Genomic DNA, 288,358 nt, shown 5'->3' with positions numbered 1-288,358 from the left:
TTAAACAACGCAGTATAGGCACCACCCTCCATTGAAATCCCTGTGTAAATCCCAGCTTAGGCAGGTATCTATGTGTTAGTGATATAAGTGGCATAGAATCCTCTTGGAATGGAAGTCTTGGTCGAACCTAAGAACAGACAGCAGATTGAATAATCAAACAACAGTGACAAGGGCTAGGTGTGTAACTCAGTGTTGATGTGCTCACCTAGAATTGGCCCAGAACTGAGTTTGATTCCCAGCATCACAAAGAAAGAAAAAAGAAAAGACAGAAAATGTGGATCAGTAGGTCTCTTGAACCAACACAGTGAAAGGAGAGAACTGACTCCTGCAGGTACTTCTCTAACCTTCACACACATGATGCGGTATGTAAACATGCATGTGCATATGTGTGTGCGTGCATACACATATACACAGACTATATGTGTGTGTATGTATATATACACGTACGTACATATTACACATTTTTTAAGAAGAAAAGAACTAAAGCCAAGCTGTCACTAGAACATAAATTAATGTTGACTAATAGTGCTACATTTCAACTTATTCTCAACTATGACAGCTTTTGCTCTTTTGTGGATTATTGGAGAGGCCACAACAGAGACCCGATGGCCCTCCGAGCTTTGTAGTATGGTAACTTCGAAAAGGAAGACAAGAACCTCCAAACAAATGAACAAAATTTCAAAATCCCTCAAATGCCATGACATAAAGAAATTCAAGACTTCTCAGTTTTTTTCTCTCCACTGTCCCCTCAGGAGCCAGATGCTCCCAGGGAGCTTACGGTGCTGCTCCTGAACCCTGGGCTCTGCAGCCCTCTTACTGCCTTCCTTTTCACCCCTTCCTCAAGTCTCCAGAGACTCACCGGCCTCGTGTACCCCAGGATAGCTATGAATGTAATCCAACACATAATTGTAAGCTTACTTTAAACATTATTGAGAGGAGGGGGAAGGGAGAGGGAAAGGGAGAGGGAGAGAGGGAGAGGAAGAGAGGGAGAGAGGGAGAGAGGAAGAGAGGGAGAGAGGGAGGGAGGGAGAGGGAGAAAGAGGGAGGGAGGGAGGGAGAGAGAGAGGGAGAGAGAGAAAGAGGGAGAGAGGGATATATATATATATATATATATATATATATATATATATATATATATATATATATAGAGAGAGAGAGAGAGATATTTTTGCAGCTCATGACCCCAAATCAAGACGGTCAGTTAGGTATGGCTGCTCACACTTGTTAGCCTGAGACAGGAGGATCACTGTTCATTCCAGGCCAGCCTAGGCTACATAATAACACTGTCTTTAAAAGAAAAAGTCAGCAGGACTCTAATTTCATAAGAGGCCTTAGGTTTTCTTGGCAGAATTCAGTGCTGAGTCTTGGGCTCCTGGAAGCCATCAGAGCCATGTGCCATATGGCCACATCTGTGACACGGCACACTGTTTTTTCACAGTCAACAGGAGACCTTATCTGATGCTTCAATTCCCTCTTCTCAAAGAAATGTCTATTTTCTTCTCTGAAGGGATCATCTGGTTGGGCCAGACCAGTCAGGGTAATTAATCTCCCTTGGGTTAACTCAATGTCAACCTTAACTCGTCAGTAAACCTATTTTTGCTTCATCTTTGCTGTATTATGTGACTTTTGATTGGAGCAAATGTATTATATGTTTGAACATCCTGCCCACATTCAAGGGATGTCATTTCATCATAGGACAAGGGCTCAGGGGTCGTTCCAAAATTCTACCTACCTCATAGGTGCTGGCACCCACCTGTCCTCCGTTATTCACCCTAAAGTTATAGGCATTGGTTCTTAGCCTAGACAGGTAGACAAGCACACACATCCGGTGAAGGAAATAAACACAAAGTGTGAAGAAAAGTAGAAGGGGAAAGCTAATCTGTGGTTCCGATGATGGGGTAGGGGAGGAACAGTTAGTGGGAGACTTGAGAAGTGAGGTTTCAGTTGGAGAGACTTGTTGTCCTCCTAGGTTTTGTGTCTCCATTGTTAGCACTTGTCCGAGAAGCCCGGGACACCCTGACAGAGGTTGCTCACCAGTGACCATATGAATCCTTTCCATGTGAAGGCAGGAAGAGTACCTTGTAGACACAGGGAACTCTGTGCCGAGAGTCCAGAAGTGTAAAGCCACATTCTAGAAATGTCTGTTACTCTTTGAGCATGAGAGGCAAGAAGTTACAGAAGACAGAAACTAGGCTAGAGTGTGCAAGCCTTAGACATCCGCTAAGAAGGTAGACTTTGTTCAGTAAGTGAAGGGCACAGTTAATAGCTTTTCCAGAGAGAAAGATCTGGCTTCTGTGTGAGGACTGTAGCTCCCAGGAAAAGCATAATTTGAAGGCTGATTTTTGCTGGGAAGGAGAAATGAATGAGTAGGAGTGTTCAGAAGAGTTCATCGCAGAAGCTGTGTGGTCCAGGGAAGAGAGGGAAAGGCAAAAAACGGAGATGGTACAGATGGGAACAACTGGCTGCAAAGCCCCCCCCTCCCCCCGGAAGCAATGCTGGCACAGAAGCTTGCTTGACAGAATTTGAGGGGTAAGGCAGCTGTGGCGGGTGCCTAGCTTAGGAGAAGACCAAGAAAGAGATGGATTGAGCTTGAAGAGAGGGGAGGTCTGAGGCCTGGAGCCTGTGGGCAAGGCCAATGTGAAGGCAGGGGAAGGGCAGCTGTGGAGACCCAGGGCACCCTGAGGGTGTGTTGAGGCTTACATTGTGACAAACAAAGATGTCCCAGGGTTCTGATCTCTGTGCTTTGTGGAAGTCTCCAGCTTAGTTAGACGAACGAACACACATAAACTCAAAAGATGATGACGTTCAACTGAAATTTTCTAATGTGATGTCTAGGGAACATCCGCATTCTTGGGAAAATATTGATGAGCTTTTTAACCATAAAAGTATCATGATACCTGTAACCTTCTCTCAGTTCAGAAAAGAATAAATAACAGTGAGGCAGGGGGATAGAATGACGGCTAAGTGGTTAAAAGAACATCTATCTGTTTGTCCAGAGGATCTGAATTTAGTTCTCAGCATTCACACTGTACCTTCCATTTATCTGTAACTCTAGTTCTACAGGATCCAACTTCTTCTGACCTCCAAGACTATCAGGTATAGGTGTGGTACACAGGGATACATGCAAGCAAACACTCATACACATAGAAATAAATTTTGTTTAAAAAAAAGGACTAATGAGTCACGACAAGGAACAGTCACATGAGTCCATGCACAGGACATGAGAAGACAAAATTCAATACAACTCAAGTGTCAGGGTGTGAAGGATCCTTAAACTCAGTGTCTGGGAACATATACCAAGGAAGTTGGGGAATGCCTCATTGTCTTAAGGCACTGTGCCCAGGAAAACTCTTGCTGGCATTCCGGTGCCTTAAGAAAACAGGGGGAGGGGCTGGGGATTTAGCTCAGTGGTAGAGCGCTTGCCTAGGAAGCGCAAGGCCCTGGGTTCGGTCCCCAGCTCCGAAAAAAAAGAACCAAAAAAAAAAAAAAAAAAAAAAAAAAAGAAAACAGGGGAGCAAAGCTCACCACACCAGTGAGGTTTAAGGGACCATAAACCTCTAGTGAAAGTAGCTGGAGAACAGATCTGGGTAGACTTTTCTCCTGGTCTTAGAGAAGAGGCGTTTCCACTGAGATCTGTACCTTTTGGTTGAGGAGACATTGAGTTAAAATATATTATTCTCTTTTTAGCTCTGTAATTAAGAGATTGGGACCATGTATCCAGTGGCACCTCCTGTGACTTCTCTGCCCTGTTTTCTCATAACTTGGAGAACAAAAGAGTGTTTTTCATCAGAGCATCAGGGGTGGGAGAGGATTTCACAAGAAGGAGGATCGCTGTGAAAAACAAACTTTTAAAAGGAGACAAATCTGCTTTCGGTTCCCTTTTCTCTCCTCAGACTCCACCAAACAAACGGAGCAAGCAGGAGCTGCCGCTCTGGCCTGCCAATGCTTGGATGCGGTTCAGGACCGCCCTAAAGTGGATACTATACTAACTGAAAAAGCATATTTGGACAAAGGCAGGCATATGCACGTCGCCTCCTCCCAGTCATGAGACTCGTTATTCAGAACACTCAGCCAGGGCCCAGATCAGCTGAACCCAGAGATCAAGAGCCAAGCAGTAAATTTCCCCATTTTCTGCACCATGAAAGCCTAAGTCTTGCTGAGTAGCTGGCCAGGTATTAACATTCTCCGTAACTTGGCAAAGCAGCATGCACGCACGTGCACGAGCATGTGCACGTGCACATGCATACACACGGGGGCAGGGGGTGCTTTTGATCCCCTCTTTTAATTAGAATAGCAAACTGCAGTTCCAGGATGATGTGGAGGACATGTTTGTGAGACGATTCTTCTCTTGCATTCAGTCAGCAGGTGCTGAGACTGAGTTCAAATGTCAGTGAAGTTCATGGCTGAGAGAGGGATTTATGAACTTGGAACGGAGTCTGATAGGATGGAGAAGAGAGATCCAGTCTGAGGGAAGGGCAGGAGGCCCAAAGCCAACAGCAAGAGCAGCCTGTAAGGCGAGCCACCAGCCCCTCGACCTGTGTGAACCAAACCTGGATCCGTTAACCAAAGCAGAGTCAGAGTGGCATGTGCTGGCACGTGCCTGTAACTCTAGAACACAAGAGGCTGAGGCTGCAGGAGCTCAAGTTCCAGGCTAGCCTCGGCTACTTAGTAAGGATGCCTCAAAACCAGTAAAAACTGAACCAAACTGACAAAGAAGCCATAAGAAGGTAGGAAGGCTGGAGAGCGGTCTTTCTTTAGGATTTGTTTGCTTTATGTGTGTGAGTGTCTACCTCCCTGTGTGTTTGTGTACCACCTGAACGCAGTCACAATGGAGGTCAGAAGAAAGTGTTAGATACTATGGAACTGGAGACAGATGATTGTGAGTCACCACGCGGGGTCCAGGAACTGGACTCAATTTCTCTGCAAGAGCAGCCAGTGATTTTAACTGTCGAACTGTCTCCCTCTACCTTCCCCTCCCCTCCTCTCTCCTCCTCTCCCCTCCCCTCCCGTCCCCTCCCCTCCATCACAAAGGTCTTTCTTATTGAGAATGGGAATTGTTGCATGCCTCTCCCAAATGCACCTGGCAGGGTTTTGCAAGCCTCTCTGGAAAAGTGTGGGGATACTCTCTAACCTCTTCATCTACACGACAAGTCTACATGAACAGAGAGAGTGGATTTGAATACCAGTTCTAAGGGACTCCTCCTGAGACCTGAACACATTCATTTGCCACGAGAAGCTTTCGGTCAATGCAGAGGTGAAAATGCAATACAGCCAGTCCAGACCTGGGTCTGCTGTGACCCCAGAAGGCTCTGAAACGCCTCTGACCCTCAGTCCACACAGTGAGAACAGCAATGTTCCAATCTGGGATCATTACCAGCAACTCCAAAATTCGAAGGTTTCACCGAGGAATAGATTTTAATTTGTCTTATTTTTAATTTTTAATAGTGTGTGTGTGTGTGTGTGTGTGTGTGTGTGTGTGTGTGTGTGTGTGTGGTGTGCAGGTGTCCATAGAGGCCAAAGGCCTCACATCACCTGGAGCTGGATTTACAGACTGGGAGCAAACTCCAGTCCAGCAACTGTTTTTTTTTTTTTAAAGATTTATTTATTATTATATTTATATGAGTACACTGTAGCTGTTTTCAGATACACTGGAAGAGGGCAACAGATCCCATTACAGGTGGTTGTGAGCCACCATGTGGTTGCTGGGAATTGAACTAAGAACCTCTAGAAGAACAGTCAGTGGTCTTAACAGCTGAGCCATCTCTCCAGCCCGCAGCAACTGTTCTTAACCGCCGAGCTATCTTCCCAGCCTGTAAATTTTACTTTCTCTTAGTGTTTGTGGTTTGTGGTACATGTGCATGATGCGTGTGTGTTTCGGGGTTGTTGAAGGTGTCAATGATGGACGAATATATGAAGCACTTGTGACAAAACCTGGCACTGTGCAAATGCTCAGCAAATAAAACTACTGCCTATTATTTTAAACCGCTCATTGGGAGCCTGGTGTGAGTGCCCGCCTTTAATCTCAGCCCTCGGGATGGTGGATACAGAGGGATCGGGAGTTCAAGAGTATCCTTGGCTACATGGTAAATTCCAAGACAGCCTGGGCTACAAGAGACTCTGTCTCCAAAAACAGATAAATAAAAATGAAAAATAAAGACACTAGAAGACTTTGAGGTTGTGAATATGCTAGTTACCCCCATTGATCATTATACATTGGATACATATCAGGAAATATCTCAAGGAACCCCACAAATGTGTACAGCTTCTGTGTGCCTGCTAAAAACAAAGTCGGGTCAGGGGAGGTGGCTCAGTGGCCAGGAGTGGGGACCTCCATTCTTGAAGTGTATATGAGCTTCCCAGCACCGGTGTCCAGTGGCTCTCAACTACCTGTGACTCTAGCCCCAGGAAGTCAAATGCCTTCCTTTGACCTCCACATATTGACTCCCGATATTGGGCCCGCTCCCTCCAAAGGTTGTGTAACAATGGCTGAAGGCTCCGTGTTGGAGCCACAGAGACTTCCCTGTAGTCTCCCTGAGATCATTCGATTTCAGTTTTTTTATGTGAGAAATGGGCTAATAATACCTGGGGCCCGGTCCAGAGAGTGCTGAGGAGGGAAGCAGATAAACATTTCTACACAGTGTGTGGGCTGAACATCGAGAAGCAGAGTCAAGGGGTGAAAAGAAGCTCTCTGCCTGTCCCTCCGCTGGCCGTAAGCCAACGCCTTAGCTTTCTGCAAAAGCTGAAGATCAGAGCGGAGCACCAGGAACTCTGTTGCTGCAGTGTTCCAGAGTGACAGTGGCTGGAGTTGACTGTCGGTTCCTCCTCCTCCGGTAGGCACCTCTGAGATGTACGACAGGCATGCAGGTCAGGTTGGGAGACAGGGGCGCAAACAGATGGCACGGAAGTCAACAACGCTCATTCTCCATGAGCCCAGCCTCTGGCTGGGTAACCAGGCGCTAGCTTGACTACAGCCTCTATAAAAGGAAGAATTTAAAATTATAGGTGTGAGGAGAAGGAGTTGTCCTCTGCTACTCAAAGTGAATCCTTTCATAAAGCAAACCTTTCACCCAAACCATCACCTTGTCCTCAGGTGACCTACTCAGCACTGAGCTGAGAGACAAACACCATTCATTACAGAGGTTGGCATTGAACCTGCCCCGAGCTCTCTCCTGGCTTTACAACTGTGGATTTGACCTACATAACCAGCCTTTCTTCAGCCCTGAGCCACAGGACTGGAGAATGCCAGGTGTAAACTATTCTAGTGCCTAGGTGTTCCCAAGCCCCTCTCCTTCCTGCCCAGTAATAGGAGGCTCCCGGTGAATCAGGGGTCTCCGAGACACAGAACCGGAGTGAATGGGAGTGGGGATCGTTATGGGAGTGAGTGGTACATATAACAGGTTGGAAAAGGTCACTGTCTGTGAACCAGACAACCAGAAGGACAGAAACACAACTCAGTCAAGAAGCCGGAGGTCAGAGGTAGAGAGGCCCAAGAGCCTCTGTAGGGCCTGGGTGCAGGAGCTTAAGGGCCAAAGAACTTGGAGCAAAGTCCCACGGTCAAAGGAAGAGCCAGGCAGAAAGCTCGGTCCTGCTCCCACTGGAGGATGCTCTCCGCTGAGGTGAGGTTCTTGAACTTTGCTGACACACAGTCTCCTCTGGGGGTCCAGGCTCTCTGCACCGGTCAAAGTTCACGTCCCACAGTTAACATCCATTCTCTCTCCTGCTCCCTATGGGCCTCAGCTGCTGGCTCTCTTCAGAGATAAGTCAACAGCTCCCGGGAGGAACCTGAGGTCCCTGCCCTCCCTCCTAACAGAAAGCATGTTCTCAGCACCACCCTTTGTGGCTGCTTCCCCGGAACTTTCTCCTTCCTTCAGCGCCAGGTGGTTCAGCTGGCAGACTGGCCACGTGGTCAGGACCTCAGAAAAGCCTCAGGGACAGAAGCAGGAAGGAGAATGAGCATTAGACATTTTAAATTTAAAATATGGTCTCACTATGTATCTTGAGGTAACTTGAGTGTACTATGTATGTAGCCTTGGCCTCAAATGCAAAACATTCAATTGCTCTGCCTCAGTCTCCTGAGTGTTACAATTATAGACAGGTACTGCCACAACCTGCTTGGAGAAAAATCACTATTAAAGCACCTATTTGTCCTATGCTTATAATCTCAGTATCTAAGAGGCTGCAGTAAGCCCAACATACACACACAAAATAATAATGATAATAATTATTATTATATACATGCAAAATAATAATGATATAATTATATAAACATTATTGCGTATAAATATATGTTATGTTATATCAATACAATAATATATAACGATTATTACTTAAGGTTGTTTAATGGATTTAATGAGAAGCTTCATAGCTTCCATTTTGCATTCCAAGTCTATCTGCATATAATTCATTAAGTTGTATAGACTTTGGATCTAGTCAATTTGGGTGTTAGATTTTTTTTTTTTTATTAATTTGAAAGGTTTCTTAATACTGAAGCTTGTTAAAGTAAAAAATAATAAAGAACCATGGATGAGAGAGGAAGATAAAAGGAAAGAAGAAAAAGGAGGGCCAACAAGATGGCTCAGTGGACAAAGGTGCTTGCCTCTAAGGCTGATGACCTGGTCTCCATCTCTGGGGCCCACACGGTAGAAGGCTTGAACCTACTTCCACAAGCTGTTCTCTGACCTTGCAAGAGCAGTGCTGTGTCTCTGTCTCCCAACTTCAACCCTGCAACCCTGGGCTTACAGAATAATTTTCTTTCTTTCTTCCTTCCTTCCTTCCTTCCTTCCTTCCTTTCTTTCTTTCTTTCTTTCTTTCTTTCTTTCTTTCTTTCTTCCTTCCTTCCTTCCTTCCTTCCTTCCTTTCTTCCTTCCTTCCTTTCTTTCTTTCTATGAGACAGGGTCTCACTCTGTAGACCAGTCTGTCCTGGAACTCACAGAGACCTGCCTACCTCTGCCTCCCTAGTGCTGGCATCAAAAGTGTGAGCCACGAGACTTGACAAGATAAATTTCTTTAAATATAATTTTATAAAAGAAAAGAAGACGGGATAAGGTTAGATACGCATAAATAAACAAAATAACAAACCAGTCTGCATCAAACATGTCAGGACACACGGGCGGGCACTGTTCTCTGGCCCCTGTATTCTGGAAGCTGAGGCAAAAGGAAGGCAAACTGGAGGCCAAGAAGGACAATGTAACAAAACCCCATCTCAAATGGAAGAAGCCCCGGACCATCACTATGACTCAGCACTCAAGATGTTTGCCACCAAGGTTGACGATGTGAATGTGATCCCCAGAACCCACATGGTAGAAGGAAAGAATGGACTGCAAGCTGACCTCCACATACATGGCACCCGTGTCCATGCACACATACACACGCACACACACTAACAAGAAACAATTATTTAACGGAATTAAAATTTAAAAAAAGAAAAGGAGAAGAAAATTAAATAAGTTGGTTAAAAACTCCTATGGTTACCAGAGTGTTTGCACAGGGCAGAGATTCAATATATCATGCAGGTGTGGTGGGCTGGACACTTATGTAATCACAACACTCAGAAGCCGGAAGCTCTTTGTCATCCTTAGCTACGTAATAGCAAGTTGGAGGTCAACCTGCCATTCATGAGATCCTGTCTCAAAAAACAGCAACAAAATATCGGGTCCACAGTGGACACTCAAGTACCATTAGATTCCCGTGGCGGTTTGAATAAGAATGGTAACCGAGGGCTCATATTTTAAATGTTTATTCATTTAAGAAAGATTTCTTATTCACTTGAGAAGATTGGTGGGGTGGATGGCCTTATTGGAGAAAGTGTGTCACTGGGGCAGGCTTTCAGGTTACAAAAGTGGGAGCCAGGTTCCTTCTCCCTGCTGCATTCAGATCAGGTCTCGGCTCCTTCTCCAGCACCATGTCCGCCTGTGTGCCGCCGTGCTCCCACCATGAGAGTGGATTAAACCTCTGAAACTGTCAGCCAGCCCGAGTTAAATGTTTTCCTTTATAAGAGTTGCTGTGGCCATGGTGCCTCCTCACAGCAACAGACAGTGACTAAGACAATTTCTTTACCAAAGTTTTAGAGGGCACACCTACCCTGTGGTCGGCCAATATGGTGTTTTTGGCCATAGCAGCTACAGGTACCTAGGCTCTTCATTTCACCATGTCCTGGCTGTATTTATCTTCTTCCTTTTTCATAGTCTCGGCTTAAAGATGATAACTCCTGAACATGCAAGGAAGAATCTTTCTACTGAGCTGTATCCCTAGCCTTAAGCCCTGGTTTTCTACATTTTTTTTTCTAGTTCTTTGGGACCTTACTACAACATACGTATTAAGAGCAAAAGCTCTGTTAGGCTCACATGTCTTGTAAATACAGGTGTGTTCTGAGCACTGGGATTGACTCTAAGGAAACTTGGCAAGGGCTGTAGGGTGACTTTGCAAATAAATAGGTTTGCAACTCCATATATCTCGAGTCTATCAGTTAATTAAATGTGTCCTCTCCCCCACAGCTAGCTGAGAGCTGCAGCCCTCGATGAGGCCATCTGAGCAAGCCCTCTCAGAGGTGATTTCAGACCCGGACTCACAGCTGTGTCTCCATGCAGTTACTGTGGGCAAACTTGGAAATCGCTCCATGGTTAGTATTGATGGGCCGTCCTCCTCCTGCTGAGCCTGTGTGTGGTGGCTCAGCCCTGCTCATGGGCTGGCGTCTCCTCGCCCTTCTCTCTCAGCCCTCACAGATGAGGTTCCCTGGGGCATCAGGAGACTTGAATGCTCAGCCTCTTGTTAAGTGAGGCTTATGGGAAGGATCAGGGCCTTAGATGCCAGGGTGAGCCTATCTTGCTGAATCTTTTTTGCTTCAGTTTTAAAAAAAGATCACTGATTGTATAATAAACCCCAACTCTGTGCCTTCAAAGTTGTTCTGTACCTGTTAGAGACAAAGGGGAGGGTGCTGCTGCCTGGGTACCAGGGGCTCCAGACACTGCCTCTGGGCGCTTTGTCTCTGCCACCATGCTCAGGTGGTCTGACATTTACTGACGTGTTCATTCCAGGATAGTTAGAATTTTCTACTGTGTGAGACAGGAGCTGGCTCTCTCCAGTGGGGCCACGTATGGCCACCTCTCTAGTTTCTTTTTCTAAATGACATCCTATTTTATCACCTCGTGTGTTCTGGGCCCTGGTGTGCATCTGTGGACAGCAGTCAGCTTCCTGGAATTCACTCTATCTTTCCTCTGTGTAGATTGAACTCATCATCGGGGTCGGCTTCGAGCATCTTTACCTGCTGAGCTGTTTTACTGGCCCACCTCACTAATTCCTCACTGCTTAAAAGGCTGCGGTTTTGAGCCGGGTGTGATACGGACCTTCAGTTCCAGCACTTGGGAGGCAGAGGCAGCTGGGTCTCTGTGAGCTAGTGGCCAACCAAAGCCACTTGCTGGGCTGGTCTCAAAATAAAGGTTAAGGTTGCAGCCAGCTGCAGAGGCACGTGTCTGAAATCCCAGCTCTCAGGAGGAGGCTGGGGACAAGCGCTTGTGTTCTAGCCACACAACAGATTCGAGGCCAGCAGGGCTCTAACAGGAAAACGGTTTCTAAAAGCCAAGAGCTGAGGATGTGGTTCGGTGGTAAAGTACACTTCCCAGAGCCCCACCTGCCCACACATACAAGGTTACAGTTACCTCCTAAAATACAGCACTCCCAATTACAAGCAGGTTACAGACGAACTTCTAATATAAGTATGTCTGGGGCATATTGGCAGTGATTTTACTTGCTGACAGAGGCACTGTGACACAAGGCACATACTGTCCTCTGGGTCTGTCCTGTTAGGACTCCAACACCAACTCTAAGAAGACTGGAACCCAGGAGGTAAAAGAAGAATTTTTTTTTTTTTGGTTCTTTTTTTCGGAGCTGGGGACCGAACCCAGGGCCTTGCGCTTCCTAAGCAATCGCTCTACCACTGAGCTAAATCCCCAACCCCTTAAAAGAAGAATTTTAATCACACTTGCGGTATGTGCTCTGTGTGTGTGTGTGTGTGTGTGTGTGTGTGTGTGCATTTGCATACTTGAGCTATGTGTGATTGTGTGTTTGCATGTGTGTGCTTGCATGCTTGAGCCTGTATGTATGTTTACATGTGTGTGTATTTGCATGTGTCTTTATGTGTATATTTCTGTGCTTGTTTGAGTATTTCCCTATGTGTAATATGTGTATGCTTGTGTGTGTGTGTGTGTGTGTGTGTGTGTGTGTGATGGCAGAGGAGAGAGTGGTATGCATGGCTGATATGACTTAGATATGTACACACGTATGCATACAGGGCTGATATGACTTAGATATGTACACACGTGTGCAGATGTGCATGCTTTCTGGAATGCCAATGGTCCTCCTCCATCACTCTTCTGCCTTCTTCCTTTGAGGCAGCATCTCTGTCTGAACTTCACAATTTTGACCAGACTGGCTGCCTGCAGGTAGTGATCTTCCTGCCTCCCCAGCACAGGGACTGTAGGCAGAAGTGCAGGGCCTGGGGTCTGACTCAGGTCCTGGAGGCTACAGGTTAAGGGAGTTTTGTTGGTTGGTTAGTTTTATCCATTGGGGCTTCTAAAGACTAGGTCTCATTACGTGGCCCTGGTTGACCTGGAATTTGCTATCTAAATCAAGCTGGTCTTGAACTCACAGAGATTGGCCTGCTCCAGCCCTCCAAGTGCTGGGATTATAAGTGCCACTGTGCCTGGCTAACCAGTGATTTGTCTCTCCAGTCCCAGCACCTTGCTCTTACCTAAACCAAGTGTCAGACAGATTCATGTTGTTTATAAACACATTCAGAGCGTTCAGTGAGATGGCTGATTTTCCCTCCTGAAACTTTAAATCCTCTGATAGAAGGGATGCAGGGCAGGGAAGGAGCTGTGTGGATCACAGAGATGCCGGGGCTGCCACGTGGTGCCTGTCTCTTGAGTCTCTGATTCCCCCTAGTTGGATTAAATACCCTCTGAGGTCCCCTTCAAAGCTAAAAGTTGTATGGTTCTGCATTCAAAATGCTGAGAACTCCCCAAATACATTATTGTACAATGGTAGGTGAAAAGAAATTTTTAAAATTCATCCTGAACTTTTCCCATCTGAGCTCAGATCCCAGTCATTTGGGCTCCTGTTATTAGATTGAAGATTTTGCACAAACTTGTCAATTAGTGTCCAGGCACAAGACTCGCCTGTCAGACTAATGGAAGGTTCTGTGTGTCTGAACACCGTTTGCAAGATCTGGTTTTCTAATTTCAAGCTGTAACACGGATCATGTCTTATAGCAGAGGAAGATATCTGGGGTTAAGCAGTCTTCTCTTTTATGTTGTTTTGGCACTAAGGACTGAACTACAACCCCAGCCACTCATAACATTTTTGAGACAGAGTCTCACCTAAGTTGCTTTGGCTGGCCTGAAACGTTGCTGTTTAATTTAATTTAAAATTCCAGGTAAAACTTGCATTTTCAGTTCTCCTGTCTCAGCTTCCCCAGTAGCTGGGATTACAGGCCTGTGTGACCAGGTGCTAAAAACACTGCTAATCTACTCTCTAAGTGCATGCAGAAGGAGAAGTCTGGCAGATAAGTTAGACACCACACTCTTCAAACTTCAAACGATTCATCAAATGTCTAGGCTGTCTGCCCCCCACCTCCACCCCAGCATCCCTCTGGCTTTTTCCTTTTTAAAACTTGATTTTTTTTTTTTTTTTGGTTCTTTTTTTCAGAGCTGGGGACCGAACCCAGGGCCTTGTGCTTCCTAGGTAAGCACTCTACCACTGAGCTAAATCCCCAACCCCTTGATTTTTTTTTTAGGGTGTTTTTGAGATGAGGACTTATGTCTCTTGGACTGGCCTCGACCTCACATGTGGTTGGGGCTGACCTTGAACTCTTGCTTCTTGTGCGCCCACCTCTCAAGTGCTGAGATTAAGATGAGCGCCACCATGGCCAGTCCTCTACACTTCCTCTCGAGTTACAGAACCCAACTTCCAGTTCCCTGCTACAAACCTCTGTGTGGATATCAAACCCAAATATACCTCTCGTAGAGTTCCTAACATCTTCACCCTGTAGTCCGCTTAGCAAAACCTGGCAACCTAGTAACGAGCCAGGCCGAGTGATGGATACCGAGACCACTCAGCCCTGTTTCCCGAACCTCTTCAGTTCAAGCCCTTCACTCCACCCCAACCCTACTTCCTTGGTTCTAGCAGAATCCAGTCTTTTCCATCCATTCCTTCCAGCTCCCGTCATCCTGCTCCAGTGTCTGCCACTGCTGAGAAATGTCAAAACTCCTCCTCATACTGAACTCATTCGTGCCACAGCCGGGTTCTCCTCAGCACTAGTGCCCTTCCCTGACCCATTCTCTCTTCTGAGCTGGCCAGGCCTGATCCCTCCGTGGGAATGGCCCCTCCTCCCTCAGTGTCTTCGGCAGGCCAATCCGGATTCAGCCTTCTAGACCTGTTCAAAAGACACTCCCGGCAGGCTTCTCTGACTCCCTGCCATCACTCCACCCGAGACAGGGCTGATAACTGATTTCCCTGAGCCAAGTTCCCCGATGCTTTCTTTCCAAAACCCTGCCCAGGAATAGCCACCTCTGCAGCCCAGGACCTATGTACTGCACGGGGGAGGGGTTGTCCAGTCTCCATAGGTAAGCAGCCTTAGTCTATCAGCATCTGGGGATGAGGGAGGACACTCATTGAAGAGAGATTCTTCCCAACACTGGAGCGCAAAGGGGACAGCAGGAGCTTATGAGAATGTTGTCATGAAACCCATTCTTACGGTGTATATTTATTATTCTGTATAATGTGCCGATAAAAACCACTTTAAAAATAAAATACAAATGACTCGATTTTGCCCTTACTCTCGGAAGATGCCTTGCAGAACACAACATTTCAGCTTGGCAATTTTAGTTCAATGCTGGTTTTTGGCTTCTTTTGTTACTACTGAGAATCTGGTGATTGTCTAGTTCAGCAGTTCTCAACGGTGAGTCTTGACCCCTTTGGGGTTCAAATGACCCTTTCACAAGTAGTCACCTAAGACCATCAGAAAACACAGATATTTACATTACAATTCATAATAGCAAAAATTACAATTATGAAGTAGCAACAAAAATAATTTTGTGGTTGAGGGGGTCACCACAACATGAGGGACTACAGTTTAATACATTTTAAAAAGATTTATTTATTTATTATATATAAGTACACTGTAGCTGTCTTCAGACACACCAGAAGAGGGCATCAGACCTCATCATAGATGGTTGTGAGCCACCATGTGGTTGCCGGGAATTGAACTCAGGACCTCTGGAAGAGCAGTCAGTGCTCTTAGCCGCTGAGCCATCTCTCCGGCCCAGTCTAATACATTTTCAATAATGTTTAAAAACTTGGAAGGGTGGCAGCTGTGGAAAGGTTGAGAGCCACTAGACAGGTTGTCTCTCTCCGGCACAGTTTGTTCTGTTTTTGAAGCTCTTGCTTGGTTTTGGTTTGTTAAATTTAACTGCGATGATTCTAGGTCTTGGTTTCCTTTTATGTATCTTCCTGGTCAGTGTCCCCAGAGCTGTGAGGTGCAGTGTCTGGTAGGCTCTCGACACTTTTCAGTGGTATTTTTCTCTTTTTCTTCTGGGTCCAATCAAAGGAGCTCTGGGCTTTTTCCTCCATCGCTCTCCAGGCCTCTTGCCTTCTTTTCAAGTTTTCTGGGTGCTGTGTGCTACAGCCTGGGTAGTCTCTACTGGTTTGCATGTCTGTCCTCCAATTCTTGCTTCACTGTGTCTGAACTACCATTAAACATTTCTGTGGAATCTTCAAGTTTAGTTACTACATGTCTTATGTTGGGAAGCTCCATATGGTCGTTTTCAAACACTGTGATGGCTCCCTGGTCCATATTATCTCTTCCTATATTTTCTTCAAATTAAATAAGCATATTGTCTTTGTAGACTCTAGCTAATCATTTCAAAATTGCAAGTCTTTGCAAGTATTTTTCTCTAATTCATTTTCTCTCTGCCTCTGTCTTTCTCAATTTTAAAACTACACACACACACACACACACACACACACACACACACACAATTTGGGTGCTGGCTCACACATGCATGTGTGCAGAGGTCAAAGGACACCTTGCAGAAGTTGGGTCTCTTCTCCTGTCCTGGGAACTGAACTCAGATCATTAGGTTTGCTGGCACATGACCTTCAACTTCGAAGTCAACTCACTAACCTGGTTTGTGTGGTTGTTTGTTTGTTTGTTTGTGGGCTGCTGTTTAAGAAGGGGTCTCACTTGTTAGCTCAAACAACGCTGCAACTCATTGTGTGGCCTGGTTTGCCTTGGACTTGCTACAATCATCCCTCTGGTGTTGCCTCCCGAGTGCTGTCTTTCCCATCATGTGTCACCATGAACCAGCCCTAGCTCTCATTCTGAAGGGTTATTTTTGGCAGAAGTCACTGCCACTTGCCTATACCAGGTGACCAGGCACTTTTCATGGTTTCTTTCTTCTCTTTTCATTATTTCTTTTAAAAAATGTTTTCATATGGGTCATACATGTAACCTACAGGTCTAGTATTTGCTATGTGGTGCAGAATGGCATCAAGTCACAGCAAACCCTTTGCCTTAGTCTTAAAAACGCTTGGATTATATGCATGCCACCGTGCCTGGTTCTTCCAGTTTCTATTTTAAAAATATTTGTTTATTTGTTTGAAATAGGATCTTAGTTTGTAGCCCAGGCTAACCTAAACCTCACTATTTTGTTGGGGGTGACCTCAAGCTCTCAGCAATCCTCCTGTCTCAGCTTCCCCAGTGCTAGAAGCATGGGCAAAGTCACTACACCTAGGCTTATGGTTTATTTGGTTTTGCTTATTTATGTTTTTAGCAGCAGAGTGGTCTGGAGTCAAGCTGTGGGAGTGCCAGCCACAGCCAGGCATTCTGTGGCCTGGTCTGCTCCTCCTCCTGGTGACTTCCTGGCCTGGTGGTGAAGCTCAATCACCTTCTATCACCCTTGTTCTGTACGGTTGACCCATGAAGGGGTGGAGTGTTTGTGTGTGGCACCTTCCTCCTTGACCTGCGAGGCCCTCAGAGGTAAAGTTCAAGTTAGCCGAGTTGGCACAAGCCCCTCATACAACACCAGCTTCCTCTCCACTGCACTTCCTGAGTTCTTCACTTTTGATGGGGGGTTAGGTTTTATTGTCTTGTCTGACCTTTGATGTGTTTCAAAAGAAGGGCTGCCAAGGGTAAGGGCATCTGACGCCATGCCTAATGACCAGAGTTAATCCCCAGGTCCCGTGAGGTGGAAGGAAGAGTCTCCCACAAGAGTCAACCCCTGAATCATGTCCTCTGACCTCCACAGAGAGCCACAACAGGCACGCGTGAACAAAGTAAGGGTGAAAAAGAGAGAGAGAAGAAAAAGATTGGTTAATTTATTGTTTCATTGTAGTGAGGGCTTCTGGGAGTTTCGCACCGGGACTTTTCTGGTCACTACGGACCTTATTCTAGGATGTGGGCATCTTCTCCTGATCTTCCTGTTTTTTGAATGAACTTATAGACTAGAAACCCCATATGTCCTGCTCTCAGGAAGCTAACATATGGAAAAGGTAAGCATATGTTTTTAAAAGTCTTCTGTACCTCAGGAACAGATTCCTGGACAAATTCCCTTAAAAAGTGCCAAAAAAAATTATGGGAACATTTTAAGGAATAAATTTGAAAATTTCTAAGAATTTACTTTTTCACAAAAATTAATTTTCTAACCATTATTAGGTTATTTTTCAATCTCAATACTGTATCCAAAAGTTGCTTTTCCAGCAAATCTAGCCATCTAAGAATCTAGGACTAAGAATAAAAATCACTCTATGTGGTGCAATTACACAGCACAGACTTGGTTTGTTTTGTTTTTCTGAGACAGGTTTTCTCTGAGTAGCCCTGGCTGTCCTGGAACTCAGTCTGTAGACCAGGCTGGCCTTGAACTCACAGAGATCCACCTAGGGTTAAAGTCCTGTGGCACCACTGCTGCTTGCCTCAAGTATCTCATTTAATGTCTGTTATTCACCAGGAAATCTCTAAGGCCTAAATTAGAGCCTTTTAACTCACAAGGTCACACACCATAACTTAGGTTAGCCTTGAATTAACTCTGGTACTCAAGTGAGTCCCACACTCAAAACAATTCTGTCTCCGCCTCCCAGACACTGATATGAGAAGTGTGAGCCATCGCTCCTGGCTCAGAGACTCTTAAAGAAGCCTGGCTCTCAGGGTCTCTGCCCTGAAACCCTTAGAAATGTTACTCTAAAGACAGATGCACGTTTTGGAAGCTCATTTTAAGAGCAAGGAATGTTACCTGGCAGATTTAGGAAGACGGAAAGGCAGGACTATAAAAACCTGTCTTCAAGCGCAAGCAGCAGCAGGATGGCCACCCTTAGCCCAAGGTGACACAGAAGGCCTGGTTCTCAGCCCCACAGGGTGGACAAACGTGTAATCTAAAGATGGCAATGCAAAGCCTCACACAACCCCTGCACTCACGTTCTGGAGTTACACAGTTAAGATTTAAAAGGTGCCTTGACGGTGAATTCTTTTCAGATCAGGACAATATTAAAATCCAGTTTCCTTTGGAGACTGGCTCTGGAAAATCCAGCAAATTAAATGCCTGGGTTGTGCCTGCGAGTCCCCTGCCTCTGACCCAGTAGGGTGTGAGTGAGCATCTCCTCAGAGTGATCTAAAGTGGGGGCTCAAGAGAGACAACTCTGGAGGCTACAAGTGAGAGCTCCTGCTCAACCTCAGAGAGGGCCACTTTGGGGAGTTGTACAAATACCAGCTCAAAATGTGTAATGCCAAGGGCAAGTGGTGATTAGGTTTAGGGCATACGTGGAGTGCAGGGAGGAGGCTGCTCCTGTCTACCCTGTTAAGCCTTTCAAGTCATCACAAACGGACAGAAACCTAAGGGTGTCATTGGAGGCCTGGGTCAAGCCGCTTGCTGTTGGGAGTCAAGAATTTCAACTACACTCAGGAACAGGTCTGAGGGGCTGGAGACAAGCTCAGTGCCTAGGAGGATTTGCCAGACAGCCATGAAGACCTGAGTTCGGAGCCCAGCACCCACAGAACAAGCTGGGCATGATCACAAGTGCAGGTCTCTTTAATATGCCTCATTGTGAAGTAACTTTTATTTACCCATTGTAATTGTTGTCTCTGAGGCTTACAGCCTCTGTTTGCTAACCTAGGTCTAGGCCTGGAAGCGTCTAGCTTCCGCACAATCTTGTAAGCCTAGAATGTTTTCAGCCTCTGAGACTTACTGCTGAATAAGCTCACCCTTTCCAGTTCTTTCTGAACTCTGGCTGGCTGGTTCAACTCAGCTGTTGTGCCTCAAACTCCTCTCCAAACTGACTGATTCAATCTGGCTTTTCTTTGGCTCTGCTTGGCCTCAAACTAATCTGTTCTAATCTTCTGGCTCCTTCTCATTCTCTGGCTTGTTCTGTCTTTACCAGGATCCAGCTTGTTCTCTCTCTGTAACCCGTCTCTTTAAAATTCTCTAGGTAAAACTGCCCCCTTCTTTTCTTTTCTTTCTCTGTGCTGCTCTCTTTCCTCTCTCTTCTCCAGAGAGTTGGGCATATTCTATTCTGTCAAATCTTTCTCTGATTTGTCACTTTGTCCGCCACTAAATAGACACTACTTTCAAACACTATGCTTCCTTCTATAAATTAACTTTACCTTCATTGTTTGCGATCAAAGGTACATGCTAAGGGCGTGTCTGTATTCCAGCTAGAGGAATTAAAAGTGTGTACTGAAGACTGAGGACTAGAAGCATTTTTTTCAGTAAATTACACAATCTTAGGTTAACAATGTGATCAAATATCCTCCAACATGTCATAAATCATTCTGCAACTTAATTTACTGTAGAAAAGTCTTTTTTAGATAAAATAAATATACCAAAACATTTAACCTCACTTTTGAACCTTTCAACAAAATAGCCTCAAAAGTTAGCAAAATCAGACGCACAGCTGTTAATACAGCTAAATGTGACGTGACACTCTTGAGAAGACTCTGCCCACTCTTCGTTTCTAAGTCAGCCCCCTGAGCCCCACACCATTGCTCACCCATGCTTCAGTTGAGCCATTTCCTTAATGAAACTCACGCTTGGTTCACGTTGATCCATCCGAATATTCTTGCTGGAGCCTAAGAATCCAGACTTAGTTGGCAAGATGAGTTGATGAAGCCGTTTGTCCTCCGGACAGCCTGAGCTCAATCCCCCACGGAGACCAGGAAAGAGAGCTGACTCTAAACAGTTGTCCTGCACTAGGGCTGGATGTGGCTGTCACGCATCTTTAATCCCAGCACTTGGAAGGCACATGCAGGGAGATCTCTGTGAGTTCAAGTCTAGCCTAGTGTATACAGCAAGCCTCAATCCAGCCACCTTACATAGTGAAACATTAAAAGAATCTCAGATTCTTTCTCTCTGTCGCTGTCGCTGTCGCTGTCTCTGTGTCTCTGCCTCTCTCTCTCTCTCTCTCTCTCTCTCTCTCTCTCTCTCTCTCTCACACACACACACACACACACACACACACACACACACACACACACTTTCCAACCTAAGCCACTGGAAACACTGAGGTGTCCCTTCAGTTACACTCTAGCACCAGAAGAAGATGAGCGCCGTGGGCAGATAACACTGGTAGGAAAGACTATGACTCTGGAAGCAGGGACTTAGGATTTGAGGTCAACCCTGGCTACTCTTTTGAGGCTCCCACAAACTTGAACACACTCTCTCTTCCCTCCCTCCCTCCCTCCCTCCCTCCGTCCCTCCCTCCCTCCCTTCCTTCCTTCCTCCCTCCCTCCCTCCCTTCCTCTCTCCTTCTTTCTTTCTCTCTTTCTTTGTCTGTTTGTCTGTCTGTCTGTCTGTCCTTTTCTTCTTTCTTTTTTGGTTTTGGGTTTTCACCTGAAAGCTCCTATGTCCCATAAAACTTTTGTTTAAATAAATGTGTTATACTTTCTTCCTGTTAGTTTGTCTTTGTCAAGTTTTATTTCCAACCCCAGGCCAGACTCCTAGAGAGCACAGGAAAGTTCGTGTTCTTCATAGAACCTTACTGCAACAGGGTCTCATCTGTCAAGGATCTCCAACTCAATATGTAGCTGAGGCTGGCCTTGAGCCCAAGCGTTGGAATTCGGTATGCCCCACTGTACCAAGCTGTTCTCATTACTTTACTATTAGTATCACTGAAAAATCTTAAAGCTGGAAAATCCAGCCATCCACATACTGTTGGGACTCAAGATAATGTGGCTCTGCCACTTAGCACAATCTCCCCCCTCCCCTTTCTTTTTATTTTAAAGACAACGTCTCGCTATGTAGCCCAGGCTGGACTATAGTGCTCAATCCTCCTGCCTCTGCTAAATTGCTGGTATTACCCCTGCAAATGAGCAATTCCTTGTCTCATCCTCTTAGACTGTAAACCGACTTTGTTATATTTTACATTGTTCCTATTCAGGAGTGGACTTAATAACAGAACTGTAGGAAAAAGTTTCCATCTGTTTTCGGATTCCTTCTGCAAACTAACCATCTGATTTGATGGGAAGCAGCCATTGGAAGAGCATGGAGGTTACTTCTGTATGAATAGAAGGAACAGTGAGATCAGCTAGCTCTGTCTGCTTAGCAGCATTGGAAGCACACAGGGCTCCCAATGCTATAAGCAAATGTTTCCAACTCTCCATCACTCAGCCAGTGGGAAGACGTACAATGTTTGTTTTTAGGTTGGCTATTGCTTTAGGCAGAGATTTGCTGTACTCCCCTTGGCTGTCCTCAAACTCATGGCACTCCTCCTGCCTCAGCGTCCCAAGTGCTGGTTGACAGGAATGAGCTATCACACCCATATTTTTGTTTTGTGTTGTTTTTGTCTCAAACAAGGAAAAATGTGACCCTGGCCTTCAAGAAGTCACAATGGGAACTGGAGAGATGGCTCAGCTCAGTGGTTAAGTGTGTTTACTGCTCTCACAAAGACTCAGGCTTGGTTCCCAGCACACACACCGAGGCTTACATCTGACTATAGCTCTGTTTTGGGGGGATCTGACACTTTCTCCTGGCATCTGCAAGCACTGGCCATGTAAGATGTACACATACATACCTTCAGGGAAACACTCATACACATAAAAACTTTTAAATGTAAAACTAAGTTGTAATGCCAGGCATGGTGGCACATGCTTTTAATCCACACTAGGGAGGCAGAGGTGGGTGGATCTCAGTGAGTTCGAGGTCTATAAAGTGAGTCCAGGACAGCCAGAGATATTACACAGAGAAACCCTGTCTTGAAAAACCAGAAGGACAAGGATAAAAATGTTGCGGTATGAGATCAGTCGTAAGAAGGGCTATAGAGGAGGGTTGTGGAGGAAGAGCAAGGTCAGGCATTGGGCAGGAGTTGAAGAGATCAGTCCACAGCAAGTCCAGAGAGCTGAGCAGCCTCAGCTTGGCCCGGGGTCCTCCCTTCTCCTTTCAAATCTAGCAGAGCTTCAGGGCACCAATCCTTTCCAGGCCACTCTCCTGGAGGCTCCTAATAGATGCCTATCTGTATATCCACAGCCTTCAGCTCCTAATCCGTGACTAGGCTGAGTGGCCTCCGGCAAGCTGTTGTCTGGGTGTCTCAGGAAGCTGAGGCAGGGCTACAAAGAGTGCTTTCATTGGCTCTGCCTTTTACTTTATTTTATTATTATTATTATTATTCAGTGACTTATTTGATCTTTTAAAAGATGGTCTCTTGTAGCCCAGGCTGATGTCAAACCCATTGTACAGCCAAGGATGACCTCGAACTCCTGATCCTCCTGCCTCAGTTGCTCCTGTCTCCCCTCACAGTTGTGTACCACTATACCTGGCTGGGATTCTCCCTACAAGCAACTCTAATGTACTTTACAGATGTGAATTCTCTACTCTTGAGGAAAGCACGGTGGTTGTGGTCAGGAAATGGAAGTCTAAGAAGGAGCTAGTAAGACAGTGCCAGTTGCTCTGAATGAGCCGAATTTTGTAAGACCTAAGAAATACCGGCTAGATTTGAAATGACTTCCACATGTGCTCGTGCAGTGGCATCTTCTCCTAAGAAGGTGGGAGAGCGGCAGACGAATTAGATGCTTGAGGTCCAAGATTTCTGTTGTTGTAAAATTACATTAAATGGTTTTCTTTTACCCCCACCAGGTCCTGCGCTGCAGTGCCCCAAGATATCTGGTAGATATCTTGCCAGAAACACACATCCCAACTCCGTGGTGGCCCAGTGTCCCTAGCTGCCGCACACTCTCTTAAACTTAAATCACTGCATGAAGGAACATACAACACAATGACCTCTGATCCAATTGATAAGATATAATTGCCCACCTAAACATGCAAAGCCCGGTACCATCCATCCCTTAAGAACATTCATAACAACCTGTAAATGTACGGAGTGGAATCTTAAATGTCAGCCTCCATGTTCTCTCTGCAGCTACTCTGCCTTCTCCAATCTCCTCCTCTTCCCTTAAACTTTTCTCCCACCCATCCTTCCTTCCCATCCAATGACAGGCCCCGTTCTACCTTGTACCTGCCTCACCTGTATGACAATCCTACGCAATTGCAAAGAGAGATGCAAGAAATCAGAGGCCCCAGCTTTAAATGGATTCCTAGGCAAACTTTGGAACGATTTCACCGACAGCATCTTACGTACTTAAAAAATGTAAGTTCCACAACTGAGGGTGAAACTCGGTGATGTGTCATTTATTAGCCTGAGTGACTTCTGGGTCTGGTCCTTAGCTCAGAAGCAAACGAAGTATCAAAACCAAAGAAGAACATTAGGAGAAGAGGAGGAAGAATGGATGGGCAGCCCAGAGTCACCACAAATAAATCCATATTTAAGTCACATCAACTTATTGAAATTACTTGTTATAAATTATTAACAAAAACTCAGGAGATATGGTTCAATTTATAATCTCAGGACTTGAGAGGCAGAGGCAGGAGGATCTGGAGGGCTAATGCTGAGGACAACCTGGGCTTCTTGACATGACCATGTCCCAATTAATAAATAAATAAAGTCACAATTAAAAATTATATATAAACTCATGGCATACTAGCCTATGTCTATAATCCCAACATTTGGGAAGTAGATGCAGGGGGATTAGGAGTTCAGGGCCAGCCTGGGCTACAAAAGATCTGTCTCCAAAACAAACAAAATGTGGAACTATACACACTAACTCACCTGTTTCTTTCTGTTACAGTTGTTAGAACTATGCTAAATATTTTGTTAATTACTAGTTGATTTGATCTTATTCCAATAATAACAACATAACACATGAATAACAATAAAAACAGTAACCTATTAACTGAAACTAAGGAAACTAAGATTCCTCAGGTAGGCAGTCCAAGGCCAGATACTTAGTATTTTTTGTTTTTGTTTTTGTTTTTGTTTTTGTTTTTTGTTTTGAGACAAGGCCTTGCTATGTAGCCCTATTCTGGTAGTTGCTACATAGTTCAGACTGGCTCAGATTTAGAGCAATTCTCCTGTTTCAGTTTCTCAAGCAATAGGATTATCAGTGCGAGTGATACCTGGTCGAAGCTAGTATTTGAAAAGTAGGGTTGAACTGGGGTCTACTGTGAGGACAAATCTGATCTAAGAACTGGACTGTATTCCACAGGGGCAGGAGACTTGAATAAAATGCCACACCCCAAGAGTGCCCCTCTATGACTTCATGCCAGCAAGGAGGAACTCACTAAGGACCAGCATGGCTCTAGAAAGTTGGTCCAGGGAGGAACATTTTTATGAGCCCGGGATAACGACTCAGGCTTATCACATTTACAGATGACAGAAGGCTATGTGGGAAAGGCAGTTTATATAGTGAATGGGAGAATCATGACTCAGAAAGGTCTTGGCAGATGGGAATAACAGACCAGAGCCAACAAGATACAATTTAATAAGGACCATGATAAAAAAAATCCCACACTGCAGCAGTAAATACATGTAGGGATGCCATGTTGTATACTCTGGTTCTCGGGCTTCCAAGAGGATCTCTTGTCGCTGCCTCCTGTCTCCCACTCAGGAGTGCTGGAATTACAGATTCTTGGCACCATAACTCACCTTATATTGGTTCCAGGGATCAAACTCGATCATCGGGCTTGTGCTTGCTACTTTGCCTCACCCGGCCTTTCCCTGGCCCCTTCTTGTCATCTTGTCATTAAGACAGTGTCCACAGAGTTTCAGCAAAAGACCAGGACGTGTTACCCCTGAAATAGTCCTTCAGTTGTTGAATGAAAGGTTGACAGGTTGCAGCTGTCCACTTACACCGTCAGAAATATAAAGTGACCCGGCACATGTGTCACGGTGATGCTTAGTGATGCTTGGTCAACAAAGTCCCACTGACTAGGAGAGGTGCCCTTTCTTCAGAAATGTAAAAAGCCAAGTGTCTGGAAAGGAATAAAGCAGCGTTTAAACTGTACTTGCAGACTGTACCCCTTCCAAATCCCGGGATCCATCCTGCCTGATCATAGGGGGCACTCATGACCTACTGACACAGTCCTGTCTCCTCAGGGTAACTTAGTGTTAAGCTGAGAGAAGAATCCAGATCCTTCCAGGCAGGACGTGAGTCAATCACCCACCTGTGGAGTGACTTGGACTTCCTGGCAGCTCCTGCTTCACCACCTCCCTTCTGGGTTCTTTACCTCTGGAATGAGAATCAGCACACGCCCAGCAATCATTCCCGAAACTGTACTCACAGAGTTGGGGATTTCCAAACAGCAGCCATGTTTTTCTTGTTACCTGTAGGAAATGCAGTGGCTAAGAACTGAAGCAGGTTTGAGTTCTGTCCTGACAGATGTGTGTGTGTGTGCTCGTGAGCGTGCCTGTGTATTTTATATGGTGCTAGGGATTGAACACAAGACCTTGTACATGCAAGGCATGTGCTCTGCCATAGGCCCACAATGAAAGACACCATCTAAGCAGGCCTTGATAAGCTTCAATGACCCCATCAGTACGACAGCCATCATGACAGTTATTAGCTACATAAGATAAAGTATGTAAACTGTTGAGTATCTCACTGGGCACATCCACGTGAACAATATACAATGTACAATTACTGCTATGCTTTATCTCTGTGCCTGTTCGGTATAGTTTGGAAGATGATCTATGATCACCGTGCTTTTATTTCAAATGAGTGAGTTTATTAAGTATACAGCAAGCCAAGGGTAGAAAAGTAAGTAGGAGTAGGTAGGCGGAAACAGCCGTAGATACCAGGGTTTAATCACAAACACCCTGCAGAATCAACCGAGGAAGCCCAAGTAAGGGAGTCAGCTGGGGTCAGCTGACCTGCTGAGTCCCGTGGAGAGTGGATCAGCTGGGGTCAGCTGACCTGCGGAGTCCCATAGAGAGTGGATCAGCTGAGGTCAGCTGACCTGCGGAGTCCCATAAAGAGTGGATCAGCTGAGGTCAGCTGACCTGCGGAGTCCCGTGGAGAGTGGAGCATCCCCATGTGAAAGGGCAACTAGTAAAGATAGATGACGTCATCAGTGCCTAGTAGAGACTGACTGGAGAAGCTGAGATGGTCAGCTGGAGCCCACGTCTGAGAATGTTCCCCAGGCTGAGCGTCCTCTCCACGGATGAGCTTCCGTGGCTATAATGCCCAGATTCCCTCTCCACTGCAGGTACCTTTGTATCATGAGACAAGCACTAGCCACCTCTATTGGGAAGTGTCACCAGGCATTTGGTGCCATTTCCTGTAGGCTGCTCTGGTATCCTTCTCCCTGCCTCTTATAGGAGGATAAGAAGTCTTAGGAGATGTTTTGAGGCAAACAGGCTTGGACCTGAAATGGGAGAAAACAGTCCCCCTTCCAGAGCCAGCTCCTTAGTGAGCTCAAGCAACGCGCGCCACAATAGACTGCCTGTTGCATTCAACCCATGACTTGCCCATGTGGTACTAAAGGAGACTTTTATATCTATTGAGTTATTCTATGACAAATAAGTGGGTGTTTTAATACATTTGGAGTCAAATGCAATAAAGAAAATTAGTTTACTATGAATGCTTTGCTGTTTTAGAGCCTTGTCCTTTTGTCTGGAGAGCTTGCCTATCTCATACCCAGATGCAAGACCCTTTTTTTTAAGTGTCTTTTCTTTCCTCGTTGGTTAAACCCTAATTTTTTTTACATATTTATTTTAACTATGCATTTGTTCTTATTGTAATATTTTCTCCTTAGGGATTTGGAACCCAGTTCTTTTGGCCATGGCTGCTCTTCAGTGCTTTGGAGCCAGGTAGAAATGAACAATGGGCTGGCGGGACCCCTTCCCCAGGTTCACATAAAGAGGGTTGTGGCATTACCTTGGATAATACAGCAGCCCTCGGGAGAAGAAGGTCGTCATGGTGTCTGGGTTTACACAGCCTTATTTGAAGTTATAAGGCCTGGAATTTGGAAGACGTCCCAATCACAAATAAAAGTGGACCAAAGACACAAAGAAAAGTTAAAACAGTAAGGTGCACTCTTCATAGAATATGCCTCAGGATTCAGGCCGGGAAGATGGGACAGTGTCTTTGACCAGTAACAATCTTTTTGTTTTTGTTTGTTTTTGAAGAGGCAGATCTGGGTATCCATTTAAGGGGCAGGGGAGGGTTGAGAGACTGCCTGGTGGGCACAAGTCCTCATCGGAAGTTCCCTTGTGGTCCCTTCTGAAAATAAAACGTATGTTCTCGATGGATTTGTTCCTCTGGTAACCGCCTTGCTCTTCATGGAGAGCTGGCCTGGAGAGTGTCTCTTCTTAACCCATTACACTTTCAAACTTGCTTTGGTTATGTCTTCTGGTTCTGGTGTTTCCGACTGTAAATGGCCCCTGATTAACTCTTTGTTTTCATCTCTAAAGTCAGCTGAGACTCCTTAATGTCAGCTCCTACAGTTGGAGGAGAGGTTTTTCATCAGCCATGCCATCTGCAGGGAAGGGTCAGGTCTTCCCGACCTTGTGACTTCCTTTGGAATGTCCCTCTCCCTTCTCCCTACAGGATGCATACTGGACAGAGCCATCTCCATAGACTCCATGGCCACTCTGGTCAGGGGCTATGAGATGACCCAGAAGGGTGCCATCATCCCCTGGGTTGTGGTTGATGTTGGAGGTCAAGGGCTGTCTCCCTTGTTCCTTCCTCCCCTCCTTCCTATGTTGGCCTCAGGCTTGGGCTGTGGAATGCTCTAATTGATGGCCTTACCAATCTTATAATTTTAACTTCTGTGTAATATTTAAAGAAACCATTTAGAGAAGATATTTAGAAAAATCCAACAGTTTTAAACAAACCCTGGTTTTGCTAAGGTCTAAACCAGTGGTTAAAGCCTAACAAAGATAGGAAAAGCACAATTATCTTGATTAGACATGCAGGTTTTTAAAAATTATTTATGTACTTTTATTTTGTGCACATTGGTGTCACACTAAAAGATGGCATCTGATCCCATTACAGATGGTTGTGAGCCACCAAGTGGTTACTGGGAATTAAACTTAGGACTTCTAGAAGAACAGTCAGTGCTCTTAACCACTGAGCCATCTCTCTAGCCCGTTTTTTTCCTATACATTTCCTATCCTTGTTAATGATTTTAGTACTTTGTAAGCAAAAGATATAACCCCACACTTATCTACTTCCTGTAGCTTCTCCATGAGAAGCTAGCTCATCCATGGAGAGGAGGCTCAGTCAGCAACTGCAGTAGCTGCCGCCTCAGCTTCCCCAGTCAGCCTCTGTTTGATGGCTCGCGAGGTTGCTGCCTTTCTGCCATTCATGATCAGAAGCCGGGCCAGACTTGGCTGGCTGCTCCTTTCGGTTCCCTCAGTCAGTTCCGAGATTTGATGATGTTTCGCTCTCAGCCGCTCCTCTCCATCTGCTACTCATTATTTCCCCCTTTAATTTGGTTTCTGTGATCTTAGTAACTCACTCACTCGAACTAAAAACATGATTATCCTAGCCCATTCTCAGACAGAAGACAACTATGTGGGAGCATTCATTTATTGAATTTCACATTGATCCACAGTTGAAAGTGAAGTAATAATAACGGCTGGAGAAAATACGGGCTGTTACCTTTGAAATACCAACACGGAGAAGGCAGACACCAGCTGGTTAGGTGCTAACTACGCTGAGAACCTGATCCTGAATCTCCAGCCCTCACCTTAGAAGGTAGGTGTGCTGGAGCACTTCAATCCCCGGCCTGGGAGGTGACGCAGGAAGCTCCCGGGCGCTCACTAGCCACACAGCTAGTCCCTCAAGTCAGTCAGTGAGCTCCTATTACAGCGAGAGACCTAGACTCAAAAAGAAAATAATGATGATGATAATAATAATGGTAGTAATACAGCGGAGAACAGCTGGGGGAGACAGCGCATGCTCGCCAGCCTCTGTTCTCCGCACACGTGATCAGGGTTCGTTGTGGAAGCTCCGGCCGGCGGCAGACAGGGATGATTAGTTCTGGCCTTGTGACTTGAAAACGCTTGAGTTTCACAAGGCCTGAGGAGTGTGCATACATCTCCTGAGTGTGGAGCTGCAGGCTGTGTGGAGAGGCGTGTGATGGAGAGGCCCGTCCAGGCCTCACATGCAGATCTCTGAGTGCAGAGCAAGAGTTGTAGAGTTGGGGTTGGAAGGATGGCTTTAGTGGGGTGCAGGGCTCTGATGCCAAGCGCGCAGGAAGGAACTCTGGGCAGGAATTACAGCCCTTCAGAAAGTTACGTACTGCCCTCAAAGCTCACTCTCCTTATTTGCAAAAATGTAAAAATGATTTTAACAGGATCGTGCAAAATTAAATCTGAGAGCTGGTGCCAAAATCAGAAACGAAAGTTTAACTCACAAAAATGTTTGTTCCCCTCACAGTGACAGTTAGGTTATTTACACTTAAAAAGTAAGATTTATTGTGTTTCGGTAGGGGGTTCCACAGGTGGGTAGAGATGAGAGGACAACCTGAAGGGATCCAGTTTTTCCTTCTATCTATAAGCCTGGGAATCAAAATCAGATCATCGGGTTTGGCGGCATGTCCCTTCCCTGCTGAGTCACCTTGCTGGCCTACTGTGTTATTTCGATGGAGCTCTGTAAAGAAGATAGTGCCTTGACTAAGGCTCAGGTTCTGGAAAAACAAAGGGAATTCAGAAAAACAAAAGTTCTCCTGGAGACATGACCCAGTCCAGAGCTGAAGAGCACGGAGTCTAAATCCCAACTGGCTGGAGCTCAGCTGCGGAGGTGCTTTAAGAATGCACGTTGGTCCAGCTCCAAAAAAAAGAAAAGAAAAAAAAATGCACGTTGGTGTTGAGAGCAGCGGAGAGGAGAGGGAATCCGGGGTGCAGGGTGTGCCGGGATGAGCTTTTGGGAACGTGACAACTAGGTGGAAAGATGGTGACCTAAACCTGGCATGACAGCTCGCTCTGCTCGCTCTCGGGGACTGAGAACACTGCCATGGAGTGAAAGGGACACTACCAAAAATGGGCCAGCATAGTGATGGTGGCTATAGTAAAAGATGGCCACCATCAGCAAGCGCGCTCTCTCTCTCTCTCTCTCTCTCTCTCTCTCTCTCTCTCTCTCTCTCTCTCTCTCTCTCTCTCTCTCTCTCTCTCTGTCTCTTTCTCTGTCCTTCTTTGTTTCTTTTTCTCCCCGCCACCCCTTACTATGTAGCCTTTCCTGTCTCCAAACTCACTGTCTACATAGACCGGGCTGCCCTGGAACTTGAACTAGCAGAGATCCACCTGCCTCTGCCTCTGCCTCTTGGGTACGGAGATTAAAGATTTGGGATGTTAAACTGGACCTTGTAGCTTTTTTCAAAGTAGGAATAGACAGGATATTGAGATGGACTGGATGAGGATGTTAAAGGCAAGTGTGGGATTTTTGGCAAAGGCAATTTGGCGGTGAGCAGCCGCAGTTTCCTGTGTGGAAAAGCTGAAGAAGGGCAGGCTCCAGGCGTATGTTCGGGCTCAGTGTGGGGGTCTGCCATTGAGACCCGACCGATAGAAACCAAGGTAAAACCGCAAGCAGTGAAATGCATCAGCTTGGAGTTCAGCAGAGGTACCAAGGACACAGCTGTCGGTTTAGGAGTCACCACAACCAGGTTACCCTGTAGCCGGAGTCTGGATGAGTATTCTCAGAGTGAGGACTGACAGTGGAGACAGAGGACTAAGCCTGGGGCCTATTTACTGCTTAGCAGGACAATAAGTAGAAGCCTGAGGGGGCGGGACCGGAGGAGGCGGAGCTTCAGGAGGAGGTTTCTGAAGAGACAGCCCTGAGAATGGACCTGAGCCTTGCAGTGTGTTGGCAGCAGAACTGCTTTCCGTAGGGTCAGATGATGAAAGTTTTAAAGAGAGCAGCCTAAATGCAATGTGGTAGTCTGGATTGTATCACTGTATCACATGCAGAAAAACCCAAATAAAATCTGGCCTTTAGTGAGCATTCTGACTCTCATCTCTTGCTTTTGACAAGTGTACCAAAGTCTAACAGAAATTGTTAATATTAGAGGAAGTTGGATTGGGGGGGGGGTTGGGATCTTTCTGAACTGCTTCCAATTTTTCTATAAATCCAAAACCAAGGAGGGAGGGAAAGAAAGGGAGAGAGGGAGAGAGGGAGAAAGGGAGAGGGAGAGAGGGAGAGAGGGAAAGGGAGAGGGAGAGAGGGAAAGGGAGAGGGAGAGAGGGAAAGGGAGAGGGAGAGAGGGAAAGGGAGAGGGAGAGAGGGAAAGGGAGAGGGAGAGAGGGAAAGGGAGAGGGAGAGAGGGAAAGGGAGAGGGAGAGAGGTGTCTCAGTTCTTTCAGGATAAAGTCATTCGACTGTGTATGAGCTGGGTCTCTGCTGAAAGTCTACCATTAAAAGTTTCAGCTCTGGAAAAAGCTGGGTGGTGGAGGCACACACCTTTTATTCCAGCACTCAGGAGGCAGAGGCAAGGGATCTCTGTGAGTTCAAGGCCAGCCTGGATACATACAGACTAGGATAGCCAGGGGTCTGGTACACAGAGAAATTTTGTCTCGAAAAAACAAACAAGCAAGGTAATACACAGACTCCAGTGGAGGAGAAGGTAAGTCAGCAAGGAGGTTTCTTCCATGCTTTCCATTCTGGGACCCGCCCGACGTCCTCCATGACGGAAGTGTAAGTGAAATAAGCCTTTCTTCAAAGGGCTCCACCACCCTCCCAAGAAATAAAAATATTATTTTCAACTCTTGGCTTGGAAAGATGGTTCCGTGTGGGTAAAGGGGTTTGCCCTTGATGGCCTGACAGGTTGGGTGCTGGCCTCTGGGGCCCATGCAGCTTAAAGTGAGAGATGTCTCCCGAGTTGTTCTGTAACCTTCACAGCTGAGCTGTGGCATGCAGGAGCAATGGTACACACAGAAAATGAATCAACTAAATTGTCAACTCTTCCTCCTTCTATGAAGTATAATAATACATTACAGTACCGCCTCAAACCCTGCACATTCACACAATTACAAATTGTCGATTTATACTGGAAAAAAAAAAACATAAACACTTTCAGCTCTCCGGCCATGATTCCTTTCCAGTGCTTGGCAGTGTCTGCCCTGAGTTTGACAGCTCCTGATTAGTCATTTGGACTTCAATGTGGGTGAGTTGATCACTGTTTCCTAACTGCAGGAAGGTGAGGAGCCAGGAAGTCAGGCTTTGCAGACTTCACAAACTGGTTTAGCGAGGGACTTTATAGATGCTTAGCTTTTGTTCTGTTTTTCTCCAATTGGCCTTTTTCCTCCTCCTAGTCCTCTTCCCCTTCCTCCTCCTACTCCTTCTCTTCTTCCTTTTTTCCTTCTCTTCCTCATCCTCTAATGATCTTCTCAAAAATTAGCAAAATTGAGGAGTGGGAGGGGATGGGGGTTTGTAGAGAGGAAATTGGGAAGGGGGATAATATTATAATATTGAAATGTCAATAAATAAAATAACCACTAAAAAATGAAAAAAAATTAGCAAAATTGGAGAAGTACGCTCTCCTCCTTGGTCGGTCACAAGCACTTTCGGAATGTTTGTGTTTACAGCCTCTCTGCCTTTGGCACTGGTCCAGTGTTAGTCCACTGCAGAAAGCATATCAGAGCCCCCAGATGACTTCACCAACCCAAGGGGGGTTGACAGCTGTCCTGCTGCCTCTGACAACCCACATGCTGCCTTATCTCCCTGTCCCAGAACCCTGAACTTGAGTTCTCTCATGCTGTTACTTCAACTAAGAGTGTTGGCTTCCTAGGACTGAAAGAGGAACCCCTGAGATCTTACACCTCTTTTAAGTGGTAGGTCATATATGTTTATAAACACTATTGTGACTGCCCTGTGAATGAAAGCAGTGAACATATGCTGAATTAATCATATATTATGTAAAACTTTGAAATGTGTCAAAATAACAAAACCTTGACTCATCAAGAATTCAATTACGCCCCGCCCCCTTCCCCAGACATGCGAGCTGGTTGGTGTAAACCTGTGATTCCCAACTGCTTTAGACATTGAGGCAAGAAGATCCTAACTTCAATGTCAGTCTCTGCGATTTAGTGAGACACGGTTCAGGATGAAAGTAAAAGAAGAGTGAGGTCGTGGCTTAGTGATGTAAAAGAGTGAGGGCATGGTTTAGTAATATAAAAGAGTGAGGGCGTGGCTTAGTGATGTAAAAGAGTGAGGGTGTGGCTTAGTGATGTAAAAGAAGAGTGAGGCTCAATGATGGCCTGTGTAGCCCACCCAGTGGGAGTCCCCGGTTTCAATACTTCCAGTTCAGGGGGAACTCGGGGCAGGTTCATTTTTATAACATCTCACGTACAGAGAAAATATATATACTAATCATTTACTAAGTATTCAGTCTCAACTAAACTTTAAAATATAATTGAATTCATTATTTCATTATTATTTTATACATCTGAAACCCAAAGTCTATAAATTACAGGGTTTTTTTTGTTAGAAAAAGATCCAATTGTAGTGACCTTTTCACATTTCTACCTACTGATGGGTTCTCTCTGATGGCACCTACACTCTCCTCTGCTTAGGAAGTCTGTCATTGCCTTCAAGGCAAACTTATAGGAAAATGAGAAGCCGTCTTAGACCTCATTAAAAAGAAACACAAAACCTTTTAGTTTGATTAGATGTTCTGCCTGAGATCCAGGCACAAACAGGGTCATCTGAGCAGCCCTGCTTCATGTGCGATTCCAGAAGCTTCTATTTTACCTGGAATTGGTGACTCTTCCTGAGAAGGCACTTACAAGGATCTAGTCACCCCTCACAGGGCACCGATGACACTCTAAAGAAGTGATTCCATCCAGGCCTAGTTTGGTGAACCAACAAGCTTAGATAAGTTACAGAACTGGTGACCCAATGGCAGATAAATTATCACCTCAGCCTGGGTGACAATTCAACAATGTCACATCCCTGGACCCTCTGGACCAAGTGGCTGGCAGTTCCCTCTCAGAGCAACTGCTTTCAGCTTTAATAATCTTTGGGGAGGAGCCTTGCTTCCTGGACCTTATGAGTTTAACCAACTCTTGAAGTGCACGAGCCTCCCCTCTCCCTCCAGAAGAGAATGCTTCACTTCAGGAAATGGCTAAAAACCAGGTATTGACTCTATCGTGAGCAAAAGGCTGCTTTGCTCTCGGTGGCTCAGAGGCAAATGGATCTCTACATTGAAACTTCAGTTTCATGGGAATGTGACAAGGCCCTGTACTCAGAAGGGCCCCATTCTGTCACTCTCTGCTCAATGGTTTTCTAATCAAAAGGTTGAGACTCTTGTGACACTGGGCTTTGCAAAGTATACACCCAGTCCTGCCTGCTATACTGTAGAGCTTTGTGGAGTGTGGAGAGCATTACCACAAAGGAACCATGCGTGCAAAGAGCCTTCGGTAGATACCCCAGGAAGGAAGTTGGGATTGTGGGAAGGTGTGTCTCTGTATATTCAGTTGTTGATTCTGTACCGGCAGAGAGCAAAACGCTGGCAGGATCTTGGTATTGTTATTTCTGTGGCCCAACTCCAGCCATCTTTTGTAAACATTCATCCTTCCTCGATAGCCTAGAGGCAATCTAGAATTGTATCTGATTGGCTGTAGTAAAGAGCTGACAGCCAATAGCTGTGCAGGAAGTGGAGGGCGGAACCTCCTAGCTGGTGGACAGTCAGATGGACAGACTGGTAGAGCTAGTCACTTGATAGTGCCAGGATTAGTCGGGTTAAACTAGATAGCTGGCCCTAGGTAAACGGCCTAAACTTTAAACTGTATTTTTAAAAAGCCTCTTTGTCGTTATTTATACCTCCTGAGGGTCCAAGAAAGTTCCGCTATATATAGCAGGACAGGCAAGTACCTCACGGTAGAAAAAGCTTTGTATGTGTGTGTGAGCAAGGTTGCTGTACTGTTTCCAAGGGTGTCGTTCACCCTTCAGCCTCCCCGCAGTTCCTAGTGTCTACAACCTGCCTGACTGCACATGGCGGGCCAGAAAGGACAGTGTGGATAGATGGCTGGAGTCGGGTGAGCCAGATCACATAGACTGCCGATGAATTAACTGCTTATTCTAATCCGAGATAGCTGGTGGATTTTAGAGAGATGACTAGTGATGTATTTGAGCACACAGATTGTGACACTGTGTCTTCAGCCACAATGAGATGTCACTTCACTAGCTTCAGTGTCAGAATGGAAATGGGGAGACGGTTGGTGGTCCAGCACAGTGGCTGGTGACTGGTCCACAATGGCACAATGACTGGTTTGGGGTGGTAGCACAAGAAGTGAGATACAAAATGGCCAGCAGCTTGTACCTTTGTCCTACATCTTGAGTAATAACCGACTCTTAAGGCCATCCGCCACGCTAGAGCAGAGATCTGGGTGACTCACTTGCTATGACAGTACGTACTTGCATAAGAGGTCTAGGCTTATTCAGACTAGACTGCAAAGCCATACTCAAAAATGAAACAAACTTGAAATTTTTGGCTATGTTTATTTTTGGTTATCAAATGTCTTTCTCATATCAATAGGAAATGAAGTTGTTAAAAAAAAAACATGAAAAGTGCTGGACAAGAAATGCTGTATCATAATGACTGCGTTCCCATAGTGATCTCACAAGATGCAAAATAACTGGGGCCACTTTGCAGTCAGCACACGACTATGAGTTGACAATAAGCTGGCTGGTGGATGCTGCCTGTAGCTGTAAATTGCTTCTAACAGGCAAAACGTCACATGAACCAGAAGCAGAGAGCTAGAAGCAGCTACCTTCCATACACGTACAAGCACAACTGCCCAAGATTTAGAAACAAACAAAAAAACCAACTGAGCCCTTTAGAAATAAGCTGATTCCAAAATTCTCTCGGCAATGATCACAGTGGCTCTGAGCTGTCCTCACCAATTTGAAGCTGTCCACGCTCTACAAAATGCAGAGGTAACATTGGGAGTACCACAGCCCTGAATCTGAGTCCTGACCCTTAGAACTGATCTACTCTTTCCAGTACATGGTAGGCAGGAACAACACTGACTGCTTACATTGCCCAGAAGAATCTGGGCTTCTGAGCAAGACATGCCACAGGACAAAGGGAAACACGAGTCTGGAATGCTGGGAAGGAAAGCAAAGCCCATAAACCAGGATGGTGTGTCATAATTAGACTGGGGTGGGTCCACTCAAGCAGATTGGAGGAGGAGGAGGAGGTAGAGGAGGAGGAGGAGGAGGAGGCAGGGGGATAGGAGGAGGAGGCAGGAGAGGAGGAGGCAGGGGAGAAGGAGGAGGAAGAGGAGGAGAAGGGAGAAAAGGAGGAAGAGGAAGAGAAGGAGGAGGATAGAACCTCGGAGATTTGGGAAACAAGTTCTCCAGGCAGACACAAACTGACAATTTTCGCATGATAGCTTGCAGCAGGAAAGGTATCAGGGATCCTCTTTGAGTTTAGAGACTTAGGAAGACAGGGTGGTCCTGGATCTTCTACAGGCTGCCATGACCATCTTTCTGTCTGGGGCTTGGTTTGCATCATTTGTCACCTGGGACCTTCCCAGTGCTTGCTCTGTGAGTCACCTTTGCAGACTGTGATGCCACGTGGCCATGCGGCTTCGATGAAGTCCTCTGGCCTCCTGTTCCCTGACACCCCTCCCACAGCAGACACTTGGTCTTCACTAACTTCTCCTTCTGTCTGTGCTCAGCTCTTCAGTGTCTGTCTGCCCAGATCTCCTTCCTCTCACCCTCTGGGCAGCCCTGTGGGTGTCATTTCTCTGACTACCACATTGTTTCGCAAACATAGATCTTGGGCTCCCGAATCCTTCCGATCTTACCAGATCACTGACCACAAGACTGCACACTCTGCTCCCTTCCGGCCTCCTCCTCTTTTGACACATCACTGCAGAGACCAAGCTGACATCAAACTTTCGACCCTCCTGACTCTGCCTCCCAAATGTGGTGCTGAGGTTATGGGCATGTGACGCCATACCTGGTTGTACCAGGCATTTCTGGCTTACTCCTTAACCAGGACCCACTGAGCCTAGAATGAAGCCCACGGTCCTCCCCCTCTCCCCTCCCCTCTGGCATTTTGGCGGTTATCACAGTCATTGCACACTTGCCTGGAAACTCAGGACGTGTCCACCTTCCCTCACCATGAGGACAGAACAGTCATCAAACCATGGTTTTTATTTCAGTACCGGGACTAAATGCGAGAGTGGCATCTGTGGCCAAGCACTGGGTTATATTCTCAGCCCTCTTTTCACTTTCGATTTTAAGACAGAGTCTTACGCTGTTGCTCTTTCTGCCTCAGCAGACTGAGCTCAGAATCTGCGTCTCAGGGGCACCCCTTCCTCTGGCCTGTGCCCTTCCTCTGGCACATGCACTTTTACCGTAGCTCTCCTCAGTCCTGGGAGAGGCTGTTAGCTCTGTCAATGCAATGCCTTTATTTATCATTGGTATAGGATCCCACATCTTAGCTAGAGTCAGAACCTCTCAGAAAAAGACTACATTTCCTAAGGTTTCTCACTGCTGTGTAATAAATCTCTTGACCCTACAGCTGTAAAACTGCGTTCTTGCCTACATGAACCTCCAACTTCAAGCACTTTCTTCGAAAGAAATGTCATGTACTCTTACTGCTCCTTTCTGCCTTGCCACAGGCTGTACCTGAGTTTAGACCTGACAACTGAGGACAGAATCCTTGGTTCAGCATTTCCCAAACGTAAATGCATTACCTGAAACACAAGTGTGGTTGGAGCCCAATGTGGCAGCATGTGCCTGTGAATTCAGAACCTAGGAGGCATAAATAGGGATTGTGAAGAATTTGGGGCCAGCCTAGGCTACCTGTTGAAGCCCAGTCTCAGAATTGCCACAACAACAACAGAGTTAAATGAAATATAACCCCAGCTATGGAGTTTCTGGTTTGGCTTCAAGTAGGTGTATCTGAAAATTACATTTCTGGTGCATTTCCGGAAGATATCCGTTCTGTTGGCACAGTGACTTCTGACTAAGGACGGTGGCCTTAGAGGACTATAGAGAAGCAAGCCAAATTTGGACCTGAGCTTCACAGGGCCATGCCCCTTCTGTGGCTCATGACCACTCCCTTTTAAACCAATATGAGAAAGAATGGAATCTGCTTGGGTCTTATCACACGTGTCTGATACAGAAGTTTTATATCCAAATAAAGCATCCATTTAAATCACCTTTTCAACCCTCTGAGCTTTTGGCCTTATCACACATGAGCACAGCTCAACTCAACCAGAACATCTGGTTGAGAACTGGGCACCAGAATGGCAAACCAGGGAGCCTATGAGATCTAGAAAACCCACCCTCTGAGTGCAGCATGCTGTCTGAGTGATAAGAGGTTCCCAGAATCCACTTCCCTTGAAGGTAGGATTGGCTATGATGAGAGCATTAGTCAGCAAACAGCCTCACTCCCTCCTTGCTGACAGGGCCAAGGTGTGTCACAGGCCCTGCTGTGACAGCCTGCATCTGTGACAGTTCTGACTGAGACAAGTCATCCCTGTAACCTCCTCCTGGGAGGAAGGCTGGGGCTTGGTTAGCCCACATTCTTCCTCTTCCCCTCAAAGGAGATGGCTGCTCTCTTTTCTCTTTCTCCCCTTCTTTTTCATTTTTCTTTTCCTCTTTGCTCAGCTTTTTGAGACAGGGTTTTACTGTAGCCCTGGCTGGCCTATCACTTGCTGTATAGACCAGGCTGTCCTTGAGCTTACCCTGTCTTCCTGCCTCAGCCTTCCAAATGCCAGGATTTCAGGTGCATACCAAAACGCTCACTTTTCTTTTTAATGACAGGACCTCACACTGAGTCCAGGACAACTAAACTCGATCTATAGCCCAGACTGACCCTGAACTCATGACCTCCTGGGTCAGCCTCCCAAATGCTGGGATTAGAGCCATGAACCTCCATGTTGGCTCACAAGTGTTGAGCGTTAAGAAGCATGTTGTACTCCAAAGTCTGTTTCAGTGTCCGGTCTTATTGAGCCCTGCCTGCGACATAGCCTGAAAGTACAAGGAAGCAGGCCCCATCCATGAAGGACCACAGCTCTGTGGCAGGCTGGGACGTCTACCCTCAGAGAAATTCACGCTCCTTAGTGTGGTGTTCAAGGCTCTTTACAGTTCGATTCCAACTTCCTCTTCTCTCTTATTCTCCCCAGTGGTCATGGCCATGTTGAGGTACATTTGCTCTGGAGGCTATGCCCACCATGTGCTCTTCCTTCTTCATGGGCCTCCTGTGTAGAACTCAGGCATCACCTCTGTGGTGCGTCCCAGAACGCCCTGGGTAGGAAAGAGAAGTACAGAGAAATGACCGGAGCCCAGGAGTTGGTCAGGTCAGAGTTCAAATCCACGTGGAGAACGTTGTACCTTCACCTCCTGTCTTTATTGCTGACTGCCTCAGTGGGTTGTAAACTAAATAAAATCTTCAGGTCCCCCAGACCAGTGTTCCTTAAAATAACATGCATAGAGAGTCCATGTGTGTCTTGTCAAGGTGCAGAGCTGAATCAGCAGGTGGAATTCTACATCTCTAACAGGTTTCCAGGTGGGATGGCTGCTGGAAGTCCCTGGACCATGCACCAGAGCCTTAGTCTAAGGGAAGCACTCATTGACTTTTACACCTAACCCCATCCCATCCTTCCTCCTTCCTCTTGTCACCCACAGCCTTTTAGCCACACCCACCGATACAATGCTCACACTTCATGTTTCGGTTGGCTGCTCTGTCAGTGTCTCCCACTAGACAGGGTTATTGGGGCCCAGGAGAAGGCCAGGCTTACAAATGGAGATTAATGTGTTTGTTGAACTGAGCTTTATAAAATGCAAATGGAAATGCCAACTCTTGTAGACGAGAATGGGAATGGGCAGATGTGCACCTGTGAGACGGGACGCGGGAATGTGCATCGCGTGCTGCACATGTCTGTCTGTCCACTTTCCCTTCTGCATCTGACTTACGCACCTGAAGCATGCTCACTTGTGGCCACAGCTCTGGTGATTATTAAAACAAACAGAACAGAACAAACAAAAAACCCAAAGCCAGATTCGTCTTTAGTTTAAAACTAAACCGAATCCGTTCCAGGATAGCAAGTGAGACACGCCACCGCTGACAAGCAGCAGTGGCCTGGTCCCAGTGGAGATGTGTCTCTGCATCATATCAAGGCATCAATCGATCACCAATCAACCACAAGCAGGCTCCAGCACCTCTCTCCAGGTGGCACTTGGTTTGTAAATGACCTTTTCTTGCCTACCTCCCCACAGATGCGAAGGGAGAATAACCTCATCATCTCCAGCCTGTTTGATGGATATGGCATTCGGACGGGCCAGAGGTGAGGAGAAGGAAGAAATATCACGGAATGTAGACTGCAGCAAATCAGAACACTTTTCTCACCCAGCTTGGTATCGTGCGGGCTCTCTAGATTCACGTGTGTTCTGGAAGTCTCAGACATACAGGAGACTTGTAGCCTGTCTGCTGAGGATATGAAATACTTGGTATTTGTTTGTGAGGGTTTTTTGGTTTTTGTTTTGTTTTGTTTTGAGACAGGGTTTCTCTAATATGTAGCTCTGGCTGTCCAGGCATTCACATAGACCAGTCTATCCTAGGACCTCCAGAGATCTGCTTGCCTCTCCCTGGCTGAAACACTTTTAAAGGAAATAAATAAATAAATAAATAAATAAATAAATAAATAAATAAAACTTCTTACTTTATTGCCCAAGCTGGCTCAAATTAAGTTACCTTCCTGCCTCCACCTCCCAAGTAGCTACAGGTGCCCATCCCGGTGCCCAGCCCTGTGAGGAGAATTACACTGAAGACTGGTGTGGGTTAAGGCAGCCAAAGGAGGAGGACTGAGGGAAACCTAGTGACTAGTAACATCATCACCCAAAGCCAAGAGTCAAAGAGTCAGAGCTAGGTTAAGAGCTGGAGCCATGGAGGAGCCCAGGGAATCATAGCAAAATGCTTGCCTCAGAAGTTAAATCCCCAGAACCACGTCTGCTTTTATTTGCTTGTTTGCTTTTTAAAGAGCAGAGAGTTTAGTGGACACACATAACCCTAGTGGTAAGGAGGCAGGGGCAGAGGAATCCCTAGGGATCCTGGCAGGCTAGCCTAGCCTAATTGGAGATCCTGTCATATAAAACAGGTGGACGGCGCATGAGAAATAACATCCAAGGTTGTCATCTGGCCTACACACACACACACACACACACACACACACAGAGAGAGGGGGGGGGGACCATGGGAAAAGGGCTGCCTTATAAGAGTGCTGTCCCAACAGAGGACACGTAGTTGGACAGTCTGTAAGTGAGAGCTGCAGGGACAAGTAGAAGGCAGTAGTATCCGGGTCCCTCCCCATTTCTCCCCCTAGTGTCTCCATCAGCAGAGTCTAACCAGAAGCCACGCAGACAGGGACCCAAAGGACACTCAGTATAGACATCAGCCTTCCAGCCATACAACAGTGTAGGATAAAAAATAAATGAAGGGTGAAGCGGCAGTGGGCAAGATGGCTCGTGCAGTAAAGGCTCCTGACAGTGGCAGACCTGAGCCCAATCCTCAGGCCCCCATGGTGGAAGGGGAGAACTGAGTCCTGCAAACGGTCCTCTTGTCTGTATACATGTGCTCTACCATGTATTCATGCACACAAAAGAAAGAAAAAAGTAGAACACACTGTAAGAAGTTTTTATTTTGTGGGTATGGGTGTTTTGCTTGCATATACAACTGTGTACCATGTTCATGCCTAGAATCCAAGGAGGGCAGAAAAGAGGTAGGAGCCCCCGGAAATGGAGTTATGGAGAGCTGTGAGCTGTCATGTAGGCAATGGGAATAGAACCAGGTCCTCTGGAAGGGCAGCCAGTGCTCTTAATCACTGAGTCATTTTTCCAGTCCCCTAAGTGTAATTTTTTTCTTTTAAAAAAGGAATGAGGGTTTGAGTGTGGAACCTGGTGTCCAGTCAGTTCAGCGGTGCACTTGAGCTCTTGTCCTGACTTTCCTAACTCTCATATCCATGCTTCCCTGGTTCCTGGTCTTTCCAACTCTTCAAGTCTCATCAAAATTTCTCACACCTGGAGCAATACCTCCACAGCCCTACAACATGAGGCAGTGCAGCCATTCCGACCGGAGCCACAGACCTTAATGACAGAATTTGCTCTCAGCTGCAGCAGCCATTACAAGTAAATTGTGTGGAGTCCACCAAATTATGGTTTTTAGCAGTCCAGGGCCAACAACATTATTCAATCAAAGACTACTTTTTTACTAGCGATGGAAAGTGCATGTGTGCTGAAGTTTAAATAAAGTAGCAGGTTATCGAGAGGCAGGGGACGTTTCCAAACACTTCTTTATGCTCATAGATCCATACCGGAGAGCTGTAAGATCCTTGGACCTACCGTACCTGCCTGAGATCTGCTCTTCTCCTCACAGAGACTTTAGCACTCACCACAGTCACAGGCTGATGATTGGCCAAGGGACAAGTTGGACAAACACCAGAGATGAAGCTTTCCTTTTAGGATTGTTTTTTATCGTTGTCTTCATCAGAGGGGGAGCGACAAAAACTGCCCAACAAAATGACGTTAAAATCTGAGACCAACAAAGTTTAAAGTATAAACCAGAGCCAGGGCGAAGACTGCAGATGTCCGTGCTAACCCAGAGAAAGAACGCATCTCTACATGCAAAGGGGAAAACAGCAGAGTTAAAAAAGCAAGTCCAGGGTGCCCTGGGCCAAGACACCCTACACACAGGCGGCAGTACGTGGTGATTGCAAGCCCGGTAGACACAGCACCAGGGCTGCTGAAGTTGTGATTCAGAAGCCAGGATTGTTCTGTGAAGAGTTTCACAGGACACCACAGCCAGATGCGTTAAATCTACTAGGATAGTTTAAACTCAAGAAAGCAGGAAGCACGGAAGCCACACTGGAGTAGGAGGGACTTGAGGTCACTTCTGCATGTTAGAACTCAATGCTGATTGCTCAGCTTGGTCCCTAGACTGGGGCATGGATGAGCGCAGGAAGCTGCTGTTCCAAAGATAAAGGGCACAGGGAACCCAACCTGCTTGTGCTCGCTCGTGAGTCTCTCTCTCTCTCTCTCCCTCCCTCCCTCCCTCTCTCTCTCTCTCTCTCTCTCTCTCTCTCTCCCTCCCTCCCTCCCTCCCTCTCTCTCTCTCTCTCTCTCTCTCTCTGTGTCTCTCTCTCTGTGTCTTTCTTTCTGTCTCTCTCTGTCTCTCTGTGTGTGTGTGTGCGTGTGTGTGTGTGTGCATGTCTGTGCACATGTGCATGTGTGTGTGCATGTGTGTGTGCATGTGTGTGTGTGTGTGTGTGTGTGTATGTGTATGTGGTGTGGCATGGATACCATAGCATGCATGTGGAAGTCAGAGGAAAACATGAGAGAAGTCTGTCTTCTCTTCCCACCAGGTAGGTTCCTAGAATCAAACAAGGTTTGCCAAGCCTGGTGAGAAGTATCCTTACCTACTGAGCCACCTTGCTGTCTTACTTTACTTTTCTTTTCTATCATGAATAGTTATAACAATAGTCAGCCTACATGTACCTGTTAATTTACTTATCTTTTCACTAGATGCTTAACTGTTCAGCAACTATGTGGTTGGCCTTAACACCTTTCATGCTCATCATGAAAGGGACGCCGAACTCCAATGTATACTTGAAAGGCAAACAAATGAATGAATAGCTTTTAAAAACAAATAAGAAAGTGGGCAGATAATAACCCCAGAAGAATAGGTCTGGGACCCTTTGCTCAAGGCTAAGAACTGAGCATGAAGTCTGGAATGGGCTGCGTCCTTCCAGCTGGTGAAGCCAGTCCACTGGGGTACCCCACTCCTCACCGTGATGTCATGCTGCCAACCCTTGATATAGGAAATTGGTTCCACATTCATCCTGATTATCAAACCCCACAGATACTCTACCCTCATATGAACCTGCACTGTATTTGTGTACAAACCACACACACCACCCACAAACTTTAAATCCCTTGGAATGCCCACTGCAACGTAAACGCTATACAAATAGTAGCACTGTATTGTTCAGGGGATGGCAAGGACAAAGTCAGTCAGGACAATCCGTACAAATGCAACACGTTTTTCTAAATACCTTTCACCCTCCTTTGGTGATGTCTACCCAGGGCTGTGGAAGGCAACTTCCTGCCTTACGGTTTGAGGTCAGACAGACCTGGCTGCAAACCCAAATAGCATTACATCCGCCACTGGCTTTGTTAAAGCCCCTGATGCCTTTGCCTCTGTTTCTTTTTATATAAAACAGTGGATAGCATTCACTTTGAGCAGTCATTCCAAAGAGCCAAGGAAGTGGGTACAAGGGACCCAAAGCGCTGGCGTGCAGATGGTATTCTGTAAGTGGAAATTGATTATGAATAGGTAATAATAAGTCATAAGTGTGGACAAGGCTGGGACGCAGCTGGGGGATCAGCAGGGAGATGGTGCCAGGGGCGGGCATGCGAGGTCGTAGCTCAGGAAGTTCAGGCAGAGCCTGCTCACAGGTGTGAACATTCCTCTTGTCAGATCCTGTCATCAGGTGATCCAAGTCGCCTTGACAGGGTAGAGCCTGTCACTGCTGGTCCACATACTTAACTGAGGGGAAAGTCTGGGCCTTTACTGCAGGCCCCAACCCACCTTCTCAGCCACATCTCCCAACATACCCAGGCACCTTCTTAAATGCCTTGGCCCCCAGGATCCTGGACGCGTTCAATCCGTACCTTTCTTGTTCCTTCTGCCTCCGACCTTTTGCTCACTTCATCTCTGGTGTAGCCTGGGCTCCAAAAACTCTAGCAAGAATTCCTGGAAGGCTCAGGGCCAGGGAAAGAAAACAAAGGTTTTGGTTTACAATTGTTCTCTGTGTCAGTCCCCACGAGGGACGCTGGCATGGTGGGAGAGGAGTGTTTTGGTGGGCTGTCCTGAGAGTGTTGGCATGCCAATTCAGCCTTTGACTGTAGACTATAGAGCACGGAGATCATGTAGAAACTGTGCTTTAGGATACTGTGGGCAAACGTCCTGTCTGTTGGTGGCTCTGCATGAGCTCACACATAGCAAGTACATTTCTGGTATGTAGAACTTCTCCTTCCTTACCCATATACAGAGGCTGTCCACTGGGAACCTGCCTGCAAGGAGGTCACTCTCAGTAGTTTGACAGGGCGGCCATTCCATTCTTGAGTCATACTCACAGCCGCTGGCTAAGGAGCTTTAAAATGACAGAGATTTTTTTTTTTTCCAGCCCTTCCCACGTTTTCAACAGTCACAACAGTATTATGTAATATGAATAAAAGACAAAACAATCTGAAGGTTGTTTACCAATTTTAATGCAAATTTTTAGCAGGTTATTGCCTGATGGCTGAGGCTTATTAAAGCAAAACTTCCTCAATGAAACTTTTAATGAGTGCTGAGGCAGATGTTCCAGAGGGCCACAGAGGGTGTGGGGACACTGCATTGAGGTCTCACAGCAGAAGAGAGAGTGTAGGACCTACTCAGAGCCAAAAAGCAGTGGGGCTGGGGGACAGTTTCTAAGAAGAAATAGTCAGTGTTAGGAATTAGACTGCCCACAGAATTCTTACTGAAGACAGGCCAGGAAACCCAATATAGCCCAGGGGTGTGGCAACAGGTGAGGAACTTGACCAGACATGGTGACCAGGAATCAAGAAGGAGGCTTCTTGTTAAACTCACTTAACAAGCTTCTTCGCTAAAACTGGATTTTTCGAGGAAGGGCATAGATGGGTTTAGCCGTCTTCCTAAAGTGCGGACAAGCAAAGAATGTGGGCCCTTGGTGGACCTGAGCTGTTTAGTACTCAGATTTCTAAACTGGAAAACCTGGAATGGAGACAAGCTTGCCACTTAGGACAATGCCCCTGTGATGATTTCAGAGACGGGAATATTTTCTGCTGTTACTGCCTGTGCGGGCTTCCCTGACAGAACACAGCCCCCTTTTCTCTAGGTGAGTTCCAGCCTGGAGTCACATACAGAGCACATGCAGAGCCTGGATTCAAACTCCTCTGTGAGCGTGGGACCATACTCACCTCATGGGGTTGTGGGTAAGAGTGATGCCATGAGTTCAAACAGCCCTCATCCAGTGACCACACTGCTCGTCCTTGAGATGCCCCAAGGTCATGTGTTGAAAGCTTGGCCTCCAACTAGCAGGCCTAATCTTTGAAGGATGATTGGGGTCATGAGGACTCTGTCATGGATAAATTCCTCGAGGATTCATAATTCGATGGATTACTGAGAGATAGTAGACACTTCTTGCGGTGGGTCTTGTTGGAGAAACTAAGTCACTGGCTATGGTGGTGGGACTCTCTCTTTCTTGGACAGGAGGATCTTCTTTGGAAGATCCACTAGTCCTTCATTCACTAGTGGGAGATGATAAGAGGTGTCTGGTGAAAACAGGGTGATACTGCACACAGGACCTCTCATGACTCATGTACTAGCTAGCATCAGCCCAGGGGCCTTCCTGCCAACCTTAAAGCTCTTTCCCCTAACTGCTTGGCTCCTAGACAAGGGGATGCTGGAAAGGAAGGTGGCTCATAACAACGGTTGCCTCCACACCAGCACCTCAAGATGACTCTGAGTCCCAGCAAGGTTTGTGAAAAAGATGATACACACGAACTGTCTTCACCCCCTCCCCAGACATCCTCTCCTCAGGCCACTGATGACCACCATGACCCAGGGCCACCATCAGCTGGCTTACCTGATACACCTTGCCTTTGGTCAGAAGATCCTGGGAACTCTCGAGCGCTCCTGCTGCTTTTGTGTTCCTCCATGGTCGGCTCTTTGCTTATGTCTTACGAGTTCCCCTGAGGTCCTTCCTTGGACTCTGTTGCTCTTACTTGTCTGGGCAGCTCTACACTTCCCTGACTTCACTAACCCTGTGAGGATGTCTTAGATGGACATCTTCATGTCTAGCCCTGGCTTTTCTCTTCAATCCCAGGCGACTGACTGCATCTGACTGAATGCTGGGTATTTCCCCCTAGAAGCCCCATAGACAGGTAGAAGCTGACATTCTCAAAAATAGCCCCATCCTGTTCTCCTTTGTTAGTTAGGCCCCACCTCTGGACCACACAAACAACCTGAGACACTCAGCCACTCAGTCCATTTATAAGTTCCTGGTACCACCATTCACAAAGACATCCAAACCAGACCAAGGGTGTCGCCTAAGATGTCCCCATTTTCCTAGTTTGGTTCCTCCAGTGTAATAGTTCAGAACCCACCACCTCAAATCTACACCTCTATCTATAACTGCTGTTGGACTGGCCCCTTAAAACCGTGTTCTACCCTCAGACTGAGGGATAAAGCCAAGTTCTTCCTCTTCTCCTACTCCAGAGGCATTGAGGGCTCTTTTTCCCCTGAGACTCTATCCTCCTCCAACCTCCGACTTTCTCTTTCCCCTGAGACTCCATCTTCCTCCAACCTTCTCTTTCCTAATCTTTGATTTCTTTTTTTTTTTTTTTTTGGTTCTTTTTTTCGGAGCTGGGGACCGAACCCAGGGCCTTGCGCTTCCTAGGTAAGCACTCTACCACTGAGCTAAATCCCCAGCCAACCTTCTCTTTCCTAAGCCTGTCCACGTGGCTTCTTCCTACCCTGACTGTGCTGGGAAGACTCCGCCCACCTCTTACTCACCCTTTACGATATCGTTTGGATGTTATCATCTCCAAGAGTCTTCTGAACCCCCAGGATGGTTGTAGTTACCGGCCATCCAGCCCTGTGACTATGTGTCACAGGAAATAACTGGAGAGATGAGCAATCCGTCTTCTAAGATGTTCCTTGGTGGGAATGATCAGTCCAGGTCTGGGTCTGGTACTCAACCTGGCAAGTGCAGCACCTTGATTTCGTCAGGAGAGCACTCTCCCTGTAAACAGACTTGTGATAAGCATGGAACCCAGGACAGAGGCTGTGAGCTGAATGACACAGCCTGTGGGCTCAGAACTAAAACTTGGATCCCCTGTGTCCCAGTCAGGAAAGGAACTTTCTTTCTGATGGGCTCATGAGATTAGAAGACTTTGTGTGCACCCTTCTTCTTGGAGGGAAGCCCTGCTGCTGCCTGCCACGGCTCTCCTCTGTGATTCCCTTTGCATGCCCCTGGCCAACCAGGCATCCATCTCATCCCTCTCTCAATGCCCCTCAGTGATCCTCTGCTAGAGTTACTGCAGAAGCCTGTTAGCCAAGGCCAGCCCGTTGGCTCCTGCTGTGATCCTAAGTATGGATTTCCTAGTTTAAGAAACAGTCTTGGGGCTGGATGTGTAGCTCAGTGCTAGAAAGCTTGGGCTCAACACCTATCACAAGAAGAAGGATCAGGAAGGAAATGAGAATCTCTGATCCTGAAACAGTCTTATTCTGCAGCCTAGAATAGATGGAAACCATATAGTCCAGGCTACCTTCAAACTCAATGGGATTCTCGCTCCATCTCCAGCTGGGATTGTGGGCACAAGCCCCCATCCTTCCATGTTTTCTACCACCATTTTCTCTTCTGAACACCTTGCATCTGAGGTTCTGACCCCTTTCCTTTGTGAATGACCCTTCCTACCTACTCCAGTGAACATCACAGTAGCTAGTCTTGAAGCTGGGCTGATTGACGTTAGGTCTCTATGACAAGAAAGTGTCTCCTAGCTTTGAGATAGCTCATCACTCCCAGATAACTTGCATCAGACAACAGGGAGCAGAAACTACTGAACAAGCCTCACGAGCAGCCTCATGGCTGCCCCAGGGAGCTGGCACGTGCTCCCACCGGAGTCCAACCACCTTCCTTCTCCTCAGAGCTAGGCTCCTCTTCCTCTCCATTCCCTTTGGTGGTCTTATTCCTCTCAGATGACATTCTCAAACTCAAAATGTTTCCCACGTGTGTCAAGCCCTCTGACTCCTGACACATTCTTTCCCCACAGGACTGCCTTCTGCCTATCAAAATAGCCCAAAAAAGGACTTTGCTGTGTCTGATTCCTCAGTCGGAGGCACCTTTTACTTGTCTTTAGAGGAGCCATGGACTTTTAAAAATGACATGTATCATGTGCATGCATGCATCCATGTTGAGGGGGTGGGACATGCATGGAGAACCTGTGGAAGCCCGGAGTCAGTTTGTTCTTCCCTTCCCTGCCCTACCCTTACATTAAACCCAGGGTTAGAACTCAGGTTGTCAGGATTGGCTGCAAGTGCCTTCCCAAGTGGAGCCATCTAGCCAACCCAACGATGTTCATTTCCCTCTCGTAGAGTAGAAAGGTTGTGCCTGCACAGGGTGTGGGGGGCATGAGGAGTAAGACCTCAAGCTGGGCCATGATGGTGCAAGCCTTTAACAGTCAAGCAGGAGGATTTCTGAGTTCCAGGCCAGCCTGGTTAACAGATCAAGTTCCAGGACAGCCAGGGCTACATGGAGACAACCTATCTCGAAAAACAAAAACAAAAACAAAAAACAAAAAAAAAAAAAAAAAAACAACCCCTACCCCTAGAAGCTTCCAGAGCACAGAAATTCAAAGTAAGGAAAGGAACCAGCCTCAAAAGAAGCTCATAGAACTAGAGTCTGGCCATCTTAGCTCACAGGGAAAGCTGAACCCCTGTCTTCCAGATGCCAGAGACACAGAAGCCCAGGTGCCCCTGATGCAGGAAACAGTCCAGCTGAGACGGCAAATGCACACGTTTCTCAGGAAGGTGTTCCTACATGGGTTGGCACAACTGCTGTCTTGGTGAATGTATATTTCTTCATCCTGGCAAGCCTTAGAGTTAAAGAGACAGGTAGTGGAGGAGCTCAAACCTGCTGCTTGTGAATAAAATTCTCTATTGTGTGGTATTTTAGTGTTTTAGTGCATGATATTTTAAACAGTCCTAATCTTTAATAATATTTATTAGTAATAACAAAGTGCCTAAAAGACTAACCACGTGATGCTGAATTAAATTATACAGTGTGCCACTCTAGATTTGGTTCTAAACTATAGACAATTTAAGTTTATTCGATACTTTGGGACTTTTAAGAAAAATTCCAATTCACCTGTGTCTTACTTTAACTTAGCTTTCCTTTTCTTGTTGTTTTGCTGTTTTTCAAGTGTTTTATGTAATCCAGACAGGCCTCAAGCACTCTGTGTGGCTGAGGCTAACCTTGAACTTTTGTTTTTCCTGCTTCTGCCTCCCAAGTGTGAGAGAACAGGTACACATCACAATCCTATTTGGTTATTGTTTTTAATTTTTAAAATTAAAAATATAAACTTTATTATTAAAAAATATGATATGCTGAGTGTGGTGGTGAATGTCTTTAGCTCCACCAGTCAAGAGGCAGAGACAGGTAGATCTGAATTCCAGGCCAGTCTGGCCTACAGTGAATCCCAGGAGAGCTAAGGCTACACAGAGAAACCTTGTGACGAACAAACAAAAACCCACCAAATAAACAAAAACAACAATCAGACACCACAGTTAACAAAACCCCAAATCTGTGCACATCAATGGCCATCTCCATAGTTAGAAGACCCGATCGGAGGTTCTGTAGTGTACACTGGGCCTTATACTTTCAATGCTGAATACATTTTATCCACTTATTCCCTACCAAAACCGCCAAAATCTGTGACAGAGGTAGAATTAGAAAAGCAATTAGTTTTATATCTTTTCTCGTTGCTCGTTCTTTTAGGGTATTTGTGTTTATTTGCATGTGAGTGTGTGTGTGTGTGTGTGTGTGTGTGTGTGTGTGTGTGTGTGTGTGAGGTGCATGTTTGTGATATATTTGCATGTGGAGGGTGGTGTACTAGCCTATGCACTGCAGTTTGGAGGTCATCTGGTGTCCTGTTCTGTCATTCTCTATTTCCTGAGACAGGGTCTCCTTGATCTAGAGCTGGACTGGCAACCCCCAATCCTGCTTCCACCCCGAAGTGCTGAGGCCTGTGAATGGCTAGGCCTGGCTTTTCATGTGGGTCCTGGGGATTCAGACTCAGGTCCACACGCTTACATAGTAATCACACTTACCTGCTGCACCGCCTCCCCAACTCCTTTATTTTGTTCTGCCTTGAGACAGGATCTCCTTGTGGGGCCATAGCTGCACTCTAATAATCACTGGTTCTCTTGCCTCAGTCCCAGAGTGCTGGGATTACAGGCATGTGCCACCTGCCTAGCTAGTTTATTATCTTAATGAGAATTACTTTATAATTTAAGAAGGTTTGTCAATCAGAAAAATCAGCATGTTTGAAAAATAGTCAAATTATTAAATTAATAAATGCAGTTTTAAGTGTTTAAGTGGATAAGATATCAATTTGTGAGGTTTATAAGTAGAATGATAGAGTAAATAAGTTTAATGTAAAAGCTTGAGATATTTTTAATTTAGAAGTAATAAATATTAATTTTTTAAATCCAAAATAACTTCAAAATAACTATTCCAGGAAAAAAAGTATTTACTGTTTGTTTTTTTTTTTTAAGATTCCCCCTTTTTCCCCACTTCGCACTATCATACAGAGAATTCACAAGGAAATTCTTTAAGTATGGATTCTTCACAGAGAATTGCCAAGAAAAGAGCAGGGACAGAAGGAAAGGCAGCAAGGTACAGAACTCTGAGAAGAGAGATATTCAGAGAACACACAACATGAACTCTGACCCTATCCTTTCCAAACCTACTTCCTTCCTGGTGTCCAGGCCTGTAACTTCACATGCCTGCACCAGGCCTGTAACTCCACATGCCTGCACCAGGCCTGTGACTCCACATGCTTACACCAGGCCTGTGACTCCACATGCCGGCACCAACTTTGCATTTCATTATTTCCTTATCCCAGTCTTTTCATTCCCACCGAAACGGGAAGACTCTTCTCCAGAAAACATACATTTAGTGTATACGCCACCTAACCCCACAGGCTGGACTTGCACATGTGTTCTATCTTTCATCTTCCCCCTTACCTAAAGCCCTGATGTGCCTTTCAGTTTTAGGTGTGCTCGCTTCCAGCTGTCATATTGTCTATGACCATGTTCCTCATGCCAGACATATCATACAGTACTACTACACCAGTCGTGTGTGTGTGTGTGTGTGTGTGTGTGTGTGAGTGAGAGGGGGGAGAGGGGGGAGAGAGAGAGAGAGAGAGAGACAGAAAGAGAGACAGAGAGAGAGAGAGCGCGCGAGAGAGAGAGCGCTGGGGCACACAGGTGTATATAAATATGTGTGTATGTATGTATGGAGATCAGAAGTCTCTCTAGCTGTACTCCATCAGACTGTGTTTCCATGTTCTTTTGTTCTTTTGGTTTTTTTTGTTGTTTTTTTGTTGTTTTTGTTTTTGTTTTTGTTGTTTTTTTTGTTGTTTTTGTTTTTGTTTTGGTTTTTTTGGAGACTGGGTCTTACCATGTAGCCTAGGCTAGAGTTTAAATCACAATCATCCTGCCTCATTCCCCAGAGTGCAAGAATCATGGGTGTGTGCCATCTTGCTGGACAGCTAATATTCTAGTGATCACTAACTTTGCATGAGTTTCTGTGGCTCCCAGTACATAGATCAAACAGAACCTGAGCTCCCCCGACACTCACTAACTAGGTGTCCTCCCTGACTCACTCACTGGAGTCCTCCCTGATATTCACTCACTGGAGTCCTCCCTGACACTCACTGGAGTCCTCCCTGACGCTCACTCACTGGAGTCCTCCCTGATATTCACTCACTGGAGTCCTCCCTGATATTCACTCACTGGAGTCCTCCCTGACTCACTCACTGGAGTCCTCCCTGATATTCACTCACTGGAGTCCTCCCTGACACTCACTGGAGTCCTCCCTGATGCTCACTCACTGGAGTCCTCCCTGATGCTCACTCACTGGAGTCCTCCCTGATGCTCACTCACTGGAGTCCTCCCTGACACTCACTGGAGTCCTCCCTGACACTCATTCACTGGAGTCCTCCCTGATGCTCACTCACTGGAGTCCTCCCTGATGCTCACTCACTGGAGTCCTCCCTGATATTCACTCACTGGAGTCCTCCCTGACACTAACTGGAGTCCTCCCTGACACTCATTCACTGGAGTCCTCCCTGACACTCACTGGAGTCCTCCCTGACACTCATTCACTGGAGTCCTCCCTGACACTCACTGGAGTCCTCCCTGACACTCACTGGAGTACTCCTTCAGCTCCCTCACTTCTCTTTTCCATGCTTCTCCCTCTTGCTGCCAAGCTAATTTAGGCCGATATTCTTCACATGGCACCGTCTAACGAATGTCTTTCCATGGCCCATTTACCTATCTCTAGAAGATTCTGGCCCTTTGTGCCCTTGGCCCCTCAAATCTGGATTCTTACTTCCTCCCAAATCTTGTGAAATACTGACTTCTTCCAGGCTTCGTGAGAGATTTGCTTTGGTCCTCCACCCTTCCCAGCCTCTGCTGTATCTGCACACACGAGATGTTGGCTTTGGCTTGCTTATATTACTTACTTGGTAACAGCACCTTTGCTCTTGTGTACCTCTTCTTAAAGAGATGGTATAAATATGTTTAGGAAAGGATTTTTTTCCTGCTCTGCCAACCCCAGGATTGTTAAGAGGATCAAAGAAGAAGGTTTGCATGAAAGGGCTTTGTAAGCCATAAGGTTTTAACCAACTACTGTGTAAGAGGGGTCCTGATGGTGCCAAAAATGTTGAAGACTAGGACTTGGAAGATTGAATTTATTTACTAGCGCTCTCTCTCTCTCTCTCTCTCTCTCTCTCTCTCTCTCTCTCTCTCTCTTCCCCCTCCCTCCCTCTCTGTCTGTCTTTCTCTGCCTCTCTGTCTCTCTTTCCCCCCTCTCTCTCCCCATCTCTTTCTCTCTTTCCCTGTCTCTCTTTCTCTCTCCCTTCTCTTTCTCTCTGTCTCTCTCCCCCTCCTCTTTCTCTGTCTCTATCTCTTTCTCTCCCCTCCTCTTTCTCTCTCCTCCCTCTCTTTCTCTCTCCCCCTCTTTCTGTCTCTCTGTGTGTCTCTCTTCCCCCTCCTCTTTATCTCTCCCCCACTTTTTTCTCTCTTTCTGTCACTCTTTCTCTCCCTCTCTCCTTTCCTCCCACCTTTGGGGGGGGTATGTAGTCCAGGCTAGCCTCAAACTCCTTATGTAGCTGAAGCTAGCCTTGAACTCCTGATCTTCCCTTTCTTTTCCAAGTGTTGGGTTAGCAGCCATGTGCCACCACACTGACTACCAGCTGTGTCTCTTACCAGCTGTGTTAAGTAACATGTAAGCCCTATTCACCAGCCTCCCCAGGGGAATGGCCATCAGGGGCTTTATAGAGCAGAGGGATGGGGAAGATCAGATAAATGGACACCAATAAAAACTCCTAACAAACTTTAGGGCTCTCATAAATGTATGTGCCTCAGAAATGGCGAGGCAAGCCGTTGGCTAATAAATGCTGGATGCAAATGCCAACACGTGTTGGCTTCCTGACTCAGAGGAAGAGCACATTCCACGATGGCATCCACCGCACCCCTTCCTCAAAGGCAAGTCACGGTGGAAATGTGGAGCACGTGTTACTCAAACACGCCTCACATTTCTAACCTACCAAAGAAATGAGACTCTGTGGGAGTGGACTAGAAGTCACTCAGTTATAAGGGACTCCTTTTTAAATGTTTTTATTTGTTTATCGTGTTTGTGTCTGTGTGTATGCATGTGGAGGTCTAAGGACACCTTGCAGAAGTCAGTTCTCTCCCTGCATCCTGTTGGTCTCTGGGATCAAACTCAGGTTGTCAGGCCCAGTGGCAAGTGCTGTTACCCTCAGAGTCAAGAGGGACTCTCTCTGTAAAGCATATTTCCCTACACTGCATCAAGTTCTAGGGCTTGTATTTGTTATACATTTAGTATGTATGTGCTCATAAACAGTTTTTGTTGCAGCAAATATTAATTGTATATACTCTGTACACCAGGTATACCAGTCGTGGGCTGTGGAGATACACCAGTGAGGATTAGACATCTCATACTCCAACAGCACGGGTGTAAACAAGCCTAGTGCCCTAGAGAGAAAGCGGCAGTTTACGGGGAATGGTAGTGTGGCTGGGGGCATCCAGGGGCATCAGGAGGAGGCGACACTTAATCAGCGTATAGGATGGAGTAGACAGCTATACAATGCAGCAGGAAGGAGCAGGGCCCATTGCAAGGCCAGGAAGACAAAGTCTCCGTGGCTGGGCGAAGATGCCCACAGGGCCAACGCCTAATGCTAAGTCCACAGCCACCCGGTCCCAATGGTACATCTACAAGACAGGCCACACCCACGGCTCAGAGCACCACACACCCCCATGGGGCAGAAAGGCCACACCCACGGCTCAGAGCATTGCACAAGACAGGGCAGACCCACACCCACGGCCCAGAGCATCGCACAAGATGGGGTAGAGAGGTTGCAAGAGCCAGCGGGTCAGGGACATCAGAGACTCCATCCATAAGTCTCCCTGACATGGCTATCCTGATGTGACCTGCACAAGGAGGGCTCCAACAACCAGATGGGGAATGGGGCAAAGGTCAGGAGGCTTCGACCTACACAAAGCTACAGGCAACTGGGCATAGCGGGGAGTGGGAGGGAGGCCCGCCCTCACTAGGGAAGAGCACAATTGGTTGTCCAGTGCCAAGTGCCAGCCCCAAAACACAGACAGTAACATTATACAGTCACAACAGGTTACACGTAGCAGTGTATGTGTACATGCGAACACATACATGCAAACACATATGTGCAAATGACTATTGACAAAAAAGGCCATGGATGTGAAGGTGAGGTGGGAGGGGCAGATGAAGAAAAAAAAAAAAAAAACCAGAAAGTGTCCACAGCCAGATCATGAGAAGCCTGGCAGGCCTAGGTGAGGAGGATTCTGGGGTGTATTCTGTATATAACATAAAATGAATCAATGAGCTCATATATTGTTGAAATTAAAATTGTGCCTTTTCCCTAAAGATAAAAATCCCATTGAGCTGGGTGGGGAGATGACTTGGTGAGAGCACTATCTACTCATGTGAGGACTTGTGTTCAGATCATAGCTCCCACATAGAAGACTGGGTGGCTCTGTACCTGTCACTCAAGGGCTGTAGGGGCAGAGACAGGAAGATTGGGGCTTTTTGGTCACCAGTCTGGGTCCAGGTTCACTGAAGGGAATAAGGCAGAAAATGATAGAGCAGGAACCCTACCTCTCATGTGCACACAGCACACACACACACTCACACACACACATCATACACACACATGCCAGACACACACACACACACACACACACACACACATACATGACACACAAATTACACACACACACACAGAGTTATTTTCAGTGTTAAACAGTTTGTGTCACTTCACAAAACTTAGCCAGATTTTATTCACATCTTAAAGAGAGGACTAAGCCTAAACTGTGTGGTTGCAGGCTGCCATGGGTTTAACCTGCTGCTGTCATTCCTGGCTTATGAAACTAGGATTCTTAACATTCCAAAAGCAAGCTATCTTATTAATTGCCAAGACGGCAGACAAGCCATCTTTCAGCAACCTTCACCAAACAGATTCTTCAGACTACAGTCCTAGAAAAGGGGGTGAGGGGCTGGTGAACCAACATGGTGGGTGATGTCCCAAAACATGTCAACAGAAAAACAAAGCCTCATGCCCAACCACGATGACTCATAGCTACAGTAAAGCCCCCAGGTAGAGGGTGAGCAAAAGTCTTATGTATATCTTCTTGTCATTTTAAGATGTATTCTTATTGCTTTGCTTCTAATTTTCATTATTTGGGGTTTTCTTTGGAGGGGACGGAGATCAGAGGACAGGTTGGTGGAGTCAATTCTCACCTTCCACCACACGGGACCTGCAGGCTGAACTCAGGCCATCAAGCTTGTAGCAGGCTAAGCCATCTTGCTGGCTCAGCCTGTTTTGAGTTCTTTTCTTTAGAGACAGGGTCCAGCTCAGGTTGGCCCTGAATTTGCCTTGATCTTCTTACTGCTACTGAGTGTTGAGTGCTAAGACTAGAGGTGTGGGCCACTATGCCTGCCTGTGTCTGACTCCAGGCATACATGTCATAAACGATTTTGGTCCTTTGTTACAGTACCACATTTCCAGATGCGTCTAGCCCCAGGTTCATGTGACTAATGCCTACCTATTAGCATAGGCCTAGGACACATCCAGCATCATATGAAGTTTATTAGGTAGCCTGTTGTCTACTTAGCTAATTAATGCATAGAAACTCAGGAGTCAAACAATTTAAACAAATTCTAGCACTCATTTCCTAAGATGACTCACTAGAACCACATTTCAAGAGGCAACACAAAAACACCAAGGATTCCATTTCTGAGCAGACAGGGGTGTGTCGGATGAGTGACTACACAAATGATTTTTTCCCGATGACTTTGCTCTAGTACACTCACGGGCAGCTATGGCTTAAGAGCTGGGAATTTTATTTTATTTTATTTTATTATTTTTTTTTTTGCTAAACATAAATTTCGATTAAGTACAACTAACACACTTAGTGTGCAGAGAATTATGTGTTCTGGACTGACACTAATCATGGCCTAACACACTTAATGTGCAGAGAATTATGTGTTGCGGACTTTTACTAATCATGGCTGACGGCATTAACAGTATGTCGGAGTGAGTGATGGATCCAAAGCCCAGTGTTAGAACTGTGTATCGACTTTTCTCATGTTTCCATCTTTGTGGACTCAGTCTTCACAAATTAATGCCTTTTGATTAACTGCAGTCGTCATGTTCATATTGGCGTTCAGACTGACGGAATCCAGATGGACAGAATGCTGTTGTATTTTAGGGTGTTCTTGCTTGTGCCCTAACAAGCTGCCCGGAGTTCCTCTGTACGTTCTCAAGCCCATAGATGGCCGTCTTTCCAGGGCATGTTGGCTCACTTAAGTGAAAAGGGACTTTGCACCCCAACATTCGAATAGTACAAGTCAGGCCCATGGTGGTGGAGCAACATTGTCCCGTGGCCACTCACTGAACAGAGTTAGAAAAGAGCTCACTGACTACTATTACTTACATCAGTCTTTCCAACTGAGTCACACAAGCACCTCAATTCTCATTTTTCCACATTTTTATCTCTTTTCTTTATAATTCACTATAAGTAAAAAGATTCCTGAGTTAACATGAATATTTCCTTTATCTGAAAATACAAAAAATCATCACATATTAGTACGTATACTAAACTATCAGATAATATTCAAAGTTTTCTTTGCTATTCTCTTGACTTGAAGCTCTCTAGGGATGACCAGACCAATTATCTTCCATTTATAAGTTTCCCTCTGTGTGGTCATCTTCTACTTACAGAAGTATGGTCCAGGCTTTGGGTCTTAGCTTATATTTGAGCCCATTGACATTTAAGCTCTGGGGCTGACAGCTTCACACATTAGCCTCTTGAGAAACTAGTACTTTTTTTTTTAAAGTGAAATGTCTTCTCAAATGATTGTAGCTTTGTAGCTAAGCTGTCTTTGCATTATATTTTATTTTATTTATTTCTAGGCGTGATGGCGCATGCCTGCAGTCCCGGCACTCAGGTGGTTTGAATAGTAGTGGTCCTCATAAGTTCATATATTTGAATGCTTAGTCACCAGAGAGTGATACTATTGGAAGGATTAGGGGGTGTGGCTTTGTTGGGCCCTACCTTGGTGTTTCCCTCCCCACTCGCTGAGCCTTTTAGCCTGCTATAGCAAGAAATTGTTTACACCCTTGGCAGCTGCTCTTAGCCCCTGATTTGGGGCTGGGATTTTTCCATGGCATCCTTCCTTCCTACCAAGCCTTCCTGCCTGTTGTTGTTAAGAAGTTGTTTATGCCCCTGATTGGGCCGGAACTTTCACCACACAGACTTTTCCTGTTTTCCTGGTTGGGGATTTTCACCTGCCTTGTTGTTTTCCACAGCTTTTGCCTTGGGTATATAAGGAGATCTCAGTAAAGCCTTGGTGGCACTCGCTGAAAACAGGTGACCTGTGTACGGGTTTTCTTTCAATCCCACAGACCTACGCCTGATATTCACATACTGGCGGCGCAGGAGCCAACATGGCCTTGTTAAAGGAAGTGTGTCACTGGGAGTGGACTTTGAGGTTTCAAAAGCCCAAGCCAGGCCAAGGTCTCTCTCTCTCTCTCTCTCTCTCTCTCTCTCTCTCTCTCTCTCTCTCTCTCTCTTGCTCTCTCTCGCTCTCTCTCACACATGCACACACACACACACACACACACACACACACACACACACACACACACACCCCTACCTTGCGGACCAGTGGACCAGGACATAACTCTCTGCTACTGCTCCAAGCACCGTGGCATTCTCCTGCCATGATGCTAATGCACTAAGCTTCTGAAACTGTAAGCAAGCTGCCAATTAAATGCTTACTTTTATAAGATTGGCATTGGTCATGGTAATAGAACAGAGGCTAAACAAAAGGAAGATTACAGTAAGTTTATAGCTAGTCAGGGCTACATAGTAAGACTCTGCTTCAAAAAAATTTTTTTTAACATAAAAAGAAACAAACACTATTTACTTTTTGTTGTTGTTGTGACCAGGAAACAGTGTCACTAAATTACTAAAATTATTAAAATATTTTTGGTTAAGGGGTTTAAAACCTAGACTATGTAGTAAGAAACGTCCTGGGCAGGGGTCTGCACATCAAGCTTATGAAGTTGATGGCAGTTGGCCACCACTTACCAATCACACATTTTCTTACTCAGCCCGTGAGTGAACCTAAAGAAAGACTTCTAGGCACAGGCTCTTCTTATCTTGCTGGTTTCCTGGAATAAAAATACAAAATAAGGTGATGAATGTGCTTTGAGGTTGTCAGTAACAGACTGGGAACCTATATCCTCTGACAGGCAGGTCACTCTTGACTCACAGCTGCTGCTTGGAGCTCTATGGGGTGGGGTGGGGTGGGGTGGGAGGGAGATGCAGGAGTGGGGCTAACCCAGAGGTGAGGCAACACTACGGAGCGTGGATATACGGCCAGTATGGCAGAGTACCGTGTCCAGCTTCACCACAGCCTGCCCTGAGCTGATGGCTATTATGGCTCTGTGAACCATGGCCTAATTTAACCATGGTTAAATTAGGGACACCTAGCCAATTTTCCCTTTTGCCCCTAGCCCCAAATACTTGCAAAGCTGTTTTCAATGTGTTTGTGTGTGCGTACCCAGAACTGAGTCTCCCTCCTACTTACTGTGACCCTGGATTTCTGGGAAGAAGCTGCCTGCACAGGCTGATTGGCTGAGAAAATGTCAATGGCTGTGGAGAGGTTGCTGATCAGACAGCATGGGGGTTTTCTTAACTTTCTAAGGAGCCCCTGACCAGTGGGCATCAGACCTGACATCCAGAATCAACAAAGAACAAAACCCTATTCTCCCTCAATGGAAATGCTAAGACTGTCATTAGATAACATCTGAGGTCTATAATAGAGATCTTATATAGAGGACCCTATAGCAAAGAGCCTATATAGGGGGCCCTATCTTATATAGAGATCCTGTGTAGAGGATCCTATAGTAGAGATCTATATAGAGGATCCTATAGTAGAGATCTGTAGAGGATCCTATAATAGAGATCTGTAGAGGATCCTATAGTAGAGATCTGTAGAGGATCCTGTAGTAGAGATCTGTAGAGGATCCTACAGTAGAGATCTGTAGAGGATCCTACAGTAGAGATCTGTAGAGGATCCTACAGTAGAGATCTGTAGAGGATCCTACAGTAGAGATCTGTAGAGGATCCTATAATAGAGATCTGTAGAGGATCCTGTAGTAGAGATCTGTAGAGGATCCTGTAGTAGAGATCTGTAGAGGATCCTATAGTAGAGATCTGTAGAAAGGATCCTGTAGTAGAGATCTGTAGAGAGGATCCTGTAGTAGAGATCTGTAGAGAGGATCCTATAGTAGAGATCTGTAGAGAGGATCCTGTAGTAGAGATCTGTAGAGAGGATCCTGTAGTAGAGATCTGTAGAGAGGATCCTGTAGTAGAGAACTGTAGAGGATCCTATAGTAGAGATCTGTAGAGAGGATCCTATAGTAGAGATCTGTAGAGGATCCTATAGTAGAGATCTGTAGAGAGGATCCTGTAGTAGAGATCTGTGCTGCGATGACCTCTGCCATTTCCAGCAACATGATTTTAAAATGCCTTGATATATAACTTTCTCTGTTCTGTAACTATAAAAACTCCATGAAACTGCTTCTTCCTTAAAACATTAGATTAGGTTTGAGAAGATTGAAGTATGTATCCCCAGGTCATGGTCACTCATATTTTGTATTTTTTTTGTTTGTTTTTTTTTTTTTTTGTTTTTGGTCACTCATATTTTGTTCCAGAGTAAATGATGTCATTTAACAGTGAGCGCTGTTTCTTTGGATGGCAGTTCCATTCACTGCATCTGTGGCTGTCATGTCTGTCAGTCCATTAGACTGTGACAGCCTTCATATAATATTACACCATCATAAGCAGCTCTTGAAAGCATACATTCACTGGGGAGTTATAGATCCTCCTTATACCAAATAAGCCTCTTGATGCTACATGCAGGGACTCACAACACTAGTTGTATTAGTCAGGGTTCTCTAGAGTCACAGACTCTATGGGTAGTCTCTATAGAGCAAGGGAATTTGTTGATGACTTCCAGTCTGTAGTCAACTCCCCAACAATGGTCAGCAGCAGCTGTGAATGGTAGTCCAAGGATCTAGCAGCTGCTCAGTCCCACAAGGCAAGCAGGCAAAGGAGACTCTTCCTTCTTCCAATGTCCTTATGTAGGTCTCCAGCAGAAGTGTGGCCCAGATTAAAGGTGTGTACCCCCACACCTGGATCTGGAACTAGGTTAGATGACCTTGAACTCAGAGATCCTCTTGCCTTAGTTTCCTGGGATTCATAGCCACTTTGCCTCAAGCTCTCTATGCCAAGATCTGAAACTTGTATCTTGCAGCCTCAAGATCAGGATCTCAGGTGAGCCTTCCAATCTTGACTGTAGTTCATTCCAGATATAGTCAAGTTGACAACCAGGAATAGCCACCACAACTAGTCAACTCTGATTGCACTCATGTAATGGGATCTATGTCATTCTAGGTATATTCTAGAGGGCTGTAGTCCAAAAAAGTATGTCTCTGAGGAAGTTCAGGTTATCAAATTTTCTAGAGAATTTGGAAAGTGTTACTAAAATTTTTTAAATTCCACAAGGATGATGCCTTTGTAGCTGAGGCAGGAAGATCACTGTCAGGTAGGGGCTAGCCTGGGAGCTACACACACACACACACACACACACACACACACACACACACACACACACACTCACAGACCTGCATGTGCTCATTCACATGTACACATGTAATTCATATGGTTAAAAAAGAAAAAAGGGGCTAGAGAGATGGCTCAGCAGTTAAGAGCACCGACTGCTCTTCCTGAGGTCCCGAGTTCAATTCCCAGCAACCACATGGTGGCTCACAACCATCTGTAATGAGATCTGATGCCCTCTTCTGGTGTGTCTGAAGACAGCTATAGTGTACTGATATACATTAAATACATATAAAAAAAAAAGAAAAAAGACAAGCAAATTCTTTAAAGTGGCTGTCGTTATTTTACATTTAACATAGGGATTTTCTTACCTTTTCCTGCTTCTGAAATGTTTGAAGGTATTTAATAGATTGCCCATCAGTTTATGTGGAGTGGGAGCGCCTGTACAAGTCCGCAGAAAGTCTGATTTTAGTCTCCAACAGAGAATAGTTGTACTTTAGTCACCTTACCTGAACTTCACTTTGAAAGTGACTTTAATCCAGCCCAGCGGAAACCACTGCTAACCAAGACACAGAGCCTCAGGCTTAGGCCACACCACCTTCAGTCTCCACAGAGCTGGTACCTCAGCTGTCAATCACTATAGGATACGCTTTTACTGAATCAAAATCAGCAACTACTGAGAGCTGACCTAAGGAATAAAATCCACCTAATCGATTCCTTCATATGAACACAGCAGCAATAAAAACCACCATTTAAAACCACTGCTCAAAACTGTATATAGTAGTATGTGTCAATAACTCAGCATTTGGGAAGCTGAGGCAGGAGGATTACCCTGCATTTCCCTATTGTGTGAAACTTTGTCTCAGCACAATGAAACAAAAAAATATAAAGCAGAAGCAAAGGTACTCTGACCTGATTCTTTACAAAGTGAGCATCCGGAGACAGAGAGGCTGTGACTTTTATCATTGTACAGGTGGTGCCTTTGCCTCCCAAATGCTGGGTCAATATCTTCTTAATAAAGAGCCGCACACACCCGCGTTTTTAGTTTCACATTGGGAAAAAGAAGCTGTCTTCCTGAATCAGCCTAGAGTGTCCCATCCCTCCTCACACACCCCAACCAGGGAGATTTGCCTTCACTTCCCAAACAGCAAAGCAACCCTTTTCCAGGGACATTTCAATTGGCCTTTGTCTCTCATTTCTCAAATCCAGGACTGCAACACTGCTACCAGAATAACCTATGGGAAAAACCTACCAGGACAAAAGCTTACACCCTTCTTTCCCAAACTGCTCCTTCTAAGCCTTGATCTCGTGTGCAGCCAGCCCTTCCTTCCCCACCCAGTCTTGCAGCACCACATTTCCACCATGGGACTTTGCCCTCCCTTGGCAACCCAAAGCGTATTTCTACCTCCAGGACACTCTGGAAGGGATTTTCTCCCTCCCGGCCCTTTCTTCTCCTTTTTCTAAACACAGGTCTCCACGTCAAAGACCGCATCTTTTGAAACTTGGGCATCAGAGTTTTTTTTTTTTTTTTTACTTGTTAAGCCTCAGTCTATTATCGGCAGTTTTGTCCTTTCCTGTCTGATAAAGAGCTGTACAGAGGCAGTAAAAGCACCCAAGTCCCATACGTTGCGAGCTCAGTAAGTCTTAGCCATTAATAAAATGAATTCAGTGGACAGAAATGGGGCTTTGTTGTAGCTCGGGTTTACCGCGTGAACTTGTTATGGTAGTGACAGAGGCTCCATCGCCTCAGATATTCACACTGACCTCTGCACAGAACAGCAATGGTTTTTGTTTTGGTTTTGGTTTTGTGTTTTTATGCAGCTGCTGTTGAACCCTGTCTGGAGGAGGCCACTTCCCCGGCTGGCCACACCAGAGCCTCAAAGGCTGGGAAGTGGCAGACTTTTCTGTCCTACAGTTAGTTCAGTAACAGCTGTTGCTTGTGTCATCATGCATGTGCCTCTGTCTAGTGTTTCTAACACTTGTGTTTCTGGAAATGAAAGGCACTGAGTAAGGGGCTGCATTATAAACCTCTAGGCCATAGACTAGCTCTGCTAAGGGGACAGCGGTGCCCCAATCATGCTAACCAGCATAACAGATGGAGACTTCACATCTCGATGTAACTTCACATCGAGAGCTATGCTCTAGGAGAAGTCGTGGTATTCTGAGATTCCTGCAAGTTTCTGTTCTCCTCTACAGAAAACTACGTCATTCCTCTCTGTACTATTGTGGGTTTCTGAGTCTGTGTGGAAGACAGTAAGTGGGTCTCTGTTGAAGGATATAGGCCTTCTTGCTTGACAGTCACCGTGTAAGAACTAAGGTCAGATGATGTCATCTGATGTACATTCCAGGGAAAGGCCCAAGTTTGTGAGTGTGTGTGAGTGTGTGTGTGTGTGTGTGTGTGTGTGTGTATTGGGTGCACATGCATGTGCATGTGTGCATGCAGGTGTCTATGCGCACATATACATTTCATTCTGCTCCTTTCTGCATTCTAACTTGTACCATACATATTACATATTGTATATGGAAGAAAATAAAATCTGAATGGGATCTGTAGGAAAGGAATCCTAATTGTGGACATGTCAGTTTATAAATTGGGAATTCCTTACCAACCCCAAACAGAAACAAAATAGCCAATTTCCTGAAACATTAGATAACATTTTTCTATTCAATATAGTTGTTTCTTTTTTTTTTTTTTTTTTTTTTTGGTTCTTTTTTTCGGAGCTGGGGACCGAACCCAGGGCCTTGCGCTTCCTAGGTAAGTGCTCTACCACTGAGCTAAATCCCCAGCCCCAATATAGTTGTTTTTTATTTCAAGGATCAACAAGACATATACTCAGTAGGTAGAGAGGGCTACTATGTTCATCTATTGTCCATTCCCAACACGTTACTCAGTATTACCTAAAGATTTTCTAAGTCCAGCCAATTTTTACTGTGCTATGATATGAGACACTACAAATTAATGTGGATGTATTCTTAGTATAACCTGGGTAAACCTAAAAATTACTTCTACATTTCTAGTGAAGTGCTAGTAAATAGGTTCTCTGGAGAGTCTTAGAATTTATTCCTTAAATAAAACAAGTTATTGAATGATGTTGATGTCATTAGACATCTTTAGGCCCCCACAGAGAGATGGTGCAGTCTAAAGTTAGATAACACAGAGAAGTCAGATAAACATAGGCAGCATTTGAGAGAGAGAAAGAGACAGAGAGAGAGAGAGAGAGAGAGAGAGAGACAGACAGACAGAGACAGAGACAGAGACAGAGACACAGAGCCTCAAGCTTACGCCACACCACCTTCAGTCTCCACAGAGCTGGTACCTCAGCTGTCAATCACTATAGGACACACCTTTACTGAATCAAAATCAGCAACTACTGAGAGCTGACCTAAGGAAAAAAACATAAACATAGGCAGCATTTGAGACAGAGAGAGTCAGAGACAGAGAGAGTCAGAGACACAGAGAGACAGAGACACACAGAGAGAAAGAGACAGAGAGATACACAGAGACATAGAGAGACAGAGAGAGAATGAGACAGACACACGCACACACACGCACACACACGCACACACACACACGATTGGAGAAGTGCATTAAAAGCACAAGGAATTAACAAATCCTGTCCATTGACTTCCTATGAATATCCTTAGTCTCCTCTAAGGGAGGAACCCTCTCTGGAGGTTGCCTGGTTGCTCCTGAAGGGAGTCAGAGCATAGTAGGATCACCATTGTCTTCAGTTGTTGAGGTCCGGAAACTCTTTTCACTCGGTAGTCCTTACTTGCCTCTGCTTGCTTGGCTGTGCATTAGAAGTCTATCTGTGCTGGGCAGTGGTGGTGCATGCCTTTAATCTTAGCACTGAGGAGCCACGGGTAGACAGATCTCAGCTCAAGAACAGCCTGGTTTATAGAGCAAGTTCCAGGACAGCCAGGGTTACACAGAGAAACCCTGTCTTCAAACAAGGTCTGTTTATTGCCTGCATGCCTAGAACCAGAACCAAGAGCCCAGGCAGCATCTTAGGATGTGCCTCCTATAGTAGCCAGTGGCTACTAGATGTCAGATGGGCAAGCAGGCCAGGGCCTCTGGTGTGCACCGTCCTAGGGTGACAAGTTGGGGTTGTTCAGCCGGGTGTGGTGGTGTATGACTTTAATCCCAGCACTCTGGAGCAGAGGCAGGCAGATGTCGTTGAGTTCGAAGCCAGTCTGGTCTAGTGAAGTCCGGCACAGGCAGGACTACATAGACACATCTTGTCTTTAATAAAAATTAACGTGTAAAGAATGAATATTTCTGGTGACTAGAATGCTTCTTCTCTCCACCACTCAGCATTCATTTCCTGTACTAAGCTATCCTGAAGGCTGAATTACTAATTGGACTTTCCATTTGAAAGTCTGTACAAAATGGATGCATAGCAAAAACACGTTTTAACAGTTGTTTCTGGAGGAAAATGAAGGTACAACCTGGGAGCTATAGAATATGCATCCTCATCTCACTGCTTGCTAAATGCTCGCTCTGACAAAGTAGTCCGTTTTTTGTTTTTTGTTTTTTCTTTCTACTTCTGCCATTTACAATCATGTCTTCACGGGGACTTATGCTAAAGAGATGGCTCAGAGGTTAGGAGCACTTGCTGCTCTCTCAAAGAACCTGAGTTTGATTCCCAGGACCCCCCTTAGGCAGTTCAAACCCATCTCTAACTCCAGCTCCAGGAGATCTGATACTCTCTTCTGAGCATCATTCATGGGTGGCATACACACACTCTCTCTCTCTCTTTTTTAAAGGTAATCTCTTCCTCCAAGAGGGTATATTAAAAATGATAGGTTAAGGTAGTGATTATACGTGGTTTTAACTCTTGCTGCCATCTTTGCAAGTTATTGGCCATAAGGCTCCTTCATGCATTATTACAATGGTATTATGTTCATGCCCTTGGAATGAGTGGTCAGAGAAATACTTGCAGGACTTGGTTCTTGCCTCCCATCCTGTGGCTTGGGGTATACAACTCAGGTCAGGCAGGGAAACAAGCACTGTCAGCCACTGAGTTTTACAGACAGCCTTCTCCAAGGCCCCTTCTGTTTTCGTTCTGTTTTATATTGCTCTTTCCTTAGGAGCTTAAGTGCTAAAATGATGCCATTTTCTTTTAAACAATAACAATGGAATTTTCACTCTCTTATTTTGAAGAAACATTTTAGAATAGATTCTAATAGTTATGCCCCACCTGATAAAAATGCTGGGACTGGATATTTATTCACTGCCCCTTCAAGCATTTACATTTATGAGGACCAGAACAACCATTATTAAAGTGCTAAGGTTAAGACCTTGGCTTCGCCATCTTTATTTCAGGATACCCAGCATGATAGGCATTCAATGACTATACTAATGGAACCGACTATGCTCCTAGTAGAGTGAAGGGTGTTTTTGATTAACTATTTAAACTATAGCCTTATTTGAGTAAACAGATTGTGTAGTATGTTTTCCTAAAGAACAGCCTTAAACGATACTCATTTGTAAAGCATACAACGTATTTTTCAAAACTATTATCTTCCATTAATATGAGTGGGGAGGTGAGAATGGGAAGATGGGAACAGCATCTAAGATTCTCTGGACCTAAATTCTAACTGAGAAGAGTTATGACTAATTTACACTAGGCAATAGGCTAAGTATGCACTGACGATCATTGCATTAAAGAGCTGAGCAGTCATTTAACTTTTGACACTGTTAACCGTAAAATTAGTAAGTACTATTTGCTTCACTTCCCACACATCACTGTCAAAGGATGTTTATATAGGACTTCAAAACTGTAGAAACCTACTAAAGTGTGGTTTTTATGTTGATGTAATGTCATTTCTATTTGTGGCTATCAATCATTTACATCATCCCCCAACACTGGCACCCAGGAGCTAGATATGTAGATTAGGGTGCCCCTCAACTCGGAGATCTGCAAGACCCTGCCTCTATAACGCTGGGTTAAAGGCATCGGCGCCACCCCTGGTTAAGCGGGTGAAAGGCGTGGCCACGAAGCCTGCTTAAGCAGGCTATCTAGGTTTGTTTGGTTAAGAGTGACAGAGTAACTGTGAGAAACGCATACTTTAAAGGAAAACCCATTTTTCTCGAGTCCTGTTTACCACTGTAAAAAATGTAGGAAGCAGCTCAGAGATTCCGACAGAATATCTTAAGCGCCAGACTTCCAACAGCCGCCTCCCCTTCCCTCCCCTCCCCCTCGTCAAGGGTCCTGGACCCGTGCTGGGTCACGCCCGGGACGGTTGGGGTCCGGTTGAGGTCAGCCAGCCCGCGGCCGTTGAGAACTCCAGCTCCCGGCAGGCACCGCTTCCGCGGCCCACGCGCGTGGCGGCGCTGCCCGCTGGGACTCGTAGTGCGGTCCGGGTAGGAGAACGTGGCAGCTACCCTGCCTCCCTCCGCGTCCACCTCGGAAACTCGGCCGGCAGAGGCTCACGCCCGCCCACCCGTGTCCGGCGCCGCTCGGGGCGGGGGGCTAGCGAGGCAGAACCCCAGCCGCGGCGCCGGGAAGAGGCCGCGACTATTCGCGCACGTGAGGGGCGGTTGGCGCCCAGAAACCCGGAAGCCCCGCGCGCCGCCCACCCGCTGCGCTGACGGGTTAACGCTCTTTCGGGCGGAGGCGGGGCGTGTGCGCGAGGGGCGTGGCCAGCAGCCGCGCCGGGACCGCCTACTAACTGCCCCGCCCTTTCCTGGCCCTGCGCAGCGGGAAGTCGGCCCCTGGCTGGGGCGCGTGCGCAGAAGCCCCGCCCCGCCTCGGCCACCACCCCCACGCCCGCAGCAGCCGCTGCCGCCGCCACCTCTCCCTTCCTCTGCGCTTTCCTCCGCCTCCTCCGGCGCCGTCGCTCGCGTAGGGCCCTGGCGTCAGACGCGCGTGGGCGGGGCGAGTGCGGCGGGGGGTATAAGTAGAGGGTGCAGGAGGCGGTGCTTCCCCTTCTCCCCGGCGGTTAGTGCTGAGAGTGCGGAGTGTGTGCTCCGGGCTCGGAACACACATTTATTATTAAAAAATCCAAAAAAAATCTAAAAAATCCTTTGAAAAAACCCAAAAAAATTTACAAAAAATCCGCGTCTCCCCCGCCGGAGACTTTATTTTTTTTTCTTCCTCTTTTATAAAATAACCCGGTGAAGCAGCCGAGACCGACCCGCCCGCCCGCGGCCCCGCAGCTCCAAGCAGGAACCCAGAGACCGAGGCCTTCCTGCCGCCCGGACCCAGCACCGCCAGCCTCGCTCCCCCGGTTCCACGGCCGTTGAGTACGCGTCGATTCCGGTTGAATTTTGTCCCTCTGCGCTCGCCCCCGCTCCCCTCCCCCCGGCTCCGTCCCCCGGCCCCGCACTCGCTCTCCTCCTCTCACGGGAAAGGTCGCGGCCTGCGGCCCCGCGGGCAGCCGTGCCGAGATGAACCCCAGCGCCCCCAGCTACCCCATGGCCTCTCTGTACGTGGGGGACCTGCACCCCGACGTGACCGAGGCGATGCTCTACGAGAAGTTCAGCCCGGCCGGGCCCATCCTCTCCATCCGGGTCTGCAGGGACATGATCACCCGCCGCTCCTTGGGCTACGCGTACGTGAACTTCCAGCAGCCGGCGGACGGTAAGCGGCAGGCCGGAGGGTGGCGGGCGGGCGGCCATGCGGCCGGGGCGGCGGGCCTAGCGGGCCGGGCCGAGGGGGCGGGAGGGCACGGCGCCGCAGCCCCTCGCGGGCCGGCACTTCCTCCTCTGCGACCATTTTCTCGCCATCGGTCGCTCTCAAACTTTAGGGCGATGACGCGCCGGGAGGGTGGGTAAGGTAGCCTTCCCGGCGCTCCCGCCACAAGCTGTGGGGTTCGGGGGTTTCGAGCCCCCTCTGGAGTGGAGCAACGGGTGGAGGCGCCCCTCCATCTCCTTCCCTGGCCCGGCATTCAGGCTGGGGAGGAAGTACGATTCAGTGTTGGGAAATACCACGTGTTGAACCCTGTAACCTCACAGGCCCGAGGCCTGTTCCTGCGGGTGGCTCAATCGCTGGGAGGAGCCCCAGGCTTTAGAAGAAAGTTAATAGGGAGATGCCTGTTGGTGGTCCTTAGGGTCATGAGCTCCTTCCTAATAGCATACCCCTGGCTTGTGGACCGCGAAAGGGACATTATACCATGTGCACTGCCTGGGGTTTTCCCTAGATGAAGTATTTTCTGTCTTTAACCCTGCAGTGGAGGAGGGGATGTGGAAGACTCTAGGGCACCAGACACCTTGGCTCATTTTCAAACAAATTAGTTGGATATTAAGTTTAATAGAAGTGATTATTTAATGTATACATGCATATTTTTTCTAAAATAGCACCAGTGGTTATGAATTTTAAACTGCTGACCAGTTTTGGTCGTAAACATTAGGGTAACCTGGATAGGATTATGCTGAATTAGTAGCAGACAACTAATAATAGCTTCTTTGATTTTTTTTTGTGTGTGTGTGTGAAGTGTTTCAGAATCTTGGAGTAGTTGAGAAGTAACACATTGAGTTTATATTCTTAAGTTTGACAGTTCACTGAAACAGAAATCCAAGAATCAGATAAGGTCTACAGTCTGATGTTAAGTTTTTAAGTCTAGATGACCCTGACTAGAAGTCAGTTCTGTCTGGCTTTTATTTTAATAAGGAAGACTGGGGTTGATCAGTTTTTCATAGATAAAGGTGATACTGAGATTTTGAGTAAACAGCATCTTAGGTGATCGGAAGCCACAAGTTACAAGTTGTAAAAGTGCACTGCAGGTGGCCTGCCCTTTTGCTCTCAAAGGGCACTTTTAGTGTCACTTCATTAGAGCTCTCAACTCACAGGAGATGACAGGATGTAAGCTAAAGAAGGTAACTTGAGCAAGTAACCGAAAGAACTTCTATGAAAAGAAAACTTAAGAGACTTGAAACTTAGTGGTTTCTTTTTTTTTTAATTCAGAAAAACCCAGTCCTGACATTTGAAAAGTTGAGTTTCAAATTAACTTTATAAATTCATGTCAGTGAACCAATATTCTAACCGCTCAGAATCTTGCCTCTACATTCTTCATTTATTTTGTGGCTGTATGTTCAATGTTCCATCTTTTGAAATAGTTTTAACCAGTTTTTTCCTTTTTATGGTATTTTCTTATGTATTGCAGTAGTTGACTAGGGTTCTGCTAGTGACCAGTATTCAGTTTAGTAGGAAGATGTGACTCATTAGAAAAGAAACCAAGCTGGAGCACAGTCAGCGTGACCAGGGGTGCTTAGGAGGTGTGGCCAATTGATAGTGAGCTGGCTGCTGACTGTCACTTACTCTAGGAACTGGAATTCATTTATAGGAAAGCGGTTGGGGGGCTGGGTAAGGTGGTTTCTGCACTTATTCCCAGCATGAGAATCCCAGCATGAGTATTTCAGAGGTCTTGGCCAGCCTGAGCTACATGAGTTCCAGGAAAACTAAAGCGACACAGGGAGACCTTAAAGAAAAGGTTGTTGAAAAACTTGTTCTGTCAATAACTACATTTATTAGTGAGATTTGAAATTTGCTTCAGGGATTCAAGTGGACTGTTCCCCTAGAAGGTCTGGTTTCTTAGGTAGCATTTTTCCATTTAAGACAGGGCAATGGATACATAATTTTTGAAGGCAGGGACTCGGCCAGATTGGGCTTAATAGAGACCCTGTATCCAAAAAATTGTCTCAGCCTCAGCATTTCTTTTACAAGTATACATAAATCAATCTTTTTGGAGGTCTCAAAATTGTAGAGTAGGATTTTTTGATGTGAAGCATGCCTATCCAAAAATAACTGGAATAAATTGTTGGTTACGATGATCAAGGTAAAGGTCACGCATGGGTAGTGAAGTTCAGAGGAAGATGAGCTGAGGCCACGTGACTACCCTTTTACTCGAGGTCACTGGTCATTTTATAAAAAGTGGCTAATGGGATGTTACAAGTGATACTTACTCTGAAAATGTATTTTTCGCAGCGGAACGTGCTTTGGACACCATGAATTTTGATGTTATAAAGGGCAAGCCAGTACGCATCATGTGGTCTCAGCGTGATCCATCACTTCGTAAAAGTGGAGTAGGCAACATATTCATTAAAAATTTGGACAAATCCATTGACAATAAAGCACTGTATGATACGTTTTCTGCGTTTGGTAACATCCTTTCATGTAAGGTAAGCTGAGATGTAACAGGGCAGTATTTACAGTGTTGTGCTACGTTTAGATTTGGGAGTGACATTTGTGCTGTCTGTTAATGCTGTCCTTATTGTGAAGTTCCCTAGGATTAGGTAGCTAACATTTCTACAAAGTAGAAAAGCAATAGCAGGTAGTAAAAAGTGAGTGTTCTGTTTTACCTTAGGTGGTTTGTGATGAAAATGGCTCCAAGGGCTATGGATTTGTACATTTTGAAACACAGGAAGCAGCTGAAAGAGCTATTGAAAAAATGAATGGAATGCTTCTAAATGATCGTAAAGTGTAAGTATAACTACATCTTTTAGGGGACATCTTCAGTCTGTTTTTAGTAGTTCTCCATTAATTTAAAAACTAGTCAATGTTTGCTACTAAGTGCAGCTGAACTTGGTGGCATGTCTTTAATCTTAGTACTTGAGATCTCTAACTTTGAGGCCCACCTGCTCTATATAGATTGCAACATCCAGGGCTACATACTGAAGCTGTCCCCAAAAAAGATCTAACTGGATAAGTATATGCCTGTGATTTCATCACTGGAGAGGTAGAGGCAGAGGGTCTATGAATTCAAGGCCAGTCTAGCTAGGCTACATGAGAATCGCTCAAAGAAATCGGTCAAACTGTGTATGCGTGTACATACAGCACTGACCCACGTCTGCTAGGTTTCATAATCATTCGTGATCAGTAATGTCAGTTGCTCATCATAGAAACCCAAAATGAACCAGGTAACTAGAGATATAAAACTTGGTCAAATGAGTGCATTGCTGGATCCATACGATCTAATTAGGGAACTAATTCATCAGCCTGTCTTCTGTTTAGAGAAACTAACTAAAGAAATCAGAGGTGCTGTAAGACCGATGACCATGCACTGTGTGGTCTGGATACAGAGCTAGCTCTGGTGTTTGTTTTTTCCAATTAATCTTTTCCTGAAGTATTATTCACTTATCTAAAATAAACTTAACAAGAGTTAAAAACATTGGCAAATGACACTGAAAATTAAAAGGCTGTTGTTAGTAGAGATCTCTTCTTTGTTTGAGACAGTATTTTTTTACGTTATCTTAACTGTCTTGGTGAAACTTACTCTATAGACCAGGCTGGCCTTTAACTTAGTAGAAAGATCTGCCTGCCTTTGTCGCTGAGTGCTGGGATTAATGGTGGGTGCTACCACAGCCCAATTTGCAGGTTGATCTGAGAGTTCTTGGTGTAAACTCTAGTGGTGTCATGCTTGTTGACAGGCCATTCATTTTCATGACAAATTTCTGCTCGTTAGAAACTCAGAAAGATCATGGGTTGAAGACCAACCTGAAGTTACATTGATCTGGTTTCAAAGACAGAAACACCCCACCCCTGGGTTTCTCTAGCTAGTTCTGGCTGTACTGGAACTCTGTATATCCATCTGGCCTTGAGTTTAGATCCACTGCCTCTGCCTTCAAGTGCTGGGATTATAGACCTGCATCACCTCCCATCCTTGTTAGAGCATTCACTTATAAAGTGAAGGAGATGCTGATCCCAAATGAGAAATCTGAACTCCAAAGTGTTCTTTGCAATCCAGCAATTTTAAAGCTTGACAAGTAAGACTTTGGCATATTCGATTTTCAGGTAGAGGTGCTTAGCCTATAAATATCTGTGAAACCTTCAAGGTTATTCAACTTGTAATCACGATGGGAAACCCGATAGCAGTGCTTTAGTAGAAATTTAAAGGTCTATACTGTACTGGCAAGATCCAAGTAAAGACTGGTTTGCTGCTGACTTAAGTGTATAATACTGGAAAGCTGGTTGACTGTACATATAATTCCTCTTCCCTTTGAACTGTGGTGTTGGTGACTATCCTGAGAAGATGCTGTAAGTTAAAGCATTACTTAGGAGAGCAGAAGGCTTGGTCTGCAGTGAAATCATCTACTGAGGTTCCTTCCTCGCCACACTACATGGAGAGAGCGTGCCATTTTGAGGATTGAAAAAACCCCAAATCTCTTCATGCTTTTGGTGCTGTTGAACAGATAAGAAGCCTAGAAGTTTTTGATTGTGTGTGTGTGTGTGTGTGTGTTGGGGGCGGGTATCGAAGTTGGTATTCATTCCTCTTTGGTGTATTTATTATTGTATTTCACACAGTTTTTAATTCTGCAGAAGTGAGTTTTAGAGACTAGACCAAGCTCTTGTTTTAGAGAATTGAGGATTTCTATTTGAGCAGATGGCATAATGGTAGGACAATCCTTAAACAGTCATGAAGGAGAGAAAGCATGTATGCTAGGCTCTTTGGCACAGAACACTTATTTGGTCAGGAGTGTGAACCCTCTTGTATCTCCCTCTTGTATCTCTGCTAAATCAAATGCATTGTAATTATAGAAAAGTTGTTGTATTTTAAAATTTATTCAGTGAAGACATTTTTATTTTGTGATACATTTTGTAACCATCAGCCTTCATCTGAGCTTTATGATGTTAAAGTACTGACATTTTCATTTTACTAGGTTTGTTGGTCGATTTAAATCTCGGAAGGAACGAGAAGCAGAACTTGGAGCAAGGGCAAAGGAGTTCACCAATGTTTACATCAAGAACTTTGGAGAAGACATGGATGATGAGCGTCTTAAGGAACTCTTTGGCAAGTTTGGTAATGTGTCCAAGTTAAATCTTTATATTAAATTGTCTAAAGTTAGGGACTAGCATTTGACTAGAAGGCTTTAATACTTGGTTAGAATTAAGCTATAGTTTACTGCACAACAGTAACCTGGAAAGTAGACTGCTTTACAGTGACTAACACAAGATCATGTATGGGTGGCTGAGGAGATTTCAAGGTTTTGCCACATAATTTTAATTAGGATAATCTTAATGCAGACGTTAGTGTAAGAGGTAGGTGGATGGCTTCTGAGATCTTAGGGTTGGAGTAAACGAAGAGGAAATCAGTATTTGTAGGTGATTTAATGCTTATCATTGAACCTAAGAATGGGCTTTATTAAGTTCTCTATTAAAGCTAATATTGTAATGCTGTGTTGATTTGCCAAAGACAGGGTCTCATTTACGTAGCTCTGGCTAGCATTCAACTCAACAAGAGATGCCTCTGAGTGCTGGGATTAAAGGCATAAGACACACACACAGGGCTGAATCCTCTTTTGAGCAAGAGGAATTTTGATTATGCACAAATGTTAGTCATGCAAGATGACTCAAGTTTCTTTTGTATCTCTGTCTTACACCTGGAAGTTTTAAAATAAAAAGTGTGTGTGTGTGTGTGTGTGTGTCAGGGTAGCTCTTTGTACAAGGTTGGCCTTGGATTTACGAGATCCACCAGTTGTCTCCCAAGGGCTGAGGTTGGATTTTTTTTTTTTTTTAACTTATGTCACCTCTTGTACAGCCTGACTAGACCACTGTTGTAGTTGCTTTTCTGTTGCTAAGTGCTCAGACAAAGCTACCAAGGCAGCTTGATAGAGGAGTTTATTGGGCTTAAAATCTAAGGGTGGATCCATAGCCATCTTGGCAGGGAATGTGGTAGCAAGCAGGCCTGGCAGTGGAGCAGCAGCTGAGAGTGAGCTTGTTAGGATAACAGCCACAAAGCAGTTAGTTAACTGGAGTGGTATGGATCTTTTGAAACCTCAAAGCCCACCAATCAACTAGGGACCAAGTATTGAAATGTATACGGGTTTTGCTTATTCAGACAACCACTCCTAGTTCTTCCTGTACCAAGGTGTCACCTGCTTATGGTCTTCCCCACAAAAAGGGAAGGCAAAGCTTGTGTTTTTAGAAACTTTCAGGTAATTCCGTTCGTTATTTCCTGCCTGCAGATCTAGCCATTTATTCCCTCTACTGTTGAGAAGCAGATGACCAAAGAAGACTTTTTTAAGATCATTCTAAATCAAATTAATGATGTAAAGGGACAACTCTACTGACATAAGAATAAAATCTTTTATAAGTTTGTAAGACATCCTAAAAAATCTTAGAGTCCTTAGAAGTACATATGACCAGTAAAACCTTAGAACCAGGAGGCCTGGGATTTTTTTGTGTTATGTTAAAACATGAAATGTGTACACTAACTGGACTATTTTGAATTATTCAAAAAAATTTTTAGGGCCTGCCTTAAGTGTGAAAGTAATGACAGATGAAAGTGGAAAATCCAAAGGATTTGGATTTGTAAGCTTTGAAAGGCATGAAGATGCGCAGAAAGTAAGAGATTAAATCATTCTTCATTCTATGAAAGAATACTGTACAAAACCGTTGCTCTTGTATTGACGTTTGTGTATTTACATGCCAACATTATTGATGGAGGCTTTACATATCGTAATCACATTTGCATTCTGTTTTTAGAGTTGTGGAGATTGGGGATGGGTCTGTTAATGTTAGTAACTGGATGTTTTCCTTGTTAATGAGATGTATGTACTTTGACAAGCAACTAAGTTTTTATTTTTTTTTTTTTGGTTTTTGTTTCTGTAAGGCTGTGGATGAGATGAATGGGAAGGAGCTCAATGGAAAACAGATTTATGTTGGTCGAGCTCAGAAAAAAGTGGAACGGCAGACGGAACTTAAGCGCAAATTTGAGCAGATGAAGCAAGACAGGATCACCAGATATCAGGTTCGTTTTTACTTGAACAAGCAAATAAGACAGGATGTGGGATCCTATTATATTATTTCAGTTACTTCCAGGTAACTAGGAGTTTGAGGAGGAAAAAAAATGTGGACTCAAGTGACAGGTGTGTTAAGGTGCCATGATGGTCTCCTGCCTCTTCACAGTTTGTCTCTCCTTTTCAGGGTGTTAACCTTTATGTGAAAAATCTTGATGACGGAATTGATGATGAGCGTCTCCGGAAAGAGTTTTCTCCATTTGGTACAATCACTAGTGCAAAAGTAAGTGTGTGCTATGTTGTGTGTTGATTTGATCGTGTGAGTCACTTTGAGGCTAGGGAGTTGGTCCTTAGGCTCTGCCCTGTCACTGCACGGATGCTGGGGCCCTGTTCATTATGGGTACTCAGCTTCCCCCTACCTCCACCAGGTAGAAAAGATCCTATTTCTCTTTACTTGGAATCATTGCAAAGCAAAAAGATTATGGTCTAAGAACCTAAGTTGTGAGTTTTTACCCAGTGTCCATGATTTGAGGCCATCTTGCAGAGTTTTAGACGTATGTAAGTTTAGGAGCATGCACAGGAAAAACAGTTTTGGTCCCTGAATGATCCCCTTTGCTGGCCTTTATTCCGATTTTCCAGATACTCCTGTTGACTTAGACATTTATTAGAAACAGACTATAGGTGAATGCAAATAAGAAATACAGGCATGTTTGCCTTGTGATTCATCATGCACTTTTCAAGAATTTGCATTTCTAGTATTTTTGAAGGTCTTTGATTTCAGTGTTTGAGTCCACTTGTATATGATTGTACGGGAGGGGCATAAAATGTAAAATAACATTTCTGGCTGAGAGAAGCCTGGCAATTTAAACTACAGGACATGAGTTTAGTTCTTATTTACTAAAATAAAACCAGGATTGCCAAGCAACACAAAATGGCAAGTACTGGTCAGAAACGAGCTAGTCTTATTTCCTACACTGGACTGGAATTGCTGAGGCAGATGTGTTCAGATGGAGACTCTGGGCATCTCTTGGTCTTAACAGACTTCTCAGTAGAATAAGTAGTCCTGTCGTTTGAATGTAGTTTATTATTTACTGGTGTGCCTGTGTGTTTCTGTTTTTGGTTGTCCTGATTTAAGGAGGAACATTTTATGCTGGATTTAGACTTGTGCAGTTCTTTTCAGTGTTACCACAGATAGAAGTAATATTGCATGTCTGTACCTTGGATGCTCTTAAGTATCAGTAGTTGTAAGGAACTTAGTCAATACAGGATGGTTCTAGCATTAACAAGATTTGGTTCGATGACTAACTATAAGTGACAGTTCTTGGTTATTCTGTCATTTCCCTAAATTTCCCTTTTTTTATAGGTAATGATGGAGGGTGGGCGCAGCAAAGGATTTGGTTTTGTATGTTTCTCCTCCCCTGAAGAAGCCACTAAAGCAGTTACGGAGATGAATGGTAGAATTGTGGCCACCAAGCCACTCTATGTAGCTTTAGCTCAGCGCAAAGAAGAGCGCCAGGCTCACCTCACTAACCAGTATATGCAGAGGATGGCAAGTGTACGAGCTGTGCCCAATCCTGTGATCAACCCCTACCAGCCAGCACCTCCTTCAGGTTACTTCATGGCAGCTATCCCACAGGTAAGTGTGAAGAAGAGACAAAGAAAGCCATACTGGTTTCATAATGTATTTTGAGCTCTCCACAATAAAAAAAAGCACTAAGTATTAGAAATTGGAAAAACAAATGGCAAAGGTGGTAGAGTTAATTGTTCTGTTTTTCTTTACAATAAAAAAAGCACTAAGTATTAGATAGAAATTGGAAAAACAAATGGCAAAGGTGGTAGAGTTAATTGTTCTGTTTTTCTTTACAGACTCAGAACCGTGCTGCATACTATCCTCCTAGCCAAATTGCTCAACTAAGACCAAGTCCTCGCTGGACTGCTCAGGGTGCCAGACCTCATCGTAAGCCTCGTTTAGTTGTTTGGGAATTGGAGATGGGGATGGGTGGGTATGTGGGTGGATGATAACGTTTAACTTACCATGAGCTAGACTGTGGGTTCAATTTCCCAGTACTTCCTATTGTATAAGAGGCAAATTGCCCTGTTGCAGTGGTAAATTGCTTCTGGTAATTATGTTTGGTAGATTTGGCACATCCTTCGAGATGTTACTTAGACTGGTACTGACCTAGCAAGCATCCACCTCACCTTTGAGTGCTGAGAAGAGCGTGGACTGTCGTGCCTAGCTCTCAGTTAAAAAACTAAGTCAGTGGGTATTTGCTTCAGGTCTTCATTTGCCTTGGTAGTTATAACTTCAAAGTTTGCACTCTCCAGGAGGTAACCATTTTGGTCCTTACCCATTGCATAGCAAGCTGGGTTTAGGAGCACTTGGTGTTTCTTTTTCATTGTGTTTTTATCTCGAGTATTAAATTAAAATTCACTGTATACAAGGGTCTCTTCTAGCTTTTCATACAACCATTAGCCCTAGGAAAGCGTTGGCTCTCAGTCATTGAAATTCCCAGTTCATAATGAGTTTTTACCTTTCAATACAGCATTCCAGAATATGCCCGGTGCTATCCGCCCAGCTGCTCCTAGACCACCATTTAGTACGATGAGACCAGCTTCCTCACAGGTTCCACGAGTCATGTCAACACAGCGTGTTGGTGAGTCTTAAACCGAGAAACATTGATTCCCCAATTTAAAGTGGCACAACAATCAAGGTATTTTTTTTTTCTCTTTAGCTAACACATCAACACAGACAATGGGTCCACGTCCTGCAGCTGCTGCTACTGCAGCCACTCCTGCTGTCCGCACTGTTCCCCAGTATAAATACGCTGCGGGAGTCCGCAATCCCCAGCAACATCTTAATGCACAGCCACAAGTTACCATGCAACAGGTATAGTTTAATCATTTATTTGTAAGGGTCATAATGCTTAGCTGAACTCAAAGGTCTGACCTATGACCATAAACTATCTGGACCATCTTATTAGTTGATTATATGTGAAGAAAGACAGGTGGCCAACAATCTCCCTGTGTGTTTTGTTTAGGATGAATGTGAGGGACATGTTAAGGGAAAATTTATTGGTATTAGATTTAATCTTTTTCCTAGTCCTGCAACCAAAACCGATAACGGTAAAGGAGACTAAAATTATGTATCTCAAGTGCAGGTATGTCAGATGTGATTATCTGTACTTACTGATCTTTAGTTAATATTTCTTTCAGCTTCTCTTGGTCAAATTTAGGTAGCACTCTGTCCTTTCTATGACTGTCCATTATGGACTAGCTGATTTATGTCTCATTACTTAGATATTAAGAGGGTTTTCTGTTTTATATGTAGCCTGCGGTTCATGTGCAAGGTCAAGAACCTTTAACTGCTTCCATGTTGGCATCTGCACCCCCGCAAGAGCAAAAGCAAATGTTGGGTGAGTGACTTCATTGTCTTGACCTGTCAGAGTTGACAAAAATAAAGATCACTTAGACTCTTTGCACCTAAAATGAGATGGTGGTATGTGAAGGAATACTGGAAAGTGGTGGGCTGTTGTTTGCCATTGACATTCCACTCTAGCCTTGGAACAAGGAAACGTTTATATGTAATACTAACACTTGGGAAACTACTGTTCATATGGGTATGGTAGCAGGCACACACAGTACTATGTATTACATACGGTTCCTAAACCCAGGTTGATAACAGCATTACTGCTTTCATCAGAGTGTCCTTTTGTTCCTAGGTGAACGGCTGTTTCCTCTTATTCAAGCCATGCACCCTTCTCTTGCTGGCAAAATTACTGGCATGCTGTTGGAGATTGATAACTCAGAATTGCTTCACATGCTTGAGTCTCCAGAGTCTCTCCGCTCAAAGGTACTTTCAGTCTATGTTCTTCACAGAACATGTAAATGGAGCCTTCAAATGAGTATACAATTAGCTTTATAAATAGCACTGCAAACCTCTTCAATACCACGGAATAGCATGTGATTTCTCTACCTTGGCTAATTTACTCAAAGCTCACACTAGTAGATTGCTAAACTTGCTCAGGTCCAGTGTGTTCAGCTCCTGCAGCTGGATTCATGAATGCTGGTGCTTGGAGCTCATTCCATATTCACCTAGAACTGTGTGGTGAGAATTACTTTGTTGACGTGCTCTCTGAGCCAGTGTGTTCACCGTTTTCCAGGTCGATGAAGCTGTAGCTGTACTACAAGCCCACCAAGCGAAAGAGGCTGCCCAGAAAGCAGTGAACAGTGCCACTGGTGTTCCAACTGTCTAAGTGAGTTCTCCCTGCTCACCCCAGACATAAGGACATTAGTACAGGTTTCCAGAAAGCTATATTATACATAACAGAACCTTTCCATCTGATACTGACCAGTTTTAAGTCAATACTAAGGAGCAGATTTTTTTATAGTGATGTGTATGCAATGGCCTGTAACAGAAGTTAACTTTCATAATTAATGCTTTTTATTAAAATTAGCTTTAAGTGTTTTCTTGGGCCTCTGTCCCACCACCAGAAAACTGTTGGTGTTAGGTTGAGTATAGTAAGGTCACCAGTAAGTTTGTCAGTTAAAAAAAAACCTACTAGTAGAACCCTGTTTTGTAGGCCATGTTGTATATGATGTAATAGCTGTGGATATTAAAGGAGTAGGTATGGCTGAGTGCCAATAAAAACAAACAGGCAGCAGACTGACTCACTGAATTCAGGCAAGGGCTTTAATTATGTCTTTTTTTTTTTTTTTAAACATTTACAGATTGATCAGGGACCACGAACAGAAACTCGTGCTTCACCGAAGAAAAATATCTTAAACATCGAAAAATTTAAATATTATGAAAAAAACATTGCAAAATATAAAATAAATAAAAAAAGGAAAGGAAACTTTGAACCTTATGTACCGAGCAAATGCCAGGTCTAGCAAACAGTGCTAGTCCTAGATTACTTGATTTAAAACAACAAAAAAAAATACAAAAAAATAGTAAAATATAAAAACAAATTAATGTTTTATAGACCCTGGGAAAAGAATTTTCAGCAAAGTACAAAAATTTAAAGCATTCCTTTCTTTAATTTTGTAATTCTTTACTGTGGAATAGCTTGGGACGTCAGTTCTGTTCTATGGAGCAGCTGATGACTGAGCAAGGAAACGTAATTTGGATTATAAAATTCTTGCTTTAATAAAAATTCCTTAAACAGTAGATGGTTATGCTTTCATTTGCTTCCGTTCTCTGAGCAATTGGCAGGTGTAGCAACCTCTTACGTTGCTGCCTTAATAGGACAGAGCTGTAAGCAGCTACCAATTCTGAAAAGCAAAAACTGCATGTGTGTGTTGCATATGTGTTGCGAGCAGGGCTCTTATGAACGTCTTATTTTTTTGAGGTTATTCTAATTAATGTATTTTATTATCTTAGTTCCCCACATTAATTATTGAGCTATTCTGTGTATTGTTGGCTTCTTTAACATGCCTGCTTATCATTAGTATGGTTTCTGTGCTACAAAATTTTAAGAAGTGACAGTCACAGTAGCTACTCTTTATTGGTAGAAAGGACACAGTAGGTACTAGAAGGCACCATGACTACCCCTGTGCTACTCTTAACCCTACCAGAGTCTTAAGGACTGTAGTACCTTGTCACCCAGACCACTGGGAAAGTAAATGTACAAATTGGGTTGTGTCAGGATTGGCTTATGACCTTTTCATAAGCCTGTATACCCAAGCAACTTGTACTTTTGAAATACAGCTGTATTTGGGATTATAGGCATACACTATCAGATATCCAGATTTAATTTCACAAGCTGCTAAGATTGAGCTCAAATACATGCAGATAAGACATGTGACACCTCATCTCATGGCTTCTGCCTGGAATCACTTTGGCTTTGAGACCTGCCTGTGAGAATCCTGGGTTGCTTTGGTCTGCTCTTAATCCTACAGTTGATTGAAACAGGAACTTACGGCCACCCTGATACCTGTTGGGGATCACACAACACAAAATGTCACCAAACTTGGCTTTTGAAGGTGCTTAGGGAAGACAGAATATCTTAAATTTAGTAAAGTTTTAGGTTTTGGTATTTTGAAGCAGGTTCTAATTTGAAAAGCTTATAAGTTTTTGTGTGAAGTCATACAATTCAGGGAGATAGGGTTTGCCAAGACTGGCTTTTTTTGTTGATTGGAATTAATTTCTCATGGATTAGGAAAGTAGAGCACATCTATTTTAAATATCTTTGTTAGTAGATGGTGGGCACAAGCAGTGAATGATGTCCTACAGGAATTGCTACAGATGTTTAAAGGGTTTATCTGCAGATTTGCCTATTTTAATTTTTTTTTCAGTCAGGGTCTAACTGTAAACCAGGCTAAACTCAAGCTCAGATCCACCCGCTGGGTACTGATTTTAAAGGTGTGTGACACCACTGCTGGGCTTAGATTTTCCTATATAAGTGAAAACAAACTGCTTACAGTAGCTGTGGCACGGACTGAGTTACCTGACAGTGGTACTCTTCCAGACGAGCTTCTTGGTTTACTGCTTGAGTTAGAAATGTTATAGGGTTTAAAGAAGTATTTTATGTATGTGGATATACCTGAAAGAGGGCATCAGATCCCATTACAGATGACGGTGAGCCACCATGTGGGTGCCTGGAATTCAACTCAGAACCTTTGAAAAGTCAGTGCTCTTAACCACTGAGCCATCTCTCCAACTTCCACGTTTTGTACTTTTAAAGTGAGCACCAGTTAGTGTAGAGATGTTTGCTTGCTTTTAGATGCATGTGTATGCCATCTGTATGTCTGATACCCAGAGAACCTAGATGAGGGCCTCAGATCACTTACAACTGACAGCTGTGAGCCACCGTATGAGTAATGGGTGGCCACTGCAAGAGCAGTAAGTGCTCTTAACCACCCCAGTCCCTAAGGTAAGTCATTGAGCAAGCAATAGGAAGAATGAGATGCCCTGCAGAGAAATGGGCATTAGGTAAGCTTGGACAGTTCAGTGAGCTGCAGTGCTGTTGGCTACAATCTGTGTTGATACATTAAAGATGTCTTGAACTTCACCAGTTGCCACATACTTACTCTTGAAACAGGTTTTGGTCATTCAGAATTGATGGTGACTGGAAATACAAGGGTGTTGACACTATATCTGGAAGCTACCATTTTTATCTATTTGATTATTACTTTAAACTTGCACAGCATCATGATAGAATTTGAGCTGATAGCAGTGAAGGCAACTGCTGATAGGTTGCCATGGTGCTGTGCTGATGAAGTGGTACTTTCTCTCCAGTTTAGATTAACCTGTGAGATCCTATGTACTTTGAATTTCTTACTCATGAGGTAAAGTGAGGGCCCAGGCTATGTAAGCACTTAAGGCGAACCTCAACTTAGAACAGGTTTAGAGTATGTTCTAAATTGAGCAAAGTAAAATGATGGGTTTGGTTTGGACTGGAAGTAAGGTTGTCCAGTGCACTGGCTAGCTACTTCTGCCAGGCTGTGCTGTTTGTACACCTCTAAACAGGCCGGACTAGCCAAGGAGACCCTGAGTAAGCCTGCAGTCAGCCCACCTTAGCACAATGTCAGTGTCACTGGCTCTGACCTCCCACCCCCACCTTAGGTTTACTCTGCTGAGAATAGAACCTGTCTGCATTTAAGCAGCCTCCTAAGGGGGGGCTTTTCTCACTCCAGTCCCTTGGATACCTTTGAGATGTGGCTTGTGACTACCTGGTTCTCCAAGTGCTAGGTTGATGTGGCAAAAAGCCATAGTGCTGTTACCTGCTGTAGGTTGTGCTTTCACATTTGGGCAAGTTTGTATCCCCTACAAGGGTAGGAGAACATGCAAGCTACTTCATTGCAGACAATCCTCCAGGAAAACTTGGGTGGCATGGAGTATTAACCTCAAATTAGCATTCCTTCTGGTAGTCAAGGGATTTGTATTTTCAAACATACAGAAACATGTACATTATAAAGTACATGTTAATGGATTGATGTATTGTTGCTGATGGAATTCTAAGTCACACATGAATGGCACATGGGTTTTTGTTTTGTTTCGCTGAATTACATTCTGAGTTCTTTATCAGTCCATGAATAATTTCCGTTTCTCACATGTAAGTTAGGAGAGGAATGTACAAGATGGTATACTAAGCGTGCATCCTTTAGAGTTTTGAGCTAATCTAATAGAATTTTGTATGGGTAACTAGCTTAAAAATGATGGTTCTTTTGATACATCATAATTGGATCAATAACAATCATGAAGTGAGGACATAAGCCTGTACTAAGGTGACAGATTGAGGGCAGTTAGTATGAGAGATCTTGAATCAACTTTTCAGTTTCATTTTTTGAGACAAGGTCTCTCTGTAGCAGGCTTGGCTATCCTGGACTTTGTAGACCAGGCTGCCAGTCTCTGCCTCCCTAGTGAGGGTGAGTGCCACCACACCCAGCATCACTCTACTTGAGTAACGATGGGAGAAAGTGGTTTGGATCAACAATTCTAACTGGTAATATTAAAACCATTAAATAGAATTAATGGAGAGAACTCATGGCCAGGTGCACAGTAGGTACACAACACAGCTTAGTTTTTGAGACATGTTCTTGGCTATCCCAGGACCTACCTGCCTCTGCCTCTTGAGTGCTGGAAAAAAGGTGTGTACCACACCCTGCTCATTTAATTCTTAAAGGCATCCTTTGGGACTGATTCTGTGGCTACTGCATATGGAGGCTTTAACTGGTAATGGAGTTGGGGTTTGACTTCCCTGAAGCCACACAAGAAGCATCACACCAGAAATCTGAGGAACTTGGCCTGCTTTTGCCCTGAAGGAGGACTAACAGGCAAATAGTGTATCTTAAAGTTTCAAATCATGCTTTCTGATGGACATTTTGGGGTAGTCAAGAGGAATCCTTTGGGAGAATTAATGAGTCTCCCTTTTGAAACCCAGCAAAAGCCTGTACATATTCCCTAATTGTCTTTGGATGGATTGAAAAATATCTCATTCCTTTGACCCTTTTTTTTTTTAAACCTGTGAGCTTCTATAACAATTAGGATTTCAAACTTCTGAACATGTTTTTCAGAATGTATAATAAAATGCCAACTGTCACCCATGAAGAAATTGGCAACAAATGGAAACTGTTGATGGGGACAGGAATCTCAGCTCTTCCCTCATGCTCCTTGGACTTGTTGGGAAGGTGGCGTTGGTCCGCACGTCTCTACATGCAGCAGTACACAAGCTGCAGTGCAGTGTTTCTGTCCAGTGAGATCTTGATGTGCATAACTTAGGGACATCACCCGTTCCTTAGCTTTATTTTCAGGATTTTTACTACCTAGATTTAATTCTACATAGCTTTTAATCTGTACTATTGAGTATAAAAACTGTTCATACATATGTATGTGTGAGGCAGTCTCAGTGTAGCCCTGGCCTTCGACAGACTAAGCTGGCCTTTGACTCTCCAGGGCCTTCCTATTTCTACTTCCAGAGTAGTAGGGTTACATGTATGTACACATGAATATCTGGTTTACCAATTGTGATTACAATTTACCAATGTAATCACCTGTGAAAAAAGAAAAAAAGACTTAATAGTGCTTCAATTGTCCCTTGTTCCTCCCCTCAGTTTATTATTCCACCGTACCCCAGATGAAAACCAGCTCTACCATAATTCTTAAACTTGAAATGAACAACTCCCGTGCTTGGCTTCTGTGGGCTAGTATGTCTGTCTGCACCATGTATAGAGGTAGTGTTGGCTACTTGAGACTATCGGTGAACACATGAAAGTATCCATTGTCTCGTGTGGATAAACTTGTGGTTTTAGTTCTTGGCTATAAAGGTAACAAGCTCGTGAGTGGACAGGAATCACTGTAAGACAGGCAGAGCGGGGTGTTAGGCTGCAGTTACCATTGCCACCACAAATTATAGTTTGCTGCATTGCACTGGAACAAGGCCCAGGCCTGGGACAGTGGAACAGATCACTGCAGGACAATTAGTGTTTTCATATTGATTGGATTATAAAGTTAAATTTCATAAAATGTGTCCTATTTGTGAATTAGACCTACACTTGAATTTCTCCTTTGAGAATTAACTTGATGTGGTGTGATGTGCACATCTGCACCACTTCACTCTTGGCACCGCCTCTCCAGAGGCCAGGAACGTTGAGTCCTGGGAACTGGAGTTGCAGATGGTGAGAAGCTCCCCGAGGGTGCAAGGCATCCAAGCTGACTGCTTTGTGAAAGCAGTCAGGGCTTTTAACTGCTGGGCCACCCCTAAATTTTAGTTGTTTTTTTTAAGTAATATTTTTGATTCTTTGAAAGTTTCATATTGATGCATATCCCTTTGCTACCCCTAACAACTTTGCTTTTCATCTCCTGTCAAAGGTTAGGAAGGAGATGTGCCATTGCAAGAAGAGACATATAGTGACAGCAACGACAAGCCAGGGCTTTGCATGAAATCTGTCCTGAATGCTGGGTTCTAGATGACGGACACTTTATCCTTGTACAGAAGGCAGACAAGGCAGACCCATCCCAACAGGGACCCAGGCGGAGGGGTGCGCCATCACTGCAGCAGATGCTGTCGTTGCAGGAGTAGTGTTGGGAATTCTCACAGACTCAGGCTGAACCCTTCCTTTGCTGCTTGTGCATTTCCAACAATCTTCTTTCTCTTTATGGAACTAAGATTGGACCTATGGCCACCATGCTGTCTGTCAACACAGTCTGGCTGAGGTGGGCAGGTTAGCCTCGGTCTCCTGGACAGCTGGGACTACAGCTCTCCACTAGCTTAGTCTAATAGACACTGCCTCCCCTTTACCCCCTCATGTCTGCCTGCTTGGGAGAAGGGGGGTTCTTCATGAGTTGTCTTACACAGGCAGCACAGTTTGGGGAGACAGGAATTCCACTTTGGTACAACATGTAGGCTAATGCCCAGCTTGTTGGTCACTCCATGTCCTTCGCACCTTAGTCAATCTAGGACTACTTAAGGAATTAAGTTGTCTTTCTTACTGGTCCTCAGGTTTTTGTTAGTGTGTTGCTTTTGCTTTTGTGCAATTGAAATTTTATAAATGTTCTTCAAGTTGGGTTCATTGTCATGTCCTTAAAATTAGATTCAGGCAATGGATTTCCAGCCTACACAGTGGCTGCACCCTTACCTCAGCTATCATTTAACTCTTTCTCCCTAATCAGTTTGTAGAGAAACTCAAAAAAAAAAAAAAAAGTGCAGAATTATCAAACTCTCCCTATGCTTCCAAGTTTCTTCCACCAAACACAGATATTTACATTATGATTTGTAGCAGCAGCAAAATTACAGTTATGTAGCAAAGTAATAATTTATGGTTAGGGTCATGGCAATATAAAACTGTATTAAAAAGTCAGAGCATTGGGAAGGTTGAGAGGCACTGGGCTAATGGGCATCTTGCCTCTCACCACATCTAAGACTTGGGCTGGGTATTGGCCATTTATTTATAATGCACGTTAGAGATGGCTTTCATTTTGTACTCTGTCTTAACTTGACATATGGTGACTTTGCAAAAAGGGACTTTGCTTTGGTTTGTCTTGTGTCTCAGACTGGTCTTGACCTTCACAGTGTCCTTTATCTCCTTCCAAGTGCCTAATCTAAGACAGGTTTCCTGAACCTGGAGCTCACTGAGCTAGGCTACCTGACCCCAGGCCTCAGTCTCTGCCTACCCAGCCTAGCGCTGGGATTGCCCAGTACTCATGTTATCTGCTGGCCCCCACTTTATAATGTAAATGCCGGGCTCTGAACACACCCTAACCCTAACCCTAACCCTGAACGCAGATGCCCACGGTTTGTGCTCTATCAACTGAGTCATTTTCCCAGCCCCTGAATTTTTTTTCTAAAGTCTAGATCTCCAAACTATTTGAAGTTGGTTCTTATGTGTGGTGTGAGGAATAGATTTACTTTTTTCTTTTAATTTTTAAACTATTTTTAGATTTACTTAATTTTAGGTATATGAGAACACTGTCACTCTGTTCAGACACACAGAAGAGGGAATCAGATCTAATTACAGATGGTTGTGAGCCACCATGTGGTTGCTGGGGATTGAACTCAGGATCTCCAGAAGAGCAGTCAGTGCTCTTAACGGCTGAGCCATCTCTCCAGCCTGGACTCTTGATTCTTGCTCCACTTGCAGTGCATGCCTTGATCATCGTCAGGCGGTAACATGCTGATACCTAACAGGAAAGATTTCTTCAGAGTGTTTACATTTTCAAGAGTACTTCCTAGTTTAATTCATTTGGTAACTGAATATTTCTTGTTAAATCTCATTAATTCTGAAATATTAATACTTACAAATACTCTGTCGGGCAGCTAGGAGGAGGGTCTCCAAGCCCACGCCCAAAGTGACACACCCACTCCATCAAGACCACACCTTCTAATAGTGCCACTCCTGGGCCAAGCGTATGCAAACCACCACAGTTGGGGACCACTGCTCTGGAGGTTGACAGTCTCATCCTTTGGTATCCATCCTGAGGTGGGTTCTGTTTCCTGACTCTCTTCTGTGCTCTGTGTAACTGTTGGTACAGTTCCTCCTGTGTGGTGGTTAATAGTAGGAATGCAATCGTCTTGGGTCTGATCATGCCCAGAGACCTCTGAGGTCTCAGCGTCGAGTGAGGCACGTGAGGTCCACCCACAATTACTGATGTGGCCCTGGATTGATTCTCATCACTAACTACAGACTGTGGCAAGTTTTAATGTGGCACATCCTCACTTTTTTTTTCTATTTGAAGAAGCATATGGGTTTTTTCACTTTTTCAAGTGAAAAATATGTATATAATATATGTATAAAATTATGTATATGATTTTCTATCTGCACGTACAGCTGCAGGCTAAAAGAGGGCATCGGATCCCAGTAGAGATGGTTGTGAGCCACCATGTGGGTGCTAGGACTTGAACTCAGGACCTCTGGAAGAGCAGCCATGCTCTTTAGTCACTGAGCCCTCCCTCCAGCCCCTATGCTGCTTTTCCTGTTGAAACTCTTTCCTCTTGTCTGCCATTTTTTGTATCTTTGATTGTTTGTTGGCTGAATGGTCTGAGACATGAACTCATTCTGTATCCCCTAGGCTTGAACTCACAATCTACCTACCCCAGACTTTCGAGTGCTTGAATTACAATCAGAGGCTGTGTGGCAGAGGCTGACCTTGGACTTGTGACTTTGTATTCTGCTCCCAGCATCAGGCTGCTGCCATGTATAACAACACCACCTCTACCCAACACAGAATATTGTTATTAACATATGAATCTTGACATACATTTTATTTTAACCTAAATTCATTATTTTCTTTTTAGGTACTTCAATTAGAATATGTTAAATATCCATAATTATGGGCTTTATCATGACATTTTCATACATGTGCATATGCATTTTAATCATAGTCACTCCTGCTATGCTCTCATGTCCCTGTCCGCCAATTCCTCTCCTCCCCAGTAGTCACCCTCCCTTTGATTCAAGTCTTTTTTTTAACAACCCCATGAGTTTCCTTAGGAAACTAGGAGCATGGGTGATGGCTTGTGTTCAGAAGTGAGTTTGCCATCCCTGCATGCATGTCCAGGATCCACGGTGCCTTCTGAATTCTAAAGGAACCATCAGCAGTTACTGATCTTATTCTGGTTCTTATCTTTCCTCCCCCCACCCCCGTGTGTGTGTGTGTGTATATGTGTGTGTGTGTGTGTGTGTGTGTGTGTGTGTGTGTGTGTGTGTGTGTGTGTGTTGCCTGCATGCATTTCTGTGCACCACATGCATGCAATGTAGAAGGCTTGAAGGCACCAGATCCTCAGGAACTGGAGTGACAGAGTTCTGAGGGGGCTGGGAATTGAACCCTGGTCCTGTGGCAGGGCAGCAGTGTTCTAACTGCTGAGTCATTTCTGTGACTGCTCCACCCTTCTCTCAGTTGTTTTTGTTGCTTCTTTTTTGATATTTGCAAATACATAAAAGTTTAGTAAGCTCTACAGTGCTTTCACAGGCTCTGTCAGCCATTTTGAATAAGCATCAGCACCCTGACAGTTCTTACATCTGCATACCCACAACCTGCATGTGCCAAGATGGGAAAGCAGTTTCAGATACTGTCTCTAACGTCATATGCTGGCGCATACAACATACAGAATACATCATTTTAATCCCAACTCTTCAGAGGGAGAGGTAGGCAGGCTTCTGTGAGTTTGAGGCCTGGTCTATAGGACAACCTAATCAGAAAACCTGAAACCAAAGGAAGAAAATAAATTCTATTTCTTTTTGTTTGTTGTTAGTTTTATGAGCTGGAGTCTCACCATGTAGTCCAGGCTGGCCTTGAACTTGTGGAAATCAGACTCCCAAGTGTTGGGATGATAGGCATGTGCCCATGCCTAGCTAACCACTTATTCTTTAATATGAAGCTATCCAGTCAGCACCCGGATTTCTCCGGTTGTTTGTGTAAGTATCTGTTGTTCTGTGAAGTGTGTTTGTGTACAGACGTCTCACAACCATCTGTAATGGGATCTGATGCTCTCTTCTTGTTTGAAGACAGTGACAGAGTAGTCATGTACATGAACTAAATAACTAAATAAATAAATAGCTAAATAACTAAATAAATCTTTAAAAAAAAAAAAGAGTCCTCTTGTTGCAGCCGTCCAAGCAGCTGAGATTAAACATAAATACTGTCATAGCAGGCTCCAACTTTTTTTTTTCTTTTTCTTTTTTCTTTTTTTCGGAGCTGGGGACCAAACCCAGAGCCTTGCGCTGGCTAGGCAAGTGCTCTACCGCTGAGCTAAATCCCCAACCTGAGGTTCCAACTTTTAAAACTTGGGCTGACTATTTATTGTTGAAATGTAGTCGTCTGTGTGTCCTGGGTCCAAGCTGCAGGACACATGTGCTTCGAATGTTTTCTGTTTCCTGATTGTGCCCACTCTCTAAATCGTGACCTCTTGACCTGTGGGTCATGACCCTATATGGGGTAACTGAACATGGAGACCATGAAAATGTGGCAGAAATGAAAGGTTTTTAAAGTTCAGCAAACAAAGTAACTCAAGCACCCAATGCCCGGTGGGTCTGAGGTCTTTCTGGCAGTGTGCACCCAAACTGCTCGTGATGGCTTTGATGGATTCTGAGCACACATGCACATGTCAGACTCCGAATGCTGTCCCAGCCTACCCACGGTCCCTGCCAGAAACAGTTTGAATTAGTTTGAGATTCCTATGTGTATGAATAGCAGCGTTTTACTGTACATACAAAGGTTTCTGCTCGTGTAGAAACATGATTTAATTATGGGAAACATGGGCCTTGATTATGTTTCTCCTGCCACTCTGAAGCTTGTAAGTATCAGGGAAGTAAGTTTTGGATTATATTGTGTCAGAATGCTTGGTGTCTATTTACTTGTTTATTTTTAGTCCTTTGAGACAGGCTCTTGCTATGTAGCTCTGGCTGTCCCGGAACTTACTATGTAGACCAGGCTGGCCTTGAAGTCAGAGTTCTGATTGCTTCTCTGTCCTGTGTGCTGGGTTTAAAGACATGTACCACCATGCCTGGTTTAAGTTTAAAAACTGTCATTTGAAGTCGGGCAGTGATGGCACATGACTTTAATCCCAGCACTTGGGAGGCAGGGGCAAGTGGAGCTCTGTGAGTTCAAGACCAAGCAGGTCAAAGGTCAAGTTCTAGGAAAGCCAGGACTACACAGAGAAACCCTGTCTCAAAAACAAACAAACAAACAAACAAACAACAAAAAACAAAACAAACAACAACAACAACAAATTGCCATTTGAGTTGTCTATTTGAGCTTCAATAGAAAAACAAAGACGAAAAAACTGTCAAGTAAATTTTGGCCTGAAATCAGGATTTCCAGCCCTTTCTGCAATGTCCTGCTACCTTGTACTACATACAATCTTATATGAAACGGCTTCTCAGTGCTGATTGTAAAACATGATCAACTTCATAAACACTGAAATGCTCTGGAACCCGAGATTTAATTAAAAATAAACAAGCAGATATATCTCGTTTTAAATAGATATGCTCAACTTATGTGTAACACATAATTGTTTTAGGATAAATTTACGATTTCTCAGTAAGTGTTGGTTTGTGTGGTTGCTCTATACACCTGTGTACCCGGGATCACGCAGCTACTCCTCAGGCGGAAAGGTCACAAGAGGAACAGGTTTTAAGACGTTCTGCTCTAAATGGTGTCTTTGAATGAGCAAAAGACTTTCATTTTAGTAAAACTCAGCAGACTGATTCTGTACATGACTCCTGGTATATTCTGTCAGGACTCGGCATGGTAGGAGTGTTACACTTAATAGGAAAAAATGCCAGTGAAGGTTAGTGTCAAGCAGTGCAAACCTGGGGTTAGCATAGTCACAGCTATCAAGGCTCTGTCTGTCGCTCTCCAATGGTTAAAGCGCTTCTGAAAAATCAACTAAAAGTAAGTAGAAAGATTCTTGTAACTGGAGGTGGGGCCTGATAGCAGGGAATTAAAAACAAATTAAAATTCAAACATGCCTGGTATCCTGAAGAGTAATTTTAACATTACCTTTTTTTTAACCGATTAAAAATATTTAAAAATATTACGTGTATGAGTTCTGTGCCTGCAGATAGTATGTGTACCACATGTGTGCGTGGTACAGAGCCCCTGAAACTGAAGTCACAGGTGGTGGTGAGCCGGCTTGTGAGTGCTGGGAACTCAACTTGCAAGAAAACTACTAGACCTTAACAGCTGAGCCCCCCCAACACACACACCCAGCTTCTTCATTATGTGCATGCTTGTGCCTATGTGGGGCATGTGTAAGCCAGTGCAGTGCCTGTGGAGTCCAGCGGGGGTGGGGGGAGTAGGGGGTGAGGGATAGGAGTGGGGGATAGGGAGGTGGGGATTGTAGGTGGGGGGGTGGGGAGGTGGGGAGTGGGGAGTAGGGTGTGTGTGTGTCAGATCACATGAGTCTAGAGCTGCACTAAGCTGCTGCCCAGTAGGGATGCTGAAAACTGAACTTGGGTACAAGAGCAGAGTATGCTCTTAACCTCTGAGCCAGCCCTCCAGCTCCCTGACTTTTTAAAGGAGAGCTTTAAGACGGTCAGATCCAAACAACCATGCTCACATCCAAGCCTCAAGCCCCCTGTGACAGAATCGAAATGTTCTGCTCTAGTGCCGAGTGGTGACGTTTCTAAAGTTTATTTTTTTTATTTGAAACTCTCACAAAAGGTATTAAAGAAATTAAAGAATATAGTATAAAGAATTTAGTTTTAAATCCATTTGAGAGTGAGTCACCAGCCTCATGCCTCATGCCCTGAGCACTGAGGAAAGGTGGTCTGCCAGATGATGTGACCTCTCTGCCCTCAGACCCCTTAATGTCCCTGGCTGTCCTGGTAATGTCCTATACAGCGAGAGACCTAGTTCAGAACTGACAGCCATTCCGTTGTTGTGACTCTTTGTCTCATTTAGTTTGCAAGCATGCTCCAGTCTCCCCTTGACACTTCTGAACATCAAGGAGTGGTCGGCCATTCTGTGGAGTAACCCTTATTTCCAGCTCCCCTGGGGTTTTCTTACTGTCGAACTGTGACAGTTTATGGATGGTTTCATGGGAGCATCACAGGTCTTAGGCTGAATTCTCCTCATTGGGTCGTCGGTTCTCAAGTGGTCTTACATTGTTCTACTGCTGAGGACACGTGATTTGAATACTGAAGCCGCCATCCACCAAGGTAAAACTGTGGCCTTCTCCGAAATCAATGGATGCTTCTTAGGAAGTAATTTGTAACAAGGCAGACACTTGGTTCAAATAAGCATTGTATTCATCAGCTTGTCTGTAAGGATTCATGGCTCCCCGGTTTATTTATTTTATATTTTTCTCAATGAGTTATCATCTGTTACTTCCATTAAAAAATTCCCATCTCAGGCCTGCCTTCCCCACATGCTTGTGCCATGGGTCTGCACCCGTCAAGGAGCAGAGGAGTGCGGCTAGAGCCAGCGGAACCCATCTGCAGTTTTGTCCAACATCCAGGTGAGTCAGAGGCTCTTCAGGATTTGTGAAGAAGCCCTGCCCCTTACTGAGTGACCTCAGCAGCTATGGGGGGGTCCCAGCCTGTGCAGCTGACTGCAGAGGAGGATGGGAGCTGAGATTAGCCTCCTTCCTTGAGTTTCAGAACAGTTCTTCCAGTCTCTCATTGCCTAGAATTTAGTCACATGATTAATGCAGGGAATCTAGGTCCGCTCTGTTAGTGGAGGGGTTCGAGAAGAGTTCACTCTGTAGCCCAGGCTGGCCTAGAGCTCACTAAATAGCTTAGGCTGGCTTTGAACTTCTAGTGATCCTCCTGCCTCAGCCAAATTTGGGATTGCGGGCCTGAGAACTTGGTGGCAATCTGGTTTCTTAGTGGGGCTCATTGCCCTGTGGTCTGTCTCTATGGACAACATAGGTGATAGCTACTGATACTTTACAAGTGTCCCTGTCCTTTGGCTTTATTTGGTGGTGGTCCATGTATCTCCTCGGCACACTGGCAAATTGCTGGTAGCAGCAGCCAGCTCCAGGCAAGGAGAACATCAAGGAGAAAGATCCCTGATCAGGTGTCCCTTCTATGCAACCACAACTCCTACCTGGCGCCATCGTGAAGCTAGGGCAAGAATTCAAAGAACAGCATGATGGGATCAACAGCTTGGAAGCACAGTGGAGTGTCAGAGTTCAGAGTCAAGTCCCGGCACCAGCCACTGCTATCCTGTAGGGTTATAGGAAGTTGTTGCCTCTACAATTCTCAGTGCCAGGCAACCATGTAGAGTGACCTTCCCAGGTTGTCACCAAGACATAATGGAAATTGACAATTATACCAAATTTGACAGTCCCATTGAGCATCAACTCCTCAGTAGAGCAGGGCCCTGAGCAGGGGCAGACTCTCCTCCAGGAGCTGACAGCCAGATCTATGTTGGACTTGGGCCAGGGACCTGATCTGCAGGAAGTGTGACAACCATGACTCTAAGTGCTGTCAGCCTAACACTCTAAGCCCAGTGTTTCACCAGCTTAGCAAAGAGCAGAGGCTGTTTCTGCTGTGCACCTCTGTGAGGCCAGCTCCCAAGGCTCTCCTGATTCACCATGGCTTTATGAGTCCATCTTTGATTTGCTATTGTTTTGTGGATGCATCTTTCCTTGCCTGAGATGGCCTCTGCTTCTTGACTAATCATTTTTATTTTTAGAACAGAAAAACAAACCAACCCAAACCAAAAACCCACAAACAAACTGCCACGATGTTTAAAGCATTCACCCTTGTTTGCATGCTCTCTGAGATAAAAGCCTGCAGCCAGTATGGTCACACAGAACACAGCATTGTGTTGTCTCAGACAAACATCCGGGTAATCTGGCCACTTTTACTGGTTTGCCCGAGTACCCAGGGGATCTTGAAAGACCAGTTCTTGCTGTGTTCATTTCCTCCTTGACTTAGCATTGAACTTTAGAATGCTAATGTGTTTGCCAAAGGCTTCTAGAAATATGTAAGATATACGGAGAATTCTTCTTCTTCTTCAGATCCAGGACTCTATGACATCAGAGTAAGCACTTAGAGAATGCCAAGAGTGTGTGCATGTTTGTGTCTGTTTAGTCAGAATGGAGACGAAATGCTCCACCCTGGCCCACTTGAGCTTCTCTGCCTCTTGACAGCTTGGCTGACGCTGTTGGCACCAAACCCCCTACCTTTTCCACTCTAGCTGAGGCCAAGATGTGGTGCTAGAGGCCATCTTGGATCCCGTTAGTGCCTGTGCACCTGTGTGCCCCCAGCACACCTCACTTAGGGCATTGCTTATCTTGGCGCCTTGCCTGATGGCACTCAAGGGTGTGGTAAATGAGGTCTTGTTGGTTTCCTCAGTGGCTCCTCATCTATACTGTCTCTGCCGTGGACTCTGACAACTGCGTCTGGGGTCTGGATCCCTCTTCTCTTTAGGAAAATTTCCCCAACTTCAAGAGAACCTAGTGGATTTGATAAGTCACAGTGCCTGGCCATTCTCTGGGGGTGACAGTGTGACCCATCCAGGTGATGTTAGTCCTGTATCCCTCTGGGAGGTGTGAAGCCACCTGGAGAGTTTGATGTCATCCTGATGGCAGCCTCTCCCCTGCTTGTCCCAGCCAAGCTTCAAGGTCCATCCATTCTAGACTTCTTGACCTCTTTGTCCTGTTTGCCTCCCATCCCTCTGGGCCCAGGGACTGACATTTCTCTCCTGAACATCTGTATAGTCTCCAGTGTTCAGTGTCCTATGGCTAGAGTTAAGGGACAAGTGTGATTCTGTCACCCTTTGGCTTCCGTGACTTAGGGGAAAGGCAAGAGTCCTCACAAGCCCTGTGGACTGCTCTCTCCACTCCTCCCTACTTTCTTCTTTCCTCTTCTTTCTGCTTTCTTCTGGTTCTTTCTGCTCAAGCCCTTTGCAGCTCCAGGCCACAGTTGCTGCTTTATCTACAAGTAAACCTTCAAGCAGAAAACCTTCCTCAGCTTTTTGCCCGGAGACTATTTTTGATATCAGTTCTAATTTCCCTGACCCCTATGTCCAGTCTGCCACAGATCAGTTCATAGTGGCTGGCCAATTGACTTATAATTATGAACTCTAAGGCTGGGTGTATGTCTACTTTTCTCTTGCTGTGACAAAACACCATGACCAAGTAAACTATAAAACAAAGCATTTAGTTGGGCTTCCCGTTTTGGAAAGTTAGAGACCATGATGGTGGACAATAGGCCTTCCATCAGGAACAGCTGAGCGCTCACATCTTGAGCCACTAAGTAGAAAGCAGAGAGTGCACACTCGGAATGGTTGAGTCTTTTGAAACCACGAAACCTGTCCCCATGACACAACTCCTTCAACAAGGCCACACCTTCTAATCCTTCCCAAACAGTTCTATCACTGGGGACCAAGTATTCAAACTTAAGAACCTATGGGGGCCATTCTCATTCAAACTACCACACAGTATCACTTTTGTTAATATTTGTTGAATGTGCTGGAGAGATGATGGATCAGCTGTTGAAAACTAGGCTCACAATCAAAAGTATAAAATATATGTTAATGGACACTGAATGCTTTGGTCTAAGCATCCGACACAGGCCTGGCTAACAGAGGCTTTCCATCATTTCCCAGATTTAAGGTGTGAGGAATCCTTCCACCTGCACTGGTACAGGTGTCTACCTGCCATGCCTTCTGTAATTACCCTCTGCACAGTGAATCCTGGACAGTGCAAACAGGGTCCTGTGGCATGAGGTCCCTCACTTTATGAGCATCTGTGGCTCTTCCTTCAATTCTCAAAGCTCTTATCCCCCAGCCCCCTCCACCCCCACGCACGAGGCTGTTCCTGGAGGTAAAAGCCTAGATATCTTTTGTCTGAACACCTGAGTTGGAGTTCTGTAAGCTGTGACATGAAACTCCTCAACTAAGGGAGTTAACAGCGATCTGGGTCTGGAGACTTGTGGCATTAGGTTAGGCCATGAACACAGCTGCAATTGCTGTCACTACAGGAGGGGGCCTTTTGTGTTTGCTACCTGCTCTAGGCGTTTGGGGTATGGGTAAAGGTTTTACCAGAATACACTCTTCACAATCGGTTCCACTTTCAGCCATCTGTGTGTTCATGCACCTAACATGCCCCGTGCACCCACTGTGAACAACATTCACACTACAGGGAACTCAGCGCTAACGAGAGTCAGGCCCCTTAAAAGGTCTACAGGATACTTCGTTGGGAAGTGTGAGGTGGACATAAACAGGACAGGGAGTGCTCAGAACCCCTGGTGCTAAAGGCAGAAAGGCTGGACACAGGTGGAGGCGGCAAGAGGACAGGTGCGTGGGCTTGGGGCAGAGATCCAAGCGCGACCTCTGGCTCCACTGCTCCCTCCGCTCAGCCCTTCTGGGTGTTTGCCACTGCAAACAATGCTAAGGACACCCCCGCGGGTTAAAGGGAAGATCCGTGTGGATAGGGTGCATAAGCTGTCCAGGAGACAGGCAGTCAACCAATTGAACTAAATGTTGTCATGTGCCCTGGGTGGTACTATGAGGGCGACCTGAGAGATCTTTCACCTAAAATCACACTCTCTTCCCCCTTGGAAGCCATCGTAGTTGAATGACCAACCTCTGGAATTGGTTTTAGGATTTCTGGAAGACCCATGTTGAAGGGCAATTGTACCACTTGGAGGTGGAGCCAGTACAGCGAGCCATTATCAAGAACTAGTCCAATCAGAATAGGCCTGGTGGCACCGGCCTGCCGTCCCAGTTCCTCAGTAGACAGGCACAAGGTGCACAAGTCAAAGGCCTGCTTGAATAACATATTGAGCCCTGTGTTAAAACAAGTAAAATTTAAAGATAGGTAGATAGAGAGAGAGATAGATGGACAGACAGACAGATAGATGGGTAGATAGGTAGGTAGGTAGGTAGGTAGAGGGCTGGAATGGCTGGGGAGGTGTCTCAAATATTGAGTGTTTACTGTGCATATATGAGGGCCTGAGTTTGGATCCCAGCACTAACGTGAAAGTCTGGGGTGCTGTGTGTGTGAAATTCCCATCCCTGGGAGAGCTGAAATGGAAGGATCCCTGGGGACTTCCTGGACAGCTGTTCTAGCCATTCACTGAGCTCAAGACCAGTCAAAGACCCTCTTCTCTATAGAAGAAGGTATCTGATGTCAAACTTTGTCCTACACACACACACACACACACACACACACACACACACACCACATATACATGGATACACATACACACACAGCCTAGAGACATGCTCAGTGCTACAGCATTTGCCCAGGCCCTGGGTATAATCCCCAATATTGAAAGAAAAGAAAACCCATCAGTTTAATTTATCAGCAAAGACTGGACTTGAAGAACTAGACACTGCTGTATCTGTGCGAAGTACTTTTTATTCCCACTTGACTGTGGACTACTGACCTAAGTAAGCTCTTGGTGGCTCCTCCTGACTCTCTTTCCCTCGGCAGTGTTTGGGCAAGGGCATTGCACACAAAGGACAACTTCTGGGCAAGAGGGAGTCAGAACCGAGGCGTGTTTGGCTGTTAGCCAGGGTCCATCCTGAGAGGAAGAACCGGAAGGAGAAGTGTTCTTTCCATTAGGAGCGAGATTCCTACAAAGCCTGAAGCAGTGTGAACGCTGAGCCGCTTGTAGTAGTCCACAGGGGGGCGCCATGTGCCAATCTGTCACCTATGAGATGGTGCTGCCTGCCAGGAGGCAGAAGTTCACAGAGACCAGTGTTGGTGCCGCTGCTTGCCGCAGAGGGAGCCCTGCCTGGCTTTCTGGTCCCTGCTCTCTCCTGATCTAAAAGTAAGGATCAGCCATCCAGCGGCATCAGGAACTCCCAGGAAGCTCTGACAACTGCCCACTCCTCAGGGCTGCCCCTGGGAGGACCTGGTCAGAAGGCCAGGACAGGGCAGAGCAGCTAGGGGTCTGATGGCGACAGTTCTATGGGGCTGTTATTTGCATAGGTTGTAACTCACCCATTAAAGTCACAGTTCGCTGGGGTTGCTGAGCAGACTCGTAGTTATATAAACACCACCCCAGCCAATTTCCGAACATTTTAGCATCCTTCAAAAAACCCTCCGGGCCTGTGTCCTCACTCCCCCAAACCCCACTCCCAGGCAACAGGGCTCTTATTTCTGAGACTGTAGCGTCACCTGCCCTGGAGACTCAGACACACAAAGTAATGAATTCAGTGCCCTTGCTTCTGGCTTGCCACCCTGTTTTGCAAGCTTTATCGCTGTGGCACATGTTTTAAACAAGAGAATTCTATTTCACTGTGTGGTCATCCATGCTTTGTTCATTGGGTTATTATTTGATGGTTTCAGGTTTTTCTGTGTTCTAACTTATTGTGAAGGATGCTGTTATGACTGTTCTTTTTGAGAATAATCATTTATTCTTTTTCTTTCTTTCTTTTTATTTATCCTTGTATGTGGGTGTGGAGGTCAGGGAACAACTTCGCAGAGATGTTCTTTCTTTCCAACTTTCTGTGGGTTCTAGGGATTGAACTGTGCTACCACTGAATGAGCTCACCAACCTTTCCTATACATGCTCTTATAGGGACAAGATTTATTTATTTATTGTATTTGTATGTAGTGTGCTTGTGTGTGCCTCTGTGTGTGTGTGTATGTGTGTATGTGTGTGTGTGTGTGTGTGTGTGTGTGTGTGTGTGTGTGTAAACCAAAGGTTGCCGCCCACTATCTTTCCCTGACCATCTTTATTTTTGAGACAGTCTCTCAGTGAGCCTGAAGCTACACTGGCTGGTGTGAGCTTTAGAGACCACCTCTCTGAACCCACAGTGCTGGGGTGACAGGAGTGTGTCACTATGCCTTGCTTTCAGGCTGGCTCCTGGGAACAGAGTTCAGAGCTTCAGGCTTGCAAGGCAGACACACTTTACTGACTGAGGATTGCCCCCAGTGCAGCAAGACTTTAAAGTCTTCTCCTGGATGAATGGCTTTCTTTTTTTCCTCTAATAGACATTTGGCAATGTAGGGAGAGTTTCTGGTTGTTCAGAAGCTGCTAGTGGCAAACCGGTTGAATCTGAGGAAGCTGCTAAATGTCCTTAAGTGCCACTCCTGTGAACATAGCTAACATGCCAAGGAGAGCGTTTCTACCTTAGGGGGCAGGCATTCCTCAGAGAGGGTTGGGAGACTCCATGGCTTCATTCCCTCTTCCTTCCTGGAACTGTATCCACATGATCTCAGACTTCTACAAGCCATCCTGGGCCGTGAGATGGAGCAGGGAGTACAGGCATCTACTGGTAGGCCTGACGATGTAAGTTCGATCCTCGGGGCCCCACATGGTGGAAGGAGAGAACGGATTCATGAAACTTAACCTCTGACTCCCACAGATGTGTACCCCAAATAAAAGAAAAGCTACCTTTACTTTCAAAACCTTTTTCAAAGAAGTGAGAGAGAGCCATTCCCATTTCATAGACCTCTCCAGGCTGAGGCTGGGCGTGCTAGAGCTTTCAAACACAGGGCCTGCCTAGCGCTGGGGACTCAGAAACCACTTGAGGAGCCTTTACATCTGCAAGCATGTCACGATCACCTGGAGGTGAGCGGCCAGCCAGCCAGATCCCTCACGTTGTCCCGGATGGCTCTTTCTCCTCAGTACTCGAAATCAACATCTCCAGGGTAGAGAATTACTCAAGACTGAGAGGGGAGGATGCTGCTGGGTCCAGGAATCGGGGTTGGTCCATTTACTCATCTGCTAATGCAGACACAAGCTTAGGCCATCCCTTCTCCCTTCACAGGAGAGCAGCAGTCCGTGAAATCTTTTGGACGAGAGGGTGAGAGCACTGAACATCCAAGTCGGTTGGTTGTGAATCTGTAGTTGGCTGCCCCTGGTGGTGGAACCTGAAGGGTGATGTTTATGCTGCAGCTTTCTCACCTGAAAATGGATCTATCAGTGACAGTCACTGCTGTCCCTGTGACTTGGCTGTGCAGGTCTGTACTCCCAACTACTTAGAAGGCTAAGGCAGGTAATACAGAGGTTCACTGTCAGGGCTAGTGAGATGCTCGGCAGATAAAAGCCCTTGCTGCTCAGCCTGATGACCTGAGTTTGAACCCCAGAATCCATGTCAAAAAGCCAAAGATGTTGGCATATTTTGGCATCTGTAATTCTAGTTCTCCTGCAGCAGGGTGGGAGGCAGAGACAAGGGAGTCGCTAGAAGTTCTGGGGCCATTTTGCCTGGAGTGTGCATCAACACAGAACAGGAGGGATCCTGTCTCCACAAGGCTGAAGGAGAGAGATGGCTCCAGAAATCTGTGCTCTGACTTCCACATGTCCACTCGTGACATCTGAATGCCTCCCTGGACACATGTTCTGGTAAGAATAAATAAAAGTTGCTTAAAGTCTAAGTTTAAAGTACATAGAAAGCTCAAGTCCAGTCTGAGTAACTTAGAGGAGCTCTTTCTCAAAAACACCAAGAGCTAGAGATGACTCAGTGGTTAAGAGCACCGGCTACTCTCACAGAGGACCAGGGTTAGATTGTAGCATCCACGGAGCAGCTCACAACAGCCTGTAACTCTAGTTTGAGGGAAATCACAAGCCATCTTCACAGTGGTGCAGACATAGAGGCAGGCAAAACACCCATACATACATACATACATACATACATACATACATACATACATACACACACACACACGCACGCACGCGCACACACACACACACGCACACACACACGCACACACACACGCACACACACACGCACACACACACGCACACACACATGCACACACACCTACCACTGGACTGTTTCAACCTGCCAGCTTCTAACAATGGCACAGAGATTCATATTTATTCATAAGTTTAGGCCTCATCACTAGGCTCTTCCCAAGTAGCTGTGTAACTTAAGCTGCTTATTGTACTCTGTGTCTGCCATGTGGCCCATTATCTCTCCCGTTCCTTCCTCCCTCCCTGTCTGGGTAGTGAATCCCTAGTGCCTAATTCTTTCCACAATCCATGTCCTTGTCTGGAAGTTCCACCTTCTCTTTCCTGTCCTGCCATTAGCTCTTTATTAAAGCCAATCAGAGAATGCCTTAAGCAGGTGAGGAAGGACAGAGACACATCTTCACACAGTGTACACCTTCACCCAACACATATACACAAACTGTAAAATAAAATATTTTATTTTAAAAAGCAAACAAATCCTTAAGGGCTGGGCTTATATCTCAGCAATAAAATGTTTGCTGGACTGGGGCAGAGTTCTGGGTTCAATCCCCAGTACAACAGGAAGCAGAAGTTAACCAGCTTGGTGGAGAGAGTGGAGGTTGTGTACGCCTAGGGCTGCCCAGCCGGCTATGGTCACAATGTCTTTGTTACTTATTTGGTGATGTTTTTTGTTTCTTAACACAGGAATAATCAATGTTAAAAACACGGAAATCTCAAAACTGAGACCTTTCTGAGTGGAGGGTCATTTCTTAGTGGTATGCCAATGTGATGTCTGTTGGTTCATTTGGAGGCAGTTTTGTGCCCAGTATTCGGGAAACAGTTTAACCCACTGTTAAATTCCATGATCTGGTATGAGGAAACAAAAATGAAGTCAGTGAAGGGCAAGAACCAAGGGTATGAGGAGGGCATGACAGAGTGCTTGGTAGACATTGCTAAGAAACTGACATTTGTTTGAGACCTAAAGAAAGTGAAGGATGGGGCAGGAGGGTGCGGTTGGAGCTCAGTGAGTAGAAAGCTTTCTGACGTTCACGAAGCCTTGGGTTTGAACCCCAGCACCATACAGACTGGAATAGTGAATCGGAAGCTCAAGGACATCCTTGGCTACACCGTGTATTTGGGGTATCCTCAGCTACATGAGACCCTACTTAAAACAAATTAGGTAAAGGATGGGTCATGTGGCCATCAAGGGAAAGAACATTCTGGTTGGAAACAGCAGGAGCTAAGGAGATCAGAAAAGCAAGAGGTCATTTGAGGCCTGAGACCGGGGCAGCAGCATGGCCTGCTTTAAGGGGAAAATGGGGCTGTGAGCAGAGCCAGTCTAGAGTCTGCTAATGCGGGTAAGGGAGACAGTGGGCAGATCAGTGTGGAAGGAGGAGGAAAAGCATTGCTCTCCGCACACACAAAGTCTGTGTTGTCAGATTTGACCCAGGGTGGGAGAGGCGGCAGAATCTAAGCTGTCCCCAAAGAAAACATCATAACATCCACAACCTGGTCAAGTCTGCCAACACCTTAAGCCATGTTCATGATCAAATGTATTTGATTTTAAGCACTGCTAATGTGACTGTGAATCGTTAATCTGCTTTGAGCTCTTGGCAGGTGATTGTGCTTCTAGCCACCAGCCAGAGTTCTCTGGATTCTTGAATGAAAGACACACAGACACAGACAGACACAGACACAGACAGACACACACAGACACACAGACACAGACACACACACGCTTATGCCATGACTAGCTCAATGGCTGGGCGCTTCTAAACCTTCCTGTGGCTAGCACACACTTCCCCCCTGAATTCCCAAGTTATGCTCCAAATCTATATCTAATCTTTGCCACCTGGTTTTCCTTCCGGACAGCCCTCCCATGGGCTGCTTTCCTACATTGCTGGATGATTTCTCTCCAGAAGTTCTTACATTTGACTGCTCTGCTTCCTCATCATGGCAATTCTGTTCCTTCCCTCCTCTGTGATTCTGCCTGGGAATCCTAGAAGACCCTCCTCTTTCACCCTGCCAACCACTGGCCACTAGCGTTTTACTGATCAATCAAAAACCAGTTGGAGACAGGGACCCTCAGTGTCTGGATGAGTAGATTCCCATGTGATTTTAGGAGCAGAATTAGGACAAAGCATTAGAACCAGTCCCCAACATCTAATGCTAAACTAATGAATAAAACCCTTCCCCAACACTTAAACAGCTGCAAAATAGCTAATGAATTAAGTTCTACAGTAGCTTGCCAGCTATGCAAATGTTACATTTTCTTTAACAAACTAAGCTATATCCTGATTACTCCTTTACACACTGACCATGGGACCACAGATCTCATATATTGCACACTAGACCCACCATGTTATTTTTGTGTGTCATACACATCATGGATATCAGTTGATAAGTATTCTGTAGACTAATTCTAAACTTAACACTACATATTAACACAATTGGCACAGCTTTGGACTCTGAGCCCAGAAGTTTCTGGGCAAAGTCACATCCATAGGGGTTGTGTGGTATCACTATCTGGGCAAATGGGGGTGTGCGGGCATTGGTGTGTGAAAGATGGCTACTATTGCTTGGGGTGATTCTGGATCAATCAGATAGTTTTGTTGGGGCACAAATTTTGAAGACACTGGTGCAGGGGTCGGGGTGCAGGCCTGGAGAGATGGCCCAAACGGCTAAGAGCACACACTGTTCTTTCAGAGGGCCCAGGTTCATTGCAGCACCCATGTGGTGGCTCACAACCTTGAGGAACTTCAGTTTCAGGGGATCTGATACCCTTTTCAAGACTTCAAGAAACCAGAATGTACATGAGCACATAAATGCACAGGTACATATAAAAATAAACAAGCAAACAAACAAATAAAAGACATAGGATTCCGGGAGAACGACTCCTTCCTTCCCCTCTCATCCCTCCTTCTCTACCCCACCCCCTCCCTCCCTTTCATATATATTTCATAGACAACAAGGAAGAACAAGTTGATGCCAAAGGGAAAGGTTTCATTTCTTGCTCTTCCAGAAGGTTGAGGTGGTTTACAGGTCTAATCTCCAAGTTCAAATTACTTTTTGCTGTTGGCTATAGGTCAGGATTTGGAGACACAGGGTTTTATAATTTCCACCCACCTTGCTGGCTAACTGGACTTAACTGGTTCTCGACTCTGACTCCATGACGGGATAATTCCATTTAGAGCAGTGTGAAAGCTGGGCTAGTGTGATGGCTGAGGGCTGAAGTGGCTATTAAGAGACTGAGAAACAAACTCTCGGATTGGACCCAAGTACAACAGGAACTGCCTGTTCCTTCTTCCCAGAGGGAGAGCTTTGTTGGAGTGGAGCCAATGGCCTTGACTCTGCTAACGTAAGGTGAGGGCCAGGCCTTCAAAGGTTTTTTTGTTTGTTTGTTTTCTTTTGTTTTCTTTTAATATTCAAAGTTGCTGACTGTCTTAGTCAGGGTTTCCATTCCTGCACAAAACATCAGGACCAAGAAGCAGTTGGGGAGGAAAGGGTTTATTCAGCTTACACTTCCACATTGCTGTTCATCTCCAAAGGAAGTCAGGCCTGGAACTCGAGCAGGTCAGGAAGCAGGAGTTGATGCAGAGGCCATGGAGGGATGTTACTTACTGGCTCCTTTCCCCTGGCTTGCTCAGCTTGACCTCTTATAGAACCCAGCCCAGGGATGGCTCCACCCACAATGAGCTGGGTCCTCCTCCTTGATCACTAGTTGAGAAAATGCCTTACAGCTGGATCTCAAGGAGGCGTTTTCTCAACTGAGGCTCCACTCTCTGTGATAACTCTACCTTGTGTCAAGTTGACACAAAACCAGCCAGTATACCGACATCAAAATCTAGTCATACGTCACTTATTCAGGAAGGAGGGGTGGTCAGTTACTGTTGTACTTTGTGCTCAATTCATGATTTTGTTCTTTGGTCTCTTAGTAGTCACCTCAGCCCTGGAGTATCTGTCATAGTAGCACATTGTTCTAAATTTATTCATTATGGCCACAAAGGCCAAGAGTGAGTCACAGGGCCAAAGAAGCCCTGAGACACTTCCTGTGTGGCGGTGAGAGCATACACAAGAGTTAACAGAGTAATCAGATTAAGAAAGGCCACGTGGAGTTTACTAGCATGCACTTCTACAGTTGTATTATTAGATTTTATTTTTAACATCTGTGATGGTTTGAATATGCTTGGCCCAGGAAGTGGTACTATTAGGAAGTGTGGTCTTGGTGGAGTAGGTGTGCCCTTGTTAGGGGAAGTGTGTTACTGTGGGGTAGGCAATGAGACTCTCCTCCTAATCACGTGGGAACCAGTCAATCTTCTTCTAGAGGCCTTCAGATGAAGATGTAGAACTCTCAGCTCCTCCTGCACCATGCCTGCCTGGATGCTGCCATGTTCCCCTTGATGATAATGGACTGAACCTCTGAACCTGTAAGTCAGCCCCAATTAAATGTTTTCCTTATAAGAGTTGCCTTGGTCATGGTGTCTGTTCACAGCAGTAAAACCCTAAGACAGAAGTTGGTACCAAGGACTGGGGTATCCCTGTGATAGGCCTGACCATGCTTTTGTTCGGAAGAATGTGGATTTTGGAACTTTGGGCTTGGAAAGCAATGGTATGCTTTAAGTGGGGCTTAGTGGGCCATCCTATTAGGAATATGGAAGACTTTGTTGCTGAGAGTGATTTGAACTGTTCAGACATGGCCCAAGAGGTTTCAGTGGTGAAGGATTTCAGTATGTGGCCTAGAGACTGTTTTTGTGTGTTTTGGTGAAGAATGTGGCTGGTTTTTGCCCTTGTCTGAAGAGTCTACCTGAGGCTAAAGTAAAGAGATTTACATTAATTGCATTGACAAAGTAATTCTCAAAAGAGCCCAGCAGAGACTTTTTCTCTGGCTTAGTCTCATGCAGGGTATTCTGATCAAGCATGGCAAGCTGACAAAGAAAAAAAAATTCAAATCAGTGGTTCAAGTGATAATAAAGGGGCACCAGGAATTGAATGCAGCTGGATCCTGTGTTTGAGGAGATAAAGAGATTAAGAGAGTGGTGATCTCAGGGCAAGATCCCATCCAGCTATGCATATTATTTATGTTTTCAGTTGAACAAGGAATAGTTTAGGCTTTTAATCTGGAATGAAATTCAATCCACAAATGGAAGGCATACTTGTAATCCAGATCCCAGGCTGGAAGACACAGGTTTTTGATGCAGACCTTCTTCCTTCCCTCCTTCCTTCCTTCCTTTTTTCTTTCCTTTCTTTTTCTTTCTTTCTCTTCCTTCCTTCCTTCCTTTCCTTTCCTTTTCTCTCTTTCTTCCTTCCTTTCTTTCTTTTTTTTGGTTCCACGGGAGAGGTTTAATGAGAAAAGAGGAAAGGAGGCTGGCCATGGGCATGTGGGGGAAGGGGGAATGAGGAGAGAATGGACAGGGACAGAAGGGAAGAGCAGAGAACAAGGAGAGAGCAAGAGAGCAAGAGGTTGATGCAGACCTCGAGGAACAATGGCCATGAAAGCTTAGGTCCAAGCATGGTGGTATACACCTTAAGTTCCAGGAGACAGAGGCAAACAAATCTCTGAGTTCATGAACAGCCTGGTATAGAGCAAGTTCCACATAGAGAAAAGCTTAAGTCCAGGTGTGGTGGTATATACCTTTGATCCCAGCATTCAAGAGACAGAGCCATGCAGATCTCTAAGTCCAAGGTCAATCTGCAGAGCAAATTCCAGGATAGCCAAGTTTAGGCAGTGAAGGAGTTGGAAAACAGAAAGCTGGTGATAATGTAATAGAACAAGGGGCCATGTTCCAGCTTCTGAAAGCAGCAGAACTCAACAGCTTCAGTCATGTGGCTCTGGCTTTATAGTCAAGAGGAGAAGGAGACTACTGAGACCGTTGATGCTGGTTAGCTGGAGCTAAGAAATTACTGGTGATTAAGAAGAGACCAAGATCACTGAGGTGAAATCTGGAAAGTGTTTTCTGAGAGCACAAAGAATCTGTGATCTAGAGATAGCAAAGATTGTACCTGTGCTATAGTTGTACTTGGTAATGTGTAAGAGTCACCCAGGTGGTACTGGTTTTGAAGGCATGAAGGGGTCATGAAGAGCAGCTGAGGCTCAGCACTGTGAGAGGCCATGGAAGGCCATTGGTGAAGGTGCAGCCTCAGTTGTAATTGATGGCACAGGACTGAAGGGGTCAGGAAAAGGATTTGAGGCTTGGCACCAGAACCTATGAGAGGCTAATTGGTGAAGCCTAGTTGCAGGGGAAGACCCCGGTATATTGGAGATGCCAGTATGGTGGGATGATCCTCAAGAACAGCAGCAGCAGTGAAATGTAGTCAACCAGAGCCTAGAGTGCTACAGAGGGCAGAGCTGGTGATGCAAGCCCTTTGAAAGGAGCTCAGGAAATCATGTGTGGATCCCAGACATTGGAACGAGAAGTGAGATGCCAAATCTTTTAAGTTAATACTCCATTTTAGAGAACCTAAGTTTATATTCCAGTAAACTAACAGGCTAGTAACTAGCATTAGTTTCCAAGTTGCCTCCAAACAAAACCTGAGCCTGGCTCCAGTCTCTAGGCTAATCCCAAACAAGACCAGCATTTCCGGGTTACACCCTCAACAAGACCAGTGTCTCCAGGTTATTCCCCCAACAAACCTGCACCCCCAGGTTACAAGCCCACCCCCTACCTAACAACCACCAATGCAGAGGGGAGCAGAAATAAAGTTTATGATATGACTCCCAGCACCAGCCAAATATGTTAAAGGCCACAGTAGCTTTCCAATTATATGCTTGCACTAGTAGTCCCTTGCTGCTTACTATAAAGCCTAGCCCCCAGTAGACATTTGGGGCTCTCCCCCAAAAAATATCCTGTGTGACAGTGGTGTGTTGGGGAGGGGCAGCTCTTGCTGTGAGTTGCATCAGATTGGTTCCTGTCTGTGTTTTGGGGACTACTAACATTTCCCTGGCACTACATTTTGGTGCATTGGCCGGGAAGTTCCCCATGACACACAGGACTACTAATCAGGAGAGTCTTGAACCTAGAAAAACAAATCTAGGTATTTGTGTTTTTATGTTTGTAACAATGTGTTAAACTCCTTGTTTTTTCCCTAAGCACTAACTTTGAGTTTTCTTTGTGAGATCAGCAGAGTGGAAAAGAAGCAAGCTTGTGTAGAAATAAATGTAACTCTTCCAGCCATGCTGAGATGATTTATTTATGTGGAACCTAGTGGCTGTGGTGCCATGGTAATTCTTCTGGGTTTGAGCCACACTGAGGAATCTTTGTGTCAGAAGTTTTCTATGTGGTCTGAGCAGGTGAGTACTTGCCCAGTAGCACAAAAGCTTGTGATTTGTGTGGTGGCTAATTTGTCTGAATGTTAGAAACTTTCTGTGAGATCTACAGAGCATAACAAAAACTTGTGTAAAGACAAATGACTTATGTTGCCATGGTGATTTTTCCAGGTCTGAGTAAACATGCCTACAGTACTGAGTGTTCTGTGCGTGATTACCAATTTCTGGTTGGTTCATGTTACTGCCAGGTGTATCCTTTTCTTCCAGGTCTGAGTGGTGCCACATCGTCTTCTGTGAGCGCCTCCTTCTTGTTCATTCTTGTTATTACAATCTGTATCTTTTTCTGGATTTGGTTGGTTTTTGTTTCTGGTTGTGTCCTTTTCTGTTCACTGAGTCTAAATGGTGCCACATCTTTCTGGGAACAAGGCCTTGAATTTGTTCTGTTGCCAATTTGTCATTAGAAAAGTCATGTCTGGGAGCTGTGGGAACAGTGAGGTCAGGAGATGTCCTGAGCCAGTTTGGGTGGGTGTGACTCAGGGGAGCCAAGAGATACTCACTAATCTGGTTCTTTTCTTCTATGTGTATGCACCACTTTCTGGTTGTTTCTTGTTTCTGCCTGATAGAGAGAAAAGGTTGGACTTGTGTTTTGGGTGGCACAGAGAGGTCTTTTGCATAAGTGCCACTTTCTGGTTGTTTCTTGTTTCTGCTGGATGGATAGAGATTTTATTTGTGTTTCTGTGTGTTGTATTTGTGTTTCTCATTACAAGATGACTTTGATGAAGTAATTTTGATGAGATGACTTTGACAGATGATTTTAAAGAGGTGACTTTGATGGAGTGACTTTGATTTTGACAGATGTATTAACATGAGACAGGCTATGTCTACCACATTCTACAGGTTCCCTGCACTACAGAAGAGGCCAGAAAGCAGGTTTTTGGCCCCACAGGGGATCCTACCAGTAATCAAGCAGTTATTGATGCTTGCTTCCCCCTGACTGACCCAGATTGGAACTTTAACATCATTGAAGGTAAGAGGAGGCTCTTGGTCTACCATCAGGTTCTGCTGGCAGGTCTCAAGGTGGCCACAGGATGGCCCACAAATTTGGCTAGAGTATATGACATTAGGCAAGGAGAAAATGAAAGCCCTGCAGCTTTTTTAGAGAGGCTCCCATCTGTGTTTTGGGGACCAACACATTTTCCTGGCACTATAGAAGCTGTAATGTTGAAGTTGCCTTGGAGACTCCAAAATGTTTGAAATGCCAGAGCCATGGTATACTTGTTGAGGAAAGCTGCTAACAGGGAGTGGAACCAGCCCAGGGGAGTTGTGATGCAGTCAATGAAAGTGAAAGGAGTTGGGCATCAGACACGGAGGTTCAGACTTTGGAGTTTGCCCAGCTGGTTTCCTGTCTTGCTTTGGTCTGGTATTGCTTCACTATGACATTTTGGAATGGTAACATTTATCCTGTGATGTTGGAAGTGTTTGGGCTGCTTTTGATTTTGATTTTATAGGGGATTGCAGTTAAGAGATTGCATGAATAGACTATGGGGGCTTTGGAAGTTGGACTAAATGTATTTTTTATTATGCTATGCATAGGTATGGCCCCCATAGACTCATGTTTGAACAAGTCTATGGGGGCCAGGGAGTGCAATGTGGTGGTTTGAATATGTTAGGCCCAGGAAGTGATACTATTAGGAGCTGTGGCCTTGTTGGAGTAGGTGTGGCCTTGTTGGAGGAAGTGTGCCATTGTGGGGATAAGCAGTGAGACCCTCCTCCTAACCAGATGGGAGCCAGTCTTCTCCTAGCAGCTTTCAGATAAAGATGTAGAACTCTCAGTTCCTCCAGCACCATGCCTACCTGGATGCTGCCTTGTTCCCCTTGATGATAATGGACTCTGAACCTGTAAGCCAGCCCCAATTAAACATTGTTCTTACAAGAGTTGCCTTGGTCATGGTGTCTGTTCACAGCAGTATAACCCTAAGACGATGTCTTACTATCTTTAGCTTATAAACATATCATAAATCCATGTATTTGAAAGAATACGGCAACTCTGAGTGTGTATGGTTCAGCACAATCATTGGTACATATTCCTGTAGTCAAGGAGACAATGCCATTATGGAGATAATGAAAGAGAGAGGCTCAGGGATGGTAAGTGTGCTACACAGCATCCTCCAGCTGAGAACAAGTTCATGAATTGTATTTCTAAATCTTCCAAATATTCTCCTCCACTAAAGCCGCGTGACCTTCTGTGAGAGTCTAGAAGCACAATGTGAATGCTCGTTTTTACTGTCCGTGCCTCATGTGACTCAGGACAGTGGTACTACAAACACCTTTCTACAATAGAGAATCTTCCTCTTTTTGCTATGCAGGTCCCAGAGTTTGAAAAGATTCCAGGTGCAGGCAGGGTTGCTGGAAATGGGGGATCTTGCTGAGTGTCAGAACCAGCCAAACCTTCCTACATCCTTTTAACTGAACTTGGAACTCTCTTTAAAGCCTTGGGATACCCAGGACCAGGGCTGACATCCACCATTTTCACTTACCTGCAAGTATTGGGGAGGACCACCTTGTTGGCAGTGGCTCCCCAGGCTCTGGGTACCACAGTGTGTCATAGAGATCTCTGTCTCTTGGAGCTTACACTCTGGTGTGGACAACAGGCAGACAAGTATGCAAACCCAAAGATAGTGACAGCATGGCATTGTCTGGGTCATAGTCCACACTCTAGCTACTGGGGCTGGGGGAGGCAAGTACAGCACTGTGTGCTATCAAGGACATCATTTAACCTTTCCCGATCTCATCTCATCTACAAAATGAGGAAGTCAAATGTACAGCAGAATCACTCCTGTCTGACCTGTGAATTTTCCAAGATAATGACAGGAGGTTTGCTGGTTGTCTTAGTTATGATTTTATTGCTGTGAAGAGACACCATGACAAAGGCAACCCTATAAAGAAAAGCATTTACTTGGGGCTTTTAGAGATTCAGTCTATTATCATCATGGTGGGAAGCATGGTGGAGTCCAGGTACACATGGTGCTCTAGAAGGAGCTGAGTGATTTACATTTTGATCCAAAGGCAGCCAGAAGAAGGACCTCAATATGTAACGAGTGGAACTTGAGCATAGAAGCCCAGAGAGCCAACCTTCTTCTAACAAGGCTACACTTCCACCAAAAAGGACACACCTCTTAATACTGTCAGTCACTGGGCAAGGATAGTTACACCACCACACTGGTTATAGCAAAAGACAGAGAGGAGGACACCCCCATGTGGGAGAGTGGGGAGGACTCGCCTGTGGTGGACAATAGGGATGACTTACCTGTGGTGGAGAATGAGGAGGACTCTCATAAGGTGAAAACTGGGGAGACACTGATGTGGTGGATAGTGAGGACATTCTTGTAGCAGACAACGGGGAGGGCATCCTTGTGGTGGACAGTGAGGAGAACGTCCCTGTAGTGAACAGTGAGGAAAATGTCCCTTTGGTAGACAGTGAAGAGGATGCCCCAGTGGTGGATATGATGAGGACATCCCTCTGTTGGACAGTGGGGGGAACTACAGTTCAATGGACAGTGAGGGGGATAGCCCCATGGCAGATAGTGAGGAGGACGTCCCTGTGGTGGACAGTGAGGAGGACTCCCCTGTGGGAAGAGTGATGAGACCCATTCTGACAGTTTCCTTGAACCCACCTCTCCTCTAAAATAAAGCATTTTAGGGGTTGGGGATTTAGCTCAGTGGTAGAGCGCTTGCCTAGGAAGCGCAAGGCCCTGGGTTCGGTCCCAGCTCCGAAAAAAAGAACCAAAATAAAATAAAATAAAATAAAGCATTTTATGAGGAATGAGATGATGGTAGCAAATATGGCATTCTTAAATATGAATTCTTAAAGAATTAAGAATTCATTTATATAGTCAAGTGTGGTGTAGCATTTTTGTAATCTCAACCCTCATGAGACAGATGCAGGAGGATGGATAGTTGTTCTTGTCATTGAGATCTTTTTCAGATTTATTGTTTTTATGTTCACATCTAGTGCTGCTTTGCTCTCATATATGTATGCACCGCCTGATCTCAGATACCAGAAATGAGGCAGAACTTACTCCTGGAAGTGGAGTTACAAACAGTTTTAGCAGCCAAGTCGGTGCTAAGAACTAAAACTGGGTCTTCTGCAAGAAACAGGTGTAAGGGTCTAGTAGCAAGTCCTCAGTTGCCAAGGAATGCTGCAAAATTTACACCATGCAACAGACCTCGCTGGAGACATTCATCAGAGGTAGGAGGGATGTGAAAGGCCACCACTGAGCAGAGATAAGAGAGAGACAGAGCGGGCGACAGACAGCAGGTTGTGTCAGCCCAGACTTTATAAGGGCTATGGAGCATGTGCCCAAGGGATGTTGGGGACATCTCATTACTGACGATGTGCCACACTGGCATGTAGTGATGATGACTTCTGAAGGTGCGGTGACAGAACACCTGGGTCTAACATTCCGCCCTTTTGTTTATTTTAAAAGGGAAGGAAATGGGAAGGGGTGGTTGGTGAGGTATTTGTGAGGCCACCGTTCTCTTTAGACTGCTTCCTGTTGTCTAGTGACATTGGCATCTTTGAGCTGGAACGCTGGCTAAGGCATTGCCACTCAGGCTCTGAGGGACCCTGGGGTGGGGAAGCGCAGGCTGCATTGGAGCACTTTGCAGTCTCTGATGGATTGAAAACCTGCTGGAACAGATATATGTTAGAGAAATTAAGAAGTTAAGAAGTTTAGGGGATTTTTTTAGGTGTACATTTTTACTTTTAGACCTATGGTTCTGCTGGTTGGGGAAGAGGAGTCCCAAGATCAGTGTGAGCATGGGGTGAGACTCAAACCCTCAAGAATTGGGAGGTAGGGGCCATGCTGTTGATTGACAGTACTTGTGTGTGTGTGGAGTCCATTTGACCTTGAGAAGAGGATTTGAGTTGATTCCCTGAAGCTTATGAAGATTTTTTTTTTAAGTTTACAAAAGGATAAAAGTTTTAGATCTGTTAATAATACCACTGTTTGTACTCAGTTCTGAAATCCACATTATAGAAAGAGCAGTAGACTCATGCCTTTGAGGCATAGTAGAAGCTTGGAGACCCAAAAATTATTCTGAATTAAAAGCATGAACACTCTTTCTAGAGGGCTGGGTATATAGATTGGGCAAAGATGTTCTTAGCACAATGAGAAGCCACTTTAAGTCTATACTTAGAAAACAACCAAGGGAAATTTCAGCTCTTTAGCATGTATGCTATGCTATGCATAGTAGCATAGCATACTATGATGAGATAATAGCAACCCGTGCTTACCAGAGAAGGTTAATAGCTTATCAGAACCCCATTGGTTAAGGTTCAAATTCTGAACTTTTGAAGTTGTCTTAGTTAGGGTTTCATTGCTGTGAAGAGACATCATGACCAAGGAAACTCATAAAGTAATATTTAATTGGGACTGACTTACAGTTTCAGAGGGTCAGTCCATTATCATCAAGGCAGGAAGCATGGCAGTGTCTAGGTAGACATGGTGCTGAAGGAGTCGAGAGTTCTACAACTTGTTCCGAAGGCCTCCAGAAAGAGATGCTCTTCCACATTGGGTGGAGCTTGAGCGTTAGGAGACCTTAAAGCCCACCCCCATAGTGACGTACTTCCTCCAACAAAGCCACACCCACTCCAACAAGGCCACACCCACTCCAACAAGGCCACACCTATTCCAAAAGACCAGGGCTACTCCAAGAAGGCCACACCTCCTAATAGTACCACTTCCCATGAGCCAAGCAATTTCAAACCAGAAGTCTTCATGTAACAATAGCATAGAGAGGGGAAAGTTAGACATTTTTAATGTGCTTTAAATCATTTCATTAGACCTTTACAATCTACACACCTTACAATACTTTCTTATACCTTTATAACGTACACTTACATATGTTATAACACTTTTTAAAACCCTTACCCCCTATTTAAGCTTTCCTATCCTCAGACCTTACATAAACTTTACACTTTTTTTTACATCCAGTCATTTACCACGAGACACACATAGTTATTACTGAAAGAAGGCAGTGATTGTAAGGCAAGTTCCTTTATGTAAAATGAATTTGTAATTCTAGCCTGCCCATAGAGAAGACATACAATCCAGGTATTTTATTTACAAGTCGTAAGATTGGACAGGTTTAGACAGAGCTAAATCATTCCCCAGCTGTACAGTCCCTTGCTACCTGCTCATTCTCCTGGTCATTGTTCATGGTCCAGCTCCTCTCATCTTCCTCTAGCTCAGTCTCCTTTCCTTTTCTCCTCCCTCTACTTGTAACCCTCTTGGTGATCCCCAAGTCCCTCCCACCTTTCTCCTTCCACTGCCCAATCACAGGCTAGCCCTTTATTGATCAGTTAACTTGGGGAGTCAGGTTTACACAGCATCACTTGGTGTACATAAGGGGCAACTGCATCTTGAGAGTCAGTGTTTAGCATTAGAATATAAGCAGCATCAGACCATCACCACACCCAGTAGTGCTTTCCAGTGAGGAGAAAGCAGTCGAAGGCTTGGTTGATGCTGTTAAACTGTCAACGCTGGGAACTAGCCTTGTCCTCAGCACCATCAGAGCTGAGAAGGGTAAATTTCATCAGAGCAAGCAGGAAGTATGGACCAGGCGGCTCCCAAGTCTATTGAGAATGATGGAGACTTACTGGCTCCCTGGGCAGTGAGTTCCTAGGTTCCTCTGTGGAAATCTTGATTTCCTTGTGAGCAGAGCTCTCAGGATAGTTTTGACCACCAGGCCCAGAAGATCCAACAGACTTTCTGTGGAGTAGGAACCTGGGGACAGTCCTATCTTGTCTAGGCAAAGCAGAGCAATCAACTCCCCAGTGCCCTGCTTGTTCACAGTTTGGTCAGGGTGGTGAGTGAAACGAATGGCAGTTTCCCCTAGGGTCTGCTTTGCCTCGTTTAAAGCAAGCTCCAGATAAGTTCGGTGCTAATCATCCTCTTTGGGGAAGATGTCAGGGCTGCTGGCACTTTTCTCTAGTATGGGAAGCCTTTTCCTGCTCCTCCCTTTCTGCTCCAGGATTTAAGGCCAGCCTATACTTCTATACTTGCTGGGCAACCTGAGCTACATAAAGAGTCTCTCTCTCTCTCTCTCTCTCTCTCTCTCTCTCTCTCTCTCTCTCTCTCACACACACACACACACACACACACACACACACACACAGAATTACTGAGTATAAATTCCTCTGAACAATTTCAGTAAACAAAAACATCTTTACTAAGAAGTAAACCATCTTTGCTTCAACCCCAGTAGCCATTATTTTAATATCAGTAAAGAGAAACTTCTCTAGCTTCAGGGGAAGACATTTTGAAGGGAAATGAATCTGGCTAGGAGACAGGAGAGGTGAGAATGAAAGAGGAAGGACCCATCAAGTGTCCAGGAGTCAGAAAACACTGAATGAAGCAAGGTCCTGAGGTGGACAGTTCACATCCAAGAAGAGGAAGGCGGGAGGGGGCTGTGTGGAAGCCACAGGCAGAGAGCCCACTGTGTCTCCAGCTCCTCGGTATGGGTGCCAACCTCCCATAGACCACCTCAGGCTGCACAGCACTAGATACTAGGCCAGGCCATGAAGTATGTTCTCTAAATGCTTATTTAATAACAGGATATTAATTATTAACCATGCCCTGTCCCCTGTGAGTAAATTAGCATATCAATATTGCAGGTCCAATTATTTCCTGCTAGCTTTATGCAGAACCCAACAGAGAGAGCCTCCTCAGACTTTGTTTTCATAAAAAAATATGAGTCCACAGCCCAGGAGAAGGAGGAGGAGGAGGAGGAGGAGGAGCAGCAGCAGCAGCAGCAGCAGCAACAGCAGCAGCAGCCGCTAGATGACCACTGATTGAGAATATCACAAGGCTTGTGCTTGGTTCTGTTAAGAGAATGGGCACGGTTCCTCTAGCACCATTTGTACCTGCAGCCAGGGCAACCAAAAGAGTGCTTTGTGTTTCCAAGGGAGGATTCTATGCTCAGCCCAGTAGCCTACGACCATGTGTGCACATGCATGTAGACACATGCAAACCAGTTGCTCCCCAGTTACTCTCCTTAGGAAGGCTAGAGCAGCAGTAGGAGTCAAACAAGTAAAGCTTGTTTGCTTGGATTCTCTCGCTTGGATTCTCTCTCTCTCTCTCTCTCTCTCTCTCTCTCTCTCTCTCTCTCTCTCCTCATTTTACAGATGTGTGGATAAGCATGGTGCCATGGAACCATAGTGTGAGTGACCCCATCTTGGTTTGTCAGTTGCTCATTGGAGTCTCCCCTGAGCATGCTCACTGAGCTGGGATTCCCGCCATTCTTTAGCAGGAAGTTCTCTGGACTGTGGCTTCCTCACAGTTCTTTCTCATGGACTGTGGCCTCCCTGTGCACATTTGTGTTTGGGTCATTCTTTTTGTTCTGCTCAAGATGCTTTGTAAGCCCTGAAGGAGTGCTGCTTTCTTTTCTTTATTTTATTGGATATTTTAAATTTACATTTCAAATGTTATTCCCTTTCCCAGTTTCCTAGCCATAAGCCCTTTATCCCACCCTTCTATAAGGATGTTCCCCCTCCCCAGCCACTCCTCCCTCCCACCTCCCCCCGCCATGACATTCCCCTACACTGAGGGGGTCCAGCCTTGGCAGGACCAAGGACTTCTCCTTCCACTGGTGCTCAACAAGGCCATCTCTGCTACATATGCATCTGGAGCCATGGGTCTGTCCATGTGTAGTCTCTGGGTAGTGGTTTAGTCCCTGGGAGCTCTGGTTAGTTGGTACTGTTGTTCTTATGGGGTCACAAGCCCCTTCAGCTCCTTCAATCCTTTTTCTAACTCCTCCAATGGGGACCCCATTCTCAGTTCAGTGTTTTGCTGCTAGCATTCACCTCTGTATTTGACATGCTCTGGCTGAGCCTCTCAGGAGACAGCTAGAGAGTGTTTCTTTAGCACTGTCCAAAGACTCAAGCTCCTAACTTCTGTGTGTGCATGTGTATGCATGTACATATATGGGCATGCACATGTGTGTATGTGAATGTGCATATAGGCATGTTTGTGTTTGTCTACATGCAAGAGTTCATTTGTGCATGTGCGTGTTTGAGTAATGTGTATCTATGCTTGTCTGATATGTGTGTGAGGAATCACGGTTGCGAATCCATGTGTATGTATGCATTTGTTTGCATGTACCTGAGTGTTTGCATGTTTTTGTAAGTGTGCATGTATGTGAGTGTGTTCCTGCTTTTATTGATGTGTGCTTGAGTATGCATGTGTGTGCTTGTACATGCACTCATGCATACTGTTGTGTGTTTGTGTGTGCTTATTTGGGTGTGTGCACATGCATGTAGATACATGCAAACCAGTTGCTCCCCAGTTACTCTCCTTAGGAAGGCTAGAGCAGCAGTAGGAGTCAAACAAGTAAAGCTTGTTTGCTTGGATTCTCTCGCTTGGATTCTCTCTCTCTCTCTCTCTCTCTCTCTCTCTCTCTCTCTCTCTCTCTCTCCTCATTTTACAGATGTGTGGATAAGCATGGTGCCATGGAACCATAGTGTGAGTGACCCCATCTTGGTTTGTCAGTTGGGCCTAGTACAGGAGCTCAGTGCAAGCAGTGGCCTCTGGATTTTATCTGGCCATTATTAGCATTGATTGATTTTTAAATTCAATAACACAGGAATAGAGGTGTTACGCTCTAGTAGGTCAGAGACTGTGCACAGATACCTTAGCAGGCATGTTCATAGGGCATGCCTGGGTGCTGTTGATAGGACCAGGAATTGACCAGATTCTCCTGCCCAGAACTTTCAGGCCAGGGACCCAGTGAACAAAATTCCTGCTGGGACTGTTGCTAATGTAAACACCACGGGAGTATGTGGGGTGGGGGATGGGAAGTGATCTCAGAACTAGGGAGAGCTGATTTGCAGACAGACCAAAAGAAGAAAGGAAAAACTGAAGGGTCGACAATGCTCCTTCCACAACTTAGCCCTTCCTGAGGTCCTGCTCCCGCCCTCTTTACATTTGAGGTAGTAAAAACACATCACTTAGAGTGGACTCAAGTTTAGCAGGTCAGGTATGCATAAATGCTTTCCCCCAGACCCCATTTTTTCTTTTCTGCCATCTTAAGAGGTTTGGAGGGACTGCTAGCATGCTCCCAAGGGGGTTAGCACCCTTGATTTTTATAATCAGAATTTCTTCATAAGCACAAAGTGATAGAAGTGTGGGGGAAAGGATTTTAGAGATCATCCAGTGTGGGGCTTAATTTTCTCCTTCCACGATCCCCTCTCACCTGAAGATTTCAGGAACCCTCAAGTATACTGATATATAAAATAGTTGCACAAACCAGACATTTACTTAACATAATTATTTAATATAGATAGACATTTTCATTATTGAAGATGAGACTGAATTTGTATAGTAAAATGAATGAACTTATTTTTCATAGAGAACTAAATCTTGGCTGAGTATTGATACTGAAGAATGTAGACCATCAAGGATGTAGACCGTCAAGGATGTAGACCGTCAAGGATGTAGACCGTCAAGGATGTAGACCATCTGGCTGGAGAGATGGCACTGACTGCTCTTCCTGAGGTCCTGAATTCAATTCCCAGCAACCACATGGTGGCTCACAGCCATCTGTAATGGGATTCGATGGCCTCTTCTGGTGTGTCTGAAGACAGCAACAGTGTACTCACATACATAAAATAAATAAATGTTTAAAAAGAAAAGGATGTAGACCATCAAGGACGTAGACCATCAAGGACGTAGACCGTCAAGGATGTAGACCGTCAAGGATGTAGACCGTCAAGGGTGTAGACCGTCAAGGGTGTAGACCGTCAAGGGTGTAGACCATCAAGGGTGTAGACCATCAAGGATGTAGACCGTCAAGGATGTAGACCGTCAAGGATGTAGACCGTCAAGGATGTAGACCGTCAAGGGTGCAGACCATCAAGGATGCAGACCGTCAAGGATGCAGACCGTCAAGGATGCAGACCGTCAAGGATGCAGACCGTCAAGGGTGTAGACTGTCAAGGGTGTAGACCGTCAAGGATGCAGACCGTCAAGGATGCAGACCGTCAAGGATGTAGACCGTCAAGGATGCAGACCGTCAAGGATGCAGACCGTCAAGGATGCAGACCGTCAAGGGTGTAGACCGTCAAGGGTGTAGACCGTCAAGGATGCAGACCGTCAAGGATGCAGACCGTCAAGGATGCAGACCGTCAAGGATGCAGACCGTCAAGGATGCAGACTGTCAAGGGTGCAGACCGTCAAGGGTGCAGACCGTCAAGGGTGTAGACCGTCAAGGATGCAGACCATCAAGGATGCAGACCATCAAGGATGCAGACCTCAAGGATGTAGACCGTCAGCATCTTTGGAGTTTTGATTGCTCACAATGAGAACACTAATGGCAGAAGTATGTTTGGGCTGTTATAGGAATTGTTGGAAATTCTGCTCTAATCTCAAGCCAAATTTTGTTTGTTTTTGTTTTGTTTTGAGATAGGATCTCATGCAATCCAGGCTGACCTTGAATGTGAAGTGCATCAGAGGATAACCTTGACTCGTGATCTTCCTGTCTCCATTTATGACTTTTAAAATGAAACTCCAGTTAGCAGCTGTCTTAGTTAGGGTTTTACTGCTGTGAACAGACACCATGACCATGACCATGACAACTCTCATAAAAGAAAATATTTAATTGGTGCTGGCTTACAGGTTCAGAGGTTCAACCCGTTATCATCATGGTGGGAAGCATGGCAGTATCCAGGCAGACATGGTGCTGGAGGAGCCAAGAGTTCTACTTCTTGATCCAAAGGCAGTCAGGAAAAGACTCTTCTTCCACACTGGGAGGAGCTTGACCACTAACAGCCTGTAGTGGGTTGGCCTAATGCTGCTTGAATCTAATGCTAATTTGGAGCCCCTAACACTAGTTACCTCACACATAAGACACTGAGTGACCCTGCCCCTAGTTAATTGTGATTGGTAAATAAAGCTGCCAATAGCCAATATCTGGGCAGAGGAGACAAAGGTATGGTTGAGGTTTCGTGTGCTTGGGGAGAGAGGACCATGAGGAGGGAAGGAGAAGGAAGGAGACACTGTGGGATAGAAGAACTTGCAGGAGAGGAGAAAGGAGTGTGGCCATGGGATAAGAGAAAGAGAGTGTGGTCGTAAGTGCTGCCTAGGGAGCTAAGAGCATCCCAAATGAACGGAGTAAGTAAACTCAGGTTATCAATGGGAAGTAGATTCTAACACATGGAGGATAGGCAGCTGCCCAGTATGCTTAAGGCATATTATAAATACACAGGCTGAGTATGTCTTTCTTCTGGGAACCCAATAACCAAAGGCAGGGTAGAGGAGTCCCAGGCTGGGATTTTTGATATTTTTACTACAGGAGCCCTCAAAGCCCCTTCCCACACTTTCTCCAGCATGGCCACACCTCCTAATAGTGCCGCTTCCTATGGGCCAAGCACATTCAAACCGCCACAGAAATTTACATGGTACTTTGATCTTCTTATTTATTTTTGAGACAGGGTTTCACTATGTACCCAGTCTGGCCAGGAACTGAAGTTAAGGCTCCTGCCTCAGCCTTCTTAGATGTCCTGTCAGGCCAAGTTCAGCTTAGCTCAACCTCAAGCCTTGCCTCTGTTTCTCCAAGGCTCCTCTCACCATCTACATGCCTCAGGTCAGCTCACCTCAGCTCACACTTACGCACTGAGTTAGTGTCCCTTGCTCCAGTAAACTTTCCTGTCCCTAGACTCAGCTGTTCTGTCTGCTTCCTTGTAAGACTGTAGACGTTGGGACAGTATCTAGCAGGTCCACCGTGGGTCCCACGGCCCAGGCTGGATTCCAGATACGCAGTAGAAATATGCTGTAGGAACTGCCTCCCCCACACCCACCCCTTGGCTGAAGGCCAGGCTGCTTTCTGAGTTCCTCACTGAGGAGGAGCCAAGCTTCACCTTGCCCTACTGCTCCCTGTCTGGAGATGCAGAAAGGCCGGCTGTGCCCAGTTTGTGTGTATTTAACCCAGACCACAAATGCCGAATGGTATCGCTGACTCAGCAAGTTGACCTCATTTACAGCGCACATGGCATGGCTGAAGATGCGGTTCCTTGTCCCCAGCCCCGACTCTCTTATTTCTGTTGAAGAACTGAATTCCTCTTCGTGGGTGTCCACAGGCAGGGAGGGCTGCTCCTATTGCTTCCCAGGATGCCGTGGAGCATCTGTAATCCAGGAGCATCCTCCCAAGGTGGGAAGAGGAGCCAACCAGAAACAGTGACCTCTGCAGCAAGGAAGGCCTTCTGTGGGAGCCCTAGGGCTCAGAAAGGAGTTGCTGTGGTTTGCAGCGATGCTATAGAGGGAGGAGATCTGTTTCTGCTTTTAACCTGGGAACATGGATGCTAGTCACCGAAAATCGCATGTTCCTGATTTTCACTAATTTATTTGCAAAAAACCAAAACTGTTTCATTTATTATTAATTTTTTAAAAATCAGGCCAAATGAGTTCTGATCTCCTATTGTTGGAACAGAGAAGGGCGCAGAGGAGCATCTGTCTCCAGCCATAGCCTTGGCTGGGTGACCAATGACCTAATGTGAAGATGCTTATGATAGTTAGCCCTAACTCTTTTTTTAAAAGTTTACAATGGTGCAAAGGTAATATGCATTCAGTAGAAACACGCTATAATAAAAGAAATTAATAATTTTTCAGTGTTTAAATCCCTGTCCTTCATTTGCTGTGATAAAAATATTTCGAGGAGAGCAAAGGAGACAGGTCAGTCGATAATGGTGGGAAAGTCACGGTTACAGGTGTGTGAGGCATCTCACCACATCCCACCCACACTCAGGAAACAGAGAATGATGCACACTAGTGCTCAGCCTTCTCCTGACATCTGCCCCAGCCCTGGATCCCTGCTAGGGAATGGCAGCACCCAGAGTGGGCAAGCCTCAAATCAGCCACTGCAGTCAGGATAGCACCCACAGTCAGGATAGCAGCACAGGCACACTCAGTCACTGCAGTCAGGATAGCACCACAGGCACCCTCAGTCACTGCAGTCAGGATAGCATCCACAGTCAGGATAGCATCACAGGCGCGCTCAGTCACTGCAGTCAGGATAGCACCACAGCCACCCTCAGCCACTGCAGTCAGGATAGCACCCACAGTCAGGATAGCACCACAGGCACACTCAGTCACTGCAGTCAGGAGAGCACCCACAGGCACACTCAGAGGCCCATCTCCCAGATTTTACATTCTGCCAACTTGACAATTGTCACTGACCATCACAACTGGCTGCCAGTACCTGGTCCAACCCTGCCTGAGACTGGGCACTGGAAGCTTGTGGTTAGCTGCTGGATCATGATACTACCAAACACTGTCTCTCTAAGCTAGGGAACATGCTTTAAATTCACCAACCACTTACCATTGTGTTCTCAACTTACTTTAGATTTATGAGGAATTAATCCCACCACTAATTGAGTAGTATTCTTCCATAAAGTTGTAAGGAGTGTTTAGCCTAAAGTAATCTTTGTAAAATATTAATCATAAGCCCCAGAGTAAACCAAGAAAGCATATCAATAAGGCTAGATAAACACTTTTGACATAGATATACAGTGGAATACTACTCAGCAATGAAAAAGGAATCAAATTATAAAATGCAACATCACTAAGCCAAAAGAAGTAAAAGTTAAAAAAGAAGTGCAAACTCTGAATATAAACTAGAGAGATCTCTAAATAACTATGCTGTGCATATGGAACTAGACCATACAGTATATACTGCCTGATTCCACTTATATTCAAAAAGGCAAACTAATCCACTGTGACAAAGCAGATGAACTGTTGCTTGTGCTAAAGGAGGTGGGAGGGACTGGAAGCCCTGAATCTGGGACTCACAGGGTGGAAGGAGAGAACAGAGTTCTGTGAATTGTCCTGTGACCCTGACACATTCTAATAAATCCAGTACAAATGAATAAATCTAACTTCAAAATAATTTAAAAGTGCCAAAGGCATGCCAATAAAGCGATGGTACAAATACGGTTATTTTTAATTTTTAAAAATTATTTTTATTGTTTTACGTATATGGTTGTTTTGCCTGAATGGGTGTGTGCCTTGCATATGCCCCATGCCCAAGGAAGGCAAAAAACATCAGATTCCCTAGAACTGGGGTTACAGACAGCTGTGAACTGTGATGTGGGTGCTGGGAGTCGAACCCACGTTCTCTAGAAGAGCAGCGTGCTCTCACACTGGCTGGTCTCTCCAGCTTTCCAAACGTGGTCCTTGAAGAGGAGGTCTTGGAGCATTGGCTGGAATTAGACGGAGAGTAATCAATAAGCTGGTGCAAAGCCAACCCTTCTTTCGTTCCTTCGGGTCCCCAGTCTGTGGTGCCACTCAGTCTGTTGACAGACAACTCACAGATGTACCCAGAGGTTTAGCTCCTAGGTGATTCTCAATCCCATCGAGTTGACAGTCAATTTTAATCATATTCACAAATTAACATTAATCAATACCAACATCGAAAAACCAAGAAGTCCGTGAAAGATCCTGGGAAAAGATTCATAAGAACCCAGCCACAGAGAGAGGAGTCTAGTCAAGAGCTGGGCTTCCCCAGGTAAGAGAGATCCAGGCCCGGGTTGGGGATTTAATTCAGTGGTAGAGCACTTGCCTCGCAAGCACAAGGCCCTGGGTTCGGTTCTCAGCTCTGGGGGAAAAAAAAGGAGAGATCCAGGCCACTTCCATGTTTTTATTTCCTATTAAGGGAAAAAGAAGACGTAAAAAGCCACAAGAATAAAACAATAGCAAACCATCAAAGCTGTGTTACGTATGGACAGCATACCATATGCTGTAACAAAGTTAAGAGAAAACAAAACAAACAAAAAACCCCTGAGCCCAATGCCACTGTGATGGTCATAGGTACCCATTTAATTAACCTCTGAAGTGGCTTTAAGCCATCAGAACACAGGCACCTGCAACATCCTTAACCTTCTCTTTAGCTCTTCTGCCAAAGACTTTGGCCTCAAGATGACAGCTTGCTTAGGGAGCTTCCCTTTCCCCAGAACTTCATAGTAGCCCGGTCAAACAACATCAATGATGGGAGCAGGCTTGTTTTTCTCTGCATTGACCCATGTCTGTTCGCTGACCAACGGCCATAATTTATCCAGGTTGACAGTTGGGCAGAAGCTCTGGTTCCTCTCCAAGTGGTAATCCCTCATGCTAACTTTCCCGAAGTAGCCTGGATGGTATTAGTCAAAGTTGATCCTGTGGTGATGCATAACTCCAGCATCCCTGCGGCCTCCTGTGTGCTCACCGTGCTTAGCGATGCGACCATGGCCATGGCTCACGTGACCCCGAGGTTCCGGGTCTTCCTCAGTCTGGATGGCATGGCGGTGGCAGAAAAGAAAGAGTCCCCCCTTTCTAATCTTAATCCACAGTATACTGTAGCCAGTGCTGTGGTGGTGGGAAACTCTCAAGTCATCAAAGCTCCCTCCGACAAAATGACAGGAGTTCCGGAATGAGGCGGGTCTGAATGACCACCCCCCTCTCTCTGGTAGTGAACATACATTCTGTTGGTCACAGACACTAGACCTGAATCCTGAAGTGGCCCCGGAGAAGCTCTGTTTCCTTAGGCAAGCTGCCCGGCTCTAATGATTTGGGGCAGGGTTGGGTCAGTGACTTTCTGACAGCTGAATAGAATGTTCATGTGGCTAGAGCCAGGATTCTTCTGTGGGTTCAAGGAGCTCCCTAAAAAAGAGTTCGACGCTCTTCCCTGCTCCCTGCCCCATAGAGGCACACTTTCCTCCTCAAAAGTCTCTAAAAGTCCAGCCTCTGTCCTCCAGGATAACCCTGGCCAGAGAGCTTCTGGACAGAGGAGGGGCGGGGCGGGGCCAGGCGCAGACCCCGCCCACCCTCAGACATAAGGCTGGAGCGGGGGCTCAGGACACAGCATAGACTCTAGGCATCAAGTCCTGTTCTCCACGCTGTCCCTGGTCATCGCCAGAGTCATGAAGATGCACTTCTGCATCCCGGTGTCCCAGCAGCAGCCAGACACGCTGGGGGGCCGCTACGTGGTGCGTCTGGGGCCCAGTGTCGGCTGGGTGGGGAGGGGCTCGGTGACCCTGTGGTCCCCCTCTCCAATCCCCCCCTCCCCTCCGTCCTCGCCTTCAATAGATAACCGGGACGGATGTCTGTGCTTTCAGTTGTACTCCGTGTACCTGGACGGGTTCCTCTTCTGTAAAGTACGCTACAGCCAGCTGCACCGCTGGGATGAACAGGTGAGCCCCGTGGGAAAATGTGCCCACTCTGAAAGGCTGTGGGGTGTGTGTGTGTGTGTGTGTATGTGTGTGTGTGTATGGTGTGTATGTGCGTGTGTGTGTGTGTGTGTGTGTGTGTGTGTGTGTGTGTGTAGGGGGAGAGGAGGGGGGGGGGGCTGGCTACAGTCTCCTGATCCGTGAACTACAGGAACTTTCAATCCCAGAGCAATCTCCTATATCAACATCTCCAACATCAGGTTAGCCTTATAATATGAACAGGATCATAATGACCAGTTGCAAAGTCACCTCCTTCCCCTGGCTTCCTGCACTCATAGCCCTCAGACCTATCCCAGAGTAGAGTCAATCAGGACAAGTGGATTTATAAAGAGTGTCATTCATATAGGTTCTAGTTCTAATGCAGTCTCATCTGGCCCTATACAGATTGGCTTGTGGCAGCTAATCAGGAAGTGTTACAAGATTCAAAAGCATCTAGGGGGATTTCTGGGAGACTCAGGGCTTGAGAAGGGACTCCAAGCAGAGGAAGTGACAGTGGCAGATAAGAGCAGGAAGTGTAAATAGGCAAAGAGAAAGAGAAAAGCTAGGCAGGGTGTCGCATCCCAGGGGAGACTGAGGCAGGGGGCTAGAGAATTCAAGACCAGCCTGTGCTACACAGAGTTGTCTCGCATCAAAAAGAAAAGGCTGTGAGGTGAGTAGGAAAACCAGATTAGCTCAGAATGAGGCAAGAGCTGGGGAGGCTGGCACCTGGCAGGAGGAGCACCCAAACGGTCCCCTCTTGTGACGCTCCCTGTGCAAGCCTGATCCCCCACAAGCTGACATTGCCTTCACAGGCTTCTTCAGAGCTGGGGAAGGTATTGCAGGCAAATCAGGGGCTTCGGTCAAACTGGCTGTATTTATCTAAAGGCACAGACAGCTGAGCTGGCCAGAGAGTTCACACGGCAGACAATAGCAGCGCTCAGCATCAGAAGGTCAGCTGCAGCCCTTGCAGGGGTTTTGGTGGGGATAGGGCTGCAGCTGACGTGTCAGAGAGCATGGGTCACAGGTCACAGGTCACAGGTCACCTCACAGAGCCGACCCTTCTCTTTCCCAGACTTGGTCTTTTATGAATTACCCTGGCTGACAAGAACTCAGGAACATGCCACCCAGACAGGAGCTCTTTCTTAATGTTGCAGGTGTCCAATATGTGGGATATAAAGTCAATATACTTTTATTTTTGAGACAGTCTTACTATGTAGCTCTGGCTATTCTGAACTTCACTGTGAGAGATCTGCCTGACTCCGCCTCCCAAGTGCTGGGATTAAGGGTGTGTGCCACTATGCCTGGTAAATTCAATTCCTACAGCCAAAACCTATGTTAGCAAAGTTGTAAACTTTACTTAACATAATACACGTATAGTAAAGGCTTCACACAGAGCTCGTAAGGACGCAAGCTGGCAAGGACTTTATATTCCACCCCCACACACATATACACAGCCTTTTCTTTTTTATGGTACCTGTATCTGGTCAGACTAATAAGAATTCGGGCTAGGAAGATGGCTCAGTGACACTTGCTGCAAACCCCTGTTAACTCGACCTCAATCCCAGGAACTCACATGTAGAAGATCTCCAACCCACATGTCGTCCTCTGACTGCACACATGTGCCCCGACTCCACAATCAAATAGATGGAATTTAAAAAATGTTTTAAAAAGATTTGGAGCCATTCCACTTCTGAGAGAGAGAGAGAGAGAGAAGAGAAGAGAAGAGAAGAGAAGAGAAGAGAAGAGAGAAGAAAGGAAGCAGGCTGTGTGACCCACACCTTTAATTCCCGCACTTAGGAGGCAGAGGCAGGGAGATTTCTGAGTACAGCCTGGTCTACAGAGAGTCCCAGGGTATCCAGGGCTACACAGAACAACCCTGTCTCAAAACAGAACAAAAGAAAAAGGAAAGAGAAAAAAAACTGACAGAGAAGGATCTGGAAAAGCCCTTCAACTTTTGCCAGACTTGGAGAGGACACACACACACGCACACTCACACACACTCACACATATTCTCACACACACACTGTACACATACACTCACACACATTCATATACCACACACAGTTATACAGATTCACTCACACATATGCACACACACACACACACACACACATTCACACCCTACACAAGTCACACAGACTCATACACATGCACACACTCACATACACACATTCACACACTACACAAGCCACACAAACAGACTCACACACACGCACACACGCATTCCCACACCAGGCTGAGGATGTGGCTCACTCAGTAGGTAGAGCACTTGCCCAGCACCTTTGATCCCTAGTTTTTGTAAAGCAGGCATAGTCCAAGATCATCCTCAGCTACATCCCAAGTTCAAGGCCAGTCTAGAAAACAAACTAACAAAAGAAAAAAACTCAAACAGTAATGAGTGGAGGAACTATTTTTCTCTTCTGCACTCTTTCATGGAGGCTTTGAGGAGACTGAGGTGAACTCTCCAAGTCTTGGGATGCCAGTGGCTGCAATAAGCAAACCGAGATCTGCGAGAGGCCTGTGTTGGTAAAACTGGGCCGTGGAGATGATTTTTGACTTTTGACAGAATTTACTCAGCTCATCAAATATTTCCCATCTCCCCCCTCCCGTCCCTGCCCCAGACTTCCTTCAACAAGAAACATGATTTCTTGAGGAACCTGTCCTTGCTGTAAAACCTGCTGGGTGGTATTCTGCTCCATGTCAGGCACTAGATTCTTTCTCCACCGTGCTCCTGGCCTCAGGGCAGGGGCTCCCCTCCATTTGGGCAGATGGGTGACTCAGGCAGTCCTGCTGTCTGAAGGCTGCTGTGACTAGAGATAATGAGGGAATGTCTGTGACATGTATGTACACACGGCAAAGAAGACAATTCCCTTTCTGGCTCACTCGGTGAGCTATCAGCTAACCAAGACACAACTGCATGCAAAGAGGACAGATTTCTGCTTCACTGAATGGCAGCAGCAGGGGTGCAGAGTCAGTGCCCCGGTTGGTGGAGCAGCCCTGGCTGACGGCGATGCGGCGGAGGGCCTTCTGAGTCTTCCACATTGCTGTGAGAATATTTGATACGGTCCCAGATGCAAGCTGGTCTGCAGGGGTGAGGTAGGCAAGAGGCAACGGAACATGATGGGAGTTATTACCCTGCCTCTCAACTGATAATTGCCTGAGGGAGGACATGACCCTGTCACCTCCAGATCTTCTGATTTTCTGAAGGGAATCCAGAACATCATTTTTTAAAAAAGTTTTATTTTTGTAGTAACAATCTTAGTTTATAAAAAAGTACAACAGTTTCCACACACCAGTCATTCAATTTCCTCTATTCTTTTCTTTAAACTATTTCTAAGATTTATTTTTGAAAATGTTTTAAACGCATGTGAGTGTTTTGCCTGCTTGTATGTGAACTATGTGTGCACTCTACCCTCGGGTGTTAGAAGAGAGCGTCAGGTCTTCTGAAAATGGAGTTACAGAAAGTTGTATGCTACTGTGTGGGTGATTGGAATCGAACCCAGTCCCTCGAGGATGACAGCCAGTGCTCCTAACTGCTAAGCCTCTCTCCAGCCTGGTGTCCTCTATGCGAACACTATTTTAGTGTGTCCACTTGTTACAGTGATCCAGTTGGCAAGGATGTACTAATACAAACTGCGCCCATAATTTATTCAGACTTGATTAGTTTATGTCTAATATCCAGTTTCTGTCCAGGACCCAGGAGCATTCCCCCTCACGGTCATGTCTCCTTTAGCTCTCTGAGGATGCTAGTTCTCTCTGACTCTCCATGGTTTTCATGACCCTGACAGCTTAGAGGGGTCTGGTCAGATCTTCTGTGGCTGTCCTTCCATTTGGAGACTTTGTTTTCACATGATGAAGAGTGAGTCGAGGTTTTGAGGGTGAGGGCCCCAGAGGTAACTAAAGACATTCTACTCACATCGCCTCAGATGTCTGCCAGGACATGGCTCTCCCTGCTGCTGTTGCCCATCTCATGGCTGAGGAGATGAAGAGGCATCCATCTGGTTTTCCCATAGCACCCCTCCCCCATCCTCTGCCCCTCCCAATCCCCTATAGAGTACTCTTTGGAAGGACATCGATGTGCACAATGTATCCTTAAGCAATGGGGATTTATGTTTTCTGTTCACACTCACTATCTGGAATTCTGCACAGAGACGGGCCTGTCCCTTCCTAGTCACTCAGTCAGTGATTTAGTTAGGTCGTCATGGGATGATGGGTATTTATGCTTTGGATTATGTATTGACGCTGCTTCATTATTGATCTGGCTGTCTGAGCTTTGGCCACAGGACTGCTTCATTTGGTTCCCATGTCTCTTTTATGTTCAGCCATTGAACACTTCCACACTTTCTCCAAGGTGGTCCGGGCTCTGTCTTAGAATGAGGAATTCCTCTGTGGATCTGGGGTGGCTTTCAAGGAGGAATGAGGCCCAGGTCTGGGTGCAGGTGTGCTCGCTGCTGCTACAGTGTTGCTTCCAGGCCTGCCCTGCGAGCTGGGAGGGAGACACCATGTGCAGCAGCCCAGGCTTACCTGTACAGATTCCTACACGTGTCCATTCCTATTAGTTCTTCTTATTGCTTCAATGAAGGTTCTGACAGAAACAATGTAAGCAAGGAGGGGCCTATTACGGATCACATAAGGCCCATCGTGCAGTGAGGACCAGAGGGGATGAGAGCATGCAGCCTGAGCCACAGTGGGTCTAACCCTCAGTGCCCACTCCTAGTGACCTACTGCTGCCGGCCAGACCCTATACCCACATGACCTCATAGAAAATACTACCAGCTGGGGACCAAGTACTCAAATACAGGTGCCAGGGGGGACATTGCACATCCAACCACGAACCATTTGTATCTTTCTTACGCTAAACAGGAGTTCTTAGTGAAGTCTTTACATGGGCCATTCTGGCCCCCTGCCCTTATCTAGAAATTCACTCCAGCAGCGAGGTATCTGACCCCACCTGCCTGCCTGCCACTTGCATAATTGTGCTTGAGTCTGTGTGCTACACAGTAGCGTGAGAATTAGCTCACGTGGGCATGGAAAACGTTTTCGTCAACAGTACAGAGTGGATCTTTGTGCATTCGTCTTGTGGACCTGACACTCTTCTGTCCTGCCTGACGTCACTGCTCTCCCCCTCTCCCCACTCCTTCCAGGGAGGTGGTGTGCTGTGTTTGTAATGCAGCGAGGGTCTTCTGTCACCTGCTGTATTCCATCCTGAGATTCTCCAGACTGCCTAAATGATTTTTAAAATATGTGCATATGTCAAGCTTGTGCTATGAAGCTGAGCATGCCTGGATGAGGGTGGAGCGACCGTGGAGCAGCGTGGAGCAGCGTGGAGCGCCGTGGAGCGCCATCGAGCGTCTTAGAGCGCCGTGGAGCGCCGTGCCCCATGGGCATACGCTAGCACAGAAACTTTTCTGCTCTCAAATGTGTGCTTTACCTATTCAGTACTCCCCTGTCCCACAGCTCTGTTGACAAGGGAGCTTTGTACTATATTTATATTTTTAGCCTTTTCAGATGGTCATATACTTGAATTCAGTCCGTATTGACTTAGTAGCATGCATAGAGGGTTCATCTGTATCCTTTTGTACCTAGATCTTTTCATGGATGAACAATATTCTATTGTAGGAAGGAGGTCACTATCTATCCAGATCTTGAAGGGCATCTTTGCAGTTTCCTGATAAAGCAGATTGGGGGTGGGGCAGTATTTGCTTTTTGAGACAGGATTTCCCTGTGTAGCTCTGGCTGTCTTGGAACTCACTTATACTGTAGACCAGGCTGGCCTTGAACTCAGAAATCTACCTGCCTCTGCCTCCTGAGTGCTGGCATTAAAGGCCTATGCCGCACTAACCAGTTTCAAGCAGAGTTTTACAGACTTATTTGTGTGTGTGTGTGTGTGTGTGTGTGTGTAGGCCGGAAGAGGCTGTCAGAGCCCCTGCTACTGGACTTACAGGAAGTTGTGACCTGCCTGATGTGGTGCTAAGAAATGAACTCAGTCTCTTGGAAGAGCAGCAAGTGCTCTTAACAGCTGAGCACAGGCCATTTGTGTGGATGAAGTCTTTAAAGGAGCTGAATAAATTGTTTCAAGTATGATTGCTGGATTCTATAGTGAGACTATGCTTAACACCGTAAGAAATCACCAAACTGTCTTCTAACGTGGCAATAATATTGTGTATTCTCTGCAGGCTATGCTTTTAAAATTTAAATCACACACACACACACACATAAAAAAAATGCTGGCATCGAATTTGAGTTCTCTAGGACCTGAACAACAGCCAAGCAATAAACAGCAGGGGGCCATGGTTTGTTCAGTCAGACAGTTAATAACCTTTCTATATTCAGATCAACTTTTGGCCAGTAGAAATTTCTCTGCAAATAGAGACACTGTATACACGATCTGTCCAATAGCAACTTGCCATATGCCACTGTCCATCCAACACTTGGACTGTGGCTTGTAGGACTTAAACTAATTTAAAATTTTTATCTCGTTTAAGTAATTGAAGTGTCATTTTACTTACAAGGCAAGTGTAAATTTACTTACAAATTCCTCGTCACGAAAGCCATAGTTGTGTAATGTGGGGACCCTCATTTGTGTTCACTGTGTGGGTACACGGGTGTCATGGTTCTAGATCCTTGGAACGCTTTTCCCTTTGACTTGGGCGGTGAGATGCCACCGAGGATTTTGAGCAAGGCAGTGTGGCGACTCTACATTTTTGAAGTATTACTTGAGATGCTGTGTTTGGAATAGGTAGGCGGTCACTAAGAGAAGCAGAGAGACCGCACAGAAGGCTGCTCTCAGAATCCAGGAGCAGGAAGGCAGTAGCTTGCACCAGGTCGGAGAGAAGTGGTCAGGTTCTCCATGTGCTTTGAAGTTAGGGACCACGTGAATTGCCAGATACACCCAGTGATCATGGCAAAGGCGACTGACGTTAAACGGAAGCTTACAGTCTTGTCTGTTTGTGGCCTCCTTTCTCTTGCATCTGATTTCAGCTGGTTTCAGTCTTTAAGCCACAGGCTCTGGTAACAGTCAGGGTTCAGCCCCTCTGCCTCCCAGGTGCAATGCTAACATTTACTAAAATAATAATAATTTCCTTTACTAAAATAATAATAAAATTATCATCATCATCATCATCATCATCATCATCATCATCTCTCTGTGTGTGTGTCCCTGCATGAATGGTGTCTGTGGAGGTCAGTGGGTAGATCCTTCTGGAGCTGGACTCACAGGCAGTTGTGAGCTGCCTGCAAGGGTGATGGGAATAAATCTGAGTCCTCTGTAAGAGCACATGAGTAGTCACTCACGTACCATCTCTCCAGCCCCTAAAAGTTATATGTCTTCCATAAAAGTGACTGCCACCACAGTCTTCGGGTCTGTGTAGAAGTAAGAGGGAAGGCCTGCTTAGGCTTCATGTCAGCCTTCTAGGACATCTGTAATTAGCACCATCCCGTAGAGTCGACAGAAAGGACACAATTTAAGTTTAGGTGGCCACCTTGATTAGAGCAAAAGGAGCCAAGAAATGTGGCTCACAGCTTTAATCTGACTTAGAAGGCATCTAAGGAGGAGCCCTGTGAGTTTGAGGTCAGCCTGGTCTGCATAGCAAGTCCCAGAACAGCCAAGGCTACAAAGTGAGATGATTCAAAATATTTTTTAAAAAATGATCTGACTATAATCTCTGAGCTTTCATATGAAATTTAAGGAAATGCATGCTATTGTGGCAATCTTATAGAAATAGAAGGACTGGGTTAGTGCTCTGTGCTGTTACGGGGCGGCTGTGGAGCGCACCCTGGAAGACTCTTCAGAAAGACATTCATAGCCTCTTCCCCTTCCTCTGGCCACCAACGAGATTCATGTTATGTTTCTGTCTAAACAAAGGGCTCCAAGACAAGGTTTTGTGTCTCATCAGCTCCTCGTTAGTGCCTCACACTGACTGTGTCTTCGCACCTTTCAGCTGAGACGGGTGTTTGGGAACTGCCTGCCCCCTTTCCCTCCGAAGTACTATCTGGCAATGACTACCACGATGGTGGAGGAGAGGAGGGGCCAGCTGGAATGCTACCTGCAAAATGGTATGTATGGCTTGAACTCTGTTTTATAGCTTTATTGCAACCTAAGTTCCTCGTCACAAAGGTCGTCAGACCATCAGCACCATCTAGTTTTAGGGTTTTACCATCATCCCAACAGGAGACTTCATGTCCATCGGCAGTGATGTCTGTAACTTTAATTTTTCAAACCCTAATTTTAATGATGGTTCTTGAAAGCTTTAACCTCCCTTCTAGCCCACCACCCACCAGAAGTAGTGGGAAAGGAAGAATGGGGGGTGGGCACAGGAGGGCGAAGTGGACCTGTTTAGAAAGGTACTTTGGAGCAACTCTTGTCTGTGTCTGGAAATTGGCAGTTCAGTTCGGCAGCAGCAGCTCGATCCACTTGCAAACACTTCACAGGTACACCATCAGTCCAGGGCAGTAGAGTTGGGATAACAAACAGGAATCAGCAACGGTGACACTCCTAGCAGAGACAGCCAGGCCTTAGCCTCAGCACAAGTCAGCAAGAGGGACCAGGGCCAACAGGAACGCCAGGAAAAGCTCTCGGCTGTGTCTCTCTCAGAGAAGCGAAGATCAGTCAAGACTCGAGACCAACAAGCATCTAGCTGTGCGATCGAGCAAAGCTCAGCCTCCATCACTGTCCATCAAGTCCTTTGTACACTCCCTTCAAACATCACGTGTCCCCCATGGTCTTGCCTCACCACGTGAGTTTGTCTCAGCTGACATGATTGCCAATCAGCCCAAATCTGCGGAAGCACACCACCAGAAGTTTTTGGGTTTTTTTTCGTTTGTTTTGTTTTTGTTGTTTGGTTTTGTGTTTTTTTTTTTTTGTTTGTTTGTTTGTTTTGTTTTTGGTTTTTTTTTTTGTGCATTTCTCTTTATGGAATCCTGACAAATGGAGGTCAACTTGCAATGTAAGGTGGACATGTATGTTGTGACCTCCTACCATGTGATAAAACACACAATTAGTTCTTCGGGCCGATTTAAACGTTTCAAATTACCAAGTGTTTCACTGAAATGACTGTCTAGACCCGACCAGTGATATGTTTTTGCTTCTTGTAATGGTTCTATTATTACCCCAGCGGGTAGTAAGGGGACTTCTGAGCAGCATGGGTGGCTTCCGTGGGGTGGGAGTCCTGAGTGGGCTTGATAGTCTCATATTGCCAAGGCCACCTCAAGGGGGCAGATCTGTTGGTTGTCTTGTGGTGAGAACTCTCCTTATATCCCGGAAGGCCACACTGCTAGGGCAGGATCTGAGTTCCTGGGAGACGTGTTAGCAGACCTCAGCCTCTGCTCACTTAGTCTGCTTCCCATATCTTTCAGTAACTGCGGATCCCCGTGTGACAAGGAGTGACGTCTTCACTGAGTTTTTAACACTGGTGCAGCTGGTAAGCTTGTCTTCCTTACTGAAGCTGTCATTCCCTCTGCGGTCCGTCTGTCTCCCAGGCACACAGATGCCAGAACCTGGGTGAAGTGGATTCCTTTCCAGTAGACTGGAGGCTGCTTCCTGTTTGAATCCTACAGGGGAATGAAGTGTGTCTCAGACTTTGGTTTACAGCTTAAGCAGATACCTTGTTCTGTAGCCTGAGTGCCTCACGTCCCCCTGCTTGTCCTAAGAAAGGGAGAGACTGAGCTGAAGTTTTAGCACTTGGATCCCCATACTGGGATGAGACCCAACAGCTGTAGCCAAGGTCCTTAAAAGCACCACAATGCAGACACTGGGGCAGCAGGCCACGCTGCCTGCCGCCTGCCTGTCTTCCTAACTCCATTGTTTACTGACAAGATCTAGCCTGAACAATGTGCCTAAGGCAGCCCTTTTCCAGGGACTCCTAAAGGAGCCACAGGTCCCTCACAGCATAGCCTAAAACTTTGATAAGCCATTTGACTAGCAAAGCTTTCGCTCCTTTGCAAGCATTTTTGTGCCTGTACTTGGGACCTTGACTGACCAGAAAGGGAATGGAATTATTATTGGATCAGACTCCTGCATTAATCATGTTCACACTGCTATGACCAGAATATCTGACAGAAAGAAGGACGAACTGCTTCTGTGGCTCAGGAGAGGGTTTCTGTCCATCAAGGTAGGGAGGGCTCAGCCTCAGGAGAGTGTGTTTGGAGAACAGCTGTTCATATCACTGCAGACAGGAAGCAGAGGACACAGCGGAACCAGGGCTGGACTGTAAATTTCACTGACTCACCTCTAGTGGTAAGTCACATCTAAAAAGTCCATCACCTCCTGAAACGGGGCCCCCAAATGGGAAGCAAAAGTATAAAACACCAACCTGCCAGGGCCTCCTGTCAGCTCCAGACCACAGCATCAATCCCTAATAGGGAGAGGAATAATACCTTGACCAGAATCACAAAGACTCAAGGAAGCTTTCTAAACACAGGGGTCCACGTATGTTCAAGTGTTAACTGACCTGGTCAAACAGAGAAACAGCTCTAGGGCCATCCGTGGTGCAGTGGTTTTACTTTGTAAGCACTCCTTTTCTTTCTTCATGATGGTGCAGATCTGGCATATGACAGGAACACTGTGCTATCTGTCTGCCACCCTTGTCCACACTCCCAGCGTCTGTCTGTCTGTCTGTCTGTCTGTCCCCCTCTCCTTTCATTGTTGATATAGCACTACTTATTACTGATTGTAGGATAATTCCTAAGAGTGTACACAATGCTAAGGGACTGTCCTTTCTTCACAGCCCCTCTGCCAGGAAAACCCCTATTTTCAGTACATTTAGTCTTTCTGTACAATCCATGCATGTCCACGGATATGAATATACATTTTATTTTACAATAAGCACATAGCAGATACACTTTCTTTTTTGAGACATTGTCTCACTGTGTTCGCCAGGTTGTTTCCCAGATCATTATGTAGTCTATGCTGGTCCAAAACTCTCAGTCTCCAAATGCTGGAACTATAGGCATAGCACCAATGGCCTGACTTACAGGTCTTAAAACTTGCTGTTTGGAACTTAACATCTGGGTCTGAGAGATGACTCGGTGGTCGAGATCGATTATTCTATGCCACAAAACCCTGGTTAGGTTCACAGCACCCAGGTCAGATGGTGCACAGCTGCCCGGATCTCCAGCTCTAGCTGTGTCCTCTTCTGGCTGCTGCTTGCAGGATCACACAATGCTTTTCCTCCTCTGCATTTCTTCTGATAGGCCACAGCCCAAGAGGGGCTGTCATTGAGTCACTGAAGTGGAGTAATTTCTGGATCTTGTATCTTATTTCTGAGCCTTTTCCCATTAATGCTCTGTCCTAAGACCAGTACAGTCTGGGGTGTGTAGCAGCAATGCATAAGCCAATGTCTCTTACAGTGACCCAGCATTTCAAATGCTTCTGTCCCATCCTATCAACAGACCCAGACTCAGCCTGGTGATTGTGAGTCAGGTTTGGAAGGGAGGCCATGAAGATTAGATTTTGATTTCTGTGACTCAGGACAATACCTTCAGACTCTTTAACTCCCTTCCCTTCCCTTTCTCTTTCCCCCTCCTCTCTCTCCCTCCCCCTCCTCCTTCCTTCCTCCCTCCCCTCTCCTCTTCCCTTCCCTTTCTCTTCTCTCTCCAGCCCATTCCCCCTCCATTTCCGAGTCCCCATTCTCCTTTCTTTTATACTCTTTGAGGCAGTGCTCACTGTATCACAGGCTGGCCTTGAACTTGTAATCTTCTTGCTTCTGCCTTCCAACTGCTGGGGTAATGAGTAGCAACAACACTGGGTTTGTTTAGCCTCTTTACATATTAGTTTCTGCAACTGAAAATGGGGAGCAGAGTTCCCGCCTCTTGGAGCTGCTTTGAGAGTTACACCAAAACTCACCGGAGGCACGGTGCTCCCTGGAGGGGGGAGGGGGTTCGGGCACAGTATTGTGGCTGAAGTTAGACCCATTTCCTCTTCCGGGTCCTGCAGGAAAGCAGTCTTTAGTGCTCCCAGAGTGACCACATATCTCTTGTGATGGTCCCCGAGCTGTGCTCTTGGCTTGGCTGAACCCTGAGACAGCATAAGTAGAATGGATTGCTTCCTCTGCTTCCTGTGGCATGACCGAGTCCATTCCATTACGCTGAAGAGATTCTCAGAATGTCCTGGGATCAGGCCTGAGACTCTTTTCCAATTTTCAAAGACAGTTTTTCCTTTCAATGTTTTCACCTTAACTGCAGAAGGGGTGTAAGGCAGAGGAATCTTACGCCTAAAGGTGTGTGCCTCCCCCTCCTCCCTCAGGGCTGAGGACTGAATGAACCTAGGTCCTTTTGCTTGCTAGGCAAGCAGTCTGCCACTAAGCTAAATCCCCAACCCCTTGAAGGTGTCTTTAAGAGAGGTTTATATTGGGGTTGGGGATTTAGCTCAGTGGTAGAGCACTTGCCGAGCAAGCACAAGGCCCTGGGTTCGGTCCTCAGCTCCAAAAATAAATAAATAAATAAATAAATAAATAAATAAATAAATAAATAAATAAAATAAAATAAAATAAAAAAGAGAGAGGTTTATATTAAAAATTTGAAGAGGAAATTAAGTTTGAACTGGGAAGGTTGTCTTATTATGTACCATGTCTTGTTTTATCTCACATGTTCTACATAAAACAAATATGTACTAAGGGGTGGCTGTGCACCAGCCCTTCTCTAGAGGCATAGAGACACCAGTAAATGATGCCCAGGCTGGCTCGTGGACTCTGCTCACTTGGGGTGACAGAAAATTCTCTAGGCGTATAAATATGTGTCCTAGTCCCTGGGCTGCAGTTTGCCATGAATAGAGACTTAGATCAAGCACTCTGGCACATGGCCACAATGCTAGAGAGAGTTAGCAACCTGTCAAGATGCTTCTCCCCACAGCCCCGTCCCGGCATTGGTGGGCCCTGCTGTTTCCAGCGATCTTATGCCCATTTACCTGAATGAAGTCCACACATACTGTTGTTTCTATGAGGTTATGTGAGACCTAAGAGGGGGGATCATGGGTGCTGTCTTAGTTGGGGTTTTACTGCTATGAACAGACACTGTGACCAAGACAACATTTAATTGAGCTGGCTTACAGTTTCAGAGGTTCAGTCCATTATTATTAAGGTGGGAGCATGGCAACATCCAGGCAGGCATGGTGCAGGCAGAGTTGTGAGTTCTACATCTTCATCTGAAGGCTGCCAGTGGAAAACTGACTTCCAGGCAGCTAGTACGAGGGTCTTAATGCCCATACCCACAGTGATACACCTATTCCAACAAGGCCACACCTTCTAATAGTGCCATTCCCTGGGCCGGGCATGTATAAACAAGCCATCACAGTTAGGAAGGTATTCTAAAGGTGATGCTTAAGCTGGTCTTGAAAGTTTCCAGAGTGGGCATTACGGAGAGTTCATATTATATATTCTCCAGCTCCCCTCTCATCGGGGATAAGAACCACCAATAAATCTGGATGTGTGTTTGTTGGGGCTCAGGGCTGGTACTTGTGAAAGGAAAGCAGCAGCTGATTCCATGGAGTGTGGGTCCACATCTCACCGACCCAGCAGCCCTCTGACTGGCGCCCTCTGGAGCCAGATCAGCAACACACCGATGTCATCAGTGCAGAAAAGAAGCAATGGCTGAGATGGCTGAGCTCTCGCAGTTAGATTGCCCCTCTGGGCTTCCGAAGGCTGAAGAGCCGAGATAAGCAGGGGTATGTGGATCTGCCAGACGGTGGAGGCGCAGAGAGAGAGGGAGAGAGAGAGGGAGAGAGAGAGGGAGAGAGAGAGAGAGAGAGAGAGAGAGAGAGAGAGAGAGAGAGAGAGAGAGAGCAGGCACGAGGCAGCTTTGCCGCCTGGATGTTTGCACTGCAATCCATGTGTGGTGCCTGCAGCCTGCTTAATGCCAAATAATCACATGGCCCCTTCAGGGCTCGAGAGCATGAAAAAGGTAGAAAGGTTCCATCGAGGACAGCAAAACCCCGGCTGCAAAAGTAAAAGAGGCTTTGACCCTATGTTTGGTGCGCTGGGCTCTGGGTACCCTCTTATTTCTCATTCTGTGAGGAAAGAGGTATTATCCTGGGTTGATATGCTTCTAGTTAGCAAAAGATCTGAATCCAAACCCACAGAGCCTGGATTTGGAGCCTCTGATCCTTTGTGTTGGTGTTTCTGGTGGATGCAGCTTCCAGGATGTAATCATTCTGGCTTGTGTATCTAAGATTCACTCCCCAACTGACCATGCCCTGGATTTTCGTTCCGTGTATGCTTTAGGAACAAAGGGATTGTGAAAAGGCAAAGCTAGAGTCTGTGGACTAAGGACTCCTTCATGCTCCTGCTTGACAAACCTCAGTGTGCCTAGGAGCCTAGGTTTGAGGACAAAGGAGGCCAAGGAGGCATTAAGAGAGGCTTCTGCGCCCTGGGAACTTCCTTATTTAGGCAGTTGACCCTACTGAGTTATTGTTGGGGACATCGGGAAGCCACAGTTCCCCCCTTTCCCAGGAGCCGTGGTGCCTCCATTTCGGGAAACCATGGGCCCCCATTTCCCCATAGAGAGACGATAGGGTGCGTTGTGGAAGCAGCAGAAGTGAGGCAGATGTGAGGTCATGCCTGAGCTTTCTTAGATTCAGTACCTCAGGAATGGACACTGAAAACTTCTGCTTCTCCACTATACAGTTTCTGAGGTGCTGGGGATCAAACCTAGAGCTTTATGCTTTCTAGATGAGAACACTACCAACTGAGTGGCTGGAGCTTTCTTGACTCCTTTATTTAATATCTGTCACCACTAATTGAAATCAGTGTGACTTTCTCCTCAATCCTACCTCTAACAACAGGGAAGCGATAATTGTAGTGCCTGGGTGTCGGGGATGAGTTCTGCTTCTGTTCCTCGATGTTCCCGAGTCCTCACCATAGCCCTCTGAGGTGGATGGCAGAGTTCTCCTTACAGTAGAACTGAAGGAATGAGGTATATAGCGGAGAGCGATTAGCCCAGGTTTACACAAGGCCATATGCCAGGGATAGCCAAATCTCACAAGATGTCCCAAAACAGTGGAGCTGAGAGAACTTCCGGGGCGCTAGAGACATGGAGGTGCTGGGATGACAGACCCCGTAAACCTGACCCTAAGTGTCTCTTCCATTCAGCTCTTTCCCAGACATCTTTTTTGTACTGTGCTGGCAATAGAAAGGAAATTGTTTCCCCAGACTCTTCAACTCATTCTAGCAAACTGTGTGAGTCGCAAGACCCTCCAGAGTTTGTAATAAGCTGAGAGGAAAGGTGGGCAGCCTGAGTTTCCCAGGTTCTGCAGTGGGGCAGTCTTGCTGTACTGAGGCTTTCACTCACAGTGTCGTTTACGAATGCCAGGCAAATCGTGCCAGCAGCGAGCTGAACTTCCGGGTGCCCATCTGGTGTTCCGGCTCCGGGAAGTTCAGCCAGGTATCCTGGCACATGCCTTTAATCCTAGCACTCTGAAGGTAGAGGCAGGTGGATCTCAGTGAGTTCCAAGCCATTCAGGTCTACAGAGAAAGTTCCAGGCCAGCTAGAGCTGCATAGTGAGACCCTGTCTTTAAAAGGTATGGGGTTGAGGATGGAGTTGGCTGCTGTGGGAAAAGCCCCACCCATCCAGCATGCCACAGAGCCAGACCTTTAGGGTACGTAGACACATCTAAAGTGAGTTAATTCAAGTTACACAGCAAGATGTGGATGATTTTTATCAAAAGATTTTTTTCCCTCCAAAATGGATGCTGTTTGGAAGCAATTTAGACCTCACACTATTGCTCTGCCTTGACTCCTCTCCAGACCCCCCTTCACCTCTGCTCGGTCCCACCAAAGGACCTCCACTAAACCTCTGCACTGGGTATTGGCTCACTTCAGGGACCATCTCCCTGCACACAACGGGGACGGGCAGGGAGCTCTGGCCCTCTCCGTAATGGGCATGGGAAGTGACGTCTGTGCTTTTATTTATAGCAAACACTGAACATCACCACCAAGAACGTTGTGCTGGCTGTCTTTCTGCCTGACGGAAGGAGCATTAACGTGGGAAGTCTAACATCAGATACTGCTGAAAGGGTCCTCGAGGTAAGCTTTGCTTAGCCCCAGCTCCAGAAATGCAGAAGCAGGTCTTACGAGGCAGAGACTTGGATGTGGTGAGATTACCTCCCAGGAGTTCCTTGCCAATTATTTCACTCCATGGATGATCTATCTGCAGAGGTGCTGTATATAAATCATCCCAAAAGGGAAAACTGACCAAGGAAGCCAAGGGATAGCCCATCCTCAGGGGCCTCCTCAATTTTATCCTTCCTGAGACCTCTGTGGGTTTTCCTAAGGTTGTGGCTACTTCCCAAGCTCTGTCTCAGAATGCTGTGTGTGTGAGAGCAGGAAGGAGCGCAGTGCCCAGTGGAGTCTGGAACAGCCATACCCAAGAGGGCAGGGGCAGTCCTGCCTGGCAAAGAGGGGCAGGGGATTTCTTGAAGACTCCCTAGAAGCCATGTCCAGAAGGTCTAATGCTGAGGTCCAAGGGCCTGACCTGAGTTTGAGTCATTTTGAAGATGACAAAGACCCTAGAGCATTCTCCCTGCTTCAGGTGTGGCCATCAAGCAGTTCTGCCTCCTTGGCCTTGTCACTCTGCCCCAGCCGTGCTGCAGGGGGATGCTGTCTTCCCAAGCCAAGCCTTAAACATATAGGCTAGGTGGAGGAGAGCAGTGGCCCGTGGCCCCTGCTAAGGAAAACTGAGTGGAGGTACATTTGTTTTTTGGAGTTTTTTTTTTTGGGGGGGTGTAGTTGTTGTTTTGTGAGACCACATTTCAGTAGTAAGCATAAAACCCCAGATGTTGACATGAAAGCCTGTTTTCAAAGAGGACTATCCTGAACCTGGAGTTGGAGGTTTCCATGGAGCCACGGTTGAAGTAAGTTACACTTAAATGGTTTGCACTGGACCAGAGTCACAGCAAATCACACTTGACCATGATAGGGTGCATCACAGAGAAGCAGGACACCAGCACGCACACTTGTATTTGCCACTGAGTAGTGGGAAATGCCTTTTGCTGGGTGTGGACAGGAAGGCAAGCCCCTGGATGCCAGAAAACAGATGTTTGTGGAGAGTGCTGCCTCAAACCATAAACTCTAGGACAGCCCAGGATACAGGTCCACCCTGAGCAGGACAACCAGCCTCAGGGGGCCCAGTTGGCACAGATTTTGCCTTTATTCACCCTGATTTTCTAGAACCAACATTTTGTTAGCTACTTCTCTCAATGCCCCAACAGAAACAGGTTCAGGGAGGACAGCTTTGCTTTTGTTCATGGTTTGGGAGGGTGCCCCATCATGGTGCAGCTCATGGTGACAGGGATGCACAGGTCATGGTGACAGGGATGCACAGGTCATGGTGACAGGGATGCGCAGCTCATGGTGACAGGGATGTGCAGCTCATGGTGACAGGGATGCGCAGCTCATGGTGACAGGGATGCACAGGTCATGGTGACAGGGATGCACAGGTCATGGTGACAGGGATGTGCAGCTCATGGTGACAGGGATGCGCAGCTCATGGTGACAGGGATGCAGCTCATGGTGACAGGGATGCAGCTCATGGTGACAGGGATGCGCAGCTCATGGTGACAGGGATGCGCAGCTCATGGTGACAGGGATGCAGCTCATGGTGACAGGGATGCACATATCATGGTGACAGGGATGCACAGGTCATGGTGACAGGGATGCACAGATCATGGTGACAGGGATGCGCAGCTCATGGTGACAGGGATGCGCAGCTCATGGTGACAGGGATGCAGCTCATGGTGACAGGGATGCAGCTCATGGTGACAGGGATGCGCAGCTCATGGTGACAGGGATGCAGCTCATGGTGACAGGGATGCGCAGCTCATGGTGACAGGGATGCAGCTCATGGTGACAGGGATGCACAGATCATGGTGACAGGGATGCACAGGTCATGGTGACAGGGATGCACAGGTCATGGTGACAGGGATGCGCAGCTCATGGTGACAGGGATGCAGCTCATGGTGACAGGGATGTGCAGGTCATGGTGACAGGGATGCGCAGGTTATGGTGACAGGGACGCGCAGGTCATGGTGACAGGGATGCACAGCTCATGGTGACAGGGATGCACAGGTCATGGTGACAGGAATGCGCAGCTTTGACTCCTCACAGCCCAGAAGTGGAGCTGGCCTAGAACCTCCAAGCCCCAGCCCAGCGAATGTGCGATAGCATCATGGGCGAAAGTCTCGATAATCTCCAAATTCAGTGCTGCCTCTTGTGTGCCAAGAGTTCATGAACCTGTGGAGGCCATTTCAGATTCAAACTGTAATAAGTACTGAGCCATTTTTAGATTCCAGCATGTTTCTTTGCATATCTGCTGGCCTGCAAAGGCATTCACCATTGGTGTGCACCAGACCCTTCCAGCCTGCCCCTGCAAGTATAGCTATTAGCCCAACTGTCCCCCTTTGCTTGTTCCTGGTTAAGGTGGTGGCACACAAACTTGGACTGCATCCAGAGCTGGTGGGCTACTTCGGCCTTTTTCTCATCCAGTGTTTCCCGGAGGGCAAGCTCTCTGGTAAGACGAAAAAGGGGGAACCCAGGAGTTGGAAAAGTATGAGAGGGATTTGGCATTAGGGTGTGGAAAATACCCACAGAGGGACTGGCTACCCTTCAGATTGAGGTCTCTACTGCTGTCTTCATCTCTGGATCAAAGACTTAAAGAATGTACCCAGGTGTAGTGGTGCTCACTGTTAATTCCAGCATTTGGAGGTGGAGGCAGAAAGATCTCAGTGAGTTCAAGGACAGCTGGATCTACATAAGGAATTCCAAGACAGACAGAGCTACACAGTGAGGCCCTGTCTTAAATGAACAGACTATTTGGAGAGTAAAAGACTGTGTCATTGTTCAGAGACAATGTACCCCCAGAGAGGTATTGTGTCATTTCAACTTCATGTTATGGTGATATAATACCTGATAGAAACAACATAAGGAATTATTTATTGTTTTCCCATGACAGGGAAAGCAACAGGGGACAAGGCAGAGCAGTTCCCATCATAGTAGATAGAGGAAAAAGCAGAGCAGTTCACATCATCGCAGATAGGGAGCAGAGCAGTTCACACCATGACTGATAGGGGGCAGAGCAGTTCACACCATGATTGATAGGGAGCAGAGCAGTTCACACCATGACTGATAGGGAGCAGAGCAGTTCACACCATGATTGATAGGGAGCAGAGCAGTTCACACCATGACTGATAGGGAGCAGAGCAGTTCACACCATGACTGATAGGGGGCAGAGCAGTTCACACCATGACTGATAGGGGGCAGAGCAGTTCACATCATGATTGATAGGGAGCAGAGCAGTTCACACCACCCATAGCTGATGGGGCAGAGCAGTTTACACCATGACTGATAGGGAGTAGAATAAAAGACTAGGGAGAGAAAAACAAACAAAACAAAGGAAAGACACATGGTAGAGGTCCACTTCCTCCAACTATTCCACCAAGGAATGAAGTGATGCATTAGGCTAGACCCTTTATGATGTGATTGTGTCTGGAAGCACCATCTCTCTCTCTCTCTCTCTCTCTCTCTCTCTCTCTCTCTCTCACACACACACACACACACACACACACACACACAAACACATTGCTTTATTACAATTTCCTAGGCTTTATTAATGTAGTCAAATTGATGAGATTACTCTTTCCTTCTTGACATAACACACACTCAGGGGGGGAAGGGAGGGAGGGAGGGAGGTAGAGAGGGAGAGAGAGAGAGAAGGAGGAGGGAGGGAGGGAAGGAGGAAGGGAGGGAGGGAAGGAGGAAGGGAGGGAGGGAGAGAAACAGAGACAGAGACAGAGAGACAGAGACCATCACACATGGTGTAGTCAGAACCTAAATCTAAGGGTGGGCCAATACCTGCACTTCTGGAGTCTACTGGAGTCTACTGTGGTCCTAACCTCTGTGCCCTGTCACCTTCATCTATGGCTTAGTGACTAGCTATGCCATCGCCTCCTGGTTGATGGGGTGCTGGACTCCTGGTACCAAAACACATCTCATAACCACACAGTGACTCTTTGTTAGGGAACATTCGCTGTAATACAGGAATAAGTGAGTGCTTAGATTCTTTATAAGAATTCCAACAAGGGGTTGGGGATTTAGCTCAGTGGTAGAGCACTTGCCTAGGAAGTGCAAGGCCCTGGGTTCGGTCCCAGCTCCAAAAAAAAAAAAAAAAGAACCCCCCAAAAAAATTCCAACAATACAGAGAAAGAGGGCAGCCTCATGTGTCTTTTGTTCTCTTTCCACTGCAGTCTAGATGACGCAAGGCCTTTAAAGTTGTGAAATTGTGTCAATTACCTTAAAGCTGGAGGTGGTTTGCAGTTAGAAACCAAAGGACTTGGGGTAGGCTGGACTCTAGGGGCTCATGGGTCCTGGCATGGCTTTGGGCACCTCTAGACCTATCTCTTTATCTGAACCCCAGGGTAAAACATCCTACCCAATGGGCTGGGATTTGATGAAAATAAAATATTAAATTTGGGGGGGATGGATTTCAGAAAATTGAAAATACACACATGCAAGAGAATATTTTTGTTCCTCCCTGCTCTCAATAATATTGCCTTACCTTCTCATTTGAAAACTGTTTGTAAACTGTGCATGCTAATTACCTGAGCATGCTATTCCAGAAACAGACAAACACATTCGTGCCTTTCACAATGTCAGAGTTTATGGAATGACACCAAATTCACAGGTACAGCAATTTGCTGGGTTATCCTGCCTGCTGGGGTCTTAATTACTAATACTTTCTATTCCATATCTTAATTACTAATATTAGCTGCTTTACATCAGAGAACACAGTTGGTACGGTCTCTGTGTTTGTCTATATGTGGTTTCCACAATGAATACAGGTTAAAGAGAGTGCAGGAGAGCTCAGAGGCTTCAGAAGCCGGGATGGTACACTCAGACTGGTGGCAGGAAAGAAACTGTTGCTGTAGTGATCAGGCATCAGGAGAGACAGGGTTTCCAGTAAATATGTAGTGGGTTGTGGAGAAGGAAGGACAGAACTAGTTCCAGAGCAGAAACAGAAGGTCCAGGTCCAAGTGGGCGAACAGGAAGGTGTGGCCAGGCAGACACATGTCTGGGGAACATGGGGAACTGGGTGTGCTGAAGGCTTACAACGTTAGCTGGAGGTTCTCTGGGAGTCCTGCTGCTGCATACACAGGTTCCAGATGGCAGGTTGAGCCAGGGCTATGCCATCACATTGAGAAGAGGTGAGAAGAGGCGTTAATCACTTGATGGGATCCAGGAGAAGCAGTTCACCCTTTCCCTGGTCCGGGGTGTCCAAGAAGTTTTGGAGCCTTGTTTTCTTGTAATTTTAGTATACCTCTGTGCCCCTACAGTCTCAGTTCATCCTACTATGAAGAAGAAGTTATTTTTTTTTTTTTGGTTCTTTTTTTCGGAGCTGGGGACCGAACCCAGGGCCTTGCGCTTCCTAGGTAAGCGCTCTACCACTGAGCTATATCCCCAGCCCCAAGAAGAAGTTATTTATCAGTCTGTGCTGGGTGGCTGATGAAGAGAGATGACGGCAGATGGTGTGTGTGTGTGTGTGTGTGTGTGTGTGTGTGTGTGTGTGTGTGTAGTCACCCTGACTTGCAGTCATTGTCTGTCCTCAAAAGGAAGAGAAACCACCAGCAAAAGGCTGTGCAATGGAGTCCCAGGGGCAAAGTGTGGCCTGGAAGAATAGTTTTACACAGTGTGAGGTCATGCCGAGCAGGGCTGGCCTGATCTTCATGCTGCCTTCCCCCTCTTTAGTGGTGAAGAAGCTGGCTGATTTTGAGCTGCCTTACACTAGTCTTCAGAGTTCTGAAGTGGAAAACTGTAAAATCGGACTCAGAAAGTGGTGAGTACCTGTAGCATCAGAAGCCACTGTGGGTCAGACCTTGCCAGTCTCACCACAGCTTGAGACACAGGTGTGTGTGGGGGGATTGTGGGCTTGGAATAAAAACTGGCAAGACATTCCCAAAGTGTGGCTTTGCTCTGGGCTGGATGACTAGCTGTAGTAACTGAAGGAGTCTTGGAAATTATAAGCAGGTCTGGTGACTGTTGGACTGTGGTCTGCCTGGAACGCAGAGGTAGTGACTCAGGCGTTCACACTGAATTTGACCCATCGTGCTCGTGGCTCACACTCCTAAGGCAAGAGCCAGGGCCACCTACACTCCTAGATTAAAAGGAAACAAGTGTCCCTGCAGAAAATGCTGTTATTTTCCTGGGAAGGGGAGTCCTACCAAGAACAAGGTCACAGAAAAATCACAGGGCAAGGCGGCTTGCTTTGTCTGACAAGCTCAACCCCCAGTTATTTCTGTGACTGTTGAATTGCTACTCAAGCTGGCTCTGTCCAGCTCGGTTTTTCTGTAATCCGAGGATACAGATGTTTTTAAAAAGACATCTTTGTATCTAGGGATAGTGATTTACTTGGCCCAGTACTGTTATGCTGGGTCTAGTTTGTGGCTTTGAATCTCGAAGAGATAGTCCTGGCTACTCAGAAACTTTAGAGAACTCATTAAAACCTTGTGACTTGAAAACTTGAGGAGGAGGAAAGAACCCTGCTTCCATTTAAGGGTTCAGTCAATAACTCTTCTGGTGCTGCTTCCAATGCTGTGTGTCCGAGTGTGGCAGGTCCTAGAAGCAGAGGACACAAGCTAAGCTCCAGCTTGCCAAGTTTGGTGAACTCCCCAAGCCTCAGTTGACATGCTTGTAAAATGGAAGAATAATCCTCCTAGGATTATTGTGAAGATTAAAGCAATTCCGAATACTGAATAAAACCTGGTCAGGTTTGTTACCATCATGTTGGTAAGAACAGCAACAGTAACAGAAAGAACCTGGGCTGAGATTTTTCAAGTTCACACTTTCCCAAGGGCTGGAGATCAAAAGAGTGTGTGGCCAGACTGCTTCCTCACACCAAGAAGCCTGCCTGCATTAGACATTAGGCTGTGCCTCTGTCTCCCTTAAACAGCTGCCTCGCTGCAAATGCAAGGTAAAGATCCGCTGTAGTCACAAGCCAGCACCTCCATCCAACAGAAGGAAGAAAAGACACACACTGCTGGAGCTGGAGCTGAGGGAGATTTCCATAGGGGAACAACATGATAGAACACCCTGGTGCCTACCACCTCTCCAGAGGCAACAGAGAAGCCAGCTCCAAGCTGCATGATTCTAAAGGGTGGGCCTGGCTGGGTTTGAAGGATTTGTCTACATCCAGGACCTTTCTGAGTGTCTCTCTAGTGATTATATGGCTCCTTCTAGATCAGAGAGAGGGGTGTTGACCTTGTCAGCTCAGGGCCCCGCCTCTAAAGGTGTCTCAGGGCTGTCCAACCGTGATGTAATTCTCAGCCACACAGGGGCTTCTGAGGTGTGGACATTAGCTGAGGAGAAGGTTAGTCGGAATGTTTCGGTTGCTTTTCTCCCCCAGACTGAGTGGGCCCTTCAGATCCTGTTTCCGTCCTTTCCTGGGTCGGATCCAGTTCCCGGTTTGATCACGCTGTTCCGCGTGCTGTAGCTGCTCACCTCTGTCGTCTCAGCTGAACATCACCTATATCTCCTCTCTCCCTTTCTGTCCATTCTCAGAGCGCCACTGTGCTTGCACACAACAAATCTGTTATCTTGGTGGTTCTGATCCAACAGATAGACACGGATCCCCAATGTGTGCAAGTCACTCCCCTGAACCCAGAAGGATGCCCTTCTTATGCTTGAGGGCTGGAGCCTCCATAGCTGGTGTCAAAACAAGTTGATCAAAGCAGCAATTGGAATAAGTTGAAGGCACTGATGAAGCACAGAAGAGGAGTGTTAGCCTAGGCTGGGGAGCAAGGCCCAGGGAAGAGGTGTCTGCAGAGCAGGCTTTCAGAGAAAGGAGTGTGTTGAGGCAGTGTGTGACCTTGTAGGAAAGAGGGGAGGAGGAGAAGGGGGAGGGAAACATGGCTGAAATGTAGAGTTGCTGTGGGGGTGGTAAGAGATACAGGGGAAATGAACAAAGAAGGGAGACGCAAAGTGCCTCAGACATGAGCAGGAGAATTGATCCAGTCCCCATAACCAGAGAGCTGAAGGGCTGCTCAGGAAAAGTCACCAGGAAGAAAATGAAGCAGGAGGAAGGATCAGAAGCCTGGGTTGGGGATGCTTCCTGAGCAGCTCTAGAGGCAGAAGGGCATGGCCAGGTGCAGGGTGCTGAATATGTATGGGCAGGTGCAGGACAGGTGCAGGGCAGGTGGACAGGGCAGGTGGACAAGGCAGGTGCAGGGCAGGTGCAGGGCAGGTGGACAGGGCAGGTGTTATGCAGTGGGGAACAAGAATACACATAATTTTCCTAAAGCGCTCTCTCTCTCTCTCTCTCTCTCTCTCTCTCTCTCTCTCTCTCCCTCTCTCTCTCCCTCTCCCTCTCCCTCTCCCTCTCCCTCTCCCTCTCTCTCTCTCTCTCTCTCTCTCTCTCTCTCTCTCTCTCTCTCTCTGTGTCTGTGTGTCTGTGTGTATGTTTTATGAGAGAAGGAGACCCAGTTCCAAGAGCAGAAGGCCATTGCTTTCCAGAACATCTGGCTGTGTCCTTAGGCCTATGTCATATAGGATCATGTAATCGTGCAGGTACCTGGACCCGGCAATGGACTCCGTGTTGATGGACTGCAGAGCAGCTGGGGACTTGCTGTACATGCAGGTGAGGTCAGCACTGGCTGTTGGGGTTGGAACTATATGTTTCTCTAGAAGTTGAGAATCTATATATAATTGGCAAGTCATGAGACAATCTAGAAAAGTTTTCAGGGACTGGGATGGGGTGGAAGAAGAATGTTATTTAGCGGGTATGCAGGGTTTTGTTTTTGTTTTTGTTTTTCTTTTATGTCATTGTTATTTTGTTGTGTTTGTATTGTTTGGAATAGGGCCTCACTCTGAAGCCTGGGCTAGCCTTGAATTCTTGATTCATCTGCCCCAGTCTCCTAAGTGAGTTAAAGACACGAGTCACTATGGTGACTCCAGTTTGGAGTGTTTGTTGGGAACTATGGAAGGTTTGGTTTAGATGGTGGTAATGGTTGTACAACGTTACACGTATGTGAAACCACTCAATTATGTTCTGAAGATGGTTGGAGCTGAGCTGGAGAGAAGGCAGCTGCTGCTGCAGAGGGGCCAGGCTGTTCCCAGCACCCACACGGTGTCTCACAACTATAACTTTAGTTTCAGGGATTCGACATCCTCTTTTGGTCTCCATGGGCACCAGGCACACACAGGATGTGCATACACACACATAGGCACACATGCATATGCAAACCAACAAGGCAGGTGGTAGTGCATGTCTGTGAGCCTAGCACTGGGGAGATAGAGGCTGGGGAATTAGGAACTCAACAGTTCACGTCAGCCTGAAATATATGAGAGCAGTTGTTTTCACTGGAGTCTGTTGCTACACTTGTTTAACTTAGCATGCTTTCCTGTATGAATAGCATATGGCTTTTCCTCATGGTGTTAATTATCCTAGATAACTTTTAAAGCTAGAATAACCTAATATTTGATTATACACCAACTAAGTTTCCTATTTCAGGGTATTTTATACTGCGTGTTTTAGTCAGGGTTTCTAGTCCTGCACAAACATCATGACCAAGAAGCAAGTTGTGGGGGGTGGGATGGGGAAGATTTATTCAGCTTACATTTCCACATTGCTGTTCATCACCAAAGGAAGTCAGGACTGGAACTCAAGCAGGTCAGGAAGCAGGAGCTGATGCAGAGGCCATGGAGGGATGTTACTTACTGGCTTGCTTCCCCTGGCTTGCTTAGCTTGCTCTCTTATAGAATCCAAGACCACCAGCCCAGAGATGGCACCACCCACAGTGGGCTGGCTCCTTCCCACTTAATAACTAATTGAGAAAATGCCTTACGACTGGATCTCCTGGAGGCATTTCCTCAACTGAGGCTCCTTTCTCTGTGATAACTCCAGCTTGTGTCAAGTTGACACACAAAACCAGCCAGTACAATTGACCCTTTGTCAACTTGACACACAAGCACATCACTATTAAACCTCAACCCTTGCTTTCTTATTCATCCAAGATCTAAATTTTAAAACGTCCCACAGTCTTTACAAATTTTTACATATTAAAATTTCAATCCCTTTAAAATATCCAATCTCTTTTAAAATTTCAAAGTCTTTTTACAACTCAAAGTCTCCTAACTTGTGCTCCACTAAAATACTTTCTTCCTTTAAAAGGGAAAAATATTCGGGCATAGTCACAATCAAAAAAGCAAAATCAAACTCTAACTGTCCAATGTCTGGGATCCACTCACGATCTTCTGGGCTCCTCCCAGGGCTTGGGTTGCTTCTCCAGCTCTGCTCTTTGTAGCACACACCTTGTCTTCTAGGCTCCAGATGCCTGTGCTCCAGTGCTGCTGCTGTTCTTGGTGGTCATCTCATGGTACTGGCATCTCCAAAACACTGCTGTCTTCTGCTGCAACTAGGCTTCACCAATAGCCTCTCACAGGCTCTCTTCATGGTGCCAAGCCTCAACTCCTTTGCATGACCCCTTCAGTCCTGGGCCATCAATTGCAACTGAGGCTGCACCTTCACACATGGCCTTCCATGGCCTCTCACAGTGCCCTGCCTCAGCTGCTCTTCATGCCTTCAAAACCAGTACCACCTGGGTGACTCTTACACATTACCAAGTCCAGCCACAGCACGAGGTACAACCTTGGCTATCTCTGAAATACAACCTCTTTGTGCTCTCAGAAAACACTTCCCAGAAGATTTCACCTCAATGACGCTGGTCTCTTCTTAATGGCCACTAATTTCTTAGCTCCAACTGACCAGCATCAACCGTCACAGTGATGCAAAGGTTTCACTTTAGTAGTTCTGGTATCTCATTAATCACAGCTGATTCTTCAGCTTTCTATAAGAGAGCAAGCTGAGCAAGCCAGGGGAAGCAAGCCAGTAAGTGACATCCCTCCATGGCCCCTGAGTCAGCTCCTGCTTCCTGCCCTGTGTGAGTTCCTGTCCTGACTTCCTTTGGTGATGAACAGCAATGTGAAACTGTAAGCTGAATAAACCCTTTCCTCTCAACTTGCTTCTTGGTCATGATGTTTGTGCAGGAATAGAAACCCTGACTAAGACACTACATGACCTCACAGGGTAGCTGTAGGCTTGGAGTTGAAAGTGTAAGAATATCACCTGACACATTATCAGTACTGAACAGCCATCTTTCGGTGTCCACGGAGGATCGCGGCATCTCTCTTCAACAGAGATCAAACTCCAGGAATGTTTAGGACCCTCCTATAAAATGGGACAGCATTCCTGCATACAGAAAGCTGCACTTACGTATAATTACATATGATTATTTTTTGCATTCATATTCTGCCATCATCCCTTAGAAAGATAGTCTTTCCCTCAAGAGAAACCTATTCATGTTTAATTTTCTACTTTTAAAAAGATTCATTTCTTAAAATCATGTGTGTATGTGTCTGTGTGTGTGTGTGTGCATGGAAGGGCAGGTGTCTGTGATGGCCAGAGGCATGGGATCCCCTGCAGCTGATGTCACAGGTGCCTGTGGGCCATCTCCCATGAATGCTAGGAGCTGACCTCTGGTCTTCTAAAGGACAGCACATGGATTTAACTGCTAAGCTACCCCTACCCCTGCCTTTCAACAGGTTTTATACTTCAATCTCTTAGGAAGTTGACTGGATGATAAGTGTTCTAATAGTCCCAAACTGTGGAACACTCGTTTCCTCCTCAGTAATTTGATTGACTCTAAACCAGCTGTGGTGATGCTTTCTGTTAATCCAGACGTGTGGGAGGCTGAGGCCAGAAGATCACGAGTTTGAGGCCAGACTGACCTACGTAAAGAGTGCCCAATATTGAGACCCTGTCTCAGAACTAAGCAACAACAACAAAAAAAGCCATCTTTATAATTTGTCAAATCCTTATGTAGATCCTCTTGGATCTAGGTTTTTCGTCTTTTATATAGATCAATTTATTTCTACCAAGGTTGGTAATTATATAATTATGCTATTTTAAGGCAGTGCAGGACGTTGAAATAGAATGGATGAAACCCACACAGGCTCAGAGGGAAGAATTAAAAGCGCTCCAGAAGCAAGAGAATCAAACAAAGGTGAGTTAAGCTTGGTACCGAGAGGGTCCCTTAAGGTCAACTCCATACATACCCTAGAATCGAGCTGTTACTATGGTTCACAAACCCACCAAACACTGAAAGTGAGAGCATGTATGTGTGCTCATGTGTGTGTGTGCTCGTGTGCTCGTGTGTGTGTGCATGCACTTGTGTCTGTGTGTGCGTGTGTGCGTGTGAATATATGTGTGTGTGTATGTATATGTATATGGAGTCTTTGGCCAAGTTAATTAGAATGGATCCTCCACATTATTACATAACTGCAGAGTATTCTCCCTTATGATTATGTTATCGTTTAGCCAGACGGTTTCCTTTTATTAGAAGTCAAGTTGCTAACAGCTTTTGCTGAACCACGTTCCAGGACTCTAATTTATATTTCCTCTTCTTGTGTGAGCTTCCGGTTTTGGAACAGACATGGTAGCTGGCACCACCTCATCTTATGCACACATGCAAGGATACTGAACAGAAGAGGACTCAAGGCAATTTGCACCAGTTTACCAGAGATGAGCTCACTATGGCTCATGAGCCACTGTTGTTACAAATAAAGTTTTATTGGCACACAGAGGCACTTATCTGTGTCTATAGTAGTCACTTTTGTGCTACCGTGAAAGAGGTATGACACTGAAGAGAAAGTAGACTCCTAAAACCATTGCCGGAGACCACATCCAGGACCTCACACATGTGGGCCAGCGTTCACACTGAGCCCCAACCCATTCAGGACCTCACACTTGTAGGCAAGCATTCACACTGAGCCTCATGGCCCAACCTCAATTATATATTTTTTTTTAATTTTCTAAATGAAAATACATAAACATGCTATCCATGGCTATGTGTGCTGAGTTGACTTTTCAAGGTAGTTGGTCTTACATAAACGATTTGTTTTATCCCTGTGTGTGTGTGTGTGTGTGTGTGTGTGTGTGTGTGTGTGTGTGTGTGTGTGTGTAATTAGTGGGGGGTGCCCATGGAGGCCAGAAAAAGACATCAGATGTTTTTGGAGCTGGAGTTTCACAGCTGCCTGACCTGGGTGCTGGAAACTGAACTCCTGTCCTCCTTGCAAGAGCAGCAAGTGTTCTTACCTGCCAAGCCACCTCTCAGCCCCAGGTACAGTGTTCTCAAGAGAATGGAGTTTTCAAGTGGATAATCCTTGCAGATTTCTGTGCTCTGGTTTCTAGGCGTTGGTATCTCTACATGAATAGCAAATGCCAAGGAGTGTCCGTCCGAGTAAATTAACTCACTAACAAGCAGCATTGTAGCGTTGCCTTTAATTAAATCCCTTCACTTCTCTAGTGCACAGCAGCTGAGAGGTTATTGAATGTTTAAAATTCTCCCTTCCTCCTGCTTTTTCCCTTCAGTTCTGGGGATTGAGCTCAGGTCTCATGCACACTGGCCAGTGCGCTGCCTCTGAACTGTTCCCAGCCCTCATTGCAAATGAAAAGGAGACAAGAGTTGTGCTGAAAGATGGCTCAGTGGTGAGGAGAATCTGCTGCTCTTGTAGAGGACCCGGCTTTGGTCCTTAGCACCTGCACATTGGTTCACCACCATTCATAGCTCCCCCAGGAGATCTGATGTCCTCTTCTGACCTCCCCAGGGACACACAGGATACATGTGACACACATGATACCTGCAGGCAAATCACTGTGAGTTAGAATCACATCCACTCTTTTGTTTTCTCAACTGGACACTTCCTCCATTCATTACTTGAGTGTTTTGACTCCAAGGACTCAATAGGAGCAGGGTCAGAAGTCAGTGTGGAGACGAGCTCCTGCATGGCCTAGCAGGGACCCTCCTAGGGCTGTTGTCTACACTGGGGACCTCGTTTGAATACTCTAGAACCAAGGGGCTTTGCTGTGAGCCCATCCTATGGGTTCCATCAGCAAGGCACAGCTCAGCCTCCCTCCCCACTGTGAGCTCTGAACCTGTGAAAACTGGTCTCTTGCTTCCTTCTCCCCCACCCACCTTGGAGCAGTTTTTGGAGCTGTCACAGAAGGTCCAGCACTATGGGAACATTCAGCTGGATCCCTGTACCTGCAACCACCCGGAACCTGGCTGTGGGGTCCTGCTTTCCTTTGGCAATAATGAGATCAGCTGCCATATAACCCTGCCGGATGGTCAGACCCAGGACATTGTTTTCCAGATGAGCAGAGTGAGGTGTTGGCAGGTCACTTCCCTTGTGAGTATCTTGCGCCATGCTTTGTCATTTAAAGTCTCCTCCTGTGGCAGGTGGAGGGGCAAGCCTTTAATCCCAACACTCAGGAAGCAGTGCAGACAGATCTCTGAGTTCAAAGCCAGCCTGGTCTACAGACAAGCTCCAGAACAGCCAGGGCTACATAGAGAAACTGTTTCCAAGAACATCAAAAATAAAATAACGTCTCCCCTTGTGATCTGAAAATTCTGTCACTTTGGATGTCACAGTTGGGGCTGGGCGGACAGGCTTGCAGGAGAATCAGTACCTTGGTGGATAGGCATCTCGACCTGGTGGTAGGACATGCCTGTGGTCAGTACAGACTCCCAGCCCAGAGCAAGAGAGACACAGCAGTCTTCTTACCTTCTCACAGGCATCCTTGTGGCTTGGAAGTTAGAATCATAGCATAGAGGTGACAATGACAATGGTGACCACATGTTTATTGAGCACCTACTATGTGTTTAGTGTTACCAAGAAACGGGTCACTGCCTAGTAAAGTCCTTCTGAAGGAGTCCTGGCTTGACCTTATAGAACTACTTCCTTTATACTACAAATCTTTAGCATCAGATTTCTTGATGTATCAGCTACTGTACCGAGAATTGTCACATCTGTTAGTTGAATTCTGTCAAGTGCTCAATAAGCAAACTGTGTTTGTCTTGTGTGCACAGATCACTGGTAGAGGACAAAAGCTGCTAAATTATGAAAGCTACAGCAGCACGCCCTGGGCCTAATGCTCACCCTCCCTCCTTGACACTGCCAAACATTTCTTCCTTTAAAAATTGTTAAGCGGGGTTGGGGATTTAGCTCAGTGGTAGAGCGCTTGCCTAGGAAGCGCAAGGCCCTGGGTTCGGTCCCCAGCTCCGAAAAAAAGAAGCAAAAAAAAAAAAAATTGTTAAGCACTATGTGCATGCATGTGAGCTGGAAGGATGGCTGGATAGATGGTTGAATGGATGGTTGAGTGGATGGATGGGTGGTTGGGTAGATGGATGGATGCATAGACATATGTACATACGATTGGATGGATGGACAGACAGTTGGATGGATGGAAAGATAGATGGATGATTGAATGGTTGGATGAAAGGATGGGCAGTTGGGTACATGGATGGATGGATGGTTGAACAGATGGATGGATGGATGGATGGATGGATGGATGGATGGATGGATGGACAGATGGACAGATGGATGGACGAACAGACAGATGATTGGATGGTTGGATGGAAGGATGGAAGGATAGTTGAATGGATGGATAAATGGATAGATAGAGATGTTGTGGGGGTTTTGTGTGTGTCACAGTTCACATGTGGAAGTCAGGGGACAACATCGTGAAGTCCATTTTCTCATGCCTTTACATGGGTCCCAGTGTTGGGACTCAGGCCACCAGGCTTGCATAGCAAGCACATTTTCCACTGAACCATCTCACTGGTCCATTTTTTCCTTTTCACAAAGCTCTGTCTCTTCCCTCCCCGTTGTATTGGCTTTCTGAGACCTGGCAAGTCCCAAGGTGGAAAGTCAGACAGCTGTTCAGATCTCTCCACCACCCAGCGTCTCCCCCCTCCCACTGCTGGCCACTTCCCTCTGGGTCTCAGGAACATTGTAGCCTCACGTTTCCCACGGCAGACCTGTCCCTTGTCCTTAAGTTCATCTGCACTTCTTCCTGCTGTGTTTGCGGACTTGGCAGATGATACTCCACCCTCCAGCTGCCATACCATGTGCAGAAATTCCTTGGCCTTTTCTCTCCACTCTTCTTTTGTGCTTCATTGCTGATGGATCCACCTGCTATCTTGCTATCCCGCACAACCCTCCTTCCCCAACACTCATCTCTGAGTCTCCACATCCCCATACAATGGGTGAGACCAACTCTTAATCCAGCCCCCAGCCTTTTGGCCCTTTAGGTTCAAAGAAAACAAATTATGTGATTTTATTACTTTCAAACTTGTAGAAATTTATTTTGTGGCCCCAAATTTGATGGACTTTGGCTAGTTGCAAATGTGTCTGACAGGACTGTTTTCTGTTGGGTGGAGATCTATCCGTGGTGTTTCTTATCTCTCTCTTCTCTATCACAGTGTAATTCTTTGAAAACTCAGTCATGGCTCTGTATATATTAACCATGTTTCTTTCTGAGTGGCAATCTCTGGTGTGATAGACTGGAGTTTTCTATCCCTCTCCCGCAGACAGCTTGTTTTGGGGTTTTAGCTATGACTGTGGTTGATATCAATGCTGGCTTTGTCAGAGCTCAAGTCTCCATTCCTGTGGAGTATTTAGGAATTCTCAGTCATGCAGCCGCTGCCACCATCAACTTCATCAACTTTTATCACTTTACAAACAAGCCATGTCCATCCCATACCCAGTGTCCACCAGCCTTTAGCAACTGATTCATACTTTCTATCTCTACGGATAGTCTTTGCCTGTTCTAGAAATTTCCTATTAAAAGCAATACATGGTAATACAATATGGCCCTTTGTTGGCATTTAGTCTAGGCTCTGCCCACAGTTACCTGGCAACAGTCAAGTGTGCCTGACTCACTATAGAAGGGGCTGCTTGTCCCCTCCTCTCTCTCTCTTGTCCTTTTGCTCTTGCGCCTGCTCCTTACCCTTTATCCCCATTCCTGTCTCCCCTCTCTATGAGCTCATGGCCAGCCTCCTCTCTCTCTCTCTCTCTCTCTCTCTCTCTCTCTCTCTCTCTATCTCTCTCCCTCCCTCTCTCTCTCTCTCTCTCTCTCTCTCTCTCTCTCTCTCTCTCTTTTCCTTTCTCTGTCTCTACTACCCTCTCAACTCACCTCCCATGCTCTGAATAAAACTCCATTCTATATATACTGGCTGGTTTTGTGTGCCAACTTGACACAAGCTAGAGTTATCACAGAAAAAGGAGCCTTAGTTAGGAAATGCCTCCATGAGACACAGCTATAAGGCATTTTCTCAACTAGTGATCAAGGCGGGAGGACCAGCCTGTTGTGGGTGGTGCTGTCCCTGGGCTAGTAGTCTTGGGTTCTATAAGAAAGCAAGCTGAGCAAGCCAGGGGAAGCAAGCCAGTAAGTAACATCCCTCCATGGCCTCCGCATCAGCTCCTGCTTCCTGCCCTGCTTGAGTTCCAGTCCTGACTTCCTTTGGTGATGAACAGCAATGTGGAAGTGTAAGCTGAATAAACCCTTTCCTCCCCAACTTGCTTCTTGGTCATGATGTTTGTGCAGGAATAGAAACCCTGACTAAGACACTATACTATACCATTGTGTGTCTGGTACCTCAAGAGGTGAAGGGATGCCTCAGCATAGGCTCGCAGAAGCAACCTCTTCCCCGACACCATACTGCCCCTCCACCAAACATCTCTGCTCTCTCCTATCTTTTTATGAAAAGCAACACCCTTTGACTAGATTTTTACTTAGCACTCTAAGGTCTAAGGTCATCCTTCCCATAGCAGGCATCGTTCGTTCGTTGCTCTTTACTGCTGCATGCTCCACTCTATGGTTAGACACATTTGACCCCTTATCTCTAGATGGGCATTTGGGTTATTTCTGTCTGTTGGTGGTAACGGGCCATGCTGATGTGAACATCTGCGCACTAACTCTGGGAGCTGTTTCCAGTTGTCTTGGGTGTGTCTAGGAGCAGAATTACTAGGTCAGATGGTGAGTCTGCGCTTAACCTCTGGAGTAGTTGGCAGTCTACTTGGCAAAGCAGTTGTAGGAGTTTATGTCTCAGTTAGGTGTGCTGAAGGCCCTGCTTGCCTCCTCAGCCTTGCCAGCACTTGGTCATAAGCAGACTTTAAGAACTGTAGCCATCCTAACAGATGTGCAGTGGTACCTCATAGCTTTCTTTATTTCAGTCTCCTCCTCCTCTTCCTCTTCTTCTTCTTCCTCCTCCTCCTCCTCCTCTTCCTCCTCCTTCTCCTCTCCCTTTTCTCTGTGCATCTTGGAGATTCAGGACTAGTGTCAGAGTTTCACACCACATGTTCACAGATCACAGCTCAGCCAAACACTTCACAAGTGCCCTCAGGATGTTCCGCCCACAAACTCTAAACTCACCTTCACACTTTGCCTTTCCTCTCACCTCAGCAGGGCGTCTTCCTTTGGGTTCCCCCACCCTGGGCTATGTACAGAAACTCCTCTGGCACAGAGTAACTGAAGCCTCACTCCTTTATTCCCTTTCTCTGCAGCATTATCTGGTAGAGCATCTGAAAACAACTATTGCTAGTTTGTTCTTCACATAGATGCCGCAAGACTAATATTCCTGTATAAATCAAACTGCATTGTCATCTAGCTTCCCCAAATCTCCTAAGGGGTGTCCACCGTCCTCAGGATGAAGTCTGCAATTCTTGGTTTTATTTATAAATCCATGAGAATCAGGCTCTTTGTTAGTGAGCACTAGAAGCCTACACATCCAATTTTAGTAAGCCAGAGGACTCTGGAAGGATGAGTGTTGATTACTTGCATGTCCAAAGGAACAAGGAAGCAGAAGCTTAAAGTCAGGAGCAAAAGAGCTTTCATTTCCAGGCAACAGGAACTCTGTGGAGACCTTCTGTTAGGACATCTCAATTCTGGAGTCAAACGAAGGCACAGAGTGTTTGTCAAGGTGGCCTACCCTTTCCCCTGTGTTTTCCCCTCATGTTTTTCTCCGAGGGTTCTACATAGTTAGCTACGGTGGAAAGGGTGGCTTTCCTAAGGGAACTTGAGTCTTCTTTACTAGGAGAAACAAGGATAGATGCTGTATACAAATGCCACAGCCTTCAGAATCTCTCTCCTGACTCTCTAAGTCTCCTCCTTACTGCCACCTTGCTTAGAGCCCAAGCCACAGACACACTAGGTCCTTCACAGTGTCCCCAAACCACCAGTCACCCACCAGCCACCCTCATCCCTCAGGGGGTTGACCTTTTTCTTTCTTCTACCAGGAATTACCCCTCACCTTCCTCTCTTAAAAAACAACAACAACAAAGCCAACTGGACAGCTTCTCCTCCTGCTCATGCCCCTCCTTCCAGGAAGCCTTTCTTTATGCTCCTACCCCTCCCAGACCTGTACCTGTCCCCTAATATCATTTCCGGTAGTGTACTGTGCTGAATCACTGCCATGGCTCCTGGGGAGACCAGCAACCTTTGGAGAATTGTTGCTGCGTTGATGTCACGAGCGAGCACTGGTTCTGAAGGCATGGATGGTCATGGTTTCTTCTCCTCTGTAGGGAACTCTGCTGGATACTGATGGGCCCCAGCGAACTCTCAACCAGAACCTAGAGCTGAGATTTCAGTACAGTGAAGATAGTCACCAGCAGTGGTTTGTTATTTACAGCAAACAGGTGAGTTCTCAGGATAGAGTACAACTTTGTGGGCTGATGGGAAAAAGGACACAGTACTGCGCCCAGCTTGTGGGAGGACAGTTCTTTACTGGCACTGGACTGAAATACTTTGCTTTTATTTTCCTGGTCACCATGGTCATAATTTCAAAGAATTTAGTTAATGCAACAGCCAGCTTTGAGATGTGAAAAAAATCATCTCAAAGGAGGTATATTGTGGCTCTCGAGTCCAGTGGCTTCAGACTGCATTCACTTGGGTTCCATGACTTGTGGCAAGGCAAAACATAGTGGAAACATGTGGTAGCTCAAACCGTCTTGGGTCACAGTGTAGGAAGCAGACAGAGGGAAGGGGTGGGTCCTAATGCTCCCTTGAACGTCACGCCTCCAATGATCTGCTTTCTGCTAGTTACCACCTACTTTTGTCTAAGGCCAAACAGAAATAAAGGAAAGCAAGCGGAGGGGTGGGACTTTTTTCTGATCCTGTGCTTAGATACAGAGCTTAGCAAGACTGAGAGTGGGTAGTTGACATCTCCACCTTTCCCTTGGCTTTACTCAAGAAGATAAGCCTTTGCCCCTTAGCTGATAAATAAACTCCTCCCAGGAGACTTTGCCTTTGTCTCACTCCCTGCTCAAAGGAGTCAAGGAATCAAGTAGCTGCCAGAGAACAGAATCTATGGCGGGGGTTAGAGCAGACATAAGTCATTGCCTGGAGCCAGACACTTAGACCCCAAACAAAACCAGAATCTCTTAGCAGAGAACATCCGGATCATAAGTGTCTGACTAAACTGAAGAGAAGCCCCCAAAGGAAAAGAAACTGACAAGACCCCAACTCAGCTACTTCAAGTTGGAGTCAAAACTACAGGTGAAAAAATTTTAATTAAAAAATAATAAAGAAGCACTTGGGAGGCTATAGGATGATGTCATTATACAGCAAGGCAGGTCCAGGATAAGGCGAAGCCTATCATTGGATGAGAAGGAAGGTAAGCAGGGAAAAAGTCTAGGAGAGAGAGAGAGAGAGAGAGAGAGAGAGAGAGAGAGAGAGAGAGAGAGAGAGAGAGAGGAGAAGGAGGAGCCGGAGAATCAAGATGGAGATGGAGAAGGATGATCCAGGTGGTCTTCAATTGTCCAGGTAGCTGGGATGGACATCTGTAGGCAAATTTATCTTAGCAAGGTGAGTGGCTTATATCCTTATCAATTGGTTATAAGTTTATTGTGTGGATATATTGTGCATTGAGAATTCGACATGTAAATCTGATTGTTGGGTTACAGTTTGTTGAGTCTTGATTTTACTGGCTAGCTGGAACCAGAGAGTTCATGGCTAGCAGAGAGCTGCCAGGAGAGATGCTAACCAGAGATGAATTAGCACTAGTTCCAATGGCCTGCCAGAGCCAGAACTAGCGAGAGAGCATGACCGCCAGGGTACAGGACTGCTAAGGTAGGTTTTTTATTTTTACCACAACAGGAGGCAGAGGCATGGATCTCTGAGTTCAAGGCCAGCCTGGTCTACAGAATGAGTTCCAGGATAGCTAGAGTTACATAGAGAAACCATGTCTTGAAAAACCAAAATACTGCTGCTGTTGCTGCTGCTGCTGCTGCTGCTGCTGCTGCTCCTGGTGATGGTGATGATGGTGATGATGGTGGTGATGGTGATGTTGGTGATGGTGATAGTGATGTTGGTGCTACTGCTGCTGTTGGAGCTAGCTGAAGAGATGGCTCAGCAGTTAAGAATACTTACCACTCTTGGAAGGACCTGGCTTCCATTTCCAGAACCCACATGGTGGCTCACAACCACCAGTAACTGCAGTTCCAGTATTCAACACCCTCTTCTGGCCTTTGAAGGCACCAGCATGCAGGCAAAAGGTTGTACCATAAATAAAAATAATAAATCTTAAAATTAATAGTTTTAGGTGTTCTAGATCCAAATAAAAATACTGAAGTAAACTTTACACCGATGTTGTTTTCAACATGAGTCCTGCTTAGTTACACAGAAAATTTTAGAAATTAGAATTTAGAAATTTCTGGTCACCAAAGCCCCCCTTTTGACTCTCTAATACAGCTGTAGCCACACCAGTGTCCTCTGAAAAGCAAAAAGAACTACAATCCTAAGTGAAAAAATGCTCCTTGAATGTCTTAGCCAGGGTTACAATTGTTATGATAAAACACCATGACCAAAAGCAGCTTGGGTATGGAAGAGTTTATTTGCCTTACTCATTGATAGCACTGTTCATCATCAAAGGCATTCAGGACAGGAACTCAAGCAGGTCAGGAATCTGGAGGCAGGGGCTGATGCAGAGGCCCTGGAGGGGTGCTGCTTACTGGCTTGGTCCCCATGGCTTGCTCAGCCTGCTCTCTTATAGAATCCACAATGGGCTGGGCCCTCCCCATCAATCACTAAGTAAGAAAATGCCCCACAGGCTTGCCTACCAACTGGTTTTCTGGACCATTTTCTCAACTGAGGTTTCCTCCTCTCTGATGACTCTAGCTGTGTCAACTTGACATAAAACTAGCCAAAACAATAGGTCTCCTTCAGCGTGAGGCATCCTTAGGAAGAGAATAGGACATTTTGTGCAATTTGCAGGTAGTTGGTGGAGGGGGGGGGGAGAGAGAGAGAGAGAGAGAGAGAGAGAGAGAGAGAGAGAGAGAGAGAGAGAGAGAGTTGAAACCCCCTCCCTTCACACTCTCCTCAGAATACTGTGCTGTTAAATTTTATTATAGTCTTTTAATCGAAACAGCAGCAAATGAGGCTAGGCCACCACAGAGGCACAATAAACATTTCAAAAAAGGAACTCCAATGAGATCATGCTTCCTTTGGAGGATGAATCATGTTGATGAACACCCAAAGGGCTACCTTTTTACAGAAGGCAAGAATGTGACTGTGCATTCCAAATATAGGAGGGCCGAGGGGTGAGCTCTCTCGTGCTCCTCTAAACAAAAGCTCAGGGGTGTTTTGGTTTTTGTTTTGTTTTATTTTGATTTATTTGTACCTAGCCTGATCTGGTTGATAGAGACCCTGGCTTGTAAGAACAGCATAGGAAGATAGTGGAATCGGTCCATATCTTGTGGAACACCATTTAAATATGCAAACTACCCGCATCAGCTCAGGGTTTTACTGTCTTAACTTGCATCTTGATTTTATAAAAGTTACATCTATGTGCAGGTGCACAGGACTAGTCATTATAAATTAGGCTTTATATACCTATGCGGTGGTGGACATGAGAGGAGGCCTGGTAAGGGTGAGCTAGGGCTTCAGGGCCCTGAGACCCTGAAGGGACAGTAGGAGCTTCGCCTGTTCCCAACTCCATGTAGCCACAGCCACCCATAGAGAGACTTGTGGCAATCAATCACATAGAGACAGTGCCCGAAAGCCCCTCATCACGTAGATGAGACAACTCAGGCCAAGCCGGTTAGAAGTACCTGCTGTCAGACCCACCCCACCCCGAAACTGTATATAAGATTCTATCCAGAAGGAATATAGGTGTGCGAGAGTTCCTCGGTTGGCTGAGAGCATCTCTCACAAGTGCTGTAACACTGCCTGGGAAGAGAATGCTCTGTACTCTGCTGGCTAGCTTGTCAGCCCTCCGCCAGCCCATCCTCCGCCGGCCCATCTCCGCTCAGCTTGGTGCAGCTTCTCAGAGCAACAGTGGTTCCAGGTTCCCGGGGCAGTGACACCAGAATAGTGGTGTTGAAGGCCCTTCCCGTCCCTGCTTGTGCCCTTTCCCCTTCGCTTGAACCCTTCCACTGGGCACGGCCAGAGATCTCCGTGGATAACCTCCCGTTAGCAGGCCGATACACACCACAGATGTTACTCTTCCTTAAGCACCTTTTCTCTCTTTCCCTCCTCCTGCCCCTGGGAGCGGTCTCATTCTTCTTCTGTTCTGTAGCCATCCAAGCTGTTAGTCAGATCACCCAGTCATCCTGCTGTCTCTGTGGGACCCTGAGAGCCCTTGGCCATCACTCTAGCCTGGTTGCCTCTCCTCTGTTGTCTGTCCCAGCAAAATGACCAGTGCTGGACTCAGGGCAGGAGTAAAGTCTAGCAGCTGCAGCCTTTGCTTCAGTGCCTCAAACCTTGACAGAGCCAAGCCAAGATTTAAAAAGAACCCAGTTCAGTAAGGAGAAGGGTCATGTGGGAAAGAGCATGGGTGGAGTCCCAGGGACCTTACGTCTGGCACACGGGGCACACAAAAGGACCCCTTGCTCCCCTGGAAGATGTGCAGCTGACCCACTGTGATTGACACTGATGACTAAGCTACGGGGATGCTGTGGCAGCAGACCAGCATTAAACAAGTGAAGATGGACAGTGTGTTTTAAAGTTTTCAGTAAGTCAGGTACATAGCATACGCACTTAGAAAGCAAAGGCAGGCAGAGTTCAAGGCCGGCCTGGTCTGAAGAGTTTCAGGACAGCCAGGGCTACACAGAGAAACCCTGCCTTAACCTCTTCACCTCCCAAAGCAAAAGGTTTAATTTCTTCTTCCCAATAGACAAGTTAGTTTTGCCTAATGATAGGCCTCTCAATGATTAGTGCATCATTAAATGGAAGATTTCCTTATTGATGACTAGTGTAAGTAGCGTGTTGCTTATTGCTTATGATACACAACCTTCTCATTACGTAACAGAAGCATGGGACAGAAGCAGGGTTAACAAGGAAAACGGCCAGGAATGAGGTTCTGGCTGTTATACTCATCTGTCTTTGAAAGACCCTCAGATGGAGGAGACTCTCGCTCCAATCCTGAGGACGACGCCACCCCACGAACACACGAGACTCACGTCTCCTGATGCAAAAGCAAGAGGTTTATTCAGGATACCAGTGCACTGGGGCTCGACACAGTCCTCACACAGGAGGATGTGAAGAGCCCCGGATAGCAGACACATATAGTTTATATAGTCAATACAGCTTCATTAGCTCAGCCATTCCAGTACCAAGGACATCTGACCAGTCAGATGTTTCCAGTCCTGGAGTTCCCAGGACAAGGCCACAGATTGCTATATCAGCACAGCCATGCCAGTACCAAGGACACCGGACTTGACAAATGTTTTCCAGCCTGTAGCACAAGCTATACCACCTGTTCTTGTAGGCAGCTAGCTTCCTGGGGAGTAGGTGGGATGTACTCCCTGTGCTTCCTGATCTATTGTCTAACGACTAGCTAAGCAGAGGCCAACGTAAAAATGTTTTTACTCTTAAGAAATGGCTGCACTGATGTCAAATGGGGATCTTCCATTTTAAAATGTTCTCTTAGTACACTGCTGCAATTGAGAAAGCATTTGTTTGCCTGCTAATAGCACTTGAATCTAATTTCTAAAAGTTAAGGACGAAATTCTTTAAAATGTTCTGGTGAGTTTTAGTTTCTATTATACAGTTCGAGGAGAAGAGGAAGGAGGGGGGAGGGGCGGGGCGGGGAGATGGAGGAGGAGGAGGACCTCTGGAGCTGAGGGAGGATTCTGTTGTTTTAAAGATTTGTTTATTTTTATTACTTTTTAAAATGTGTACGGATGTTTCGTCTGAGTGTATGTAAATGTATGTCTGTGTAGTGTGTGCATGAAGGGCCCAGGGAGGCCAGAAGAGGGCATCAGATCCCTTGGAACTGGAGTCACAGGTGGTTGTGAGCCACCATGTGGGTGTTGTGATTCAAACCTGAATCATCCCAAAGAGCAGCCAGTGCTCTTGACGGCTGAGCATCTCCCCTGGACCTGATGCTTGCTTGTTTGCTTGTTTGCTTGTTTGTTTGAGACTGGGTCTTAAGCCTTGGCTGGCCCGGAACTCATTGTGTAGACCAGGCTGGCCTCAAACTCACAGAAATCTTTCTGTCTCCACTTCCCCGGTGCTGGGCTTGAAGGCATGCGCCACCGTCCTGGCCTAAGAGAGTTCTCTATTTCTGGGTTTCTTAGGCTTTCTTCCTGAGCAGCTGCCTGAAGAAGATGGTCTCAGAGAAGATGGCAAAGCTCACTGAGGAGAGCCCAGAAATGGTAAGAATTTGAGATCTTTTTGTGTATGCCAACACGTGGAGACCAAATCCGCCTCTGAAGTCCCAGGGTTAGTGGGCCCTGTCCTCTCGGGAGGCAGCCACTGCTCTCAGCAGGTAACTCTGACTTTGCTACCAGAGTTGTTAGGGTGGGAGCCTGGGTCTTAGCAGCTCTTACGAACATCTGTCTCCAACAGCCAGTTAGACTGACAAGCCGTGGTGAAAAGCAGAGAAAGGAGCTGTATTTTCCCCAGACTTCCTGTCTACCAAATAGGAAGCTACCAGAAGCTGCTGAACGAAAAACTCTCAGGGCAGTTTTTGTTTTTCTTCTCAAAGTTTTCTTTATTATCTGGTCTATCTATTCTACTGAAGGCCTAGTAACTTCCTGAAAGGTTTGGTGCATAAGCTGTAAAACAAAACGAGAACAGCCTGAGAGCCTAACTTCTCCGATTATCTGATTACTGTACAAACACGTTCTCAACAAGATATGACAGGCTGATGGACACGCGTATTGGCAAATTTAATATCTTTAGAAGGTTACATCGATCCTTAAAAAGGTTTATTCATTTTATTCTATGTGTGAGAGTCGTTTGTCTACATGTATGTACGTGTGTCCTGTGTCTGCCTGGTGCCTCTGGAAGCCAAAAGAGGGCATCAAATTACATAGGACTGGAGTTTGTTTATGAACCACCAGGTGGGTGCTGGGGACTGAAGCCCAGTTCTCTGCAAGACCAAGTGATTTCAACCATCTCAGGCTCATACACTGATCTTTAAAATGACAACAGAAAACATTTGAACACTTCCTGTAATGTTTTTCACTTATACTTAATTCTTTATTAAGAATGTGGCAGGCGGCGTCTTTAACAGTAATCTTTATGGCTCTTCTTCTAAGAAACCAATTGTCCTTTGACTTAATTTCCTTTTCTTCTGGATCTAAAAGTATCTCTCCAAAGAGAATAAATTCTCTGCCTCCTGGTGATGTAATGGTTTCAGTTGTACCAGAGAGCAGTCGATGAAAGAAGAGCTTTGAAAACAGAGTAATAAAATCTGCCCTTGTAGGCACAGTCCTCTCTCTTAGGCTTTGATTATCATATATTTATAAAGGGGGAAAGAAAAGCAATTAACTAAAGGAGGATTTTTTAAAAAGAAAGACATGCCCGCAGGCGCAGAAGAAACGACTAGCTAAGGAGCGGCTCAATAGAAACCAACCAGACCACACACCTGTCCTTAGCACATCACTTCAAATTTACCATTTACTTCAGTGAACAACAGAATTAACACTTTAGCCAGTAGACATGGATCCAGCCATCAAAATATTCAACAACAGTCCCTTCTACAAATTCTTCATTTATTTTATTTATCTGTTATGATCTATTTTGATTCTTGGAGAGAAATTGCCTTCAAAGAGACACCACATTCCATGCTGAATTCCCCCACAAAGCATTCAGTAAAAGGTGCCCTGGTGTGAGCTAACCTCTGCCCAGCCTTTTGCGCTCAGTGCCAGGCCTCTGCACAGAGGAACACAGACTAAAGTCACTTTTGGCTTAAAGTGGTCATGTAAATGTAAGGTGGTGACATTTGCTTGTTTTCTAGACAAATACATTCTTGGAAGAACGCACGGAGACCTCCTCTGTCGACTAAGGCACACACACAGGTCTCTATTTAGTGAGGGGATCCTGAGTCCGAGGTTTTGACAGTCTTGAAGAATTTGGGGCAAAGGGGAAAACACTGGGGAACTTTAACCAAATGAGCCTCAAGATTAAAGTACCCAGTCCCCCAAAATACTGGGTTTTCCCATTTAGAGGGGGTCAGAGAGTAAAGATATTCCATATCAAATCAAAATCTATTAATGTCTTGTTAGTTTGTGCAATTATTTCAAAAGAACAGCTTGAAGTAGTCCGGTGACTCTGAGAATTCCACTCTCCAGGCCCCATGGAAGCTGGTTGGGCATGGCAGCCCACCCTCCTGTTACCCCAGCACAGAAGGCAGAGGCAGGAATCCTCAGAGCGTCTGGCTAGCCAGGCAAGCTACAACAGCAAGCTCCAAGTTCAGAGAGAGCCCCTGTCTCCACACGTAGAATGGAGAGGTACTAAGGAAGGCTGGACGACAACCTTGGGCCTCCGCAGGCACACACATCTGCATATGTATGAAAAGATAACCCACATACACAAAGCAAAACTAAAGTAAGCCTTAAAATGTTTATGAGGTCTGCTTGTTGTTGTTTGCTTGTCTGTTTGTTCAGCAGAGTCCGGCTGTATACTCCAGGCTAGATTTGAACTTAAAGCTATCTGCCTGTTAACAACTTTCCAGATGCCAGGATTACAGATCTGTACCACCACAGACATCATTAAAATCTGAGTCAAACAGTTGCAGTGAAGAATAACATAAACACACACTCCCAAAATAATTTAGAAAATTAAACGATTTATTTGCTTTGTTTTATGTATATGAGTGTTTTGCTTGTATGCACGTATGTATGTGCGCCACATGTGTGTCTGGTGCCTGTGGAGGTCAGTAAAGAGCACTGGACACCCTGGCATTGGAGTTACAGATGCTTGTGAGCCTCCGTATGGGTGATGGGAATTCCACAGGTGTTTTCAGCCATCTTTCTAGCCTTGTATATTTAGCATTGTAAGGCAATATTAATCATAAGCCAGAGAGGTTGTGTGTGTATGTGTGGGTGGGGACAGATTATAGCATTCTTAAAGCTCTCTCTCCTCCCACATACAGACCTCAGTGAATTTCTCTAATACTTGCTGATTTTTATTTATGAGTACAGTGAGAAGGCTTAGGAGGGAGGAAAGTCAGAACAGAATTATAAAGATGTTTTATTTTAAAAGAAAGTGTATGGGTTAGGATAAATTTTAGCTGCATATAACAGAAAACAAAGTAAACATCTTAGCCGAGTTTTTGTTGCTGTGATAAAAACACTGACCAAAAATAGCCCAAGGAGGAAAGGGTTAACATCATCATACAGTTTACAGTCCATCCTGCAAGGAAGTTGAGGCAAGAATACAGCGGGGGTGGGAAGGTGGGGGGACTGAAGCGGAGACCATATTGGTTTGCTCCCATGGCTTGTTTCTTTGCTTTCCTATACACCCTGGGACCACCACATGCAGTGGTGGCACCGCACAAAATGGTCTGGACCCTGCCACATTAACCATCAATCAAAAAAATGTCCCACGGGCTGGTCTGATGGAAATATTTCCTTTTTCAGATATGTCTTTCTCAGTTTGTGCTAGGTTGGCAGTTACAAACAGACAGACAGACAGACAGACAGACAGACAGACAAGCCCAAAGCCAACCAGGACAACAAATGTCCTAAACAAAACAGACGCCGCTTCTCTCTCATCCTGAAGAAGCCCGGAGACACTACAGTGTAAAGAGAGATCTTTCTGCTGTTCTGTCCTCAGTGTGAACTCTCACCTCTCGTGCTCTGTCTGAGTACCAGCCTTGGCTCGTCCTTAGACCTGGGGACTATGGAGAATGACTTCCATCCTTAAGGAGGACTCTAAGAAATCTCTCGCAGACTTTGTCAATCACCCCGAGGCTGCCAGAGTCTCCTGCATTTTCCTTCTGCCCATCTCCTTTGGCAATAACCAACCGTTTTAGTTGGAGAAACAAAACACCCTGTTCAAAGTTACATTTACCAGAGCCTCAAAGGCAACCACAGGTCTGCAACATGATCAGCTCTCATCGGCTGAGCCATAGTATGTGAGACTCTGAGACGAAAGCTGTTCTTCAGGCACTCAATAGAGTGGAGGGCTAGGCACTGCCTTGCTAGGGTGTACAGTCCCTGGTTGTTTAATAGTTCTTTTCTTTCTCCTGAGGCAGAATCCAGAAGCCTGCCCCCAACCCCTGACTAGCTAGATTACATTCACTAGAGGTGCCAGGCACTTCTCCCCCTGCTTGGTGCCCGCCCATAACCTCTGGGTGCTCTATGACTCTGCTCCCCGTGAGTCACCAAGTGGGAAAAGAGGTTGCACAGGTATCCCTCCAGTCTGTCCTTGCCTGCCATCTGTGCCTTCATATCTCCCTGTTGAAGGCTACAGTTGTCATACACCCCCTTCCTGCAGCCACCCCAGACTCCCTCACTGCAGTCCCTCCATCAAATGCTATGCAGATAGTTCTAGAAAAGGCCTGCAGTCCCAGGTGTGCTGGTGCAGAGACATGAGCCCAGGGTTTGGTAATCTCAGGCAGGAGGGTGGAAAGTTTCAGGCTGACTTGAATTATATAGAATATAAAACCAGCCCAAGTTAACAGTAAAACCCTGATTTGCTTAAGGGATATTTAGGTCAGCAAGATGTCTCAGTGGTTAAAGGTGCTTGCTGCCAAGCCTAGTGACTTGAGCTCCAACCCTAGGACCTGCATGTTGGAAAGAGAGAACTGATTCCTAGGGTCTATCCTCTGACGGCTATATGCATAGAATGGCACACACACACACACACACACACACACACACACACACACACACCCCAAACAAAGAAATAAAATCACACACAAAATAAACAAACAAATAAGTAGAACTGTAAAACTAACAATTCAGTGTTGTAGTAATTTCCAACCCCAATAAGTCTGTATAAAAAACACACAACCAAGTTATTACATCTGTAAGCTATATGCCTAGATTGGGCAGACCTATCACTATGCTAACTTATTCCCCAGCTATGAGACCCCTTGTTACTTGTGGTTTCTCCTGGCCATGTGGTTCTGCTCCATCTCGGCTTTCCCCTCCTCTTCATCCTCTCTCTCTCTCTCTCTCTCTCTCTCTCTCTCTCTCTCTCTCTCTCTCTCTCTCCTCACTCTCAAAGACCTCTCTTCCCTACTCCCTCCCGCCACTGCCCAATCCCAGGCTCTAGCCTTTATTGATCAATTAAAATGGAGAGAAGATTCACATGAGATCACCTGTGTATGTGATCGACTGCTTGTCAGGGGCAACTCCTCTTGAAACAGAATTAACATCAGAATTCAAACAGCATCAGAACATTCCACAGCATTTCCCCCGTTTTGCCCAGTTAAAGGGCTCTTTCACTCAGATATAAATCGAACACAATCATACAATTACTTATAAAGTATGATATGTACTTAATATCCAGTCTATCATATTTGCCAATTTAGATAAAGTACTCTACCATCTATCCTAACTTATGAAGTTTACAATTCTGTGCCTGAATTATGTTGATTTTAATTTTTATTACCACCCTTCTAAATCTGCAAAATCTTCTTTAATGCTAAACAACATAAATTCAATTATGAGACTATAACTAGTCTTCAACCCCACCAGAGATCTGAGAAGGAATTAAATATTACCGAAAATGTAGGAAGTCCAAAACATAGCTTCTAAAACTATACAATTTGTAGAAACAATTGACTGTCTGGACAATCCTTTAATTTCTTATAATGTTCAAGCATCTGTCTGCAGCCTTCTGGCCCAGAACTATCTGACAAACCTTAAGGGAAACAGGAATTACGAAAGACTAGCTTACTCTGACTTGGCAGAGCTTAGCAGTCAACTATCCACATCTGTTTGTCCTTTCTGAATAGTATTTTTGTCTGTAGATGAATTAGGACAATTCTTGCCCAGTAGCTACCTTGCCACAATCAATACAACTTCACCTGGAGGTAATGCTGCTCAGTATCTCCCTTGAAGTGGAATGAGGGTACTGTTAGGAGCACACATGTCTCATAGTCAACTGATCTTCAGTAATGACATAATATTAGATGCCAGATTCTATGAATCTCTGATGCTTTGAAGATTTTTAAAAATATATTTTATATATTTTTGAAGATATATAGCTAAATTATCAAACATTGATTATTCTTAGCTATTTACTATTTGAATAATCTTGAAAACATTGTTGTAATTAACTAAATTAGAATCTAATATGACCATGAGTTTCACTGTCTTGCATTAGCTTGCATTACTTAATCATCCTAAAGCGCTTATAATAGCAGCTATTAGAAGGACTAGGTCTAAGCCTCTGTATTCCTAAATGAGTTACATAGACACAATGCCTATCTAAAGGTAACAACATTAATTTTAAATTTTGCATCAATCTACAAAATTTTATAGCAATAAAAACCTTAAACCAATGTAAGAAATTATAACTTTAATTTTGTCTCAAATATAGAGATTTCTATCAATGTATGATTATGGCTATAAAATACTTTGCTTAAGAGTAAATTTAATATCTTCTCCCTATTTGTCCCTATTGATTTCTATAATACTACTATACACTCCCCCCTTTTCCTTTCCACCCCTTCTCCTTTACCTAAGAAAGGAGGAAAGAGGAACAGAAAGGTAGAAATCCCTGAGTCTGTGTTCTCTAGTTGCCCCCCGTCCAAGGCTACAACATTTGCAAATTATTCCTTAAACGACAACATATCTATAATTCACGAAATAACCAGAACCATCCACCCCAACCTAAGGAGCTGGGACAACGATCTTCTTTTGTTTGCTTCTAGCTGAATTGAGGCAGAGAATTCCCTTCTAGGGCCCCAGAGGTAAACAGAAAAACTGGTTTGTTAAAGGAAGGCTGGCTGGGGTCATTTGCCTTCCAGTCTCTATGTGCTGAGAAAGTTCAGTCTGAGAGGTTTGACAGGCGAGCTAGCTGTTCTGGAAATGTCCTGGAAGCAAGTCTTTAGAGGAAACAGCTTCGATGTATTTGAGGTAGGATCAAGCAAGGAGCTGGAATGGAAGGTCCCAGAATCTCAGCATCCCAGAGTGTGAATCTTGTCAGAGCTGTCTTTCTCCTCTTCCATTCTGCAACATATGAACACTGCAAGCAACACATAGTCCTATAAAGACATTCATATGGGGAGCATGTAGGGTAACAGAGCAGTTAAGGAAGATCGATAAAGAAAGACAAGTGTCTTTCTTTAAAGGTTCGATTGATCACATAATCAAACTTCAATATAAATTTCCTTTGTGCCATCTTAAAGGATGGTATGCAGTAATAAGTCCAGAGAACTTTGTGCCTAATAAGTGTTATTGGCTCTATGTAGACATTTAAGTCCCAGCTGGTCTCTGTGTACAGGGACATACATGTCTCTGCGTATACGTCACCTATCTTGTCAATTTCCTACTTGTCCATAGCTGAGGTCTTCAGGGGTCTCCCTTTATCATGTCTGATTTTTCTCAACTTGGAAGGAACCCATTGCTTTTCTTCTCCTGTGGCATAACTTCTCCCCTAGAAGAACATATTTTCTGTTTTCCATTCTGATGTCAGAACATACTTAAACAGGCTGGTTTAGTTCAGAAGTTTTTTTCTACAATCCAATGTCTTTCAGTAGCCATGGTTTTTGGTTCATTAGCATTTTAAAAATTTAAGGTTAATGAAGCACTATGTAATCTCTCTCTGGGGGTCTTCGTTGTATATGAATAGATAAACTAAAGTTTGTTTTCTAACAACCTTTGGTTGGTTTTCTCTAATTTTATCTTCTGCCCCTACCTGAGTATTTTCCCTAATTGATATTTTAAGTTCCTCCCACGCTTCATTTCTCTTCTTTGTTGCTACTCCAGGTTCCATAACTTCCTGTACTCTCTGTTCAAGGTTCTGCTTCCACGTTTTAACTTTTTCTTTATATTGTAATTCTATTTTATTTTGACTGATTGATTTTAAAAGATTTTTCTCTAAGCCTTGCTTCTAATCCTCATTCTCTCTCTGCCGCTCAGTGTGATCTGTGAGCCTCTGTATTTTTGTTTGAACATCCTTTCCAGCTCCAACCTTCACTTTCCCTCTCTGTTGTTTATCTTGACCTATAATTCCTGTACCTTTAGTTCCAGTGTTTCCTCTAGACCATGTTGCCAGGTCTTAAATTTCTCTTTCTGTTGTTAATGTTGCTCTATAAATTCCTGTGTCTTCTCTTCTAGGCCCTGCTTCCATAATTTTAATTTTTTATGCCATAATTCTGATATTGTACCATCTACCTTATGGTGATTTATTAGCTTTAGTAAATTTTCCTCTAGGCTCTACTTCAAAATTTTATCCCTATTTCATTGCTATTCAGTCTGATCTATGAACTTCTACATCTTTTCCAGCTCCTGTCTCCAACCTTCATTCTCCTCTCTCTGTTGCTTATCTTAACCTAGAAATTCCTGTGCCTTTAGTTCTAATGTTTCCTCTAGGCCATCATGTTGCCAAGTCTTAGATTTCTCTTTCTGTTGTTCGTGCTGCTCTATAAATTCCTGTGTCTTCTGTTGTAGGCCCTGCTTCCATAATTCTATTTTTCTTTTTGTTGTAATTCTGATACTGTAGCCTCTATCTTATTTTGATTTTGTAGTTTAAGTAAATTATCCTCTAGATGCTGCTTCCAAATTTTATTGCTACCTCTTTGCTGTTCAGTGATCTATGAACTTCTGCATCTTTTGTTCTAGCATCTTTTCCAGTGTTTTCTCTAATCTTCACTTTCCTCTCTCTGTCTCTTATCTTGACTATAAGTTCCTGTGCCTCTAGTCCCAGTGTTTCCTCTAACCCCTTTTCTAAGGCTCGTTATTCTTTATCTACTGTCCTGTTTCATTGAGAAGACATAGTAAATCAAGCTACTCAAAATTGTAATAATTACAACTGGACAAGGTGTCAATTTCCTTTAAATACATCCAAGTCAAACCATTCAAAATATCATCCTATAAAAAGGTATTGTGTTTCTCATCTTTAAGTATCTAATATACATACACACATATCTGTCTGTCTGTCTGTCTGTCTCTATAATCCAGTTTATAATTCTTATTATCTGATCTGGAGCTTCTTATACCTTTGTCTCCCTCTGCTGTTTGACTTGGACACTGCAGTTTGTTTCTGGGCCACCCTGGTTACTGGGTTCCAGCCAGCAGTGTGGGTGCTAGGTTGGTAGAGCAGGTCTGGCTGTCTTGTGTCCTATTTAGATGTCTGGGATACGGGAAAGTGAGCATGGAAAGGCATGCTTAGGCAAAGGGGCCTGGATCAGCCTGCTGTGCCTGTGAGACGGCTTCGGAAGGTTCACATACGTGTCTTCACAGGCAGTCATGTCACAGGGTTCTTAGTCCTTTAGGTTCAAGGATCCCCAACTGTGTTGTGGTACTGACACTAAGTCCCAGCGTGGGGCTGGGGTGTTGCCTCTGGTTGTGGTGGTTTGCTTGGGTCTTGGAGTGAGAGCCTCTCAGTTAGTTCTCTGTAAACCCCTTAGCCTTACTTGATGATTAATCTCCATCCTGCTGCAGGGTTAGAGCACAGCCGAGTTATTTATATGGGGAGCGGGGGAGTCATCTTAGGTTTATTCAGTCCTAAGCCCCACATTGGGCACCAAATGTTGTAGTAATTTCCAACCCAATGAGCCTGTATAAAAACCGCACAACTCAGTTGTCATATTTATAAGCTATGTGCCTAGATCGGGCAGATCTATCACTATACTAACTTATTCCCCAGCTATGAGGCCCCTCGCCACTTGTGGTTTCTCCTGGCCATGTGGTTCTGCTCCATCTGGGCTTCCCCCTCCGCCTCCTCATCTTTATCCTCTCTCTCTCTCTCTCTCTCTCTCTCTCTCTCTCTCTCTCTCTCTCTCTCTCTCTCTTCTTGTTCTCCTGTACCTGCCCCCACTCTCAAAGACCTCCCATCCCACCTTTCCCCTCCACTGCCCAATCACAGGTTCTAGCCTTTATAGACCAGTTAAAATGTGGAAAATGTTCATGTGAGTTCACCTGAGTATGTGATCGACAGCTTGTCAGGGGCAACCCCTCTTGAGGAAGCAGAATTAACATCAGAATTCAAACAGCACAAGAACATCCCACAACAGTTCAGGATTTAACCCATTCATAGAGTACATGCCTTGCTCAAGACCCTGAGTGAGATCTACAAATAACAATGCAATAACTGTCATCATCGCCGTCGTCATCGTCATCATCATCATCATCATCATCATCATCAACCCTGTCATCAGCCCAGGTTGTCACTTCCCTCCTCTGGGTCCCTAACTGCTGAACTTTATGCACTCAAGGCCCAGCACAAAGCTTTACTCTGGTTCTGTTTTGATTAATTGTGCCTTTTGACTGCCCAAAACTCCACCTAGCTTTATTTCAGTGAATTCATCAGAGCTGCATAGATGATCTCAGGATCTAGAAGGACATTTTGTTTTCTTTGAAATCCTTTTAAAAGCTGTGTTAAATTACAGGATCCACAGGCAGCCACCAGTGTTAGATCTGAAGCTTACTGTCACTTTGGTGACTTCAATCCTGCCACAGGAAGGGCAGGCAAGCAGATATGAGGCAGTTGTGGAGATGCAAGGCAGTTGTGCACATGCCAGGCACATATACAGGTGTCATGCCTGGCAGGTGTGCAGGTGCCAGGCATGTGTGCAGGTGTCATGCCAGGCATGTGTGCAGGTGCCAGGCAGGTGTGCAGGTGCCAGGCAGGTGTGCAGGTGCCAGGCAGGTGTGCAGGTGCCAGGCATGTGTGCAGGTACCAGGCAGGTGTGCAGTTACTAGGCAGGTGTCATGCCAGGCAGGTGTACAGGTGCCAGGCAGGTGTGTAGAAGACAGGCAGCCGTGCCCTATGACTGACAACTGAAGGATCATCAGGGGATGACTGTGGAGAGGGAGACATGTCAATTAATGATTATTTATGTGCTTGCTTCTCTGGGCTGCGCTGACATTTTGCTAACTTATTTAGCAGATCGAGGTTCCAGATCAAGGCAGAAGTAAAAAGCACCCGGGCCAACCCAGCCAGGTCTGTGAGTAAAGTGAGATCATTGATGTGCTGTAATATACTGTATAACATTCCCCCACTCTCCTTTAAGCAAAGTCATTGGCATTGAAGCCTAAGTTAGATAGCTGCCTGCTTCTTAGAAACCCCTATGTAAAAAAAAAAAGAAACCCCTACGTAGATGGGGTGCAAGAGGGTCGGTCCCAGACTGCCTGTTTCTACAGCTGCTTCAGCTGGGCTTAGGACAAGGGAGAAAATTCCTGTGATTTTCCTCATCTCGAGCACTCACAGAAAATCCTCTTTCTATTGAAGAGATTTTGGGTTATCTGTGCATTCCAGTCTCGCAGGTTTTCTGAAGCACAAAGCCACGTTTATGTTTGTAAGTTCTCTTGCATGTTAGCTCTGTGGTGCAGGGAAGATGCTTGGCGGGGAATGCTGTTAAGTAGCAGTCGACCTTCGTGTGCACTTTTCTGTAAGTTAATACTCTCATCCTCTTACAGGCTGCAAATCTACTGAGGAAACTAGACGCAGAGAGATCAAGTGCCCAAACAAAAGTTGAACAGTAATCAATGGTGGAAAAAAGCAGGGCTTCTGTACCCAGAACCGTTCCTGTAATTATCCCACCAACCCTTCTTTCTATGTCCAAATTCCAGTGTAGGCAAATGAGATAAAGACACCCTGTGAGTAGCATTTTAATGGGGTTACTATTGGCTTAGCACCTGTGTCTGGTGGGCATATAAGTGACCCTTAAAATACGTAAATACAGAAGATGCTTTCCTTCAATAAACGAGCTCAGGAAACAGCACAGTGCTTGTGGTGAGACAGTCCCATTTAAGAGTACCTGCCGCTCCAGCCTTGTACCCTGGGTTCAGTCCCTGGGTCCCACAGTGAAGGAGAAAACTGATGGGTGAAAGCTAGCCTTTGACCTCTATATGTTCGTGCACAGAGAAATTATTAGTAATAACAACGATAACAACACTAACAATAGTTCACAACCAGGCTGGCTGGAAGAGGCAGGAAAATGTCGCTCATGGCTGAGATTCAAGTTTGACCCCTGGGGACCCAAAGGAAAAGGCTGATGTAGTGGCCCCAACATTCACCATGAGATGGGAGGCAGAGAAAGGAGAACTGCTCAGAAACCTGAGGGCCACCTTGCCTGAGCACACAATGAGGCAGAGACGAGGGGGAAGCAGAGAACTGACTCCCCAAAGTTTTTCCCTGACTTCCACATGTGAGCTTGGTGCCCCCCCCCACATACACTAAAAATAGATAATTGTTTTAAAGATTTATTTATTTATTATATATAAGTACACTGCAACTGTCTTCAGACACACCAGAAAAGGGCATCAGATCCCATTGCAGATGGTTGTGAGCCACCATGTGGTTGCTGGGAATTGAACTCAGGACCTCTGAAAGAGCAATCAGTGCTCTTAACCACTGAGCCATCTCTCCAGTCCCAATAAATAATTTTTAATGTAAAAAGAAACTTTATACACAAACCTTTCTTTTTTTATAATAGTCCTCTGGTTAATTAACCTGTCACTTCCGCCCTGTGTTCAGACAGACCCAAACCCTAAGGGCATGCCAGGTAATCCTGGCGTGTGACCTACGTGGCTGATCCTTGGTGTTTACCATAAGGACAGGTGTAGCAGAACTGGGGTGAGAGCCTTGAAAGTCAGCTTTATCGCCAGTACCCTAGTGAGACCCAGTACATGTCTATAGTTTCCTTATCTGCAAACTGTAGAGATTTTCAGACCAGCGTTTAAGTTCATGCCTTTTCACAGCACTCTGATAGCCAGCCTCTAAGATCTCAGCCTTGGCTGCACATCAGAATCAGTGATGGCTGGCTGGCTCCGCCGCAGAGTCTAGTTTAGTTGGGTTTGAGATGTTAGTTCAGTCCGTATGCACTTGCTGTGCAAATATGAGGCCTGTGTAAAGACTGGGAGTGGTAGTGTGCACGTGTGATCCCGGCACTGGGGAGTCAGACCCTCCCTCGGGGGGATGCCGGGGACTCACTTAGGGTTCAGTGAGAGACGCCAACTGGTAAAATAAGGCTTTGAGAGCTCATTAAGTACTAAAAGCAAATACGTTCTTCAAGTGCTTTACACGATACTTTAAAAAGTTTGTGTTTCTATGCACAAGAAAGTGAAGTGAAGAACTGAAATTCACAGGGCTCTGAAAGGATAGGGAGGAACAAGGCAGGCAGGAGTTAATGTAGCCTGGATGGCGCCCCAGAGCCTAGAGAGCTTCCTGAGCAAGCCAGCAGGGGGCGCTGTCCTCGGTCTCCACAGAAGGGCACCCCCAGTGCAGGATAAGAGTACCTTTTAAAGTAACCCTTGCTTCAACAGACGCAACCTTCGGCTTCTCTTTTGATAGTATTTCAAACTCCTCGAGTGATTTCTTGTTGTTATTATGGAAATTTCTCTCTCTAGTTTACATCTCTACCTCTCTATTTTCCAGCAGAAAGACTATTTTAATTTTCTGAGAAAAGGCAAGATGAAGAAATCCGAAGGTGACTATGTATGGGGCACTCTAACAGAAGAAGGTCTCTGAAGGAGTCTCGTCTTTACGGTGCCAGCGTGTGGGGTGGGAGATGGCTTCCCACAATTTAGATATTTCTCGACTTCTCTCTTTCTTTGACATTGAGGTCTCCTCTGTTGATCAATCTACCTTCTACACTCTGTAACTCTCAGGGTTAAAACGGTGTAGGGAACAAAGCTATAGAGTTGGCCTAAGTGGCAGGTGGCAGGTGGGCAGGTTCAAATCAACCAACGGGAGGTTTATTTTTTTTCCTCTAAGAGAGATGTGTATCTGGCTCTGTGAAGCCCTTTGTATGTTTTGGTATTGCAGGGATAAAAAGCTTGCTCTAAATTCTAGGAATGCATTTGGCACGGAAGTAGATTTACCAGCTCAGGGAAATATGGCTTCTTTGACCTATTCAGAGAGCAAAAAGAGGGGTTGGGGATTTAGCTCAGTGGTAGAGCACTTGCCTAGCAAGCGAAAGGCTCTGGGTTCAGTCCTCGGCGGGGGGTGGGGGGGGTGGGGGGGTGTGTGTGTCTTACAGAGAGCAAAAAGAGGTTGTAAAATTCTGGTCCACATCCTCACTTACTCCTTAGTCTACTAACACAGATGACCGCAAAGTACCGGCTGCCCTGGTCTAAGTCCCTCCACTGTGTGATCCTAGTCCACTACCGGAAGATTGGGCACTGGTCCTGGAGAAATGGCTAAGAGCACTTGCTACTTTTGCACAGGACTAAATTCCTGTAACCACATGGTAACTCGAAACCAGCTGTAACTCTAGCTCCAGAGGATCCAAGGCCCTCTCTTGGCACCCACACATACACATAATAAAAATAAATAAAACTGAATTCTACCCAACAATCATCACGACAACTTGAATATTTTTCTTTTGGAAATCAATAGCCCTGTGCTGATAACAAGTATAAATCTCTTAGCTTTACAAATGTGTATTTTTCCCTACAATATTTTTCCTTAAACGGCTTCAAGTATACCATAGTGATCAACATAATTATGTATAGACTTAAGAACACACTAAGTGGGGAAATAAGTATGAAAAAAAACTACTGTTTGCTTCTGAGCTAATTATGAAATGTATATGAAATCTGATGAATACAGAGTTTGCTCATGAAAATTGTGTTCACTTTTTTGAAGTGTGGAATCTGCAGGTCCTCTAATATCCATAAACAATGCCTATAACCATAACTTCCGGCCATTAAAGATTGGAGTTTGTGCTTTAGGCTGTGGTGGGATCTCTGCAGAGATATTCTGTGTTACCCCCTACACACACACACACACACACACACACACACACACACACGGGGTGGATTAGTGTGTTGGGATCACCATCAGAGTCAATTGGAAGCTTATCGACTCTCGCACCAACTTAAGATTAGTCAGGATCCATCCATCCCAAACAGCATAAGGGACCGTCTCAGACAGTGGGAACACAGGAATTGTATTGGGGTTAGAAGAGGAACACTATGTGATTGCAGCTTCTATAGCCTTAAAAAAATTGTCTGATGTCCATTTTATGTTTCAATTTGACATATGAGAGTAAGTCAGCCCAGGGAATGTGTAATTGATGTCAAAAGTGTAAGGTAGACCATGCACCAAGGGCAGTTGGGAGCCATCGGGCCAGCTCCAAGAAGAGAGACCTAGAAGACAGAGGAGAGCGGGCAGGGGAGGGGACCCTCTAGCAACAGGGAAGGAAGCATCAGTGATGGGGAAGAGAGCAGTGCTTAGGAAATGAGCCAAGCTACTCTCCCTGGAGCTTCAGGTCAAGGCTGGGGGTGTGGTGCTTGTCTGAAACTCCAGCACTCACAAGATTCAGGCAGGAAGGTCACTAGTTCAAGGCCAGCCTGGGCAACACAGCAAGTCCCTGTCTCAAACAAAGCACGTATAGTTTTAAGTTAAAATCAGGGGAGTCTGTAGAGGATAAAATGAAACAGTGCATACCACACCAAGGCAGTAAATAGAGGCTCTGTCTGCGGTTTCCACCTGAGCATCCATGCCCACCTGCATATAGCACATGCCCCTTAATTGAAGAGGACAAAGCCAGAAGTAGGAAACCCCCAGCATCTAAGAGTTTGGAAGTTTGACTTCCTTCAGAATCAAAATAGTGGTCATTGGTTGGTGAGTCTGAATTCCAACTGCTGGGGTGGCCAGCCCTGCTGCAGGCCCACGAGAGCTGTGAGCCCCCACCGGTCCTGGAACTGAATCCCAGCTCTACGGAGACTCCCTTCCACAATGGAGCCATCTCGGCACTGGAGAAGTCAGCAGTCAACAAAGAGTATTTATAAGGTAGGCTACAGCTTACACTCTCAGCAGCTCTCAAGGGGTGCCACGGGGCTTCGGGCATGCCTGGCAAACACCTTCTCTCCCTCCATGCTGGATCCACAGATTCAGCCGCTTCTCCACCTTCATCCATCGAGGCTGAACAGGTCCTGAACAAGTATAGACTTTGCTTTTTCAGCATTGCTCTCTAAATACGGTGCAGTGGGCTTTTCAATCAGGCTTGCTTTGTATTGGGTATAATGTGTGATCCAGAGGGCGTTTAATGTATGGGAACACTAAGTGAAGGTTTCATGCAATGACGTGTGATTTTCCACAAAGGATGTGACCACCATGGATTTTAGGCCCCGTGGAGCCCTGAGAGATAAGTGTACCTGTAAAAGAGGTTCCCCTCGGCCATTTCTCCTGACATAACTACATTCTATTATCCAATAGCACTTCTAGAGCTAGGGTTGTTGTTGTCGTTGTTTTAATTTTAGACTGAGTCTCATGATGTCGCCCTGAATGACCTGGAACTCACTGAACAGATCATTCTGACATGGTACTCACAGAAGTCCACCTGCCTCTGCCTCCCAGTGCTGACACTAGAGGTGTATACTACCACACCCTGCTGCGTTCGTCAAAGCTGAGGTCTACATTCCAAAATAACTACCATAAGTAAACTTGAATTTGAAAATTTCACCAAGGCATAATCGGAGTTTAAAAGAAAAGGAAGCTGATTAACTGTAGCCAGCCATTGTCTGAGCCAGTGGACTCCTGTGGAGGAGGCAGGGTGTGCTTTGCCTGTGGGATGGGCATAGCCCACGCGTCTCCCGCTGCTTCAGTGGGGTCCGGCTAGTGTGCTGCAGGAGCTTACAGCTGGGAGCATCCTCCTGAGAGCAATGAGGCAATTCTATGTTAAACATTCCAGTTAGAGATGAGGTTACGATCATCCCCAAAGTTAAAGAAAACTCGTGATCTAAATTTGTGGGAAAACAAATGGGTTTCAGGCTTTGGTAAGAAAGCACTGAAGTAAAGCACCCTACCAGACGAAAATGGGAGACGCTCACACAACCCGCAGTGCCCGGAGCACCCGGACCTTCCTGGATCCCCTGCTTCAGGAGCAGTGTGTGCAGTGCCAACCAGGCGGGCAGAGAAAGTGGCTATGGGAGACAGCAGAGAGAGCCTCTCCTTCTGGGATAACCTCCTTCCTGTCCTCCGCAAGCCAAAAACGTGTCAAGGCAAAGGTGTGCTACGCTGTCACACAATATTAAAACGTGCTGCATTAACTTAGAAAAAGCTGTGACCAGTTATTCCACACCTGTGTTTTCGAGTCTCATATGTGCCCCATGAGACTCGGTTAAGGTGCAATTGTACTTTACCGACAACGTTCTCTTTAATATAAGAGAATCAACAAACACATCTTTCTCACAGATCTGGAAGCCGGGAGGACCGATACACCAATGGCGTCTAGTTCAGGGTGTTCTCCGCTCCCCATCTGCATATTGCTGAAGAACCTGCAGGAAGGAAGGAACTTGCCCCTCACGTTCTTCTGCGAGGTGACCCTCATCCAGGGGGCCTCCGTGACCTGACCTTTGGATATTGTCACACTGGTGATTGAATTTCAACATGCACATTTGGGGACCATACCAACAAAACCAAGCTAGTTTTCCCTGTTTCTTAATCCTTCCCTGTGGGCTAAAGTATGGGTTTGCAGTGCTTATCTTTGGGGTTCTTTAAAAAAAACATCTGTGGTCACTGTTAAGGGTCACATTCTGAATGCCTTACAACAAATAGGTGGGGAGTTGTTGCCTCTCAGTCTCAAACCATTTTCCCCTGTAAGCCAGTCAGGTTCCAATTCTTCCTGGCCGGGAACATGGGTTCTGAGGATGTCTCAGTCCACTTGTGTAGAAATAGCGGTGAGAGGCTGATGCTCTTCTGACTCTCGGGTGAACAGACATTGGCTTCACCTTGACTGTGAGGCCACAGTATTGTAAAGGTAGGAAGGAAGCAAAGACCAATGTTTCAAAAGGACACAGGGAGCTCAGGCAGGACTGAAGAATGTCTTTCCTTCTGTGTAATGATCACTGGGAGTGTGTTTTGAGATGACGATGAGAGTTAAGGCTTCTCAGAGGTAAATTTCCAATTCTGTTGGGGTCCCTAGAGTGAGCTCAGCCTCACCCTTTGGAGTGAAGTGAGCCCTCTAACAATGCAGAGGACTGGAATGGTCTGAGCTGCCCACTCTGTGGACTGAGCAGTCACCCCCAGGCTTTGGGGGACCAGTGAGAATCTTTAGCTTTTTCTGTGCCCAGACTTAACAACCCCGGGGGTTAACCCCAGGCCAGCAGATTTGGTAGCAAGTGGGTTTTTGGCAGCCGGTGGTTGGTTATTGATCCTCCAACAGTCCTTTCTAAACCATCACCCCCCTGTGCAGCTGGTACAGCTGCATAAGGCAGCTCCTGGAACAAATATTTTATCTTATCAACACGTAGTTTTGTACTCCCACGGCCCAGCGTTTCAGTCACCTGAGCAGGATTTGCAGGGTTTGGCTACTGTGCAGCTGTAGGGGGGGATGTAAATGAGTGCTAGACACTATCTGTGTTCCTGTGGGATGCTCATTTCCTCTGGGTGAAAGCCTGGATGGTTCTAGACAGTTCTGGCACGGCAAAGAAAAACAATCTTCTCCTTTCCAGGCTTTTAGCTACATCCATCTAACTAAAAAAAAAAAAAAAAAATCAAGTTGCAAGATGTTTATTTTTTGAAAGTTTGGCTTGTGACACTTTTTAGTTGTGCTGGTTCTTGGAAGAAAATGTTTTTCTCTTGGCTTTGACTTTCCTCAGTTTTGAAAAAAAAAAAAGATTCTGCCTAGCCCATATATTTCCTTGTGGCTTAAGTGTTTCAAAGTGCTGGGGGACAGAGATCGATCTAACCCTGGTGCCGATGAATGTGTGTTATAGTATGGTGTTCAGTGGTTTGCTGGGTCTGTGGTTCTGACTGAGAACCCAGGAACCCTGATTCACTGCTGGTGAGAGACCTGTGGGAACTTCCCTTTTCAGGAGCTCGTCTCCCTTTCCTGGTCCATATGTAGTACTACAAGAAACAAAAAAGTCTGGAGCACGGATACAGGGTCTCGACCAGGCTGCCTTAACTCACAGAGGTCTGTCTGTCTTTGCCTCCCGAGAGCTGGATTAAAGGCGAGCACTGCCAATCCTGCCTTAGGATGGACCTCTACCTTTGCAAGTCCTGAGTGTTTTTAAAAAACACCACCCCATTCTGAACACATCTCTTTCTGCACAGAGAACTGGTTCTGACTAGAGGGTTGTGTTCTTTGGATCAGGGCCCCCCCATTAGTATTTTTTAAAGTCTTCTGCATTTTCTGAGGCCAGGTAGCAAGGCTTAATCAGCACAGCCTAGACTTCTATGTCCCCCAATGAGAAGGAGACATTGAAAATCCTGCCCGGAGCAACCCTCTGTTCATTGCCTGGCTCAGATCTAACACGACATTCTCCACCCAGCCCTGGTTATGCATCTAGATCCCTGGAGCAGCAAAGACACAGCCACTAATGCTCTGCTGTAGTACAACTTTGAATCGGCTGTGAGTGGGCACAGGTGATTTTAATGTCCCTGTGGTGATTAGACTGTGCCGATAGTGTGGAGAACCGCTAAGCAAATATTCCGAATACAGCCCACTCATCCACACTCTTGTGGAAGTTCAAGGGTAAAGATGTAAGTTGGCCACACAGATGGATCCTTTGCTACTACCACAGGCTGCACACGTGGCCTTTAACTCTGAAGAATAAATATTGAGTCTCAGAATAACTGTTTATCCAAGCACATCGCTGCTGTCTTTCCTCAATGAAAAAGGCTTTATTTCATTATCTTATCCCAGTTGCGATTTTTACAGTCAGAACTTATGACCAAATGTATCTGTGGTGACAAAGACAAAGAGGGACATTTTCCTGATCAGAGTAAAGTCTAAGATAAGGCACTCGTAATAAACAAGATGGCAGCCTTTAAATGTCCACCTCCCCACAGTCCCCAGAACCTACACACATGCAACTTTGCCATGTGTCTTAGCTTCTTCTTCTTCTTCTGTTGCCGTGATAAAGTAAGGTGACAGAGAAAGCCCGTGAGATAAAAGGCTTATTTCAGCTCGTAGTTCAGGACACAGTCCATCTCTTCACAGGAGCCATGGCCATAAAAGCTTGAGGCAGCTGGTCAGAGTGTATCCACAGTCAGGAAGTGGACAGCAAGAGATGCCTGCCTCTGCTCAGTTCCCTTCTCTGTTTACACAAGCCAAGGTCACAGGCGGGGCCATGTCACCCACATAGGATGGATCGTCCTCCTTCAGTTAATGTAACCGAGGTGATGCTCTCCAGGCCCACCCAAGGCACCTCCTGGGTGACTCGAGATGTCACTCCAGGGAAAGGGGGCTCTGCAGGAGTGAGCATCCAAACAAAGATCCCAAGATGAGGAGATCATTCTGGAGGATCTAAGTGTGTCCCATGAAAGCACAGGGGTGTTGTAAAATAAGGGGGGAAAGTTAGAGAAGATGCTGGCATGAAATCCAGGGGAGAGCAAAGGCAGCACATGGAGGAATGGCTACAAGCTGAGGGACAGAGGGTGCTTTAGAAGCTGAGTAAGTTAGGGAGACTGAGTCCTGAAGACCCTCTAAAAGCAACGTAGCACTTGAAGTTTAGCTGGGTGGAAACTCTGTGGCTGCTGGCCTTCCTGGTGTATAAAATGACTACTGCAATCGCTTAAACAGTTAGATTTGTGGTGGTTTGTTACCATGGCAATATGAAACTGAGGTACAGCCCTCTCCTATACAGACCCCAGCCAAGCCTCGGGAGGGATTCTGGAAGTGTGTTCACAGGAGTTTGGGGAGTTATTCAGCCCCTGCTGATGAAGATCGCTGCCTCTCTTTCTTCAGACTTCCTCAGGAACTCTTCCTGGGGAGTCAGCACCCGGTGGGGCTCAAGTAAGCAAGAGGACAATAGGAGACTCTTTACTTTGCATTTAGGAGGATATAATCTTGTGATTTATGGTCACTCCCACTCAGTATCAGGATATCACTGAGATGTAAAAGCAGCGTCTGTGAAGATGTTCAGTCCCCACCATGTCAAGTACCCAGACATGGGGACAAGGAGTCAGAGGGCACAGGCAACTCGAAGTCCATTTCCTTAGTCTCGTCAGAGGAGGGAAAAAAAGCTGTCTTCACAGTCCTTAAATTTTCCCTGTTGAACGAAGCCATAATTCACGAAAAAGAAAAGATAAATTAGAATACAGGCATTCAATACCCTCTCAAGTTGTTTGATATACCAACCAGGGAAAGATAAATTATATGAATAGAATTACCATTTAAATTACCCAGTGCCTTGACACAGTGGATGGGCATATATGGAGATATTGACTAATTGATTAATGTATCCCCAATTTACAGAATATTTATGATCAGTCACTGTTCAAGTAAATGTTAAATAGCCTAAGATGATTGGCGGCCCTGGGGATTGCTGAGCTCACCCCGCCCTGGTATCTTAGATTCAGTGTATGTACATGTGTGTGTGCGTGAGTGCCTCTGTGTGTGGCCTGTGTCTGTGTGCACATGAGCGCATGCATGCACGAACCCAAGTGTGCAAATACTTATGTGCACTTGTTCATGGAGACCAGAGGTCAGCCTCAGGTGACATACCATAAGAGCCAACCATCTTGGTTTTTTTGAGACAGGACTCTCATTGAGGCCCAGAACTCCATGAGTAGCACAGGCTGTGCTGGCTGGCCAGGGAGACCCCCTGAAATCAGATATCTCCCACGGGCCAGAACCGCACATAGCCAGCATGCTTGGCTTTTTATTCGGATTCTGGGGATTGACCTCAGGTCTTTAAGCTTGCAATGCAAGTCCTTTACCAACTGAGCTATCTCTCCAGCCTTTTTATAATTCTTAAGTGAAGGAAATGTGAGATTTCTTCAAGTCAGGCAATAATCCTAAACACCGATTTGACATTGCGGGGGCAGGGGGGGTGCACGACGGATTTAGACTTAATTCTTGAACAGATGACCTTCTACAGGGTCATCTGGTGGGGTAGATGGTACTAGAACTCAGAGAACAGTGTTTAAAAGAAGTCACCTTGGTTGTATGACTGGAGTTGAGAGAGAGAGAGAGAGAGAGAGAGAGAGAGAGAGAGAGAGAAGCTATGTGAAAGAATGTTCCAGTACATGGGTGTATCATCATTTTCAGGTTTGATTGTACACAAGTCACGATAAGTCAAGGACTTATAAATAAGGCGTAAGCATTCAATCTGAATAATAACTCGGTAGGATCGAATATTAAAGTAGACTTGTAAGCCATGATTTGCTAACAAGTGGATTCAGATCTTCCCTGTAGCCGGAAACAAATTAATGCGCGTGGCACTTAACATATTTGTTTCTGCCTTTTAAATTTCTACTTAGTGGAGTCAATGGGACATGTATTTAGAAAAAGAGGTGAAAGTGCACGATGCTGGTAAGAGGGCGAGCCGCCGCCATGTGAGCCTCCCGCCTGCAGGGGGCGCGCCGTCACGAGGTGCAAGGCCGCTCTGCCCCGCGTGAGCTCCACCTCTGTGGCCGCCAGCGCCCCGCCCTCAGTCACTGGAGAGGAGGAGCTGCTGCCTTCATTGCTCCTTCAGGATCAGGTACCTGGGCCGGGGCTGTGGGCAGCAGCTGGACTGGAGCGAGTGACACCTGCCCTAAGGGCCGTGGAGCCCGGTGCGGGTCCGAGCGGCTTAGCCGCGGGCGATGATGGCGGGAGGGCCTAGGTCAGGCCTGGGAGATTGCACGGAGGATGCCCACGGATATTTCGGAGTCTCCTGGCAGCCCACGCCCCAGCCCTATGGCGACGTCCTTCCCAGGCCGGGATGCAGAGCATAGTTAGGAATTGTCATGTCCTTAGCTGGTCACGAGGAGTCCGCAGCCCTGGCGAGCGTGGGCACTGTGGAGGTCCGTGTGATCTGCCCAGACTGTCACACTGCCCAGGGCATTCTCGGTGAGACAAGGTTTGCACATTTTGTGCTTAGGCCTCAGGCGATCATCAACTTTCATACTTTGACACGCGTCATTAAAAAGCAGTTGGTTTCTCTCCGGAGAAGAAAACATTTATTCTTAACAGCATTCCACAGAATCTCGAATTGGCTGAGGAATGTAGTAAGTGTGTACTATTGAAGAGTAAGGGACACTGCTCACTCTTCAGAATGTGGCATGGTACTTAGGCGCTTCCCAAGGGCGCTCTCAGTGGTATGGTGGTTTTTATGTTGCAGTAGCAACTGGCTGTCTTCATGTCGGATATTGTGCCCACTAATGTGCCCTTTTAAAGTCTTTGCAACAGCCCTCACAAGTACCATCTCTGATTTGCAGATAAACTGAGGCACAGAGTCTAAATTAACCTGTCCAAGGCCAGACAGTTGGCAGAGTAAGTGGAATCAGAGACACACAAGACTTCACGCCAGCACCCTTTACCTTCCAAAGGTAGTGTTTCTTTTTTCTTTCTTTATTTTTTTTTCTTTTCTTTTTTTTTTTTTTTTTTTTTTTTTTGGAGCTGGGGACCAAACCCAGAGCCTTGCGCTCGTTAGGCAAGCGCTCTACCGCTGAGCTAAATCCCCAACCCCAAAGGTAGTGTTTCTTAAGATTTCTGCTTATTCAATCAGAGCTTTCAGGGACTAAGCCACTACCTAAAGACTATACATGGACTGACCCTGGACTCTGACCCCATAGGTAGCAATGAATATCCTAGTAAGAGCACCAGTGGAAGGGGAAGCCCTGGGTCCTGCTAAGACTGAACCCCCAGTGAACTAGTCTATGGGGGGAGGGCGGCAATGGGGGGAGGGTTGGGAGGGGAACACCCATAAGGAAGGGGAGGGGGGAGGGGGATGTTTGCCCGGAAACCGGGAAAGGGAATAACACTCGAAATGTATATAAGAAATACTCAAGTTAATAAAAAAAAATTCATAGTAGTAAATACCTAGGCAATTATTGTGCAAAATATATAGGACTCATAAATTGTACCTCTTGAAGAAAATATACAGAAATAAAGTTAGATAGTGTGGAAGTTTCTCTTCCATACAAAGTTTCTTATAATGGTGGAAAAAAAAAAAAGATTTCTGCTTATTGATAAAATTTGTAGCCTGAACTGGTTTCTCTTAGACTTATGCTATGACATTATGCCTGTGCCACTGTCGGTTTACTTTAAAGAGAAGTATGTTTGTTCATTAAGCTTTGTGGTGGTAGTAAGGTTAAATGTCCTGGGTTCTCACTGTTTCAGAATAGGTTGATTTGATGTAGAAGTGTGTCTGTGTTTGTTCGCACATCTTAGCTGTGTGTTCGTTAATTGTATTTTCACAGCAGCTCTATCGAGTGTGCGTTGCACACGCAGCATGGATAGAACTGCCACATGGTGGGTTATGAAGGACTCAGGGCACATTCTGTACAGCAAATGGAGTTGCTGACTGCATGATGAAGGAGTTTCACTGTGAGACTGGGGATGGTTGTTCCCCAATCCCAGAGACTGGGGCTTATAGAGTCTAAGTTCCTTTACTATTGCGGGGACTCCAGTCTAGCATGGTGGAGAAGGGACGGCGGCAGGGACATGAAGCAGCTAGTCGCACTGTAGCCGTGCAAGCCACTTTACCCGAGCAGAGGGCAGAGACTCAGCCCTGTGCTCCGCTCCATCTTCTCCATTTTGCCCTTGCTCCTGAAACAGTGCTGCCCACTGTGGGCCTTTCCACTCCAGCTGACCCAGTGGAGGAGCACTTCCTCGCCGAGACTCCCTTCTCAGGTGCTTCCTTGTGTCAAGCCAGCCACCACTGAGTCCCAATTTGCTTAGCTACATTAGGATTTAGCATAGAATTTAAGAGTTGCGTTGTCAAGAGCTGCCTGTGACATGGGGGCACAAGCCTTTAACACCAGTACTCAGGAGGTAGGGGCAGAGAGATCTCTGTGACTTAGAGGCTAGCCTGGTCTACATAGAGAGTTCCAGGACAGCCAGGGCTGTTACACAGAGAAATCCCGTCTTGTACTAACCACCCCCACCCCCCCAGAAAAAAAAAAAAAAGAATTGCATGGTCAGGGTTCATGCAGCAGCCCCACATCCTGTTTTTCATGGTGGGGCAATTCTAAGAACCAGGGGTGACCCAAGTCCTGATCTAATGGAGCTAACTTTCCCTTGCAGGAAGATGGCGACAATAAAATTATTTGCTTAAAAGTGGAAATAAATCCAGTTAATGGTAATGATTACTAAGAAAAAATCTAAAGCGAGGCTGTGGTAGGACATACTGGGAAAGGGACTTACAGTTTTGCAGTAAGAAATCGTGTCCGAGAGAATGTGCTGAAGTGACAGTGTGGCCATGCAGGGCCGCCCTCCAGCTGTCAGGGGAAAAGTATACAGCAATCACAGAAACCTAGAGAACACCAGCCTGTTGGAGACTAACAAGGAGCCACAGGCTTGAGCAGAGGGCAGAAGGGAGGAATGAAGCCAGAAGCCTAGTGGATGCTAGTAAGGGTCTACATAGGAAGGAGGAGGTGGACAGAGTGATTTGATCAGAAGAGCAGCAGGACCTGACTTAACGTGTTCAGGCTGACTGTAATTCCAAAGATGGGTCAGAGAGAAGGAAGTACCATAGCCCTTCACTGTTCCCGAGGATATAATCCAAGACCTCCAAGAATGTCTGGAACCTTGGATAGTACCAGGTCCTTTATATGAGGTGCTATTTCCCCTTATATGCTTGTACATGATAAAATTACTTAACAGGGGACACTGAAATTTAGCCCCAGCACGGGGAACCAGGCCTCCATTACCTGAGCCTTTGGGGGACACTTCCTATCCAGACCATAGTAGGTATGGCTAAAGGCATTGAGACTGCGTGACTAAGGAACTGAACGTTGATGTGACTGAGAGAGAACATTAAAGGACATAAGGAGAAACTGGAATAGTTGAGGGAAAGGGGTAAGAGTGGAGTGCAGGGAGAAAGGGACTGGCTGTGTTACCCGCTCACTGGATGAGCCCCACGATGGACGTGAGAGTGGCAGGTGACAAGATGGTCGTAAGAACAAGGTCGGGTGCTTGCCATAGAACAGAGGCAGGTAAGGCTTTGAGGCGTCACAGCCCTGCTTGAATGGAGTGGAGTGCAAACAGACACAAACAGCAACGTGTTACATGCAAGAGCTGCTTCGCCTGCCGTAGTTGAAACCATGTTTGTTTACATTGTAAAGTGATATACCTGGCTGCAGTAACTGCACTCTGCAGCTCTCAGCATTCTTCTGGGATTCATAGATAATTGTTTAAAGTCTCTCATCTAAATTAGCACTTTAGTGAGCTACAAGAAGAGTGATATGGGAAGTAAGGAGAAGGAGTGAATTGGAGCAGAAGCCTGTGGTAATGGAATAGGAAATGAGTAACCAGGGATCGGAGTGTGTTCTGAGTAAGAGCAGTGGGGAGGACCGTGTCAGACGCTGGCCTTGAAGCTGGCTGAAGAGCCTTAGCAACAGTTGTGCCCAAAGATTTCTCCCTGTGTGGCCCCTAAAGGCCACAGCAGAGACTGAAGGATATAAAAGAAATATCCACACGGTGAGGGAATGGGGACTCTGGACGGTCAGAGGTGCATTAGGATCAGGGGGTGGGACTTGAAGTCCAGGAAGGGCAGCTAAGATGGTGGTGCAGCCTGAGGGCCTCCCAGATGTATCTGTTTCTGAAGTGGTGGTCCACACCTACATCACCTGATAACCTGTAACTAAAAGCTCAGCTCAGCTCAGTACAGATAGAAGAGAAGCCGTGTAGGAGGGCTTGTTTGGATGAGTGAGTGTTGCTGGACAGACAGGCAAAGGCCAAGGACACGTTTACAAGCTGTCTTGAACCTGAAGCAAGCTTTAAATTGTCTCGGTCTCTTCTTATGCCTCTGTGGCTTAAGATACAAAACATTTATGATTCATTCATTTTCCAGAATCCAAAACTTGTGCATTCTGGGATATAATTTGTCCCATGAACTCAAAAATAAGAAACTTGTTATAGTATTTGGAGTCCATGAGATCATCGTCTTTTGAAAGCATCTTAAAGAACAATTCTCGTGTCATAATGACCTTTTCTTGAGTGCCAGAACAAAAGCTCAAAGTAGCAGTTATTCAGAGTTTAAATAAAGAATTGTTCAGTATTACCGTTTGTCGTGTCTCTAATGACAGGCCATACAGAACATTTACCATTCTTGCCGGTCTCCTTAGTATCAGTCAGAGGGTAAATGACAAGATGTGGCTTTAGGAGATAGTGAGTAAGTATGGAAGTGTGTATGTAAAGCAGCTAGGAGCTTTAGCTCCTGGGGTCTGAGTCTTCACTGGATGGTTCGTCCAGGAGGCGGTATTATTCAGCAGAGGACACGCCCTGGAAGACAGTGGGCCTGAGTGTAGTTGTTGCAGGGTGCACTCTGCAGTCGATGTGCTCTTTTCCTGTGTTGTCACCCTGACCTTTGAGCTTTCTGAGCAGTCCGTAAAGATAGTTCCTGAGTGGAGGCTGCAGAGACGGCTCTGTGGCTAAGAGAGAAGTCTGCTCTTCAGGACCCACTTATGTGAGGTGGCTCAAAGCCTTCCGTAACTCCAGCTCCAAGGGATCCTGCACCTCCGACCTCTCTTCACACACGCACAGAACTACCCCCACCATCTATCCATAATTCCTGGGAGCTGATCCGGAACTTGTCCCCGTCTCTGAAAGATCCTGCAGAGCACTCTGGGAGACTGAACCCGCCCATCGTCTCCCTTGCTAGGAGAGGCTGTGTATGGGCTGCCTCTGAGTCAGACAGAGACTCACTCTGACTCGTCCCTCTTCCACTTGAAAGTATTCTGCTGGGGAGACTCTGGGAATTGCTGGGTCTGCTTTGCCTCAGGTACAGGCATTCTCTACTTCCCACCCCACCATGGTTTCCTAAGCGACAGCAGCATGTACAAGATTCAGCTAAAACCTAACTTCTTCCTTTACTAGTCTTACTACATTGTGTGGGCTTGGAAATGTAGGGAGGTGAAAAACCCACATTTTCTTCTTACATCCAGATCCCCGAATTCATCCTCCCTTCACTAGGCATCAAAAGATGACCCCCTACATCTTATTGTCAAGAGAGAAGAGAGCCCAGCTCCCTGTAAAGCCTCAGACACTTCCTTTCAATCCTAGAGGCTTCAGCTTTAAAACAGCCAACACCTGTAGGTAGGTCCTTCTCCCAGTTCAGGGCCATTTAGCTAATGCTGTTAGCATCTGTTGGGGAAGTTGTCTGCTCATCCCTCTGCAGTTATGTGTAAGTGTGTGCAGCCAACGGACCAAGGCCACCACATGGCCTGTTGGCTCAGTAGAAAGTGTAAGAGTTGGGTTTTAAGGTATATGAAGGCCATTTGGTATAGTGAAAAGTACTATGATGTGTGTAGCCTCACGGTAGTCAGACGGCCCAGTGACGTCCACTAGACACTCTCCAAGGTTGTGTGACAGAAGAAGTTGCTCCCGTGTTGTTCAGACGGAGGCTTTGCCTGAAGGATGCCTGCTAAGTGCCTGCTAGCCCCTGTGCATGATTCTGTTTTCACACACAAGGCAAGGCGGCCTCCAAAACTAAGCCACGCTGCAGCCCGGATACCTCACAAGGTGGCGCTGTTGGCTATGAGAACCGCTGTGAACTCAGCCGTTGTCCATGAGTAACCCAGGGGCAGGACAGGACGCAGAGGTCCACCTCTCAGGCCCTTAGTGTTCATGCAGTGTAGTATAGATCATAAACTGGAAAGGACCCCTTTGCAGTTAGAGCTCTTTTTTTTTTTTTTTGGTTCTTTTTTTCGGAGCTGGAGACCGAACCCAGGGCCTTGCGCTTCCTAGGTAAGCGCTCTACCACTGAGCTAAATCCCCAGCCCCACAGTTAGAGCTCTTAAATGCATAAGTACATAGTAAAGATTCTAGAAAACAAAATATTAGCCTACCCAAACTACCAAGTAGTACTTTTGTGGAAATTGGACATTTTATTTAGACTTATTTAAATCTATTGTCTTTTCTAAAAGTTGAGTTGTGACTAAACTCTAGTCAGTAAATCAATAAAAAAAATTCTAAATATTGCTAGAATACAGTAGACATCCCTGTTTTAGTGTTGTTAGTTTCTTGTTGGCAGAGGGGAAATTGGGTAAGGGTTCGTTTGTTATCTCAGACAGTGAGAAAGGCTTAGGTCAAGTGCAGGAATCCAGTCACTTCCCGTACACTGGAGGACACTGTCAAAGACTTTGTTATTGTTGTTCCACAAGAACTTTCTTGTACTCAGTGATGACAGGGCTGCTTCCTGTGGAGCAGGCCACACGGCTGAGCTTTATTGTTGTTGAGGTGAGGGGAGTCCATTTGGAATGTGAGTACGTGTGCCTGCTCCCTTCCTGAGACCTGCGGTACGGTACGCACGCGTACCCTTGGGTTAGGACCAGTCACTGCTCACTGGGCGGTCTCTGGATCTAAGTTAGGGTTCTGAGTGCACACTGGCACGGTTCGGTTTCCTGAAGCGCTTGCCTTCTGCTCATTGCAGTTGTATTCTATGTGGAAGTCCCTGGACTCCTTTATAGGGATAAGAACAACCAGCACCACAGACTCCAGGTCGGACTCCCTCTCCCCCACACTGCTTCCCTCTCTCTGTGATGTTAGGTAGGGTATGCAGTGAGGTCTGATGGCTCCCCCATGCCGCCTACTCCCAACATGCCAGTTTTGCTTATAGTTTGCTCCAGCGTCCTAGCTTTAATACCTGCTTCTAATTGCTCCTCCGTAGGCATGATGCCACCAGTGCATTTGAACCAGGGGAGTAGCACTTTGATGCTTTCCCAGTGACTTTCAAAATGAAAGACAAATCCATACTGTATGTACTTGATTATTAATACTGGATAGAGAAAGACATGTAAGGTTATCAGCACAGCCCATACTAAGACACAGGGCCTTTCCGTTAGATTCTGGCCATGAAGCATTTGATCCTAGAACTTCTATACTTCGATCCAAGGCTGTGAATTCAGAATTTGGTATGTAAACGAGAAGCATGTTGGATAGACCTTTCCATCGAGTCTGGCTCTCAGGCTTCCACCCAAACCTCCTTGCTTGTTATTTGGCTTTAGGTCACAGCTGAGGCCTGAGGGGGAGCGACCATCAGTGCTGCACACAGTTCTTACTGACGCTGCACCACCCCTCACGCCTCACAGCACATGTCTTGGCAATGCCCACAAGTCTGCCTGTGGACAGGCCTCGTGCTCACTGCCCTTTACAAACAGAGCCCTCGTGAACAGCCAGTGTGCTTTCCCGGGCTTGGCTGCTACTCTAGGCATTGTGCTTTTACTATGCCAGCTCTTTTTTCTGGAGGTTTTCCTCCCTACTAGATGTCACCCCATTGCTAGAAGCTGCTCTGTTACCAAGGGATGGATATGCCTTGCAAGCTCATGTCTGCACAGCAGGCCTGGGACAGTACTAACCGCAGACCGAGGACTAGGTCATACAGCTGGGAAGGATCCAAGCTGGCTTTACTCCCAGGCGGTGCAGCACCACACACATCCGGATGGAGTGGCCAAACTCTGACAGCTTCCAGCAACAAGAAAACGGCTCTACAGTCCTGAGAGCTGCTCCTCACACTGGTCAGACTTCACGTCTCTCCCTCCTGCTTTCTCTGGGATAGTGCAACCAGCTAACGTGACATATTCCAGGCTCAGTGAGTGTTTACTGATTGAGACTTCCCTTGTGTGATCCAGGCTGCTGCCCAGCACCCTGCTTCAGCAGTCCTTCATAGGCATGGTCAGACAGGGCACCCTGCTGCTGAGGGAAATCGGAGGGTGGGCGGCAGTGCTGGAAGAGCAAGGCTGTGCAGGAAGACCAACTGCTGCAGAGATGAGGAAGGGCAGAGAGGAGATACAGGCCAGGGAGCCAGGCGATCTGTCTGGCTGAGCTATACGCTTGGGCTCTTTGTTTACCCTTCCGCCTCTTTCGTTTCTTTCTAAGAGTTCTTTATAGAGCTAGGGATGTGGCTCAGTGATTGATCCTTGCTTATGCAAGGCCCTAAGTTCAAATTTTGTGGCTCTGGAAAACTTACTTATCCAAAATTAGAGGTTAGCTTCCATTTACTTTGTGGAGAATATGTGTTCAGAGTTCCAGAGGCTGAGGGTAACTTCCAGAGCCTGGCTCCTCCCTGTAGATGACACATGGAGGTCTCTTTCTCGCCTGCGCTTTGTCACAACTCCACGCCACGCCCCTCCGCTCTCCTCACTCACAAGTTAGTCACTTGGTGGCCTGGCCGGTTGCTGCTTCACCTCAGGTGTTCTGGGGAGTGTGCACAGGCCTGTGGCCTGCTCTGTGTCATAGAACAGCATGCTCTTTCTCACTGCACCTTGCTGTAGGTCAGGTTTCTTGTTCTCGACCCTTCTGGGTTCCGTACCGTTTCTTTGCTGAACCTCGTTAGGAATTCAGACACAGCTCTGGGTGTCGTGGGGGAACATTTCACCTTGCACCTTCCCCGTGTGTTCTGCTGTGAACTTCTTCATGGCCTGAGACACTCAGGGAGCTGTGGCCTGCACCTCCCTGACCAGGGGGAGAGGGCTGTCTGTAGGGAGTCTTAACTGTGGGGTTAAGGTGAGCAGTCCCTCCAGCATGGAGAAACTTCTCACCTTAGAGCAGACTAGAAGGGCTGACTCTTCCCCAGCCTGGGCCTCACCAGAAGAATCCCAGCCTGCTAACCAGAAGGGCTGAGTCAAAACACCCAGTAGGTAGGTTTCTAGTGTTATTTCTTACAGAGTGTAGCCAACGAATCTCTGCTCTTGAGAATACTTGGTAAATGCACTTATATTTCCAAAATATTTTATGTTGGGTTTTTGTTGGTCTCATTTTCTGCTCCAGTCCAGTGAGGGGTAGGGGGAGAGGGGGGTTAAGAGAAGGCTCTCGCAGAAGAACTGCTAACTACTTTATAAAATAAAATATTAAGGTGGAATTATGTGTGTGTGTGCGTGTGTGTGTGTGTGTGCGCGCATACGTGTAGATAACTACTACATGGAAACTATGCCTTTTTAATTTTTTTTTCTTTTCTTTTTTTCGGAGCTGGGGACTGAACCCAGGGCCTTGCGCTTGCTAGGCAAGCGCTCTACTACTGAGCTAAATCCCCAGCCCCTGCCTTTTCAATTTTTTTTTAAAAGATTTATTCATTTATTATATATAAGTACACTGTAGCTGTTTTCAGACACACCAGAAGAGGGCATCGGATCTCTTTACAGATGGTTGTGAGCCACCATGTGGTTGCTGGGAATTGAACTCAGGACCTCTGGAAGAGTAGTTGGGTGCTCTTAACCGCTGAGCCATCTCTCCAGCCCTGCCTTTTTAATTTTTAAAAAATATTTTCTAGATTTATTTTATGAGTGTCACTGTTTTGCTTACATTTTGTCTGTGCACCAAGTCTGTGCCTGAGGCCCAAAGGTCAGAAGAGGGCATTGGTCTGCCTGCACCTGGGGTTATGGATGCCTGTGGGCCACCGTGTGTGTGTGCCAGGAGCCGGACCTGGGTGGATCTTCTGCAGGAGCAACATGTGCTTTTTTAAAAAATGATTTATCTATCTTTATTTTATGTGCTTTGGAGTTTTGCCTGCATATGTGTCTTTGTAATGGTTTTGGATCCCTGGCACTGGAGTGTCAGGTAGTCTTTGGGAATTGAACCCAGGTCCTCTGGAAGATTATCCAGTGCTCTTAACTGCTGAGCCACCTCTCCAACCCCCAGCAACAAGTGGTCTTAACACACTGAGCTACCTCTCCAGCCCTGAGGATTACTTTTTAAGGAGTTGTTATTATTTCAAGCCAGCTTTGGTAGCTAAAGCAGGAAGAGCAGGTGTTAGAGGCCAGCTGAGCTCTGTTCCTAATGAACCCTGCCCCGCACAGACCCCTGACCATGCGACTTAGGATCAGAAGTGCTTTATCTTGACTTCTGTCCACAGTGTTCTTACCAGCTGCTGTTCAGCTGTGGTCATGTTCTCTTCCCTCTCCAGAAGGTCCTCTCCTCCATCCCCAATTCCATCATTTCCTGCCCACTGACCTACTGATTGATTGCTTGTCTCTAGTCTTTTCTGTATAGCTCTGCACATGTCTGTCCAGGTCTCTGTCTGAAACACCAGTAAGGCCAGCCGTCTCCTGGGCCTGAAGTCTAAAGGACTCTTACAGAAATCGAAGGATAACAAACTCACCTTGAAGTTGTTAGAGTTACATAACATTCAGTAAAACCCTAAGTATATGCCTGCTCAACTTGGACCCAGGAGTGAAGGAACAGAAGCAATAGGTCCTCAGTGTGTATGGGCTGATACCTGCCTCAGAGCCAAGAGCAGGAAAAGTGCTCTGGAGCCAGGCTGCCCAGGCTGCAGAACTGAATAGAGAGGCTGAGAAGCTGCCAGACTCTGCACTCCCAGACCCTCCCTCGGTGAGTGGGGTGGAGTGGCCTAGTAACCAGTTCCATTAGTGTTCAGAAAGATTTCCCCTGAGAAACTGCAAGCTGAGTCTGTGAATTAGAGCCTTCTCCATAGGGGCTGGCAAGATGGTTTAGAAGATATAGCTGCTTGCAGCCAAGTTGGATGGCCTGAGTTTGATGCCTGGGACCCCACATGATAGGAGGAGAGAACCAAGTCAGACAAGTTGTTCTCTGGCCTTCTCACATGCACCATGGTGCGTACACGTGATATGTACAGACATGCACACATGATAGAAAAATAAGCAACTGGGTTTTTTTTGTTTTTTTTTTTTTGTTGTTGTTGTTTTTAAACAGAGCCTTCTCTGTAAATGCCTGGTCTCTGTTTTTCTGTTCTCTCTTCAGACTTCCTTTTGAGAGACTTTATTTCTTTTTAGTTGAAGCAGCGGGTAAGGAGAGAGCTGTGAAACAGAGTGTGCTTGGCTGCGGCTGCGCAGGGCTGCGCTCAGTGTATAGTTTTCAGATGTGTCTCTCTGCTACACAATGCCTACTGTGTGCCTAGCTTCCAGGGAATTCAGAGAGCACAACCCAGTGGCGCTTTGGTGTGTGGACCGTACTGTGGGCACAGCTACTGTCTTGGCCCGTGTGTGTCTTCCTCATATCTCAGTCCTTAGACCCTGGGAGTTTGACAAAACCGAGTATTGAGGTGACTATAAACACAGCAGAAGAGGATTAATTCTGTAAGTCTGTTGATTTAATGGCATTTAAAAATCAGCGTGTTGGTTCCTTTAGATTTTGAATAAAGTCTTAAGTTCTGTGCCTCAGATACGGTGTTGGATGGGGTAGATCACGTTGGGTCGGTGGGCTTTTCCCACAGGTACTTCTGTCAACTCTGTAGAGCATCTCATATAAGAAGGAAGTGTATGAAGAGCTACCACGCACTAAATGAGAGTACCAGCTGTAGTGTGTGCATGTGGAGATGGCTTAAAGTTCACATGTGTTTCCTTATAAGGGGATGACCTCAAATATAATTGTTTTAGCCCTTTATTGTGATAAAAATTAAAAGTTTTACAGTAATTTAATTGCCATTTTGATAGGAAGAAAATAAAATCTTTTAGGGGAATATGAAACACAGTAGATACTTTTATGATTATTGTTTGGTGAGAAAATTTATTCGGAGAACAAGACAAGAACGGTAATAGAGTTCCTCTGACCGGCTGCCGCTGCCCTCACCTCATCTCTCACTGCAGGGGTGTCCGTCCACCACAGACCATGTCCTACGTTTTTGTGAATGACTCTTCACAGACTAATGTGCCCTTGCTTCAAGCTTGCATCGATGGGGACTTCACCTATTCTAAGAGGCTTCTGGAAAGTGGCTTTGACCCAAATATCCGAGACAGCAGAGGCAGAACAGGCCTGCACCTCGCCGCAGCCCGAGGGAACGTGGACATCTGCCAGCTGCTACATAAGTTTGGTGCTGATCCACTGGCCACGGATTATCAGGGGAACACAGCCCTCCACCTGTGTGGCCATGTGGACACCATCCAGTTCTTAGTTTCCAACGGGCTCAAAATTGATATTTGGTGAGTTCTTTGTTCATTTGAAGCCTCATCGTTTCTTCCCATTAGACATGCAGGCTGTGGGCCGATCACCACCTGGCCCATTGTCATGACAAGTTCAGAAAGGTGTGGAAGCCCAAGCACTTAGTGGGGCAGTGTGGGAGCCCTGGAGCGCTGTGTGTGCACATGTGGCTTCTGTTAATTATGAAGTACAGTTGAGCAGCAGAAGGGAACTGTTCTATCAGCTTATTCTAAGCTCACAGTGAGAAGCTCTCTCTCTAGCAGCTTTTAATTATTTTTTAGATTTCTCCCATGCAGGTTTCTGTATGTTGAACATTATTCCTGAACCCTCCCTTTTCTCATGTTACACATGAGACAGGCGTGTCAAGAAGTCACACAGCTTATAAAGGCTGGAGTTTGAACTAGTTCCTCTGCACAGCTCATGTGTGTCCGTCAGAACATGCTACCCCATCCTAGCTCCAGGCCTGAGTCCTAAGGAGAGACAGCTGGAGGACACTGGGGTTTTGTTTGAACCAGTTCTATACAGTCTCCTGAGTGGGAGGGCCAGCTCCCCTCAAAGCTGAGCTTGAACTTGAAGTTTCTGGTTCCTGCTGTCCTGGCATCCCAGAGCCATGGCCGAGCGGAGCAGAGCATGGCAGCAGATGTGTCTGTGACAGCAGGACAGAGTGGAGTAAGTCTGTCTGCTCTTCCTTTGCTAGAGTCAGATAGTGCAGCGCTAAGACAGCTTTCATTCATATACATATATAAATATATATGTCTGTATACATACATATGTATAAGTATACATGGACATGGACATGCATGAATATACTCACTGTGTATAAAGACTGAGTCTAGAGACATGTGTATGTACATATATGAATATACTCACTGTGTACACAAAGAATGGGTCTAGGACTCTAGGACTCGACTTCCCGATTCTACTCTAGAAGTTCTCTTTTTCTCTTTTATTTACTGTCATCTGTTCTTTGTTTTCCCTAAATGTTGATTCAAGTGTCAGTTTCTGGTTTCTTGGCTCTGCTGTGTTTGACTTATGAACCATTGGCGTACACTTTCCTCACTGACAGGAGCTAGCCATGTGGTGTTGCCACGACAGTGACCCTTTCTTTTTGTGACCCTTTTCAGCAATCATCAAGGTGCTACCCCTTTAGTTCTGGCAAAGCGCCGGGGTGTGAATAAAGATGTCATCCGACTGCTGGAGTCTTTGGAAGAACAGGAAGTAAAAGGATTTAACAGAGGCACACACTCGAAATTGGAGACCATGCAGACGGCGGAGAGCGAAAGGTACTGAGGACTCCACTATCTAAGGCACGGGCTGAGTGACGTTGTCTTTGAACCTGTGGCTTCAGATTACAGTTGCAGAACTTGACAGAAGTGCCCAGTGATGGCACACTTGCTCACAGAGCACAAAGAGTGCACCACAGTGGATGAGTTGGGCAGGAGACAGCTAAAGGCAGGGTCTGAGGAAAGGAGACTCAGAGGTTTTTTTTTTTTTGGTTCTTTTTTTCGGAGCTGGGGACCGAACCCAGGGCCTTGCGCTTCCTAGGCAAGCGCTCTACCACTGAGCTAAATCCCCAACCCAGAGACTCAGAGTTTTAAGTGCAGATCACAGGAATGAATGGGATGTATTAAAGACAGAAGGTGGGTTGTGTCAGTCAGCAACTGCAAGGGCCGGTTGGTGGAGTGCGGGGATCCATAGAGGGAGGAAGACTCATCATAAGCAGACACCGCCACTGAAAGTCTTTCTCCAGTCTCACACCTGCAATACTGACCCTCAGAGGTGAGCAGGAGAATTTCCACAAATTCTAAGCCTGCCTGGGCCACATAGTAAGACCCTGATTATGTGGGTCTCAATCATACACAAGTGCTCACAACTCAAGCAAACGAAAAAGGAACTTTGATGTGAGCAGGAAGTATAATCTATACACTCGGAGCCCAGTTGTGGGGACTGGCAAGGTCTTCATGTGTGATTGTTTCTTACCATCACCTCGCAGGGTGGGCAGCACAGGCGAGGTCAGTCAAGGTCTGTAGAGTGGTCTGCTCTGCCCGGATGGTTTGACAGGCAGAGCCGATAGGCCTGACCTAGGTTGAAGTGGCACAGAGTCTAGGGCTCTTGGCGTCTCAGCGTTGAAATACTCAGCGAGCTCAGTCGTCACTTGCCAGCTTTCCAGCTGTAGCAGAGTGCCCGGGCCTCTGTCCCACACACCATCTGGATCACCGAGGTCAGCCCTTCACAGCCCAGCTTGGGATGCCTTCTCGGCTGGGCCAGCTTCCTTCCTCTGATGGCTGTGGCTCCACACCCTCCCTGGTCCTGCTTTGTCACAAGCACTTCCTGTTGTCCTAAGGGAGCTCAAGGTTTCACTGTGAACTGGTGACACTCGTGAGTTTTCCAGACACTGACAGGTAGGCAAAGCAGCAGGGGCTCAGACATAGAGGCGGCCCTCTCCTTCCCCTCTGCAGGGTTCAGAATCCGTGTGCCCAGGGCAAGCAACAGCGCTTAACTCTGTCTCTGCAGAGTAATGGGAAATGTGTCTTCATCTTTCTATATCAGATTACTGTAAGCTTCTTCTGAAAGATGTCTGTCTGTCTGACTGTCTGTCTGTCTGACTGTGTGCATTTGTGTACACTGATGTCTGCATCTGTGCACGACTAGAGAGGCCAGAAGAGGTTTCCGGTGCCTGTCAACCACTCTCCACTCATTCTTTTGAGGCAGGGTTTCTCCTGAACCCAGGCCTGTGTTTTCTCCATTCTTCCCCTCCCTCAGAAGTGGGGTTACCGGACGTGAGGGGTGCCTGGCCTGCTATGTGGGTACAGGGGTTTAAGCTCTAGCTCTCAAGGCTGCACACAAGTGCTCCTAACTGTTGTGTTTATCCAGCCGCAGCCTTGTGCTCATGAATTTGTGTTTTCCTGCTTGCACTTCGATCCTGGCCATAGGTCTCTTTATCAGGAATACACTTGGACTTTATTCTGCCTGTCATAATTACTAATTAACTGAGTCATGCTTGGTAGCAATGTGAACTGCTTTCCTTTGCCCTCGTTGGCCTTTGTGTTACTTACAGCTCTGTGACACTGAAGTTTCTTGACGTAAATGATTAACACCCCTGCCACTCAGTTCCCCTTCCTACTCCTGCTCTCGGTGCCATAGTAGCCTAGATTAAATTCCACTTAAAAACAACATTATAAAAATACAAATAGGGAAGTGAATAAATCCCTTACAGAAAGACAAGAAAATACAGATCAAATAGTGGAATAGTCCTTAACTCTGAGGACAGCTGTACCAGACAGGTAGGCTGTCACTGCTGTTATTGAGGTTGTGGGGAAAGTAGACTCTTGAGGACAGCATGGAACAGGAGAGCCACTTTGGAAAACAGTCTGACAGCTTATCAAAAGGAATACAGAGTTAGAATGTGACCCCACAATTCCACGCCTAGGTACATATATCCACTGAGGAAAGAAGAAACATTGCCTGTTTATCCAAAGGAGTGTTACAGTGCTATAAAAACTAATCAAGTATTGGCAGATGCTTCAGCCAGAATAAATACTAAAAAATGCTGTATGGAAAAGCAGGCGTAAAAGGTCACACACGATTTATTCTGTTGGTATGAAATGCCCAGCAGGGAAGAAAGGAGATTGCGGGTCCCTAGGGTCTGAGAGGACAGTGAGGGTGACCGATGTGTGCAGAGTTTGAGGCAGCACTGATGACGGGCTGGGAATTAGATAGTAGACATAGTTGACACCTTTGAAAGTCCTCAGAACCACTAAGTTCCAGCCAGCAGGGCACATGGCTCTAATTCCAGCACTGGAAGGCAGAGGCAGGAGGATCTCTGTGAGTTCCAGGCCACCCAGGGCTATAGAGACATAAAAAGATGAACGTTTTAGCACAAATTAGCAAAAAACAAGTAGAGGACTAAGTAGGAGGTGGTCTTACAGCTTGATCTTGTCCACCTTCCAAGCAGTATGTTTGCCATGTATTTTCGTAGGGTTCTTTCTGTGAGACAGGTTAGCTAGTGTATGACTTAGTCAGTATTTCTCCATCTGCGTATTCATCCAAGTTCAGTCTTATTCTCTTAACAATATTTGTTCTATGTGTATGGATGTTTTTTGTCTGCATGTATGTGTGTGTATCACAGGTGTGCAGTTCCAACAGAGGCCAGAAGAGGGCATCAGATCCCCTGAACTGAAGTTACAGATACTTGTGAGCCTCTGAGTTGGTGCTAGGAATCAAGCCTGCGTCCTTTGAAACAGTGGCCAGTGCCCTTAGCCAGTGAGCCATCTCTCCAACCCTAACTGTATTATTGTTATGACAATTGGATGACAGAAACAGTGAAGCTGACATGTGTTTAAAGAAAAGACTAAGCCAGGTAGGGTGGCACATGCTTGAAATTTAGCACTGGGAGACAGAAGCAAGAGGTCGCCTCAAGTTTGAGGACAGCCTGGTCTACATAGTGAGTTTGAGGCTGTTCCAATAAGACCCTATCTCAAAATGAATCTATCTCTCTCTCTCTCTCTCTCTCTCTCTATATATATATATATATATATATATATATATATATATATACACACACACACACACACACACACACATATATACATATATACATACATATATATACATACACACACACACGCACACACACACACACACACACACACACACACACACACACCTACATACCCATACCTCACACCCTCCTCTCTACTAGGGTCGACTAGTCCCTGAATGGTAGGATGGATGCATTCCCTAGCCTCTGTTAGTCTGTGTTTATCAGCAGAGCTCAGTGGGCTCCTGGAGAAGGCTCACAGAATTCTCAGTCTACACAGGGATCTCTTAGTGTGAGAGGTGTCAGCTCAAGCAAATGAAATATCAAAAGTCTCTTTGTTTTAATTTGACTTCTCAACATTCTAATCTTATAGACCTTGCTGGAATTTTCTTAAATTTCCATACTGTTGTAGACTTACTGCAAGTGTCTTGTTGTATTAGTTCTTCATAAAGAAGGAATCTGGGTGTTGAGCACAAAGGGCCCATTAGGAAGTCAGCATCTGGAGACCAGTAACACATCTCCAATAATGTATGAGCATTGGTTAAGTGTCAAGAGTCAAATCAAATCATTGGATCAAAAACTGCCAGTCTGCATGAATGCGCCCATGCTCTCTGGGAGTCCGGGCTCTGAGGCGTTGCTGTGTGCTGGTTTTGTTCTGTGCCGCTGGTTGGGAGAGCAGGAAGGAAGGGATTGTGACGGTGGTGAGCTTTCGTGAGCAGTGGACAGCTCATATGTAGTACACTGTAGACTTTCAGTCTACCACAGGGCGGCCTTCACACCCCCAGGCAGAGCTCCTGTTTTCCCTGTGGTGTTTACACTGCTCATGATAGGGCCATGAACACTTGAGTCTGTTTATAGACTATTTATACTACCATTTTAAACATTGTAAATTTTAACATTTAACATTTTAAAATGTTCAAAATGAAAATTCATAATTTGAGACTTCGTGTTCATAAACATAACCAAAAAGGTAAATTAAAAAATTCACTTGAGTGTAGTGTGTGGATGTGAAGGTTGAAAGGGAATTTCTTAATTTATTATTTTTAGCTAGGATCACTCTTCTTGCAGAAGAAAAATGAACTCATTTCCTGTTGAGGTATAAGAGAGGTAAAATGAGCAGAAGAAATCTGGACATGGTCATACACACACACACACACACACACACACACACACACACACACACACACACACACACCTGTGTTCCCAATGCTCAGGAGACTGACGCAAGATTGAGAATTTGAGGCCAGCTTCAGCTACAAAATGAGTCCTAGGCCAGACTGAACTACATAGCAAGACCCTGTGAATGAGTGAATGAATGAATGAATGAATGAACGAACGAATGAATGAACGAATGAATGAACAAGCAGTAGGGAATGTGAGACCAGTTCCTGGTCAGCAGGATGACTCAGTGGGAAAAGCACTTGCCATGAAAGCCTGAATGGGAAGGAGAGAAATGAAGGTCAAAAGGCGCCCTCTGACCTTCACATGGCATCATGTGATCTGTGTGCACACGTGCAAATGCACGGGAGATAATTAAAGGATTTTTAACCCCAGTCTACATGTACTGTGGGCTGAGTAGTAAGCTTCCATTACTAGATTTTATTTAGAGAAATTTTAACTGGGCACATGACTGAACTACATTAAGAGAGAAGTTCCCTCTTCCAAATGTTTACATTTCATTTCATGTGTTTGAGCAGTTTCCCCTACATGTATGCCGTGTGTTGAGCGTGTCAGATCCCCTGGAACTGGAGTTCTGATGATTGTGTCCTGTGGGTGATGAGAGGTTAGCCAGGTCCTCTGCAGGAGCAGCCAGCACCCTCATCTGCCAAGCCATCGCCAGCCCCTCTGTTTGAATCTTGTAAATATAAAACAAAAACAACATTTTGGTCAGTGTGTTGATGGAGACAAGGTATTTGACCTATTTTAAGATCTCCACTTGGGGCACCTTTTTAACAATGTTTTTAACGCATTTTGACAAGTATTTGTGTGCAGCGTATTCTGATGGTGTCCACCCAGCTCAACCCTCCCACTTCCCCCAGACACATACTGAGACTTCCTGATAGGATTTTAATTTAATTTGCCTGCTGCATAGTAAGCCAGGGACCTAATTGGTATAGCTCACCAGTTTACGGTTTAAGGCCACCAATGTGTGGATTCCCAGGAGTGAGTAACCAGCACATGTCTGAGCGGTCTCTGTAGCAAGTTCTCCTGTGGAGGCTGGCCTTCCCTCGGCAGTCGCCTGTCTTTGCCTTAGGATGGAGTGTGTTTTCATGCTCCTTTCTTCTCTTTGCTCTTTCCACAGTGCCATGGAAAGCCATTCACTGCTCAACCCCAATCTCCAGCAAGGCGAAGGAGTCCTGTCCAGCTTCCGGACTACGTGGCAGGAATTTGTGGAGGACCTGGGTTTCTGGAGGGTCTTGCTCTTGATCTTGGTCATTGCTTTGCTTTCTCTGGGCATTGCCTACTACGTGAGTGGGGTGCTGCCCTTTGTGGATAACCAGCCTGGGCTGGTGCACTGAGGGCTCTCGGACGTAAGGCAAGGGGCAGCTGGTGTGGCTTTTCAGTTCTTAGACCATTTGTTAGCACAAGGCAGTGAGGCCTGTCCGTGTTTAGGACTTTTATTTACTGTGACGCTTACAGAAGAATGATGTCCCCTCTGAACTTCACCCTGTAGTTGGCTATACTGCGTCCTGATGCCACCCTCTGACGCAGCCGGGTCCAAGGAAGAATTCTCCAGGCTTGTGTGACCCAAGTGTGGTGGACACTGAAGGTAGAGGCTTGGGAGGCCTCAGAGCGGGGCCTGACCTTGATGGAGGAGCAGTGGCCATCTAGGATTCCATTCGCTAGTGGCTTTGTTTTTTTGTTGTTTTTTTTTTTTTTAATTTACTTTCCTGGCAAGAGGAGGGAGAGAAAACTTTCAACTTAAATTTTAATTTCTTTTACAATCTGTATGACAAATTAGAACTGTTAGAAACTTTGACTTTAAAAGTTCAGGTTACTCAGACAGTAGACAGGTTTAGGAAGTTTTTTCGTTAGCATGGATTGACTTGATCAATGTTTAGCGCCATGGAGCGATTTTGATTCATTCTAAACTGATTGCAGTGTCTGAGAATCAACTCTTTGAGGAGTTCAGCTCACTCTTCAGTCCCTCCCATTGTTACTTTTGAGATGTCCCATTCAGAAAAACACCAGGAAACCCTTTGTAGTGAATAGTTGTTAGAGAAAGAGTGCTCTCCTTCATTATCACCAAACTCGGGAGTGCCGACAAGCCAGCTGTGTCATGGGCACACCACAGTTAACCCTGGGTCTGAACCCGTCTAAGTCAGCAGGAGCCCAGCCGTTGGGGTAGGGGGTGTATTTCTGAGTAAAGAGCCCTGAACAGTACCGTGCTGCTGCTACGGTGTCTTCCCGTGTCCAGGTGCATTATATGAATAGAACGCAGCTTCCCTGCAGTGTCTGAAAGCCCTCTTTGGTCCTGTGGTATAGAAATCACGTAATTTTTGTTTGTGTTTGTTTTTATATTACAGAGCATGGAGGCTTAATAATTGAGTAAAATCTGAAACTTGCAGTGAAGAGCTAACAGTTCTCTTTTCTATAGCAAAGGTACCCCTAGCTGACTGTCCTTCTACAAGCCTCTCGCTCACTGACATTTTCTCCTCTGCTTCCAGATACCCAGTACTGACACTCTTTTCTTTCATGCGGCTTTACCCTGTCTGAAGGAACTGTTTACAGCTCCTTACTGGCTGCTTCAGAATCCGCCTGCAGTGTCTTGCTTTTAACTAATCATGTTTGGTGAATGCAAGGGGGAAACAGTCTTTTGCTTTTGCACGGAGAACACTAGAATTCAAGTTCAAAGTGTGTTCAGAATGAGTGCTGTGGAATTCGCTTCCCCTCTGTAAATCAGACTGTGTGATGTAATACTCTGCCTCTAAGATCCTTGCTTCCTGCCCAGCCCTGGTTTCTGTGCATCATGTGCTCAACATTGTTCATTTAACTGCTTCCAATAAATGCATTTATAAATCTTTCATCATTGGCCCTTTCCTTGGTGTCGGATTTCAGGAGTGTGTAATGGACTGCAGTTAGCTATTTTAAAAGCCAAGCGTTTTAGCTGATGCAGATAGAGGCTCTCATCTTTGTTTGGCTTACAAAAGCTACAGAACTAATCAGTGTACATTGCATATGGACTGAAGTGTGGTGACTGTCATGATTCAGCACCTCCCAGAGAGGTCACTTATCACGCCTCATCTCATTCTGCTTGTCACTTTGAGTGCCACCTGTTTCCTTCCCAGAAGATGAGAAGCCTGCTGCAGAGGTCCATAGGCCGTCTAGGCCAAGGTCCACTGCCGGGCTGTGAGAACACAAGGTCCCACTGCTGGGCTGTGACAGAGACACAAGGTCACACTGCTAGGCTGGGACAGAGACACAAGGTCACACTGCTGGGCTGGGACAGAGACACAAGGTCACACTGCTGGGCTGGGACAGAGACACAAGCTCACACTGCTGGGCTGGGACAGAGACACAAGCTCACACTGCTGGGCTGGGACAAGGCAGTCCTCAGGTTGTCTGTTCTCCTCTCTCCCTGCCTCTGGGATGCATCTGGCCACAGTACCCTGTTTATTGAGAGCCTGGAGTGCTGCCTTCTCAGCGGGATACTCGGCATCCCTCTCCTGCTCTTGTGTTCTCTCTCCTATAGCGTACAGCTCTTTGCACACCTCCTGCTGCTGTAATGTTGATGTTTGTGCTTAGCTCAGGGCATGGGAGCAAACTGTCCACAGGTGCCCCACGCCTCCTTCCGATTCTCAGACGCGCCACGCTCACTGTACAACATTCATGCTGCATTTCCTGGCCTGCTGCTATGTGCTTTTTGTTCCTAGAGTCATAAACTTCAGGAGAGCAGGGCCTTGGGCTGGTTTATAACCCTCTGCCCATGCTACGTCTTAGAGAGCATTTGTGCAAAAATACGGGAAGCATTGCTTATTCACGTATCACTTTGTATGTTTTGACACAAGGTGTCGTAGAGCCCAGGCTAGCCCAGGCTAGCCTCAGACTCCCTATGTAGCTGAGGACGACCTTGAACTTCTGACCCTCCTGCCTCCCCTTCCCAAGTGCTGAGAGTGTAGGTGTGTGCCACCGTGTCTGGTTTTATGTGGTGCTGAGGATTGAACCCAGAGCTTCCTGCATCCTAGGCAAGCACTGTACCCACTGAGCCTCATCCCTGCCTCTCATAGATTTCCAGGTTAAGTATCTTTTAAAGTCACACGTTGCCCCAACAAGCAGCATGTGTGAACTGTGTGGGAACCACACCTGCCTTTGTGTACAGGTGCCAGTGACTAGGCCAGGGTACTGTGCAGACTGATGCTGTGTGGTCCCCTACCCACAGAAAGGCGGACATTCACCAGGACTGCCTGCTGCAGGCTTACACATGCGCGCACTCGCACACACACACACACACACACACGGACGATGTAATCCGAGGTCTATAGGCCTTCTGGGCTTTGGGCTCTGCCCTCTGGTTGCTGAATCCCTGGGGAGGCTGGTTCTGAGGTATGGGTGGAATTTTCATGTTTCATCCCTGTATAACGTGCAGAAGAAGCTGTCTTTCCTGTGACTTCTTTCTGTGTGATGCCCCTAGTGGAGCCTCCTCTGTCAAATGAGCAGTCATTACACAGAGCTCCGGGTTCTTACCAGCAGCCTGTGTCTGCATGAATTCAGCATTGATGCTGTGGGAGGTTTAGAACCCACGTGATCTGGACCATAGACGTGGAGGGGCCACTGTTGGCTTTTAGTGGGAAGGGTCATAGATGTACTATGTCCTGAAGTTCATGTGACAGCCTTGTACAACAAGGGATTGTTATATACTCCGTGTGTGTCCTAGTGCGCTTGACAGTCCTGTAGGAAGAAAAAGGACTTCTGCTACTGTGTGAGGCTAACCCCAACTCCATTTTACATTTAAAACATTATTTTATGTGTATAGATGTTCTGCATACGTGTATATCAGTGCACCACATGTGTGCCTGGTGCCTGTGGAGGCCAGGAGAGCACACTGGGTCATCTCAGTGCTGGAAGCTGATCCCATATTCAGCCCCAGTGGAACATCTTAGCAGGCTAAGGGTGAATCAGAGTGAGCTAGTAAACAGCCTTTCCGTGGCCTCTGTCCCAGTTCCTGCCTCTAGATTCCTACCTTAGCTTCCCTCAGTTATGGATTGGAACCTGCAAGAGGGAGTAAACCATTCCCTACCCAGGTTGTTTGGGGTCCTGGTGTTTATCACAGTGACAGAAAGCTGCCTTTGTCTGTTGCCCAAAGGATGTCCACTGGCCTGCTGAGTTGGCTGCATACTTAGAAGTCAAGAACTGTAGTCTGGATTCCTCTTGACCATGCTCATCCTGAGCTCAGTTGTAACAGTAGCAGAGCTGCTTAGAGGAATTCAACACTGGCCAAGCAAAATGCTGGGGAAAGGGCTCTGTGGTGAAGTGTTTGCCATACAAGCACTAGGGCTAGAGTTTGGTCCCGGCAGGAGCCTCGCTTTCACCCCACAGTCTCGGGGAATTGTGAGGGAGCAGGTTCATTTCCTCTTTCACATGGGGTGGAGGCAGTACAGGAAGGCCGAATTCTAGATACACCTGAGCAGTGACTCCTTACGGGTCTGACAGCTTTGTGTTGTCCATCTAAGCTATGCGCATAATCCTCTTCCAGCCATTTTTTGTCATCACAGGGTGGAAGACGGGTATCCCTTTTAGTATGAATTAGCAAGAGTAGTAGGGGGCCTTTTTTCTGACCCCCCCAGGACCCATCATACTGACCGTTTACATTGGAAGGGTAGTTGGTTGCCTCCTGTTCAGAATGCAGTTGTAGCTTCCAGGCTTCCTTGCCGGTGTGGAAATGTCTTGTTCATTCTAAACCAAGGAAATCGTGTTGTGGTTGTCCTCCCATTCCCGTGAGTCATTTGAGTGAAGATGGACACGTGGGCATTAACAAGGCTGCTGTAGTGTGGAAGTTCAGAGCTCCCAGACATTGGAAATCTCGCACTGGGTGGGTGTGCGCTACAGGAGGGGTGAGCCACTGATCCCACTTGAAGGAATTCTAAAATCTGATTCCTCCACTGCTCTTAGCACTTCCGCTGTCATCTCGCCCACTGCTCCCTACCCCTATGTGCCTGCTCGTCTGGGCACTTTAAAAGACAGATCAGACACATTAAAATACAGATCAGACACATTAAACAGTCTTGTTGTTGAGGTCTAGGTTGGTGGCCTTCTCAACATTATGTCAAGCTGACAGCATAAGAAGCCACAGATGCAGGAGTCTAATGGCCCCCATTCATTTGTCCACAGGGGAGTCACTGCAAACCTGGCATCCCCTCATTAAACAGTAAACACACCTCTGCCACCTTCCCAGTAAGGCATCCCACGATGCAATGTGTTGGGGCGCTCAGCAGATGGCCCGTGTCAATCACAGACAACACCTTCCATTGCATAGTCAGTTCTTGTCAGAGCACTGTCTTTCCAGGTTCACTGCAGGCTGCAACCTTGATAGAATTTGGGAGATCAGTGATTACAGGAACCGGGTGAGCATCTAAGTCCTGGAGGCCATGAAATGACTTAGTTGATGGTGTTTAACAGTGGTGGCATTATCTCTTACGTTAGAGGCCAGCCTCAGCTACAAAGTGAGTTCCAAATAAGTAATCAATAAACAAATACATAGGTAAGTAAATGCTGTTCATAAGCAGCCCAGTGTGGTAGCCACGCACCTGCTGTAACAGCACCCAGGACTCTGAGATGAGAGGCTCGTATATTCAAGGCTAACCCAGACTACCTGCTGAGACTCTGAGGAAACAAGACAGGAACACATAGGCAGCTTCCGCACATACATTGTGCCACAGATGCCCTCCAGGTAGAAAACATTTCAGCAAACTCATGTTTTTCTTTTTACAGCATCTTTTTATGTGTGTTTAAAGCATTACAGCACATGGACTGGTGAGATGGCCACCAAGTAACAGCATTTACTGTGGAAGCCTGGACACCACAGTTTGATCCCAGGAACCCACAGCTTACAGACATTAGAGATTAAAGGTGGGTTAAAGACCAGGTGTGGTGGTGCATGTTTTTGATCCTAGTACTTAGAAGTTGGAAGCAGATGAATCTCTGTGAGTTCAGGGCCAGCCTGATCTACATAGTGAGTTCCAGAACAGCTGGGACTCTATAGAGAGACCCTGTCTCAAAAAACAAAAATAAATAAATAAATAAATAAAATGGTGGATGGAGAAAATCAACTCCATGGATTGACCTCTGACCTTCATATATGTAGCATGTGTCACACACACACACACACACACACACACACACACACACACACAGCATTGCATAACACTTTCTATAGCTGAGTGGGTGTTTGTTTTGTCCACAAACCAGCGACCTGTTTGGCGGTTTAGTGACAGTAGCTGGCCTAAGGATACACCTCCGTCTTAAGCTGGAAGCAATTTTGAAAGTGCAGCCTGAGTTTTTTCTCCTATAACTTTGCTGACACAGCAGCTATTATCCCACATGTCCAGGGATTGATTTCTAAATTTAAAACCTCTGGGTCAGAGCTGTATGAACTGTTTCACCAAAACTTTGGCCCCTAGAAAATAAAAATGAGTTTTGAAATAGTTTCTAGGTCACTGGTGCAGAAGCTGGCAAAAGGCTGCAGGGTGGTTTGGAAAGTCCTGGTTAGCCCGGCTCCATCGGCACAGACTGTGCTTTCAAGCTGCGAGTCACCATGCCAGAGAGGAAAGAAACGAAGGAAGCCTAACCATCTCCCCAGCCCAGAGCCCTTCCCACCCTCAGGGTGCACGTTAGCCTGGATAAGCGCCTGGCTTCAGCAGCAGGTGGGAGTGTGGTCACATCTGTATTTCATTGGATCAAACATCAGCTTTTATTTGTTATTTTCAAGAACTCTGATTTTGGATCAGCCAATGGAAGCTGTGGTAGCTCTAACCCAATGTGAACTGGTCTTTGTCAAGCTTTAAACTCCCCAAAGCTCTGATTTTATGTGAAGGGCAGAAATAATACTGACCTCTGGGGTTTCTTTTAATAAAAGTAGTAACAACTGTTTCCATGCTGATGGTGCATCAGGCTCTACAAAGGGTTGAAACTCATCACCCCATAAAGAGAATGATTCTTAAAAGGTTAGGTGTGGGGCAGAGGAGATGGCTCAGATCATAAAGTACGCACCCCACAAGCCTGAGTGTGAGGCTCGGCAATGCAGACTACGGTTGCAGTGTTCTACAGAGATGGGAGCAAACCCAGAAGAAATCCAGAAGGTCAGGGCCCAGCTAGCCCGGGGTACAGTAGTGAACAACGGAAGGCAGAGATCGTGTCTCAAAGAAGGGGAGGGTTAGGACCTGGTCCTCACTGTGTAGACCAGGCTAGCTTCAAACTCCTAGAGCCTGCCCCGCCCTGCCCCGCCCTTTCCCGGCCCGCCCCGCCCTGCCCTGCCCCGCCCCGCCCCTGTTGAGTGCTAGAACTAAAGGCGTGCACCACCACAGCCAGCCCAGAAGTGGGGCCAAAGAAACCTCAGAACCAAGCAGTAGAGCCCAGAGACTACCCAACAGCAGAGAAAAACACCCAGGCTCGTAGCCCCAAATTGGGCAATCCCAGGGGCACATTGAACAGGGGAGAACATACTTTCATAACCACAGGAGCAATTTCAGAATGCCAGGTGTGCAGCTCCGGAGGGTGGTTATGATGGCCACGGTTGCTTTCAGAGCTCGTCATAACTTCCTCCCTGTAGAACCATGCACAGTGCTCACGGTCAGCGCTCACGGTCAGTGACTTTGTGGAGCTGTGTTTTCTCTGCTCGGGCCGTTTCTGTTTAGAAAATGTGAGGCTCCTCTTGTGGTCACTGCACCTGCAGTTGTATTACCTTAGTAAATCCCAGGGCAGTGGTGACATCAGCCTGCCAACTACAAGACTGCTTTCATAACCAAGCCCAAGATGCCGCACTGCAGGCCGGTGGGTCAGGGCAGGTACTGATAACACAGTTCCCCTTCGGGGATGAGGTTTATTAGGAGAAAGGGCCTGAGACCGTGATCAAACCTTGAGGTGGGAGAAAGTTAGAAAGGAACACTAAATGTATTAAATACAGCACAACGGGGTCTGTGCTGGCTAGTTTTTATAACAGCTTGACAAATGCTAACATTAGTAAGAGAGGATGGAGCCTTCGTTGAGAAAAATGGCTCCATAAGATTGGGCTGTAGTCAGGCCTGTAGGGCATTTTCTTAAATAGAGATTGACAGGGAAGGGCCCAAGTCTTGGGTCCCAACTCTGGGCTGGTGACCCTGAGTGCTTTCGGAAACCAGACTGAGAAAGCCAGTAGGCAGTGCTCCTCCGTGGCCTGAGTCCCTGCTTTGGCTTCCTTTAGTAGACTGTAATTCAGGATATGTAAACCAAATAAAGCCTTTCCTCCCCAGGTTGCTTTTCGTCATGGTATTTCATTAACTCTAACTTAGACAGGGCCTTAAACTTAAACTTTAAAGGACGCACGAGAGGCTTCTCTTTAAAACCTGGAGAGGAGCTTCATTAAGAATTAGCCATCATGACAGAATGGGATGGGGCAGAGACGTGGGCCTTCAGAGATGTCCTTTCCTACAAACCGAGTAACATACCCGGTTTATAATCCTTCAGGTAGTGGCAGGGAGTCCCATAGTACCTGATATAGTCTGATGTTATGTGTGCTGCCAGGAAGGAGAAGGGGCCCGGGCTTCGGGGACACAGTTTGAGACCTTCATTTGGGTGGCCACAGCCAGGCCTTCACACACTGTAGCTAGAGAAGAAGCAGAGCACCCTGCTGCCCTGTGGGTGTTGGGGACGGAATACAAGAACAGCCCTGCCATGTGGACGGCCCGGCGGCACCTCCGGGGCCTCCTGGGTCTCCAGCTCCTTCTCTGTCTGCTCCTCTGGAATGCCAGGGTGGTGTGAATCGAGAATCCAGGAGAAGAGCAGGGAGCCTCCACAGCTCAGCCCCTCCTTCCAAAATGTCATCAGCTGCAAAAGGCAGCTAAACCACCAAGCTCCTCACTGGGCCTGCAGCTGCTGCCTTTGCCAGATCACTCTTCTGGCCTGGGCCAGGTATCCTGAAAGTCACAGCCCCACCTGTTCTCAGAGTTGCTGCCAGAATCTGCCCCCCAGCATCTCAGCTCCTGGAGTCAACAGCACCTTTGTCCTTTGCCTCTTCCTCTTGGCTAACAAAGCACACAGCCTATTGCCTTCCCAGACGGTGCCTGATCACTGCTGGGGAGAAAACCCTCCTGGGGCTCAGGGGGCTAGGAAATAAAACAGGTCAGCAAAAGAAACAGGTTTATATTCCCTTATGTAGCTGCGAACAGTCTCTCTCTCTCTCTCTCTCTCTCTCTCTCTCTCTCTCTCTCTCTCTCTCTCACACACACACACACACACACACACACACACACACACACACACACAGGTGACTCAAAGAGGCAGCTAGAAGCTTTGACTCAGAAACCCTCAAGGTGAGGGAGATGGGGAGTCATTCTGAGAGGACAGATGACTCAGGAGAAACACGGGGTCCTAGTTTTAACGTGTCTAGTCGGGAGGCATGGTGGCTTAGGCAAGGCCATTTCTTACCTGTGTGCTGACTTCAATAATTAGAGTCCTCTTTCCCTGGTGGCAATTGGGAACAGAGTCCTGATGATTGCCTCTTTAAGGGAGGAGGGGATCAGAAGAATTAGCTCCCTACAGGGCAGGGCTTCCCAGAAGAACTTGTGCAGGGCTTATTATTCATTCAGAGACATTCCCCTGTCCTGGTTCCCAGCCCTGCATCTGTGAGGCTCAAGGGCCCACTCGACCCACCTACAGCACAGTCTCAGGGTCGGTGGCAGCCTTGAGGAGGGAAGCTGAACTGATTTTGTTTCCAGCTCTGGCAGGAAGTGAGCCATGCAGCTGTAGGCAGATGCCATCTACATGATGTTCCTGAATTGTACAGGAATTCCTGGACCTTAGGACACAGCAGGGTCCAGAGTCTGAGATCACAGGGTGTTTGTAGCTCTTGCTGGCAGCCTGAACCTGGGAAGGAGAGGCCTAAAGACAAAGCAGACTAAAGTCTCATGCAGTAGCCAACTTTATTCAGAGCTTCAAATAACTTACTCTCTGGGGGTTAAGAGAAGTCACATGTGTAACGTGTACAACCACAAAGACAAGCCACATGTGGCTAAAGCATGTTTTCTCAAAGAGGCACATGAATAACAACAGCTGAAGAAAACTAACTCCTATCTGCTACACCTGGGAGGAGCACAGAAACATTCCAAGAGCAATTCCATAGTTTGAAGAAACAGAGGTCACAAGACTCATGTCTTCTTGGAATTCTCTTCTAAGCACTCAGAATTCCCATCGCACAACTCCATTCTTAGATTATGTTCCAACAATGAGGTACAACCAAAACAATCCAAAAGAAGCCCAGACCTCTCCCAGTTCCCTATCATGAGAGGGTGTTGTGTAGCTCATCTCTCCCCTCTCCCATAGATATAGGTGTGACACCCTCCCTGGGGAGACATGAAATAGCCACTCCTCTGAGAGAAAGAACTTACAATACAGATCAAAGTAAGGATACTTCCAAAGTCTAACTTGGTGAACCAAGGTGTTTTATTGGGATTACTTCGAGAAGTGTGGGTGCACAGGAGCAGGAGTGACTCAAAGACTGCTTCATCATAAGACCCAACCCAGCACAGATGATGGTTTACAAACACTGAAACCTAGAACATAACCTGCAGGCAGGTAGGGCTGGTAGGTTAAAGAATGTTTCTTCCATAGAGTTCAGTTGGTCTGAGCCTCTCCAGTCAGTTCTGCTGGTATCTTCCTCTTCTAGGCAACTTTTTTGCTGAGAAGGTCTTTCAGCAATCCTGTCTACTTATTGTCTACTTATATAAGCCTTGGGAGGAAGGAACTGAGTAAATCTGGTCAGTTTCAGGGACTTCCTGAAGCCTTTGAAGTTGCTTATTTCCTGTGTTTAAGGAGCTTCCCTGCAGGAAAGAATGTTTTACACACACACACACACACACACACACACACACACACACACACACACCTCTTAAAGCATCATAATAGGCTGACCTTTAGAGAAATCACTACATAACAATAGATCAGAAGAAGTGAGGCAACCTTTAAGGAACTATGGCAATAGCCTAGATGAAAGACAACAACTAAGATGTGCTTAGCGCAGGGCAGTAAGTAGATACATCCCAGCTATATTGTGAAAGATAACCCAGGGTTGTTTTGTTTCTTCATTTTGGGACCTGTGGTAAGACAATCAGGTCTTTCGGAAGTACTAGAGAAGGACCTTATGGTATGTTATTATTGGGTCTTAAACATCCCAGAGGCTATATGCTAAATAAAGACTTGGTCACCAGTCCGTGGTGTTATTGGGAAATGATGGAACCTTTAGGAGGTGGGGCTACCAAGGAGGAAGTCAGGTCACGGGGGAGGGGCATACCCTGGAAGGGCCTTTAGGACTTCTTTAGGACCATAGCTGCAGTCTCTGTCTCTGTCTCTGTCTCTGTCTCTGTCTCTCTCTCTCTCTCTCTCTCTCTCTCTGTATAAAAAGGCCAGTGATCAGCATGTGTGTGTGTGTGTGCAGGCCCGCAACCAGTCCCAGGTGTTCTCTTCACTGCTCTCCATCTTTACGTTCTGACACAGGTCTCTCGTTGACTTTGTGCCCATTGGTGTGGCAGGGCTGGTGGACAGTGAGCTCCAGAGCCACCTGTCTGGGTTCCCCTCACTGCCAGCTCTGGTCATTTTTTCATGGGTTCTTGGGATCTGAACTCAGGTTCCTGAGTTTGCCTGGCAAACTTTACTAACCAAGCCATCGTCCCAGTTCCAGCCCCCTCCCTTAGCCATCATACAAAGTGTGCCTCTGCGTCCACCCACCAGTCTGACTAGATAACCAGGCACTGAAACCTCTGAAACATGACCCCAAATGAACCTCTCTTCCTTTTAAGTTGATTCTCTCAGCCATTTTGCTGCAGCACTGGGACACTGACTCACACACAGGAGACGAGGAGTTTGTGTTTAGATCTGTTGAGTTGGGGCATCATTCAGCAACTAGAGAGAGTCATCAGGCAGGCGGCTGGGTTTTGAGTTTAGAATTCAGGAGAGAGATCTGGGCTGGAGGGAGAGATCCATGAGCAGGTGTGAGTACGGGTAGACCCAAGGGCCTTGGGCACTTGCTGAAGTCACCTAAGGAGTGTGGACAGAGGGGCCTGCGGCACTCCAGAACTGCAAGGCTGGGAGATGAGGAAAAATCGGAGGTATGAGGAAAACTAAGAGATGACGGTCTTCCAGAAGCCAAAGGAAGACAGTGTGGCTGGCAAGATGGTTCAGAGGGACAGGCGCTTGCTCCTGAAGCCCACAGCAAAGGAAAAAACAAACTCGAAAGTTAACCTCTGACCTCCACATGAGTGCTGGGACATGGGAGTGTCCCCCCACACACACATACATACACACACACACACTCACACACATAAACACATACACTCACACACACACATAAACACATACACACACATACACACATACACTCACACACACATACACACACACTCACACACATAAACACATACACACACATACACACATACACTCACACACACATACACACACACTCACACACATAAACACATACACTCACACATACACATACACACACACACATAAACACATACACACACATGCACACATACACTCACACACACATAAGCATATGCACACACATACAGACACACACATGAACACATACACTTACACTCACACATACACATACACACACACACATAAACACATACACACACATGCACACATACACTCACACACACATAAGCATATGCACATACAGACACACACATGAACACATACACTCACACACACACATACACATATACACATACACATAAATACATACACTCACACACACATAAGCATATACACACACATACACACATAAACACACACATACACACACACTCACACCCATGAACACATACACTCACACACACATACATACACACACACATGAACACATGCACTCACACACACATACATACACACATAAACACATACACACACACACACACACACACACACACACACACACACAGTATTAGTGAATACAATACCATTTTGAAAAAAGACAGATTACCCAGGCAGGAGTGGGTGGTAGCATATTCCCGCTAGATTGAATAGGTGTATCTGAGACCCAAGGCCTGTTGTCAGGTTTAGCCATGTGTGGGTCATCGCTGTCTTAAGAGCCATCTCCTCAGCATATGGAACGATGGGCTAGGCTTCAGGGGATGTGTGGGGCAGACAGTTCTGAAGATCAGCGAGCAAGGAAGGCAGAGCCAGGGGCAACTTTTTAAAACAGAACTTACGTACATTTAAAGTGTACCGTGTAACCATGTAGTCAAAATGCACCTCACTAACATCACCATCTGCCCCTTCCCATCCATCCTCCTGCTGCAGGCAAGCACGGGTCTGCTTTTCTTCTGACTTAGCAGGCCATGTAAGTTGTGTCCTGTGCCATGCACTTCTGGCCTGCCTCTGCTCTGCACAGCTCCAAGATGTGCCCATGCTAACGCGGTCATCGGCGGTCCCCCGGTATTGGTTAAGCCATGGTCCGTGTGTGGACTGCTACAATATTATTGCCCATGACTTACAGGACACTGGACTCGACCCCACTTTTAGCTATGATGTTTGGAGACACTAGAACATCTGGTGGCAAATCTCTGAACATAAATTTTGTTTCTATTGGACAGAAATTGTGATAGTGATTCCTCGAAAATGTGTGTGAGAGAGCATGTGTATATGTGTGTATGTGCGTGTGCATGTGCACGCACACGTGTACACGACATGGCAAGCATGCAGAGATCAGAGCACAGCCTGTAGGAGTTCCTTCTCTCCTGTCCTGTGGGCCCAGGGATGGGAGTTGGGCTGCAGCAAGTGCTTTACCCACTAAGCCTGCGGTCTGCAGATGCAGTCTGAACAGAGTGCCAGTTTCCTTACTAACACTCCCTTTTCTCTTTGTGCCTCTCTCTTCCCATTCCTGATTGCTTCCCCATCTTTGTTTTTGTGACCTTGACAGGTATGGAGTGTCCTGGTCAGCTGTTGAAGGTGTAGGGTGTGGGACTCGGGAAAACATGGAAGGGAATGCCTTTCAGTTGGACACGTGGAGATGCCCCAGGCTGATAGGGTTCCCCACTGATGCCACCCTCCCGGGTGGCGAGGGCAGCATCCTCTGCAGAGGCTGGCTGCTATGGAAGCGTGGTTCTTCTCTAGGCCCCTATCCTTGCTTTTCAGCAAGCCCAGCCTCCTTTGAGACCAGAGCAGAGGCCATGCCTTTGCCGGGAGATTGTTGGTTCAAACCTGTGGAGTCCTCTTGGAAGGGAAATTTCCCCTTTCCCTTATTAATTTGTTAAGCCCACTTATAGAGAAAGATTTTTTTTTTTAACTAAAGGGAAAGTAACAGCAGGCTTGTATGCTGTGCACATGTGTGAACATCTGGGCGCTTATGTCCATTGAGATGGTCTAATAGAGTAAAATGTGACAGTTTTTAACAAAAGTTGCAATTTTTCCACTTGTTGTCTCTCTTCTTTTCCTCTTGCTCCTCTTCTTTTTCCTCCTCCTCCTCTTCATCCTTCCACAGGGTCTCACTGTGTAGCCCTGGTGGCCTAGAACTCATGGTATAATCCAGGCTGGCCCCAGACTCACAGAGAGTCTGCCTTTGCCTCTCAATCTTGACGTTAGAGGTGTGCGCCAGCACACTGGGCCTTACTTACGCTTTTTAAAAATGTACTTCTTGGGTGGGAGAGGTGGCTCAGTGATTAGAGCACTATCTGCTCTTGCATGAGACCTGAGTTCGGTTCCCAGTTCCACTCTAGACAGCTCACGCCTGCCTATAACTTCAGTTCCAGGGAGCTAACACCCTCGCTGGCCTCCACAGGCACTTACCCTCACAAACGCATACCCCCAGAGATGCATATACACGCACAAAAGTAAAAATAAAGTAAATCTTAATTCACTATCCCTTGGGGCCTAGGATAAAGTCTCTGTCTAGTGCCTCAGAGTTCTAGGGCTAATCTGGGCTTAGGAGTAGAGGCAGGAAGATCAGAAATTCAAGGTTGCCTGGGAGAACCAGTTTCTTTAAAATAAACTTCACTCAGAGGCGGGAGCAGCTTGCTGACAGAATTGCTTCTTCCCCAGCTCCCCCACCCCTTCACAGGAGGAGTCCCCCCTTCCCCTCCCCCTTCCTGCCCCCTTCACCCACACAAGCGGCGCTCCCCCTCCCCTTCTCACCCCCCTTCACTCACACAGGCTGAGTGGGGAATTCCAGGGCTGGGACAAGCCAGCGTTTCTGTTTCTCTTGTTTGGAGAAAAGCAGGTTATCTTTCTGGGTCAGCTGAGCTTCAGGTGGGGCCCGGGTAGTGGGGGAGGGGGCTGATGCTCTCTGGGGAGCGGTCAGGAGGAGGAGGAGGCCAGTGCAATCCTTGGTTGTCCCCAAAACAGCCAGGCTCTAGGGGACTGTGAAACCTGGTGGAGTCTAGTGCCGGGCTCAGGAGAAAGGCCCCACCAGAGGGGAAGATGAAGAAATCCACGTGTATTAGTGAAAAGGGCGGCTGGAGACGGAACACTACACAGGATGTGGTCACTGTAGCTGGAGGCCCTGCCCCACCTTCCTACCACAGGGTCCCCTCTTATCTGGCTCAGGTGGGAGCCCCCAGCCCCATGGCATGTGGATTATGATGGGGACAGGGCTGGCGATGAGGTGGTCCCCCCTGAGTTTTTTATATAGTTACAAACAAAAGAGAGTCATAAACCTAGATAGTCTTCAAATACATTCTGGGGGCCACAGGTGGGGCCAGCAGAGCAGGGAGACAGTCATGAGTCTCAGGTGTTACCTGATAAAAGTGTTAGCTTTAGGGTTGGTGGGCATTAGTGTTCTGCTAATTCCAAAAGGTTTTATCTGAGTCAGTCCCAAAGGTGGGCAGTGAGACCAAAGACCGCTCTGGGGATTTGGCTTTGGACTGGCAGCATTCCAACTCATCAAAAGTATGGAATAGGAATCTCTTGGCTTGCAGAATGTTTCAGATAGACATGCCTTCCCCCCACCCCCCGAACATTACACTACACTACATGAATGTGTGTGTATCTGTATACAAATCAGTCTACATCCTGCTGGGACAACAGAAGAACTGTTGCCACCGAGAGGGGAAGGTGATAAACTCTCATTCTGGGGAGACTTCTCCGCTGCCCACGGGTTTCTCAAGAAGACACAATACATTGTGCAAGCACTGGAGCTCACGGTACGGAAATTCCCGCTTCCTCCAGAAGACAGTGTTGAGCCCACTAGTAAGAACCCGCTCTCCCCACCCCATGTGCCTTCCTGCCTGCTTTTCTGTCTAAAGCCTGGGACCTGAGCTGTCTCCAAGCTAGAGTCTGGAGGCTTCAAGCCAGCAGGGGCACCATCCACAAAACCTCTTAATCTGGTTGGCTCCTGGTTTTCTGTCCTTTGTTCCCTGCCCAGCACCCCTGCCACACACCCCCATTCCAGCTCCCCCCACCATGGGAAACAGTTCTTCCTGCATCTGTCTTAGGGCTTCCTGTCAGGAGGGTCTGGCTCAGGTCTGGTCTTCACAACTGTGCATCTCCATAGACAGAGGCAGGGGCCACAGTTCAGGCCAGGCCTGTCAAAGTCACTGTGGCAGGCACTGGGACAGAGCAAAGAGCTGGTATGGAAAGGAGCTGTAAAGATCTGCATTGTTCTAAAAGCAGCTTTGGGGATCCGGGGTGGAAAGCCCACCTCCCCTTCCTGACTGCCCTCAGTTAGATACAGATACTGTTCGAGCTGAGTTTCTGCCCTGACCACCACGGACCAAAACAAAATGGAGTTACTCACACCAAATGCCATGTGTCCAAATAGGTATGCCTGGAGGGCCAGAGAGCAAGCTGCAATCTCTGTTGAGATATTTAAGCCAGTCAAGCCAGAAGAGGTCCAGGGAAGATGAGGCTTAGCTTTCCACCATCTATGGTTTCCTAAGTCCCTGGGCCTGTGACTTTAAGGATGACAGCATATTCCCAAAGACCAGCGTTCCATAGAAGATGGGAATGTGAGCCAGCATCTTTGGTCTTGGGAATTCCTGAACATGTCACCTTAAAGGAGGAGTCAGTGGTGGCCTCCTCTCCTGCCTTCCATGAATCTTAAATATAGAAGAGAAGCTGTAGGCCTCTTTCTTCAGGTGCTCAACAACAGACGAGAACTGACACACACACAGACACACACAGACACCCAGGTAGTGGAAGGGTGCTTGAAGGCTTTCTAGGACCTGGATTCCAGTTGGATCAGTCGGGGGGTGGCTACAAAGGCCAAATTTGCTGTAGGAAACAAGACAGTTCCAGGAAGGCATTCTCTTAGTAAATCCCAGGTCACCAAGGATAATCAGACGGTGGCTAAAGTTGGAGTTAAGATCACAACTGTCATTTGTTACTCGGAGGGTGTAGCCTGTGCTCTGTGGGGCTCTCATCTGTGCTTAGAGAATGTGGGTTGGTGTCTATACCCAGGTGAGGGCAGGCACAGGATAAGGCAGGGCCCGTGATTGGGTGGTGGAGAAGGAAGGCGGGCATAGAGTTTTGAGAGAGGAGAGATGAAAAGGTGAAGAAAGAACCAAGATGGCGGCAGAGCAGGATGACTCAGATCTGTGTGGCATTAAATGGCCACAGGTCGCTATGAAAGCCCTGTAAGGGATGGATTATTACAGGACACTTTGTCTTATCTAGGTGGGCAGTTTCTATCATTATCAACTGGTTGTGAGTTTATTGTGTGGATGTTTTGTGTAGTGAGGATTTACTGATATAAATCTGATTGCTAAATTACAAGCTTATTGAGTTTTGATTTTAGTGGGTTACTGGAAGCTGTGACCATAACCACAGGGGTCGGACGCTGGGAATGTGAGAAAAGTCCACAGCAAGAGGGCAGCCGCTGCTGGGGCCAGAGAGTAACCGGCGACAGCATGGGATGGAAATTGGAAACTTATCCAGTCGGGTTGAGATGCTTCGCTGACTGAGGAGAAAATACCCTGCAGATGCCATGTGGCCCACCAGTGCCGGCAATAGTGAGGGTTTTTAATATTTACCACCACAAGAGAAAGTTAGGAAGTTGTCTCCTTCATCCTCTGGTTACCACACAGCCTTGTGTGATGGCAGTGCTCGGAGGTAAACATTGCTAGCACCAGATTTGAGGCCCACCCTAACAGTTTGCCCAGTTTGTGCCTTCTCAAGGTTTCCCTCTGCTCCCGTACGCTAAGTCCCATCCCTGACATTTTCATTCCAGAGTAGAAAGCAGGTAGACTGTAGGAAGCACATTTCCCAGATTCGCCAGGCTCAGGGAACCCCCTCTCCCATAGCCTCGTGTACGGCTCACTGGCTGTCCTTAGAGGCTCCATTCGTAAGGTTTATTTTTATTGTGTGTTTGCCTGCATATATGTCTGTGCACGCCTGGTACCTGTGGAAGTCAGAAGAGGGCATCAGATCTCCTGCAACTGGAATTAGAGGTGGTTGTGAGCCACCATGTAGGTCCTGGAAACCAAACCCATGCTTTCTGAGAGGGCAGCCAGTGCTCTTAACCTGTAGAGAATTCAGCAGTCGAGCTTTAGCTCATACATTTGCTGTCTGTCCCCTCCAGTCAGGTAAGGCAGGAGGGGTAGTGTCAGAGACAGGGAAGTCAGGAATGGGGAAATTACCAGTTCTAGGAGGGGGCAAGATTTTATCTTTTCTTTCTTATCAGCTCTTAGCATTCCCAGGCAGCGCAGGCCAGAGCCTTTGCATCGAGGCAGAACCAACCTGGCTCAGGAGGAATTTCCCCTTTGGTAGAATTGCTTCCCAGGTGTTCTTGACCCTGCCTAGGAGAGCAGAATGCAGAAGGGCACAGCTCTCAAAAGAGCCAGCCACCTAAGATGGCCTAAGAAGGCTGATGGCCTTTGAATTTGGAATGTTCCCTTCAGCCTGAGCTGTAGGCCATGAAGAGACTCTTAGAACTGAGTGGTCAAAGCTGGGAAGAAACATGGCTGCTGCTTCCCACAACTGACACAGTGGCTGGTGTCAGGTTGTGTGTTATAAGATGCAATGTGCCGTGGCTCACACACACTGTGCCACACACAGCCACAGCGCAGGCACAGCCTGTATCCCTTCAGTGGTCCTGCTGCTCTCGTTTAGTCCTCAGAGGAACACTGACGGTGGGTGCCTCTGTGATAGGATGCCGCTTGCCTGGGTCATCACCTTACTCAATGTATTGAGCACTGGCATGGTCCCAGGACCTGTGCTTCTGACAAAAATTCTGTCATTAGCCAAACTCTGCCGAGGGTTCCCTTAACTGTTTTTCAACTAGGCCTGTAGTTTGGGGGCCATATCTGTTGTCCGGGTTTAGCATGCCTCTTGCTAAAGTCAGTCTGACCAGGAGTCTCCACTCTCAGGAGCTGGTCTCCAACTTCTTGGGTCTGATTACCCCCTCATGTCTCATCATAGGTCAGCATGGACTCTGGTAGACTATATCTCTATTCCTCTTGCCCCAAAGGTTTCTTCTTCGTAACTTCCCATCATGGGCTTTGGCTTGGTTGCCCTGAAACACAGCATCTTAGCAATGGGATAAATAACAGGAGCTGGGAGCTTTCTCACTTCCAGCCTTTTCCCACAGAGGCCCTGAAAGAATCCTCAGTCTTCCCTCTGCAGAGGTCATCAGAGCATGTGTCTCCCATGCCACAGCAAAGGAATGAAAACCCAGACACCCAAGGAGAACCCTGACACACAGGCCTGGCCTCGCCCTGTTCATTACCACAGGGCTGGTCTTCTTTGTCCTCCATGCATGCCTCTGCATAAAATACGGTCAGACAAGGCTTTGGGGGGGGGGGTGGCTCAGCCTTCTAAGAATGGGGCCCACCTGACTCCCAGACCTATGTCAAGCGACAGGCACAGTGGCCTACTCTTGTAACTCCAACACTGGGGAAGTGGAGGCAGAGCCCTGGGGCTCACTGGCCGACGTAGCCTCAATGATGAGCCCCAGATCACAGTGTGAGATTGAGTCTACGATGGCGTCTCTAGAAGAACAACGCCCAGCTCCTCAGGGTGGCAGCCTAGGCTGTCCTCTGGTCTCCCCACACGTGCACATATGCCCTCCAACACAACCCCCCCCACACACACATATTCAAAAACACAACATTACATTATGTCCCCTATTTCTGTGGGCCTTCATTTCTGAAGCTTTTTGTGTCATATAAAATTTGAATCAAATAGCTGTGCATGCTCATTTCGGCCTAGCCCATCGTTTGGTGTGGAAACTCAGTCCTGAGGTTTTGAGTTGACTCCGGTCTCTTTCCTCACCTGCAATGTCAAGTCGCAGTCCTGCACTAACTTCAGTCGTGTGAGGTTAGGTCTCCAGGAGGCTCAGTGCTACCTGCACCATTCAGGGTGCCACATGGGGGAGAAGAATGTAGCCACCTCACCCACAGACTTTACTTTCCCCAATGCTGTGTAGCCATTAGCCTCTAACTGGGGCTGCATGCCTGATTTACAGGACCAGAGGGAGCCGATGATGTGAACAAGCCCTACACTGCTGCTATGCAAACACTGTGCTCAAGGATCACTAGAGCCCTGCTTACCCCACCACCTCTGTGTGGTCTCAGCCAAATTGCTGACCTTCCTTATGCGTCATAGGAAACCAGGTGCCGATGCCTGCCCCGGAGGCTCCTATCTGTGTGCACGTGAACCCTGCTCAAGAGGCTCAGCCAGTGGCTGGAGGTGGGAAGCCATAAACATCCAGAGGACGAGAGCCCGTGGGCTGGTGCTGAGCATACAGTAGGTAGCACTCCTGTGTCTATGCAGGCACTAGTGGCTTCCGGCCCTAGCCCCTGACCTGCTCACCTCAGATCCGCAGGACCTCAAAAGGACAGAGCTCATATCATGGTCCCTCAGAGTATCTCCATCAGATGCCGTCACCACAACGGTCCAGTCCATTTAGATTCAGTCACTCACACAAGGTTGCACAGCTGGGAGTGCCAAGGAGACTTCTTGGAGGATGGGAAGGCAGAAGAGGGGAGGTAGACAGAGCTGCTTGGGGACCCTGAAACTCAGCCAGAGTGGTTACTGCCTTTTATGTGTCCTAGGCCCTGGTCCAACCTCCAGCCACTCACCTATGAACTGGACAGACCACGATCCAGAGTCTGAGAGCCTAATACCAAAGCAGGAAGCCTCTTTCCTGCTGAACCTGGCTTCCTCCTTTCTCTAGGGGACAGGAAAGGCTACCACCCCCTGCCCAGGAGAGTCAGATCTGGGGCAGGAGAACAAAATGTGTGCTGGGTGCATGGTAGCACACCCATAATCCCAGCACTCTGAAACTGAGGCAGGGGGATGGTTTGTTCCAGGCCAGGCTGGGTTCCATGGTGATACCCTGTCTCAAACAAACAAAAACACATGTGCTATAAAGAAATATAATTAGGAGGAAGAGGAAGAAGAGGAAGAAGAAGAGGAGGAGGAGGAGGGGGGGAGGAGGAGGAGGAGGAGGGGGAAGAGACCTGGCTAACAGAATTGCCTCTTGTAGTAATTGGTGTCAGTTTCCCCTAATTCAGAGGACTTGGTGAGAAACACTCTTAAACTCATTACAGAAAAGATTCTTTTGAACCGTGAGGGTTTTCTAGAAGTCACATGACAATTTCACTTTCACGTATTAAAACCAAAGCTTGCATTCAGCATTTTCAAAAGCTTCCTGGGCAGAGACAGCCAGCAGGCTGTAGATGGAGAACAAGCCCACCCCCAGAAAGACTCAGAAGCAGTACTCACCACAATGGCACATCTGCTAAGCTCTGAGCCCCACCCAGAAGCAAGGGATGGAATTCCTGTGGCTAAGCCCCTGGCTGCCATGGAAGAGGGGTCAGACTTTTTATTTTCTGGGTCTAGAGGAGACCCAGTATATAGGGCCTGGCACAACACTGTGTGTGTGTGTGTGTGTGTGTGTGTGTGTGTGTGTGTACCCCTGTGTGTGTATGTGTCTTTGTGTGTGTGTATGTGTCTATGTCTTTGTATCTGTCTGTGTCTGTTCTGTATCAGTATGTCTATATGTGTGTGTGTGTGTGTGTACGTGTGTATGTGTATGTGTGTACGTGTGTGTGTGTGTGTATCTGTCTGCGTGTCTGTGTGTCTGTCTGTGTGCACAGATATTTTTGCAGACGACAGGAAGTTTCAGAACCTAGCCTTCCTTTCACTGTGACTCAGCAGCACTTTCTTCTCACCGGGTAGGGGACAGGTGAACAGCAGATACCTTCCAAGGCACCTTCTCTGCCAGGCTTCCCTGCCACCCAGCCCTATTCGCCCACCTCAGCTCTGTCTGTTCAATTGCTCGAAGTGTTTCCAGAAATATTTGCCCCCCCCAGGGCCACCATGCATCCCACACATAGGCAGAACAGACTCCAGTCATCCGCCATTTTGTAACGCTGATGTGGATCTAGCCCCAAGCCAAGACTGTGCTCTAGAGAGATGCCCTTAGATTCAGCACAGGGACATCTGGATTCAGACCCTTCCAGGACAGCAAGATCCACCCCTCTAGACCCCTTTCTTCAGTCAGCACAAACGTGACCTGTAGATTAACAAATCCACAGATGCTCCCGGTCCATAGCAGTGCCGAGGACACCGTCTGGGCATTTGCCTGAAAGCCATAGACCAGATGTCCTCTCTACCCTCGAAATTTCAAAAAGTGTGTGGCCCACCCATGTGTGTGGAATTGCAGCATCATGGGCTTGGAAGCAAGCCCTGGCTGATGTGCTAGCTGTTACTCATGTGTACTGTGGTCCCTGCCTTCTCACAATGTCCTTTCATCTGTCCCATGGCCCTGAGGGCCGCGAGTCCATCACACTGGCCACGTAGGGGTTAAAGGAAATGCTACAAACAAAGTGTTTCTTTCTATAGCACTTGCAGGAATAAGCAAGTGGAGAGTGTGACAGATCAGTCCCAGCCCCAGTACCCTTCACTTGTCCTCTCTGTCCCTCCAGCCTCAGTCTGTTCCCTACTTCCCAGCTGGGTCCCTCTCTTGAAGAGCCCGTGTTGTTGGTCTTGAGAAAGCTAGCCTACCTCTCAGGTACCAGCTCCTCCATATGTCCTGTGGCTGCAAATAGGGTGCTCACTGGCCAGCCGCTCAGGACGAGGTGGGGTGCCATGGGATCTCAGGCCATGTGTGGAAACTTGGGTTCTCAGAAGCTTGGAGTCTTGAGCTCTACTATGCCCAGGGGTGTAGGACCTCAGGCAAGCCCTCTGCTCTCTCTCTTCTTGATCAGAGCTATGTGACCAAAGCTGTCCCCAGCTGATATGAAAACTTAGTGACCAGCTGTGGTGGCTATCTACTAAAGACGCCAGCCAATTCCAACATGTCTAAGCCAGGGTTTCTCAACCTGTGGGCTTTGAATCCATTGGGGTTGAATGACCCTTTCACAGGGGTCACCTAAGGCCATCAAGAAATACAGATATTTGCATTATAATTCATAACTAGCACAATTACAGTTACGAAGTAGCAAGAAAATAATTTATGGTTGGGGTCACCACAGCATGAGGAACTGTATTAAAGGGTCACAGCACTAGGAAGGTTGAGAACCGCTGTTCTAAATACTAGCTCAGCTAGCTTCCACTGTAGAGGTACTGTGGCACCAGGCACTGGGAAAGGCCAAAAACCTCAGCTACTCTCTCTGACTGGGTAAGGCCTTCACCTCATGCATTCACTGGCTCAGACCTTGTAGAGGGACACTCAGAGATGAGACTCGCTCTCAGTAGGCCATGGCTAATTGAGGCTGCCTTCAAGGGTGTCTCTTCTACTCATTGGAAAGTCACAGATGTTCTGGAGATGGGTTGGGGTCTTGGTGTTTGCTTTCCCATGGGTCAGCATGGTCCCATGTCACTTGATCAAGGAAACTGTTTTCACATGAACACTCTCTGTACATCATCAACATGGTATGGAAGACATAAATACCTCAGAACTCAGTCACCAAATATGTATTCCCTGTTGAGACCAAGCCTGTCGAGAAGAGAAGCCCTGAAGATGTTTATCATGCTCAGAACCTAGACCGGCTCTATGTCTGTCGTGACTCTTGGGGTACATTGTATAGGGAGACTTTGAGTCCTCTCAGGTACAGAACCTCCTCCACCCTCAAACCCACTTTGTATACCAGCAATGCAAGGCCGAAACTGTCAAGGACATCAGGCCCAGCTGGCCAGACATCCAAGGTTATCTCTGCCTCCAGGGAGAGCCTGCTGGGGTGCAGTCTGTTGAGACAGGCCAGATGGTCACTCAGGGAGACCTTGGGTTCCTGCTGGACTTGTGGCAGCCTTCTGACTCCCACAGTGAGGATTAAAAAACACTGCTCTCTTGGCTGAGGCTGTGGCATCTATTCCTGTCCCTTGTTGTGTTAGAACTACCACAGTATGCTGAACACTGTGACCGTAAAGTCGTCCATTCTCTGTAAGTTCTGCTTTGCCAGGGATTTACATGAAATTCTCCCTGATTCCTGTCAGGAATCAATGTTGCAGTGTGTGAGCATGGTACTCAGTACCATATAACTAGTACCTAACACATATGACGCTTTCCAGTGTGTGAGCGTGGTACTCAGTACCCTATAACTAGTACCTAACACTTATGACGCTTTCCAGTGTGTGAGTGTGGTACTCAGTACCATATAACTAGTGCCTAACACTTATGACGCTTTCCAGTGTGTGAGTGTGGTACTCAGTACCATATAACCAATACCTCGTTATTCCCTCCTCGCCTGCTCCCTCCAAAGCCCTCTTGCTCCTTCAGGTCCCCTGGCTTAGTCTCTCCTCAGCTCACTCATTTTCTACCTGAGACAAGCAAAGGCCAGGAGTTGAGGACACCACTCTGAACTTGGGAAGCCAAATCTGCCAACCTCAAGCATTCAAGCCCATCTGGTTTCTCACCTCCTGGCTTCTGGGTCTCGGCCTTCCAGCCACACCTGAGCCGTTACCCAGAGATCTTCTGTGGGTTGTTGTGTTGGTGACTCACACTGGTCACAAGTGATGGCCATGCATGGCTGTGAGCCAAGGCCGTGGACCATGGTGAGAGTCCCTGTTGAGGGTTCTGGCAATGTTAGCGACGTATCTCACTCCATGAGTAGGCACTCCATCAGACTCGCCTGCTCTGCTCTCTACAGCTTTTCCCCATCCCTGGGTCCCCACAGTCTCCGAACTGTGTTTCCTCTTAGCCCCACATCTCAGATTTGGAAGCCAGCACTACCTTTTATCAACTGAGTGAGGCAGGGGGCAGACGTGCCTCTGAGGCACCTGAGGAATATTTACTCGATGGCCGTTTCTCCCACAAGAATATTTTGGTTTTTCACCTTTAGTTTGATGACATTTTTCCACAGATCTTAATCTGTGGGTGTGAACCATGAGGTCACAGAGCACCACTGACATACTGATTTCACACTTATTTAAGAGTACCCATGGCTGAAGAGGGGGCTCGGTGGTTAAAAGCATTTACTTCTTTGACCTGCGTTCAGGACCCAGCACCCGTGTCTGGCAGCTCACGACTGCCTGTAACTCTAGCTCCAGAGGATCTGACGCCATTTCTTGCACACAGGAGCTATACATTCGTGCAATACACATACACACATTTACAATTACTAAAAATAAATATGGAAAAAACAGTAAAATTCTTAATTTCTTCCCCAGGTCAGGGTTTTGGGAAAAACAAATGGGTCTGTCCAACCTTAAGGATGAGTTGGGGATAAGAAAGGCTAAGTCAGGATTAGAAGGATTAGGAAGTGTGGCTTTGTAGGAGGAAGTGTGTCACTTGTACGTGGGCTTTGAGGTTTAAAAAGCCCATGTTGGGGCTGGAGAGATGGCTCAGTGGTTAAGAGCACCAACTGCTCTTCCAGAGGTCCTGAGTTCAATTCCCAGCAACCACATGGTGGCTCATGACCATCTGTAATGAGATCCGATGCCCTCTTCTGGTGTGTCTGAAGACAGCGACAGTGTATCCATATACATTAAATAAATAAATTTTTTTAAAAAAGAAAAGTATTTAAAAAAAAGAAATGAATAAAAAAAAAAAAGCCCATGTCTCTCTTGGCCAGCAATCAAGATATAACTACGCATGCGCCATGCTTCCTGCCATAATGATGATAGTGGACTAACCCTCTGAGACTATAAGCCAGCCCCCATTAAAAACGTTCTTTTCTCAGAGTTACCTTGGTGGTGGTGTCTCTTCCCCACAGTAGAACGTGACTGAGACAGGACTCCTCCCTCTCTGTAGTTACTGTTTCCTTTTGGTTTTATGTGGGTTCCAGGATGGAACTGTCCTGTGCTTTCAGTGCTGGAAGCAGCTGACCACGTCCGGTTCTTGTTTTGTTTTGTTTTGTTTTGTTTTGTTTTGTTTTGTTTTGTTTTGTTTTGTTTTGTTTGAGACAGAGTTTCATGTACTACAATCTATCCTCAAACTTGCTACATAGTTAAGGGTGATCACGAGCTTCTGATCTTCCTGGCTCCAACTCCCCAGGGCTGGGGTTACACCATGCTGGTTTCTATGGTCCTCCAGGTTGAACTCAGAGGTGGTGCTTGCTGGCACACATGACCAACGAGCCATGTCTGCAGCCCAAGGCCTTTCTCATGAGCTGTGAGGTGAGCCTGTTGCAGCCATCTATGTCCTTTGGGGCCTCACCGCTCCCCCCATCACAGAGGCTCTTGCTATCACCTCAGCCTCACAGAGTGCCGAGCAGCACTTTGCCTTGTGTTTCCGCCCCTTCCATTCTCAGCAAGTTCTTCCTGAAAAGCCTGCTGTGGTCGACTGGCTGGCTCAGTAGCTTCTGCTACCTTCTGCTAAAGGAACTCTCCCTCATTTCCAGAAACCATTAGGGCTTTGCTCCACCTCTCCCCTCTCCCTTCCCTCTTCCTCCCCACCCCACCCCCTCTCACCTAAACACTGGGCCTTGCTTGTGGCTTTGTAGCACTAGCGGGCCAGGAACTCAGCAGTAGTCCTGCCTGGTCTCCTGAATACTAGCGTTCAGCATTACAAGTGTGCCGCACACACTAGACCCAGAGGCCCTTTAGTTTTCTTCTGTTCTGTTTTAATTTGGTTTGTCTTCGCTACTTTGAGACTGTGCCTCACAATGCACCTCTGGTTGGCTTGGAATTTGCTACATAGACCGGGCTGTCCTTCCAAAGTCTGGTAATAAAGGTGTTTACCACACTACAGCCAGCCAGAGTTCATCTTGAGTGATGCGCCCACTCCCATATTCCAAGGCTCTCCTTCTTTTTTTTTTTTTTTTTTTTTTTTTCTTTTTTTTTCCGGAGCTGGGGACCGAACCCAGGGCCTTGCGCTTGCTAGGCAAGCGCTCTACCACTGCAAGGCTCTCCTTCTTACCATCCCTTTTTGAGTATTGCTCAAAGGAAGCCCAGCTCACCTCATTGAGACCTTCATCTCACCACGGTGGGCAGCTCTTCCTGCTTGTCCACAGCCCTGACTTTGACACCCCGAGTCTTGAGCAAACTCTGTCCTGTCCCTTCCCTGTCCTTCCAAGAACCCCAGGCTTGTGAACCCCAGATTCATCAGACACCTACCTGGAATTCTAGGTTGGTCCAGCCTGGGTTAAGAGTAGCTGATCCATAGTGACAGATCAATTCAGAGTTCCCTGATTTACTCACAAGAGAGAAATATTCTTAGATCATGTCAAGTTCCAGGGTGGACAGTCCACAGGTGGCTCTACCCTGCATGGTGCTTAGGTGACCAAAGTTCCTTCAAGCCAGGGTGCCATCATTTCTCAGAGGAGCTTGAAGAATGTTTGCTGTCGCCAAGGTTCTCACGCTCCACTGTCTAAAACCTCCACCTCACAGCAACTCGGGCTGGGAAAGCTGTGTAGCTCTTGCTCAGCACCAAGTGGGAACCAGGGCCAGGGACATGGCTCAAGGGTAAGCACTCTACCAGGTTCAATTCCCAGCACACACACCCATCGGTGCCTCAGTTCTAGAGGACCTGATGCTCTCTTCTGGCCTCTACGGGCACTAGGCATACAAGTGGTACACAGACATAGCTTCAAGCAAAACCCTCGTACACATAAAACGAAATAAAAAAAAAAGTTTAAAAAGTGGAGAACTAGAGCCCTTGCTCTAGATGCCTGCCCTTCTTCATCCCATGCCCCCCACTGTCACCTTATTGCCTTCCTGCTGTCCCATTCTCACCTCCTGACAGGAATGTGTGTCTGCCACCTACAGCCTGTGAGGGGCTGGTGATGGAATCAGTCACCAACAGTCATCTGACCCATCTTAGAAACACACTACAGCCAGCACTGGTCCGCATGCTCGTTCCTGGAGTTCTTGTTTGTTTTAAAATTTATTGTATGTGCTGTTGTCCATTATCTCCAGGCCTCACGGATGGGTACCAGCTCTAGGAGAAGTGAAAACAAACGTTGGCATCTTCCTTCCAGCTCAGACTAATCTTTGGGGAGATTGTCTGGATCCCATCCAGGCACATTGGCTGTAAGGACACCATTACCAGGAAATAGAAGCACACTCCAGATCATAGCCCCTGACCTGGGGGCTTCCACCCCTACTCCAGATGAGGCCGGTCCCATTTGTCTGTCAAGGAACAGGAGAAGGCAGGGTTACAGTGACCATCAGACATTGGTATAGTGCCATGCGGAATAACGGGAACTTTGGGCCCAGAGGTTAGAGAAGGGAAGAAGAGGGAACTGCAGGTGGCGCCTACAGAAACTGTGTGAGGCTAGTCACCTGTCCTGTAGTGAGTGCACACCCACTCACTTCTGCAAAATGGCTTCCTTTTTTCTCTTCCCATTCTAAGCATCCCCCAAGGGTGGTCTCTCTCTCTCTCTCTCTCCCTCTCTCTCTCTCTCTCTCTCTCTCTCTCTCTCTCTCCCCCTCTGTCCCTCCCTTTCTCTCTCCCTTCCTCCCTCTCTCCATCCTTCTCTCTTTCCTTTTTATCTGAGGAAAATCATCCTGATCCTGTCCATGACCCTTGTCATTACTTTTGATCTAGCTCCCTTGAATAGTCTCACCCCAGACTTTCAGCTCCAGGTGGGCAAAGATGACAAGCAGCCCCCACTGAGATTATCCACCAACACACTAGACACAGTTTGTCCAAAACAGCACAGAACTTGATGCTCACTCCGGGCTTCCCATCATCTAGGAAGGAGATGTGGGTGGGCCTCATCTTGCTGTGTGCTCGTCCCATGGACTAGTCATGAATCCAAATGTGTGGGAGACATCTTTGGTTCTTACAGATTGACTGCCTCTAGTACAATGCTCACTAATGACTGTCTGTTCGCTCGCTTGGCCCCATGGCTTCGTTTTTCCCTCACGTCTCCATTTCTCCTGCTGTGTCGTCCCAGCACTGACCACAATGACCACAGACCTTAGTTTCACATCCTTGTCCTCTCCAGTCTGGTTTCATCAGACCCCAGGACAATGGCTTCCTGAGAAATGATCCCAAGAGAACAATGCCAGCTTTCGTGCTGAAGTATGTCAGAGCCTCACAGCGAGGATCGCTAATTGGAAGAAACCAGGGAGGGCTGGGCCTGAAGCGATGGGACAATAATCTGAAGGCCTGTGTGGTGGAGGAGAGCTGGCAACCATATGAACTGTGCTCATGGTGGCCTCGTGGAGGGCACATGGCACCAGGAACTCCAGGGCAGCACGGATGCTTGATCAACCCAGAGGATGGGGGAAGGGACAATCACCTCCCGAGGATTTTTGAAATCTCCTTGCAACAGTCTCCTGGATTTAACAGTCAGTATGCACTGGTGGTCTACTCACACATGGCTTTTTCTCGGCATCCCCTTTAGCTCTCGGTCCCTCTCGGTCTCTGGTTGGTCCTGACCACTGCAGCCAGGGATGGCAGTGCCCACCCTACCCTTCGTCTAGAGTTGCTTTTGCCATGGGCACCTCAGACCGAAGCTTTTTAACTTTTTATTCTCTGGGCCACAGAGTTAGTTGGGGTTTTGTTGTTATTGTTTTATTTTGTTTTCTTTTTTCTAAATTCTGGGATAAAATACTCAAGAAATGAAGAACTTAAGAGAGGAAAAGACGCCTTGGCTCATGGTTTCAGTGTCTCCGTAGCTTTTAGGACGGTTAAAGTAGGAGCATCATGACAGAAGAGTACTGTGGAGGAGGAAAGTTCACCTCATAGCAGCCGGGAGACACTTCAGCAGGCGCTGGAGACCAGAGACATCCTGTGAAGGTACAGAACCTACCCCAGGGGCTCACCTCCAAGTTCACAACACCTGGAAATGCTACCAGATTGTGACAGATCTGTCTTCAATTACGTCAGAACTCGCGTGGTTCTATCAGCTCTGAATGACCAGATGAAGCCAGGGCTCATGGCTTCAACACACGAGCCTTTTAGGGGCAAAGTCTTTCCAACAGGGATGACTTTCCTCCTTCTCCTCCCAGGGAATCTACTTTGACTGGAAAGCCAGGCTTTCTACTGACACCTGGGCCTCTGCTTTGGCCAGCCACACAGTATTAGGTTCAGCAGTGAGGCCCACAGAGTCATGCTCTTTTGTGGGACATATATACCACCAAAGGCTACCTACCCAGAAACCACGCATCAGTGTCCCTAAATCTTCTTCAAAGTCCTCCTGGAGTGCCCAGTAGAGTCACCCCAATGAAGGCCTGCTTTCTGCAGCTGCCCTGATGCCTGTCCCTTGTCGTGAGTCTGGGGTAGCTCAGAGATTTACTTTGACCATGAATGAATTTTAACAAACAAGAGGCTTTATTAAATACTTTCCAGGAACCATGGATACAAACATACTGGAGACCCAAGCTTAGAGCACGTCACCAAATAACATTAGGCACTTATAAAGACAAAACTCATAGGGCCACATACTTCCTGCTTTCCTGCAATTAGACACAAGCACATCCTGTGCACTTGGGACAACCAAGCTTGTTTACAGTTTGTTATCTTCCGTGAACCACAGCCCTTAGCCCTCCAAGAAGTCTCCATCCTCAGTGAGCGGGGCTTACAGTTTAGAGGTAGTTTTGTTTTACGGAGCTCTTAAGCCCAGTGAGTTAAACAGAAGGTTGGCCACAACACTTTAACCCATGGCCTGTGATCCCAGTGATGCTCTGGTTCTGGCTTTAGTAGGTCTCTCACCTCCAGATTCAGTGCTGTCCACCCTGACGGCCTAGCCTCTACTCTAGCTCCTGTGGGAGCCTCCCACTGCCCCTAGATTGGACCTTCATGGGCCCCAGGTGCTTTCAGCTTTCAAGACATGGAGGCCTGGACTCCTGCTGGGTCCACATTCTACAGTGGGCTTGGTTCTTCTAGCCTAGACCTACCTCCCTTTACTGTCTTCCTCCTTGTTCCAGGACAAGAGAGAGCAAGAGAGAGAAAGGGAAACTTGGGGGACTTGAGAGAGGAAGGCAGCCCTGTCATCCCAGGGTCTGATTAAAGCCTCACCATCTGACAAGCAAGATTCCAGTCAATGCTTTCCGTAAAGACTGCAGATGAGTTGATATTTTTTTCACGTGTTGATATTTTATGTTTCAGTAGCAGCCTCTGGTGTGCGTTTAAGGCCTGAATGCAAATGCCCTTGGGTGAAGCCTCATTCCTCTCCCTGGACCTGCCTGAAAAATCCCAAACAAAATGGTTAACTGCTTTGACACTGAAGATGCCCCTCCCTCTGTGGGGACTAGACTTTCACTGTGTCAACTGAGACCCTGTCAGGAGCCTCTCAGGAACTGCCTTGTCATCATTTACTGTCATTTAGGTTCTACAAAAGGAGCTGTGACTTGGCTTTGAGGAACCTGCAGCAGCGCTCTTGGGTATGTCTTACTCCATCATGAACAAGTCTCTTAATCGTTCTGCTTAAGCCTTTATTTAAAATACCATTATTAAACCCCAACTCCACCTCATGGGCTGTGCTAAGTTATCTGTGCCAATGAGATGAGTCAACTGAAGCCAAATTAAAGTATAAAAGCAGATTTATTGGGGTCAGCTCTTGGACAAGTTCACCAACCACACAGGAGAGGGTCATGAAGTCACCACGGAGAGGGAGACAGAGAGGAGGGGGAAGAAAAAGACAAAGGGCCACATGTGCAGGGAGAGGAAGGGTGAAAGGAAGCCCAGCTCCCTCTCTGTTCAGGGCAGAGAGCAAGGAATGCCAGCCATGCCCTGTAACCAGGAGATGCTGGGAGAACCTGGAGGCCAGGTCCACTTTGGTAAAATATCCACCTCAGCAGTTTGTCCTAGGTCTAAATCCCAACAAATTGTCATGAAATTCCTTTCTGTGTCAAAGCCACACATTTTGATTTGACCTGAGCTGAGGTCCCTGAAAGTCTGCTTGGCCCCTGAGGATGCCGGGGTGGGTGGGTGGGTGGGTCCCATCCCTGACCTCTCTTTCTGGTTGGCATTCTGTGTGCTTCCTGACACCGAGGCACCTGTGGGTCACGAGGGTCATTCCCGTTCCCAACCTTCACAACCTTCGTCCAAGTAGGTACTCAGACTGAGCCGTTCTTTTCTGTTGAGTTTGTTCTCTTTCATGTTCTTCCAAGAAAGCCTCCTGTGAGAAAGTGTGAAAGCCAAAGTTAGGGTTTTTGTGCCCAAGAGCTCCATTAAACAAATGCCTCTAACCTGTAAGCCCCACTTGGCCAAGGACAGATGCGTCCTGAGATGCTGGGGTTGTAGTTCACATCCAACAATAAACCACGTTTTCATTTCTCTAAGCAAGTTCACTTGACCTGATAGCACTGGATATGCTTGATCACGTGTACACACTAGGCGGGAAGTGTGTCAGGATGTATGCTTGCCCCAGATTGGACGAGGGTAGGAAACACACAGTCTTATGGGTCTGCCTTTATAAGCTCCTGGCCAATGTAGCTCATGGCCATTTTCTGGAAAGCCTGGAGTGGACCTGGCCAGCTTGTTTCCCCAGCCTGTATTTAACTAATGCTTGCTTCAGATTTGGCTCAACACTGTGGTAATGCTCTTATTCTTACCTGGTGGGATTAACAGAATCAACAGTGGCTTTGAGTCCTGCCTGTTAGTTAGCTGTCATTAGCAGAGTTTTCCACAGGGACAAGGTCAAAGGACACGGACAGCAGTGCCATGATATCACAGTCTTGGAGGATCAGTCTGCCTTCCTAGTTACTTAACACAATCTTTTCGAGTCACTCTTAGTCCTTACATTGGTGGGGACGCTCACGACCAGGTTGAGTCCTCCACTGTCTAGTGACTGGGAACACAAAAGGAAGTACCCCATTTGCTCTGATGTGACTTTCTGAGATGTGTGTAGAATATTCACCCGGGCACTTCTAGAGGAAGACGTTTTCCCTGATGTGGTCTTTGGAGCACTTGTACTGGGAGCACCAGTATTGCTTGCAAAATGCAATTCCTGGTCTCCCTGAAGACCGACTTGAGTGAAAGAGGTCCTGAGGGCAGAGGCTGGGAATCTGTGTCCCTATCAGAACCTGGCTTAGTGCTTAGCCCAGAGTGATGGACTTTTCTGTCCCTTGCAGCAAACCCAGGGCTCCCAGGGCTTCATGGCTCCTGGTCAGTATTAACCCTTGATTTTGGGCATGTGTCTCATTCCACTCTGCCTGTGTGGGCATTCTCTAAGTTTCTGTTGGACATTAGCATCACTGAGACTCCCACTACTGCTTTGTTCCTCACGGTACTGTATCTTCGATGGACTGATGGACCGAGGTACAAACTCAGACCCCATCTATGAGAAGACAGAGGAAAGGAGGTGGTAGTTTCAGTTAGTGTCCAGCCTCACTGGTTTTTTGGCAATCTGTAGGGGCAGAAGTTTTGGTGTTCTGTTCATGATACACAGGTGTTCAGCAAGGCATCGGCACCCTCCATGACTCTGGAAGGCAGATGTGAGAGGAGGTGGCTTTTCTAAGAGCCCACACTAATCCAATGCAGGCATAAAGCTGACCTTGTGTGCCTGGAAGGCAGATTGCTGGGCTGGGGCAGACAGACAGGTGTGCAGCTTGGGGCAGAGTCATGAGAAATATTCTTGAGACAAGAATCATGTCATTCTCCTTGGTGTAGAGAGACCTTGGTCCTCACAAGTGTCACAGAGACATGTTGAGGTTTGCTCTTTTCCTGTATATTGTTATGGCAAATATTGCCTCCCCCCGCCCCGCAAGGCCAGGCTGTCCTCAGGGACAAGAGAATCTACACATAGACCCAAGTGACGCTATGTAACCTTCCCCAGGTTATCCCTGATTGGTGAATAACGATGCCTATTGCCTATAGCTGGGCAGAATTGAGAGAGGTGGGGCTTGGGGTTTCCAGGCTTCTGATCTGAGGAGAATCAAGAGGAGGGAGAGAAGAAGGTGGAGAAAGAAAGAAGTTGCCATGGGGTAGGTGAGTCATGAAAACATGGCCATGAGGGCTGGCCAGTTGGAGTAAGAGCTGCCCAGACAGAACATGGTAAATAATAATTTGGGGTTGTTGATGGGAAAATAGATCCTAATAGCATATCTGCCCAGTTCTAGCGCTGATAATGGCTTATTATAAATTTAAAGGTTATGTTTGTCTTTTATTTGGAAACTAAATAGTCATAGGCCTGGTAGAAGTTCTGGGTTGAGAGTAGTTTCAAAAGCATCAGAGATCCCCAGCAGGGAGAAACCGGTCCGTATGGGAGAGACTGGACTGTGTGAGAGGTCACAGACACCACACATGATTGATAATCTCCAAGTGATCTGTTGAGGACAGCTATGGTGTCAGTAGTGGGCACTCCCTGTATATGGAAGATGAGTAAGAAACTATTGGCTCATGAAGATGATGTCACCCAGGAAAAGCAAACTGCTTTCACTAGTGCCCCAGCCAGACCCCGACAGTAACTAAAGCCTGGGCCCCAGACCACCTCTTCTGGTGCACGAGTGATCAAAACAGCCCAGAGCTTAGGTGTTTCTAACTTGGATGGAGAGCTAAGACGAGCTCTCAGGGTAATGTGAGCTCAAAGTTCAGGGTTAACCCAGTAAAGAGATCACCAACAATGAAAATGTTCTTTATTTTATGTTATTAGCTTTGTATACTATCTTTCATAGCACTTCAAAGAAACGAGAAGCAATTGTGACCTCATAATCCCAGTGCTGGTAGACAGTAAGGGCTATCCAACAAGATCTGAGAGAAGGAAGACTCTTAGTCCACGAAGATCTTCTGAATTGGGCTTTAAGGGTGGGGCTGAGCTGGGGGTGTTGTTCTGAAAATCGAAGCTTTGGTTTTATTGCCAGCACGACATAAAATTGGATATGGGGCCACACACCAGCAACCCACCCTAGCACTCAGGAAACAGAGCAGGAGCATCAGAAGGTCAAGAACAGCCTTGGCCATAGGAGACAGGGCCCATCTGAGCCCGGGAAGACTCCGTGTCCTTCCAAGAAGGAAGCTGAAGTGTCTATATTCTTTAATGGCCCCACAACATTTTCATGATCCAGGAGAGATGGATGCCGTGTCCTAAGGGTTGTCCTAATTTCGGTCTGCCTGAATCTCCATCATACATTCCTTTGATTCTAGGAGTCCCCAGACTCCCTTTTCATTTCCCATCTACCTACAGTCCTTATCCTTCTCTGCCAAGACATGTAGGAAAGCTCAAAAAACTATATCACTCACATGCTCCCTCTAGATTCTGTATGTTAACATCTTTTTTTTTTCTTTTTTCTTTTTTTCCGGAGCTGGGGACCGAACCCAGAGCCTTGCGCTTGCTAGGCAAGCGCTCTACCACTGAGCTAAATCCCCAACCCCACGTTAACATCTTATATATTTGCTTTTCTCATATCTTTCCATTTGTCCTTCTGTCCTTTGTCTCTCCACCCATCCACCCACCCACCCACCCACCCATCCACCCACCCACCCAACCACCCATCCATCCATCCATCCATCCACCCACTGACCTGTCCATGTATCCATCCATCCATCCATCCATCCATCCATCCATCCATCCATCTTATTTTTTGATGTCTTTCTAAATCAATTGCATTTACCTATAAATGTCTTAGCCTATATACATCAAAAGTCAGTATTTGCAGATAATTATGTTTGAAAATGTTACGAGAACACAAGCCAGAAATCATAAGTGGTTTTGTCTTGACTTGTTGGTCTAGAACTTGTTTTGTAGACCAAGCTGGCCTCAAGTTCTCAGAAATCCACCGACTCTGTGTCTGTTTCCCAAGTGCTGTGATTAAAGGTGCGTGCCACCACACTCGGCACTAACGTGTTTTGCTAAATGCACGCACCTGGGTACCACGGTCCTTCATCAGCATCACCCCATCAAAGTTCTGAACACTTTGCCTTTTCTACATCAAAATCCATCCTGACTTTTTCCCATCAGAGAGCAGTAGTTTAAGACTTTTTTTTTTTTTTTACCATTCTGTGCTGTATTTAAAACCTCAGCGTTTGTTGTTTTAGTTCATTCCTTTTCTGTGCTGACTCTGTGTGTGTGTGTGTGTGTGTGTGTGTGTGTGTGTGTGTGTGTGTGTTCTATGGTTTATCTCCTCATTCCTGACACTCAGACAGTTTCCTGGGCTTTAACTATTGTAAATAAAGGTGTTATACTTGACCACGGGTTCTGTAGGTAAGCATAAGGCTCTCATGGGCTTGCTTTTAATTTTTACTACATGAATACTTAGGAGTAAAACTGCTGAGCTGTTGTGTCAGAAGATCTAGGTTTATAGAAACCACAGGAACTTTCTTCTGAAGTGTTTGCACCATTCTACATTCTCACAGAGAATCCGTGAGGGTTGTGGTGCATTGATACCTGAAGGACATACATTGATTTTGTCTTTTTAATTCTAGCCCTTAGGGTGGATATGTGGTACTACCGTTCACTGTGGGTTTAATTCTCATCTCTCCAGCGATCGATGGTTGGGATGGTGAACAGACCTTCACACAGGGCTGGAGTGATGGCAGTGTCTGTACTGGCTGCTCTTGCAGAGGACTGGGGTTCAGTTCTCAGCACCCACATGGCAGTTCACAACGGACTATAACTCTGATGGACAGGAAGTGGATGACCTTCTGTCCTCTGCTGGCGTTTGCACCCACACAGGTACACACATACACAAATAGAGCAAATCCACAACACAACACCTTCCACATGCTCACCGGCCCGTTGTTACCTTCTCTGTGAATGCCTCGACGGCCTGTGCCTATATAGACAGTTGCTGGCTTATCAGTTTTTCAATCTTGCTGATCGTTAAAGGTTTTTGGAGACTACTGGTGTGCGATTTGTCTCATCAAATGTTTCCTTTGACTTTGCTATCAGGATTGTGATGCTCTGAAAAATGAGTTTTAAGACTCCCCTCCTCCATGAAACACACAATGTCTTTTTTTTTTTTTTTTTTTTTTGATGCTCCTGCTTCCCACCCACCACTGGCTTTATATATTGAATTGCTGTTTTAGATCTATTGACTCTTGACTTCTCAAATGGAACATTTTAGTTAAGTTACATTTAACATAATTGTTGATTTGGTTGTTTTTATGCGTCTAGTTTTTCCATTCGGGGACTCCCTCCCCGAATCTCTCTTCTTCCTCCTGCCGTCTTTGAAGATACATGACTCTGAAACAGTCACTCTCAGTTTGTCCACTAGCTCTCTGCCAAAGATGCCCAAACTGTAAACAGAAACATTCGGGTCCCCGGCCTCTGTCATCTTTCCCCACATCTCGCTGCTGCTCTAAGCCATTACGTAGAGTACTCCTGCCTGAGAGAGTTTCTCACAGCTCCAGTACTGCATGGCGCCCAGACATCTCACAGCCTTGTACACAACATCCAGAACCCTCAGAATGTTGTTGCATTCCTTCTGGGCTCCCGGACTTTGGGGATCATACCACCTGCATTTAGAACAGATCTCCCAGTCCCTAGTTAATTCCTCCCTGGAATAGGCCTCTCGCTCAGAAATTGTCATTCTCTTCACCCCACTCCACCCCACCCCACCCCATCCCGAGTTCCTCCCTTTCCACAAGTCCCAGTATTGGCTTCCTGTTATCTCAGTAACACATTTCACAAACTTGATGTGATGAAGAGAAAATGTAGTTCTGTCAGAATTCTGGAGGCCAGAAGTCTTGGGGTTGGTTTGTGTTAGCGTTCTGTCTAAGCTCCACCCCACAGTTACCTGGCAACAGTCAGGTATGCCTAACTCACTATAAAAGGGGCTGCTTGCCCCCTCCTCACTCTCTTGCTCTCTTGCTCTTACCTTCTTCCCCTTTTGTCCCCTCTCTCCCTATTCCCTTCCCCCTTCTGTCCATGTGCCCATGGCCAGGCTTCACTCTACTTACTCTCTCTCTCTCTCTCTCTCTCTCTCTCTCTCTCTCTCTCTCTCTCTCTCTCTCTGCCTACTACCTTCCCTATGCCCTGAATAAACTCTATTCTATACTATACCATTGTGTATACCTCAGGCTGGTCCCTGAGGGGGAAGGGATGTCTTATGGCCCGCAGAGGCATCCCCTTCCTCCAGACCGCTTAGAACACATCCATCTTCTCTTTATCCTTTTCTCAACACAGCAGTGGTGCTGAAAGCTGGGACATATCCTCTCTCTCTTTTTATACACACATCAGTTTGGATGAGCCAAAAACAAAGGGCTGCCAGGGACGTTCCTTCTGGAGTCTTGGGGGAGAGAATCCATTGGCTTCTCAGGGTGGGCTCAACTCCCTTGCTTGAATTTCCTTGTTCCTTCATCACAGCCCATCACCGTGATCTCTGCCTTTGAGGCCAAATTTCCTTCTCTTCTGCTTTAGACAGATGCTTTTCCTGCTTCCTTCATGATCTGTCTATGTGTGTCTCAGCCCCACTGTGTGTGTGTGCATGTGCATGTATGTGAGCATGTGTGTGAACATGTGTGTGCATATGTGAGTGTCAGCATGTGTGTGACTGTGTGCTTATATGAACATATGTATGAGTGTGTGAACATGCGAGTAAGTGTGTGAGCATGTGTGTGAGTATTGTGAATGTGTGTGTGCATGTGTGAATATGTATGTGAGTGTGTGCGTTTGTGAATGTGTGAGCATAAGTTCACGTGTGGTGTGTGTGTGTGTGTGTGTGTGTGTGTGTGTGTGTGTGATATTGAATTTTGCATCACAGTGACAAAAATACCTGACAGAGGGGCTGGAGACATGGTTCAGCAATTAAGAGGACTGGACGTTCTTCCAGAGGACCTGGGTTTGATTTCAAGTACCCACATGTCAACTCACAGCCACCCGTGAGGGATCGGACTCCCTCCTCTGGCTTCTGTGGACATGAGGCACAGACAGACATGCGAGTTAAACACTCATACACATAAAATGATGATGATGGGGGTTGGGGATTTAGCTCAGCAGTAAGCGCAAGGCCCTGGGTTTGATCCCCAGCTCCGAAAAAAAGAAAAGGGAAAAAAATTATGATGATGAAGAAGCAGCAGGAGGAGGAGAAAACTGACAGAACGAATGGAGAGAAGGTTTACTTTGCCTCATGGTTCCAGCTCATCATGGTGGGAAAGACAAGACAGAGCTCCTGCCAGTGCCTGAGGCTCCCCATATCACAGGGGACCAGTGAGTAGAGTGGTCAGGACCAAGGACGAGGGTACAGCATTCAGTGTCCCACACCTAGCAACCCACCAAGCATCTGTCTATCAACTAAGCCTGTCTCCTTAAAGTTCCAAAGCCTTTAAGACAGCACCACTGGGGCAGCAGAGGGAACCAATGTTCAAAGCACAAGCCTATGGTGACAGTTCAGGTCTAACCCGTGACACTGTGGTTACACTGAAGAATCTTTGGATAATCCAGGATAGCCTCTCATTTCATTTAATCGCGTCACCAAAATCTGTTTGCTACCTAGTAGCTATATAGGCCTTCATGTCCTTGGAGACTATTATTCTGTACAACAACAACCCCGGCCTGGCAAACCCCCATCTCCTCTTTTTTTTTTTTTCCCCTGTGTAACCCTGGTTGTCTTGGAACTCACTCTGTAGATCAGGCTGGTCTTGAACCCACAGAGATTCTCTTGCCTCTGCCTCTGAGTGCTGGGATTAAAGGTGTGCACCACTAGCACCTGGTGCCACCTCCTCTTTAGTATTTGTTTAGTCTTAAATGTTCTTCTCTTAGGGTCTCCCCAGCCCCAAGGCTGTGCTCTGGTCCATCTTAGCTTCTCTCACATGCTCCTGTGCAGACCCTGTTGCAGCAGGTTGTAACTAGTTTCCCGTTCTCTCCCTTCTCTTAACTAGAATCAGCAACTGAGACCGGGATGTCACAGCACCGCCACACACACACACACACACACACACACACACACACACACACACACACACATACCTGCTCAAGGTCAGACACATTTGTACAAATTTTCAGGGGCGTCTCTGGTCAACAATTCCAAGGGCAAAGAGCGACCTAGTGAAATAGTACTGGTCCATTATTGAAGGTGATACAGGGGCCAGAAGAAGTATGGCTGTGGCTGGGTGAGATGGGTAATCCTGGTCACATGATGTCCTAGTGGTGTACCCCTAATAGTTGGACTCTAACGCCTTACAAAATGAAGGTCAGGCTGTCAGCAACAGCCCCACAGTCCCTCTGGCCACTTTCATTGTTCACTGTACCATTCCTGTGACTCTACTCAGAGACCTGGCCCTTGGAGATGAGACTTTGGAGTCCAACTTTTCCCTATCACTGTGGTGGTCTATAGCTAGCCCTCTAGACATTGATTAACTTTTTCAGTAAAACATAATCATTAGGCAAATTCCATAGCCTATCCAGGAATATATAAACAGAAGCAAACATTAACCCAAACCTGTGGCTTTACAACCCCCATTTGCCCTTGGGTACATTGGCAATGACTACTTGACTTTAGTTAGGGCAGCTGCTTGGTTGAAGAGAACAAAATGCATGGTAAAAAGCTCTCAGTTTGTGCCAGCAGAGATGAACCATGACCCCTGGAATGTGGACTTATGCACCAGCAAAGCCTATGAAACAGCAAGAGACCCAAACAGTCCTACCTCCCAAGGTTGTGTAGTATCAGACAGCACGCATGCCTATCTCTGACGAGGCTAGCCATTTACACTAAACCTTAGAAGCCGCTCAAACATTCCTGCAGCGTGGGATGCAGAGGAAAGGGGGTCTGAGAGGTGGGCGTGGACAGCAGTCTTCTCTTGACATTTGCTGCCCACTAGCTTGGTGTTTCCTGGGGTGTCCCCCTTGCTATGTGGTTGAGGTGCAGTGGGTGTTGGGGGTGTCTGTGTTTCTGTTGGATGGTTAAGGGTGGAAACAAGATAAGGAGGTTTTAACCAGCCTGCAAAGAGCACACAGCCTTTGTAACTGCAAATGCTAAGGCAGTTACATGCCTGCATGGAGTCCTCAGATCTCCCCACCCTTAGATGTCAGTGTTGATGGGTGGGCATTCTCACAGTCACACGGTGTTCCTACCTCATTAACCCGTTCTCTGTGGTCCCCTGTGTCCCCTTCAGAGTCTTCCACCCTCCCCCTTTGTCCTTCACTTCCCCCACTCTGACTTCCTACCCTGGAGTCATGTCCCACCGAAGCTTGAGCGGGAAGAAGGAGCATCTGGAAATGAATAAGAACCACGCATTTGATCCTAGGATGTCATGTGGCTACCCTTGGCTGTAGAGCCAGACTTCTAGGGGCCGGAGAGTGGTTCAGAGCTCTTGCAGAGGACCCAAGTCCAGTTCCCAGCACCCATCTGAGGCAGCTCACAACTGCTCCACAGCAGATCATGACAACTTCAGCCACAGGGGCCTCTGACAACCTCCTCTGGCCCCTTCAGGCTCCTGAGCTTGCTTGCACACACCCTCAACACAGACAAAAAGACACACACCATAAGTAAAAATAAAAATTTAAATAAATAAATAAAACAGGGTTTTTTCCTCTCTATCATCAACTCTGATTTCACAGGCAAATTAGGGCCAGGAGTAAGAACATGCATTTTGAGTCAGATAAAATGGACTACTGCTAACTCTGCCGTCTATAAACCGTGTGCAATTGGGCAAGCGATTTTACCCATCTTCTTCTTACTTCCCGATCTGTAAAAGGAAATTACAGTGACGTAGACAGTTATGAGAGTGGAAATGAGGTCATATGTGTGAGAAGTGCCACAGTTCCTTGCATATACACCACATGATCAATAATCATTAGCTGTTGTTATTATTGATGATTATAAGGTGGTGGTGGAGGACAGGGCATGTGACTCAGTGGTAGTATGATTACCTAGTATGGTTAAGGCCCCGGATTTGATCCTCAGCACCACGTAACCCTGATGTGATAGTGTTCTTCAGTAACCACATCACTTAGGGTACGGAGGCAGGAGAATGGTATATTCAAGACCATGCTGGACTACCTTGAAGGCCAGCTAGGACAGATTAGTGAAAGTTTGTTTGAAAAACGTGTGTGTGTGTGTGTGTGTGTGTGTGTGTGTGTGTGTGTGTGTGTGTGTGTGTTTTGATGAGAACAATATGTAGAAAGCTTAGTTAGAAGAAAACTGTGGAACCAACCAACTGTATGCTGTCTTCATCTTTCAGGCAGGGTAGACAGATTGATGGGATTCTAGAATCCTATCACCAGATGCCTCCTAGGTCTTTAAGCAAATGGGAAGATTCATACTCTGTGCCATAATTGTTTTTGCTGCAAACCTAGCCCTAAGAAAAGCATTTCAGTAGAAATGATCTTAAGTATGTTTCCCACTGCAGAGGAACCTATCACCAAGCTTTGCATGCGCAGCACAAGAAAAAGAAGGAAATGAATTATGGGCAAATTTGACTTGCTGAGCCCATAGCCAGATAAAGTCCAACATACTTCCTGGAGATCTCAGGTTAGGCAGGAACTATTCAGGGCTGAAGTAACTGGAGACAGATCTAAAGGATTTGGGGGGGCGGAGTCGTGTTAGTTTTGCATTATATCCAGAGGCCTAGCGTGTAAGACACACACTGCTAGTGTCAAACACTGCTGGGCCTTTTGGTTTCTTAGTTGAGCTTCAGTACTGGGTTAAGAACACACAAACTGAACGGATATCAAATAGAAAGCACCACCCTTGTGAGGGATGCGGTCAGTCCCAAGTTTCAAAACTGTGGACAAGAAACCAAGTACAATGCAATCAGATGAACAAGCAAGGCTTGCCCAGCTTATTTTTCTTTTTTTCTTTTTTTTTTTCCGGAGCTGAGGACCGAACCCAGGGCCTTGCGCTTCCTAGGTAAGCACTCTAACCACTGAGCTAAATCCCCAGCCCCTCAGCTTATTTTTCAACCACAAGCCAAGTGCTAAGTTGTAGGCAAAGTAGTCATAGCTATTTCTAAGGCTTGGTTTCCTAGAGAAGCTTAGGACAGAGAGACTCTGCTTCCCAGAGACAGGTGACTGGGAACTTAATAGGCCATCCTGGTGATCTCTCCTTGCCTATATGGAAGGTGAACACTTCACTCCCCAAGAGCTGACCTTGTCTGTGCTGCGATGCCCTTTGCTGGCCTCTATAGAACGTAAGAATTAATATCCATTATTTAGCACGACTTCCTGTTCTGGCAAAGAGCACATACTCTGGTGTTGTGTACAACCTCAAGTTTGTATTTTTAGTTTGACTTTGGGTATCAGGACAGAGCACAAGAGCTCTGATATCCAATCAGCTCAGGACTATTTTAGCTTCACTTCTTGGATTTGTGCTCTGTGGATTGTTCTAAAAAATAAGATCTCCACAGAAGCCATCCCTGTCAGGGCCCAGGATCCCAATTCCTTCCTGCATGTTTTTCCCTGTTAGCTGCTCTCTGGAAAAAGATTATCAAGTTTGAAGGGATGTTCACTCTTACCTCTACTTTAGAATCCTGGCAGAATGAGGAAGTCCCTGTCAACAGCTTCCTGGGGCCCACAGCTGAGGTTCAAGGAGTCTGAAATGCCACCCAGGAACAGTAGAAGACAAGTACTAAAATCTGGTTCTGTGCTAAAATTCAGTCCACATTTTCCTGCCCGGTTCTCCCAGCTCCCACCAGAGCACCTGTCACTGAAGGATGTTAGCATTTTATAGAAGAAAACACGGGCGCAGGTTTAGTGCTGTGAAATGGTAATTCCCCCACCCCCGCCAAAGCCCCCACTCCCAGGCCCCCTAAGGACTACTGAGGACTTCAGGGTATCTTAGGAAGACATTTGCGGTGGTAGTACAGACTCACTCAGATTCACAGCTGCTTCCCACAACTGAGAAAGGGCAACACTCATGAACCACACTGAGCATGTCTCCTCACTGCCGATGTCCAGAGACACCAGGTCCGTCAGTCCTCTACAGGATTGAGGGAGTTCATGACCAGTGTGGTACCCAACCCCAACTGATACATCCACACGGCCCCTATGCCTAAGGTTCAGGGAAGACCATGGAAGAAAGGGTAGGAAGGCAGTAAGAACCAGGGGACCAGGATGTCCTCTGAGAGATAGATAGTGTCTCCTGTATGTGACAGAGAAACTGCAGCTGTGAAATCGCAACAAATGTTGCCTGATCAGGTTCTGTGCACAGTGACAGCACTAGCTGTCATGCCAGTGTGGATGGGGACAATCTCTCAAGGCCCTACCCCAGGGGAAGAGCTACAGGCCATAAATGGATGAATAGTGAGGGGGAGCGTGAGTAACCCCCTGATAAGTTGTTCAATCCCAAGTAGCCAGCCTAAACACACATGCATACTAGTGACACTAAATGGACTCAGTGGTGTGCACGCACACTCGTGTGTGTGTTGTGTATGTGTATTTGTGTATATGTGTGGTGTGTGTGTGTGTTTCTGTATGTGTGGTGTGTATGTATGTATGTTTCTGTATGTGTGGTGTGAGTGTATATATGTGTATGTATGTATGTTTCTGTATGTGTGGTGTGAGTGTATATATGTGTATGTATGTATGTTTCTGTATGTGTGGTGTGTGTGTATATATGTGTGTATGTATATGTATACATGTGTGTGTGTATAAGGACGAGAATTAAAGGAGAGGGGTCATGAATGTAAGTGGGAGCTGGAGGAGGGGAGAAGTTGGGATCCTGCGATGTGAATACAGCATATAATACTGATGTTTGGGGTTCTCTGAAAAAAGTACAAAAGAAAATAGGAGGAGTGTCGTGGTGTTTAAATCCTCTGTGATCTGAGCCTATGTCACGGAGGAGCCTTGCAAACAGACCAGGCAGGGGCTCATAGTTGTGAACTGATCCAGATTCTCATCAGAACCTGCAACAGGGCCAACAGTCACGGGCTTGACACCATTCACGGGGACATCTGTCCTGTGTCGTCTGCTTCTCCTACCCACTCAGCAGTTGGCAGAGCTGGCACCATGGTATAGTGTTGTATTATGCCCTAGCCTGCTCTATTGCTCTTGTGCCCTGTCACCTCTACCTCCAGGGTTCCTTGGTCCTGTCAGAAGGGAATAAATGCTGCTGGGTGAACATCGCTTTTAAAAATGAGCTTCTGAACCTGATTATAGAGTGAATATTTACATAGGCAAAATGTGTATGTTCAATATATATAGCCTGTCCTACTACTCAAAGGAAGCTCTGGTAGCAGGAGGATGGTCCACTTAGAGAAAAACAATTTGAAACCACTCACGTTCTTCTGTTGAGACAGACCAAGCTGCACTTGGCTTGGAACGTGGTGTGTCAGAAGGGAATAAATGCTGACCTCAAACTCAGAGACTCACCTGCTTCTTCCTTCCAACTAAAGACTGAAAGCATGTACTACCACACCTGGGTCTGTCTTCCTTTTCTTCTTTCCCTCCCCATTCCTGCCTTCCTTCTTCAGTCTTTTCTCCTTATTTCTTCCTCTCTTCTTTCCCCTAATCTTTGTGTTTGTATATAAGTATGCCTGTGTATGGTATGTTTATGCATATTTATGTGTGGGAAAGTGGACTCTCTCATGCCTCGATGCATGTGTGGAGGTCAGAGGGCAACCTCAGAAGCCCTTACCTTCTACCTTGTTTGAGATAGTCTCTCATTTTCCCCACTGGACATGCCAAGCTCACCGGCTGATTCTCCTGCTTCCACACCCACCCCCATCTCCCCATGAAGAGCTTGGATTGTGGACCTATGCACTGCCAGCTTCATGTGGCCTCTGGAGATGACACAGATAATGTTTACTCACTGAACCATTTTGTCAGCCCCAGCTTGTACTTTACACCAATCGGTGTCCACTGGGAATCTCTTCCAGAATGTCCCATCCTTCACAGACACCAAACCTAAGAGCAATCAAAGACCTTATATAAAATGGCACTTGGCCTGTGACCTACCCATAGCGTCCTGTACACTTCATCACCTCTAGATTACTTACGAGGTGTCATGGAATGTTGTCCCAACAGTTGTCAGAGTGTGTTGCTTTGGGAATAACAAGGCAAAAAGTCTGCGCAGGAAGCACTCTCTCTCGCTCTTTGTGTCTGAGCTCAGCTGAGGCTGCAGATGTGGAGGCTGTAAGTCCAGAGGGCTGAGTATCCACTGCCAACTGGGCACTGCACCTCATGACCCCTCTCCTCTTCCTTCCACACCTTGTCACCCCACAAGTGCTCTGAATTCCTGGGGCGTCCTCTCTGCACTGTCTAGGTGGTTCTTAATTTTCTATCCTGGGGTCTTCAGCAATAACAAAGAACTTGAGTGTTGGGATGGTGACACCAGGCCCTGTGGGGAGCTAGCAGGGACAGAGCTGGCACATCTACACATGGCTCATCAGCAGGACCAACAATCATGGAGGTTCAGATCTACCCTCGGTATCCTTCGGAGACAGACTTTTCAGACTTTTCTCCTGCTGCTTTATACGGAATCTGCCCTTTAGCCTCACAATCGTGCTGCAAGCTGTTCTCTGAATGGCCCGTGGAAGGTAAAAGCGCAGAGAGGAACCATTCGCTCAAGAACTCACATCAGTCAAGGGTGACGCTGGCCTTTGAACTCTGACCCAAACACAAAGCCTTTGACTTCCACTCATGCTCTCAACCTCTTCACAAAGAGAGGCTCGACAGGGAGGGTAGGAAACACACACCCAGAGGGATTCAGGCAAAGGCATGGGGAACATGGTGGACTGGTGTGCTCTGCAGAGAGGGGGGGAATCCCACCTGGTGAGGAGCCAACTTTGGCATCACTGAGCTGGCACGTTTCAGACAACCCAGGCAAAGGCTGCGACCAACGGCACTCCTGTCCCAACATCTAAACAGGCGGCCTTATTCCCTGTACACACAGACTTGCACCAGACAATTCTGGTCAGATAATCCTCCTGGCTCCTTTTCTACATAGTGATGCAGGGGCCCAGGTTCTGTGTCCCATAGTGAGACAAGATGGTGAAGAAAAAGAAGTGAGACAAGGCAGACATGGGCCCCCTCACCTAAGCGTGATGTGGCACTCGGCTCCTACTGCACTGGTTCATACCAACACCGGAGCATGGGGTGGGAATGACAGGCCTTGCAAGTCAATAGCCAGAGCAAGTCTATGCTCTGGAGGTCAGAGGGGGAGGTGCTCATGACCTTTTAGGGATCAGCTAGACATTTCTATCATAACCACACTTGAGAGGGAGTGGATAGTCACATGAGAGCCTAGCTGAGGCTGGTGAAGAGCACATAGGTGTTGGGCTGAGTGGGATTCACTGAAAGTGGGTCTTCCATGGACTCAGAACAATGCTTTCCCTACAGAGTAGATCCTGCAGATGAAGTCCAGTCTCCAGGCATCCATGGCCACCTAAGGACATAGACTGCTCTGGTCTGCTCTGGTTTTCTGTTCAATGTCACTGAATCTTATCTCAAGTTGAACCAGGTCTCTAAGACCCAGTCTTTGAGAACAATGGCGTCCTTCCTGGGGCTTTAGCTAAAATCAGCTATGTCTGGTCATGTGACTTACTGAGGTTTTTAATGAGTGAGTGTCTGTTGATTGGCTGGTCATTCAGGAGTTTAGGCAAGGAGTATAGAATCTCAGTGTCTAAATGTGCAGACTTCAGACATTTACAAAGAATTTGAATAAATGTGGCAGTTAGAACAAAAAAAAAAAATGGGCCAAGAAGGTGGGTGGATTCTAAGCACGAGAAAAGCCACGAGTCTATTCTCTGGGTCATGTTTCAAATTTCAAGTTTTTCTGTTCTTTTTTTCCCTCCCAATTGACATTAATTATGGATTGTGTGTCCCTTGGATCCTTGCTAATGTTATTAGCTTTGGAACAGCATTTCCTGCTTCCTCTCCGCTCTCGACTGTTTATTTAGTCAGCTGGCTTTCATTTCTGAGTGTCGGTTCAGCGATCCAACTGAAGGATTGTGGTCTGGATTATCCCAAATGAGACTCAAATAAAGAAAAGACTGACCTGTGTTTTTCAGAAGTGGGTGAACAGCATTCATCCTTGCGGACTAACCTGGCCTCTCTTTAGGAAAATGCTATTTGAGCTGCATATTTTCTGGAGAGCCGTACTCTTCTGATTGTCTGATTCTGCTATGGGAAGTGGCCTGTACCTCCCCTTTGGATGGTTCCTTGGAAGGAGGCTGAAAGTGTCCCTGTGGTTTTCAGATGGAGAGCCAGAATGGAAAGACTGCACCTCTCCCAAGGTCACAACGCCATGAAATGCCCGATTCTCACTTCTAATCTCTCATCCTGGAAAAGCCCCACTTTATGGAGCCTCTTTTTCCACTCAGTGGACAGGCATGGTGCCATCAGTGTACCCCCATATATTAGACTCATGCAGGGCATCAGAAGACAGTTGAGGGATATTTCCACTTTACATAAGAGTTGGGGCCTTCATTATTTAAACAATCCCACTTAGAAATCCCCAAAGCCACACTTGACTCATACAGCTCCTGTGTGCCTACCAGCTTGTCCTCCATTTGCCTCCTCTTCAGCACCTGCCACCTCCCTCTATTTCTCAAGGTAACATCCTAGCTCCCTTGGTTGAATCCCTGAACTTCCCTGACCCATGAAACCTCTCCAACCAACCTGTCTCCTTGTCTGCAAAATCAAAGCAGGCCTGAGTACTCCAAATTACGGCCGGGAATGGTCTGAGGAGCCCAGATGTGGACCACGTGGGTGGGACTGGAGTCAGCTACTGCAGCGTTTCAGTGGGACACAGCTAAGGCCAGGGTGACAGGACGCTGTAGGTCAGGATGTGGGGCAAGTGGAAGGCTGTAACACCATGGAAAGGGCACTCTGGGTATGAAGGGCACTCTGGGTATGAAGGGCACTCTGGGTATATTCCAGGACAGGCTGCTGCATCCAAGGACTGTGTGCTATGATACAACACCACACAGGAGGACCCCACGTTAGAGCAGTGAGAAACAGGGCTTTCTTAGGACAATGAGTCTCACAGTGGTAGCTTATTCAGTCCCAGCTCATTGCCAAGAGACCGAACCTCATCTCTCAAGAAAGACAAGATCTCATACACAGAGGTAAATCCCTCAGGCCCCAGATATCCCCCAAAGGCCTCACCTCCTGACACTGCAGTACAGGGAAATGAAGACTCAGCATAAGTTTTCTTGGGGACAGCACATATCCACACCTTAGTGGGAAGTTGTCTAAGTATCAGCCAACATTTACATAGTGCCAGATCTTGGCCAGATCTGTTCTGAGAACTCTGCAATGTTAGCTCATTCTGTCCTCACACTGACAGCTTTCTAACTTGCTTGCCCAACCTCTCAAAACTGGCAGTAGCGGGGTTGGGGATTTAGCTCAGTGGTAGAGCGCTTGCCTAGGAAGCGCAAGGCCCTGGGTTCGGTCCCCAGCTCCGAAAAAAAAAAAAAAGAACCAAAAAACAAAAAAAACCCAAAAAACAAAAAAACAAAAAAACAAAAAAAAAAAAAAAAAACTGGCAGTAGCTCTGCAGGAATCTGAATGCTGGTGGCCTGGCTCCGCCTTCTCATAGGGTTGCCACGAGACAATCTTTGTAGAGACCCTAGCCCAGAAGAATATTGAAGAACAAGAGACTCGGTGTGGAAGGAAGACAGAAAAGGACCAAGAAGAAACTGCACTGACAAACCGTGTGGGTATCCAGGGTTTAACCAGGACCAGATCTCCGCTTCCTTGCCTTTCTTGCACAAAGCCATCGTTGGTCTTGTGTGTCTGATTTAGGTGATCCTCTCCTAGAACGTGGCCCGTACTACAGAGAAGGACGTCTTCACACTGTCATTACCTGTGCTCACCTCCCCATTCCCTGTCCACACCAAAGGTGACGCCAGGCTCTTCATATTTCTGTTCCCAGGGCCTGACACCCAACCCAAGTTACAGCAATACATCATAGCCGCTGTCTTTATGTAAACGAATCAGTGAACGGTAGGCTCGAAGTATAACTGGACAGCACGCCCCCTGCCTAGGACCTAAGCATTCCTACTCTCAGAGCCCAGTCCCATTGAAGGCCTGCCCAATTCATTCGCTCTCCAGATGTGGGTAGATCGTGGTGCAGGTCTGCAGGGGTCTGTGAGGATGGCCAACAATCAGATCACATCAGGGCCCTAGGAACTGCTGTGAGAAGACCCACCTCCAGCTCCATTTCCTTGGCCACCTGCAGCCTAGACCTCGGCAGTCGCCAGCAGGGAAAACCACACGCATGAAGCAGACTCCCCTCTTGCTAATACCTCCAAACCTCAAAAGTAAGTTTCCATGAGGTCTAGAGCCCCACAAAAAGCTCTTTGGCCACAGACTTTTCAACTTAACAGCTTTTCTTCCCCCAGTGCATCCAAGGCAGCCCCACCTCCAATGGAGCCATCTCTATGACCCTTCTCTCCTCAGTCCCTGATCAGAGGTGCTCACACAGGGAAGCCCCAGGGAACCTCCAGGGGGAATTCCAAGCCCACAGGACAGCCTGCCATCTGAACCTGGCTCCTCCAGCAGTTGCTCAGGAATGCTGGCACTCAGACTGGGGTGGAGGGGGTGGAGGGGCTCATCATAAAACCCTATGTTTCCTTCCCTAACACTGTCATCCTGGCCAACCCCCAGGAGTCAGAAGTGGGCCTGGTTGTGTTAGCTGGAAGCAGGCAGACCAAAACCACACTATGTGAAATGCCTGGCCAGCCCAAGGCCATCGTCTTCCTAGACTCAGTTCCATCAGGCTGAGCTGCTTTTGTGAAGCAAAGACGGGAGCAGCTCAGTCACCAGCAGGGCTCTGGGCTCTGTAGCACTGGGAAACACTGCTCTCTGGGCTTGTATCTCTCACCTGAATTCTGCATACCTTTCCTGCGTGCAAGCGAGAGCGAGAACCTTAGCCAAAGCAATCTCTGTGCCAGAGAGAGTCAGATAACTCCTGATGACAGAAAGTAAGGGAATTCCTGCTAATCCATTCTCTGGAAAGGGCAGCGTCAGAAGATTCCAGTCACCCTTCAGATCTCCAGTGGTAGTAGTTCTCCACAAATAGAATTGTTTGCATGAGATAGAAGGGGAAGTAAGCCAGAGGTTGGCCCAGTTGTCTGTGCAAGCTAAGTTTGCTGAACATGTCTGTCCCTGTGATCCCTCAGGCCAGCTCCCTTAAGTGGGCAGCTGCCTCCTAAGCCATGACCTGAGGGACAAGGTACACAATAGTACTCAGAAGATTTGGTAAGCCTGGCCTACTTTCCCAGGACCCCAACCAGACACTGAGTGAAGTAAAGGGAGAGTGCAATGGAGCCCATTCAACCTCTCAGGGTTTCATGCGGTTGAAACCAAGAGGCAGAGTGTGTGAGTTGGTGGCTAGTAGGGCAGCATTTCTCAGCTTTGACCCTCTCTCTTCACTGTGTTGCTGGGGCTGGGACACAGGTAAGCACCAGCCTCCTTGCTAGCTGGCTCCCGTTAAATGCTGGCAGTCACAGGAAGCAGGAGGGTGATGGCAACGAAGTTCTAGGGATGCCAAACTCCTGAAAGCATCTATTCTCCACCTGAAAGTGTCCTCAAGATTAAGAGTAAGTGCCATCCCTTCCTGCCTTCAATTTACAGCATGAACCTCGTGTTCCATTCATGTAGAGAACCGGGGAGAACCAGAGATAGAACCAGACAGGCGACTCAGGAAGAGGTGCGCTCAGAACGGCAGTTCCAGAGCTGTCCTTGGTTCTCTGGTCCAAATGCTCTGGTTGATCTCCGCCTAAATGAGCACCCTTGCCTAGAGGCCCTCTGTGGAGGCGGGGACTGGCACTCCAGTGCAGACGTCAGTCATTCAGACATAAAGCTCAGGAGCTGGACCTCCTGATTTTCATAAAACATGAGTTATATCTAGTCCCAATTTTACCTCATCCCTTAGATGATTTTAGGGTTACCTTTTCAGTAGGGGGTGATCAGAGTAAAGAACAGAATCCGCCTTCGGGTGGAGATAGGTCTTACAATAAAAGTTAACCCAGTTGGGCAGGTCAATCACCTAGCCATGTACCGACACCTGGGAAGACCCATCTTAACCATGCTAAAGAGATGGTAGGAATTCCTTTAAGAAGATAATAAACTTCTCTTTCCCAGAAGCCCCTCTGCCCCAGCACAGTTCTACAAGCTGCCGGGCAGTTCTGTTGGGTCTGCCTGTTTTTCTGCCCCAATTCCTTTTTTCTTTTCTGTCTCTGTTTTTCAGATGCTAGCCAGAGCCCCTGTATGTTTTAATTTTGGTGCTTTTAGTTTCCTTAAAGTTTCCCCTTACTCTATATACCAGTCTATATACCTTACTCTATATACCTTACTCTATATACCTTACTCTATATACCTTACTCTATATACCTTCTTGTCTGCCATGTGGCTGACCTCCATGCCAGTCAGCTCAAACTTTTGACTTGTTCCTTCTCCATTTTCCTCCTGAAGTAGCTGCCGAGATTTATAGCTGCTCTGAGACTTTGTTTTAAACTAACCCGATTTCCTTAAGCCTCCATTTAGAGTCCATATTTAAAATTCTTTTAGTTATCAAGAGGGGACCCCATTCCCCTGGCAATAGAACCAACCTTTGAAATACTCCACGACAGTTGTTCCAGTCTTTGTGTTCCCTCCGATGACAACAGATACATTGGGGCTTCACATTGGCAGCAGAAATGTCCGAGGAAGTGAGAGGAAGAGGAGGCCTTTGTTCCTTGTCTCCAGGACTGAATGAAGATAGGACCAAAGGGGCTTCCCTCTGTGGCTTCCAGAGCTTGCCTGTCCCCTAGCCTAGCTGGGGACAGCTGAAGGGAGGGAAAGTCACACAGAGGGTATTGAGTAGCCAGGAAGGAAGGGCTTGGAGACAACAGTGGATGTGTAAATTGCTGAGAAGAAAAAGTCCCTTAGAGTGGTCTGCCAGTTAGCAGTTCGTGTGGCTGCTGTCATCCCCGTACCTGCTTCAGTGAAATTATGACCCCATCTGGCGTAAGGAAAAGAAAGTCTATAGTGTTTAATGACTTTGTTCTCATGACACTAAATGAACAAGTGTGTTAACTCTACCTGGAGGGAAACACAAATACTCTAGCTGTGATCTTTAAATATAAACTCCCTCTGATTCACCTCTGCCTGCCTTACCTGAGACCCAGTCTCTAACCAGTCCTGACAGGACAGACTCTAATCATTGGCCTGTGGACATTGTGCTCCGTGGTGTGTTTGCTACGCCACCCACCCCAGGAGCTTTGTGTCTATGCTCCATCTAAGGCTCAACTGCTGCCAGCCAAATCCCACAGATGGCAGTTTAGGGACAGAGAACAGAACATTCAGCTTAGAATTATTTTTTTCCTCATCAAGAAATTGGTAGAAACAGACCAAACACAGCAGCTTCCAGGAACATTTCTTATCTTACAGTGTTTAACGTGTAATTTAGAAATAAACTCTTTCTGTCCCTCACACCCTCTTTTTAAGGACTGCCGAAATAGAATACCACAGAGTAGGTAGCTTAAACACCAAGTTCAGGTTGTCAGCACCTTGATGCCCCCTCCTCATCTTGAGGTTAGACACAGCTCTCCTAGAGTCTTTGTGGGGTTTTCCTATATACATGTCTATATCCTAATCTCCTTGTTTAATAGGGGTACCAGCTGCATGAAATGAGACTACCCCAACAACCCTTTGTTACTATGGCAACCCCCTAAAAGTTGTTATCTCCAAATACGGTCACACTCTTAGTTATCTGAGTTTTAAACATCAGGACATGGAGGACCTCACATCTTAGAGGTTTAGCAGGAGATGGCAATGACTGACTGATGGCTAGCACACCACATGGGCTTCATGAGTATTTGGCATTGGACAGAACACTCAATGAATTTAATCCCTAAACCCAACCCCACGCGATGGTCACTGTCATCCTTTCATCCTGTGAATCAGTAACAAAGGCCTTGAGGGTTAACTGACTTAAGGTTGCACAACTGTGGAGTAGAAGGTTGGAAATACAAGCCATGCCACAATTTGGATTCAAGTCTGTCCAACTCCAAAGAGACCCGGGCTTTGGAAAATCCTGTAACCATTTACCTTCCTAGAAGAAGATATTCTAACTCTCAGCATATGGACAGAGAAGAATGAGGAAAATATCTCTGGAGAAGAAACACTGCCTTAGCTACTCAGGTTCCAAAGAGAGAACATGCAATGTCATTCCTCGGAGAGGTTTACCCTTACAGTTATAAAGAGGCCTTCAGAGGAGGCTAAAGGAAAAGAAAAGCAATGAATAATTAAACTTTGTTACTGATGTTCTTGGCACTGTGTTAGCAAGCCAACAATGACTCTCCATTTTGGAGAAAACCCCAGCTCTCAAGAATACATTTTGTGCTATGAAAAGTTGAGCTTTACATAAAGAGAGACTGTGAGCTAAATCGAGTAGGTAAGAAACATCTACCTTGACCCTCCTCTGTCTTGAATATACAGTCACATAATTTTTTATTGATAGACTGGACCTATCGCTGGAGTATCTGGCCTATTTACTTCATTTTCTATAGCTATTTCTAATTCCTGTTTGCTCAAAGCAGTGAATCTACTACCCCCTCTCTCTGCACACCCCCGCTGTGCTAGGAATCAAACTCAGGCCTTGCACCCGCCAGACAAGTGTTCTACCACTGAGCTACACAGCCATCCTTTCAGCATTTTTTTGAGGCAGGATTTAGTTTATAACCCAGGCTAGCATGGAACTCTTGGTTTCCCTGCCTCTGCCCCTCGAGGGAGGAGTTGTAGGCATGCAGCAAGCAGCCCCGTGGTTAGCGCCTTTAGTATCTACCTGTTCTTTTCTCTAGGCTACACCACTTACCTCAGCCAGGGAATCACAACAGGAAGCAGAAGAAGCAACGGAAATTTGAGATGATTCCTAAGCTAGACATTCAAAAAGTTCCAGATAAACATCAACTCCTGCCCTCCTCCACAACAGAAGACTGGAGTTTGAATTAATTAGTTAATATTAGCCGGAATTCTGCAGTTAGCAGCGATGAAAAAGTCACTATTATCATAAAAAGATGCACTCCCAGTTTCTGTAAACAGTTTCAGCAAAGTCATGACAGAACTCGACAGCTAGCTATGCATGCTCATGCTGTGCCTTTGAAGAAGCAATGTGCTAAGAACAATCTCCTAGGGTTGTTTTTGTTTTTGTTTTTGTATTATGGTCAAACCCTCAAACTGTCATAAATTAATGTTAACCTGGTAACTTTTAAGTTAACCACAAAGAGTGGCTGACAGACATACAGAAAATACACAACATTTTTAACACAAGCCTTCAATCTAATCCCAACATAAGTCTACTTAACACCAGGTTTCCGAACCCATAACTCATATCGTTAACAAAAGCAACTGGTACAAGGATTTGATGACCAAAATCAGTGATGACTACACTGAAACTTAACTGCAATAAATGAAAATCAACAAGGTCCTATAAAGAAAGATAGTTCCTCCATAATAAAATCAATACTGCTTTTTAGAGGCATAAATAATGCAAAGCAGGTCCAGTGTCAACAGCAAATTTCCCCCAAAGATATAAGGTTCACAATCGTAACCACAAAACAGCATCGAGTACAGCGTCTACCGGTAGATGAGGCATCTGCCTCTGAGATTGACTTTCAGGAGTGCCCTGTAGTGCACTGTATGCCCCCTCTGCACCCTCCAAGCTCACAGTCCACTGTATGCCCCCTGGGCACCCTCCAGGCTCACAGTGCACTGCATGCCCCCTCTGCACCCTCCAGGCTCACAGTGCACTGCATGCCCCCTGGACACCCTCCAGGCTCACAGTCCACTGCCTGCCCCCTGGGCACCCTCCAGGCTCACAGTCCACTGCATGCCCCCTGGGCACCCTCCAGGCTCACAGTCCACTGCATGCCCCCTGGGCACCCTCCAAGCTCACAGTCCACTGCATGCCCCCTGGGCACCCTCCAGGCTCACAGTGCACTGCATGCCCCCTGGGCACCCTCCAGGCTCACAGTCTACTGCCTGCCCCCTGGGTACCCTCCAGGCTCACAGTCTACTGCATGCCCCCTGGGTACCCTCCAGGCTCACAGTCTACTGCATGCCCCCTGGGGACCCTCCAGGCTCACAGTCTACTGCATGCCCCCTGGGCACCCTCCAGGCTCACAGTGCACTGCATGCCCCCTGGGCACCCTCCAGGCTCACAGTGCACTGCATGCCCCCTGGGCACCCTCCAAGCTCACAGTGCACTGCATGCCCCCTGGGCACCCTCCAGGCTCACAGTGCACTGCATGCCCCCTGGGCACCCTCCAGGCTCACAGTGCACTGCATGCCCCCTGGGCACCCTCCAGGCTCACAGTGCACTGCATGCCCCCTGGGCACCCTCCAGGCTCACAGTGCACTGCATGCCCCCTGGGCACCCTCCAGGCTCACAGTGCACTGCATGCCCCCTGGGCACCCTCCAAGCTCACAGTCTACTGCATGCCCCCTGGGCACCCTCCAGGCTCACAGTGCACTGCATGCCCCCTGGGCACCCTCCAGGCTCACAGTGCACTGCATGCCCCCTGGGCACCCTCCAGGCTCACAGTGCACTGCATGCCCCCTGGGCACCCTCCAGGCTCACAGTGCACTGCATGCCCCCTGGGCACCCTCCAGGCTCACAGTGCACTGCATGCCCCCTGGGCACCCTCCAGGCTCACAGTGCACTGCATGCCCCCTGGGCACCCTCCAAGCTCACAGTCTACTGCATGCCCCCTGGGCACCCTCCAGGCTCACAGTGCACTGCATGCCCCCTGGGCACCCTCCAGGCTCACAGTGCACTGCATGCCCCCTGGGCACCCTCCAGGCTCACAGTGCACTGCATGCCCCCTGGGCACCCTCCAGGCTCACAGTGCACTGCATGCCCCCTGGGCACCCTCCAGGCTCACAGTGCACTGCATGCCCCCTGGGCACCCTCCAGGCTCACAGTGCACTGCATGCCCCCTGGGCACCCTCCAAGCTCACAGTCTACTGCATGCCCCCTGGGCACCCTCCAGGCTCACAGTGCACTGCATGCCCCCTGGGCACCCTCCAAGCTCACAGTGCACTGCATGCCCCCTGGACACCCTCCAGGCTCACAGTGCACTGCATGCCCCCTGGGCACCCTCCAAGCTCACAGTGCACTGCATGCCCCCTGGGCACCCTCCAAGCTCACAGTCTACTGCATGCCCCCTGGGCACCCTCCAGGCTCACAGTGCACTGCATGCCCCCTGGGCACCCTCCAAGCTCACAGTGCACTGCATGCCCCCTGGGCACCCTCCAGTGCACAGAAACCTTCCTCAATCACATTCTCATCTCCAGACTCTCTCCCGTTCTGTTTCTCCTTCTGCATGCTGCGATCCCCACATATACATTGTATTCTCATATTTGGGTTGTCCTAGCTCCCTGTGGACACTAGGAGCTTTAGGGAAGCTAGTAGCAGATATTTTATTAGCTTTTCTAGCTATATAATTTAGCGTCATAACAATTTCACACATATTTACCTAATAAATGAGTAATGACACAGTCACATGTCGCGGGGAGCCGTATGGTGGTGCCCAACCCTTCCACTCTGCTGTTACAGACTGCATCTCCATGTGTATATGTGATTTCTTTCCTTGGTAAGAGAACAAAATACATTTCAAAAATGCGTTGCCCACAGCTTCGTCATGGAATATGACCTCATAATGGCGAATCGTGATTGTTAACTTGACAAAAGTCAATCGAAGAGACGAAGGCTCTGTGCGTGACTGCAAGAGCTCGTCTCTGTGGAGTTAGTCGAGGTGGAAAGACCTACCCTGAATGTGCACGGCACCATTTCCCGGGATGGAGCAGTGGCTCTGCAGCTGAGCAGACCTGGCCTCAGTTCTCAGCACCCACGTGGTGGCTCAGAAACTCCGGAACTCCTGTCTCACATGACACATCTAACTCATGTCAGCACTCACACAATAGAATACATGTTTTTAATTTGAAAGAAAGAAAGAAGGAAGGAAAGAAAGGAAGGAAGGAAGAAGGAAGGAAGGAAGGAAGGAAGGAAGGAAGGAAGGAAGGAAGGAAGCAAGCAAGCAAGCTGAATGCAAGTGCTTACCTCTCTCTCTGCTTTCTAACTGGTTACAGTGTGACAGCCTCCCATGGCCTTGCTCTCCTGGCCATGATGGACTGAAGGCCAAGGTGAATCCTTTCTCCCTTAAGTTGCTTTTGTCCGGGTATTTAATCACAACAACGGAAAAGAAAAACTCATACAAGTGGATTAAAGCAAGACACAAACTAAGTTAGATGTTTTCAATCATCCAGGGTGCCGAACTCTGGTGTCTAAAGAAAGCAAATTGGCAAATGTTCTTTGTAATTTTTAAAGATGGTTTGGGGACACACTTGCTGAACTATTTATACTGTATCTTACCATGTGACTCAGAGTGTAGGAACAAATCAACAGAGTAAGAAAGACTGTCATCTGGAAATTCCTCAAAATGGTACTCTGCAATGTAGCATAGAACTGTGCCCAGCCGGGCACACTTGATGACAGAGCCATGACTACCTCCGGGCAGCTATGCTCCAACCCAGGTGGATAGTCTGTGCCCAACACACAGTGCATTTCAGCAAAGACCTGAGAAGACCTTTAAATATTCCTACAGTGTATGTTTGAATATGAAACATGCCCCCACAAAGGTTCGTGAGTTGAAGACATGGCATTCACATCATGGTGCTTTGAGAGCTGACTGGTTCACGAGGACACCAATGAGTTCTTATGGAATGGGTCTTGAGCAGGTGGGACCCATTGAGAAAGCAGTACCGACTGCTCAGCTCCCTGTATACCATGAGGAAGGCACCTTAGCTCTGCCCTATGACTCCTCCATCATGGTTTAGCCTCACCAGACTCCCAGCAATGGAATCAGCCAAGCAGGGATGGAAACTTCCCCCAAAACATCTTTCTTCCTCTAAGTGGCTTTTCTTGAGTATCCTGTCATCTTGATGAGAAATGGCTAACGGCATTCGGCAGAAGCTGAGGGATTTCCTTGCTAAGATACCAGCAAGTTCCCAAAGACTCGCTGATGGGAAGTCTTCCAGTTAGACAGAAGAACCCAAGGCATGAGTCATTATGAAGAAATACACATGAACATAAAAAGAAGCTGCGTCCCACCACGCCATCTAAATAATCGATTTAAAGTGGATCTGGGAGCTAACCTCGAGAACGAGCGCTACAAATGTGTTAGGGGAAAACAGCAGGGACTTTTATGACTTGGGTTTGACAATAGTTCTACGGTTGGGACTCCAAAAACACAAGCAAACATCAACAAAAATGGACAACAGGATCTCTGAACGTAAGAACACTTGTGCAACAAGGAAGACTCTTAATCAAAAGAAAGGGTGGCTTAAATAATGAGAACAAATATCCACAAGCCATGTCTGATGAGAAACTAGCAGCTTGCACATGAACACATGCACACCCTACATCGTGACTCCAGATACTTAATGACAAGAACAAACTCTCTACGGTGTGATGGAAGTAGGAGAGCATGGGGGAGCCAGGCGTGGTGTCAGCCAGAGCCTGAGATGTTAAAGCTCTCCTGCTTCACTCGGGAGTTCAAAGACCTTAGCTACACGGTGAGCCACACGAGACAACAAAGTAAACCGAATAAATGAGGAAGGGGCAGTGGGTTAAACATTTTAAAGGAAGTACACAGTGGGGGTAGGGAAGTGGCTCAGCAGTTAAGAGCGCTCACTGCTCTTCCCAAGGACCCCATGCCTGCCTATTCCTCCAGCCTAAGGTGGAGCCTTCTTTTAACAGGGTACACACCTGCACTCACAGATGCGCACCACTTAAAGGAAAATCTGGAAACGGACACACACAAAAGCCAATACACACACATGATCTTCTCAGTACCATTAGTTAAGTAATGAAATCAAGTTAAGTAAATGGAAATCAAATCCCCAATGAGATAGCCCTTCACAGGCCCTGGGACAGCTAATAATAGCTTTTGAAAAGCAAATAATATGAATTAACAAGAACGAGGTGAAGCCAAACCCCACACACACTGGCTAGTCGAATGGACGTATATACTACAGTTAGTTAAAGATCTTCGCGATACACTTACATGTATGGACAGCTGTTGTCAGCTCTGGGCTGCTGTGAATTATGCTGCTGTGAGCACTGGTGTTTACGTATCTGAGTCTTGATTTCAGCCCTTTGGGGCACATTCCCCCCAGTAGAGGAGTGAGGGACCATCAGAGTGTTCACAATTTTCACGGTTTTCCAATGAAATCTTGGAGGAATTGAAAGTGTAGTTCGGTGTTAGAGCATTTGCCTAGCATTCCTAGCCCTGGGTTCAATTCCAATGCTGCAGGAGAAATCAGTACAGCTCAGGCAGGTGGCTGACTCCCCTTTCCTGGTGCTGTCCTTCAAGAGTGCTTTCTGGCCAGCATTTACGTAAGGCTGCTTGTTGACAAAGGCTTTGTTGAGGCCACAAGGAAAACCCAAAGAGGAAAATGAGTCACTTAAGCCACCAACAAGGCAAGTCTCCACCCCAAGAGACATCATCCTTGCCACATTCAATCCCCAGACCACACAGTACACGCTGAGGTCACTAACAAGTTTCTCCTAAATAGATTTGACTTTCCTAGGGGATGCTGTGCTAGGGTCTGACCTTCAGGTCCCTGTGGTTGCTGTGTCCCTTGCTCACTTTTCTATCTCCAGTAAGCAGAGTTGCTTTAGAGGCAACTGCACTCAGGTATCACCGATGTTTACAATGCAGGGGACACCTCCTGAGAAGAAAGGGAGGCCCCTTTTGTCCCCCTCAAACACATCCGGGTCCAAGCTAGGAAAACCTGAAGTGCCCAGGCTAGCAGAGATGTTAGGAAATGCTTTTTCAGTTGTACTGTGTCTCCTTGTAACTCAGACAGGAACCCATGGGGACTGGGACAGTCTGTGTGACAGAGACAAAACATCCTTTCAGATCTACTGCCCATGATCAAACTTGGGAATGCCAAACTTTTCCTTTAGGATAAACGACCCTCTGAGAAGAGTGTCAGGCCAATCTTCATGAACAGCCACTATGAGGTAGCCCTTCAGGGTCCCAGACTTGCTTGGGCAGGTGTGCATGCTGGGAGTATCATGATAATGGATAATCTTTTAAGAGGCCAGCTTATTGTGTGTTGGGTACAGGAGTCAAAACACTAGATACATAAATTTCCTTTTTAAATTAATTTAAAAAACCTATGATGATTTTCATATCTAATTATGACCTGTTTTGAAATTTTTTTCAACATACCCAAAATTGTATGTAATTAAAACTTACTTGTAGTGTGACTGCTTACTATTTCATGACATTATTGAGATTAGACTCTGCTCTTCTGTAAGTTACTCCATATTGAACAGAACAGTGGTTTTCCGGGCTGTGCACAGCCCTAGGAGACTCCATTTTGCAGGTTTTGGACTCCATTTTGAGGAATGACTATAGCCCCTGAGTGGACCCAGAATGGCACCGTCTGCCAGGGACCACTCACCCTGCACAGAGATAAATTACTGACTCCTGGGAGAGAAAGGGAAATATCCTATAGGTTTACTTAAAAGAATTGAGCCTGTGAGGGGCACATGGGTGTATTAAGAATCTATCCAAAAAAAAAAAAAAAAGTAAGTCCCAAAACTTTTCAGTCACAGCAGAGGAAAGGTGTGACGCCTTCCCCTGAGCTCCACCTTGGGAAGAACACTTCAATACCATGGATATCAGCCTATCCCCTGATACCTGGCACGTGTGGTAAAGACTTCCTGGCTGTTCTTGGTTCTTTGTCCCTGCTCAGTGCCCTGCTGCTGTTGTGGCCCACTCAGTTACCTCCTATCTACCTGTTTGTCCATTTGAATCTGGATCTGACCAGCTGTTTCCTGCTCTTGACTTACCTTGACGTTCACCTGACAGCTAAGCTCTATAGCTTCTCTTTCAAACCAACTCCAGCAACCCCAACAGTAGCTCCAGGATAACACCCTAGATTTCCTGTACACCGTGTTATACGGGAGTTAATATTGGCAATTAAAATTGGCATAAAGGAACTCAAACTCACCAAGGTAGACGGATTGTGTCACTGGAGCCATCAGTGTGAATGTGTTGTTCTTCAATCGTTTCTGACACTATGGAAAGGCGGATGTGCTTGCCTACGTTTCTTGCCTAGGGTGCTCACGTCAATAATCCTCACCTCAGGGGAACAAGGAAGGCCTGGCTGCTTTCCAGTCATGAAAAACAAAGATCCAAGAGAGACTAGGAATATTGTTCAAGCTTACATCTAGGAAATGGATTTGCTCTAGGGGACTAAGCCTCCAGTTCCATAGGCAGGTGGACAGTCACCTGCCAAGGAGATACAGAGATTCTGTAACATTTGTTCCTGGCCCTTGCTGTACTGAGGGGTCTCATGAGGAGGAAGATCCAATTACTGGTGGCTTCACAACAGCTACCACTACCCGTGGGCCTTGGGCAAGGTGGTTTCTTAATCTTTTTAACCCCTCTCCCCCGGTTTTTTTTCTGAGATAGCATTTCTCTGGGTAGTCTTGGTTGTCATGGAGCTCCATCATGTAGACCAGGCTGGCCTTGAACTCACAGAGATTCACCTACCTCTGCCTCCTGAGTGCTGGGATTAAAGGTGTGTCATACCACTGCCCAGCTGGTTTCCCTATATTAACTGTAAGATTAAGGTCAAGCTGAGATAACATAGAGCTAACCTCAAACAACTCAAGTTAAAATGTCTTCTTGGAAATTTCGGTAAGTCACTAGATGGAAATTCCTTCCAGGCCAAACATTTTATCCTGTTCTTGCCTTCAGTGTTTGAACAACAGTTAAACCTGGACCACTAATATCAAGCCCACGCTAAAGTGAGAGACATCCCAACACATGACCCAGATACCTGGAAAATCTCCACAAGGCCATGGAACATATGGGAGACTGCAACATGGTTTGCTTTTCATGATTTTTGCAATGGTTCTTGGTTTTGTTATTTTTGATGATTGCTCCCGAAGGCAAGGTTATGATTTGGGGCTGGGGTGTGTGTGTGTGTGTGTGTGTGTGTGTGTGTGTGTGTGTGTGTGTGTATTTTGAACACTACTCTCAGAGGCACTAGAGAAATCTTTTTTTCTTGCAGGCATAAACACTTGCTGGGAAGTCCCTGGATCATCTTCGTGAGAACATCCTTCCCCAGCTAATTCAGCATTTCTTCCAGGGGCCCTTAGCCTCTGCAAACAGCCTACAGAAAGAGTGCTCAGTTTCTTATGCTAGTGAGGCATGCTGGCTTTGGGCATATCTCTAGTTTGTCCTTCCTCTAAAACTCTCAAAGCCACACGTGGGCATGGAAAAGATGATTTTACATTTAAAACCCACCCTTAAAAGTTGGCTTACCTTTCCTAGCTTGTAGAGTCACCAGTAGAGGCCTTGCAGCTGCATGTTGAGCACACACACAACCCCTACTCCTTCCGCTGCAGTGTACCAGACTCTGACTAATCTTCACTGATTGGTGATTCACAGACTCAGGAGATTTGCACAGTCTGCCACCTCCAGCACCAGCATTCTCCCCAGAGACTCTTCTCTGGCAATGAGCCCCCATTACCTGATCACCCCTCCTGCCTCCCACCTTCTCGGGGCTCAGAAGAGCCAATGCATTGAGAGTGTCATGGCTGGACCCTCTCAGCAGTTTGCTGGTGCTAAAAGACAATAGGGTATTGTTTTCAGAACAGGGGCTTTAGAATCAGACAGGCCATCATGCGTGGTCCATGTGCAAATTCCTTCGAATGTTGGCTTATGGCCAACATGTTTTTAATTTCCTCAACCCTTGTTTTTCACATGTAAAGTGGGAGAGATAATTCCTTAAAAATATTGTGAGGATCAAATCCCATGGGCCACATAAAGTGTGTTAAACCTAGAAAGGGCCTTGCATAAGGAGGTCATTATTATCAATATTGCTGTCATTAGTGCTCTTAGACTTAGCCCCACTCAGCCTTTGGTGGCTGCAGCCTCCCTGTGAACAGCCCCAGATTTGTACACAAACTCCCCCAGCCATTCCTTCCTTGCCTTTGTGACTTGACAGTGGTGTTTCTATGTACTTAGAATCCTCTCCCTCTCTCCATACCTTTGCTTACCTATCTTCTCTTCCTGTAGGTCTCAGCTGTAGGCAGGACAGCCTTGCTGAACCTGCTCTCTCTCAGACCTGTTTAGATTCCCCCAATGCTGATAAGTATTGTATGTCTTTGTAACATTGTCCACAATCGCAATTAGACTCTTAGGAATTTTATTATTGTGGTAGTGTGAATGAAGATGCTCCACATCAGCTCATATGTTTGATTTTGGTTCCCATTTGGTGGAACTGTTTGGGAAGGATTAGCAGGTATGGCCTTATTGGAGGTATGTCACTGGGCAAGGGACAGTCTTTAAGGTTTTAAAAGACTTCAGAATTCCCAATGTAACTCTCTCTGTCTCCCATTTGTAGATCAAGACACATGTCAGTTGTCACACACCTTTGCTAACTATCATGGACTCTAACCCTCTAAAACAGTAAATCCAAAGAAACACTTTCTTCTATAAGATGCCTTAGTCATAGTGTTTGGCCACAGCAATAGAAACCCTAAGACAAGTATTATGATGTGTCTACAATAAGATGATAAGAATTATAATGACCGTGGCAACCTCATTGCCCAGGAGATGGCTTATCAGATAAGACTTATTGGATGAAGAGGAGAGAGGGAGAGGGAAGTAAAGGGAAAAGAAGGGGAGGAAGAAAGGGACTTGGGGGTCTTTACTGACCCTCTAAAGCAAACCAGTCTACACTTGAGCCATACTAACTTAGTTCAGAGAAGTGACTTCTGGATCAACTTGCCTACATAGCATAACGTAAGACCTCTTCCCTAATCTTGGTGGAGCCCAACACTACACCAAGCTCCTCCAGAGTCTTTCTGAGATGACCTGCACCACCATGTGACTTCAACCACGCATTGCTTGAGATCTACTCTGTGAATCCTTAGCTCTCAGCTAAGCCCTAAGACTTAAGGACATTAGATTCACACCCCACTGCTCAGGTCTTCCCCTCTGCTGAGCAATGGGTGGCCTTTGCTAGAGAAGGGCTCAAAGCTCCTAGCAGTACTTCTGAGATGACCTGGGAACCCACATTTCCAGGCAACACCAGGACAACACTTCTCGCAAATTCCTACCAAGTGCCTTGAATCTCATTTAAACAACACTAATTATTCAGGAAGTCTTACTTGCTTGAGGTCTACCTACCCAAACACACACAGCCTTGACTCCTGTGCTGTGCTAATCACCAGGTGTAGCTGTTTCTGTGTCAAAACCCACACCCAAATCAGAACAGCCTAAATAACAGCCTTGTAAACTCATTCCAACACAGTTCAGGTCACCTCCCACCCCATCTCCAGGTCTCTGACATCACAGGAAAGTAAGGAGCATGAACGACAGCCATCCCAGAACTCTCCAAGATCATATGTGAACCAAACCCAGAATACTCCAAGATCATATGTGAACCAAACCCAGAATACTCCAAGATCATAGGTGAACCAAAGATGTGGCTGTTTACAGTAGCTAGTGGTTCAGCTTGTGGTGGGAAAGCCACATGCTTTCTAGGATGGATGGCCTGTTACTCAAGTAGTCGGATTGTGTGTGAGGGATAGGGAATGAACAGGCCTAGAAGGCAAGAGAAGACCAGATAACTTGCATCCTAGTTGAGAGGGATGCCCCAAGGAAGCTAACAAAACAGAAGCTGAAAGAGGAGGGTGGGAGCAGAATATCCAGTGTGGCTACAACTTGAAAGAGGAGAGTGGAGGTGGGACACAGTGACAGTGGGGGCGAGGAGGGACAGGTTGAGCAGCCATTGCCTGGGGAGGCACTTCGTGCTGTGTGCCAGTATGTGTGTGGTGATCCATGCTTACCCCATCAGTCTTGGAAGCTTCAGTAAAGTCTGCATTGTGTGTTTTGGGATTATTGTTTCCACAGGCCAGTGGGAGCCGGATTTCTCTAGGTAGGTATGGGGTAAACAAACAGACCCCACAAGGAGGCCTAGATTGAGAACATGTGATGCCTTATGTGTTAGTCTGGTTGGAAGGGATGTTTGTGTGTGGTGTGTGTGGTGTGTGGTGATGTGATGTGGTGTGGTGTCATGTGGTGTGCACACATGGGTGGGTTCAAGTACCTGAGGAGGCCAGAAGATGTTGGATCCTCTGGAGTTACAGGTGGTTGGGAGTCAGATGCTGTGGGAGCTGGGAACCAAACTCTGGTTGTTGGGAGGAACGGCAAGCCCTGACAACTGCAGAGCCATCTCGCAGTCTCATCAGAGACAGTTTTATTGGCATAGACACTGAATAACAAAAACATGAAAATTAAAGTCACGGTGACTACCACGTGGTGATTTTCACTCATCACGTTTATGCTTTCTTGTAAAATACAGTGACCTTTAGTGTGAAGTTCAGCTTTAAGGCCTCTTATTTTAAGATGCCTCCGTTATTTTTTTTTTTTTTTTGGTTCTTTTTTTCGGAACTGGGGACCGAACCCAGGGCCTTGCGCTTCCTAGGTGAGCGCTCTACCACTGAGCTAAATCCCCAGCCCCCGTTATTTTTATTGTATGTGCATGGGTGTTTGCCTGCATGTATATCTATGTGAGAGCGTCAGTTCTTAGAGTTACAGATGGTTGTGAGCTGCCATGTGGTTTCTGGGAATTGAACCCAGGTCCTTTGGAAGAGCAGTCAGCGCTTTCAACTATTGAGCTCTCTCTCCAGACCCAAGACACCCCTCCCCTTTTTATTCTCTCTCTTTACACACACACACACACACACACACACACACACACACACAGAGAGAGAGAGAGAGAGAGAGAGAGAGAGAGAGAGAGAGAGAGAGCGCGCTTTTACCTTTATGCTATCCTGTGTTGTGGAATGTACCTCCACAGACTCATAATTGAATTCCTGGTCCACACTTAGGCCTGCTCTTTTTGGGAAAGTCTGGAAATGTTCGGAGGCATGGAGGGAGAAGGCCCCTGAGGGTAGGACTTGGGGTATCTTGTCTCTGGTCTCTTCCTATCTGAATTCCTTTGCTTCCTGTCCCCTGAGACACACAAGACTTCTAGCACAGGCTCCTGTATCTGTGCATAGGGCCAGGCCACCTTGGGCTGAACCTTCAGAAACAAAAACCTTCCTCCCTTAAGTTACTTCTGTCCGATATTTGGTCACCGGGATGAGGATAAATCTAACTTTGTATATGCACGTTCTTTACCTGCAAATACTCATCTAGCACCAGCTCTTCCCCATCGCAATCCGTGAACTGTCCGGTGGGATGAGGATGCTTTTAAGCTGAGATCTGGGGAAACATCTGAGGAAAAGGAGAATCTTGGTCTTTGCCAACTCAGGCCACACCTACGGCAGCTGCTGTTGCTTCCTTGTGGCTCAGCGAAGGGAGAGGGAGTGGAAATGGATGAGCCAGCTGTTCTGAAGAATGTTTTTATGTCTTTTCTCGGGAAGACAGAGAGGTCAGAGGGAGTGCTCTGTTTTGGTGGGAGAGCCCTGGCCAGCGGCACACCCTGTGGGCTGCATTCCACATTCACCCTTATAATTCAAGAAACCAGAGCTCCAGGCCAAGAATAACAGCTTGTGATTTGTAAGTGTCAAACACACCAGAAAGCAGCCAGGGTACAGGGACAGATGCGGGCATGGTATTCCTGTCTACGATACTGGAAGCCCCTTCCACTTTAGAACATGTGGTTTTTCTCTGCTTGGGACTGATGGCCCCGATCAGGAAAGTGAGTCTGTAAGGGCTTCAAGCCAGAACATCAGCCATAGTCACTTTAAAAATAAACTCTGTGACTGTAACCCTGGCTGAGTGTGTGCGTTTGTGGCCTTGGACTGAAGACACTGGTGCAACCAAGATTTATATTCACCAAAAATAGTCATTTCGATGTCTGGAAAGACAGCCAAGGTCAAGTTCTCACCCGGTTGCTGTGTTCTTCTCCAGGAGACCAAACAGACTTCTTGGTCCTTGAAATCTTCATTCAACAAAACGTATTGAGGACTATTTATGCAGCAGACTCAACAGGGGACAAAACAGACCAGATCCCTGTTCTGGAGGACCTTAGTGAGCCTCATGGATATAATAACAAAGGCCCATCAGAGGGTAGGTTAGAAACAACATTGCTGGGGTGAGTGGCACGGGTTGGTGGAGCTTGCCGCCAATCCTGGTGGCTTACATTTACTCTCTTGAGTGTGTACGGTGGAAGGAGAGAGCTGTCTTCTGAAGACTGTCCTTGGATTTCCACATGGTGCGCACGTGCGCGTGCGCACGTGCGTGCACGCACGCACACACACACACACACACACACACACACACACACACACACACACACAGAAGACTTTGGTCTCACAGCTTGAAGTCGAGTCTGAAATCTTAGGGCCCACAGGGTTGTGCCCTCCAAATGCTCTAGGGAAGAGTCTCCCTGGTGTTCATGGCACTCCTGCCTCCAGCCTTTGTCTCTGTCACACATGGTCCTTTCCCCTGTGTGTCTACATTTTTAAATCTCTCTCTTCTGAGAACCCCAGTCATGCTGGCCCACCCATGTCTGCTGACCTCATCTTAGCTAAGTGCGTCAACCAAATCTGTGTTCCCTAAGGTCTTAGAAGGTCTGAGGTGGGCATAAATTTGAGGGGAGAGTGTGTTTAGCCACATAGGTGAGAAACAGTGAACTGGTAAACAGGAAATACAATTAGATATAGGGCAGGGTGTTATAGCGAGTCTAAACACGACTGTTTGCTACGAGTTTTCACCTCTATTCTCCTCACTGGTACTCTGGGTCAAGATAGAGTGAAGCAGAAACAAAGATTAAAAAAGAAAAAAAAAAAACCCTCCTCTTGCTGGGTTGCTGTGGGAAGATAGATGCTGGGCACGTGGGATGCACTGAAATTCTTTTGTCTCTCAGAGCCCGAATTGAAGAGTGTGAGAAGTCAGTGTGCCAACATCAACAGAGAGGAGAGGAAAGCATAAAGATTTCCCAAAGCGGAGGGAGCAAGAATGGGTAGACTGTTCTGGATAAGCTCCCTGTACCTCCAGACTCCAGTACACACAGTTCTCCACCCCATCAATAGTTCTGGGTCCTAGTCAATGGCGTTGGCCAGCTCTGTGGAGACAGAGCAACAGATGGAATTAAATCAAACCAACTGGAATGTTCCTCTGAGGTCAGGGTGTGGTGGAGGCAGTACCACCATGCTATATCATGGCAGATGGTGACAAATCACAGGCTCACTGTCTGAAATAGCAGGGTTGCGGTAAAACTTTCAACTGAGGACCACAGAAGACCTCCCTGAAAAGATGGTCGCCAAGATGTGGTCTGTAAGATGGGAAGATGGGTAAGACCCTCGAGCTGAGGAGGAGCAGGTCTGGTGGGTCTCTGATAGGAAGGTCAACAGCTGGTCAGTGGATGCACCAGGAAGGAACATTCATCTGAGGACTTGTGAAGTTTGTGGTCTCTTCCAGACTGTTTTGTGGAAATCCTAAGTAAGCCATTGAATGGTTGGGTCCACCAAGAGCTGCAAGCATAGATGAGGGAATTCTCTCAGGAGTTCATGAACCACAGTCAAGGTATACCCATCACACTTAGGGTACACCCATCAGGGTTGGGGTACACCCATCACAGTTGGAATATACCCATCACAGTTGGGGTACACACATCACAGTTGGAGTACACCCATCACAGTTGGGGTACACACATCATGGTTGGGGTACACCTATCACGGTTGGGGTACATACATCATGCTTGGAGTACACCCATCATAGTTGGGGTACACACACCACAGTTGAGATATACACATCACAATTGGGGTATGCCCATCAACAGTTGGGGTACACACATCACAGTTGGGGTATACATATCACATCACTTGTTGGTATATGTCCATCACAGTTGGGGTACACACACCACAGTCAGGGTACACACATCATGGTTGGGGTACACACATCACAGTTGGGGGACACACATCACAGTCAGGGTACACACATCACAGTTGGGGGACACACATCACAGTCAGGGTACACACATCACAGTCAAGGTACACACATCACAGTTGGGGGACACACATCACAGTTGGGGAATACACATCACAGTCAGGGTACACACATCACAGTTGGGGTATATATATCACAGTCAGGGTACACACATCACAGTTGGGGGACACACATCACAGTCAGGGGACACACATCACAGTTGGGGGACACACATCACAGTCGGGGGACACACATCACAGTTGGGATACACCCATCACAGTTGGGGTACACCCATCACAGGTGGAGTATATCCATGATAACCCGGGTATCCTCATTTCAGTTGGTCATGAAGCGGGAGGCTTTACTTCTATAAAGCAACATTTTCCCTGAAAACTAACACAAATGTTAATTTTTTAAATGTTGGAAATTCATCAGCAACAAAGAGTGGTACATTTGCACAAACGATGTTCTAGAAGTGTGTCTCCCTGTCCGTTCTCATCCTGCATGTTCACAGGGTGCATTATTTGAACTGCCGCATCATTCTGGGTAGAGCAATAGACGGAGTTACAGTCGTGACTGAGCTGATATGAAGATGAGGTTGCAGACTCTGGTACTCAGAGCAGAAGACGGCTGGGGCTAACATCTGAAGGGAGATCCAGAAAAACACAGCACTGAGGAGCGGGGAAGTCATCGCCAGGAATGTGGCAGCCTTTTAAGCTGAGAAAGCCCCTGTGGATTTCCCTCAGAGCCCCTGGAGGGGAACACAGCCAATGCCTTAGTTTTAACCCAGTGAGCCTGGGCTGAGATCCTGGCATTCTAATATAATTATGCATTTGTGTTCGGAAGACACCAAGTTTGTGGTAATGTAATGTAATAAGCAACACAAAACCAACATACTTACATCGTGGGTCACTGTGACGATCTCAAGGCTTATCTGTAGTAAATGGGTTGCTGCTGTTATCATTTGTAGAAAGGAACCAAGGGTGATGATCTACTTAACATTAATGCACACGCCTGCGCCCCACCCCTGGCAGCTTGTGAGCCTGGGAATGGGGAGCAAAAGTGCAGCCTTTAGGAACGACCCAAGAGATTCTTGACTGTACCCTCTCTTGTGAGGTCTAGTGATAACTTGTGGTCTCTAGCACCACAAGTTGGGGGGCTATACTCTGGGCCCATGGTCCCTTGGCCTGTGCCCTATGTCAGGCTGCCTTAGCCACCACAAAGGCACACCACAGCCTGAGACAGCAGCCACATTGCCTGATCTGAAGATGCTTTTTTCTGCCTTGTCATTGTGAGTACTTTCAAAACACAAAGGTGTGCGTCCCAGCATTGCTGGCCGGCCAGCAGCTGGCAGAGCTCTGAATGTGTCAGAAATGAGCTTTGCTGTCTACCACATCAGCCCTGCCGAGCAGGAAACTTGGGGTGCTGCAGAGGAAGCTGCCTCTTCTCCAGGGCTCCCAGGGGATCCCAGGCACTTCCAGGTTTGATGACCTTTGTACCAGTGCACTGGACTGGGTACCAAGTGGCAAATGCAGGTGGATAGGCCCCTCTTGCTGGACTAGAAATATCCTGCCTGTTCTTGACACCCTGTGAGGCAGTCACACAGGATGTAATTAAACAAATACCAAGAAAGCCCACTAAATAACAGGACTGAGCCCAGAGGTGGTGCAGTAGGGATAGTACAGGCTGAGGCTCAACCTCACAGAGCAAGCTAACAAGACCAACATTCTCCGATCACTAGCCAGTGAGACCTGCCAGGTTTTGAAGTCTTTGCTTTGGACTCTAATTTGTATACCATTTGCCCTGGAGGCTGGTGTGCAGATTCTGGGTGAGGACGCTGCAATATTTCTGATGAGCTTCCCATGTTTGAGGCTGTTGGAATAAGGACCACACTTGGTTGGAGTGACAAGGTGACAAACCCCTTATAGCAGTTCGGTATCCATTCTAGGATTGGAACAGGTGGCAGGGACCAGCCTTCTCACAGGAGAGAAAACATGGAACTTTGAGGGTCACAAGGAGACCTGGGGCCTCCAGCCCAGAGCTTCCGTGGGCCCCTTCCACTTTATCAAGAGGCACAAGCTAAAACCTAAGCCAGAGGCAGCCGCCTTATTATCTCTGGCCTTAAAAGCATAGACACACATACACCCTTGCAGACTCCCTACATGTAAGGGAAGCTCCCTCTGGTCTAGCCTTTGATAGAGGAATAGCTGTCAGTCTGCGGTGCCTCTCTGTGATAAGGAAGGGGACCCCCGGGGCTGGGGATTTAGCTCAGTGGTAGAGCGCTTACCTAGGAAGTGCAAGGCCCTGGGTTCAGGGGGAAAAAAAGAACCAAAAAAAAAAAAAAAAGGAAGGGGACCCCCACTGTCCTGGTGAGGGCCAGAGGGAGGGAGGTGGCTCTGGATGCTAGCAGCCCCTCTGAACTTTTTCTTTAACAATAAAGAAATCTCTTATAGCCAAGGAGAAATAGGAAGCTGGCTTTTCTTGGCTTTGTTCCAGTCCGGGCAGCTGGAATCTATTGGACATGTTCAAATAGTCACTCTCCCCTGAGATAGGGCAGCTGGGTAAAGCCAGCCACTTCATTCAGAACCACCCCAGCCCCACCCCACCCCACACCCCACACCCTCACCTCCACTCCCCATCCCCCACCCCACTCCCCACACCCCCACTCTGCTTCCCACTTCAGGGCTGAGGGCTGGGCCCTGACAAGGCAGCCCTCACCTCCTACACCTACACCTTGCCCTGCTTCCTGCTCAGGGTGTTAGAATTCCCCAACACTTACGAGGTCTTGTTTCTTTCTTTCTTTGTTTTTGGAGAATCCTCACACTATATCAATCATATTAAAGGTATCCACATCAATTTTATCTAGTGTTTGGCCCATGAATAAGTAGTGCTTGTTAGTAATCTAGCTTTTATAAAAAAGTAATCTGACTTTTATAATTCTGCCTTAAGCAAGCTGGAAAGAAAAACAGGCTTTATTGTTTAAGCATCGTGATTTTGTTTATGAAGTCCCAATTTATTCATGAATTTGTCATGCTATTTTTTTGTAGGCATTTGGTTGTGTCTACTTAAATTCAATTGTGCTGTTTTCTTTCTCTGCTTTGGAGCACCTCACAAATGTTACAGGGATCTAAAATGTGGCCTTAGACTGGCCTGATCTAAGAAATGGCAGGTGATGCCAGGGCGGGTGCTATAGAGGCTGCTTGGGGACCCTTACCAGCACTCCCCACACTTCACTTCCTTCATGCATTTTCTTACCTCTAGGGACCCAGTTTCAACCAAGAATTGGTTTCCATGGTGACAGGGAATGTCCAACTAGGGAAAACTTGGCAGAAACATCGGGTCTAGGAGCTTTGCTTAGGACTAAATTTTAAATACAGAAGGTGGAGTGCGAAATGGATAAAGCAGGGAAATTATGCAGTGGTCAGGATTGAAGGAAGGAGAGGGGGAGGGGCAGAGGCCAGAGCAGGGTGGCTGTAGCTATGCACAGTGCCAAATGGTTCTCCCTCAAAGCCCCGCCCTGACAGCACTGCTCCTCATTTGCTCTCTAGACAAATCATTTCACATCTGTGTGTCTGCATTTTGTTGGTATTTTAGCCACTGCTAGGTTAAGTTGGTTGCTAGAATCAAGTGTTTAGCACAGGGCTTGGCACACGTTGGATACTCAGATATAATTGTGTATGTGTGCGAGCACACTCAAGAGTGTGGTGTACATATGTGAGAGTGCACACCTGTGCCCTAGTGTGAAGGCCAGAGGAGGGTGTCAGGCATCTATCACGGTGTTCATTATCCCTTAAGACAAGACCCAAGACTGGACCCAAAGCTTGCGGTTTGTCTAGGCTGGCTGGCCAGGCTCCGGGAATCACCTGTCTCTACTCACTGGCCCAGAACTGGAACTACAGGTACTTGTGGCTATGCCCCAGTTTCTCACATGGGTGCTGGAGATTGAACTTGTCTTCATAGTTGTCCTATAAACATGTACATACATGATACATGTATATGCGTATGTATAAATGCTTACTGAGTTTTATCAAAATATCAGGAATTATTTTATTATAAAAAGCACAGATCTAAGATCACCCTTAGTGTCTCTATCTCATACAGTATGGAAGAAGAAACCTCTTTTTTTGTTTGTTTTATGTGTTTCACTATGTATCTCTCCCACTTGCATCGGGCTCCCAAGAGCTGAGATAATGGAGACTATGGGAGTGTACACACATGCAACTTTCCAAACCATTCAGATGAAAACGAGGGCCCTTAGCATGTACGGCCCTCACCATCTCAGATACAGAGCCAGGAGCAGACCCTTTCCTAGAGCGTGCACTAAAGAAAAGTTGAGGAATACAAATAGCAGTCTGTATTGGAATGCCACCTAGGAGACAGCAGGGCTGGTGACTGTGCAGCAGTTAGAACCAATGTATTGAGCGTGTCATTCTCAAACTGGCCTGTGTATTGAGCCCCTGCCTCAGGGCTCTCCTCAAGATGCTGGAACCCCTTGAGGGTAAGAGACAGGGTAGGTTGCCCGAGGTTTGATGAGTCAGGCTGGGAGGCATCAGGAGCAGGTGTTGCTTCCATTCCCACACTACTGGCCAGACTTAGTCCATGCTCCCTCTGAATGTGAGGAACTTCAGAATGGATCCAGAAACAGCCAGTATGCTCCTAGGACCTTGCCTGTCTCCCCCTCCCCAACACTGGGGTTACAGACAATTGTGGCCCTGACCCCCTTTGTACACTGGTGTGGGGATTCAAACTCAGGCCCTCATACTTGTGCTGCAAGAGGGCTTGCCCATTGAGCCGTCTCCCTAGTTCCACCTATAAACGTACAACCAGGGACAAAGTAATAGGCCATCACCACAGTCACTTTAATGCACAGTCAAATTTAAGAGGTGCTCTCCTGGGGCAAATGGGGAAGAAAGAAAAGTTTCAAAACCAAAGAAAGCAAGAGAGGAAGCAGAGCCCATCATCTGTTCCAGTGGAAGAAAGGCTGTGGGTTTACAGGCACTGTGGTGCCCACCCACTCAGATGCACAGATAGGCGGTGCAGGCTCCCACCCGCCCTTCCAAGTCCGCCCACAGCGCCTTGCTCAGGCCTCCGGTCCTAGTCCACCCACTCCAGTCTGCTGGGCAACTACTTGCGGGGAAGGTTTTCAGTGAACTCATCACAGTGTCTAGGGGAGGAACAGAGTTGTTGGTTGGACTTCATCAAATCAGAGCTACCCTGAAAAGAAGAAAATAAGAGACAGGGAAGAGAAAATCCCCCGTGGCTGTGAGTACAGTGACTGTGTGACCTTGGGCAGATAGCTTAGGCTCTCCGAACTTTCTGTTTCCTTGTCTGTGAAATAGACACAGGATTGTTCTGACCTCAAATCCTTGTCATTTGTGTTTAATGAGTCCAAACATTCAAGGCACTTAGAGTGCCCCCATTCATGAGTCTGAGGAGGTAGTCCACTGCCCACCCAATAGGGGGAGGAAGAGGAGCCTGATAGAGACAGGCAAACTTTCTCATGTACTGTGGCCAAGGCACTTCAAAGTCAGTAAACATCAGAGGGTGACATTTAACTTTCACACAACAAACGGAGCATCACGGTGCTAGCCCTGTACAGACTGGGGCAGGAAACGGGTGAGCCGAAGAGTTGACATGGGTGACTTTAGAAGTCCCACAGTACCAGGTGGAAGCTGTTATTTTGAGGGGAAATCTTATGTGTGCGTTGATGTCAGGGAGGCCAGGGGAAGAGTGTGAGTGGGTGTGTTTGTGGGGAGAAGGAGTATCGATGTCTTGGTGTATCACAGAGCTGCTTGGTAGTATCTGACTCAGTTTGCAAGCAAGAAGTGACTGCTTTGTTGCATTAAAACTTCCATAATTCAAAAGATACAGTGCAGTAGCTGTGTCACGGTGAGATTTCAGAGATTTAGAGGAAACAGATCTTTTGGTGGACAAGGCCCAAAAACCCTGCCAGATAAGACCAAGAGGAGACAGACAGTGGAATGAGCTAGCTTCCGTTTTATCAATCAAAGTTCAGATCCCTTTCTTATGGAAATGGAACAGATGACAAGATGATGACAAGAGATTGGGGGCCAGCTTGTGGGTAAGCTAGGCCTGTGATTCCTTCTCATTAATCACTCTCAGAAGGTGGTCAAGAAATGGAAAACAAGACAGGCTGTCAACTATGCAAACGTTATAACCACAAGGGAAGTCACTGTGGCCCGCCCTCCCGCCCTCCAGGTAACTATAGGCTTTGGCCCAGAAAGCTGAGGTTCCCTTCCTTCTATTGGCAAGACCCAGGTTCTAATCCTTCCCTCTGCATGGCTTGTGGTCCCACCATAAGGAATTCAGGCCCTAGACACTTGTTTAGATTCCATAAGGACCAGTCTGACCCATTGTGAGGGGGTTGACATGTAGAAAGGACAATCCAACAAACCGTGGATAGCAAGTCACTTACAATCCTCCCTCACCTTGCAGCTAGGCAGACACCTTTTGGTCAGATACTCAGTTCCTATGGCCAGAGCTGGGCCTCTTATTACCTCACATGGTCTGGAAACTGTCTTCTTCCAGCTACTTCTTACAATTGAAAGGTATCTTAGAGGCCTGAGGGGCATGACTAGGAGCTTAGAGATGAGAGGAGGTGAGTACAAGGACACCTTGGGAAGGGATGATGAGGACCCAAGGGTGCCCAAGTCCAACCTCACTTGAGGTCTAATTAAGCTTCTATACTTCTCTGTGTGGGATGACACTCACGCCATTTGTCATGGCCACCAACCCTGGGAATTTCACCTCACTCTCTGCTACTTCCCAGAAGATATTTTGGATTTAAAAGCATTTTTACGAATTAATGCATTTACTTGATGTCAGGTCATACAGCAAGGGTGGCCTTGAACTCTCTATAGAGCCAAGACTTGACTTGAACTCAGGATCCCCCTGCTGCTGCCTGCCAGGTGCTGGGATCACAGGACAGTCACGTTACAGCAAGGCCGCTCTCATATTCTTCCTGTCCCTGGAACGACATCCTCTCCCTTGCCTTTGCCTAGAAACTTCTGCCTCTCCTCAAAAACTGACTCCCTAGGGTGTGCTGCTCTTTTGAAAGACCAGGATTTTTGTCATTGGGGGGCAGGGGTCTTGCTGTTGTGGGAGCCACTGAGCTCTGATAGCTGACCCCCAGGTATAGTTACCATTGAATAAATGCTCAGTGTTGCACAGTTGGTTGGGCAAGCCCTGTGACCTGTTTTCTGGCAGGGTCAGGCTGGGTTTGTACAAATGTTCCCCAACCAGGTTCTAATATTGGTGAAAGCATCTTTGTGGGCACAGGCGAATGTACTCATCGGTCTTTACTCGTGTTCCCAGTTATCCAGCTGTGGACATGTGTTCCCTTTCATTCCTTTGGCCTCAAGAGCCACGGGAACCACCAAGCGAGAAGCCTCAAGAAGAGGGCATTGAAGACGGTCAGGACTTTTCAACATTTGGGTGTTTGAGAGGATCCTTAACCAACGCTCTGTGGTGTGGAGTTCTCAAGTTAGAATCTGAGAGATGAGGCGAGAAATGGAGAGGCAACAAACCCACGTTAGCTTCTTTTGATCAACTTCATACAAGTGGGAGTCATCTGAGAAGAGGAAACCTTGGCTGAGAAAATGCCTCCATCAGATTGGCGTGAGGGAAAGTCTGTGAGGCATTTTCTCAATTTATGACCGAAGTGGAAGGCCCACGGTGGGTGGTGCCCCTGGGCAGGTAGCCCTGGACTGTATACAAAAGCAAATTGAGCAAGCCAGAGAACCAGCCAGTAGGCCGTGCTCCTCCATGGCCTATGCTTTGGTTCTGCCTCCAGGCTCCTGCCTCCAGGTTCCTGTTCTGGATTCTCTCAACCCAGATGTGGAAGTGTAAGCAAATAAATCCTTTCCTCCCCAGATTGCTTTTAGCCATGGTGTTTATCACATCCGTAGAATACAAACTAGTGTACCTCAGAGAAGTGTTCCCTCTTCCTCTGACCCATTCAAACTTTCCACCCTGTGGCCCTTGAAAGCAGAAGAGGAGTCTGCCATTTGAGGTAAAACATGCAAACCTCAAAGGTACAGGTGTGGCTGGTATCCGGC

At 46.6% G+C, this 288,358-nt stretch overlaps 3 protein-coding genes and 2 long non-coding RNA genes across 13 annotated transcripts; 3 read left to right on the top strand and 2 right to left on the bottom strand.

The window, feature by feature from the left end:
• Window positions 1–69,556: 69,556 nt before the first annotated feature.
• On the top strand, window positions 69,557–81,850 carry Pabpc1 (poly(A) binding protein, cytoplasmic 1). The gene is made up of 15 exons (NM_134353.3): window positions 69,557–69,948; window positions 72,292–72,485; window positions 72,671–72,786; window positions 74,964–75,103; window positions 76,553–76,647; window positions 76,916–77,053; window positions 77,230–77,325; window positions 78,406–78,678; window positions 78,909–78,999; window positions 79,586–79,696; window positions 79,775–79,929; window positions 80,371–80,455; window positions 80,762–80,892; window positions 81,203–81,295; window positions 81,771–81,850. The coding sequence occupies exons 1-14, from the start codon at window positions 69,756–69,758 to the stop codon at window positions 81,293–81,295; spliced, it is 1,911 nt and encodes a 636-aa protein (NP_599180.1). The 5' UTR covers window positions 69,557–69,755; the 3' UTR covers window positions 81,771–81,850.
• A 497-nt stretch (window positions 81,851–82,347) lies between these two features.
• On the top strand, window positions 82,348–183,415 carry Snx31 (sorting nexin 31). Of its 5 annotated transcripts, none has more exons than XM_063264614.1 (14): window positions 82,348–127,339; window positions 127,469–127,543; window positions 135,499–135,613; window positions 136,913–136,977; window positions 143,462–143,572; window positions 145,964–146,054; window positions 149,285–149,372; window positions 152,099–152,168; window positions 155,500–155,592; window positions 157,574–157,777; window positions 162,953–163,066; window positions 168,947–169,024; window positions 179,664–179,720; window positions 182,160–183,415. In XM_063264614.1, the coding sequence occupies exons 1-14, from the start codon at window positions 127,274–127,276 to the stop codon at window positions 182,247–182,249; spliced, it is 1,317 nt and encodes a 438-aa protein (XP_063120684.1). In that variant the 5' UTR covers window positions 82,348–127,273; the 3' UTR covers window positions 182,250–183,415. The 5 variants fall into 5 exon arrangements, with proteins under 5 accessions (XP_063120684.1, XP_063120683.1, XP_063120682.1 ...); XM_063264613.1 differs by having other exon boundaries at window positions 182,157–183,415; XM_063264612.1 differs by having other exon boundaries at window positions 82,348–127,543.
• Window positions 183,416–191,051: 7,636 nt separating this feature from the next.
• Ankrd46 (ankyrin repeat domain 46) lies at window positions 191,052–212,060 on the top strand. Of its 5 annotated transcripts, none has more exons than NM_001013948.2 (5): window positions 191,086–191,158; window positions 191,877–191,987; window positions 203,163–203,495; window positions 204,618–204,776; window positions 210,336–212,055. In NM_001013948.2, exons 3-5 carry the CDS (start codon window positions 203,185–203,187, stop codon window positions 210,550–210,552), a joined length of 687 nt encoding a protein of 228 aa, NP_001013970.1. In that variant the 5' UTR covers window positions 191,086–191,158; window positions 191,877–191,987; window positions 203,163–203,184; the 3' UTR covers window positions 210,553–212,055. The 5 variants fall into 5 exon arrangements, with proteins under 5 accessions (XP_006241593.1, NP_001013970.1, XP_006241592.1 ...); XM_006241530.5 differs by having other exon boundaries at window positions 191,139–191,508; window positions 210,336–212,060; XM_063263262.1 differs by having other exon boundaries at window positions 191,140–191,518; window positions 210,336–212,060.
• LOC134479895 (uncharacterized) lies at window positions 211,376–219,369 on the bottom strand. The gene is made up of 2 exons (XR_010053756.1): window positions 218,718–219,369; window positions 211,376–217,916 (listed from the first exon to the last, which is right to left on the bottom strand). It is a non-coding gene; the product is annotated as an uncharacterized LOC134479895 (long non-coding RNA).
• Window positions 219,370–240,150: 20,781 nt separating this feature from the next.
• Window positions 240,151–274,326, bottom strand: LOC134479711 (uncharacterized). Its single transcript, XR_010053353.1, has 3 exons — window positions 273,657–274,326; window positions 242,455–242,622; window positions 240,151–241,687 (listed from the first exon to the last, which is right to left on the bottom strand). It is a non-coding gene; the product is annotated as an uncharacterized LOC134479711 (long non-coding RNA).
• Window positions 274,327–288,358: the final 14,032 nt, after the last annotated feature.

This window comes from Rattus norvegicus, chromosome 7 (genome assembly GCF_036323735.1).
Source record: "Rattus norvegicus strain BN/NHsdMcwi chromosome 7, GRCr8, whole genome shotgun sequence".
Taxonomy (NCBI): domain Eukaryota; kingdom Metazoa; phylum Chordata; class Mammalia; order Rodentia; family Muridae; genus Rattus; species Rattus norvegicus.
Note: the sequence above shows the minus strand (reverse complement) of the source record. Positions and strands in the feature narration are given on the sequence as shown.

Excerpts from the sequence above, each read along its gene's own strand:
- Pabpc1 (NM_134353.3), top strand. The coding sequence starts at position 69,756 with ATGAACCCCAGCGCCCCCAGCTACCCCATGGCCTCTCTGTACGTGGGG. Across the intron at positions 77,054-77,229 it reads ACAGGATCACCAGATATCAG|GGTGTTAACCTTTATGTGAA; the intron begins GTTCGTTTTTAC and ends TCTCCTTTTCAG. Across the intron at positions 80,456-80,761 it reads AGAGCAAAAGCAAATGTTGG|GTGAACGGCTGTTTCCTCTT; the intron begins GTGAGTGACTTC and ends TTTTGTTCCTAG.
- Ankrd46 (XM_006241531.5), top strand. The coding sequence starts at position 203,185 with ATGTCCTACGTTTTTGTGAATGACTCTTCACAGACTAATGTGCCCTTG. Across the intron at positions 203,496-204,617 it reads GGGCTCAAAATTGATATTTG|CAATCATCAAGGTGCTACCC; the intron begins GTGAGTTCTTTG and ends GACCCTTTTCAG. Across the intron at positions 204,777-210,335 it reads CAGACGGCGGAGAGCGAAAG|TGCCATGGAAAGCCATTCAC; the intron begins GTACTGAGGACT and ends CTCTTTCCACAG.
- Snx31 (XM_063264611.1), top strand. The coding sequence starts at position 127,274 with ATGAAGATGCACTTCTGCATCCCGGTGTCCCAGCAGCAGCCAGACACG. Across the intron at positions 136,978-143,461 it reads TTTTAACACTGGTGCAGCTG|CAAACACTGAACATCACCAC; the intron begins GTAAGCTTGTCT and ends TTTTATTTATAG. Across the intron at positions 169,025-179,663 it reads CTGAGGAGAGCCCAGAAATG|CAGATCGAGGTTCCAGATCA; the intron begins GTAAGAATTTGA and ends TAACTTATTTAG.